Genomic DNA, 282,555 nt, shown 5'->3' on the forward strand with positions numbered 1-282,555 from the left:
CACTCCAGGACTTTGGGCAATTGCATTTCTAATCCTTCACCTCCACATGCCAATTTTGAATTCTTGTCTGGAACATAATCATTAGAGTAACCTATCTTTTAATAAAGCAGTAGGTATACTCCTATGAGTCACTTTTTTAAAAAAAAGATTAGAGTATTATATGAAACAACGCATAGCTAAACACTTTTTGGAGTATATTCCTGCGTGTGTAATTGTTTGTAATTGTATTGTTTGTGCATGTGTATTTAACATGCCTATATGCAAAGTTCTTTATCTGAAATTCCAGTCAAGTCAGAATAGCTAAAATTCAAACATGCTAGACCAAGGTAGGAGAAATGCAAAATGTGCACAGCCATACAGCAATTAGCCTTCTCATACTTATTGGGAATACTTGCAATACTTTGAAAATAAAACAAACAAAAGGTGCTATTTAAGGAGAACTAAATGCAAATGCTTAACATACATGTATTCAGTGTTGCAAATCCTAAGCAAACGTATTTTTCCAAATGGATAGTAGATAGCCAATTTTTTCTCTTCCTTGAGCTCAGACAAAGCTCCCTTCAATGGATAAATGCTTGGTTGACTCTATTACACTTATGAAGATGCTTTCTTTTTTTTTCTCTTTTTTTTATATATATGCTTCATGTGTACAATATTATAATTCAACATCTGTGTACACTACACAGTGATCACTCAAAAGTCTAGTTACCCTCCCTCATGCTGCCCTTGACCCCCTTTACCCCTTTTGCCTACTCTCCAATACAGATCTTCTCCGGTAGCCATTGGTCTCTTCTCTGTAAATGTTTCCATTTGTAACTGACAGGAAGACTAGGAGGATTTCTCATAGATTTGTTCATTTTGAAGTCAAATTAGAATCTTCCATGGCATATACCTGCTTACTAGAGGGACAGGAAGAAGGTACATGTAGGTCTGCACTTTTAATTTTGGGGTCATTTGCTCTGCGTATTAACTGTAAACTGACATAGCAGTGCATATGTGGAAATTAGTAATCCCGTGTTCTTTTATTCTTAAGCTTAAGGCAATATCCTTTTTTCATTCATTATTCACTCAATATGCTATTTTTTTAGTATCAGTAATAGGTACTGGAGATGACTAGTATCTAGACTAGAATGATAATAGGTACTAGAGATGCAAAGATGAATAAAACCTAGCTTCTGACTTTAAAGGGCTATGTGCTAATAGAGTGAGACAAGTAATTTAAAAAACAGTGATAATGCTGTCTTATAGTTGCAACTATAGGGGTTCTGCTCTGGGGACTATGGGCCCATAAGAAGGATCAGTTAACCCAGAAGTCTTCTGGTGGAGTCATGCACTGCTTCAGGAGGAAGAATAGGAGTTAGCCAGGGGGCAGTAGCGAGGCAAGAGGATGCTGTGAGTAGGGCAAACAGCAAGTGCACAGGCAGAGAGGACCAAAAAAGAGGCATCTAGGTAGCCATACCTGGGAAAGCCAGAACTTTTAGAAAGGACTGACATTTGAACATTAGCAAATTGGCAAATAGTTTGGCAAGGCTGAAGTACGGGGGCTTGCAGAGAATCTAGAAAGTGTAAGCTAGGCACAGAATAGGAAGAGCTTTCATACATATTAAGGAGTATATTTTATTCAGTAAAATTTAACTTTTATGGATCATGAAGTCTTTTGAGAATGTGGAAAGATTAATGGACCCTTGCCCATAAATATGCACATGCATAAACAGAAATTTCTGTGAGTAATTATAGGGCTATCACAGACTTACCAGATCTCATCTTTTCCTCAATCTCTGCTTGTGTGTGTCATTCATAGATTTCATCTAAGTCCTGCACTGAAATAAATGTTTGTGAGTTTTTCAATCACACAAGAACAAAGATCTGAAGTTGTTTCACCCTGGAATCTTGTGGGCAGCTTGTCTAATTGGATTATTCTAGCATTCTCTGATCATTTTTATATACATAATTAATTTCAGTGCCTCTAGTCAGACCAGCTACAGTTTTGTGAAGCGGTATAGGATGAGCAGATTATGGGTCTGACCCAGAGTGATATTTTCCTGAGAACTAAAAATATGGTCAGTCTTTATTGTGTTGATAGGAAGTGAATCTCAAAACAGATTAAAAGTCAAGTTACAGTTTTTGGGAACAAACTAATGACAAAAATTGTAAAGAATTCTTTGAAGATTATTTAAAGTATAACTACTGAACAGTTTAAAATTACATAAGTATTCTTGGACATAAATTAATGATTGATCTTGGTTTTGGTGAACTCTTGAAAGTTCAAAGGAAGTATATGACATGGGATAAACAATTAAGCCTAAAAGGAGGGGATTACTATTTTGAGAGAATTGTATAGTATTAAAAATCACAGCGGTTGATAGTCGTGTAAATTGTATAAGGAGCTAATTAGCCCCAAGTATTTTCTTCAGTTATTATGATCGACTATCAAGAGCTCTCTGATGATTTTCTGTAAGAGTAGCAACGACAACCTGGTATCAGCCTATTTTCAAATAGATATCATACCTTCAGAAATTAGAAAAGTAATATAAAGTTATAACTATTTCTAGGATAAATACCAGTCTCAAAGTCTTAAAAAAATCTACATGTTAATAACTCCCAAGTGTATATCTTCAGCCCCCAGACATTACTCCTGAGCTTTCAGACTTATATATGTTTACAGTAATACATCTTATTTGGATATCTGATAGACATCTTAAATCCAGTATGTCCAAAATGGAACTACAGATGTTTCCACCCAAATCTGCTGTACCTACAACTATGTCAGGTCAGTTCATGGCTATTTCATTCATCCGGTTGTTTAGGTCAAAAACCTTGAAGGCATCCTCAGCTCTTCTGATTTTCTTACAGCCTACACCCTAGCTGTCAGGAAATCCTACTGTTTCTATCTTTGCAATGAATCTAGAATCTGAATACTTCTCCCTGTTTTCCTTATGGTTGCTGTCATCCAGGCCACCACTTTCTCTCGCCAGGAGTCCTGGGCTTGCCTCCTCTGTTTCAACCATTGGCTCTCTGTGGGGTTGGTTATTAACGTTAACACCCAAGTGATTCTTTTAAATTTAGGCGAGATCATGCTTCTGCACATAAGTGTAGTTGCTACCTACTTTGTTCAAAGTAAAAGCCCATGAAACCTCTGGGTTTCTGTTATCCCCTGACCTCATTCTACTACTTTGTCCTTTCACTCTGGTTTTCTGTATTTGAAGATAACAAGTAAACTCCCACCATGTAAAAGCTTTTATTTTAGCTGTTTTTTTCCCCCTGCCTGGAAAACTCTTCTTCCAGATATTGAATATTTATCTTTTTAAAATTTTTATTATGTTCAGTTAGCCAATATATAGTACATCATTAGTTTTTTGATGTAGTATTCAAAGATGTATTAAGTTTTCCCTCCCTTCCTCTATGGTCTTCTGAGCTATTCCTTATGTTCTACATATAAATGAAACCATATGATAATTGTCTTTCTCTGCTTGACTTACTTCACTTAGCATAATCCCCTCCAGTTCCATCCATGTCAATGTAAATGATAGGTATTCATCCTTTCTAATGGCTGAGTAATATTCCATTGTATATATAAACCACATCTTCTACTTTCTTAACCTCCTTCCAATGCTTAGCTCAAAATCTCATCCTTTCAAAGACACCTGCCCTGGATTCCCTATTTAATACCACAACTTCCCCCCAAAGCCACCTCCTTCCTGGGCTCCCTAGCCTTAGCTTACTTTTTCTTTTTTCCCTTAGCCTTATCATATCTAAAGTACTATATAATATTTACATTTATTTTATGATTGTTTATTGTGTATTTCCACCCATTACAATATAAACTGCATAAGGCAGTGATCTTTGTTATTTTTTTTTTTAATTTTTTATTTTTATAAACATATATTTTTATCCCCAGGGGTACAGGTCTGTGAATCACCAGGTTTACACACTTCACAGCACTCACCAAATCACATACCCTCCCCAATGTCCATAATCCCACCCCCTTCTCCCAAACCCCCTCCCCCCGGCAACTTTGTGCTGGTGACTGCCTGGTATGTTAGTCGATGCCATGCACATTTGATGAAAAAAGGAATAACCTTGGCAATAGAAACCTTACTCTGATGGAACTCTTAAAAATATGAAGAATTTGGGGCACCTGGGTGGATCAGTGGGGTAAGCCCCTGCCTTCGGCTCAAGTTATCATCTCAGAGACCTAGGTTTGAGCCCCACATCGGGCTCTCTGCTCTGTGGGGAGCCTGTTTCTGACTCTCTCTCTGCCTGCCTCTCTGCCTACTTCTGATTTCTCTCTCTTTCTGTCAAATAAATAAATAAAATCTTTTTTTTAAAATCTGAAGAATTTGTCAAAGACTCTAGATTTCCTTAATGTGCAATATGCTTAATCTTATTGACAAATCTTACATAATAATAACAAGACATATTTTTCTCTAAAATTGAGTCTATTTTAAGTCATGGTGATGCAGGGATTTGCTAAATTTTACTGTAAACAGTAACTAATATTGGATTAAGACATTTTTACTCCAGAACAAGAGTAATGCTAACAATAAACTAAGATAAGTCTATCTACTTATCTGTTTTTTTGAAGGTATTAATCCTCCTCAGAAGGTTCACATTAAACCTGAAGATGTGGGAGAGGACAGTATAATTCTTCAGTGGGAATCCCCACCAGATGGCCAAGAGGTCTACATTCAAATCAAACCCTCATCAGATATAAGAGAAGTCCTGAAGCTTTTTGTAAGGAATGCCAATAGATTAAAGATTGATCATTTAACCCCTGGGATGACATATGACATTGGAATGGCAACAGTGATGAATGGAAATTTGAGTGAGCTGGTAACCATTCAACAGACTCTAAGTGAGAATCAAATGTTTTTCATTCATAACAGATATCTGCTGATTTGGGGCTATTGTGGAACATTCCCTGACACATCCCTCTGGTAGTAGGTTTTATCTTTTTAAGTAGATTGTTGGTTGCTTATCTAATGGTAGCCCAGGACCTGGAGTGGTTTGCATTCCTCTTCTCCTGAGAATGCTTAATGCATGAATTAAGGCAACATTGTTTTTGATTAGAAACTTGACCCTAAAGCCACACCGCCTAAGTCAGAATCTGGGCCAAACTAGTTGAGTGGCCATGAGCAATGTATTTAACATATTTTTGCCTTAATTTACCCATTTCTAAAGTGGGAGAAAATAATGGTATGTACATATTGAATGGATTTTCCTGAGAATAGCTGATTTAATAAAGGTGAGGGCTTAGAACAGTGCCTGACACATAGCTATATGAATGTCTGTAATTATTATTATAAAGGCATGCTGTTGCAGTGAGAGAAAATACTGACAGTATTTAAAAGGCTTAGAACCAAACCAACAACAAATCTCCATGTTCTTTCTCGAATAAGGTTAATTCATGCAATATGTAATCATTAAAAATCTAAAAAAAGAAATTAAAATTAAAAATGCCAAAACAAATCTATTAAGGAAGGAGAAAGAAAAGAAATGACAAGTAAATAAATAATATTTTTGGATAGTTATAAATTGTGCTAAACATTAGGAGGGGAAAAAGCAATGTGGTGTGATATAACTGAAGAGGGGTGGGCGGTTCTGGTGTGGATGGACTGTAATGGGAGTTACCTAATGGATGAGAAGGAGCCACAGTGCGATCAGGTGGATGAAGGGTGCGGTAGGCACTAACACCCAGTGTAAAGGCACAAAGGCTATAAACAGGGAAACGTTTGGTGTATCTGAGACTAAAAAAGGCTGTAATATGCTGTGTCTAATGAAGAGGGAGAAGAGGAATATGAAATGATATTGCAGAGGTATTCAGGGGTAAGATCACAGAGATCTTATAGGCTGTGCTTTTGAGTTTGTTTTGAGGGCAATGGGAAGCCATTCAGAGTTTTATTCAGGAGAGTGATGGTGTGAGCTGTTACAAAAATTCCCCCCTGATTGTGTGCAAAGAATGATTTGTAAAGGGTCAGGGATGGAAGTAGGACAGCTGGGTAAGAGTGTCCTAGAATTTAGGGAAAAGATGATGGTGGGCAAGGATGGGAAAGAGCAGATAGAAAGTAGTAGATATTATATTTTATAGTGTGAAAGTAGGAAGTCTGAGCTTTGGTGATAGAGTGCATGTGAGGAATAAAGGAAGGGTTTTTTTTGTTTTGTTTTGTTTTGTTTTTACTTGTATCTGATTTGGGTAGAAAGAGGTATCTCTGAGAAAGGAAAGAAGATTAGACCTCACAGGCCTTTTTGGCTAATAGTAGGGTAGCTTGATGGGAAAAATGACTTGGTCCAAAAAATTATGTACCAGTAGTGTCCACACTCAACCACATCAAATCTTACCATTTTGTCTTCCAAAGACTAAAACTAATGAATCATTGAATACTACATCAAAAACTAATGATGTACTATATGCTGGCTAACTGAACTTAATAAAAAAAAAAAAGAAGACTAAAACTAAATTTGTCTATAGCTATTCCATACTTAAATTTCTGAGAAAATGTGCCTGAAGATAATTATCATAGGAAAAGGTTAGGAAAAAAGAAAACATCTGAAAAAAAGATATTCCTAAAAAGAAATATTCCTAAAAAAATATATTTCATGCCCAACCCCAAAATTTTTATTGGCAGAATGGAAGTACTAAAATTAAAATTCATAAATGGAAAATGAACCAACTATTAACAATATGGGGTTAGAGTGTCCCCACAGTGTCTTGGTGCCTAAGTTTTCTCTTAAAAATTTAGATCATTGAATACATTTTTAAATTGACTTCCAGCTCTAAAGTCCTATTTTTTTTCTTTGAGTCCAGGGAACTCAGGAGATTTCAACCCTCTGATATCTAAAATATAAAAATTTTATCTCCCTTTCTAGAAAGTGAGCTTCTTTGAAATCTTACTCAGCCTGGAATCTCCAGGTGTCCGACAGTTCTTAACTCTGTTTAACTCAAACACATTTGTAAAACTGCTCTCTAGCATGCAGGCTGAAACATGATTAACATATATAAATACTAGGAAAAATGATAGAATTTGGGGGTTTGAAGTTAAGATAGAAATCTTCTTGCCAATGCCCTACCTGATATGTGATTCCTAGCATAGAGCCTCTCATTATTTTGTAAATGCATCCCTGTAATTTTTCTCTATTATAAGACCATGTTTGTTTCCAGAAGCATTACAAAGAGAGCACATCTACTCCCTGATTCACATGAAAGGACATCAGTTGTTTGGAAATAGCCATTAGGTGTTCCTGGTTTCTACAGTTTCTTCTTTTCTGGTGAATTGTCTTTAGTTTCTTCAAGCATATCACTATTTCTTATAATTCTATTAGCTTTTCTATTCTGTTCTTAACCTTAGAAGCACTACTGGTGCCATCAGATTATTTACCATTCATCATTTTTATTTGTCTCAGATGATATATATTAATCTATCCCAAGGTGCATAAACAGAAATTAATTCTCTGTATGCATCCATTCAACAAACATTTGTTGATAACTGTTACCTACCATGTCCCATTTCTCTTTCTTCCGTACAATTTGAGATGGTTAAAGCATAGAGAAACCTGTACCTGTTAATGACCTTTTGCAGAAGCAGAGAAGAAAATAAAACTCACATCTTCATTGACTTCCCTTTTCTTTTTGAAACATATTTGTCCATCACTCTAAATTATCTTGAAAATAACTAGCCAGATTTGATTTCCAGTTATTATGTTGGTGCACATGAATTGTAACATGTGACCTTTGGGAGGAGGCAGTGCTTAGCAGCACCGACCTTGGGACTGGATTGTCTCAGCTGGAATTCCAGCTCCACGATTATCAGCTTATACCCACTGGAAAGTCCCTCAAGCTTTATTGGCCCTAAGGTTCCTTCTCTCTAAAATGGGAATGATGATAATCTTATCTACTGTATGAAATCAATAAAATTTAAGGGCTCAGACACCAAGCAAGCATTCTGAAAATGTTTGTTATTTTTTTTTTTTTGAAAATGTTTATTATTGTGACGATTTTTATTTTCTCAGTAGGACTGGACTGGTGGCTTGAGGCGTGAAGAGCATCCCTAGTGTTTCAGCCACAGTAAAGCCGTTTGTTTATGTAGTCTCTCATTGTTGGAGGAACTAGGTACTCTTTTTCTTGAGGGAGGGAGAGCTGGCATTTGAGTCTCCTTCTGTCCCTCTCAGTATAGAAGGATAAATATTAAGATAGGCTGGAAATCTCTGAGACTTCATTCTTCCTTGCCCATAATAAAACCCTTTGAATTTAGCCTTGTTCCATTTATCTTATATTGAAAAAAAAAGTCAACAAAACCTCATATAGTCCCCACTGCTTTCACTCCTTTTAAAAGATCTCTTTCATGAGGAAGTGGAGATGCAACGTGGAGAGTTTGGGGGACAGGAAAAGAATAAAAGAAACAAGATGGGATTGGGAGGGAGACAAACCATAAGAGACTTTTAATCTCACGAAACAAACTGAGGGTTGCGGGGAGGGGGGGAGAGTGTGGTTGGGTTATGGACATTGGGGAGGGTGTGTGCTATGGTGAGTGCTGTGAAGTGTATAAACCTGGAGATTGGCAGACCTGTACCCCTGGGGCTAATAATACATTATATGTTTATAAAAAATAAAAAATAAAAATAAATAAAAAACAAGAAGGCTAGGATATGAAGGATAAGCCAGGAGATCAGAAATAGTACAGATTATTGCTGGGGTCCACTAGTAGATGAGCATGTAAATTGAGCAACAGCAGAAATGGTGAAGAGGAATAACAGATATGTGAGTTATTAAAGGGGCACACACAAAGGAACTTAGTGTAGACTGTATATGGTTTGGGATGGAGAGGAAGGAGGACTCCATATTGATTCTTGTCTTTCTGGCTATGGTGATTTGATGACTGTTACCATGACAATCCAACCCTTTTGTCCCAAATGAAAAAGTTTTATAATTTACTAATGTAATTGTTTTCTTTTTTAACTTAAATGCTGTTAATAAAGATGAGTAGTTTAACATAAAAAAAAAAAAAAGATCTCTTTCAGGAAAATGGGTAAGGATAAAGGTCACAGCCACGAAAGTGGAGACACTTAGATGTCTCCAGAATATGACAATACAATTAATTAATTGATTAATTTGCAATACTTTCTCTCACTTGAGTTTCCAGAGGTTCAGGATACAGTTTTAAAGAGAAGAAAGAACTTTGTCTTGTTTTCCACTTTTCTAGCCTTGGTGTCCCTCTGCTGTAATATGTCATTTATTGATGTCATTGGTCCCATTTCCCCGAACAAGTGGAACTGATGAAAAACCCCACCTTTACCAGCTATAGAGAATGTCACAGACTGTACAGGTTTAGAAACTAAATTAGATAATGCCTATTTAAAGCATTGTCTTTCCTTAGAAGATATCTTCAGTGCCTAGGAACAAGGAAGTGAACTGTTTCCATGACTACACTGGCCACTTATTTCCAATCTCCTGATATTTAATTTCTGCTCAAGGTAGATTTAGAAACTTTCATATCATTGCTCACACATTCAAATGGATTGGATACTTGTGGGATGTCAGACTCGCCTTGGAAAAACCATACTTTTTGTTCACAGCTTTGTAACTGAGGAGAGCTGTAAGGGATTTAAAGAGGAAACCCACAAAAAGCATCAGTGATGACAGAAAAAGGAAAGTTAATATAGCTTGAAAAAGAAAAACATGGTAAAAATGCTTTGAAACCCAGTAGTAAACCATATGGTATTTGTTATGATTAATACATTGAACATTTCCTCATAACTCCCCAGACTAAAAAAGGCAAGAAATTTATGTTACAAATGAACGAATTGATGGACATATTGCACAGGTTTTATGTTCTGGAATGCTAATTATAGGTATGTATTTAAATCCTTTTACACTGTACTGGTTCTGGGTAAACTGGCAAAATCACATTATCAAATACAGTATTATTGACTTAAAACAAGTTCCATTACATCAAACCAGATGTCACAAAGAAAACTGAAAAGCAAAGGCTGTCCAATTACTCTCTGGAAGAAAGAATATTTCCTCAGAATGTGTCTTAGAAGAAGATATATATTTGGAAGAAAGACACATATAAGGATATATAGGTTGTATTTCAATAATCCACAAATACAGTTGAAATTAAAATTGACCTGAGGGGGGAAAAATGTGAATAGAAATCATCTGAAATTTCAAATCTGCTCTAAATAGGACAGCAGAGGATTACAGTACAAGAAAGCTCTTACAGAGAGGTCAGCGAGAGTATGAAATGTAAGTGAATCCTTCCCCTAAACTGTTGCCAGGACTGCGCTCCTAAAAATGAAATGAAATCTGTTCAGAATCCCTGTGCCCACAGGATAGAGTCTGACCTCCATAGCACGGCATGCAAAGCCTCTTGCAGACAGCACCCAGCCCCAGAGGTGGCCTTGCCAGCCTGATCCCTGTTCCTCACGTACCCCGGGCTTTTACCACCTGAGCCTGGAACTAAGCACTTTGTATACAAATACAGTCTCTCATTGGATCATCACAATGACCTTGCAGAGTAGATACTAGTCTCCTTCCCATTTTAGGAATGAGGAAACCAAGACACAGAGTGACTTAGTAACCTGCCAAAGATTAGGGACTAATCTTGCCATAGTTACCAAAGACTAGTGATTAGTAACTTGTCATGCTAGTAAACAGAGGAAAGAACATGATATTCCCTGAATACACAGTGATGATGATAATCATCCCAATTTCCTTTTTGGTTTCCATGCTTCATTCATCGTTTTCTCTTTGTCTGAAATTCCCTTCTTACCACCTCTCACCACCACATTCTCTTTCTGGTTAACCTGTACTACCCTTTAAGATTCAGATAAAACATCCTAGACTCTGGAAGCCTTCTCCAATGATCTCTGCTAAAATTGTTTTCTTCCTTTCTTCTCAACAGCTTTTTGTTCATGTTACCAGCTCAGCTCTATGCATTTGGGATTTAGTAAGGGATTTGCATATCTCTTTCTTGAGATTGGGAAATCTGAATGCAGGAATCTGGCCTTACTTAACTTTATTTAAGCACTCTTCCTAGTATATAGGTTTTCAAAAGCATTGGCTTAATAAAAATATAAAAAAGGTAAAAAAAAATCAGAAAATCTCAGATTCTTAGGTTTTGGAGACTATTCCTGAGAATCAAAAAATGAAAGTTAATCAAGTATTTCCAATATATATGTACATACAGTCTTTCAGAATATCCACCTTATTTTTCTGATATAGTAAACATAAGTTTGCACAGGCTTTTAGTGTTTTTGCATATTCTAGAACATGCCAGACAAAATGGAGAGAAATAGAGATTTGAAATTAAAAAAAAAAAAAAAAAAAAAAAGCCCACTGGGGTAACTGGGTGGCTCAGATTGTTAAGTGTCTGCCTTTGACTTGGGTCATGATCTCCAGGTCCTGGGATCAAGCCCCATGTCGAGTCCCTGTGTCAGGCTCCGAGCTTAGTGGGGAGCCTGCTGCTCTCTCCCTCTTCCTCTACCTCTCCCCCTACTGTGTGCTCTCTCTTTCTCTAATGAATAAATAAAATCTTAAAAAAAAAAAAAAAGCCCACTACTTATAAATCTCTCTTTTTATCTTTCAGATCCCAAACCAGTCCAAATTGTCATCCCATATGAAAGCCATAGTACCTCTATAATCTTATTTGTTCAAATGCCCGATATTGGAGTGTTTGACGGCATACACGTTGTAATTGAAGGAGGGCCAAATATGACCAAGTCCTTGAAACATGACAATAAAATAACTGTTGGCAATTTAATCCCAGGCACAGAATATAATTTTTTTGTTTACATCATCAGTGGGACTAAATTAAGTAATAAGTATTATGTGCCTGCAGTTAAAATAAGTATTTTGGGGGCACCTGGGTGGCTCAGTGGGTTAAGCCGCTGCCTTCGGCTCAGGTCATGATCTCGGGGTCCTGGGATCGAGTTCCGTATTGGGCTCTCTGCTCAGCGGGGAGCTTGCTTCCTCCTCTCTCTCTCTCTCTCTGCCTGCCTCTCTTCCTACTTGTGATCTCTCTCTGTCAAATAAATAAATAAAATCTTAAAATAAGTATTTTGGGATTTAGGTGTTTTCTTGATTTTGATTTTGTGTACCATTTCATATTAGTAAGCTACATTTACTTCAATGCAGTTATTTTCAAAGCTCTTCTAAAATAATTACAAATGCCTTTCTACTGAGCCTGATCTTTCGTTGCTCAAGTATGAAGAGCTAACTTTATGTAAAATTGACAAGTCCTGAATTTTTATATCTATCCATTAACAAAAAATGTATGTGCATATTAATCAGAACTTAAAATGACTTATTTTAAGAGTGAGGAATGTGAATAGTTTTAGGCAAATTATGAGAACTAGGCTATATTTTTTGAGTCTAGAGACACTTAATAGTGTCTCTCAAAGCATATAATCTTAGCATGTGTTCGCTCTCTCCATGCTGCCTTTTGTCTGGAAAGAACTAGTATATATTTTCCCCACTTCTTTGAATATTTAAAATTAGTGTGTATTATATTTGTTCATACCAATACTTATGTTTTGAATTTAATTTTATTTAAATTTATTTGACAGACAGAGATTACAAGTAGGTAGAGAGGCAGGCAGAGAGAGAGGAAGGAAAGCAGGCTCCCTGCTGAGCAGAAAGCCTGATGTGGGGCTCGATCCCAGGACCCCGGGATCATGACCTGAGCTGAAAGCAGAGGCTTTAACCCACTGAACCACCCAGGTGCCCCAATACTTACGTTTTGAATTTCATATCAATTTTGGTTTATCTTTTCTTTAAGTCACTCATAAATTCTACAAATACTCATTTTCACCATCAAAGACACATGAAATTCATCTAAGCTATTGACCTAGTAGATATAGAAATGAATGGCACAGAGTAATAAATGCCAAACAAAAATCATATGTAGTCCTAAAAATGTAATATTTTTTACTATAACATATCCAAGTTCTTCACGTTTTTCTCTTTCACTCTTTAAATGTACACATATATTATTATATTACTGTGTGTCATTTCTTCTCGAATTGTAATCTTTCCATTACTGTTTAAACTCAAGTTTTCATAAAATGCTCCCAAACTGATATCACCAGTCACATACTGTAATAGTACTTTAATCAGCTCAGTATATGTTTATACTTTATTTTTGTTTGCAATTTTTATATACTTTTTATATCATATCTATATTCTCTGTCTCTTCCTTGTGTTATAAATCTTTATGGGCAGCATTATATTTGACAGTTCTTGTCTTTAAAAATAATTAGTACTTGATCATCTAAATATATCAATTTTGTGATATAAGTGGCAAAATATATCGATATATAAGATGACAATCTAAAGCAGCAATTTTTTTAGTTTTTATGAAAATTTCTTTTTCCGTATGCTGAATGGAATCTTTAATTTGAAAATATAACCCATTAAAACTCATCAGATAAGATTTGATTTTAGCTTTAGCCAATATTTGATACAAAGAGGATTCTTTTACTCCCTTGTCTGGACTTCACATTTTTCTCTCTGTTGTCCTTTTAGCGTATGGTAATAGACTCAGAAAGCTTTAATCTCTTTTTTTTCTTTTGGATATCATGCAGTTTGCACTGTGAATTTCCTGTTATGTAGTTTTTGTGGCAAAACCAAAATCAGCTGCTTGTTACAGTGTTCTCAATGACTCTGAGTATTGCCACTGGTTATTATATTTGATAAACTGTCATTTGATATATAAACAATACTTTAAATTAGGATATAAAGATGGTTGATTAATAAACTTTATTCTTTACCCGAAATTATGGTTTTTTTTTCCCCTTTACAGGGATAAATTAAAAGAAAAACCCAGTTAGAAAACATATAAATGGAATTTAAATGTGTTGTGTGTTTTGGGTAGGTCTGGAATCGCCATCAGATATCCACAAGGGCAAAGTGACAGACTCTTCCATAGAGATTCTCTGGAATCGAGTTGATGGGAATTTCCAGCATTATGAAATCACATGCCTGAACTGTACTGCTGCTCTCATGGTACGTTACAGGTGGCTCTTGGAGGCATTAACTCGAATCTTTCATGCTGAACCCAATATTACTGTGTTCTTACACTACATGGTAGTGAAATTAAATAACCCCCATGCTTATTTGGTTGTGCTGAATTGTGGAATATTTTTTAAATGAACACTTGCTAATTTATTCTTTTGGATGGATAGGTCCAGAAGGTAGTTCAAGAAGCAGCAACGTTCTCCCACCTGGATCCCACCACAGTGTACGCCTTCTCAATTCACCCTGAAAGGGGAGGTTTTAAAGACAGCCCTCCTAATGTCAAAGAAATACAAACAGGTACAGCCTGCGTAAGCACTTTAGGAATTATTCCGTGTTCAGTTATTTGTTTCATTCTTTAGGGAAGATTTAGAAAATAGTTTGTTCTTCCCGTATTTTCTTTATGGACAGACAGTTGTCATCTCTTGTCCCTCTTTCTGTTTCCCTTTATATGGGTTAGAATAACCTCTCTTGTATATGTATTGCCAGGCAGTAGTGTGGCTAGTTGCCTGGGGTCTGACCAGATTTTCCATTTGTGATCCAATTCCTTCATTGTTCAGTTAAGCAGGCAATGAAGTGACATTTCCCCAGTGTTAGCAATTTACTCTCCATGGCAGATGGTGATTATTCTAAGCTAGTCATATGAAATAAAAGACGATTGGGAAGGATGTATGTAAAATGTATGCATTTTCATATCTAGATGAAGTAACATTTTCAACTATCCTACTAAAATAGCTATTTTAGTGACTCTTGACACTGATGTTATGGGAACATTGATCTATGTGTTTAGAAACTGGTCATATCTGGTATTCCTTTACTGTATTAATACAGAATGGAATTGGGAAAGAATATCTTGGCAGTTTTGTTCCTTTCTTATACATGGAAGAATTTTAGAGACAAAACAAAATACATATTATACACTATTTCGTTTAACTTTTTTTCCTTAGGAAGGAAGGGAAGCATTTCATGTTTAGATTGCAATCAACTTTCCTGCTGATTAACCTTGTCACTATTTGGTATTTAATTAGAATGAGTCCGAAAAATCATTAAATATTCCTGGGATTCATGGGGTTGGGAAGAAAAATAATTTTTTCTCTGCCCTTCTATGTCCTTGACTGAGACCCAACACCACCCCAGCCACCCCCACCGACTCCTCTAAGACAGATCAACAAGAGAGAAATAAACAGAAATTTAATAACAAGTATACTTCCTGCTTATGTAGAAGAGACCCAAGGAATCTGAGAAACTCCCTGAAATGGTCTAAACAACCACCTTAAATATCATCTCCAGCTAAAGACAAAAGAAAATATTGAAGGGGTAAGAGAGCCAGTTATGGGAGGCTACCAGGAAAAGCACAGAAAACAAATGTAAGGTTGTTATGGAGATTTAGGTCTGTCTTCTCCATTGTTAAGAGTTTCTAAGAGATTTAGTCAGGCTTCTCTCTCTAGTAGAGAAAGACACTGTTATGAATGGAGATTTCCCTTATAAATGTGTCTCTTAAAAAAGGGTAGCTTTTACTCAGTTTTCAGAGTTTCTCCTGTATCTGCTGTTTATTAAAAATAGCCAGCTTGAAATAATCCTTATGGCAAAGAGGAATATTTTGGGATGGCATTTTCTGCTCCTTTTTAATGGTTGCCCAGAACCAAGATAAAATCTCTCCCTACATTTTGAGGCAAGGGAAATGTTGGCTGCAGTACTACAATAATATATATTGGCTCCATTTTAAAGTTTAAAATGATACTTGCTGTTTGTTTGTTTGTTTCTCTTTTTTGACTTTTAACTTTTCATATGTACCAGGAAGAATAAAAGGACTATCTTGCTTACCCTCAGAGTTTACAGGAAGTAAAACAAATCTTGGGAGTGTTTCAAGGCTGTTTTAGAGCAGGTGCTTTGTGTGGTAGAAAATGTTATTTTATGTGTACGTTTTAATGATATAGCCCCGAGTGCCGTTGAATTTATGAACCACAGTAGAAACTCCAATGCAATAACTGTTAGCTGGCCTTCAGCTAGAAGTCTTCTGGATGAATACATTATTTCAATATCCAGCGAATGCTTAATGAAAGAGGAAATCCTGCCTTCCACAGAAAGGTATGAAAATATCGAAGAGATATTGTGTTACGTTACATGGAACATGAGATTAACATTTTATATATATTTTTGAAAAGCTATATTAGTGGCTTAATATAAACAAATTAGAAAAACGTAAGGCAACTTTTTGGACTATAGTGTGATTAGAATACCTGAATCAGATGTACAGTAACAAATCCTTTCTGCAAATAAATAATTATAAACCAATTCAGGATGGCTCATGCTTATATATATAATACACAGTTTTCGACTTAAATGAATTACTCTGTGTAAGAAGCTATGGTTTCTCATTAACATTTGTGCTTAAGCATAGCAGATTATTTCCATGAGAGGCAGTAAAAATACTATAAGACTTTAACATAAAATCCTTTCTGTAGACAGTATGAGAAAATGGGAGTTTTCCAAATGTTTCTGAGCGAAACGTTTTAATACTTGATTTTTTTAAAATGTGTAGGACCTTCACATTTAATAGCTTGTCTTCAGGGACTGACTTTTTAATTAGCATTGTAACTACCAAGGGACTGAAGAGAAGCCATCCTACTGTCCTCATGATTAGCACTTGTAAGTTTATTTTATATTTAATTGACTTTTCATGGGAAAAAAATAATGGAAATGATTGTGTTTAAGCCAATATCTAATTAAAAATGAATGAAAATGGAAGTGGTTTATGGCATGCTTGAAGAAAAGGAGCACTGCATTTATTCGGAGAACGCCTGAGTTATATTCCTGCCTTCACCGCTTATTAGTTATGTGACCTTGGGCAAAACTATTAAGTTTTCACTTAGAAAATGAGAATAATTATTCCTGCCTAGGTACAAAATCTTGTTACTAAGATCCAAGCTCAAAGCTCTTTGTGCAAGTGCAAAGTACTCTAAACCTCAAGCTGTTATTGTCATGAAATAATATTTTTCTAATATTTTGACTGTATTTAACATTTTATGAAGCACAAAACAAAACTTGGAGTATGAACAAATAAATGGCACTGTTATTTATTTATTTATTTATTTAAAGATTTTATTTATTTATTTGATAGAGAGCACAAGCAGGGGAAGTGGTAGAGGAAGAGGGACATGCTGAGCAGGCAGCCCAACATGGGACTCTGTCCCAAGATCCTGGAGTCATGACCTGAGCTGAAGGCAGATACTTAACTGACTGAGCCACCCCCCAGGCGCCCTAGCACTGTCTTTTTAATTGCATTATTTGGGTTCAGTTTGCCTCTTTTGATCTTATTAGCATCACTTTCATGTAAGCTCGTCCCGAACATATGCAGTGTTCCAAAAAGCCCTTTCCCATGTGGGGCCCAGCCACATGCACCTGTGCTCAGGTACCAGTGCCCTATCAGTGTGAGAAGGGGCTTACTCTCAGAATTTGCAGCGTGGAGGAATAGAAAGCACAGGAAGATGAGCAACAGCCAGGTCAATTCCTGGAAAAGACACTAAAACATCTGAGCTGTTACAATTTACCAGCATGGTATTATGTGCTTAAGTCACCATATTGAATCTGCCTAGGCTACCTCAAATGTAGGTTAAGGCTCAGAGGTGTTCATTACTCATCATGGAAGGTGAGATTTTTAACCGAGTTAACTAACTCCAAAACTGATAGGAACTTTGCAGCCTCTCACAAAGACCATCCTAAGAAATATCAGAAATAGATGAGAAACAGTTTCATTTGGATAAATTTTATTAAAATAATTTTTTTTTGTGGGGCGCCTGCATGGCTTAGGTCATGATCTCAGGATCCTGGGATCAAGCCCCGCATCGGACTTTCTGCTCAGCAGGGAGCCTGCTTCCTCCTCTCTCTCTGCCTGCCTCTCTGCCTACTTGTGATCTGTCTGTCAAATAAATAAATAAAATCTTAAAAAAAAAATTTGTCAGTGCAAGTTTCTTTGCTGCTTTGATCTGAGCTGTGCCATTATCACTGCCACCTTCACCCTCATTGTCATCATCAAATTGAGTGCTTGTTGTGTGTCAGAGACTGCTCAGGATTTTCTATCCTTTCTATCACTTAATTCTGAATGACAACTTCTATTCTTTTTTTTTTTTTTAAAGATTTTATTTATTTATCCGACAGAGAGAGATCACAAATAGGCAGAGAGAGAGGAAGGGAAGCAGGCTCCCAGCCGAGCAGAGAGCCCAATGCGGGGCTCGATCCCAGGACCTTGAGATCATGACCTGAGCCAAAGGCAGCGGCTTAACCCACTGAGCCACCCAGGCACCCCTGAATGACAACTTCTATTCTATCGATCATAATGAGATGCATATTTTACATTTTTTTCTAAGTGAGGAAACTGAGGCTTGGAGAATTCTAGTAGCTTATACAAGATAACAAAGATTTGAACTTGGTTTCCCTAACATAAAATTTTGCCCTTGTAACAACTGTGCTTCACTAGGAAGGCCACTATATCTGTCAAGGAAGGATACTACCTACCCACTCTTGGCTCTGTGACCTTGTACAAATCTTGATTCTGTTTGAACCTCAAGATCTTCATCTCTACTCTGGGTTTAATAATACTTTCATATTTCATGATGTTGTTTTGGCTGTGTTTTCCGAGACAAGGCAACACTTTTCCTTGATAAGATAAGCTAAGAGATTTGACTCTTATCTTCTACTGTATGTTAATGATTTTTTTATCTTTCTGTACCTCTCTTTTCTGGAAGCCACCTCAACTCCATTTGAAGTAGGTGGGATATTAATAAATTATAAAATAGAGCTAAAATATATTATGAAAATTTAGAGGTAAAATAAATTAATTCCAGTTAGGAGGGAATATGCATCACAGAAAAATAAAATGAAAAAGATGGTGATTCAGTTACTCAGGTTTAAATCTATCACTGAGCTGAATTCTAATAAACTTAAATCAATATGTAAGTGGGCACAAAAAATCTTATGCAAAATTTGGATTTTAGGGATGAAATCATTCCAATAAAATATTAATGTTTTGTTTCCCTGAGTTAAAGAAAGCAATGCAATATGTCAGTTTTTAATATAAATTAGAAATAGAGTCATGTTACCAATTTGAAGGATAAGATTCAAGAACATTCTCAGATACAGCATTTAAAGGGAAAAAGGAGTTTGTGAACTTAAGACAAGGGAGATAGATCAGTCTCTTCATGCAGTGTGTAAAATTGTAAGTTAAAGGGGGGGGGAGGAGTCAAGATGGCAGAGAAGTAGCAGGCTGAGACTACTTCAGCTAGCCCGAGATCAGCTAGATAGCTTATCTAAAGATTGCAAACACCTGAAAATCCATCGGCAGATCGAAGAGAAGAAGAACAGCAATTCTGGAAACAGAAAAACAACCACTTTCTGAAAGGTAGGACCGGCGGAGAAGTGAAACCGAAGCGATGGGAAGATAGACCCCGGGGGGAGGGGCCGGCTCCCGGCAAGCGGCGGAACAATGGAGCACAAAATCAGGACTTTTAAAAGTCTGTTCCGCTGAGGGACATCGCTCCAGAGGCTAAACCGGAGCAAAGCCCACGCGGGGTCAGCGTGGCCTCAGGTCCCACAGGGTCACAGAAGGATTGGGAGTGTCTGAGTGTCACAGAGCTTGCGGGTATTGGAACAGGAAAGCCAGCTACAGAGACAGAGCCGACAGTAAGCTCGCAGGTCGGTGTTACCTTGAACCGGTCAAAGGCTCGGTGAGCTCGGAGCATGGCTGGAGGTCAGGCAGACGGGAGTAACTGGGCACTGTTCTCTGAGGGCGCACTGAGGAGTGGGGCCCTGGGCTCTCCGCTCCTCCGGGCCGGAGACCAGGAGGCCGCCATTTGTATTCCCATCTTTGGAACTCTACGGAAAGCGCTCAGGGAACAAAAGCTCCTGAAAGCAAACCCGAGCAGATTACTCACCCCGGCTCCTGATAAGGGCGGTACAATTCCGCCTGGGGCAAAGACACTTGAGAATCACTACAACAGGCCCCTCCCCCAGAAGATCAACAAGAAATCCAGCAAAGACCAAGTTCACCTACCAAGGAGTGCGGTTTCAATACCAAGGAGAGCAGCAGAATTCCAGAGGAGGAGAAAGCAAAGCATGGAACTCATGGCTTTTTCCCTGTGATGTTTTTTAGTCTTGCAGTTAATTTAATTTTTTTTTCATTTTTTGTTTTTTTTTCTCGCCTTCTGGTTAATTTTTTTTAACTTTTACCTTTTTCTTTTTTAACATTTTTTAACTAGTTTATGTAATATATATATATATTTTCTTTTTTATATTTTTATTTGTTTTATTTTTTTAAAATTCTTTTCTTTTTTTTTCTTTTTTTTTTTTTTTCTTTCTTCCTTTTTGAACCTCTTTTTATCCCCTTTCTCACCCCTCACGATTTGGGATCTCTTCTAATTTGGTTAAAGCATATTTTCCTGGGGTTGTTGCCAACCTTTTAGTATTTTACTTGCTCCTTCATATACTCTTATCTGGACAAAATGACAAGACGGAAAAATTCAACACAAAAAAAAAGAACAAGAGACAGTACTGAAGGCTAGGGACCTAATCAATACAGACATTGGTAATATGTCAGATCTAGAGTTCAGAATGACAATTCTCAAGGTTCTAGCCGGGCTCGAAAAAGGCATCGAAGATATTAGAGAAACCCTCTTAAGAGATATAAAAGCCCTTTCTGGAGAAATAAAAGAACTAAAATCTAACCAAGTTGAAATCAAAAAAGCTATTAATGAGGTGCAATCAAAAATGGAGGCTCTCACTGCTAGGATAAATGAGGCAGAAGAAAGAATTAGTGATATAGAAGACCAAATGACAGAGAATAAAGAAGCTGAGCAAAAGAGGGACAAACAGCTACTGGACCACGAGGGGAGAATTCGAGAGATAAGTGACACCATAAGATGAAAAAACATTAGAATAATTGGGATTCCAGAAGAAGAAGAAAGAGAGAGGGGAGCAGAAGGTATACTGGAGAGAATTATTGGGGAGAATTTCCCCAATATGGCAAAGGGAACGAGCATTAAATTCAGGAGGTTCAGAGAACGCCCCTCAAAATCAATAAGAATAGGCCCACACCCCGTCACCTAATAGTAAAATTTACAAGTCTCAGTGACAAAGAGAAAATCCTGAAAGCAGCCCGGGAAAAGAAGTCTGTAACATACAATGGTAAAAATATTAGATTGGGAGCTGACTTATCCACAGATACCTGGCAGGCCAGAAAGAGCTGGCATGATATTTTCAGAGCACTAAACGAGAAAAACATGCAGCCAAGAATACTATATCCAGCTAGGCTATCATTGAAAATAGAAGGAGAGATTAAAAGCTTCCAGGACAAACAAAAATTGAAAGAATTTGCAAACACCAAACCAGCTCTACAGGAAATATTGAAAGGGGTCCTCTAAGCAAAGAGAGAGCCTACAAGTGGTAGATCAGAAAGGAACAGAGACCATATACAGTAACAGTCACCTACAGGCAATACAATGGCACTAAATTCATATCTCTCAATAGTTACCCTGAATGTTAATGGGCTAAATGCCCCAATAAGAAGACACAGGGTATCAGAATGGATAAAAAAACAAAACCCATCTATATGTTGCCTACAAGAAACTCATTTTAAGCCCGAAGACACCTCCAGATTTAAAGTGATGGGGTGGAAAAGAATTTATCATGCTAATGGACATCAGAAGAAAGCAGGAGTGGCAATCCTTATATCAGATCAATTAGATTTTAAGCCAAAGACTATAATAAGAGATGAGTAAGGACACTCTATCATACTCAAAGGGTCTGTCCAACAAGAAGATCTAACAGTTTTAAATATCTATGCCCCCAACGTGGCAGCAGCCAACTCTATAAACCAATTGATAACAAAATCAAAGAAACACATCAACAATAATACAATAATAGTAGGGGACTTTAACACTCCCCTCACTGAAATGGACAGATCATCCAAGCAAAAGATCAGCAAGGAAATAAAGGCCTTAAACGACACACTGGACCAGATGGACATCACAGATATATTCAGAACATTTCATCCCAAAGCAATAGAATACACATTCTTCTCTAGTGCACATGGAACATTCTCCAGAATAGATCACATCCTCGGTCCTAAATCAGGACTCAACCGATATCAAAAATTGGGATCATTCCCTGCATATTTTCAGACCACAATGCTCTAAAGCTAGAACTCAACCACAAAAGGAAGTTTGGAAAGAAGCCAAATACATGGAGACTAAACAGCATCCTTCTAAAGAATGAATGGGTCAACCGGGAAATTAAAGAAGAATTGAAAAAAATCATGGAAACAAATGACAATGAAAATACAACGGTTCAAAATCTGTGGGACACAACAAAGGCAGTCCTGAGAGGAAAATAAATAGTGGTACAAGCCTTTCTCAAGAAACAAGAAAGGTCTCAGGTACACAACCTAACCCTACACCTAAAGGAGCTGGAGAAAGAACAAGAAAGAAACCCTAAGCCCAGCAGGAGAAGAGAAATCATTAAGATCAGAGCAGAAATCAATGAAATAGAAACCAAAAAAACAATAGAACAAATCAACGAAACTAGGAGCTCTTCTTTGAAAGAATTAATAAAATTGATAACCCCCTGGCCCGACTTATCAAAAAGAAAAGAGAAAGGACCCAAATAAATAAAATCATGAATGAAAGAGGAGAGATCACAACTAACACCAAAGAAATACAAACCATTATAAGAACATACTATGAGCAACTCTACGGCAATAAATTTGACAATCTGGAAGAAATGGATGCATTCCTAGAAACATATAAACTACCACAACTGAACCAGGAAGAAATAGAAAGCCTGAACAGACCCATAACCAGTAAGGAGATTGAAACAGTCATTAAAAATCTCCAAACAAACAAAAGTCCAGGGCCAGACGGCTTCCCGGGGGAATTATATCAAACATTTAAAGAAGAACTAATTCCTATTCTCCTGAAACTGTCCCAAAAAATAGAAATGGAAGGAAAACTTCCAAACTCATTTTATGAGGCCAGCATCACCTTGATCCCAAAACCAGACAAGGATCCCATCAAAAAAGAGAGCTATAGACCAATATCCTTGATGAACACAGATGCGAAAATACTCAACAAAATACTAGCCAATAGGATTCAACAGTACATTAAAAGGATTATTCACCATGACCAAGTGGGATTTATCCAGGGCTGCAAGGTTGGTTCAACATCCACAAATCAGTCAATATGATACAACACATCAATAAAAGAAAGAACAAGAACCATATGATACTCTCAATAGATGCTGAAAAAGCATTTGACAAAGTACAGCATCCCTTCCTGATCAAAACTCTTCAAAGTGTGGGGATAGAGGGCACATACCTCAATATCATCAAAGCCATCTATAAAAAACCCACCGCAAATATCATTCTCAATGGAGAAAAACTGAAAGGTTTTCCGCTAAGGTCAGGAACATGGCAGGGATGTCCATTATCACCACTGCTATTCAACATAGTACTAGAGGTCCTAGCCTCAGCAATCAGAAAACAAAAGGAAATTAATGGCATCTAAGTCGGCAAAGAAGAAGTCAAATGATCACTCTTCGCAGATGATATGATACTATATGTGGAAAACCCAAAAGACTCCACTCCAAAACTGCTAGAACTTATACAGGAATTCAGTAAAGTGTCAGGATATAAAATCAATGCACAGAAATCAGTTGCATTTCTCTACACCAACAGCAAGACAGAAGAAAGAGAAATTAAGGAGTCAATCCCATTTACAATTGCACCCAAAACCATAAGATACCTAGGAATAAACCTAACCAAAGAGACACAGAATCTATACTCAGAAAACTATAAAGTACTCATGAAAGAAATTGAGGAAGACACAAAGAAATGGAAAAATGTTCCATGCTCCTGGATTGGAAGAATAAATATTGTGAAAATGTCTATGCTACCTAAAGCAATCTACACATTTAATGCAATTCCTATCAAAGTACCATCCATCTTTTTCAAAGAAATGGAACAAATAATTCTAAATCTATATGGAACCAGAAAAGACCTCGAATAGCCAAAGGGATATTGAAAAAGAAAGCCAACGTTGGTGGCATCACAATTCCAGACTTCAAGCTCTATTACAAAGCTGTCATCATCAGGACAGCATGGTACTGGCACAAAAACAGACACATAGATCAATGGAACAGAATAGAGAGCCCAGAAATAGACCCTCAACTCTACAGTCAACTAATCTTCGACAAAGCAGGAAAGAATGTCCAATGGAAAAAAGACAGCCTCTTCAATAAATGGTGCTGGGAAAATTGGACAGCCACATGCAGAAAAATGAAATTGGACCATTTCCTTACACCACACACAAAAATAGACTCAAAATGGATAAAGGACCTTAATGTGCAAAAGGAATCCTTCAAAATCCTTGAGGAGAACACAGGCAGCAACCTTTCGACCTCAGCCACAGCAACATCTTCCTAGGAACAAAGCCAAAGGCAAGGGAAGCAAGGGCAAAAATGAACTATTGGGATTTCATCAAGATCAAAAGCTTTTGCACAGCAAAGGAAACAGTTAACAAAATCAAAAGACAACTGAAAGAATGGGAGAAGATATTTGCAAATGACATATCAGATAAAGGACTAGTGTCCAGAATCTATAAAGAACTTAGCAAACTCAACACCCAAAGAACAAATAATCCAATCAAGAAATGGGCAGAGGACATGATCAGACATTTCTGCAAAGAAGACATCCAGATGGCCAACAGACACATGAAAAAGTGCTCCATATCACTCGGCATCAGGGAAATACAAATCAAAACCACAATGAGGTATCACCTCACACCAGTCAGAATGGCTAAAATCAACAAGTCAGGAAATGACAGATGCTGGCAAGGATGTGGAACCCTCCTACACTGTTGGTGGGAATGCAAGCTGGTGCAGCCACTCTGGAAAACAGCATGGAGGTTCCTCAAAATGTTGAAAATAGAACTGCCCTATGACCCAGCAATTGCACTATTGGGTATTTACCCTAAAGATACAAATGTAGTGATCCAAAGGGGCACGTGCACCCGAATGTTTATAGCAGCAATGTCCACAATAGCCAAACTATGGAAAGAACCTAGATGTCCATCAAGAGATGAATGGATCAAGAAGAAGTGGTATATATACACAATGGAATACTATGCAGCCATCAAAAAAAAAGAAATCTTGCCATTTGCGACAACATGGATGGAACTAGAGCGTATCATGCTTAGCGAAATAAGTCAAGCAGAGAAAGACAACTATCATATGATCTTCCTGATACGAGGAAATGGTGATGCAACATGGGGGCTTAAGTGGGTAGGAGAAGAATAAATGATCAAGATGGGATTGGGAGGGAGACAAACCATAAGTGACTCTCAATCTCACAAAACAAACTGAGGGTTGCTGGGGGGAGGGGGTTTGGGAGAAGGGGGTGGGATTATGGGCATTGGGGAGGGTATGTGCTTTGGTGAGTGCTGTGAAGTGTGTAAACCTGGTGATTCACAGACCTGTACCCCTGGGGATAAAAATATATGTATATAAAAAATAAAAAAGTAAAAAAAAAAATTGTAAGTTAAAAATCCCAATTGTAATAACTTCATAATGAATTCTGCTATGAGAAAAATGGTAAAATTCATAGTTTATATGATTTTATTGTAGGAAGAGGCTTTCTAGAAAATTCTTTTCTCCCTTCCATTGCAGAGTTGGGGAGACTGAGATTCAGGGTAGATAGCTTACATAAGATCACATAGTGCTAAATTGGACTGGAAAAACCTCTATATCCTAGGACTCTTCCATAGTGTGACAGTCAAGTTTTTTTTTTTTTTTTAATTTTTATTTGTTTTTTATTTATTTTCAGTTTCATTAACATATACTGTACTATTAGTTTCAGGGATAGAATTACGTGATTCATCAATTGCCTGTAACACCCAGTGCTCATTATATCAATGACCCTCCTTAATGCCCATCACCCAATCACCCTTCTCCCTACCTGCCTTCCCTTAAGCAGCCCTGTTTGTTTCCTGGAATTCAACATCTCTTTTGGTTTGCATCCCTCTCTATTTTCATCTTATTTTATTTTTTCTTCTCTTCCCCTATGTTCCTCTGTTTTGTTTCTTTAATTCCTCATAGGAGTGAATTCCTATGGTATTTGTCTTTCTTGGCTGACTTATTTCACTCAGCATAATACCCTCTAGTTCTACCCACATCATTGTAAATGGCAAGATTTCATTCTTTTTGATGGCTGAGTAATATTTCATTGCATATATGTAGCACATCTTTATCCATTCATCTGTTTATGGACACCTGGGCTCTTTCCATGGTTTGACTCTTGAGGAAAATGTTGTAATCAATATTGGGGTGCAGGTGCCTCTTCAAACCACTGTGTTTATATCCTTTGGATAAACCTAGTAGTAGAATTGCTGGATCATAAGGTAGCTCTTTTTTTTTTTTAACTTTTTGAGGAAACGCCATACTGTTTTTCAGAGTGACTGCACCAGTCTACATTTCTACCAATAGTGTAAAAGAGTTCTACTTTCTCTGCAGCCTCACCAGAGTTGCTTTCTGAGTTGTTAGTTATAGCCATCTGACCAGTATAAGCTGATATCTCATTGTGGTTTTGATTTGTATTTTCCTGATACTGAGTGATGTTGAGCATTTTTCATATGTCTGTTGGCCATCTGTATGTCTTCTTTGGAGAAATATCTGTTCATGTCTTCTGCCCATTTCTTATCTAGATTTTTTGAGTGTTGAGTTTGATAACTTCTGTACAGATTTTTTTAAAAGACATTATTCCAGTGTCTTATTTTGTTACCCTTATTTCATTACCCATAGATCCAGACCCACCATCAGATTTGATGACCCACCACCAGGAAGAAAACACAATATATTTGTCTTGGAAACTTCCACAAGGAGGCTTTGAAAAGTTTCAGGTAAATAACAGTGCTGCTATCATACAACATTGATGTTTAGTGGGATCTTTATTTCACTCTTTGTTTTTATCTTTTCTTTTGCGTAATGATTTTGGAAACTTTTCTACTTTTAACATAAGATTTTCCTCCAAAGTAAATTTTCTATTTACTGCTTTAAAAGTACAAGGTTATCATGGCAAGTGTTCAAATATGAATCAAAGCTGATACTTTAAGATTACGGTTTTCAACAGAGGTAGACGTGTGCACACATAGTACAAGGAAGGGAATAAAGGGACAATGGTGCTGGGGAGTAATGCTTCTGTGACAGCACTGGCCAGACAAAAATGTGAGCTGTTAAAGCTGGGTGATGTGTCATAAGCTCCCTTTTAACCTTATCCAAGCGATTTAGTTGAGTGGAGATTTGTGGCCAAGAAAGTGGGAGAATAAGATACATGGAGAAGCCACTTTTTAACTGTATCTTTTGCTATTTGTAGTAAACATGTACATTTTTGTTGTCTTTTGTCATTAATAATGTAACCAAGCATCACATTAATATATCCACCCTGCATCCTACATTGTATGGTTTACAGAGTAAGCTGCCAGAGACAGCACTACTGCTTTGTATTCTGTATGGGCAAACAACTTTTCCATACTTTCATAGCAGTAGGAGATGATAATTTGAGTTACAAATAATAGAAAACAATCTGACATAGTTTAAGCAATAAAGAAAAAAACCGCATTAATATAAGAGTGCTTCATGGAGACCAAGGAAAAGGGTATAGCTGGGTGTTAGGAAGACCTGTAATGTATTTTATGCCTGTGGAGAATCCACGGGTTATTTTCTTTTTTGTCTACTTCTACTCATCTGCTTGCTTTTTTTTTTTCCCCTAATGACCAATTTTCTTCACTAAGCAATCCGTGTGGTGAGGGAAAGAATGCTGTATACAACTTATGAGTATAAATGGTGTGTTACCAGCCACAGAGAGACAGATTCTCCTTAAATTCCCATGGGGAGGACTGTGATTATTCCAAATTGCATTAGACACCTAGTACAGTTCCAGTTAACTGCGCTTCTAGGTCCCAAATCGTGTAATACATGGCGCCCACAGGTTTGTGGGGGAGAGGTTATAAAAACAATCATTAGCTTTATGGCAAACATAGCAAAAGATGTTTCTTAGAAATAAAAAATAATACAGAATTTAATAATTTATAGAATCAGTACAATCTAAAAGGAGCCAGAACAATAAAATTCCTAGATACATGATATGAACAGATTAGTACATCTGGGTTTTATATTTGAGTATGAATTTCTTGACAATAAAGGTCAGTAAAAGAAGCAAGATAATGCGCTTGTATAAAATAGAGAGTCTTTTAGTGCTTCCCCATTGTCCTTCTAATGTGCACGCTACTGAGTGTGACCTTCAGAATCAGACTCTAACAACCTGTCTCATCTATTTTCTCAAGACTTCATATTTCAGCAGAATTATATTGCCTACAATTATCTACATAGTTTGTATTTTCTTGACTCGACTCCTTAGTCATGTCCTTTTAACCAGAATACATTCTCTCCCGTTTTTCTTTGACAGTTCTTTAAGACCCTGCTCAGATATATTCTCTGTGTGAAAGTTCCCTTGAATACCAGTTATCAGTCTCCCATACCAGAAATTGTGCATAATCTTTGACTTCTTTTTCTTTCATGTCCATATGTACTTGTTGTCTGAATCCTGATGATTCCAACTTAGAATTATTGGGAAATTCCTACTTATTCTTTCCATTCCCTTTTTCTTTACCTCTGTTCAGGCTCTTCCCATTATTGTTGGCTCCCTTGTGCTCCAAGGATCAAGCTGACCCCAGGATAATCCCAAATCTATTGAAACTTCATCTTGTTTCTTTTCCCTGTATTCATCTTAAATTTCAGGCTTATATTGTAAATACATTAAACATCTTACTCTTACTTTCCTCAATAGTACACACCCTTTTGAGACTCATCCCTGTAAGTTATTTCTCTCTTAAGTGTTTATTGGCATATTTTTATTGTTACCATATTGTGGCAGATGGCTTCCCCAGCTATTTCCAAAATAATTATTTTTTTCTCTTCTGTGATCCATACAATTTTCTGTTTATGTCTTTGTCACAGCCTTTATACAATATACTTGTTTTAAAAATTTTTTTTATTTGAGTATAGTTGATATATAACGTTTATTAATTTCAGATATTTACCACATACTTGTTTTGATTGCTCACCAGGAATGTCTTTGGATGCCAAGAGAGACACAACAGCACTTCACTAATATTCAAAACAAATTGAGAATTCCCAGAGGGGGATAGGCTTATATAAGGGTCCAATGAGGAGGGGAGCAAATAGAAAGGAAGAGAGGTTGAGTTTGGTTTTTATTGTGATTAGAGGATAGAGCTGGAGCAGGGGCTTCCTGGAAGAACTAGAAGCTGGGAGGTTTGAAAATTTCCTGCTCTTGAGGCCCAGATGTAGGGAAGACTGGAAAGAAGGGTGAGGATCTCAAGGTTGTCAATAGTCAAGTAAAAAATGGAGTTAAACTCTTTATATTATAGTACTTTATTAATTATATATGATTAATAGAAATAAAGTAAAAAGGAGTTATCATTATTATTTTTTAAAGGATAGAGGTATGGTGTATGCCTTCAGGCTGAGTTGAAAGATTCCTGGAACAGTAAAATTTCATTCATTCAATAAATCCAACATTCAGCATTAAAAAAAAAATTATTCCTTCAACAACAAATTCTTGTCTTGATGGTGCTTATATTCTAGGAGAATTGCAGATATGAGAAAGCTAGTGACTAGAATGGTTAAAAAACCCTGGAGGAGGGAAGATTAAGCTTAAATCCTCTGAAATCAAAAGGAAAGAGAGCATTATGGGTTAAAAGCCTTGGTTGATTAACCAAGGAAAATTTTTAAATGAACTATCTTAAATGAAATTTTCAGTCTCAGTCACCAAGTATTATTAATTCCATTACTGCAGTATAAATTCCAGTTGGCTCCTCATGGTTTCTCAGAAAACCAAACCACCTAAAAGTTCTCTACCAATGTGAAATGATGGAGTCTGCCTGGCATACAAGATCATAAAAGTCTATGTCACAGTTAACATAAGAAAACAGGTATCTTATATTTCTGATGATATTAGTAAACATTGACTTCAACCAATTCTGCCTTTTTCAGAGGAATTAAGCTCATAGTGATATGCTTATGCAGAATATTCTGGCAATAGATTTCATAATAGGAGTTTCTTTACAAAACAGAAATCCTTGTGTATTTTTTTTCTTTATACTTTTATTTATTTATTTGACAGAGAGATCACAAGTAGGCAGAAAGGTGGGCAGAGAGAGAGGAAGGAAAGCAGGATCCCTGCTGAGCAGAGAGCCCAATGTGGGGCTCCATCCCAGGACCCTGGGATCATGACCCGAGCCGAAGGCAGAGGCTTTAATCCACTAAGCCACCCAGGTGCCCCAGAAATCCTTGTTTTGTTTTGCTCGGCATTCTGAGCATTCAAAATATAAAGACAGAACATTTTATTAGTATAGACAAACTGTGAAATTCATTTGAACACCAAATATTTGTCTAGTGAATAATCCTCTGAAACTATTAGATTGCTAGCTTTCATTTCATGAGCACTGGGAGTGCAAAAAGATTTATATCATTTCAGAGAATCTCATAACTGTAACAGAACTGAAGGTGTACTGTATTCCAAGCATGAAAATAAACATTGGCTCCCACATTTAAGACCTAAAAGAATTCAGTGTGAACTTAGAAAAAATCATATAGCTGATATAGGACATCAATGGAAGTTTGCGATTTCCCTTCTTAATACTTTTCAACTATTTTTTATGTACTCTGAATTATGTTATAGACCCCTACTGTCCAATAGAAATACAATGGAAACCATAAATGAGAACCATATTTATAATTTTAAATTGTCTAATAGAGACATTAAAAAAAAGTAAAAAGATACAAGTGAGGGGGCAGTCCAAGATGGTAGCATAGGAAGCTCCTGAACTCATCTCCCACAGGCACACTGAATCCATAGCTACAATGGAACAGTTCCTTCTGAAAAAGACCTGAAGACTAGATGAAGAGCTCTTTTCCAACAAACAATAAAAGGGTCAGATTGAGATGGGTATGAGAGGCTGAGAGGCCAAAAACCCCATTCCTGCCACAGTAACCCACAATAGGGAGGGATATCACAAACCTGGAGCTTCTTCCTGAGAAACAAAGTGTCCATACCCCACATCAGACCCCTAAGACCTGTACTGGAATGATGAACTCCCAAAACATGTGGTTTTGAAATTCAGTGGGGTTTATGTCCAGGGGACCCAAAGGACTGTAAAATATTGAGATACTGCTCTAAAGGCTCTCACACATCCTTCCTGGGACCCAGCTGAAAGAAGCTGTTTGAAAAGCATCTAAACTATATATGAAAGAGATTCATTTGCTTATCTTAAAGTTTCTGTTGGAAAGGTAGTAGCCTCTTGGGACATTGCCCAGTGACAGAGGTCTTAACAGGAACGATTTTTGTGTTTTTTCTCTACCATGCTAGCATTGGTGGGCATGTGTAGTTCCTACATTCACCCACTGGCCTGGTAAAATCAGTAGGTGTGCCCCAGTCCTGCCCACTCCTGCTGCCAAGCTAAAGCCATAAGCATAGGCACATAGTTCTCACAGGGAATGCTCCTTGATGTGGTTCCAATGGTCAGGGTGTTTGTGTTTCTGGGTTCCATGGGATAGAAACAATTAGAGAGATAGTTTTGGAAGGACACAAACCCCAGGGCACTTCACAGATCACAGAGTAAAGCACACCCCCAGTCTTGCTGTGAAAAAGGCCTATTTACTTGTCCTGGAGCTTCAGTCTGGAGGGCAGACCTTAGTTTGCCACACATTTAGAGGCCATGTAAGTGTTCTCAGGGAGCATTTGCTGGGGGAAGTCACCTTTGTGCTTTCCCTTGGCCTCAGTAAGCTTGCTGGTATCTCCCAGAAAGAAATGTTATACTCATTTGGAGCCCTGATTTTTACAACATTTGCTCAAAGGACATCTTCAGACCACCTGGTTGGGAGGCCAGCAGGATTTATCATTGTGATCCCACAGGAGTATGTATATTTACTTACATTAAAAGCTGCTTCCTGGGGTTCTGTATTTCCTGTCAGACTGAAACTAAGTGATGACTGAGATCTCTCCCTTTGGAATACTAGCAGCTCTTGGCACACCTCTTCAACTGGGACCTAGGAAGAATAAGCCAGACTTTTTGGAGAATCACAAAGGTTTGAGAGACAGCCAAGAGCTGGGACAAGGTTGAACAATAAGGTTTCTTTCCTACATGAGGTCTCTCCTTCAAGAGTGGGGGAGGGAGCTGTTTTCCTAACACGTGGAAACCAACACAGAGAGAGCAGCAAGATGAGGGATCGAAGGATTCTGTTTTAAATGATAGGAAAGGATAAAACCTCAGAAGAAGACCATAATTAAATGGAGATAAGTAATTTATCTGATAGAAGTCAAAAGTAGTCATCAATAAATGCTCACCAAACTTAGAAGAAGAATGGATGAACACAGTGAGAACTTCAGGGAGATAGAAAATAGAAGAGAGTACCAAACCAACTCAGAGAACTGAAGGATACAGTAGCTGAGCTAAAACAACAGCAACAACAACAAAAATAAAACCGAAAACTAAAGGGGTTCAATGGCAAATTAGATAAAGCAGAAGAAAAGATCAATGATCTAGAAGGTAGGATTGTGGAGCTCAGAGCAACAAAAAGAAAAAAAGAATTTTTAAAAGAGAAGATATCTAAAGGGACTTAGAGCACAACATCAAGTGGAATAACATTCACATGATAAGAAGGGGCCGAAAACTTAATTTGAAGAAACAATGATGAAAACTGCTTTAACTTATGTAGGGAAACAGACATCCAGATCCAGGAAGCCCAGAAAATTTCAAAAGGGAAAAACACAAAGAGATTCACACCAAGACATATTACAATTAAAATAGCAAAAGTTTAAGAGAGAATTTTAAAAGAAGCTAGAGAAAACATTATGTGTTATGTAAAGAGGAACCACTGTAAGACTTTGGAGACTTTTTAGCAGTAATTTTGCAGGCCAGAAGAGAATGGCAAAATATATTCAAAGTGTTGAAAGAAAAAACTTCCAACAAAGAAAATTCTACACAGCAAAATTATCATTTAGAATTGGAGGAGTGGTAGAGTTTTCTAGACAAACAAAAGTAAAAGTTCATCATTACTAAACCAGACTTAGAAGAAATATTAAAGCTTCTTTGACCTGAAAATAAAGAGCACTTGTTTGTAAGAAGAAAAGCTATCAAAGTATAGATCCCATTGGTAAAGATAAATATATAATACAAGTAGTGGATTAATCACTTATAAAGCTAGTATGAAAGCTAAAAAGTGAAAGTAGTAAAAATAACTAAAACTACACATTTGTTAAGGGATACATACACAAAATAAAAATATATGAGATGTGACAACAAAAACATAAAATGTGGGCAAGAAGAATAAAAATGTAGAGTTTTGCAATGCATTTGGATTTAAGTTGCCATCAACTCAAAATAGACTTAGTCTATATATAAAATGTTATATGTGAGGCTCACGGTAACCACAAAAATACACTTTTGAGTATCTATAGTAGATACTCAAAAGGTAGTGAGAAAGGAATCTAAGTATAACACTAAAGAAAGTCATCAAACCACAATGGAAGAAAGCAAGTGGAGAAGAAAGGAACAGAGAAGAAAGCCAGAAAATGATCATCAAAATACCAATATACACATACGTACCAATAATTACTTGAGGGGTGCCTGTCTGGCTCAGATGGAGGAATATGTGACTCTTGGTCTCAGGGCCATGAGTTTGAGCCCCATGTTAGATGTAGAGATTGTATGAATGAATGAATGCAATTATGAATGTATTAAATTCTTCGAAGGAAAAAGATGTTCCATAAAAATGAAAACTGAAAGAAAGCTGTGGTAGCTATACTAACATCTGGAAAAATAGACTTTAAAACAAAGGGGTGCCTTGGTGGCTCCGTTAAGTATCTGACTCGTGGTTTCAGCTCAGGTCTTGATCTCATGGGTTGTGGGATCAAGCTCTACATGGGACTTCATGTCCCACAAAGAAGGGGCACAAAGGGCACTAAGTGGCTTCGTGCTTAGATTCTCTCCTTCTGCCCCTTCTCCCACTTGCATGCTTTCCCTCCCTCTTTCTTCCTCTCTCCATCTCTCTCAAGTAAATAAATCTTTAAAAAAAAAGTCTGTAATAAAAGATGAAGAAGGGAATTTCATAATGGTAAATCTCAACCCAACAGAAGTATATAACATTTGTAAATGTTTATGCACACAACATAGGAGCATCTAAATACATAAAGCAAATACTAATAATCTAAAAGGAGAAATAGGCATCAGTACAATGATAGTGGGGACTTTAATACACACTTACATCAATGGACAGATCATCCAGACAGAAAATCAGTAAAGAAAAATCAGCCTTAAATGACACATTGGACCAGACAGAGTCAATAGGTAAATACAGACTATCCCATCCAAAGACAGTAGAATATACATTCATCTTAGTGCACATGAAATATTCTCCAAGATAGATCACATGTTGGCCACAAAACTAATCTCTATAAAAAGACTGAAATCCTATCAAGCATCTTTTTTGACCACAATGGTATGAAACTATAACTCAGTTATAGGAAAAAAGCTGAAAAAGTCACAAAATATATCGAGATTAAACAACATGCTACTGAACTGTAAGTGAGTCAATGAAGAAATCAGGGGAGAAATAAAAAAATACTCTGAGATATTTTGGTGTAGTACCAGTAGTTTATTTTGGCTTTTGTGTCCCTTGCCTGAGGGGACATATCTGGAAAGATGTTTCTATGGCTGATGTCAAAGAAATCACTATACCTATGTTTTTTTTTCTAGGAGTTTTATGGTTTCAGTTTTCATATTTAGGTTTTTTTAATCCATTTTGAGTTTATTTTTGTGTATAGCATAAGAAAGTCATCCAGTTCCTTTTTGTTGTTGTTATTGTTGTTTGTATTATCTGTCTAGTTTATCCAGCATCACTTATTGAAGATTCTCTCTTTTTTCCATTGTATTCTTGCCTTCTTTGTCATAGATTATTTGATAATGTAAACATGGGTTAATTCTCATCAATCTTCAATCTTTTAAAAAAATTATATTTATTTATTTGGTATTGAGAGAGAGCACAATCAGGAGAGTGGTGGGTAGATGAGAGAGAGAAGCAGGCTCCCCGCCAAGCAAGGAGCCAGATGCAGGACTTAATCCCTGGACCCTGGGATCAAAACCCAAGCCAAAGGCAGATGCCCAACTGACTGAGCCACCTGGGTTGCCCAAAGAAGCTTAATTTTGATGTGAATCTCTTTACCCCCTCCCTTGCCACACAACAATCAGAATTCTCTCTCCTGGAAGTATAAAATATGTATCATTCTTGGGCTTAAAATCTCCTGCCATGGCTTACAATGCTCTTCCTTTCCCTTGTGACCTTATCTCTTCTCCTTCCAATCTCTGTCAGCTCAGGAAAGGCTACTGTCCTTAAATCACTGCCCAATTTTTGCCATCCTCTCCTCCTTCAATCTGTCAGCTAGTTCTGGCATTTAAACCTCTAAAACAGATTGTCAGTGTGTCTATTTCTCTCCATCACCACTGCACCTCTCATGTCCTAGTCATTATAACTTCTTACCAAGACAGCAGTCTAGGTGACAGATGGTAGCTTCTCACATCCCAACTGGTCTCTGTTTCCATTCTTGATTCCCTTATAATCCACTTTGCATATAACAGCCAGAGAAAGAGAGAGCTATTAAAAACACAATGTCTTTCATTGTTTTACCATCTTCTGGTAGATTTCCATTGCCCTTCAAATAAAAATTAAACTCCCTGCCATGGTCTCCAAGACCTCATGTGATTGGACCTTCATCTAACTATCCTGTCTACTTAGTTACTATGGTACAACCATATGTGACTTTCTTTCTACTCTTCTAGCATGCCCAAAACATTTTCATTTCAAGGTTTTCCCCTTGACATTCATTTTGCATGGATATCTTGCTTTCAGTTTTGGTTGTCTTTTTCCTGTTACTAAATTCTAATCTCAAATATTATCTTCCCATGTCCTTTTCTGATTGTGTAATCTAAACAAAACTGCTCTTTGATCTAAACAAAACTGCTCCTTGATGTAGCTGAGTTATCTCATTCATTTATGTATCGAGTTCGCTTGCTATTAGGTGCTCCTGCTAGACAGTAACTTCCCTACAATCAGATGTCTTTTCTGTCTTCTTTATCCCAATTATACCTAGTGCCTATTCTAATGTTTACCCTGAATAAGTAGCTCAATAAATATTTGATAAATAAGTAAAACATAACATTGTTTCCCCATATATTATTGGGATAATTATGGAGGGAAGATATCAATACTGAATACAGTATCAGGAAAATGTAAAACTTGAGATGCACTTTTAGTAGGCTTCATACTCATGGAAAAGAAATGATTCCACATGAGCAGGTTCACAAGGTCATGAGTGAGCATTCTATTTGTTACTTCTAAATGTCATTCAATGATAGGGGCCTCCTTATAAATCATTCATTGAAAATCCTATTCTTTCTGAAATTATTTGATTCATTTTTATATTCAGTATAGGTGAAAATCCTAAACATTTTTAATATTAATTGTAGAAAGTTCACATTTTATTTTACCCTTACCTGTTTGTACTAATTCTCATTTTTCAAGGCAAATGCCAAAAAAAAAAAAAAACTTTCTTTGGGGTTAACTGAGGCTATAAAATTATTTATTGTCAGATGAAACATATAAGTCTAGAGTTAATTTTTCCTATTTTTGTATGAACACTTTTCCCCCAGAGACTGTAAATTATGTATATACTAATAAATGAAACTTATTCTAAGAAATCACGTTAATATTTAGGATTCAGATTATTTTTCAACTATGTTATATTACTAATGGCTATCCTAATCATTCTCAACCAATGAGATTATTTGTTAAATTTTAATGAATTAAGCAACAGTATCCTGTTTGCTTAGCACAGTGTAATTGCATAATTGGGATCATTTACCTAATCATTTAAAATTAATCATCCCAGATCTTCAAACTATGCTTTAAAAGTAGAAATAAAGCCAGAATTACATTTTTTTTCAATTGATTTTTGTTAGATGCATAGTCCCCATACTTTGGGAAACAAATCTCTATCCTTCAAACTGCATTTTAGGAATTTATATATTTTACATGAGATCACCACAGACTGTTGCCTTTCTTTCTTTCCATTCATTAATGCCTTAATGTAACTCTTCATATGTTCAAATTTAGCACTCCATTAAGATTATATTCTGTTATTACAAAGTACCTTCTCCTACCATCCTTTTTGTCCTGGAAGTCTTCAGCATTCTCCTCACTCCTCCTGCCTTTCCATATGCCAGACAAGCAAGGTAATTGTCAGTGACACCTTATAAATCAATAAACAATGATATGCATCCAGACCTCATGATTATCTTTCTCAGTAACAAAACACTCTCCCCACAAGACAGTGATAAACATGTCTACCTCGGAAATTTGTTTCTCTGATTCCTACCACATAACAATTGCTTTTTAAAGCATCATAATGTTTAAATAATTTATAAAATTAATGTCATTATTTTCATTTAGATACATCTTTCTGTTTAACAAACACGAAATATAGAGTGAAGAAGAGTAAAGATTGTTACAGCTTTTAATGACTCAATAAATCTTCAAGGTATTAGAACTATCAGGTTATTCCACTGAAAATTTCTAAAGGCAATGCCAGTTCTCAAAGCTTTAATGAATAATCAATTGGCTCAGGTCACAATGGAAGATGGCCTGCCATGGAGCACATTTGTCAGGCATCCATTTAATAATCACTGGAGGGTGTTCTCTATCCCAGGTGTGTCTTTTTGTTGTTCTCTCTTGCTGCTTTGTTTTTGTTTGACTCCCCTAACACTGAATGTATTCTAGTTTATTTAACAGTCCTCCAAATCCTGTTTCTCTCCTGAGGCACATGTGTGAGTGCTCTGGAGAGCCCTGGGACTTGTCCTCATTGTCCATTTCCTTGACATGATGGACCCAGCTCTGTCTCAACCTTTTGCATCTCCTCTCAACCCTGTCTCTAACCCTGACATTATATCCCACTGTTTGTGCTGCCAGCGTCTCTGTCCAGGGGCCAGCTTTCCTAGTGGAGTATTAGGAAGATGGTTTAAGGCTGACTACTCCATGTGCTTGTACTTGATTCATAGGACATTGTCATCTTTGTCAGGGCAGAAGCGGGTGTACAGATTGTTCCATGGCTCTTTTTTTGCAATGTTCTTTCTTATCAATTTCCTTTTTCTCTGACCACTTGGGAACATGAGCAGCAGGTCTGCTAAGTACATGTCCAAGTGGGAGATGTCAATCTTTCTAGTAGGCACCCTCAATTTATAGTAGAGATACACGTCGGTCTCATTTACCTGCAGTGTGGGGGGTGGGCAGAATCCCCCTGTTTACAATACCTTGGGAAGCCAGGGAAAAGCCATGGTCTTCTTTACGAAGTCAGAAACTTGCGACTCCAGTGATTCCTGCTTTTTCTTCCTCTAGTATTCTGCTTATGTGGAGTTGGGAGAGTGATATTTTTTTGTTTTCAGGTGAAAAGTCCAATTCATTATGCAGTACATCTATTATACACATATCCACATATAAGTCAGAATATATACATATATACACACATATGTATACAGATACATATTTTAAATACTTCATTTATATATATTTGTATATACATATGTATATATATATATCTATGTATGCATGGATGTGTGTGTGTGTATGAAATTTAAAAACTATTTGAGACTTTGTGTTTTAGTACATAAACTTCTGAGTCAGACAATTATGCTTATTAACTATGTGAACTTCACTCAGTTATTCAGAATCAACTGGCCCCAAATTACTCCTTGATGAAGACAGGAAGAATCACAACCCCTTCTTTTCAGTATTAATGTCTGTGAATTTGACTGGTACAGAGTTGGTGCTAAGTAAATTATTTTTTAACAGTTAAAAGCATAAATTTCTCTCTTTCTCTAGATATTCTTTTGTATGACATCTAAAAAGGAAAATACATTTCAAATAATTGTGGATGACAACAAAGCCAAAGTAAAGAATTTGATTCCAGGGGTGGACTACATGTTGGACATGAAGACAGTTAGAGGCAAAGATTACAGTGTATCTGTAATGACGAAAGTGGCTACAAGTAAGGTTATATCATAAATAAATTCTTTGCCGTATAGTTTTATAAGAACTTAAAGTGTTTTGGCTTAGCATAAATATAGCTATTTTAAAACATAAAGCCTGATAATGAAGGAAAATTATGACGATAAAAATATGGTTAAGATAATTCTCAAAAACTATATGAACAACAAGCAAATCTTTGTATGACTAAATGCATTGAGAAGTACCTAGAGTTTTTTCTAAATAATCTGAAGCCAACATGTATATATAAGTGTGTGTATTATTTATCACATATATGAAATACACATGTGTGCATACATGCATATATGTTTGTGTATATACACAAACACTGTATATAGTACGCCACAATAATATAAACACAATTCATTTTCTACTGAGGAAGGGGTTTGATAGAAATTTTTTCCTCCCTGATATTTGTAAATTTACTGTAAATCAGTTTCATAATATTTTGGATGTGGTGGAATAATAGTATCTTACCAATAATTCTTACGAAAGTGTGTGTGAGGCCTACAAGATCCCCTCTCAGTGCAAATGAATTGGTAGTGCAAAAAACAACATTACTTCCTTTGACCAATGTATTAAAAATGTAGCAATATAGGAATGCTAAAAGCTTTGATGTAACCAGAACCACATTCGAAATTACCCTCACTTCTGACCCTTGTTCACTCTCTGACTGACTTGTTCACTTCTGACCCTTGTTCACTCTCTGACTGACTTGTTCACTTCTGACCCTTGTTCACTCTCTGACTGACTTGTTCACTTCTGACCCTTGTTCACTCTCTGACTGACTTGTTCACTTCTGACCCTTGTTCACTCTCTGACTGACTTGTTCACTTCTGACCCTTGTTCACTCTCTGACTGACTTGTTCCGTTTCTTTCTGCCTTGCCTTGCCTTTCCCTTCCTTTCCTTCCCCTCCCCTCTCTTTCCTTTCTCTTTCCTTTCCCTTTTCCTTTTCTTTCCTTCCTTTTTCTCTTCTTTTTTTCTTTGTAGAAAGAATGAGGTGGAAGGGACAGAGGGAGAGGGAGAGAATCTCAAGCAGGCTCCATACCTAGCAGGGGGCCTAACAAAGCTTTATCTCAAAACCTGAGGTCATGACCTGAGCTGAAATCAAGGGTCAGATCCTTTAACTGACTGAACCACCCAGGCGCTCCATTGTTCTGTTTCATTTTTTATTCAATATGTAGCTAACTGCTAGTCGCAGCTAACAAATTTGGGATTATATGGTATAAGGATCCTTCCGTTACAAGCACTCAGGGGCACAAGTCTACAGGAATTACTAGTGACTTGACTTATGATTGATTAAGGAAAGACATTTGGGAACTAGGGAAGATATTAATGAGTCACTTAAATTGAAGCTAAATATATATAATGTCCTGTTTCTCTATTTGCAGAGCTGAACATAGAAGCTGTTATACATGAAAAAATTTAAGGATTGGTACCTAGATGATTAAATTATATTATTCATTTTGCTTTGTGTATATGTGTGTGTGTGTACGTGATTTTAACTTATATATAATTTACCTTTTCAATAGAACCATCTAGGATATGTGGCTTAACATTAAAAGCTGTGAATACTACTTCTGCACATTTAATGTGGAATCCAACAGAGACCAGTTTCACTCAGTACAAGATTTATAAATCAAACAGAACATTTGCAGATGAACATTTTATTTGCAGAATTATTCCAGAACACACAGTTACAGATCTGACTCCTGGTGGAATACATAACATCGTCATACAGAGAGTGAGAGGCAATGTTGAGAGACCTCGCACATTTATCAGAGTTGTTACAGGTATACAAATTCTTATTGATATTTTAAAAATTAACATTTGGGTTACATATTATATTGTTCAAGATACAATTTCAGTGCTTTTTTTTTAATTTGAAAATTTAAACTTTATAAAATGAGGGTAAAATACTCATTTTATTGGGATAGTCTGTGCATTTTTTGAAAGAATATAGGTAAAATGCAAATTGGATTAAATAGTTTCTGGTGCATGGTCAGTGCTCAGGAAATGTAACTAATACTACACTTGAATGTCACATCAAATTAGAGGTCCAGCTAGTGAAAGTAGGTGGATGATTTGGGGATCATCCATTCTCCTAAAAACTTACTCATTGTTTTTCGTGTCCTACGAGGTGATATACGCGTAAAAAAGCATAGTCTTAGATTCTACAGAGAGTAGTAAAGAATGGAAGCATAATGGAACATATAGTATAAGTCAAATTAATAGGTGACACAATGGAAATAAATTCAAACTTATTCTGGTTGAATAGAAAAGGAAAAGACTAGCTCCATGGCAGGGATGGAGAAGGTTCTTTGAGCCTGGTAATGACTGCAAAGTGTAAGGCATTTTTTAATTTGACTAGAGGGCATGTGGAGTATGAGAGGGGGAAGACTCACAGAGAGAGGGAATAGCCTATGCAGAATTATGGAGGTGAAATGAAAAAGGGCCTATTTGTGGAATAATAAGCAATTCAATATTGTAAGATTTTGTTGTTTGTATATGTGAACAAAATCATATTCTGAACAAAGCATCATTTTAAAATCCAAATGAAGCTGTGAAACCTATCAATATTTTAAATTTTTGAAAAAAGAACACAATCACAGCAATAGCTTATAAGATTGTTCTTTTTTTTTTTTTAATATTTTATTTATTTATTTGACAGAGGGATCACAAGGAGGCAGAGAGAGAGAGAGGAGGAAGCAGGGTCCTGGCTGAGTAGAGAGCCCGATGTTGGGCTTGATCCCAGGACCCTGAGACTATGACCTAAGCTGAAGGCAGAGGCTTTAACCCACTGAGCCACCCAGGTGCCCCTATGAGATTGTTCTTAAGCAATCTTTAAGACTGTGGATTCAACACAATCCAAAGCAGACATGCGATGATAACTCAGTCTGTGGACATTTGTGATGTGGCTTTTATACATAGTATTTGCCTCTAACTGCTGTTGTAACAAATTGCCATAAGCTCAGTGGCATGAACCAACAAAAAAATTTATTATGTCCTAATTCTGTAGGTAATACATTCAACATAGATCTTACCAGTCTAAAGTCAAGGTGTTTGGAAGGTTGTGTTCTTTTTAGAAGTTCCAGAGGAAACCCAGTTCTTTGCTCATTTAGAGTGTTTGCAAAATTCAGTTCCTTGACCATGTCCTTGCTGGCAGCCGAGAATTGATGAGGAAGCCTCTAGAGGAAGCCTCATTCCTTGGTTTGTAATCCTCGTCTTCCATCTCCAAAGCCAACAAAGAAGGTTGAATTGCACCCATGCTTAAACTCTCTCCTACCTTTTTTTTCCTATCACATGTGACTGTTCTTCCTTCCACTTTTAAGGGCCTATGTGTTTAGATTGGGCCTACCTGAATAATCTAGGTTGATTTCTCTGTTTTAAAGTCCGTAATCTTAGTTACATCTAAAGCCCCTATTGCCATGTAACATAACATATTACAAGGCTTCAGGGTTAGCATGTGGGCACCTTGGAGTGTCATTATTCTGCATACTAAATACACTATTGTTTTCCTAAATGTGATATGTATGTGACAATGAAAAACAAGCAATGTGTTTAGAATTCATTCATCAGCTTTACTCCTGGATTTGATACTTATTAACTGACTATTATTGTTTGTTACCTAGTATTTTTGGCTTTATGTTTCAGTGTAATTTGGAGTACATGATCTTTGAGACTCTTATGACTCTTAAACATTCTATTACACTTTGTTCATTTTATTTTTTAATTTTTAAAGGTTTTATTTATTTGAGAGAGAGAGAGAGAGAGAGCACATGAGTGGGGGAGGGGCAGAAGGAGAGGGAGAGAGAGAGAGAAGAAGACTTCCCACTGAGCAGGGAACCCTTCATGGGGCTCAATCCCAGAACCCTGAGATCATGACCCAAGCCAAAGACAGATAGATGGTTAACCCACCTAATCACCCAGGGGCCCCTACTTTGTACATTTTAAATATTATTTATATATAAATACTCTACATCTTTGTTATTTCTTAAAGAACACATTTGTTCAATCATGTATTCAATGTCTTTTCTTCAGAGTGTCACAGTAAGTACAGTATACAATCAAACACATTAAAACTGGACCCATTCAAAAATTTTCAGTCTGTGGCAGATTTTCTAAACCTCAGTACTACTGACATTTTGGGCTGGGTGATTCCCTCTGTATTATGCACTGTAGGATGTTTAGCTGCATCTCTGACTTCTGCCCACTACATAATAGTGTCATGGTAATCACATTCCATTTCCAGAAATCCAGAAGTTGGCAAAGTCACAAATGGTCCATGGTAAGCACTGAGGTATGTGGTTGGACGGAAAGATCAAATCACTGAGCAAAGATTGAGAAAAAGCATGGTAAATATTTTGCTGATGTACAGATAAAGAAGATTATGCAGTAAATGGAACAGAGTTTGCTCAATAAGAATTTGGTAAAGTAACCAAAACAATGTCAATGTCAGAAAAGTTTCATGGAAAATATAGACTGTCTGGTCATTTTCATGAAAGAGAACACTTTATGAAATAGTTAGGAACCTGATGATCTGAACGCAGTGTGGTATAGGAGATGGTTTTGAGAGATTATAGGTGGGTAATGGAAGTCACTGCTAGAGGAGAGGAGTGATTTGAAGTGAGTTGATAAGGAAGGGAAATAGAGAAAGTGGCAATCTGGGTTCCCCGGGGTGGGAGCGGGGCGGGGCGGGGGGTGTCTCTGGAGCAGGAATAGATCCTGCCACCCTGCTTTTTGCAGAGTAGTAATAATGGAACAATGTTGGGGGGGGGCATTGTGTGCAGAGCACTGTTGACATGAGGAGGGGGTTAAAATTAAGAAATGTAAAAGAGGCGATGTGATGGTTTTCTACTAGTCAGGGCTTACATTTACTAAGCTCTTGCTATGTTCAAGCCACTCTTCTAGACATTTTATGTGTATTAACTTATTTTATTCTCACAATAGTGTATAGAGTAGCAGTATTATTATCTCCAAATTGATGCAGCCAGTGAGGTACAGAGGGGTTAAGGATTTTGCCTAAAATCTTACTTATGTGGCAAAGCCAGGGTTTAAACCCAGTAAACCAGTTCCAGGGCCCATGACCAGTGCCTGTTACTAAAAAATGATTCCTTGTTTAGACTTACGGCACCTAAGGTGATGCTGACTTACTAGAGAATGCTTATTTTATTAATAATTTATACCTATTTTTGAAATAGGAGAAAGCTATAGCCACTTGATGAATATGTGTTGCCTTAGATGGAGTCCCTTTAAATTGGGGACCATTTCAAATAACAATCTTTGACTTAACAGTAAAACTATGGATCACCCTGTTGCTTGAATCCTCTATAAAGTATTGATTTATTTGGGATTTCTTGATCTGCTGTTATTTGTAAGCCACTTAGTATAGGTTAGAGAGGTGCAGTTATCTTAATTATTGAACCTTAAGTTCCAAAGCTGTTGCTTCTAGGTCTAAATCCTGGCTCTACCTAGTTCACCTATTAGCTTTGAGACCTTGGTGAAGTTGCCTAAATTCTTTGTTTCTTAGTTTTCTCATTTCTTAAATGACAATGATAATGGTATGTACTTATGAATGGTTATGACTGTTGCATAGAGCATGTGAAAGTGCTAGCCCAGGACAGATGGTATCATAAACTTGGTACAATTAGTGATAATTTTGCACGTCTTATGCATGAGTATCTCCTCAATGATAGTATATATTGTGCCCAGCTTATGATTTAGTCATGGAAGGATTTAAATGGGATATGCCAAGCTTATTCTATACAGTGTTGGTACATAGGAAGTATAAATAAAAATTCATAATAATGGTAGTGGAAACTTTTTAAGTCTTCCCATTTGATTTTAAAATAGCTGGCTTTTGTTTTCTTGATAGTGTTTTGATAAGTATGTGCAGCTTTTTTGCGGGTATTCCAAGGTATGTAACACCTTCCTCTCACTTTGTGTAAGTGTGCTCTTTGAGTCAGAATCTTCTGAGGAGTTCCTTATGTAGCTTGTTCTTCCATTTTGAGTCTCCTCTTCCTCTCTTTCTTAAAGGTTAATATACCATAGTTTGTACCAGAATTTTGTTTTTGAGGTCCTCCGAGTTCTTTTGAACTTTTTTTTTCTTTGTAGACACTGATCATAAGAGTAGATTGTTGCTTTTTTTTTTTTTTTTTTTTTTTTTTTAGTTTCTCAAAATGCAGTTTAGGTAGACTTACCAAAACACTAAGGGGAAAAGTTGAGAGATTCTTTAAAGCTATACTGTCCAATATAGAGTGATAAGCAATCTGTGACTATTGAGTTTTAAGACATGACCAGTCCAAATTCAGCTGGGCGATAAGTGTGAAAGATATAGGATTTCAAAGACAGTATGAAATACAGGGAACTGGCTCATTAGCAATGTTATATTGACTAAATGTGAAATGATGTTTTGATATATTGGTTTAAATAAAATGTATTATTGGGGTAATTTTACATGTTTCTTTTTACCCTTTTCATGTGAGCCACATTATATTTTTTGGACACTGCTGCTTTATAGAATCAAGAGACCGTTAAGCATATTTAAGTCTCTGAGATATCCCACAATAAAGAAAGCTGTTTAACTTAAACAAAGAAGTTATTGACAAAGTGGCTGAATCATAGAACATCTTTTAAACTCTGAGGATTTAGGTTTCTGAGGATTAGCTCAAGAAATTTAGTCTGAAAAAAAATATGTAACTATGCCTAGAATTCTGTTTGCTATCCTTAATTAAATTGAACACAATGTGATATTCTCTTAAAACTCCAAACACATCCATCTCACAATTTGATTTTTGTTGGTTAGTAACAATTTGGTTGAGAGTAATAGTTTCGCTTCACATTTTCCTGCCTTTTGAGAGATTACATTCCATGAGGTACAAATCATGTATTTATTACAGCATTTACTTTCAGTTAATTGAATCTTCCAGCTCATATTCAGGACTGTGCACTCTTCCACAATGACATAAGTGTTGCTCCATCTCCACTACTTTTTTTCTGAGGGCAAGCCTCCTGTCTCTCTGTCCAGACTACCACAGTATCCTACTAATTGCCCTCCCATTGCCATTTTCACTTCTCTCCAAGTCTCATGTTTTTCATATACTATTTCAAGCTAATCTTTTAAAATAATAATTTTAAAAAGCCACATTGATTTCTTCTTCAAATTCTCCAGGTTTCCATTGCATTTAGGGGGGGGGGGAATCTAACATCTTTATGATAGCCAGCATGATCATCAGACTTTCTCTTTCTTACTTGATTCCAGAAACTCAGGTTGGCCTTTCTCACTTACACTAAATTCTGTCCACTTCCAGGGCTTCTATTAATTCTGCTTCGAAAAGTCTTTACCAAACTGTGTGGAAGCTTCCAGTCTTCTCTCTCAATCAGATCGGCAGGTTTCCAGACAAATACATTCTTCCTCTTCTTGGTGAGACATGCTTTATCCTTAGCCAACCCTCCTTCAGTGTGTAATCTTAACTCACAGTCTAGGAAATTATATCCTATCTCATCACCATCCCAGTAAGCAGACCTTTACTTCTCCTATCTTTTTTCTTCTTCCAAAGTTTCATTCCAGGTCCTTTTCCAGTGTCTTGCCTAAGATTTCATGGATATTAGTTACTTTCTAGGATCTTGGAGGAAATAAAAAGTATTAGTCCTCACATAAGTCAGTAAGCGTGAGTACTAATTGGTTGGACTTTTGTCATGTTGGATTTTTGTCTATTTTACTATGAGCTGGTGAGAAGAACCAAGCTCTTTTCTCTCGAGCTTGGGAATACGGAGGACATAGGTCTATGTTCAGAATGATCCAGGAAAAATGCCAGCGGCAGCTATGCATAATAAAGGAATTCTACCCATACAAACTGGTATTCCTCTGATCTTTTTACTTTGGCTTTCATATTCTAAAGAGTTATTATAAAACTATAGTTTTCCCTACATGGGCAATTTGGAGATGATGCTGAGAGAATGTTTATTGTGTCTTTGAATGTCATCGTGGAAATTAACTGGTCAATACCAGGGCCAGTTACCAGGAAAGCATTATAAGCCTTAAAAAAACTTTTAAAAGAAGATAAAGAAAGACTACTCTAAAAGTATCTCTCACCTGCCCCAATGTGAGAAATTGACCTGTTAAGGTTTCTATTTTATATCACGTGATCTATCAGTTTTGTTAGAAAATATATATTTCATTTTTTATTATATTCATTTTAAATCATCTCTGATAGATAGCTTTAAAATGATAAGCAGAGTTAAATATTTAATTCCACAGTCCTTTCTTCTGGGAGTGGTATTAAATTTGTCTTTATCAGGTATGTTTTTGGCATGCTTGGCTTCATAATCTCTCTTCCTCCCCATATATTGTTTGTCTGGAATCTGCACTAAAGATAAGGGAGAGTGAAAATCTGACTCATTGGCAACCAATCAGAAGAACCTTATGTAGAAAACTCCCTTCAAGGAGGTACAGGCAGCATAAACAAGACTCTGGGAACAGTGGAAGTAAAAGTAGAAAAATATGGTTGAAGTGGCTAGAACTATTAATACTTATTGTTGAGAAGCGATTGTATTTCACTTCCTACATGAAAAAAGCTTTTCTTTTAAGGAGACACCTGACTAAATATTCATCAGAAATGCTCACCCTTTAAAAAAATTTGGCAGATGTTAGTTATATTTTTTCCAATTATCTTCTGCTTTATAAAATATCCAGTTAATTGGATCAATAGTTTGGATTTAAGTAATTCGCTTAAAATGATTCAAGTTTTCAATTAGAGCTTAAGGTTTATAAAACAATTTGGGCAACCAGCAGATTTTAGCAGGTAAAGAATATCCCAGAAACAGATACATTAATTGATATATTATTTCTGATAATTATACTTAAAAATATTTATTATTAAAGATTTAGATGCCTAACACTTTTGTGTGATCAGAGATAATTTAGAGGATTCGGTGCCTTTTAGCAATGTGATTATATTGAAATCCGACAGACTGTTGATTTTCATTTTTTCTTTTGAATATTTAGGAGAATAACTCTATTTCAAACCTCTATTTTTCAATATCAGAACCGGAAAAACCCGAGAAACTTAAAGCCTTCAATATTTCCACACATTCCTTTTCTGTCTACTGGAGCCTGCCCTCTGGCCATGTGGAAAGGTTTAATGTGGATCTTGTTCCTGACAGCGGCTTTGTTACTATCAAAGATCTTGGAGGTGAAGAGTATCGGGTATAGTTTTCATTATCATACTTGCCGAGCCAACTTGTATTTATATTTGGTCCTCATAGGAAAGTTCTTTATGAAACTCATACACCATGAACACTTTGAGAGTTTTTAAAAGCATAAAATGAAGACAAAAACACTGATGCTGAGTTGATGAGTGTAAGTTTCAGCATGGGTGGACTGTTACCTTAGCAACGTCTATGCCTTTTTTCTTAAGTCTTACCCTGAACCTACAGCCAGCCATCCAAGGGTTCATGAATAGTTTAACAAAGAAAGGGCTGAGCTATTGAGTAATCCAGGCTCATTAATTGTGTACTTGCCAGGAGGATCTGTCTTTAAATCATTAATGCAGGCAACATTTCTCTCTAGAGCCATCAATGTGATTCCACTGCCTGAAAAATGTAATAATGATGGATTTTCTTATCATTTTTCTTTTACTTTTTATTGGAGCTTCAGAGACACAGGTATTTCATACATACTCTTAAAAACCAGGGTTAAGTAATGGGTTGTAGATTTCTTAAGACTCTTAAATAGTTGTTTCTTGTGACAACAAACAAGAGGGATTGAAGTACTGATTTTGTTTTTGATAACACCGTATGCTTTGTAAGTTTTTATTATCTGTTACTTGGTAAATAGTTATGTGATAGAACAAATTTATTATATTTTACAATAATATGGAACTTGGAATATTTTAAACAGTGCAGAGTTTATAGGGTGAGATGTTAACTTTATTCTGTTATTGTTGTGATGGATTTATTGTTTTAGCTTTCTTGTTTTTCAGAAAGAGTTTTAATGCAATTATTTGGTTTTGGTGTTCCAGGTTGATGTTTCCAAAGCTGTTCCTGGAACTAGGTACGATGTAACCATCTCTACTATTTCTGCTACAACATACAGCTCACCTGTTAGTAGAACAGTGACAACCAATGTAACAAGTAAGTATATGTTCCTTTTTTTATGAAGTACTTTTTATGAAGTATTTGCAGTTAGTCTATTGGATAGAAATACTTAGCTTAGCCCTATGTGCCTTATGTACATGAAAACAGGTTAGTAATTAAAGCAAAATGGAAACTTAAGAAAGTGATCTGTTTAGGACTTGTGTCCTACTGGTTCTTTAGCTTTCTTGACTTTCAGAGTAAAGATAATTATACTTGTTTGTGAAATTGACCAGAGAGACCGTTAATGGTAATATTTAAATAATACAGAGCCATGAAAATAGACTCAGTACTCTTGTTCAGGAAGAATAATTAAGTTTGTAAGACTGTGTTCTGGCTTTCTTAGTTTTATGTGTAAGCTTTGCACAAATAAGTTTCTTTTAAAAATGATTTGGCATCAAAAGTGTATTTGGCATGTATGTAGTAGCATTCCATTTTTTACATTCTTATAAAAGAATGTTTCTGGTATCCCCCAAAGCATTTAATCTTTTTTTTTTTTTCTATTGGTAGCAAAGCTCTAGGGAAGATAAAGTCACATTTGAAAGACCATTAGTCTTAGGGAACTTGGAAAGTCTACATTTGTAAAAGCTTTCTTATTTATGATTGTGAAAATGTAATAATTGTTTGACCTTTTAACAACATATTTTTTTTAAATAGACCCGGGACCTCCAGTCTTCCTGGCAGGAGAAAGAGTTGGATCTGCTGGAATTCTTCTATCTTGGAATACACCACCTAATCCAAATGGAAGGATTATGTCTTATATTGTGAAATATAAGGAAGTTTGTCCATGGATGCAAACAGAATACACACAAGTTAGAACAAAGCCAGACAGTCTGGAAGTTCTTCTTACTAATCTTAATCCTGGAACAACATATGAAATCAAGGTAATATTTTTGTTAATATTTAGTATTAAATATTAAGTATTTAGTATTAACACAATATTAAAATACTCCATTCATTTTAAAGTTGAGGGCGCTTTTTCCCACCTGATTAAGTCTTTACAGCCGAACACAGCCAAGTGATTGAAGAATGATCACCTGAGTCCTGACCTCAGTGCCCATCTGGGCCTTTAAAATTTGAACAACTGTTATAACATTTTTTCATTATTAGATGTATTTGTATAATTTATTTATTTTAAAAACATTTAACTTAGCAACTTTTTCAAAGAATGAATCTAGTTTAAATGACATAATTTAGGCTTTATAGGTAAAAAATAGTCTACTTTTTCATCAACCTTTAAGTTAGCTTTGTTATTTTTCCCTTAATCCTGTTGTATTTCTGTGTCAGTTATCAAAATTTAAATAATGGAATGAAAGTTTCTATTGAGCCAGCTTCTCAGAGAACAATAAATTCAATTCAGTTCCATTCAATAAGTATTTCTTGAACATTTATTGTGTCTTTTGTGTTTATAAAAATGTTTAGTTCTTTATAATGTTTAATATGCAAAATCAAACATCTTATTAAAAATTAAATAAAGAAGAGCATATAAAAAGCAATCCTAAACTATGCCATATGAAAATGTTTCCAATTAAGATATATTTGTGGTATTTTCAGAGGTTAGTAAAAGATACAGATATCTTTGTGATCCTTTCTATTTTCAATATAACATCAACATATTCTTTGAGTTTTTAAGATAATTCAATATAGAGGAAAAAATCTATAAAAGCTGTATAAATATGTGATAAGACATAAGTGAGATGGCTTTCTGGATGGTAAGAAATGATGGGAAAGAAAGAATTTGCCTGGGGAGGGGGTTACATTATTGGAAGCATGCCTATTTGTGAAAGCAAAGCACACAGTAAGAATTAGAGAGCATCCCAGTAGTAGGAATCCCCTATAGGAGAACAGTTAAAGGGAAATTTTTGCAAATGTCAAAGATTCATGGTGGTTATTTCATTGCAGAGACATGGGTAAAGAGTAGGAGACCTTTTCTAACTGACACATAAAATAGCACAGTATACATATATTTTGTCAACAGTACATTTTAGATTAGTTTATATGTTAAAATATACTATTGAAGGTAATATGTAAAGATTAAATTTTAATGTGATCATAAGAAGCTGTTACAGACAGAAAGCTAGTTCTACTTAGATCTATATAGAGTTCAAATTGTTATTCCTTTGAATTTTCTTATTTCAGGCCTATTGGGAAGCCCTTATTCTTCTTTTAATTCCACACTTTTCTAAATCATTGTTGTGACCTTTAAGCTGTTCAAATAAATGTTAGCCATTTCAGAATTACAAAGAGTATTTGGTGCAGTATGTTTGATATCTTCAAATGTAGATCTCAAATCTATATGATCGGGGGGAAATCCCATTAAGTTCTTTACAGGTATTATTTCATTTAGTCCTTAGAACAATTCTATGACATAGATAAATCATTCTCATTTTAAAGAAAAGGAAGATGTTACCTAGAATAAGGCCAATAAATTGCCTATAACTATTCATTTAAGAATTAGTGGAGTGCAATTTAAATTAAGGTTTTCAGACTCCGGTTTTGGCATTTGGATAAGTGAAGAGTCTTAATCTCAATAATGACATTATCTCTGCCTATTCTAGTCTATTTGATTAGGATATCTGAGTTTAAAATAATTTTTCTACATTTTTTTCTATCTATTTTTTCCATCTTTCAAATTCAAAATACTTAGTCTAACTGATTAGACTTATTTTTTAATTGTTTTCTTGAGTATGTATTTGTTTAGATTGTAAACTATAAGGCAAGATACCATATATATGGTTTCATATTTGTTACAGAAATAGTCATAGTATCTGGCATGAAGTGAATATAATAGAAAGAGGTTGAGCTTTAGAAATAAACAGAACTTCAGTGGAATTCTGGTTCTACCACTTATTCCGTAAGACTCAAGCAAGTTACTTGACTTCTCTCAACCAGTTTCCTCATCTATAAAATGCTGATAAGAACACTTCATGCATTGATTATGTGGATAAAATGAGATGTGTAAAATTTCTAGGAGATTTCCTGGTACATGAAAGTTGCCCATAAATAACTGTTACTATTACTGCTACTAATTGGCTATAAAACTTGACTATTAATTTTTCTATTGGGAATTGATTAAATATGTTGAATCAAACTATGCTGCAAATATATCCTTAAGGATAATAGAAATATGGAATAGCTCCAAGTGTACTTTCCACTTTGGGAGTTTTGCAGGGATTAAGGGAAAAATATCTTTGTCATTTAACTAATCAATATCAAAATGTTATTATTTCAGATTCTGTTTAATTAGAGAGCATGAACATAATTCTTTGGTCTGTTTTAGGTTGCTGCTGAAAACAGTGCTGGTATTGGAGTGTTTAGTGACCCATTTCTTTTCCAAACTGCAGAAAGTGGTAATTTGCTTAAATCATTTATTCTAAATTAACTTAATTATAAGTTTTTTTATTTAAAATAAATAGGTATATAAGCCAAATAATGATGTTAAAATCCATAGACTCTTCAATAGCATGGCCATTCAATTACTTTTAGAATCTTCTTAGATAATTATTCATTAAAATATATATTATTCTCTAAATTTATGAAAGCAGTGTTATCTTAAAAAAAGCTTTGAAAAAATAAGAAACAGACAGTAAAAATTACCCATGACCTTGTCATATAAAAACTCTGTTACCGTTTTGGTGCGCTCCTGGCTGGTCCTTTTTTTCCTCTTATGAATATGTGTCTATATGATTGAGTATATGTTCATGAAAGTAGCCTTATACCATTTATACAAGTTTATATCCTGCTTTTTCCTGTTAATATCAAATCATATCCATTTTTATGACATTAGACCTTTGGAAATATGGATTTTATAGTTATCATATTATTCTATAACATGTAATCATTTTCAAACCAATGTAAGTTACCTCCCTTCTTTCAATGGTGGAGAAGAAAGAGTTTGATGTATTATTGATGCCTCTTTCTCATAGTAAACTCTAGTCTGTCAGCAAATCCTGCCAGCACTATATCCACATGCATCCTGAATCTCACCCCAATTGCAAATCACTCTAATTTATTATCACTTCTTGCCTGAGCAACTGAACATCTCCTTACTGGTTTTCCTGTTTCCAGCTTACCTGTCTACAATTTTCCATCTCCACAAGAGTTACATCATCGTTTTGAAACACAAGCCAGACCATAGTATTTCTCTCTTCTTAGTAGGGTTCCTATCTTACTCAGAATAAGACCATAAGTCCTTCCCATGGTGCATAGCACTCAGGATGTTCTTTTCCCTCTCTTATCCATCTCTAACATTCTCCCTTCCCTCCAAATAACACCATCCATACCTATCTTCCATCATAGAGCCTTTGTACTTGCTGTTTCCTCTAACTGAAATACTCTTTCACTAAATATCCACATCTCTCTCTCTGATAGTTAATTCAAATCTCACATTAGCTTTCCTAACTATACCTCCTAAAATAGGCTGTATTTCTTCCTGTCCATCTCTAGTCCTAACAAATTATTTTTCTTCATTAGAGCAGCCTGATATAGTACACATTTACTTGCTTATTTTTTATTCTACATATCAGCCTAGTAGAACACAAGATTTTTGATAAAAATAAGTTAACGAATGGAGGTGTTTTTATTTATTTAATAATTCCTCTATTTATTTATAATAGTAAAAAGTTAGGACCAATAAATGCAGAACGATTAGATAAATAATGGCATCTCCATTCAACAATAGATATTTTCTGTGGAACTTACATTCTGTGGGCTGAGATAACTATGAGTTACTAAGTAATATGTCAGGTTAGTGGTAACTACTGTAAAAAGAATTTCCATAATTTTTTGAAACTATAAATGTTCTACATATTTAGAAGATAAAAATCTTCCAGTGAACTGCTTTATGCCAATGAGATAAATTGAATGAACCCTGTGTATCTAGAGGGGCTAATGCAATGGCTCATGTTAAAAAAGATACATCAAGCTTTGTGGCCTAGTTTCTGTTTGAGACTTTATCTAGAGAAGCATATGAAACATGCTCTATTCCATATAAAGTTAGAGAAAATTCAGTTTATTAAAATTAGAAATTAATCATTTATGAGATTTAAATTACTCTTGTTGATTTTGAGCATATTGACTTTCAAATTATTCATACAACTAAAATTCAAGTGGGAAAATTATCATTTCAAAATTAAATATTCACCAGGATAAAAAAGAAAAATTTATTACTTATGTTTTCAGTTTTAGGGAAGTTAATTGGATAACTTTTGAATGACATATGAAAAATTTTTTCTTGGGAGTCCTACTGTTTCTCATTTATTGTGTGTTTTTGGGCAAATTAGATATTATATAATTTCTCTTGCCCCTATATTTCCTTCTTTTTTTTTTTTTTTTTTTTTTTTTGGTAAATATAAAGAGGTAAAGACATTAGGTAAATCTAAATTTAATTGTATCGGTATTCTACCATTTTCACCCTAAGTACCCCTTTTCATTATTTATGATATAAAGAATCCAAATTTAAGGACTAGTTCATGGAATAAATAAGCTGCATTTTTAATTGTTAAATAAGAAGGAATTTCTTTTCCAGTGAATAAAAATACTTTAGGAAGAGTGTATGAGTTAAGTAGTTATACCATACTGAGTTAATATTGCATCCACAAGCACAAAAATCTCAACTTCTTAACTTACTGTGAGGCATTATTTCAGGTAAACATAGAATTTATTTGGGCTTTGGGATAATAGAATGCTCTTCCATTTTCAACTTGATGAATCATTAGAAATGCAGGAAAAGTCTCTATATTGGATTTATGAAGTTTCTTTCTGGCTCAATAAATGTATACTTTGCATAACATATACTTTGTAAAGTTGTAGACACCTTCACACAACTTATACAGATTTATGCATATCACTAGTCTAGATATATCCTCAAAGTGTTAGAAGACACCTAACTGAAAGATGAAATGACTTTATGAACAGAAGTTTTTGGTGCCGCAGTGTCAAACCTTTGCTTGGATCAAGATGGATGAATTCATTCTATGAACATCAAGAAATAATGGGTTTTGGCACATGAAAGTTCAGAAGTAGAAACTGCAATATTTAGGGAAAGACCTACCAACCACAGAAAAGAGCCAGCATTATTCTTCGGACATAATGAAGTCAAAAAAGAAAATAAAAGCAGAAATATTTAATTGAGATTAAAAGGATTAAAGCAAGTTAATAAAAATACCTTTTTCACTAAATGTTTAGCATATTTTATTACTTTCTTTTTAAAAAATATTTTATGTATTTATCAGAGAGACAGAGAGAGAGCACATGAGCGGGGGAGGGACAGAGGGAGAAAAAGAAGCAGACTCCCCCGCCAAGCAGGGAGCCCAACAGGGGGGCTCAAGAGGGGGCTCAATTCCAGGAGCAGGGCTCAATCTGATCCCAGGACCCTGGGATTGTGATCTCAGCTGAAGTCAGATGCTTTAACTAACTGACTGAACCACCCAGGTGCCCCAACATATTTAATAACTTTCTATGTATTTAATATTTTGGTCACTTTTCAAATATTTCAAAATCATGTATTTAATAAATTTTTGATTATGTTATAAATTCAAGTTTATATATACTCAAGTACTTCCCTGTGACTGTTATTGAAGCTCATTTGAAAATGTTTTGAAAGCAAATTGTATTTGTTTTTTTGTATGAATATATTTAATTTGTGTGTGTATGTCTGTGTATACAGGCATACTTATAAGCGTATGTATAGTTTACACAAATAAGAAATTTGAAAGGGCGATTGGGATTCATGAATCGAGTAAAATGGTGGTCACCAGAGGATGGGGTGGGAGTGTAAGACTGATGTTGTTTATGGGTACAAACTTGCCTCAAATAATAAATAAGCATAGAGATCTGATGCACAGTATAATGAATATAGATAACAGTGTGATATTATAGTTACATAAGGTGATTTTATAATTATGTAATATCATAGAAGTACTAAATATCACTACAATGGCAGTCATAGCACAGTATGGAAATGTAGCAAATTCACATCTTGTACATCTTAAATTTATTTTATTTTTAAATATTTTATTATTTATTTGAGAGAGAGAGTAGGTTTTTCTAACAGGGTATATTTAATTTTATATAACTTGAAAAAAATAACATCTCAACATTATGTAAATGCCATTCTAAATTTTATAACAGTGTTTTTTCTTTTCCTTCAATCTCTGTTACTTCCCCAGCTCCAGGAAAAGTGGTGAATCTCACAGTTGAGGCTTTTAACTATTCTGCAGTAAACCTGATTTGGTATTTGCCTCGGCAACCAAATGGCAAAATTACCAGCTTCAAGATTAGTGTGAAACATGCCAGAAGTGGGATAGTAGTGAAAGATGTCTCCATCAGAGTGGAAGACATTTTAACTGGGAAATTGCCAGAATGTAATGTAAGTATCATGGAACACTTTCTGTGTCTCAAAAATTTTAGGTGTGAGCCTATCACTTGAAGTTTCTAGTATCTGGAAACTTTTTAAACCACAGTGGTTATTAGCTGTTTGATTCCTTATAGTGTTCAGTTATAGTATCATGTTAGACGCAACTGACTGTATTCAAGGTGGAGTAAGAGCAGGGTTTGAGAATTCAAGAGATATAAAAATCTTACAGGAAGCTCTGAAGAGACATCATGAAAGGAGTAGCATTTTTTAATGGACCTTGGAATTGCCTTGGTGTAAGGACAGGGGAGATTGTGTGAGGAGTATTTTGGGTGGAGGATATTTAAAAAGACCTGAAATAGGAAAGTAAAGGATATCACTGAAAAAAAAAATATTTCCATGTGACAGGAGGGGTAGAGAAGGCAAAAGTCAAAATTATGTTCATGGAAGTAGATTGTTTTTGTTGTGCATATCTTAGGTGAAGAATTTGTTAAATGACTCTAGTCATTTATGGGAAATCCCTGGAAGTACCATAATAATGTTTTCCCAAAAGTAATCTAGATGATCTTTAGGATATTATTGATGGGAAAACAAACAAAATTACTTTTGTTTTAAATACTGTAAGTTATAGAAGTCTTAAAACCTTCTTTTTAAAATTAGGCTGTATTTCTAATACACACATATACATATATGCCCATATATATCCATATACAACATTTATGTTATTGGCTTTATCATTTAAGTATTTTTGAGGAAAAAATGATAGTACCAGTAATAAAGTGATGTATGCTTGAAATTTCACAAAAGGGAGACTATCTCTTTGGTTCTTGAACTTTTAACATGAATTTCAAAAATTCTTAGTAATGATTTTGCTGTTGCTCAGCCTTTTGAAATCCTATTCATAAGAAATATGAAGGTATAAAGAATGCAATAAATATATTCTCTTCTAAAACTGTAGACATAAATGGGTATAATTAAGCTCTAGCAAATTGGTCCATAACTTGGAATAGATAACAATCTATATATATTAAAATCTTAATGAATCATATACATAAACATAAATTTAAGAATAATATTTATGCTATAAAGGAAAGAAATAAATTATACTGCTCATATTCATTAAGAGATACCACATTATTTTTTGATTGCTGTTTATTTTATTTACTAGGAGAATAATGAATCTTTTTTGTGGAGTACAACCAGCCCTTCTCCAACCCTTGCTAGAGTTACGCCCCCATCACGTACCACATACTCATCAAGCACATTGGCTAGGAGTAAAATAAGCTCTGTGTGGAAAGAGCCTATCAGTTTTGTAGTGACACATTTGAGACCTTACACAACGTATCTTTTTGAAGTTTCTGCTGTTACAACTGAAGCAGGTTATATTGATAGTACAATCGTCAGAACACCAGAATCAGGTATGGTTTCATTTTTTGTGTATGTAGAAAAAAAAAAGAATTAAATTAGTTATATAATAATCTTTCATTTTTTCTATATAGATCTTTCTGTTAAAACCTTCTTTCCCTTCCAATAACTTTTCCCCCCAATAACAGATCATGGGCATACCATCTGAAGCATCTTTAATTTCAGTACTCTTTTACAATACTAACATAAGCATCTGAAAAGAGAAAGGACATTTGGAAGAATGGATTCTTGAGCTTAATAACCATGATCCTACAATCAGCTTTAAGTTATCTTTGATCTGAGCAATTTTCAAAATCATCTCTGTCCTTCTCCGATAATCATCTATACCCTCCTCTCACTGATACTGTTACAACCAAAAGTGGAAGTTGGACCTATAGTAGAAGAAATATCATGTGATTCATATTTCAGTATTAGACAAAAATAGTACTTAAAAATATACCTACTTATCTTCTCTTTGCACTGGGTTTCCCTATGTGAAAAATGGAGACAGCAATAGTACCTCCCTTATGGTGGTGGTGGTAGGATTCAATGAGTGTAATTTGTATAATTACGAAACTTGAAGAGCACACACAATTTCTAGCTATGGGTGTTTATGTATTTAATTATGGGATTACAGTATTATATATATGTAAATTTATGTAGTTACTGACACAATACCATATTAAATATATAGTATGAGACATTCCATTGTGATTGGTAATTTTTGAGATTACTGGAAATTATTACTGGTAGGGTAATTTCCCTAAAGCACAGTATTTTTTTTTCTGATGACATAGCTGTCAGCCTTTATCATTTCATCACATCAGGTTTGAAGTTTTTTCTTGATTTAAATAGTCATCTTTGAATCATACCATTTTCTCCTTCTATACTACTTATGCAGTTAAAAAATAATTTCTTAAGGATAACACAAAGTGAAATTTGGTAGACAAGAACTTTGGCTTGAGAAAAATATTTGGAATGTTTCATTGCAATCAAAAGAAAGTAAAATGTGGGACTACATCTGTGAAAAGTAGACTATTTTAAAATGTCATTTTTTTATATGATGCCAATGTTACATTAGAATTTTCTAACTGTAGGTTATAAATTTCCTCTCAGAAACAAATACAAATATTGATACATAAAGTGAAGATCTTTGCCAATAAGGTAATATAGAGACAGTTAATTCCCTGACCCTTCTACCTGTGTCCACCAGGGGGAGGGTGTTTTTCAAGTCAGATGCCCAGGGCTGGTTTAATTCAATATATAGGTGTGTATCAGGACAATGTAACTATACAAGGAACAATATTAGAATGAGAATGAAATAGCCTGTGCAGTCATATATAACATTAAATTAAAGTAGTAACTGTTGCAAATAAGTAGTTCATCTGATGATCCAGCATGCCTTATTTAAATTCTTCAATTTATTCATTTTTCCTTTTTCTAAAGTTAAAAAACCCTTTGCTCATAGTGTGATATTTTCTTTTCTTTCAGATTTTGTGTTTTGTTGTGTATATTTAATAAAATGCTCATTTATTTTAAGTATATATTATTTATTCATGTTTTTCTATAACCATTTTAGTGCCTGAAGGACCGCCACAAAACTGTGTAACAGGCAACATTACAGGGAAGTCCTTTTCAATTTCATGGGACCCACCTAGTGTAGTAACAGGGAAATTTAGTTACAGAGTTGAACTATATGGACCATCAGGTAAGTCTCAAACCAGTTTTGTGTTTACCTTTTGGAGTAAGAATTATACAAAGCACATTAGTATTTTCAAAGTTCTTAAAAGTAACATGATCTTTTTTTATATAAGATCTTACAATTGAAGCAAATAATAGAAAAGCAACAACGGAGGTGAGGCTCTTTGAACTTTTTATTTAAAATCATAAATAAGTATATGGATGGCAAAACATTGTTCATGTTCCATATTTCATGAGGAGAAGCTAAGAGAATGAGATAACTCCTAAGAAGTGTTAGAGGACATATATGTCTTCAAATGTTTGAATAGGAGGACCTTGACTTACTTAATTGCAAATATGTTTATAAAGAACAATGGACTTCAGTTAGTTCAAATCTCTGCTTAGAACAAGGAGTGCATTTCTAATAATTAGACCTCTCTAAAAAATAATACAGGCATCTTTATAATGTTGCAAGTTCATCTTTTTCAACAAGCACGACCTGCATGTTCCCTTATCAGGTATTTTGAGGGGTTCAGATGTTATTGCTGGAAGTCAACTAAGTAAACTCTAAAATTCTTTCCTAAAATAGTGCTACAAAAGAAATCAACCAGAAGAGTAGAGAGTGTAGGGTCACAGAAGTTGAATAGGGGTCTAGGCAAAATTTAGGGCTCCTCTGGGGTATGGTAGTGAATAAAGTGATATCAATCAGAGTGGATCTGTGTTTTTCTCCAGCTCCTTTCAACAAGAAGAGGGCAAGGGAATGGAAGGCTTATGCAAAGGTAGTGATTAATTGACAGTGCCATTGAGGTTGGATAATAGTGGAAACCAAGTGGTAAGGGACCAAACCAAGCAGAATAAAATAAAATAGTTCATACGATCAATGGATTGGAGGTCCCAATGAACTTAAAGAATTGTTGCTTTGGGGTTCTAGAATAAGTCAGAGAGAGTTGCAAGAAATTGGGATCATGGAAGATTCGCAGTTACTGGCAGTAGTGATGTCTATGGGAGTGGATGAGATAGGGTGGTAGATTAGATTATTTGAGGAGAGCAGGGAGTGTTTTAAGGACCAAGTCTAGGGAATCCTGAAATCACCACAAATTAGCACTAAAGACAGTGACATTGAAGCAGGCACTAAACCATCCAGAATGAAGGTGAATGACCCTAGGCCTAAATCTATCACAGCAACAAGGAGGGCTGGTGGAGAATATACATGACATGAGATTGAAAGCTGTGAGCTTTTGTAAGGAAAGAGGTGGGCTTGTCTAAGATTAGACCCTGAGGTGCTCAGGACACACATGCCATACCTGAAGGCGTCATCACTTGGTGACCGTGAGATAAATTAGACCATTCGGGGAACAGAAGCCATGTTCTTAGGGGAGAGCCAGGTTCCAGCTACAGCAAGAAATGAAAGAATTATTCAGAGGTAAACTTGAGGATTAAAAGAATTTTGATGATGGGCTATTAAGAAGGAGTTTTGCTCAGAAGCAGAACTACAAGTATTTTCTAAAAATGTCTTTTTATAGAAGATAATGAGAATGTTTAGTATCTTAATTAACTAAATTTATGTATAAAATACTGTCATTATTTTAATATTAGCAAAATCTAATGTTTTCTTTTTAAAAATGTCAAAAAGTAACATGGTAATTGGATAGGGCTTTATAATATAATGTTATTCTGACTACCAGGAGATTTTCATGTTCTTTCCATTGTTTTATTTAACCTGATATCAATGTACCACTAAGCTAAATGTTTGAAACTTGAAATAATTGTAATTATAATGTATTAAAATTGTAATAACAAACGTTAATTGCTATTCTTGGTTCTCTACTGAAATGTGAAAATGATTATGTGCCTAATGAGAAAATAATTCACAGTATCTTTTGTTTTTTGCAGGTCGAATTTTGGATAATAGCACGAAAGACCTTAAATTTGCGTTCACTAACCTAACACCATTTACGGTGTATGATGTATATGTTGCCGCTGAGACCAGTGCAGGAATTGGACCCAAAACAAATATTTCAGTATTCACTCCTCCAGAAGGTAAAAACATCTTTTTCAGTGTGCTCATAAGATATTTTACTCTGTTTGTAGATTTTACTGCATTGGTTAAACATTATATTAGAAGCTATTTGGTTTATATTTACTTATTTCGTGCTGTTTCCTTACCAGATAACTACCTATGCATTCCAAACATGTGTTCCTCAGAACATTAAACCCACACCATGCTTCATAGAGGAACTGGAGATCAAGTAAGGTTAGGAAGTACTACCTGTAGTGTCAGTGTGTTTGAGACTCACAGTGAAGACTGGCAAAACCTCAAGAGGTCCAAGGAAAAAAACAAACACATTTAACATTGTTTGACTCACCTTATTCAATGTAGAATAGATTTTTCTCATAGAATGACGTTTAGGAGAATCCATATATCCCCAATGCCTCTAACAAAATATGTTTGTAAACAAAAGGATATATTAAGCAAGTGAAGATTCCTAGAGGATGCATAATACAAGTTTACTAGCACATCCTGAAATAATTACAAAATAGCTTTCCTAAAGAAAGTTTTTGTTAGCATGTATTAAACATCACAGTTTTAGGTGTTTAAAAAATGTTCCTGCATTGTCTCACAACTCATTTTGCTGGCCCACATCAAACTTGCTAAAATGTCTTCATTTTTACTTACGGATTGCAATTATTTGAGAACATCAAAATTTTATTACAAGCACATTAACACTGGAAAAATTTCCAGATTTTGTGTGATAGCTAACATACAGGAACTTGTAAATTAAACACATGTGTTCAAGTGCACATATGCACATATAACTAAAGATTGGGCTTATTATGTTCATCAAGACTGAGAGATAAATCACTCAAGTATCTGACCATTAGAGGGCAGCAACTATTAGGGAATTTTGTTCTTCCCTTCAAAGTACAATTAACCCCTTATTAATATTTTGCTGTTAAAAGAATGTAAACATTATGTTTTATATCAAATGAAAATGCTGATGTGTATATGATTTCAATACACAGATTAAGAAAGAGATGTAAACTTACAAGCAAAATGTTTTCATTTCTTTGTTACTAAATTTTTTCCATTGTGTTTCTGTCAGAAGTCTTACCTTTGTACTTATTTCCATTACACCTTAAATCTCCCCTTCACCTAATAACTGCTCTTAAGCATTTCTTAGAAAGCTAGACAGCTTTATGAATGGCTACCAAAAATGGCAGAGTGACCTGGCCCTCATTAGTCTAGAGTCCTTTGGTTTGATTTTAATAACATTTTCTCAAACCACTTAATTGGCCAACTAATTTTTATTCTTAAGGCATGCAGTTAAATAAATTCAGAATTTTTGTCTTCCTTCAAATCAAGCCAGTTTTGGCACCCCTAAGTTGAATCGATAATTTAAGTTTTTTTTTATTTGTCCTTATTTTTGGCCTATAGCATTTGGCAAAAATAGGGAAATAGGTACTATATTGCCACATATGCTCTCATGTTGTTGATTTTGGACATCATTAAAAGAGTTCATCCCTCTTTCTTTATTTTTGCATCTTTTTTTATTCACAAAACAATAAATAAAAATTTAAAATGTTGCTTTATATTTTTCACACAGCTTATTTTTGACACAAAATTATTTTGAACAAACGATTTTGTTTGCCCTATGTAATAAACAATTTATCCTGAGTTTTATCTTAACTACCCTCCTGACCATGTCCAGGTGGCCCTCAGGGGGTTCCACTGGCAGCAGGTGGGCTCCACTAAGTGTAGCAGTGGCATGGTTCTTATCTCTGCGTGCTAGCCTTCCTCCATAGAGTTCTCTTGGGATAGTTCAGACTTAGGAAGGGCTTTAGTGAAATGCTGTGGCAAATGCAGTAAATGTATCTCTCAGCTTCTGACAACACTAATTAGTCCTAGTCCTACTAATTAAAACTTTGCAATAAGGGAATCTTTAAACCATATGAGAACAATCTAATAACTCGCTAGAACTATATACTTTTGGTTAAAATTGATACCTTAATTTTAGACTGTTTTCTTTTTCATTTATTAATACAGCTGGGTTCTTTGTATTCTAATTAAGGTTACCCAATTTATTTTCTTTCCTCTCCGTATTTAAAAGTAGACTCTCTATTTAAAAATATACTAGGACCAATTTTTAAATTAATGTTTTTTAAAACAACTGGTATTCTACAAATCTCCAGATAGTCATGGAAAAAATGTTGAATTTTATATTTATGTTGAATTTATATATTTATATATATAACTATATATAAATATATATATGTTGAATTTCTTTTATAGACAATTGCATATGCCATTATAGTAATATGGGGCTGATTTCATTAACACTGAGAATGTTATAGTCCATAGCCTACTTTGATCGTCAATGAAAGTCAACATCATGTCATGGCAGTACTCTTGTACATTTCATAAAATTCCTATATATACATTAATCTTTTACTGAGCAGATTTCTACACAAGTATGAGGAAGAGATGGTTTTGAAAAACAAAGATAGTTTAATAATTTCTGATGTTACAAAGTGTCATGGAGTTGCCTATCCCAAAATGAGACAGTGCTATTATATACAACATAGACATCAGCATTTTCTTATTTGTTTGGGATGGTTAAACAAATCTTAAGTAAAACTTTGTTGCTTCAATATCACCTAATAACTTTTCTGTCACTAGTATAAAAATCTCATAAGAAGGTTAACATTGTTTCTTAAAAGCAAATAGAGTATTGAAATCTATATTTATTCTTCCATAAATAGACTATGAAAGTGAAGATTTTTGTCCTCCAACTTGTTCCTTTCTGCAAATAGTATAATAATTAGTAGGGAAATCAGAGAAAGTCTCAAATTTTCAGGGTTCTCAATGACTTTTGTCAATAGATTTTTTTTTCCAAAATTAGTTTAATTTAATTAAAATTCAATAAATTAGTTTAATTTGCTAGACAATAGCACCATTTAATTTATGTTTTAAAAGCTTGATTTATTTTAGAGAGAAAGAGAGAAAAAGAGCCAGGGTTGAGGCAGAGGGAGAGAACCTTAAGCAGAATCCCTACTGAGCACAGAACCTGACACAGGGCTCCCCGTCTCATAACCCTAAGATCATTGCCCTGAGTTCATGACCTGAGCCAAAACCAAGAGTCAGATGCTCAACTAACTGAGCCACCCAGACATCCTACATAATGGCAAAATTTATTTTAATACATTTTCTTTCCCCTGTGCCAGTGTCTCCATTTTATTTTTTTCTAACCCTTTTTCATTTGAAAGCTTAAACTCATTTGAACATTATTTATCCTTTATATGTCTGTTCTGTTTCTCATTTATTAATAAAATTTATAAGTGTATTGACTTGAGAATGATTCGCAGGAAATTCCTGTAGACTACACCTCAGAATCGATGCTGAACTGTGAATAATTCCCTTGTGTTTTTTATTTTCTTTAGTTAATTTGGTATCAATATTAAAAGAATCTGATTTAATCCATACTTCTCTGGTTTCCTAATAAGAATTTTTGCTGTAACAGATCAAGTATCCTTCTTTGGACAAGGACAAGGACAAATGGAGTCATTTCCTTTGCCCCCCAAGCATTTTCTTCTTTCACTGAAAAAGAAAGAGAGAGAGAGAGAGAGATAGCTTTACAGTCACTCTTACACAGGGGTACATTTTTAGGGTAATATACAATAACTTAATCTTTACTTGAATTGTAATTTAAGGCATTAGTGTCATAGAGCAATACTTAGTTATTTTTAAAAATATCTTATAAATTAGAAGATTTCCTCTCTTTGATTAAATAAGGGATAGTAAATTCACACACACACACACACACACACACACACACACACACTCTTACTTTTTTTTCTTTTTGCTGTACTGGGTAGTTTCTGGTATTCACTAGATTAATGTGTTACATCAAATGGAAGTGACACTTTACTTATTTTTTTGGTAGGCAGGGTTTCCTTACCTCTTAATCTGATCAGTGTACTCATTAAATTTGTTTCTTCAGTTGAAGTTCTACACAAGATCAAATTAAATGGAAAAATGCCAGATCTCTTCCATGATACAATACTGGCCAAGGCTTTATCTACATAGCAACTCTAAAGTAAAATGTAGAAGAACGGTGGAATGGGAGCTTTGCTTTTTAAATGGTTGTGTTATTTTCATAGTACACAGTCGATTGGAAAGTTGCTCTGCCTTTGGAAAAATGTGTGTTGGTAAATATGAAGATAGAAACATAAGGACCATATATGTTAGGAACAATATTTATTTTGTATATACTTATACAAGAGGTGACCTGTGCAAAAGTTTTTATCTATCTTATTTCTTGCTCGATTCTCAAGAGCCTAGAACAATGATTAAAAGATGAGGGCTCAGTCTGCTGGATGATGGAGCGAATCTGTGATTATGGGGTCCTAGTCTAGAATTCTTCCTCCGTCCTTCAAATGTCAAACCATTTTTCCTTCAGATCAGAAGATCTGTGGGGAGAGATCAATCTAAAGAATTATCCTTCTATATAATGGAAATGTTTTTAGAAAAGGAGATTTAAAGAAATTAGCAAATTACAGTGGTACTTTCATGTTTATATCCTAGTTTTGAGCAGAGTTGTTACTATGTGCTGGACAAGAAAATATTGGCTGCAGTAGTAATGAAAATCTTAGGCAAGAATTACTTATTCATTCATCTAGCCATTAATTATTTAGAAAGATTTAGAAATACTTATATTGTTACACTATCTAGGGGGCTTTTTAAATGGCTACTTCATAGAGAGACAAAAAACCTCAAATCTGTGGAATGAAAAATCCCTACAGTTTCCTATATGGTTGAGGTAAGCATAATTATATTCATTAATTTTAAATTAATTTAAATTCATTAATTTAATTTAAATTAATTTTAAATCAATTTAAATTCATTAATTTTAAATCTTGTAAATGTTTACAAGAGTTGTGAAACTGATTTTCAAGTCCTTTCTGTTATCTTAGAAGGGAAAAGGGTCATTCTCTATTTATATTATATCCCTAAATTACCTCTGTTCTAAATGATATTTGCAAAAACTATCCTAATGTGAAATAGCTTAGGGAAATGAATTTGACGTTTTACTACATCTTGATCATAAGAAGTTATATTATTTTCTTTCTTGAGCCTTTCATTCAAGGTTCCTTATGGTAACCTTCCATAGTAATAAGAACAGTATAATTTTACTCATTTTATAGGTTAGCAAACTTAGGGGAGGGGTTAATTGGCTATTCATAATCACACTAGCTATAAACAAAAAGTAGACCAAAGCCCAGGGCATGTTTATCCTTGATTCATTATTACTCCTTTGGTACTGGGAGGGTTACTGGATGTCACTCATGGCTACTTTCTAACTACAATTTACGTAAATACTTGGTGCTTTATTGTAAGCCAGTGGTTAATTTGTTTCTGTTTCTCTTTATTACTGAAAAGAGTAAAAGTACCTCAAATTAGAGACTCACATAATTCATTTGTAAAATCAGCGGACCGAAATCAATCAACTCTTCAAGCAATCTTATGTAATAAATTGAAAGATAACCTAGTTGAATTTACCAACTACATTTCATTTCAGGCAAAGTCTTCTGGATATTATTTTTTGATATGTTGTTATAATTTTATAAAGCTTTCAGGTGGGCATTAATCATCCCTAAACAGCTTTTTCTGGGAAGTTATTTTGATTAATGAATTTGTTTCAAACAAATATTATGACATTCTGATTTGAGGAAATTACTCTATGTTATCCTATTTCTTATTTACATTTTTGAGAACAATATGTGGAAATTTAACTCTATTTATTTAATGAGTCTTATACATATTTGTTAATAAATAATAAATTGTTGTAGTCTATTTTCTAATGGACTTAGTTACAAATCTTAAATGTTGAGCTAAGAATTTAGGGAATTTTTAAGATTTAAAAATATACTGTTAAACTCGTCCCTCTTTTTTTTTTTTTTTTTTTTTTTTTTTTTTTTTTTAGTTCCAGGTGCAGTATTTGATTTACAACTTGCAGAAGTAGAAGCCACACAAATAAGAATTACTTGGAAGAAACCACGACAACCAAATGGAATCATTAACCAATACCGAGTCAAAGTTCTGGTTTCAGAGACAGGAGTAATTCTGGAAAATACTTTGCTCACAGGAAAAGATGAGGTATTCACTTTCATTTCACATCTTGGTGAGCCCTTTCTCCTTGGTTTTGGCCCTGATAACTTGGAAGACTTTCCAGCATTCAAACAAAATGTATGACAAGCATCATGGTACAAAGTGAAGTAAATTGGGGCTATAAAGTTCATGCAACTAGGTCATATTTCATTTTAGAACATATATTATTAGTTAAATGCTATCATTCTTTTTCAGCATATAAAAATGTTAATTGAGCAATGAAGCGGGACTAAAGGTGCTTCCATAAGTGAATATTATTATGGTAATTCAGTTAATGAATTGTTTAGAAACTCCTGTTATGATTTAAACACTCCTCTTATGCCTGCTTGCAATTTGTAACAGTTGCCAGGGAAAAGCACAGTATTTCGTAGTTGTTGACAAATGACTTGTCCTGTTCAGTCTTTGGGAGCTAATTTTTTTCAAAGCTCTCTCGTTGGGAAAAAAAAAAAAAAAAAAAAAGCAGAGTATGTTTGATTACAGAAAGCAGATGGCATCTAGGTGGCTCAGTTGGTTAAGTGTCAGGCTCAGGTCATGATCTCAAAGTTGTGAGGGTGGGCTCCTGTCCCACTCCCTGCAGTGAGGGGAGTCGGCTTGAGATTCTCTCTCTTCCTCTCCCTCTGCGCCTCTACCTGCTCACTCACTCACTCTCTCTCTCTCAAATAAATAAATCAATCTTTAAAAAAAAAACCCAACCTACTAAATGATGGAGATTAAGCTATGCATGGATAAACGATAAAAGGACAATGTGTTTGCCTCTATTCACAATGGGAGTCTTATTTTTTCCCCCTTTGGTTTTTTGTTTGTTTGTTTGTTTTAAAGGTTTTATTTATTAATTTGAAAGAGAGAGAGAGAGAGATCATAAGCAGGCGGGGTGGGGGATGGTGGAGGAAGCAGGCTCCCCACTGAGCAGAGAGCCCCATGCGGGGCTTGATCTCAGAATCTTGAGATCATGACCTGAGCCAAAGGCAGAGGCCTAACCCACTGAGCCACCCAGGCACCCCTTCCCCTTTGTTTTTGTTAGAAATATGGGCCACACTGGTTTCCCTTTCCTGTCTTCATTCACCTTACCCAGCCAGCTCTTCACCTGTGAGAGCCCTGGAAGCCTCCACACTAGTCACATCCAAGAATGGGTACAAACATAAATGCACTTAGGACCAGTGAATCCAATCACAGGCCTTGCAGGAGCTACCTGATGGCTGTTCATCAACTCATTTCTACTGTTTTGGTCCAGAATCACTGCTTTTTCTAGCTGTGCTATTATTTTTCCCCATACATATTGTCTATTCTATTTCTAGTCTCTACTTTCTTTCACTTCTTATACACCCTTGAAAATTGATGTTGCTGTGTGCTCAAAGCACTCTGGCTGCCCAAGATTTATGACTCCCAATTATTCAACATCTCCAGCACAGGATTAAAATTCAATCCTATGTTTACTCCTTTTCTGTGTGTAAAAGATGTGTTAAAGCTTTCTCTGATACTCTAGTGGACATTTCAGGCAAAGAGCAAAAGCTTAAACCTTTGCTCTGGCTGAGATGATCTTAAATTAGATAGTTGGCTGTTTTGAGACGAGGTGACAGATCTCCCACTTCTGTTAATGACATCTGTTGAACGGTCAGATACACCTGTTTTTCTCTTGAAACTAAGGTGTTCTAGAAAGACTTCTTTGGGATTCTGCTTCTGTCTATATGGCTTGTAATCCCTATGATACACTGAAGAGAGCATGAGCTTTAGAGTCCTATAAATCTGGGTTTAGATCCTGGTCACTTAATGGGCTCTACAGTAGAGAGATTGAGAGCATGGTTCTAGGAGGCAGAATGCTCGGGTTTAAACCTTGGTTTTGTCAATTACGGTTGGTTTAACCTTAGAAAGTTGGCCTGACCTTTCTGACCTTCAGTTTTGTCTTCTCAAAGATACAGATTGTAAGAGTCCCTATAACAAAAGTATTAATGAGGATTTAATGGGTTAATGTGTACAAAAGAGTTTAGAACAGTATGTGGTATGTAATAAGTGCTATGCTAAATAATTGTAAACTGTTGTGATTATTAATCACGGCATTGGAACTTTTGCTCTGATTGATACACATTATTAGTTTCTTTGACCTCTCTCAATAAAAGAACACATTACTTCTCCTTATTTCTATGATGGTATCTTTTTTTTATCAGATCAGGTCTATTACTGATATTTCTGTTTTCCCATGTGACTGATGTTTGGGTTCATCTTTTGGGAAGTTGATTTGGGAGAGAGACATGGCAGAGGCTCTAAATCCAAACGGACTTCGGTTCTAGCCTTGGCTCTGCCTTATACTAGCTCTATAACCTCGGACAAGTCAACTTTTGGAGACTTGGTACCCTCATTTTTAAAGCAGAGCTTATAGACCTACCTTATAGGGTGAGGAGTAGGGGAAATAATAGTTAAAACCTCGGTGTAGTGTATTCATTTATTATGCTTCATTTTGACCTTGATACCAGATAAGGGCTCTTACTTTTCATTTGCTCTTCTACTTCTCAAAGTATGGCCTCCACACTCTTTCATAAGAATTATCTAAGTCTTTGAAATCTTGTTAGAAGTCACCAGTGACCTAAGTGTCAAATAAGGTGGTTATATATTTTTAAGTGTCCCCATCTTTATTATCTCCTCCAAAATCCATTTTTCTTCTCTCCTACTCTCCAGCTTTTTGATTATTTTCTGCCTCATGCTTCCTCCATTTTCATATGCTGTGACTTTGAAAAACTTTGCTCTTGTATAGTACAAATAAAAATGAAACAGCTAGTTCTCCTATAACTTTCTAACTCCTTCATTATAAACATATTCCAGCCAGTCCTGTTTTCAGCCTTCTTCTTACAGTCTCTTTTGATGATCATACGGTTTCAATCACAGCTTCCTACCTGAATAATCCCTTTGCCTTGCTTTCTACTCTGGTCTTTCTCTGGTACTCTATTCCTAATGGCAACCATCTGTAGAGAGATTCTGTCAGGGTTTATCTCATCTAAACTCATTTTCCCTCATAAAACAAACAAACAAACAAACAAAAATCCTTCTATGGATAATGGTCTGGTTAATGACCAGGAGGAGGAGACAAAGATGGGATACAGCTTGGAACCGATGGCTTGACAGATCCGGGGATGGCGATGGAGACCTGTGAAGGTTTCCACGGGACACACAAGAAGAAAGACAATAGTTTCAGTTATGAAGAATGAAGTCTGGAAAGAGACTAATTTGCACCCTAGATACCAAATTACTAGGCTTAGAATTCCTTTACTCTTTGGACTGGAACACCACAGGTCTCTGACGTGAAGGTCATTTTCAGAGCACTGAAAAGGCCTTTATGGTGCTTTTACATGCCTGATACTTCTCTTTTCAGATTATGGCCTTGTTACTCTTTCTGTTGTAAAAGTTCAAAACCATGGGGTTACCTCTGACTTGGGTTATACTGAACGTTGAGTAGTCATTCAAGATTAAGCCAGCTATTTTTACCTCCAAAGGGTAATTCATACATCTATATTTCATTCCTGGGTCCCCACCATAGCTCTGGATTGCATAGTCTCTTGCCTGGACTATTGTTGTCTTACTGCATCAGTTTTCCACTGTCGTATAACAATTTGCCACAAGCTCAAGACAACTCATATTAGGGGCACCTGGGTGGCTCAGTGGGTTAAAGCCTCTGCTTTTGGCTCAGGTCATGATCCCAGGGTCCTGGGATCGAGCCCCACATCAGGCTCTCTGCTCAGCGGGGAGCCTGCTTCCTCCTCTCTCTCTCTCTGCCTACTTGTGATCTCTGTCTGTCAAATAAATACATAAAATCTTTATTAAAAAAAGACAACTCATATTAATTTATTATGTCACAGTTTCTGTGAGTCAGGAATCCACACAGCTTAGATGCATTCTCTGCTTAGGGTCTTGTAATATTGTGGTCAGAGACTGTGCTGTGTTCTCGTCTGGTGGCTTGACTGGGAAGAAGCCATTTCCAGACTGATCAGCAGATTTAATATCCTTTTGACTGGAAAACTGAGGGCCTCAGCTTTTTGACTGGATGCTAGCCTTAGTCCCAGATCACAAAGGCCTCCCACAGGAAGATGGTCATGAGGATTTTCCCAAAGTGGCCATTTAGTTCATCCTGCCCGCAAGGGGAATCTGTTTGGTACAATGTAATCATAGGAATGTCATCCTCTCACCTTTGCCTGGTTTCATTGGTTATATGCAAATCATAGTTCCCACACAACCATAGGAATTATACAAATGCATGAACAGCAGCAGGTAGGAATAATGGGGGGGGTCACATGAGAGTGGGTACACCACACGGTCCCACCCCACTATTACATATTTCACACTCTATTAGAATAATCCTTCCAGGTTTACATATATTATTTATACTTCTCTCTAATGCAAAGTAACTAAAAATCGAGAAGAGATGGGGAAGGTATATATCTATTTAAGAAATCTAGCTCCATGGTAGAAAGTGAGTCATCCTTATTGAAAATTTTTTTTCCAGCGACCTTTTATGGTTTGTTCATTTCTCAATAAATAGGGATTATATGAGTATGCTGAAACATGTATAAGATTTCATTTTCAATATTTAAACAAATTCTTGAAAAATATATTAGAAAATTAAATCTCAGAATTTGAAGACTTTTGTTTTAGATTTTATTTATTTATTTGACAGAGAGAAAGAGAGATCACAAGTAGGCAGAGAGGCAGGCAGAGAGAGAAGGGGCAGCAGGCTCTCTACCAAGCCAAGAGCCCGATGTGGGGCTCGATCCCAGGACCCTGAGATCATGACCTGAGCTGAAAGCAGAGGCTTAACCCACAGAGCCACCCAGGTGCCTACATTTGAAGACTTTTATTTCAGCTTCCAAATTTATATATGAATTGCATGTATAATATGCCTAATAAATGATTGGGAATCCAGACTCTGCTAAAATATTTGATCAGCTCTGATAATAGGGTAACTACTACCATAAAAACAGCTCCTATTCTATGAACTTTAAAATATTCTTCTTTGTGACCTCGCAGGCATGTGGTTATTAAGTAACTACAAAGTTCCAAGCATTCTGTTAGGTCCAAGAAATACACAGATGAGTAAGAAACTACTCTGTTCTCTAATTGTTCAGAACTGAACTATTTTTCTTCTAATGTTTACCAGTTTGTTTCCTCTCTCTTCTCTAGACTCACATGGTATGAGCTTGGAATTTGGAACCAGAGAAATCTGTTTCAGTCCTACTTCTGCTATGACTATTTTTGTGAACTTGAACAGATGACTGTAAAATTAAGCTCTTGATACCTCTTTGGGCTATAATGAAGTGATATATGAGTGAAAGTACTTAGCACTATATTTGACGCGTAGTAGTTTTAAATGTCATTCTTTGTAGTAGTAACAATAGTACACAGTAGTGTAATTTTTTATCATTTGAAAACAATGGTCGTTTCCCTAAGGCTTAATGTCCTCAGTTTCTCATCAGCTGTGGTTTCTGGATCCATCATATTATTGATTACTCTCCTATGTATATTTTCCAGTTTGTCAATGAGCCTCTTAATTATCTGAACACAATATTCCATATGTAATTTGATTAGATCTGTCTTGAGAAGAAATATTTTCTACCTTGATGTTCATTTCTTACTTCTTTCAATGCAAAGAATAAAATTAATTTCTTAGCAAGACTTATTCCACTGAGACTAAAGTCTGTAAAACCCTTGAGTCATCTCTCCATGGACTGCTCTTAAGTTGAATTTTCAGTCAGCTCTCATCCTGTACTTGTTCTCCTGGTAGAATCCTGGAGCATTTTCTCCCCTAAAACACCATCTTGCTGCCTAATGTTATGAATTTCTGTGATTTATACAGATACATCTTTTCATCCGATTTATTTCACAAGAATCTCAATCTTTGTCATTGGTGAACATGAGAAGAAAGCCAGCTAAATGCTTGACCAATTGCTATGGAATGAAGCTGACAGGACTCAAGGGTAGCTTAGGAATGCTTGTGATAAAGTTTACTTTATTGACCATTAGGAACAGAAAAAGAATTAAGCCTTAAGGATTTGTCACCCAAATAATATGCAGGAGGATACAATATCCATTAGGTTTCCAAACATACACTAATTGTGGACTTTTCTTTTTGCCACTGCTTAATAACAGCATAAATCATGTTCTATAATAAAATATAGAAGGCTTTCTTAAGAATAAGTCAACTGTTTCATTAATTTAACCCAGTAGACCTCCAGTGAGTCCAAATTGATAGATGTAATGGAGTTTTTTTTTTAGAAATAAAATCACATTAGCTATAATGAAGGTAATTACACGTAGAATCGGGTTGGTTTATACAGATGGATTAGGAATTTAACTCTGAGGAACTTGTAATTCTTTCACATAAATTCCAAAGATTCCTGGGTAACATATGAGAGGCCTTTCATGTTGGTGAACTGTGACATTTCCTAAGTCAATTGTGTTCAACCAAGGGAGATTTTGCTCTCCAGTTGGCAATCTTTGAAGACGTTTTTCTTTGTCACAACTGAGGAGATGCTTCTCATGGGTCGGGACCAGGGATGTTGCTAAACCTCCCACAACAAAACATTATCTAACACAGAATGTCAATAGTACTGAGGTTGAGAGCCTGGGACTAACTCAGTCTGAAACCTTTAGGAGTTGCAGTGGGCTTCTTTTCCCTTCTGTTTCTCTCACGTCCATTTCTACCACTTCCAACTACTTTTTCTTTCTTTCTTTTTTTTTTTTTTTTAAGATTTTATATTTGACACAGAGAGAGAGAGAGAGCGAGAGAGTGAGCAAACACAAGCCGGGGTAGTGGCAGGCAGAGGAAGAAGCAGACTCTACACAGAGCAGGGAGCCCAATGTGGGGCTCAATCCTAGTATCCTGGGATCATGACCTCATCCAAAGGCAGATGTTTAACCAACTGAGCCACCCAGGCACCCCCTAGTTACTTTCTTCAGTTCTAGTTCTTTCCCATCATTTTTGCTCTTGAGATAATTATTTTTTATTCTTTGAAAAATTTAATATCTGCTGTCTTTTTAAGAGAGGCGAAGTGTGGGAAATATTCATGGCACAGCCCTCTCAGTGGTAACAAATAATATTCTGGGTTGTTGTGAAACCAAGGTTCAAATCATCGCCCCAGTTAGGAAGGGTCTTTCCAGAATATCAGAATTCGAGAGAAATTCAGAAAGTCAAAATTATTTAGGTCAACTCTTTCATTGAAATGGCAGTTGCCAACAAAGATGTTTAACTTAGTTAACCGATAGGATGCTGTGGTTTTACTCCCAATAATGTATCTGACATGGAGTGTAAAATATTGGGAGATTTAATGCAAAGTTGTAGTTCAGGGGGAAATTGTACTAATTCATTGTACCTTCTGTAGTGCTTTGTACACAGTAGACTCTCAAAGAGTGGCTGATTGATAGTGGAAACAGCTGTGTGTTTCAAGCATAAACTATTGACTGGAATACCAGAGCATCTCTGAATTATGTGTTTGTGATTCATGCCCTTCCTGATTTCCTTGTGGAGGCAGAACTGAAGTGAGCCGTTGGAAGATAGAAGACCTTTAACTTGTCCCATATAGAGTTCCCTTTTCAGAGTTCTTTTTGCAACAATTTTAGAATAGATCTTATAGGTGTCCCCCTGCTTTCCATCACAATACTCTTCTGGCTAAAAATGTAACAAGATTTAGATAATTTTATTTTATAAACATCATTTGGAGAACTAGAGATTTCCTTGGACCATTTCTCCATTCTTTCATATCTCAGAAAAGTTAATATTCCAATGGCCTATCTTCCTGTTTTTGGCTCTAGGACTAAAGACAACACCAAAACATGTAAGATAATTAAAAAAATAAGAGTACCAAAACTTACTTACATAAATAAAACCTTTATTATATATTATAAGTTTTGAGGATATGAGAGCATGGAGTTGGGAAGGAATAAATGCAAAAAGCATTTTTGCTTTTCTTAAAAAGGTAAATTTTGAAGTAGAACTTGAAAAGGAATGGACCAAAAGCAAGTAGTTCTTGCAATTTTTTTTTCAAAATGATTTTATCTTGGAAAATTTTGAACAGATATAATAGTAGAGAAGAGAATGTAATAACCCCCTATTAGTCCTTCACCTTGGTTTAGTAACCAACATCCTGCCACACCAACATCAGCTGTTTCCCATTGTTACTATTGCCTTAGACATATTTTAGAATGAATTCCAGACTTCATTTTGCTCCTACATGCCTACTTAAGAGCAAATCTCTAAAACTTATGGACATTTTAATTCATATAATGATTCCATTACCATGAGTATCAGAATTACTAATATTGTTTTGGTATCATCTAATATCTAGAACATATTCAAATTTTCCTGATTATCTTTGAAGACTGTGTTGGTAGGTATGTACTAATTAGAATCCAAAGTCCACACATTTCATTTGGTTGTTAAGTCTCTTAAGGCAACATTTACTTTGATTAACACTTAGCGTTATTTCCGAGGTTGAAAAACTACAGAAAATACTTAATAGTATTTGGCCCAAATACCTTTTCCTCTATCAGTTATGCTGTGTGGGGAGGGAGAAGGGAGAGAGTCATCTTGTTATCCCAATAGAAACTCTTTCTTTCTTTATCTGTAATGTGCCCCTGATATTTTCTCTTCAGTATAGGTTAATTTGGTGAACTTGACATGTGTGAAGTACATTAAGGGATGTAGGAGCAATCACGGTTGCTTAAAATATTCTTTAGGTCCAGAGCCTTGGACAAGCTATTTGAAAGCTATTGCCATGCAGCTTTGTTCTTGTCTGTAACTTCCCTTGATCAAAGATAAACTACTGTTTATTGATGTATCAATTGGGCATGAAAGCCTCTCACACCTCATGTGCAAATGAGAACACAAAGATAGAGAAGCAAGACATATTTTAACAAGGCAATGTGCCCAGAACACTTACTTTTGGGGGTGAATAGTTTTAAAATAGTTTAGTTATGAAACTTCTGTATGCGGACAACTAATTTTACAATAAAGTAACTCACTCCAGTAACAAATATCCCCTTCATCCCACAATACAGTATTGATCTCTTAAATAATGGAGTGATCAGGATGTGTTAAAATGATGCAGGAATTTAATAGCTCTAGGATGAAATCTGGGAATGTAAAGGAAAACAGTAGCCATGGAAATAATATTATCTTTTTAAAAAGTGTGATTCCAAAGTTACTAGTTTTTTAAGTTAAATACTTGAGCGAAGTCATTATTAAGTGTAACTGTTAGAGTCATGGTAAATGTCTGTTTTTAACTGCAGTATATAGATGACCCTATGACTCCAGAAACTGTGAACATAGTAGAGTCAATGGCAGAATTATTTGAGGGTTCAGCAGAGATATCTTCAGACCTGTACTCTCTTGCTTCCGCTATATATAACAGCCATGCACATAATAACTTTCCTGTGAGGAACAGAGTTGAAGACCAGCATTCAGCAATTGGTAGGTACAATTTTTATGTTCTTTGAAGTGCATTTCAAACCACCAGTCCTAGCTAGCCCAGATATGAACCTTAACTTCGAGTTCAACCATATTATTAATGGTTCATGAGCTGGAGTCAGATTTTTTTTCTTCTTCAACTGTTGGATAACCTCATGCAGCAAATGGAAATGCCACACAGGCAGGAGTTGGCCCCTCCTAACCCATCTGACCTTCCTCCTAGAGAAAGTAGCACCCTAGAGTCTCTGGCCAAGCTGCATAGACAATCAGTTATTACAGTTGCCAAAGCAGGTGTGATGGGGAGGGATTAACATATCTTCAAATCATTTACAGGCCTCCCACTCTCTGCAGCTTTTGAGTAATAGGTTTTCAAATGTCACTAAAGGTAAATAGGTCAGAAAGTTACAACTCTAGTGCATGCGGTGATAAACAGGTGTAGGTGACCCCAGCGATGTGGTGATGTCATTAGTGTATACACTTGCTTTTCAGGGTCAGTAGATCTTATTGTTTCTAAGAGAAGAATGCCATAGATAGCAAATTAAAAATACTTGGTTACACGACACAAGATCTAAATGATCTCTTTGGTCATTCTAAGAGTGAGAAGAATTTTTTTTTCATTGCCTTTTTTCTGATTTGGTAATTACCTCATTCCAAATTAAAAGTGTTATGTTATATTATGATGGTAGAATTAGTAAAAAAAAATCACATTGTATTCAATATATGTTTATTTCATTTACTGATACATTTTTTTCCTGGGCAAAGACCAGAGCAAGACCAAAAATTAAGAGACCTACAATTTCTGATACAGATGTTTCCTTGGGTATTTGTTTGGCCTAATTTTTATTTAACATTGTTGGAAGCACAGGTTCTTAATTTAAAGAAATTAACATTTGTTGAAATCCTTATTCAGGCATATTTATGTGTAAGTTACCCTAGCACGTTTACTTTAAACCTCAAAGAGTTTTAATAAAGGTAAGGTGATTTTTGAGTCCAAATAATTCTCATTTTGATAATATTTACATTACAACAGAGCATTGACTTATAACATTTTAATTTGATATTACTGCCTCATCTTTCATTTCAGAAAGCAATTCTTAGCCAGTCCCTTTCAGAAGTCTATATTTTTCCAAAACCTTAGTCTCATGTTCCAGGATGTATGTATTATTAATAATATATATATATATATAATTCATACATATCTTCATTATTTTGCATAAAGAAGTACATAGAGAAATTAATGACTAATGTGAAGTCAAGTTTAAGATTTCACTCTGTGAGCAAAAAATAATTTTGATGATTTTTTTTAACTGATTTCAATAGGAACTACAGAGAATCTGTATATCACTAACATTGCAGCTGAACAGCTGTCTTATGTTATCAGGAGGCTTGTACCTTTCACTGAGCACATGATTAGTGTATCTGCTTTCACCATCATGGGAGAAGGACCACCAACGGTTCTCAATGTGAGGACACAGGAGCAAGGTAAGAATGTATTTCCTTTGAAATAATTACCTGCAAATATTTTTCTTACACATTGTAATACATTTTCTTTTTGTTCACATTAATTGTTCATTCTTCTTTACAAGTGCCAAGCTCCATTCAAATTATAAACTACAAAAATATTAGTTCTTCATCTATTTTGTTATATTGGGATCCTCCAGAATATCCCAATGGAAAGATAACTCATTATACCATTTATGCAATGGAACTGGATACAAATAGAGCATTCCAGATGACCACGACAGCCAACAGCTTTCTCATAACAGGTAGAACAATCTTTTTTAAAACATTGCTTTTCTGATGAAAACAGGCATCTCCTTCTGCCTTAAGCACTGCAGGACACGTGCTGCATATTTCAGATTTCCTTATGCTGTGCTGCCATGGATATCTTGAAAAATGTGCAGAAATACCTTGATTAAATGAGTTTTTCTTTATCTATATTTATCTACAAAAAAAGAGAGAGATAATCAGACCACAAGTATTGTACGGACATACTTAACCCAGAAAATATTTTTATCTGGTACACTGAAATAAAGTGTTAAAAACTTTAAATGCATGAATGTGAAAATCAGCTGAAGTAACTGAGTTGAATGCTGTTTGTGCCAGGTCAACATAGTCCTTGCAGTGGGCCAAAAATTATTTTTCAGCTTCAGATGATTGCCTTAATATTCAGAAAAGAAGTAAAATATCAACATGGGAAGGCACTTAAGCCCATGGAATTTTGGAACACTGGGATTACATGGAAACTCACTTGGAGAGCCAGTCTCCCAAATAAATTATTTTCACTAGTCCTTTGTCAAATGAACCTAACCCATGAATGTTATTTTATGATCTTAAGCAGATTACCTGTTGTCATTATAGGGTTAAAGAAATACTCAAAATACAAAATGAGAGTGGCTGCCTCAACCCATGTTGGAGAAAGTTCTTTGTCTGAAGAAAATGACATCTTTGTGAGAACTCCAGAAGATGGTAAGAATATCAGGTGCAATTTTAATTAAAAAAAAAAAAAAGCAAGTAGTGTCACATGCTTACTGCTGTCTACCTCATGTTCTCTAGTGGCTGAAGCAATTAGCATGGAAAAATACAGTATTTAAAATTTTGTTTTCATCTCCCAGAGCCAGAATCATCACCTCAAGATGTTGAAGTTATTGATGTTACTGCAAGTGAAATAAATTTGAAGTGGTCACCACCTGAGAAACCCAATGGGATTATTGTTGCTTATGAAGTGCTGTATAAAAATATAGATGCCTTATTTATGAAGAACACCTCAACCACAAACATAATCTTAAGGGACTTAAAACCTTACACCCTCTACAACATTTCTGTCAGGTCATATACCAGATTTGGTCATGGCAATCAGTTATCTTCTTTACTCTCTGTAAGGACATCTGAGACCGGTAAGTTGTGTATTTGTTGTATAATAATACCTAGTAATGAAGTAAACATGGCTGACAATTGTCATATTGTTTATATCTTCAGTAACCTACAATCTCTCATTCTTTTTTATATAATCTAGAAATTTATTTTTTTTTTTTTTTTCTGGTAAGGTGTGGGAAAAGGGCTTGCTGTGTCAATTGTTATGTCTTATTTACATATATGGGAATTCCAAAATAAGGTCAGCGAATTTTTCAAATGCAAGACCTTGAGAAACCAAGGAATCTTTCAGTGTACCTGTAAAATAACGACGTGCTTGCAAATTCAGTAAAAGCAGAGCACACTCATAAGAACAGAGTTCTGTACTCCAATAAGGTATGTGTATAGAGAGGTGCAGAGTGGGAGCATAGGAAGGGCATGCCTGGGTGGGGTTTATGGAAGAGGTAGCATCTGACCTAGTTCTTGAAGAGCAGGATAAAATGGATGTTATTGAAGTTGTTGGGTAGGCAGGGAGGGGAATATCTTATCTAAAGGAAATCATGGAAGCAAGGAATTATACTCTTGGGTTTCAGTTTCAGTGCTACCAGAACAAATAGCATAAGGTAGACATTCTGCTTGATGATCTTAGCTTATTGTTATGTTATGTTTATAATCATATATTGGAGCATCACTCTTAAGCCAACTCTATAATTTATGCCAAGAATTAATAACTAAGTGTAAAGTTACTGGTTGATTCCTACTTTAAAAAAATTAAATATTTATTGACTAGCTACTGGCTGAGCCATGTGGAATTACCATTCCTATGGGTTATAATGGCCAAATATCAGCAATTTCATATGTTTCAGCCGGATGCTCTATGTGAGGCCCTGTCTCTAACCTTGAGGATCCAGGTGTCTAGCAAAGCTAGATATAGAAGCTTTAAACAGAAGTTTCTTCTTGACGCTGTTCACAGATATTAATGAGATGTCGCAAAAGAGCCCATGGAGAATGGCGCTCTTTAATTGCTGGACTGAGAGAATAATAAAAGGAAAGTTTTATAGCACTAAGAGTTATCCCTTAAAATGAAATCTAATTGATGTTAAACTGTATGTTGGCATGTTTCATTGTTTTTATAGAAATTGGTTTTAAAATCAGTATTTTTTTTAAGAAAAATACCTGCTCTTTACCTGACCTAGCTTTATTTTACATTGGGTCAAGGAAAGAAATCATTATATTTTAAACACCTACAAAGTGCCATGGGCTATGTCATTGGCTTTCATGAAAATTTCCTTTTTAGTTTTAAAATAGAGCATTAAGGTATTATTATCTTCATTGCCTAATAAAAAGCAGGTCTGAAAAGTTCATCCTTTCAGTAAATACTCAACACATATTTGCAATATACCAAGGCTACTGAGAATATAGTCTTGTAAAGGAAAGTGAATTTCTACCCTCTAAAGTTAAAATTAATTGGTGGATGTTTAATTCCTTAAGGTCACCCAGCTGGTAAGTGACGAAGCTGGACCTGGAACTCAAATGAATCAGACTGTAAAGCATATTTCCTTTCACAATATAATCTGTTTTAGAAAACATCAATAAAGTTGGTAAATTATAGAATATATTTGGGATTTTTTTGCAGTGATATTTTGCTGCTTGGGTTCTGCACAGCTTGAGGATGGAAAGGAGAACTTTCAAAGTTCCTGTTATGTTAAATAATCACCATATTTATGAATATTTATCAAATACTTCACTGCTTAAGTGGTCACAGATCAAGAATACCTTATCTTCATGATTATCTATAGAATAATCTTTTTTGTTGGCTAATTTTTACATGCATGCAATCTTTTACTTAGTATTGAATAAGTAAATTTAATTTTCATTTTACTATCTCTTAGATGAGCTTAATTCCAAGGTAAGGATAATAAACCTTAAATGAATATAAGAATTTAATTTGACATGTAATTAAAAATGAGAATATTAGTTTTGAAAGGGATCTTACAAAACATACAGAACTCTTTATTTTATAGATGAGGAGACCCTAGAAATGCTTTAGCAAAATGACTCAAAAATCAGAGTAGATGAGAAGTAATGTTAGGACTTGGAGGTAAGCCTCCTGAGCTAGTGATAAAAGTAGAGAGAAGAAGGAAACAACTTATGCCTGGGCTCACTAGCTCACCCATTTGTGTGGGTTTAGGTCATTTTGACACTAGACTCTTCAGAAGCAAAACAGACCAAATAATAGGGCATAGTGTTCAGTGTCCATACTTCTAATTCTAACTCTCTGTCCTAAAGTGTCTTACTTTCAACATCTTTGCATCCTTCATTCCAGATGGAAATGGTGGACAATGAACTCTACATTACTGACTTTCCTCATAATATGTGTGCAACTACTGAGCCACCAACTTTAGCTCTTTTTGCAAAAGAGGAAGCTAGAATGTTAAGTAGTCTCAAGGTGTCATTTGAAGGAAAATGTACTCAAGAACAATTATCTATTCCCAAGCCTTCATGTTCTTATTAAATACAATGAATTCATCCTCTACTGTTGTTGTTATTAAAAAAAAAAAGAGCCTATTTTTCAATATTGTTTCAGGAGAAATTGAGAGATTGGTTAGTGGTGTGTTAATGCTGCTAGCTTCAAATTAAGAATAAATTTTTTGTGCACATACTTTATCTTGTTTGGGGAATCAGTTTACTTATGCTTGGGAGTAAAATATTCTGTGTTCAAGCAGAAAAGATTAATCTGAGGTGGATCTCATGGCTGTGTGTGTGTGTGAAAGAGAAACTGTGTGATTATGTGCTTTTTAAGTATAGAATGTATAGTTTGCAAACAAATAAGATTAATTCATGTTTTCTTATACTCAGGGTTCAGTAATCACATAAGGAACTTTAAGTTCTCATACAGATTACCTTTTGGTGATCTTTATTTTTCTCTTTCCTTTTTTAAGATCTAACTTTCTTTGTGGTAAGTCTAACAAAATACCTTGAATATGTCTGGTATGTAGTAATAACCACTAGTGGATAGCATCTTAGATGTTGACCAGAATTTTGTGTAAGACCCTATAGATTTATTTATATTAATGAATAGAAATTAAAAAATTTTCTACATGTCATTGTAATTGTGTATACCAAACAACAATCTTTTGGCATACTAAAAATTACATGTCACTTCCTGTTTTAGGACCATCATGAGCAAACTTTTCTTATTTTTATTTTTTAAATAGATTCAACTTACTTTCAACTGATTGTAATAATTTATTTTTTATTCATTAGTTATCTATTTTACACAATACTTTTTCAATTTGACACACTGTGTTAGTTCAGAAAACTCTAAGTCCATCATTACTCTCCAAAATCAGTAAGCCATCAGGTCTGTCTTCTTCATTTTCCCTGAATCCAACACTGGTTATCCCTAAGGATAAATGAATAAAAATGCAAAGGATATCAGCCTGGGGTCAGGGATGTATATTTATTTTCTGACTACTGGTAGTAGGCAGACAACTCCAGAGGGACAACTTAGTAAGTTCCAATGAGAATTTTTCAAAATCAGAAGTCATAATGAGTTATGAAGTTCAGGCATTGTATTACTAACTCCTTTTATTCTTGCTGTTAAAGAGCTATTCAATTCAATCTTGTTTTGCTTAGCTGTGAATTTCTCTCTTGCTTTTAAATATATTTTATGTCATGTTGAATGTATTATTCATGGCCTGAACAGGTTTTCGTGGATTCATGCATTGTGGATATAGCAGTAAGACAGAATCCCTACCATCCTAGAACTTAATATTTTAGATGTTTCACAGAAAATAAATCAGTAAACAAGTAATGTATATGACTTCGGTAGTGTTAAATTCTAGTAAGAAAAAAAAAAAAACAGGGAAAGAATAGAGAGTTATTGACTAGTAAACAGACTGTTTGAGGCAGAGGACAATTATATTGGCCCAGAGAGAGTAACAAATGTATAAGAGTAAATTAGATGAGGATAAAAAATAAAAATGCTCCAGAAGAAGGAATAGCAAAAGCCAGATCCTCAGATGGGAAGATACTTGTGTGGTTGAAGAAGAGCAGAGGACTTCTGTCATTTGAGTACTAGGAATTATGGGAAGAGAATTAGCAGATGAGGAGAGAGACAAGCTGGCGAAGGTAGACTGTGCAGATTCTTGGTGTCATTCTAAGAGGTTTGGAGTTTAATTTTAATGAGTAGCTATTGAAGAATTATGACAAGAACATGATATGATTTGTAATTTTGGAAGGTCATTACTCACTATATTGGATTTGGGAATGCGGAGAAAAACACAATTACTTACTAGGTATTTCATTTGAATACCTGGGTGAATGATGGTACCATTTACTGAGATAGGGAAGTCTGGAGAAGAGGTCAGCTTGGAGGAAATTCAGTTCTGCTTTGAACATGTTTTAAATATCTGATTACTTGTTATTAAGGCAATTGGATATGTAACTTTGAAACTCAGGGAGAGGATTCAGGGTTGAATATACAATTTGAAGTCAAGGGATGAGATAAAGTCACCTCAGGGGGCATGTAGATAGAAATGGAAAGAAGCAGACACCTATGTTCTGAGGCAATATAACCTATAGACTTGGGGAAGTCAGAGAGGAGTTAGTCAAGGACTAATCAGAAGTGGGTTGTGGTGAGGTAAGAGGAAAATCAGAAGATTGTGTCTTGTAATGCAAGTGAATAAAGATTTTCAAGTCGAAGGAATCTATTTCCTGTGCCAAATACTGCTGCCAGTGAAGTGAGTAAAATGAGGGCATACAACTGAGTGGTTTAGCATTATGGAGATCACTTGTGACTTCATGACAGCAGGTTTCATGGAAAAAATGGAGGAAAATGCCTGACTAAATAAAGTAAGACAAAGAATGACAGATTGAAAAAGTGGAGAAAATGAGTAAAGCTGACTTTTGAGCACTTTTGATATGACATGGAGGACAGAATGGAGCAATATTTGAAAGGGAAAGGGGAGTCAAGTGTCTTTTTTCTTTTGCTGTGATATAACATGTGTATGTGTGTTCACATCGACACAAAATAGAAATAATTCAACAAAAAGAAAAATCAATAACACAACAGAGAGGGAATAACTTCAATTCTAAAACCTCTGACCAGATAAGATAGAATGGAATCTAGCAAAGAAATGGGGGGCTGGCCAAATTTCCATCGACTGTTGAATGGATAAAGAAGCCTATTAAAACAAACGAATAAATTGAGGGTTGCTGGGGGGAGGGGGTTTGGGAGAAGGGGGTGGGATTTTGGACATTGGGGAGGGTATGTGCTTTGGTGAGTGCTGTGAAGTGTGTAAACCTGGTGATTCACAGACCTGTACCCCTGGGGATAAAAATAGATGTTTATAAAAAATAAAAAGTTAAAAAAAAAAAAGAAGATGTATTTTCATACAATGGAATGCTACTCAGCCATCAAAAAGAATGAAACCTTGCCATTTGCAATGACATTGATATAGCTAGAGAGCATTATGTTAAGAGAAATAAGTCAGTCAGAGAAAGACAAATACCAATGCATGCAGAACTTAAGAAACAAAACAGATGAACAGAGGGGACAAAAAAGAGAGGAAAACCAGGAAGCGGACTCTTAACTATAGAGAACAAACTGATGGTTACTGGAGAAGAGGTTAGTGGAGAGATAGGTTAAATAGATGATGGGGATTAAGGAGGGCACATATGATGAGCCCTAGGTGTTGTATGTAAGTGATGAATAGCTACATTCTACACCTGTAACTAATATTACACTGTATGTTAATAAACTGGAATTTAAATAAAGACTTGAAAGAAGAAATAAAAATAAGTGCCGAGCTGTGTCTTGGAAGGAAGTTAGGAGAGAAAGCAGTTAAAGGAAAGTCAGTAGAAGGAAGATAATGCTGTTCTCTCCTGAGTGTTTTTATTATCTCAATGAAGTGGGAAGCAAGTTTTTCAGCTTTGAATAAGAAGTAGGGAAGATTTTTGAATGTTTGTGGACAGAGAAGATGGTGAAAACATACTTAACAGAGTTGTAGACGGAGCTGACAAAAGTAAATATAGGCTGGTGGGAGGTAGAAATGATTCATTTGAAATTTGAGGTTTAAATTTAAATGAAGCTTGTTAGCCTAGAGTTTTGTTTTCTTTCGATATTTTCAGCTGTTCAGTGCAGATCTGGAATTAGCACTGAGCTCAGTTTAACTCAAATCGGAATTTTGCTGGAAAGCCAGATGGAAACAGAAGGAGCTGATGGAGATTACTAGGGGCTGGTTGTGGAGGTAGGCTCTGGCCTGAGTGAGTAGGGAGATGAGGACATAGTGGTGGCGATGAACAGCGAAGTTATGATGAGGGTCGCAGGTCTGTTGGATCCTCAGAACAAAGGTCAGTAAGCTAGAAAGGTAGGAGGTGTTGCCAAAGAAAGGAATATCGGCAGTGATGGGTAACGACTAGGTTGTGGTTATAACCACAAAAGCTACTGGTTAAAGTAAGGTGGAGGAAAACTAGAATTATGGAGATCAAGGAATATAGAGTCCGGGGAATTGGGCAGATCATTTGCTTTGACATTGACATCTCTTAAGAGTGGTAGAGAGGAAGTCAGTCATTCAAGTGACAATTTTTTTTTTCTTTTTTAAGTTTTAATTTTAATTCCGGTTAGTTCACATGCAGTGTTATATTAGTTTCAGGTGTGCAGTGCGGTGATGCAGCACTTCCCGCGCTCTCTGGCGCTCGGCACAGGAAATCCCCATCACCTATTTCCCCCCTCTCCCCACCCTCTTCCCCTCTTAGGTAATAACATTTTTAAGATGTTTGAAGAAGTTTGACTCTTAAGGAGGGGTAGCGCTAGAGCTTGTCAGGTAGAAGGAAGGAGAAACAATCCAGATATGGCAAAGAGTGATAAATCCAGCTACTGAACTCCCAGGTCCTATGGTTTTAGGGATTGTAGGAAAGGAAAAAAAAAAAAAAAAAAAAAGACTGCCTGTTACCCAAGAGCGCTAAGTTGAAGCTGAGTTCTGTCTGAGAGGATCGATATGTTTAGTTGCTTTTGAATAACAGCAATTCCCTCACAGATTCATTTTAACTTAAATTCTGAAGTGAAGTTTTTCAGGTGGCCTGGATTTCAGCCACATACGCTCTTAGGGATAGGCTTGCAGTTCAAAACTGCATCATTTTTCTTTCTTTTTTTCATCTAGTGTGGAATAAGAAAAAAAAAATCTTCTCTGCCCTCTTTTGTGTGGTGGTTTCACTTCCCACTCCCTCCTCCCTGAGGGTGGTCACAGCACACTGCACAAGATCACACTGAATTCTGGGGTATTCTGCAGAATAATTCAAGTTGCCCTCTGGGTTGTCCAGTAGAGTGGTTGAAATTGTGTGCTTTTGGTCTTCCAGTTTCTTATACAAGGATATTCCTTACTCTGCTCTTGGCCCAAGGCTTTCTCTTCTTTATCTGGCATTCCACACAGCTGTTAATGCAAAAACATCGCCAGGATTGGCCAGTCCTCTCTAAGACAAAGCTGGCTTTCCTACCAGCTTCTGTTTCAGGATACCCATTTTAACTTTGTTTTTTGTTTATTTTTTTTCTTTTGTTTTCTGGCTACCACAGATTTCTGACTTTCTTGTCCACTCTGCAATTCTTGTAAAGTTTGTTTTAGTTTTTATTTTATTTATTTATTTATTTGACAGACAGAGATCATAAGTAGGCAGAGAAGCAGGTACAGAGAGAGGGGGAGGCAGAGGCTCCCTACTGAGCAGAGAGCCCGATGTGGGGCTCAATCCCAGAACCCTGGAATCATGACCTGAGCCGAAGGTAGTGGCTTAACCCACTGAGCCACCCAGGCTCCCCTATTTTAATTTTATGAAGAGTTTTAATTGTTTTAATTAAGATAGTCATTCAGTTTTAGGGTACCTGTTTCAATATTTACCAGAGTCAGAATCCCACATGTAGTAATAGGATTTGAATATGTGTAGAGAACCATTTTACCATTATATTGGATTCAATATAATAAGGCATTAGTAGATACATAAAACTAGTATTTTTTAATTTTTTTAAAGATTTTATTTATTTATTTGACAGAGAGAGATCACAAGTAGGCAGAGAGGCAGGCAGAGAGAGAGAGGGAAGCAGGCTTCCCGCTGAACAGAGAGCCCAATGTGGGGCTTGATCCCTGGACCCCAAGATCATGACCTGAGCCGAAGGCAGTGGCTTAACCCACTGAGCTACCCAGGCCCCCAAAACTAGTATTTTATCAATGCTATTTTGTATCCTTGGGAGACTGGTTTGCTGCTCAGTCCTACTGTACAATATTATAACTAGGAGAGGTTCCTTGCCTTATCATACATCTCGTTTTATACCCAAACTAATTATTAATCTTTTATATATTATCAATATTAATGAAGGGCAGAATTGATTTTTAGGTGTTTCTCAAACTTCTTTCTTGCATCTGTGTGTTCTGCAGTGATAGAAAGTTTAATACCATCTCCACTATTTTAATAAAAATATCATCTTATAAGCATTATTCTTTAGAATCAGAGGATGAAATTTTCTTTTGAGATGTAATTCTTACATAGTTGTAACTGTATAAGTTTTGTATCTCTTATTCCATTTATGATGTTCTTATATACATATCCTTGTGGCACTTGAGTGAAGACTTCAGCAAAATTTTCATTTTTTTTCCAGAATACATTTTTAGGATGGAATTATTTTATGCATTTTTGTTTTTGTTTTTTTCCCAGTGCCTGACAGTGCACCAGAAAATATTACTTACAAAAATATATCTTCTGGAGAGATTGAGCTGTCATTCTTTCCCCCAAGTAGTCCTAATGGAATCATACAAAAATATACAATTTATCTCAGGAGAAATAATGGAAATGAGGAAAGAACTATAAATACAACTTCTTTGACCCAGAGCATTAAAGGTAAAAATAATATGTAGTGTTGGGCCTTTACACTAATATTGATAGTAGGCACAAAATATTGGCTTGCTTTCATATTATAAATGGTAAATATGATTAGTTTTATTCGGGGTATGACAGTTCTGGCTTTTTAGTTAAATAAACTAGGAGTTTATTAGAGTCACATGAAAGAATACTTTAAGTCAATCCTTTGTCATATTATCCTATATCATTTTGGCTTTGTAATAAGACTTACTATTTGAAAACACTTCATTTTCATTTAGTTTTTACTTTTGGAATATTAGGTCATTTCATAATTTGCCTCTTGTGTATTACTAAAGGATATTTTGTAAGTCTTATCTATTTACTTTCTTTTTAGGACTGAAGAAATATACCCAGTACAAGATTGAGGTGTCTGCTAGTACACTTAGGGGTGAAGGAGTGCGGAGTGAGCCCATAAGTGTACTGACTGAAGAAGATGGTAAATATAGTAGTGGATACATATATTTTGAATCCATCACATTTCAAAAAATGTGTGTATATAAAATGAAGGTATAAAGTAAAAATTCTATAAGATTTGGGTTATCTGTTGTGTGTTATGCCATCATTAGAGAGATTTCATGTCACAGTTAAAGAAGCTAGCAAAGTTAGATTTATGTTAAAAAAAAATCAGGTATAAAATGCTCTTTTTTTAAATTCTGAAGTCATCCTTGCTCTGTAAGAAATCAGCAGTATTTTTTTCATGGGAAATTTTAAGGCTAAAACTTTGGTTTGAATGGTTTGAACATCAGCTACTGTATATTATGACTGTTTTTCAACTTTAATGTTCATAAGAATAGACATTTATATCAGTTTTGTAGCGGATTCTGTTATGTCAACCTGCAACCTTTTTTACTATATTAGGATTAGCTTGCTAATGAGTTCAGGCCAGTGTCCAGGTTTCTCTACATAATTTGCCAAGATGCTATTCTTGAATGTTAATAGCCTTCATATTGAATATTTAAACATGTCTTTTCCTAACCTGAATAAAATCAACTTTACTACTGAGACCACTTTACACAGGTACCTCACCAAGTTCTAGGCATATATCATGCTAGGAAAATTACTTTTGAGGGATATATTTGGGATTTGGATTTGCATTTTATGTTTTATACATTGTATATATTTGAGACTGTTATTTATATTTCTGCAAAGGGAAGTCCTGTTGTCATGAGGGATGTATCATAAGTGTTTGTAGGGTATCTTCCTCCCCACTTTCAAATTTTTCCATCCTCAAGTTTGCTCACATTCTGTGATGTTCAGATTCTAATCATTCACCAGGACAAAATATGCATTATATACTTCAAGAAGAAGGAAGGATTTTCTCTGCATTGTTCTTATTTTATTAAAAATGACGGTCTTCAGAGCCTTCTTCTCCATTTCAGGTTCTTCCCTATTTTTGCCTCCATCAAATTACTTCATCAAAGCATCCTGGTGGGCCGCTCTGTTTATCCCAGGTTCTAAATACTCTCATGGGTTGGTCTTCCGTTGTCATTGCATCTCCTAACTATGCTAATTTCTCCATCAAAACGCACTTGTTCAAATTTTCATTTTTTCATAGTTGAATTCTTTGTGCTGAAAGAAAGTAAAAATTAATAAGTAAATCCTTCCTTATGGGACAATTGTTAAAGACTGGGGCATGGGTGAGGTTGGCTCTTTTTTCCATCTTAGATAATGCCTACGAAAGATGTACTGAACCATTATGCAACGTCCCTGTGAACATAGTACTCACTTTTTTTTTCTAATTTAATAAAATAGTCCTGATGGTAAGAATTTGAGGTCTATAAGAAGAACTTAAACCAGTAGTAAACATATATGCTGACCTGACAAGAGTTTTGTTTTTTACCACATAAGTCAATAGTTCCAAACTATATCGGTGTATCTGAATTATCTGGACTGCTAAACATCACGGTATGTCATCATAGTGAATTTACCATCTGAGTCCTTGGCCAAGTCATCAATATATTTGCTAATGAAAAGGGTGAAGAACAGACCCCTTTATTGAAAAATTTTAACAAATCAAGAATGGATAAATGACTGAGAAACTTTGCTTTCTTGGGTATTGGGCGCTCTTTGCCCTCATGAAACTTGTGGTTTAGTGAAGAGATCTAAATTGGATTTGTGTGTAGATGAACAATCTCTGTAGCTTTAGTCACTGGTTTAAATATTCCCCCAAGTAATTCCTAAGGACAAAAGAGGAATTTTAGTTACTCTGAGGCATCAGAGGAAGAGTAGCTAAGGAAGGTACACCTAAGCTGTGACCTGCGGGAAGTGAGTGAAGAGGGAGGATGAGAGATAGGAAAGACCACAGCAGCTAGAGGGAGGAGGAGTCTAGTGCATGCCCTTCTCACTTATTCTCATATGCTCTGTCATGATGAACTGGAGAGATTTCAAAAGATATTGCATGTGTGGGCACCTGGGTGACTCAGTGGGTTAAAGCCCCTCTGCCTTCCGATCAGGTCATGATCCCAGGGTCCTGGGATTGAGCCCCACATCAGGCTCCCTGCTCAGTGGGGAGGCTGCTTCCTCCTCTCTCTCTCTGCCTGCCTCTCTGCCTACTTGTGATCTCTGCCTGTCAAATAAATAAATAATCTTAAAAAAGAAGATATTGCATGTATGCATTCTAATTTCCTTCTTTCTTTCTTTAAAGTAAATTTAATTTTTTAACATTTATTTTATGACTGAGAGTTTATACCTCTTAATCTCCCTCACCAATTTCATTTTTTTAAATTGTACTTCAGAATACAAATGCCAAAATAATAGTGCATATTTTGTTTAGCTAGACTGGTAATTGTATTTAGTTAGCAACACAAAGTTTTACATAAAAAAGGAAAATACCCAAGAATATCCTGAAATTAAAAATAAAACACTCAGAATTATCTGATATTTGACATAAAAGCCTAAAACCATATTATAGAATAGAAATGTTTAGTTACAACATATTATGTTCAAAATCAGTACTATTTTTGATGGAAATCTTTTTTTTCCAATAATAAAAAAAAGTTAAGTTTGCAAAGATGTTAGTAAAAATATCATAAGCTTTTGTTTTGACAAATGACAGAGTTCTCAGAAGTAATTCATATCTTGGGAAACAGACATTTCCAAGTGATATATGGATTCTTGTGATAATCAATATTTGATAGCATTTTTATTGTAGTGCTTGTGAGAATACCAAATGAAAACATGAATACAGCTGTCACCATTATTCTTTAGAATTCATCTCATAAAACTTTTCTCTGCTCAATAATTTTTTTGTTGTTGGAAAGTTGTTACCAAAATAATGAAAATGCACATACACACATACAAGCATATGTATACCCACAACTCTAGCTGAGATTATTCAGAAAATCAAAAATTAAAATAATTCAAGTCGTGTTTTCTCCAAATTATTACAAAAAGTGATGTGCATGTGTGCTAATATATATATTAAGACTGTTCAAAGATCTGAACAAATTCTTAAAACTTCTATCAGCTACCTATGAGTTCACTTTCCATATATAACTATAACAATGATAAAAAAGTTTTAATGATTTATACCCTTCTGTATGCAAAAAGTTGTATATTAATCTTCTAAGACAGTACTATGGTGCTATACAGTAGCTGAGAAATGCCATTCTAAACGTTTTACCTAAATGTGAATATAAACTTGGTTAAGAAGGTTGCTAGTAATTTTTTTAGTGATTGTACAGTGCAGAATGGCTAAGGTATTTGAATCCTTATGCTGTCACAGCAGAATTAGAAGCAGACCCTAACCTGACCATGTTCTTGTTTATGTGCCACACTGGTTTTCTTTGTCACCATTCAATTTTGAAGACTCAGTGAACAGATTTTGATACTATTTTACAGTTTAAAGCAAGTGAAATTGAAGAATGTAGTTTTTATTCGTGAGGTCAGTCATTTTAACTGCTCTCTCCTTGTTATGCTTATCACTTTACCTCTTCTTGAATGTGTGATTTTTTCCCCATCTCTTTTTATTGTTTGAGGAGCATTTTTACTACACACTATATTTATTCACCCCAGTCGTTTTATTTTTACTAGAGGATGATAATTTACCAAGATGTACTTGAACAGTAGGTGAATCACTGTGACATACTTCTTGTTCTTTTTTCTCATGAAATATTTTTTTCCATTGAATCACAGAAACAGATGTTCTAACGCCACCATGCAAAATCTCTTTTTATCATCTCATTTTGAAAGTAAACAATTAGTCTCCCATGCTCATGGAGAAAGGCGCTGTACCTGATTTCATTTACCAGAACGTTTGAAGTGAAAACTTTGGGTGTTTCCTTTTTAGTGTTCTCTTATATATGTTTAATAAAATGTATTATCCTTACCCTAACTTTTCAGCTCCTGATTCTCCCCCCCAAGACTTCTCTGTAAAACAGTTGTCTGGTATCACGGTGAAGTTGTCATGGCAACCACCCCTGGAGCCAAATGGAATTATCCTCTATTACACAGTTTATGTCTGGTAAGAAACTTCTTTCTTTTTTGGAAATAGTTCTGAGAACAAGTATTAATCTGTAACATAATAGGAATGTAGTTTTTTTTATTTTAGAATGTGATGCTACATTAAGAACCTGATTGTTAATAAGCTAGTTAATATGTTTTTTTAAAGAAACAAGTCTTTCCCATACTACGCAAAAGGTCCAACCATAGTCAAACAATATAATTTTTGTACCTAAAAATGTATATATCATGCATAATTATACTAAATTTCTGCTCTTAAAAGCCATTGACTAATCAACTTATGTGTACAAGCATATAATTTTAAACTCAGTTTTACACAAATATTCTGTATATCACTGCTTTGTTAAGTTTCTTTGAGCAGAATAATTTTAACAAATTTAACTGAAAGATATTTCTTCATAGATCTGTTATTTACAGCCAATTTTCCAATGAAATTGAAGCAGTGCATCTATTTTTTTTTCTGATCACCTTTACCCTGATTACCTATTCATGTGTCAGTTGTGTAAATGATTAAATACTCACATCACATCAGTTCACATCAGTTAACAACATGGCTCTACTGCTTCATGAAAACCCAGTAAATAAAAATCCTCACCTTAAGCTAATGAAAATCCTTTGCAACGATTCACCAGGTAATATTTCCCAGTGGATTTTAAATATTTCAACTCAGAAAATACAATTTATATCATACAGAACATAGGCATTTCTTACCTTTATATTCCTGACTTGAAGATCCAACACTGAGAGGCTATGATGTTTTAAAGAAGTCTACTCTTCTCTTTCCTAAACTAAGACTTTTCTTTCCATAATATCTCTTTAAACCCTTTGCATACCACTCTTTAGGGCTACACTTCCTGTTTTTTTCATTGCTTGATTCCTAGTCATTTTGCCTAGTCATGAAAAAATTGAGGGTGACATGAGAAATATCAGTAGGAAGAGAAGCAATGAGAAGAAGGTAACCATTCTCCTCTGTGGCCCAGTTCATTCATTATCAATTTTTCATTACTTCATTCAACAAAACTGATAAAGTGCCTGTATACCAGTGAAGGAGACATACATATGCCTCCTGCTGTCAAAGAGCTTACAGTCTTAAAGTGGACTAATATCCCAGAAACAAACAAATGAAGGAAAGTCAGGGGAAACAGAACTATTTTTGATGGGATGCTTGAGGAAATCATTTCCAGAGTTCACAGTCTGGATGACAAGCTTTTTATCAAATGAAGATCTACAAGGTGGAATTTATCAAGAAGAGAGAACATCAGCTGTATAGGCTCTGTGAAGAAACACAATTTGTTATTTTGAAGACCAGAGGTGTCAGTGTTGTTTGCGGGGTTAGAGAGACAGGGTCATACTGAGAGGTTGAAGGCAGCCAAAGGTCAGGAGCTAAGCCACAAAAAGGATATGATTTTTTTAATTTTAACTGTAATGAGAATTATTGGATAATTTTAAGCACTTTGGATACTTTATGGAGAAAGAATTGTAGATAGCAAAACTGTTGGCAGGGATAGTAGCTAGGAGACTATTTTAGTGGTCTGGGCAATAGATGTTACTGACAATGGACAGAAGTGGGTAGCTTTTTTCTACATTTAAGAAAGAAAGTTGACAGGACTTGGAGATACATTGGATGTGAGGATAAAAAAAGAGAGATGAATCAATGATGACTTTTAGACTTTTGAATAAAGAATGATGACTTTGAGATTTTTAACACCATGTTATTGAGTTAGAAAAAATGGAAGTGAAATAAGTTAAGAAAAGTGAGAATCACTTTAAGATTTTACAACTGGGGTTTCTGGCCCATGCTGTAGGGACAATCTCATCCCTCTATATAGTGTTCATGCTATGTAAATTCAACTTCCCAGTGGTGCATTCTCTCTCCTCTTCTGAGGTGTGTCTCTGTTCTTTCTCACTTAGTAAGATGTATTCTAGGTGCAAGGGAAGCCCACTGAAAGTGGGGTCAGGGAATCTCAAGTCTGTGGATATTACAGCTCATCTTACCTGGTTTTTTGGGAATTGTGTTGTTGCTCACCTGTAGTCATAGCTTCTAGTTTCAAGCTTCTGATTTTCTGTTTTATCCTTGATCCAACTTCAGGCTTATTCTAGTGCCCTAGCTCTCTTAGCATTCCTGTCTTAACCTTCAGGTAGCCAGATGCTGTCACTAATGTGCAGTGGGCAGGATTGCAAAGGTGACTTCCACATCCTTCTGTAGCTCCAGATGATCTACTAGAGGAGCTTTTAGATCTTGTGAATATGGTGGCTTACTGAAGACGGATTTTGTAAGAGGCTTGTCATTTTTCTCTCCATCCTGAGAAGGAACAAGCCCTTCTTACTGTCATTTGGAGTTATTCACAGAGACACTGAGTCAGAGAAGCTGCTCCTAGGATCAGCTGAGAGTTTAAGATGCAGAATTAGGGTGGTCAATAGATGGGGCATCACCCAAGAGAATCACTTCCTCCTTTGTTATAGAGGGAGCCAGAGAACTTCTTTTAAGGCATTGAAATATATCCCCAGCTGTAGGATGACTCCAAAAGAAATACTTGAGCACACCCTGGATCACAGAAAATTCATCAAGACCAGCAAATAGTCAAAAAAAGCAAAGCATCAACTAGCCAACAATATTAAGACTCTTGTAGGGAAAGAAATCCTTGAGCCAGGGCTGCTATATCATCTGTCAAGAACAGGCTACTGACATGTATTTTACTGTTGATTGCCTGTCTGAGTCTAGGATGTTACTGAAAATTTTATATGTATATTTTACTGAGCAGGCAATAGCTCAGCCTCTCCATTCAGAAAGTTCCACTTCAGTAAATAAGACACTTGGAAGTCAAAGTAGCCATGAGAATCAGGCTGACTTCACTGGTTTCATAATCCAGGGGCAGGGTTCAACTGCAGCTGCCCCACAGCCTGTTTGGAGTAAGGTGTCCTTGTGAAAAATGAACTTGGAGTCCAGTTGTGGGAATGTGGCCACTTTGTCCTGACTCGTTCAGTTAAAAAGCCGTTCCATGACCTTCGGAGTGCCTGAGTGTGTGTGTAACTTATTGGACAGCCAAGCCTGATAAAGTTGTTGGAATGAATATGTGAATCTTTCTTTTTAAGTATTAAAATAAATATTGTTTAAAGGTACATAAATTTATTAAAACTTTAAAGTTACTTCACAACTTATTGAGATTAAAAAATAAACTCTTACTATATTAACTCTAACAACCTCTAACCAAAGACCTCCCAGGAATTATATTTGAAAGGATATAGAAAGAACTCCTTATAAAAGGTTTTAATATTACATTTTTTTGTTAAACTGGGACTTGGAACACTTTTGGAGACATGGGGTTGAATTCTGGCACTGCCTTTCAATTATCTGTGTGGTTCTCTTAAAATACTGGATAAATGGTTATATTGTTATTAACAGTGTTCCTGTTTCAGGGGTTCACATTTCTTTCATACTTCTCAGTTTCCATTATTTTGGTTGCTCCAGTAATTACCAAATTCTTTTAAAAACAACATCTTTGGATATTTCTTATTTTCAGTGTATCTACAAAATCCAGACTGCCAATTTTATTCATTATAATGGTTGACTTCTCTCTGTCATGAATATTTCTCTACAAAAAGTGGGTGAATAACCACTACTATGTGAGTCACATTTGGTTTTTAGATGGTGTGCACAGAAATCTGCTTTAACTAATTGCATTTTTAAATGATGTTTCTTTTTAAACTTTGTTTTATGTAATAGCTTTTATCAGTTTATCAAAATGGTAAAGTAGCATTTTCCCCTCAGTTGTATTGATGTTATGTTTCCATGTGTCTAAACGATAAACAATCTTTGCATTGCAAGGGCAACCACCATTAAATAAATGAATTCCCATTGAAGCAGTTGCTTTTTTTAATACACTTTGGATTGAGGTATAATATTGTAGTAAACTGATACAAAGCTCATTTATTTACTTTATATAGATCTTCCTTAATTTGCAATAAGGTTACATCTGGATAAACACCTAAGTTGAAAGTATCATTAAGTCAAAAGTGTATTTAATATACTTAACCTTCAGAATATCACAGCTTAGCCCAGCCTACCAAAATGTATTTAGAACACCTATATTAACCTAGAGTTGGGCAAAATCATCTAACACAGACCTCCTCTACAATAAAGTGTTGAAAACATCATGTACTTTATTGAGTACTTTACTGAAACAGAATGGTCATATGGGTACAGTATCCTTGTAAGTATATTGGTTGTTGATCCTCATGATTGTGTGGCTGACTGGGAGCTGTGGTTTGCTGCTTCTCCCAGCATCACAAGAGAGGACTCTACTACATATGGCTAGCCTAGGAAAAGGTCAAAATTTAAAATTCCAAGTACACTTTCTACTGAATATGTGTTGCTCCTCACATCATTGTGAAATGGAAAAATCCTTTATAATAACCATTGTAAGTTGGGAACCATCTGTAGTTGAACTCAACTTAGATTTGTTTAGCAATTTTGCTTCTATATTTTTAGTAAAACTTAACAGTAGTTTTCTTTTTTTGTTGTTGTTTATAAAACTTCCAGGTGAATGCCATATAAGGTATAGCTAAAAGACTGGAGTGAAAGTAATGTTGAAAATTCTAGCTTATGTACAAATTTTGGCTTTTAAATGTTTCTCATTTTCTTAGTAGTAATTTTGAATCAGTCAGTCTGACAAATGTTTATTAAACTCTGTGGGGAGATAAAAATATAAAGAGAATTTAAAAATTATTGTAGGTTAATTGGAGATAAAATATGTGTATGAAATAATTCTAAAAATATTTGCTAAGTAGTATATTAGGAAGTCAGCTTTTTAAAAAATGTCAATTGTCAAATAATTTCCCCCATAACATAAAAGTTTAACTTTGGAAATGGCCTTGTATATGCTAAAATTATACTTAGCTCTGTTGCTTCCAGTTTTCTACAGTATTCCCCCCCCTAGTAAAATTACCTGTTTGAGCATACAATATAGATCAATAATCAGAAAGGGAAGGTTGTAAAGTTAGATTGATAAATCAGTAGAACACCTCAGCAGAAACAGTCCAGTAGTCTCCCCTTAACTGTGGTTTTGGTTTCTGCAATATCACCTACCCACAGTCAGCTGCAGCCCCAAAGTAGATGATCCTCCTGACAAATTATCAGGTCGGTAAGAACCTAATGCTGCCTCACCATGCCTGCGCCATTCATCTCACTTCATTTCATCACGTAGGCATTTTATCATCTTACGTCATCACAAGAACAAGGCTGAGTACAGTACAATAAGATGTTTTAAGAGAGAGAGGCCACATTCATGTAACTTTATTATGGTATCTTATTATAATCATTCTGTTGAATTATTAGCTACTGTTGTTAATCTTTTACTGTGCCTAACTTATAAATTAAAGTTCATCTTAGGGTAGGTATGTATGGAAAGAATATACATAGGGTTCAGAGTTACCTGTTGTTTCAGGCAGAAATCCACTGAGGGTCTTGGAATTTATCCTCTGTGGATTAAGGACAATGAATATGAAGCCTTGGAGGCATGGGAGTGAACCGTGCCAGGATGTTGATAAGTAGCATTATAAAGATGGATTATTGGGGTCACATTCGGCTGGGAGAGATAGGAACACATGTAGAGAAAGTGGTTCAATACAAGGATACCCTTGAATTGTTTAACTTGAGCTTTCTAGGGGGATATTAAAAACTCCATGTCAGTTCTATCTTGTTAGTTGTTTTTCTGAATGACCTAGATGAAGGTGGGTGTCAGGTCACATACAGGCTCCTTGTGGGCCACCTGTGCTTTGCTGGACCTGTGAACCGTTAATCAATTTTGATTAGAATTCTGTCAGCGTTTTACAATGACTAGATCTCTAGTAAAACTTCAGATTCCTTTGTTTCTTGCAGAAATCAGGAAGTTTGCCATATTCCCTTTGATAAAAAATCAGCTGGAGTTAAATAGAAGCTGTCTTTAGATGGGGCATTTGCTTGACAATTTACCACAGTTCCCACCACACCCTATTTCAAATCTAGTCTTCTTAGTCATTTATTTTGTTTGGGTGGATCTTGAATCTTTACACCCTCAATTTGGGGGTCTTTAAATCACATTTGTGATATGTACACAGCTGGGAGAGATTGTTATTTCCTTGTATTACAGACTTAGGGAACACTACATCTTGGAAAGCTAGGCAAAAAGGCCAAGAGGGATAGTGTAGTAGTTAATATTTTGGGACAAATGTGTTTGGTTCCTTACCTATATTTCTTTATTTATTTCTCATAAAAACACCATAAAGAGAATATTATTCCCATTTTGTAGGTGTGAAAACTGAGTTCTGAGATTAAGGAGTTATTTGAGTTTACAGAGCTAGAAGATAACAGTAAGAATTCATGCCTAGGGTTGGGGTACCAGGTGGTGGGTATTATAGAGGGCACGGATTGCATGGAGCACTGGGTGTGGTGAAAAAATAATGAATACTGTTATGCTGAAAATAAATTAATTAATTAAAAAAAAGAATTCATGCCTAGATCTGTCTTAGTTCTAAATCATACATTTATCAAATCACTAGGAATAAGTGCTATATCTGGCATCTGTTCTAAATACTCAGCAGTATACCTACAGAATTAGGGAAGTCTTAGTTTGATAAAAGTATTTGTGAGAAACACTAATAACCCTGTAGGGTTATAATAGATTAAGCTTATTGCATCAACATATATGGGCTATTTCTATAAAAAAAATCACTGATTTGTTATTGGTCTACATTAATTGATGGACTATATTCATTGTGAGAGAATAGGTACACTGTTTCATGTGCAAACCATTATGATTGCTGGTCTCTGTCTATAGCATGTAAACAAAATAGAGCTTGTTCAGGGAGGGAAGGATGCAGATGGTGGAAATACACAGGATCAAGGCATGTGAGAAACTGCTGGGAGAACAGGAAGAGGTTTCAGTCAAGACTTTTAGTTTCAAGTGCCTGGACCCAACTTAAATAAGCTTAAGCAAAAATAGGAATTTATTGACATATGGCTGAAAATCCAGGATATGCTAATTGGATGTAGGAGCTCAAATAATTTCATTAGATGTGGTTAACAGTAAGAAGCTTGTGGGGATAACAGCAAAGCAACCCTATATCTTGAGTATAATGGTTCAGGAGGAAAGCAGGAGATGATGAAGCTAGAGAGGTGGGCAGCCCAGACACATGGATTTTTGAGGCTTGAATAAGGGTATACATATGTCTCTATCTGCCCATCTATCAGGAGAATATGAATCTCAATATTTTATGGGATTTAAAATTTTTATTTTAGCCATGGACCCAAAGATCACACTGCTAGAGAAAATACTCTAAGGACTTTCTAGTCCTTTTTTAATAAAATTCAAACTTCTCATTCTGGCCTAAGGGATATTTACTCTCAGGGAATGAAATCTTTCTCCTTCAGCCGAAGCACAATCCCTCCTCCTATCTTCCGGTCCTTAATTCCGTGTGTCTGCTCCAAGATCATAGTTTATAAATGGTTCCCTATCTTCAACTTCATTCTCTTTTTCTTTTAATCTTATAAGTGTGTCTTTTCTGCAAGGGCAAACAAACAAGACAAAACCAAACCAAATCAACCAGCTAACCAAATGATGACAGTAAGAATAATAGCAATGACAAGTAAATACCCTGCTTTTACTCAGACTCTCTCTGAAACACTATTAAGAGCTTTAGGATCATAGAATATGCACCCATTTTTGTCTTAATTAGTTTGGGGTTGTTTAATACATAATTGTGAGTCTATATGAACTCAGCTATGCAGGTAATTGTTCTAGACTAAAGCACAACATAGTCAAGCAGTTTCCTTATACTGGAAAAATTTGTGAAAATCACCTGTTCATAGAAGAAGAGAGTATTTGACGGAGTCATATATGTGGATGTTTAAATTATCATTGGAAGTGTTATTTACTGAGTGAAATGGTTAATCTAGAATATATAACAGCAGATTATAGCTTTGAAAACATAGAAATGGGCAAGGATGGATATGTCATTAGATTAGATTACCCACATGGAACAAAATACCAAATGATGAAAGTTAGAATTAAGACCACGCCTTTCCAAAGGATCTCAGACCTTGTGTGGAAAACCATTCATGTCCATGCTTAGGGAAGTGGAATTTGTCTGAGTCTTCCCAGGCAATTTTGGTACTCAGCATTCCTCCACTGGTGATTCTTGCTTACCACGATCTTGATGTGGTAAAAGATGAGCAAAGAAAGTGCTAACCCAGACCAAAAGAATTGCTCTTATACTCTAGAATTTCCTTTATGCCCTAGAAGTCAAAATGTGATCTTTTTTTTTGGAAAAAAAAAATCATAACTTAATGAGGAAATAACTTTGTTTTAAAGATTACATTAAGCCCATCCCAAGACATTTCTTGGTAACGTTGGTGTTACTGATGAGATAGAGAGCAAAACTGTGTTTTCTATTTATTCAGCCTGGTTTCAAGGTTATTCAAGTTATTTTGATATCTCAAATTCAAGAAAGCTTTTAAGATGTTCGAATAAGTTTCCAGAATTAAATCAGTAATATGAAAGCACTGAGTACTCCCCTCAAGTTTTTTCTCAATTTGAAAATTTACACTGACTAGTAGGTTTGCCTGCTGTTGAAAGTTACCTACTTCAGAGATTAAGTATTGTTGATATTTATATTCCTTCCTTTTCCACACAGTTTATCCTTTTGGATATGTAAGACTTAAACCTGTTTTGTCAGGGAGGCCTCTATTCTTTCTCTTCCATCCCTCTTCTACGCACAAACCTTACAAACTAACTTTCTAGTCAACAGTTTCCTGCATCTTTGGGAGTTATGCCTTATTCTCCTTTTCTAAATGTTACCAATAGATAAATTTTACAAATTTAACTTTTTTTTCACTGATTTAATTTTTTTGCTCATCAACTTTTCTTTGCTGTGAGCCACTGGTGGTTGGGATGGGGAAGGTATTGTACTTAAAGGGATCCCATTGTTATTAATGAATTGTTTTACAATTATTTACTGTTCTATTTTGAGAACAGGGGCTACATCTTACTCATATCTATTTTTAATATAGTTCCTGAATAAAGTAAATGTTCAATAAATTTTGTCAAATGTTGATTGCATGCATATCATTTCTAAATTCAGAGGGCCTGGGAAAGTATCTATCCTTTGTTTGGAGTACTAATTGGAAGTATTTCTAATTCTAATATATAAACTATATATATAGTCTAATATAATATATAGTCTAATATAATATATAGACTAATAATTAGTCTTTCTATTCTATATATTCTATATATATTAGACTATTGTATAGTCTAATATATATAGACTAATCATTAGTCTTTCTAATGCTAATATATATTGTTTTCCATTTAAACCATTACAGTAAAACATAGGAAAGGAAATGTGTACAATATGCAAAAAAGAAGAAAGGACCACATACATATGAAAAGATATTCTATCTCACAAATGGTTAGGGATGTATAGATTAAATAGATTTTTTTTTTTTTTTGGTCAAGCCTGTAGTAAGTAAAAAGATTAATATCCAAACTAGTGATAAGAGTTTGCCAAAAGGTGTGCTCTCACACGTTGTAGTTGTGGCTCTAAATTATAATCATTTATAATTTGGGACAGAAACAATTTTGGAACAGTAATCATTTAAAAAAAAAACCATTTGAATCAATGATTACACTACTGGGAATTTAACCTACAGAAATTCAAGTGCCGTTATGAAAAGGCATTTGTGTAAGAATGATTGCTGCATCATGATTAGTAACTAAAAGAGAGAGAGAGAGAGAGAAAGCAACATAAATGTTAGTTTTACAGAAGAATGGCTGAATAACTATGATACATCCGAATTAGGGAATTACAAAAAAATAAGGATATAGATTATTGTTATTGTTAATCACATAAATCATAATAAGCCAAAAACAATCAAGATATAGAAGAACACATACTTTTACAAGTGGAAATAAAAAACTCTAACGGAACACCTAACATTCTTGTTACAATATTTTCAAACTAGTAAGAACAAAACGGAGGTCTTTAAACCAAGCCAGTTAAAAGCCAAAAGATGATGGCAGTGTCCAGCCAGGATTTCTCATGCACGGGACGGAGTGACCCATCTGAGCTGCAGGACGGCTCCGAGATTCCTCTTTGGAAGGCAGAGAGCTCAGGCGTCAGCCCAGAGGTTCATGGGTCTTTCCTCCCATCTGGCAACTGCTTTAGAGCAGGAGGGTGGAGTCAGTTCCTTGGAGACAGAGCACTTCCCTCATATTTTACTTCCACGTTCTCGGTTATAGAGCAAACTCTTTATCTGTGTTCTGAATTTGGATCAGAATTTGGAATTTCAATTGAGTTTACTTATGCTCAGATATTTTTTTTTTTACCTTAGTCATTAAAATATCAGCAACAATCCTAAATTCCAAATGAAAAACAAACAAGCCTGAAACAGCAAGATGTATCAGTATCTGAAAAATGTTGTTAGTACTATTTTGTCTCAGGATAACCCAGAACAGATTTAGAAACTATGTTGGTATATGCTGAGGTGGATTATTGGTTTTGTTATTCAGATAATTCATAAAGACTATCTTCTTACTGAAATATCTGGATATAGGAGACAAAATGTACTCTGACCTGCCTTTTCCAGGTAATTGCCTCCACTCTACATTATTTATGGAACATAATCAGGGTTTTTCTTATTGTAGGCATAGTCATCTGCAGTATTTTGTTGTGAAGATCAGGGCAAGAAGGTAGTGACGCAAGGCAGAGGATAACATTGAAAAATATGCTTGAAAAGGAATTTTTAAAATAGATAAAGTGCAATTAGATTACTTTAGCTAATTCCATAGCTTTGGAGATCTGAATTGGATTAACCATACTGCAGTGTCTAATGACCTGTGACCAATGACAGGAGTATGGAATTGGGTAGAGTTTCTGTGACAAGGCATTTCTCTGAGACTAACAGCCACAGCATTAAGTTCTAAGAGCCCCCTCCTGGGTCTCAGTGAAGTCCCGACTGTCTCTGAGAGAGACAGTCTGATGGAACTCTTTCAAATTGCTGAACAGCCTTGCTAATCCTGCCCGTCTCCAATCTCATACTCTGGATCCATATTTTTCTCACTATGGTAAGCTTTCCAACTACTTTTCAGATAACCACACTTAATATTTGGAGTGGATTGACACTTTTGTAATAGTAAAACCACGCCTGAAATGTCTGTCTTTGTGGATACCCTTCATTATTTTAATGGCAAAGAGAGAGCATTTTTACTCAGAGGAAATATCCATTTACTTCTTGGGTGCTTTGTGATACTTTAGAGGAAAAATGAGATTACGTGAAAGATATGTACTTTTTCTGTGATGTTGATCATATTCCCTTACATTCTTTCATAATTAATTTTCTTGCTTTTTAAAATCTAATTTTTTTTAAAAAAGATTATTTATTTATTTGAGAGGCAGAGGTGGGGGGAAGCACAGAGGGAGAGGAGAATCCTCAAGAAGACTCCCCACTGAGCACAGAGCCTGATGTGGGGCTTGATCCCAGAACCCTGAGATAATGACCTGAGCCAAAATAAAGAGCCAGATGCTAACTGATTGAGCCACCCAGCACCCTTAAACTTCTTTTTTAAATGCTGTTTTCGGCACCCCTCTATACATGTTCATTCTTTAATTTAGATTCTAATCAATACTTAATTCAAAACTATAGAAACTCTATGAGCATGAAATAAGATAATTGTAGTATTTTATTACTTAGCAACATTTTGTTCTTTAGACTTTCTTTTCCCTCTTGTGATTTCAGTACTTACTTGGAGAGTTTTTAATCAACATTTATTTGTGTTTCCTTTTGTGGAGTGACATTTTAAATACTTCTAAGATTTTAATTTGATGAAAGATATGAGCTCTACCTTTTTCTTTTTTGTATGTTATACATACATTCTTTTTAGTATGTTTCCAGTTAGTACATAATTTATTATTAGAAATTAATAATTAAAGGTTAATTAATATAATGAATAAATGAAGGGTAACCCATAAGCTTGTTATTTTAGTTGATACTACCATTCAAATATTTACTATTTTTTTGAATTGGTCTAAGGTAAATATTAGTTTTGTACAATACATATGAAAAGTGAATTTGACAAATAAAGAGTATAAATAAGATATTGTCAACACTTAAAAAGAACACATATTTGAACAACTAAAACATGGGTATGAAAAGGAGTAGTGTAGTTATTTGGACCACATAGTATTCCTATAGATCTATTGAAATCAGCCCAAGCAAATTCATGTATGAATATCTTATTAACACTTGATTAAATTACTGGATATACTTGAAAACAAAAGAAAGTTATTTATTGAATTATTCTGAATTTCACTCTTCAGCCTTTCAGAATAAGTGACATTTTTATCCTGTTTTAATGTGCTTGTGCTCAAAATGTATGTGTAATGTTTAATAGTCAACTATACAGATAATTTCTTTTTTTCTCTCAGGGATAGATCATCATTTAAAGCTATTAATGTAACTGAAACATCATTAGAGTTCTCAGATTTGGACTATGATATTGAATATAGTGCTTATGTAACAGCTAGCACCAGGTTTGGTGATGGGAAAATGAGAAGCAGTATCATTAACTTTCGAACACCTGAGGGAGGTGAGTTCTTTTGGATGTAGGCCAAGTAAAAGAATATCCTACTTAGAAAAAATAAGTAGTAAATATCAAAATGTATTATTAAACCCAACATCTGTCATCATTTTGGAGGCAAAATTGCATCATTTCCCAGCTCTGTGATGTTGGGAAAATTAATCTCTCTGTGCCTCAGTTTCCTATCTATATTAATGGAAACAATGTATGTCTAATTTACAGGCTCCTTATGAGGCTTAAATGAGTTTATATTTGCAAATGCACCCAGTACAGAACTTGACAGTTAGTAAGCATTTTACATATTTGTTAAATGAAACACAGTGCATGAAGTGAAATGAAACAAAATGCACAAGTCAGCTTTTTACCTTTGTTCTCTGTTTCCAGATTCTAAGTTAAATTAGAATTTCATATTATGTGCTTTATATTGGAGACTTGTTATGATGTTGTTTTCAAATACAGGGCAATGGGCATGTTTTAGAGCTAAGATAGTGTTTTATGAGTAAAAAAATCTAATAGTCCTCTGCTTGGGTATTGCTAAGATATAGTGTGAGAACCTATGGATTTCAATTTCATTTCTGACTGCTAATTAGGTATTATTATTTATTTAATTTTTTTATGAAAAACAATGGTCATTACTTATCAAAGACAGGTATTTAGATTTCAAAACATTATTTGAAACCACAAGTACAGTCTTCTGTTCAAAATTTTATTTTGTAGCACCAAGTGATCCTCCCAAAGATGTTCATTATGTAAATCTCAGTTCTTCATCAATAATGCTCTTTTGGATGCCTCCTTCAAAACCTAATGGGATTATACAATATTATTCAGTGTATTACAGAAATACTACAGGTACTTTTGTGCAGGTAAGACCTGAGTTTTCTCCTACTTCTTTATTTATATCCTTCAGTTTTGTTGATGATGATAAAGACTTGGCATGGTAGAAAAATCATTTTTCTTACACTGATAATTATGCATAGACATTTTGTAAAACTCCCACTGACGTTAAGAAAATGTGGTGGAAAAAATGTCAGATACATTTTAATCTAGCTATGCATGCTCACACATTTCAAATGTATTGCTAACAATGAAGCGACCACCTATTTAAAATTCTGTGTATAAATACGGCCCTTAATTCTACTTCTCCAAGAAGTGTTCTCTAAAGAGTTGATGGTTTAATTTACCCTCACTTATTTCTTAGCTAAATTTTCCCCTTTTGTTTGTATACAGTGCAAGTTTGGATATGTTTGGGTATTTTTCCTCAATTTAAAAATTTTTCACTACTAGCAGAAGGGGTTGTTGTTGTTGTTACTTAGTATTAGATGTAATAAAACTACTAGTAATGTGGTTATTTAACTTGATATTAACCCTCTGCAGGGTTTTAGGATCGCATAGTTTTCTGATGTGAATGATGGTTATGAAGATAGCTAAGATGCATTTCATTTAGAGAAATGTTTTCAATTTACTCAACAGAAATCCTCTATTTATCCAAACTAAATATTTTATAGACCTCTAATATATGAAAAGGATGAAACTGGAATGGTTGTGATTGAATCAGAAATAGGGTTGGAATATAATTTGGAAAAAAAAAACAATTTCAAAGAAATACTACAATTTACAATCTCGGGAAACAAAGCAGGATTTATTGTATTATTTGCTTTAGTTTAGACTGATCAGTAGAGTCAGACCAGAATTTTACTAGCTGTCTCAGGACTAACCCAGCAGTGAAGAGGAGAAATCCAAGATTGGTTTGGTTTTGATATTCTGCTCAAAACCCTCTAAGGGTAGGGGTTGAATAAGTGTGACTACTTAAAACTTTATGCCAAAAGGAAAACGACTTTATCCAAGACATGAAGATATAGATATATATGTAGCTATAGATGTAGACTTTTTAAACAAATACCTTAAGAGCAGCAGAAGAAAGGAGGGTGCTTTTTTCCCTTCTATGTGGATTAAGCAGTTTTTGCTATTCCTTTTTGTTCTACTCTATTTGGAGAAAAGAAATGAGATTAATGTGCAATTTATTATTTTTATACAATTGTTTTATAAATTTAACGATGTGTCATTATGTCATAGAGACCATTCAAAATGCAGATTTTTCTTCTTTCATCCACTCAGCAAAAATATTGCAAACTGGTATCAGTAGTTCTAAACCTGAGCAAAGGTTTTGCCTCTGCACAATTTACTTTATGACCTATGTACAAAATTCTATCTTGGTTCTCTTTGTCCACGTCTAAATAATGAAGTGTAAACATCTAACTATGGTTTCAATATGATCTTATGAACCTATTTATTTAAACCTGGGTATATGATACCATCCTGTTTATAATTCATCTATCTTAGAAAATGTAATATTTTATTAAATAATCTTAAGAATGCTTTTAAGTGTGACAGCTGCAAGAGGGCACAGGCTAATGATGTGAAAACATTTCTCATATTGCTTAAAGTTCATCTCTGCTTTAATTTGTGCCTCCAGTTAGTGTTAAATACAGCATCTTCACTTCCTAATTTTCTATTTTGTATTGGCAGAATAGAAGAAATCCTCAAAATAAAATTCATGTAGCAGAATAAGTATAACGCTTTTGTCTTCCTCCTTCTCTTTCCCACAGAACTTTGTAGAATACTTCATGGCGGGCCCATCATATTCTGCTTTTCATTCCTGGTATCTGCTTACTTGTCTCAGCCCCTATGCCATAGCAAATAACTTGAAGAAAAGGGTCATGTGACACTTATCATTCTATCCTCCAAAGTCCCCTGGTACTCTATCACACATAGGTTTAATGCTCAGTAAATATTTTTAGTTGAAAGAACACAAAATTATTATTATAGATCAACCTTATTTTTGGCACTTAGTTATGGAGCATTTGAGTTTGTGGTGAAGTGATTTTTCCTTCTTCTTACCTTGGGGAATTTAATCTCTTGTGTTTTAATCTCATGTGTTTTTCCCTCAATTGCTGCACATTGTGTTTAGTAGAACGTATTAACGCTTCCACATTTTCCCTTTGACCCACTTATGTCATATCTCCTCCCTGTGCCTGACATAGTGTCCTGTTTTACTAACGGGAATGCTAAATAAATACTGTACTGGTGGATTAATCAAATTTGAATGCTTTCACTATATAACTTCTGGCTGCATTTATATATACAAAGTAGCAAGTCTTAATTCAATAATTTAAGCTGAAAGACAGTTTTTTTCCAAAAATCTAATAAAATGACTGAAATAATCATCTGGATAACTGATCTAATTCCAAATTTATTACATGTTTATGGATGTTATATTGATCACGAATGAGTTCTGGGTGATCCAAAATCATTCATGTCTGAATAGTCAATAGGTAAATTATTCTGATAAGTAATCAGAATAAATTCCATAACAAAGAAAAATTAAAAATTATACTCAAAAGCTATATTAATATATTTTTTCATTACCTAATCATGACTTATTTATTTTATAACTGGAGTCTGTACCTTTTGATCATTTTCACCCATTTTGCGCACCCCCTCCCACTCTGTACCTCTGGCAACCACCAATCTGTTCTCTGTATCTGTGAGTGCAGGATTTTGGTTTTTTGTTTGTTTTAGTTTCCTCCTATGAATGGGATCATATGGTATTTGTCTTTCTCTGTCGGACATATTTCATTCAGCAGCATGCCTTCAAGGTTCATCCTTGCTGTTGCAAATGGCAAGATTTCCTTCTTTTTAAATGACTAATTATATTCATATTTTTAAAAGATACTTCATGTAACCCAGTTATTCCATGTGCAAGATAGATATGTTGAAAGATATTGATGTTTACAGATCATATTTTGTGTGACATTGTTATGTTGTTTTAACTTGCCTGTTTCTGGATAAGCAACCACAAAATTGAGGTAGATCTTTTATTACACTCATTCCTCCCTCCACCATATATTGGCAAAAAAACCACAAAACTTTGCTGAATTTAATTTTTTGATACATTATAGAACCATCCTAACTATAAACTTTAGTCAAATGGATACCCTAAGTTTTTCATTTATATTTATTTATTTATTTGAGAGAGAGAGAGAATGCACACATGTGTGCATGAGAGCAGGGGAGGGGCTGTGGAAGAGGGAGGGAGAGATACTGTCAAACAGACTCCTGGCTGAGGGCAGAGCCCGACATGGGGTCTCATCCCAGGACCCTGAGATCATGATCCCAGCCAAAATCAAGAGTCAGTGTGTAGGGCACCTGGGTGGCTCAGTCAGTTAAGCATCTGCCTTCAGCTCATGATCCCAGGGTCCTGGAATTAAGCCCCACCTCAGGCTCCCTGCTAGGCAGGAAGTCGGCCTCTCCTTCCCCCTCTGCCTCTCTCTCACCCACTCTGTATCAAATAAACAAATAAAATCTTAAAAAAAATAAAAAGAGTAAGATGCTTAACCAACTGAGCCACCCAGATTACCCTGTTTTTTCATTTAAATGAACTATTTATCATTTAGTGTGGTTTTAATTGTATACCAGATATTGTTTTATATGCTTCCATATCATCTAATCCTCAAAATCTCTCTGTGAGGTAGAAATAATTATTCCTATTTTATAGTTGAGGAAGGAGAAGTTATGAGTTGAGTTGATTTATTGAAGGCTACTCTGCTAGAATTGAATTAAGTCTATAGGATGTTCAAAGTTTTGTCGGGATTGGAATGACTAAGCTTTCTTTGTGTAGATGCACATTATTATTAAGACTTAGTCATACTAATTACCTACATAATTTTTAAGTCTATTTTCCTTTATTTTAGAATTGGTTTTCTTTAACTATGTGTTTTGTGTTTAAATATGTTCAGAAAGGAAATGATTGCATAAATAAGTTCCCTAATTTCCCTAATCATCGAAAAATGCCTTAGGACAAATATAACTAGGAGTCAGGAAAAAGATTTTTAAAATTGCTCTCACTCTGCATAGAAGAAAGAAAATCCATCTGACTTCCTATCTCTCTGCATGATTATTAAAAAAAAAAAGCCCCATTAAGGATTAATAATAACAATTTGAGAGAAAGAGGTGAATATTTTCATAATTTCTTCATCATTAACAGGATAAAAAAAACAAAAGTTTTTATAGGATACTTAAACTTGTTCAAAAATATATGGTCAGTGTTTTGAAAAATACTTGAATGTTTTATAAGGAAGACAGAACACTGAGAGTACAGTTGTAGCATTTTCAGTTGGCCAGTGAATATTCACCATAAGCTGGAAGTTTCTCCTCTTAGCTATTCTGTATGTTGATTTTAGGATAAAAGCTACTACCATCCATTCCTCTTTTAGCACAACATATTTCCAGTTTAATTATTGCACTAAAACTTTCTATGTTGATTTTTCTCAAAAATTGACATATTAAAATAAGACAACCAATTCATGGGTAATAATTATTCTGAAATGTTTATGTATGCTAAAACTATATCCTGAACAATTAAAATGATATGTTTATTTTTCAGAATTTTACACTCCATGAAGTCACCAATGACTTTGACAATATGACCGTATCTGCAATAATAGATAAACTGGCAATATTCAGCTACTATACATTTTGGGTCACAGCAAGTACTTCAGTTGGAAATGGGAATAAAAGCAGTGACATAGTTCAAGTATACACAGATCAAGACAGTATGTAAACCAAAAGCATTTATTAACCTTTAATAGGATTAATTTAAAACTTTATTTCAGAACCTTTTTTTCTGTTGCATGCATTGCTAGCAAAATCTGTAATTTATTTAGGCACATTTAATTAGTTATTATAGAAGTTCGAAATGCATTTAATGCAACTATAAGAAATACTATTAGAATAACAGCTTTCTCTGTTCATGAAAACTACTACCATTCATGAAGACTCTGTCACTTTTATTCCTTCAGAAGATGTCACAGCCGTCCAAGTTATAAGCATGAAAAATGCTGTTGCATCCAGGGATGGATTTTCCAATACTTAATATACTTGTCCCTTTGCTTTTAGGAGCTACTTTTTTTTTTTTTTTTTTTAATCTAGCAACTTCCATTTCAACCTTTGAATCCACATAGGACTCTATACAGCTTCTTCCTGTGATTTTGACTCAGATACCTGGAATGTCTTTACTTTTTTTTAACTCCAGAATTTTCTTGTATGGAGCTATAGCAGTATCCTGTTTGTGCTGAGTGTTCAGAAAACTGTGATGATTGAAGCACTTGATGTTTTTCAGGTTTCAGCTTCAAGAATACAATGACACAAAAATCGTTGCCTATTTCTTCTTGTTTCTGGTGTCCACTTATTTCTTAAGACTAGTCTCCTACTGAGAAATGGTATTGACCTAAAATTCTGCGGAGAGTAAGATTCTGTGTTTATTGTCTTAAGATTGTAAACCAACAGATGCGATACATATGAGGGAATGCCTTCCTTGTTAGAGCACTCTTTTAAATAGTTTACACAGTGAGTGACAGAATAAGTTATGAAAAAGTATGTGAAAATATGTGCTTGCAGAGTCTTTAGCAAACTGTTTTAGTGCAGTATGTGGTCAATATCATTTCAGACATTCTTTAAATGCAGATCTCTCCCTGTATTTTCACCAACCCATAAATTTTATCAGTGGCCATTATAGCACCGGGAATAATAAACACTTACTGTGCACTGTTGCGGATGAGAAGTCCTAGATGTGATATATGTACGATAAAGATAATCTTTAGAAGAAAGAAAATAAAAAATTTTTAAATAATTTAGATAATACAAATTATCAAATATTTAAATATCGGTGTATATATACACAGTTGTACATGTATAATACATGGATAACCTCCATGTTGTAGGAAAGAAAAGACAAGAGAGTATTATATAAAGCAATTCTCTCCCATATTAAAGATGACAGGGTTTATATTTTGAATCATTTTTAATATAATTATTTTGTCGTGATATTTTATAGTAGGTGGTATTTACTACATCTGCATTTAAATGATGTAAGAGCTGATGGTATAAAAAATGTCACTGCAACAATTACCCTCAGTTTGTGAATTTACTTAGATTTCATTTAGGGTGACTGATAATTCTTATATTTTGTACGTTACCTACCATAGTACCTGAAGGGTTTGTTGGAAACCTAACTTACGAGTCCATTTCGTCAACTGCAATAAATGTAAGCTGGAGCCCGCCATCTCAACCAAATGGTCTAGTCTTCTACTATGTTTCTCTGAGCTTACAGCAGACTCCTCGCCACGTGAGACCACTTCTCGTTACCTATGAAAGAAGCATGTATTTTGATAATCTGGAAAAATATACTGATTATATATTAAAAATCACCCCATCAACAGAAAAGGGATTCTCTGATACCTATACTGCCCAGCTACACATCAAAACTGAAGAAGATGGTAGGCTGGACCCTTTTATTGCCTATAAGCTGATTTCTAATTTATAGGGGCTTTCTGATAGAAAACATCATTCTTATATAGAATCTGTTTGTTCTCAAATAATTAGTCTTTCCATAAACATAACAAACTCTATTTTAAAATTAAAATAATTATCTGCTAATAAAATTAAGTCCCATTACTATTAAACCTCTTCTTTTTAATGCTAATTCACTTTTGCTTTATTTAATATTCTTTTTTTCTTTTATAGTCCCAGAAACTTCACCAATAATCAACACTTTTAAAAACCTTTCCTCTACCTCAGTTCTCTTATCATGGGATCCCCCATTAAAGCCAAATGGTGCAATAATAAGTTATGATTTAACTTTACAAGGACCAAATGAAAATTATTCTTTTATTACTTCTGATAACTATCTAATATTGGAAGAGCTTTCACCATTTACATTATATAGTTTTTTTGCTGCTGCAAGAACTATGAAAGGACTTGGTCCTTCCAGTACTCTTTTCTTTTACACAGACGAGTCAGGTAAGCCGGAATCCATACCTATTCAAATGATTTCACTGTTGCAGCTTTGCTCTCTCTTTAAGGAACAGCATGGAAATTGAAAGGATGTTCAGTGACCTATTTGTAACAAGCTTACAACTATTCATCTACTTTGCTGAACATTTTTTTTTCCCTTAGTTCAAGCTTCAGAATGAAGTGTTTGTTTAAAACTACTTTGGAACTACTGAGTTCCAAGTGTAAAAATGTAATTACTGCTGCTATTTATTTCTGAGATTGAAATACCATCATTTTAGAAATCTTAACTAGTGTTTTTAGGAAGCTAGAGTCACAATTATATTTTTATGCTAAAAATGTTATGAATATAAGTTTTATAATGTGTTTTCCTACAGTGCCTTTAGCACCTCCTCAAAATTTGACTTTAATCAACTATACTTCAGACTTTGTATGGCTGAAATGGAACCCAAGTCCTGTTCCAGGCGGTATTGTTAAAATATATAGTTTAAAAATTCATGAACATGAAACTGATACTATATTTTATAAGGTAGGTTGACTATAACAGTGTATGTTAATTTCAAAAATTCAAAAATTGAATTAAAATCTTTTGACATGCAGGGGAAAACAGACTGTTTTAAATTAAACAAGGATCATCTTTTAAAATTTTTTTTTCCTGCAATTTAGGGGTGTTTGTGGAAAACACGAGAGAACATTTGTCAGATATGGAAGCTGAATACTTTGTAGAGCAATTTACTTAGCACTTACAACTTATAGATATTAAAGAGTTAAGAAATAATTGCATTGTATTGTTAATGCTGGAAAGTATATAGTAAATTTTTTCAGACTATTTAAAACCTGTTGTTATCTTAAATGCAATATATTTCTATTTATTGTCAAGATAGATACCCAGTGATGTTTTTAACCTTTCAGAAAAGTATTTATACTGGAATCTGGTAATCTTCCCTGATAGAATATAATCCCACACTAATTGGTCTTTTAAGCTATACCATTATTCTTTTCAAAACTAATTCATTTGTAACACTAAATACCCTTTCCCTCCTCCATTTTTAGGTTCCAGAATCAATGAAAAATACCCAAAGAACTGATATTATAAAGGATCTCATATATACTAGCATTTAATTGCCAAAATCTGGTATATGACTGGCTTTTGTTTTTAAAAATGTTTTTATTTTTTATTTTTTCCAAAGGCAGATGAAGTACTGGGATGCTCTTACTTAGTTACAGCAAGAAGCATGAAAAAACTCTGCAGTAAACATTGTCCCCAATATTATATGCATTACAATTTATTGTTGATGGTAAATCATTTTTATGGCATATGTAACTTACTAGTAAAAAGCAAAAGGAGTGGTTAAGGTGATGTCTTAAGGAACAATGACTTTCTTTCTGGAAATCAAGATATTAATTTAAAATCTGATTGGCTGAGTAGAATTTGAATTATAATACTCCATAAATGTGGACTCTTTCCCCAAAGCGTGAAATTCTATTAATGATGCTAAGTCTCTAGCCCTCTAATATCTATGCCTGGTCTAATCTTAACATATTCCCATTTTTTGTTTGTTTTATCTGTAATGGTCACTGGGAAACTTATATAAAAAAGGAAAGGGCAATCATTTTCTTACTGCAATCACATTTGGGACTTAATGTGCTACATTATAGCAGTTGCTTAATCTCTCAGTTTCTTCAAATGTAAAATAGGAATTATAAGGATGCATACATTAAAAAATGAGGATTATAAAGAGAGACTCTATATCAAGCATTTAGAATAATCTTTAGCACTTGACAATTGTATTAGCTGTTGTTGTTGTTATCATACATATTTCAAAAAAAGATTTTAAAAATCCATCCGGCGCTGTCATAGTACTAAGCATGAAAGACAGTACACCTCTACCTGAATATGAGAAGTTATAGTCTAAGCTTTTAAACCTCTTCATTTTTCAATAGAAACGCTACCATTAAAATTTCACTAGTAGCAAACATATTACCTTTATACCATAAGTATTAAATGTGCCACTTTAAATTGAGGGAATAGTTTTTCTTTAAAATTTACTACTTTTATTTATTGCTATTTACATCCATTTTTCTCTTCTGTCAATTTTCATAGTCTTTTTTTTTTAATATTTATTTTAGAGAGAGAGTTTGCTTGTGAGAATGGGAAGAGACAGAGAGGGGGAAAGAAGCAGACTCCCTGCTGATGTTGGAGCCTGAGGCAGCTGAATCTTAGGACCCTGAGATAGTAATCAGAGCAAAAACCAAGAGTCAGGCACTTAATCAACTGAGCCACGCAGGCACCCCTTCATAGTCTTATTTTAAGTTCCTTTACATGTACTTCATGCCGCCTTTTTTCCTTTCCAAGCGATTTACCCTATTTCCCTTTCTATGTTTTCCTCTGCCTCTTTCCTATTGGTTTATATTTTTTTCCTTTTTTATCCGTTCAAATTACATGTGGGATTGTGGAGGAGGAATAGTTCCCGATCCATCCCCAAATATTCCCACCATCGCAGTCCGTCCAGTGTGGTCTGCATGGAGACCAATTAATCCAGGCCTGCTGGTAACTTGGATCATTCGCACATCTGATGAAAGGAAATTGTTCAGTAAAAAAGTTCTGTTACAATGTTTGGAAATATTCCTCCCTCAATTCTCCTTCTTACAACTTCTCTTATGTAAATCTGGTAACTATCCAGTAAGCTGCTCACCTTTTTTTTTTTATTATAACCTCAAATTCTGTCATTTTTCTGGGTACGAGCCCCTCCTAATGCAAATCGAAATTTATTTACCTGAGCTGTGTTTAATTTCTCCTCAATAAATTGTTGATAGCTTTCTTTGTTCAATATAAAAATTCCTTGATACAGGAACCATGTATTTCTTATATTCGTATCTTTATAATCTCCTAGTTATCTAACAGTATACTTTATAAATAGTAAGTGTGAAAGAATGAGAGGAAATAATATAATACAATGAGTTCCTAAAATATGTGAATGACTTGGCATATTAATTTAAAATATGATTTAATTTAAAATGTGATTAAACTGTAAGTACCTTGCAAGGTAGTATTCTTGCTAAATTTCTGTTACTGAAGTGTTTAATAAGTCAAAGTGGTTTCTATTTGGGTCAGATATAATGCAGTATTTAAAAAATTATACCATCATAGGAGATTGTCTTCTCTTTCCATAAATATAACAAATTAGTCTTAACTGATCTCTCAGTTTTGACAATTATCTTTGAATGAAGACTTTACACTTAATGATAAATTTTTATATGAGAATGCAAATCCTTCCTTGAGCAGTTGTGATAACTGTTTTGTTTCTTTTTTCATTTTCCTAACAGATTGGGTAAAATTAGAAATTTAGGAATTATCTGAGTAAACTCCTTATTTAAGATTCATGAGAGTAGATATTTTGTTTAATTAACTATTGTATTTCTAATACCTAGTAGGAAGTAGCTGATGAATAAATTAATTTACATAGGATATTACTGGGTTTAAAAAAAATGACTCTAGATGAATTCAAGAAAAATCAAATATTGCTGACCACCCATAATTTGATTTAAGTTGGAGACTTTGATTTTTGCAAATTTAAAGGAAGTAATCAGTATATTAATCTAAGCAAGTGTTAAGGAGACAAAATACTCTAGCATTAAAAAAAATTTAAACTATAGCCATTATGACAATCTTTAGAGCTGAGAGGGTGCCTAGTTCATCCTATTATCATAATATGATCCCACCCTGTGGCACAAAAAAATGTTTACTATTTCACTGAAAATACCCATGCTTATTAAACATAGATGGCATAACTTTCATGTAACAAAACTTTTCTTCCAGTTACAAATTTTTGGTAATGTTTTGTGACAAAGAATTATTTCCTGCTTTCCAGAATATTTCAGGTGTTCAAACTGAAACGCAACTTTTGGGACTGGAACCAGTCAGCACTTATTCTGTCAGTGTATCTGCATTTACGAAAGTTGGAAATGGTAATCAGTTTAGTAATGTAGTAAAATTCACAACTCAAGAATCAGGTAAGACACAGTTTTTTGATCCTAAGATGTTTCACTCTGCATTTAACACTTTTCTCTTCTTTTTGGTTTATGTGATAAAGTATCATCATTTAATAGTGCATTCAAAGGGAAGTTGAATTTCAGGACTTTAACAGTAGGCTGTCTTGTCTGCCTTCCAATCTATACATATATTTACATGTGGTTTTTCCTTTTGAACGGAGGGAATTGAAAGAAGGAAATAGTTTAGGAACAAAGTAGGTTTCTAGGTATCTGTGAAAATTACCTAATTCTTTTTTTATATAAAGTTTTTATTTAAATTCATTAGCTAACATGCAGGGTAATATTAGATTCAGGGTTTAAAATATACAATATAGTGATTCAATAGTTCCATACAACACCAGGTACTCAAAACAAGTGCCCTCCTTAATCCCTATCACTTGTTTTACCCAACACCACCCATCTCTCCTCTGGTGACCAACAGTTCTCTATATTTAAAAGTCTATTCCTTGGTTTCCCTCTCTCTCCCTTTTTTATTTCCCTTTGCTTGTTTGTTTTGTTTCTTAAATTCTTAGTATCAACTGAGACAGCTGGGGTTGTGGAGGAGGGAAGAGAAACCAACCAGTAGTCACTTTTAACAGATTGGTTTATATTTCCATGAAGCGATACCAGTGTTTTTTTTTTTTTTAAGATAATGTATTGTGACATGTGAAGACCACTGGTCATTATGTAAGCTTCTATTTTCCAATCATCCATCTGTAACAAGTGGAGGGAATTATGAAGACTATGAAATACCACCAGTCTAATTAAACAATGTACCTACATGTCACATACATGCCAAAGCTCACCTTTGCTTGTGTACTGGATAGTTTGCGTTTATGATCTATTTCATGGGTGACTTAGAAATGCATTTTCCTTCTCTCAACTGGACCATATATATAAAAGCTCCTCTGCCTCACTTTTTTCATCAGTGATTATTGAATGAGCACAAGATATTACTCTAGTTGTTTTTACTCTGTACCTTTAGATGTACTTCCTCTCACTTTAGTGAATCTCTAACTTGAAACTCGGGACCACTCACTGATAAGTTAGTCATTTTTGCATTGATTTATGAATATCTGAGACTTTTTTTCCAGAGCATCCCCATAAAACAGGCTAAGACAAAAATATATACCATGGATAAAAGTGCATGCTTTGAAGTCAGTGTCTGAATTTGAATCCAAGCTTGCATAGCTATATAACCTTGCAAAGGTCCATGAGTCCTCTTAGCCTCTAATGCTCCTAACTGAAAAGAAATACGTGTAAGCAGTAGCCACCTCTAAGAGTTGTGGTGGAAAATATTTTAAAAGATCCACATAAAGTTCTTATTAGAGTTTTGGGCACACATTTAGTGGCCAAAAAAAATATTACTCTTGCCCCATTCTCGTGTTACAGATGAAGAAACCATGATTCAGACAGTTTAGATAAAAAGGTCTGAAAAATTAGTGAAGAAACTGAATTAGAACATCAGCTTCTAACCACTAGTGAAGCGTGGACATGACTATAGGAAATGGTTATATTATAAATGATAATTTACATAGTCTATACAAATGTTAAACCTATAAAGAAGAAAAACATTTTAATGATTTATACATGTATCAGTTTAGTAAAAATCAATGCTAATCTTTTAGATAGTAATCCAGTAAATGCTTTCATCAATAAAATAAAATTATTGCATAAAATTCTATGCCTTGATTGGTTAAGTAAAAAAGATTTTCAACTTTAAGGGTTAAATATTGCTGGTTAATTATTTTTTTGGTTTACAGAGTCAGTGAAATAGATATTCACAAAATCTGGATTTATAAATTAAACTTAAGCAAAGCATAACCTGAATTTATTTTATGAAAATATTATATATTTTTGAAAATAAGAAAGCAAATAATTAATAATATTTAATTGCCACAACTCTGGATCAGCTGAGAATTTGTCTTTTCTTTAATTTTAAATGCCACATATCCTTTAGTGCAGATGCCTTTATCTTACAGAGGAAGAAAATTTGTAAAGATAAATTTAGGTCAGAGGAGAAAATGAAAGAGTACTTGAGTACTCTTTAAATAATGATGCCTTGACCTTTACCCCTCGGGCATATAATACATTATATGATAGTAAATATAATTTAAAAAAAATAAAAATAATTCAAAAAAATAAATAATGATGCTTTTCATAATGGCAGCAAGTTGTTTACACTTCTTTATACTCCACCAAGTCTTCATACTCTGCTACTTCTTTACAATCCACAAAATGATGATATGCAAATTTTCCTTCTAGCATCCTCTTTTTACTGTAATAAGAAAAGCTATGCTAATATTAGGGGACATTACATAATTAGACATTTTCATGGGAAGTAGCCAGTCTAATCTTCAGTCACTTTGATGGGCTGGGGTACTCTTCAAACAGGTCCACAAGATATAGTGGGCCTCTGAGAAATTGGGTTACTTCCAAGTAAATTCATGGAAGTTCTAGAAAAAAAATAGTACTGAATTAAAAGCAGGGACTGATTTAAATCTTCTCTCCAGGGACTTTTTAAAAGATACTGAGGGATCAGTCTTTCACAATTCTTCCAAAGAAGCCTACCAATTATAAAAACAAAATTCCTAAATTGATCGCATGTTTCCTAGTACTGTTGTTGCAGCAATTCTCTGCCTTTAGTGCCCCGGGTTCTTGGTCATGCCGCTTCGAAGAATGAAAAGGTAGATGGGACAGAGAGTGGTGAGCTCCAAAACAAAGTTTATTGAGCAAGAGAGTATAAAGCTCCCAGAGAGCGAGAGGACCTGAGAGAGTTGCTGTCAGAGTTTCTAAGTTTAGGGGGTTTTATGAGCTCTTTTGCAGAACTATCTTCAGCAAGCAGGGTGTGCTGAGTCACGCCAACCAGGGCTTTGATCACGTATAGGTCTACCTATTAGGTTAATGTCCAACTGCTGATGGTCTTGTTTGGTTGACATCTGGGGCTTATGTCTTAACTGCCCCTTGCTCATGACATATACTTTGTAGTTATTTGTCTTATTTTAGGATGTTTTGCAGAAGTCACTTCTTCAAATGCTGCAAAGCAGAATGTCAGTCTGGTCCTGTTTTAGCTGCAAAACCGGATGTTAGTGCTGGTTTGTCTTAGCTGTTCTGACTCTTTATTTTCCTGTTGGGGACCCTGGCTCTGACTGCCTGTCCAACTATCTCCTAACAGTCTTAGGTCCAGAGGTGTCACATCATGGAGGTACCTACATTTATGTTTTCAATAAAAAAGTTTCCATTAAAAAAGTATTACTAAGACTACTCCTTTCCAGTTAAGAGATAAGGAGAACAGGCTTCAACCACTGCCTGAGCTTGAGGCTGTACAGTTAGTTGCTTCTCAGGATTCGAGGATGATTTCTGCTTGGGCCTAGGAAAATATTCAGTGATTGGCTCAGTATTGTAAGTATTAACATAATAGCATAGAAAAGGAGCTAATTGCCATTTGATTCAGTCTACGTTAAGAACTTAGCCTACATTGCAAGGCTGATATGTTAAATTTTTATTTGGTCTCAACTCCTAAACATGATTTTGTGTAGCAATGATGTAAGGGAATCATTTACTACATGTGGATAAATTTTAACTTTGGACATTTATCTTTTAAGTTCCAGAAGCTGTACAGAACATACAGTGTGTGGCAACTAGCTGGCAGTCAGCTTTAGTGACATGGGATCCACCCAGAAAGGCAAATGGAATAGTTACACATTATATGGTAACAGTTGAAAGGAATTCTACAGAAGTCTCTCCCCAAGAGCACATGTATACTTTCGTGAAACTTCTTGCCAATACCTCTTACATCTTTAAAATAAGAGCATCAACCTCAGCTGGTGAAGGTGATGAAAAAACATGCACCGTCAGCACCCTTCCTGAAGCAGGTAACTACTTTGAAACATGTAACTGATCTGAAACAGATAATTTACCACACACCTGAAACAAGTAACTCTTTGTAGCCTGGGTCAGATATTTTTCAATACCATTTGTAATCTTTTTTTTTCCTTTCAAGTTTTTATTTGAATTCTATTTAACAGACAATGTAGTATTAGTTTCAGATATAGAATTTAGTGATTCATCATTTATATACAACACCTAATTGTGCTCATCACAATTGCCTGTCTTATTCCCCATCACATATTTAGCCCATCCCCCCACCTACCTCCCTTCCAGCAACCTTCAGTTTTTCTCTCTAATTTTTCTCTCTCTGTTTTTTGGTTTGCCTCTTTCTCTCTCTTTTTTTTTTTCCTCCTTTAGTCATCTGTTTTGTTCCTTAATTTTCACATATGAGTGAATTCACGTGGTATTTGTCTTTGTACCACATTTATCTGAAGACACAAAAGACATATTTAAAAATTATAACACATACATTTTTATGACACGTGGTACCTGAGCACTAGCTGTGTAGTACATTGACCCCTCTCCACAATATTGGGAGATTAAAAGGAGGAAAAAAGAGAGAAAGTCTACTCTACTGTGTTTCCACAAATATCTATTTCTTACTATCCAAACTCTGAACTTATTGAGTTATGCTTTCTCATAATTTAAAATATGGAATAAACATGTAAACATTTAAAAAAAAATGTAAACATTTTGATATTTATGTTTTACTTAATTGATTTTATGGAATTCTAGATGCTTCCCTGAATTCCATAGCTGATGGTGTCAAACTCTCATTCATCTATTTGTTTTCGTATATACCAGCCCTTATCTTATATATTATCTGAATAAAAACATCCAGTTCACTAAGCTCTAGTCCACAAAGAAGAAAACTCTTGCCTTCCCAGCACTGGTCTGATCTATGTCATAATCTCCTTCATCCTTTTACCTTCTCCAGTATTGTACCTGCTCATATACATGTAAGTCTGATACCTTCCTGATAATTACTTTCCTGGAAGTTCCAACAGGGACTGTGGTTAATGGCATAATTGTTTACTTCTAGCACATTTGAATCTATTATCTTGGTAGCATATTGTAATTCCTTACTCCTTTTGAAATCAGCATCACCCAATTTTACTCCATTTCTCTATCCTTGAGGCGGTAAACCGTAGAACTTTGAGACATGGTGTGCCTTCTCTCTGGTTTCAGCATCCTGATCAGCATCCTTTCCTTTTCATTATTCCAATGCAACACTTCTTTAGACTTCAGTGTTCTTACTGTTCAGCTGGAATGGATGCTTTTCAGCAACGCCGCCTCTTACTCTTGATATCTCAAACCATGCCACTGTGACTCATCCTCCAGGGGTTTCCCAACGCTGAGAGGACTCCACTGTTTGTTTTCACTAGATGCTGGCTGAAGAATAGTGCTATAAAAAAACAGAAATGGTTTACCTGTTTCAGCTATAAATTCACCTTTTCTAACTCTCCTAGTTGCTCCATAATCTTCTACATACCCTTTGTTCATACTCTTTCAATTTTCCATAGCAGAATTATTCTCTCATTTTGAATATAATCTACCCATATTATCATCTATATTTGATGTGGTTATTCATTTTACTATATTGTGATACTGACTTAACCTCCTTCAAAATTTGCCCATATCTTCATTTATGCTCTCCAGATAGCCTCTCAGGGGTATCACTGACTTCCTCATTTCAGAAATCTGTTTCAATATCATATCTCCTCTAGAACATTACTTCATCAATTTAATATACCTTCTCCTGCATTTTTTCCCACCTCTCTCTCTCACATACACACACACGAATATATACCCACATAAATTATTAGAAAATTTCAGCTAAGGAACTGGTTGGCATATCAGCCCTAAATATTTTCACATGGAATTTATACTACATGAATTCTTCTCTTCCCTACTTTTCTATGCCTGTACTTTATAATCATTTTGACACCAAGCCTCATATTTATATGTGATTCTTACTCCCATCTTTCCTGAATAAAATCAGATCTTATCAGTTCAGTCTCTGCCTTGGTTCTGCACTCTGCTCCTTCTTCTCCAACTTGTCTGCCCCATTTTGCATCATAGTCTCATTGCTTCCTGTAATAATACCCTAAGGTAGCCTTACTACACACACTCATCCAGCCTGCTCATCAGTCTTCTCTTCCTACGCTCTTACATTGATTGAATTGTCTCTCATACACAGTTTAGAGCATTTATGTGTTGGCAGTTAAAGTTTATTATCTGAGGGTGAAAGTTAAACATATAGATTTGAGGCATAGAGTTAAGAATGAAAGTCACAAGATGTAGGAGATGGTCCAGAATACTCCAAAGGTTTTACTTATTCTTATTGTCTAGAAAACGCATCCTGGGGGTACCTGGATGACTCAGTTGTTAAGGTCTGCCTTTGGCTCAGGTCATGATCTCAGGGAGCTAGGATCAAGCCCCGCATCAGGCTCCCTGTTCAGCAGAAAGCCTGCCTCTCCCTCTCCCACTCCCCCTGCTTGTGTTCCTTCTCTTGCTCTCTGTCAAATAAATAAAATAAAATAAAATAAAGAAAGAAATAAAAGAAAAGAAAGAAAGAAAATTCATCCCAGAATTTATCAACAATTCGAATCTGACTTCTGTCTAGCTTTTCATTTTTATGTCCCTCCACTGCTTTTCCTCATCTAGCTGATGTCTCTAGCCAAACTTCATTTTTCAGTATATAGACTTGAAGTATTCAATTCAAAGAACATTTATTAACTTCTCGCTACTTGCTATGGGCTAATAATTGATTAGACTCTCTCTTTTTAAACATATCCAACACTTTCTCATGATCAAATTGTTTTGCTTCCTGTAGCTATATTGTCCTTTTCCTTTTCTAGGTCACACAAAACTCTATTCATTCTTAAAAGTCCAATTTAAGTGTGTGTGTGTGTGTGTGTGTGTGTGTGTGTGTGTGTTTTAAATTCTTCAATGACATGCCAAGCTTTAAAGCCACAGGCTTCACTCCTGACTTGCTGAATCACATCTTCAGGAGTTGAGGCCCAAGAACCTGTTAAGCATCTCTTTAGGTGATCTGGTGGCTAAATCTGGGGAAGTACTGGAGTAGATTACTCATGAACTTTGATGGTTGGTGCTATGTAGCAGTGAGGACAGGGAGTGTCAAAGAGGTTCAAAAAAGAGTGATAGGTAGTTGCCTAGTACGTGGGCAGCAGACCATTGCTATGTAGAATCTGGAAGAAGGAAATATGTGCAAATCCAAGCAGATGGTCTAGTACCAGGTACAGTGGTCTTGATCATTGGACAGGAACTGAGTCTCAGAGAAGTGGAAAAAAGGATAATAATTCCGAGATAAATGAGAGGTTCAAGACTAAAAATGAGGCCAAAGACTCATTATTGAGTCCACTGGTACTCAGGGTGACTGCTTCATCACAAGAACAAAGAGAAGTTCAGTTAGTAGAACTGAGACATGTAATCAAAATAGTAAGTAACCTGCATTGGATAAAGAGACACCTGAATGCAAGATATAGGTCTTTCTAAAAAATATATATATTTGAATTTGATCTTAACTCAGGGTTAGAAGACTACATGAGTGAAAGCTGAAGGGAATCTAAGTCAATGAATTAGGCAGATATTAGATATATGGTACTGTGTGTGATGTACTCACTCACTACTGAAGACAAATTCTTTTCAAAGTTTGTATTCCGAACTCCCTGCATCTGAATGTATATCCCTGAGACCCTACTCCAGATCTAAGGAGTCAGAATTTGGAAAATAAGACTCACAACAAGTCTGCATTTAAACAAGATATGTGGGTAGAACAATGCTGAAATTAGACATGCACTCTATTCCATTGTAAAATTTTTGCTTGCAGGGCCTATGTCTAGTTTGTCTTTATTTTACTCACAGTTTCTAGCACATACCCTGGGAATTATAGGTACTCACATGTTTGTAGAAGAATGAAATGGATTGTTTTGTTATGAAATTTATCATTTTCCATAAGGGTTTTTATCCCATTGCAGAATATTATTTCTAGGGGAACCTGAGTGGTTCAGATGGTTAAGCATCTGCCTTTGGCTCAAATGTTGATCCCAGGGTCCTGGGATTGAGACCCACATGGGGCTCCCTGCTCCGTAGGAAGGCTTCTTCTTCCTCTCCCTCTACTGCTACCCCTGCTTGTGAGCTCTCTCTCTGTCAAATAAATAAATAAAATCTTTTAAAAATATTCTTTCTACATTTTCACCAGGCAAAATTACAGATATTTTCTCCCATGCAAATGTAGAAGTATTTTTAATTAAGGAGAGTCATTCACATGAAACATAAGTATTAATTGGTACTTCAAAGATAGTTAAGTAATTTTTTCATCTTTAAATTAAGTTTCAGATCTAGGATGTAATTATATTTCTGATTACAATATTTGTTAGGTAAATACTTTGCTTTTATCTGAGTTCACATGAATTGTTTGTTGATTAGACAGTTAGAACTGGAGATTCATTGTTCAGAATGGAAACAGTTTTATAGCTGTTGGCAAAATTCTAATTTATAGTGGTCTAAGATTGGTCATGGTGTATAGTCAGCTCTGAGTCACTGACTCTGTACTTATTTTTGACATAAAGTAAAATCAAATTTAGCTCACTCTCTCACTGCCTGGTGTCTGACCTTAACATTCCTTCCAGGGATTATTGGGTATTTTTCTCAGTGTAAACTTGGGCGTATCTGGGCACAGTTAAACATGCATCATGACGACTAAATTTATGAGAAGATTAGTGTTTGGCGTCTAAGCTGGTTCCATTGTCACAGTTAAGCATGTTGGAATAGGGCAAATATAGATTATGGTCCCATACCTTGGTACTTTAAACAGTATTTTATATCAAAATATATCATATGTACCAATAAAAATATTACAGCAAGTTCATGTGTAACCAGAACTGAAGTTTTAGAATCTCATATTAGATCAAAATACATGTACTTACTCATATTATTTTCAAATCTTTGTAAATGTGACTTAATATTGAGGTTTTTTTTATTTTTTATTTTTTATAAACATATATTTTTATCCCCAGGGGTACAGGTCTGTGAATCACCAGGTTTAGACACTTCACAGCACTCACCAAAGCACATTAATATTGAGTTTTTAAGACTTTTTTTTTCCCTTGGAAGATAATTTTACAGTTTGGATTTATTCAAAGCTCTTCCAAGTTCAATAATTTAATATCAAGAGAGAAGAATTATCTACATCCCTTGGATGACCAAAACTCAATGGAGGGAAAGTAAAATACACATTTGTGGTTTTTAGGAGTGTTCTTTTCAGCAATGATTTCTTCATTCATTTTTGTCCAACAGAAGATATCAGGTACATAGGAACCCACTGGAAGTCTACTGAGCTAGCAAATATAAATATAAATATATTTAATTTAATTTTATTTCTTTTCAGTCTTCCATAATTCATTGTTTATGTACCACACCAATGCTCCATGCAATATGTGCCCTTCTTAATACTCACCACCAGCCTCACCCAACCCCCCACTCCCTCCTCTCCAAAACCCTCAGTTTGTTTCACAGAGTCCACCATCTCTCATGGTTTGTTTCCCCCTCCAATTTCCCCCATCTCACTTCTCTCCATCTCCCAATTTCCTCTGTGTTATTCCTTATGCTCCACAAGTAAGTGAAACCCTATGATAACTGACTCTCTCTGCTTGACTTATTTCACTCAACATGATCGCTTCCAGTCCTGTCCATGTTAATACAAAAGTTGGGTATTCATCCTCTGATGGAGGCACAATACTCCATTGTATTTATGGACCATATCTTCTTTATCCATTCATCTGTTGAAGGACATCTTAGTTCCTTCCACAGTTTAGCAACTGTGGCCATTGCTGCTATGAACATTGGGGTACAGGTGGCCATTCTTTTCACTACATCTGTATCTTTTTTGTGAATACTCAGTAGTGCAATTGCAGGATCATAGGGTAGCTCAACTTTTAATTTCTTAAGGGATCTCCACTCTGTTTTCCAAAGTGGCTACACTAAGTTGCATTCTCACCAGTAGTGTAAGAGGGTTCCCCTTTCTCCACATCCTCTCCAACACATGTTGTTTACTGTCTTGTTAATTTTGGCCATTCTAATGGGTGTTAAGTAAGGTAGTATCTCAATGTGTTTTTGCTTTGAATCTTCCCGATGGCTAATGATGATGAACATTTTTTTATGTGTCTGTTAACCATTTGTATGTCTTTGGAGAAGTGTCTGTTCATGTCTTCTGCCCATTTTTTGATGTGATTACCTGTTTTGTGTGTGAGTTTGAGGAGTTCTTTATAGATCGTGGATATCAGCCCCTTGTCTGTAGTGTTATTTATGAATTTCTTCTTTCATTCTGTGGGTCTCCTCTTTGTTTTGTTGACTGTTTTCTTTGAGCTAGCAAATATATTAATGGAACAGTATGATTGAATTGGAATGTGTTCAATTTCCTTGTTTTTCTTTTTTCTTCTACTGTTGATTATTTGAAAAAAACATATATGGCATTAAAAAATGCATATATTTTTGCATTTAAGTATATAATATATATAATATATGTAACTTATTATACATATTAAAATTATATATAATGTTCATAATATATATTTTAATAAATTATCTATATTAATATCTATTTTACTCGCAACCCTCTTTTGCAAAGTACTGACTGCAGTTCCCCTGAGAATTATTTAAGAAATATTTATCTGTCATGCATTTTATTTGCATCCCTATTCTGTGGACCTCTCTGAGCAGTGCAGAGATTACTGGGCAAACTGTCATTACAACTAAATTTGGTTTTCATTTACCAGGTTTTTAAAAATATAAAATATTTATATCACTTACAAGAATGCATACCATTCTCAAATACCATTTAATTGACTGAATGTTTCTCAGGGTTGCAAACTAATGCAGTAATTCAAAAGTTCACTTTTTCCTTTGTCTGCATCCCACTGACATTGTTCTCCTTATCCATCACCTTAGTTGAGATGAGAAGTCAAGCATGTAGGAAAATTGAATGCTCCTATTTGTTCTTAAGCAAGTGAATTGACACATTCTACTTACTAGTCAGTAATTGCTGAAAGCATAAAAACCATTATAGTTGCCTGTCACAGATCAGAAAGAAATAGCTATTAGCATTGCTACTCTAATTGAAATTCAAGTGTTTTACAAAATATCCCTCATACAGACTTAAGTATTAAATATAATCCTTCTCTTAAGAGTGAATATCAGGTCTGAAGTAACTTTTATAATTGTAGTGTGGAAATTTGACCAATAAATACTTATTTAATACTTACTATTTTCAGGCTCTGTGTTTAGGGTTCAAGATCCAAGTGTGTATCCCAAATAGCACCAGTGATCCCTGCTGTGTGCTTCCAAATAATGCCACCATTATTGTAAAGACATTTCTATAAAGCAATTAAATATGAAACTATATTAATAGTTAATAGTTGTGTGGATTGAAGATTAAATCAAATAGGAAATAGATTTTATTGAAAGCGACATTGAAGATTAGAAATAGATTTTACTGAAAGCTGTATTGAAGAAATGGAATATAAATTAGATGTTGCTCATTGGTAGGTTCAGCATTTCTTTGTATAAAAAGCTTAGATTCAGTAACCTAATGGGAAATGATATGGTCTTGAAACTTGAATTTCATAGGCAGTTATACTAGTGTTTACTTAGATAATCTGATACAGATCAATAAAAGAGCCAAGTTTTTGAAATGCCCTTTTTTGTTGTTCCTCAATATGCCTTGAGAAAATGTCATATTACATGTCAAAGAACATTCTTCATTTTATTTGAGCTATATGAATGGTAGAGAGAACTAAAGATTGTGGGTATGCTAAGGCACTCATGGTAAGCCATCCTGTGGCACCATCACTATTCATGAAGAGTGAGATTAAAAGAGAGAAGGAAGTAAATATGAATTCTAAGATACACAGTGAGATAAAGGAATGGGATCAGGCTGAAGGGTGCTTTTGTGGCTCAGTTGGTTAAGCTTCTGCCTTCGGCTCCTGTCATGATCCCAGGGTCCTAGGATAGAGCCTTGCATGCGGCTCCCTGCTCTGTGGGAGCCTGCTTCCTCCTCTCCTCCCAGCTCAGGCTCTCTCTCCCTATCTCAATAACTATCTCTGCCTTTCTCTCAAATAAATAAGACCTTTAAAAAAAACGCAGGGGTGGGCGGGCAGGCTCAGGTGGAAACCTGACTAGAGTGGGATGCATTGTATTGGAAAGAGTGTAGGAGGGGAGGTTGAATCACTTAAGTGGGCCTTATTTTGCTCTTAGTTTTGCATATTTGTAGCAGAAGTTTGAATATAATATCGTGGAAAAAAAATGAGAACTCTGCTAAATTTAAAATAGGAAGCAACATAAGTAACTCTAAAAATAGTGATTGTTTTTTGACCATTGTCCTAAAAGACTGCAGTAATTTTGAGAAGAATTTGTTCATTACATAGTTACTGAGCACCCCCCCACCCCCTCCGCCAAGTCACAAAGAATAAAATCCACAGTCATTTCAGTGGCCCAGAGGGTCCATTTTTAACCCACCATGCTCTTCCTCTAGTTATGTATTGTCTCCTCCTTTATCTTTTGAAAATTTATCCTCAAATGCCACCTCTTTAAAGAGGATCTGATTTATTTATAATTGAACCTCCTCCCAGCTAAAATTTTCTGTCCTCTTTATCTGCTTTACTTTTCTGTATTGTATATGGCATTGTCTACAGGTCTGTCCTCATTATAATACACATTCTGTGAGGATAGGGATTTTTCTCTGTGTAGTTTACAGCTATTTCCAATGTCCAGAAATGTGTCTGGAATTCAGTGATACTCAATAAATACATTATGAAGATTGAATGAATCAACCAATCAATCAGTACACAGTCCTAGAAAAGTGATAAGCACACAGTAAACACTTAATATGTATACTTTGGGAGCCTTAAATAAAAACTTACGGTTATAAAATTATTTTTAGACAATTATATGGCAAACTAAGAAAGGTATGTCTTCTGGAATATATTTTTTAAATTCAACTTTATTTTGACATAGTTGTTGATTCATATGCAGTTATAAGAAGTAAAATTTAAAATAAACAAAAGTTAAAATTAACAAACCCCTAGCAATCCTGGCAAAGAAAAAGAAGACGCAACTTACCAGTATTTAGGAATGAAGCTACTATAGACATTACTAACATCAAAAAGATAATAAGGAAATAATACCAACAGCTTCACACACAAGAATTTTATACCTTAGGTGAAATAAACTCTGTGTTAAAAAAACCACAGTTTCCACAGCTCACCTAGTATGTGAATAGCCCTATAATTATCAAGGCCATTATATGCATATGATTTCCTGTGACCCACTCTGGTAGGGAAAGGGAGGGCACCTCTCCATTCCTGGCAGTTGGGGGTAGGAATTGGAGTTCCCCCCTCGCCCTCTGCTGACACCCCAGGGAAGAATGCTGAGTGGGCACGGGAAAGAGGGCTGCCCACTAGCCTCTACTGAGGAGGCCTCCTGGCCCTAGCTGAGAGGGATAGGAGTTCCTCATTATGCTCCACATGGGTTCTCCACTGACATGGGGGAGGGGTCTTGTTACTTCTGGTAAGAGTAGAAGTTCTAGCTTCTTATTCTGTCGACTCCAACTTCACCCTATCAAAAATGGTTGGCGTGCCTTAATACCTAGGGCAGGAGACTAGGTTCCCCATTTGACCTTTGCTGTATGTGAGGAGGTAGAGCCACAGTTTTCTTCTGTGGTTTTGGGTGGAGCTATTACTGTCTAAAAGTTTTTGTCTCACTAAGCTACATGGTTTTTTGCCTAGAGAAAGCAGGCTTTTATTGGGACTTTCTTGGCCTCAGCTAGTTGGCTTTTCCAGATTGCTGGCCTCAGGGATGTATAAGGCAAAAAGAAAATGCAGAGAACTCACCACTGTGCTGTTTCTTGGGTCCTGATTTCCCTAGTTCCTCTGCCTTCTCTCCACCTTTGAGTGTCTTCACTTTATATTTAATTTAAATATTTAAATATAAATATCTAAATATTTATATTAATGTCCATGGTTTTAGTTGCAGATAGTGGAAGGAGTAACGAGAATACATCTACTCTAGCGTCTCCAAAGCAGAAGTTCATATGGGGATATATTTAATGGTTCTAAGTAAGCATCTTTGCTGTAAGCATTTTCACCACAATCAGATCATTTCCACTCTGTAAGGCAATTTCACTGAAAAAGATAAAAATAACGGGCTGACAGTTTGATTTGATGGTTCATTTCATCAGCTGGTTGACAGTTTGGTTTCATTTCTCTATTGTTACAGTTCTCCCATTTTTATATGATAAAAATCTTAGCCAGTTCCCATGGTGGTCTGTAGAATGGCACAGAGTTTTGAACCCACACTTCCCATAGAACTTTGGAACATCCTTCAGTGGGCATGTGACAAAATGCCAAGAACCAATAACGGTGTGGAAGGTTTTCACAATGAAAGACAAAGCTCACTTACAAAAATGCATTCCAGTATTTGGAAACTGATATATCCTTTAGTGAAGGAAGAAACTTTAGGGAAAAAAAATGAGATACTGTACATGAAGATAAATCAACAAACAAAAGCCTATGTGATACAATGGATGAAAAACTTTTCTGATGACAAGTGCTTAGGTACACTCCAAAAAATAAAATCCATTATTTTTGCAGTACTGCCACGAATCGACACTATACATTTTTAATGTATTCAGATATTTAGTATTTTGCAATAAAATCTTTCAAATTCTATCATCCATTTTTAATGTTCCATTATGTCCTTTTTAATGAATATCCCTCTTTAATTTTTCATGATTTTTTCATTTATGGCAGAGTTGTCTTCCAGTCAATTAGTTATGTAGCAAAGATGCTTCCAGCAAAAATACTCCCAGCAAAAATTCTAAACATGTTTAGTATCATGCATGGTGCCCTTTTTATCCACCTACTCAAGATGCTGTTATTTAATACATATGAAGTAGTATGCTAGGGACTATGGGAAGACTATGATGAAACAAATTTATTTCTTGTGCTTTTAAAATTTAGAATTATATAATTTTATATCTTCGTTGGACTTCAGAGATAACCTCATTCAGTCATTTCATTTGGCAGACGTGGGAAATGAAGCGCACAGGTTAAGCGTCTGTTCAGTGAGCTATAACTAATTATTAGCAGAACCACCACTGATCCAGAACTCTTTCTTCTTATTTACCCTTACCTTAAAAATTCAATGAATCATTGTATTTATTGAAATTAGAATTGTTTTCTTCCATTATTTCACAATATCTGAACAAAATTCTTATGGGGTGAGGAGATTGAGGTCCATTATATGAATTTCCTCATTAATTTGTGCCGATATATTTATGATAAAACTATATACAGACTTTTGCCCAAATACAGATTTAAAATGAAGGAAAACTCAATTTCTATCATCAGATATGTGCTTACCTTTAACCCAAAAGTACTATAATACTAAAAATACTATGTAAAATACTGCAGCTATTCTGTGAATTTTTAGAGTTCCTAAACATGTATCACATTTTTTTTTTTTTTTATCCTGGATTCATTCCAAAGGTGTGATGTTTGGCTTTGTGAGATTGTCTTAGGTGTCAAATTATAAATTATAAATTTAAAACTCCTTTTTACAGGAATTCCATTTGTAAAAAATGAATAGGAGTCACTCTGCATGATTCTCCTTGACCCCACGGATGCTCTAATACCTTTCACTAAGCACACTCCCGGCATTACTCCTTTCCTCATCCCAGCTCCAGCTAAAGACAGCTGTTCTTCAAGCAGCATTTTTATTAACTTATTTAAGAACTGGGGCGTATCTTATTACCCTATTTTCCATTCCTGTCCTATGCAGCTGTAGCTGGTACTTTTCATAACAGCTTCTACATATCAACCTCCTCCCCCATTTCACTCTATTTTTTTTCCTTTTTCTCTTTTACTTTCTTTTTTAAGTAAATTAAGGATGTGTATGTGTGCATGCAAGAGCCTTCTTTCTTTATCTCTAGTAACCCTATTACTTGAAAGCTTCAGGAATGTGCCTGTTGTTTCGGTGAGATTATAAGCGTCAGGGGAAACGATTTATGAACGGTGTAAAAATTCTGAAATGTGAAATAAATGACTTTTGCTGATAGCAAAATTTCATTAACAATGCTACATTTAAATTCAATTTTAATAAAACAGTGCAATATGAATATAAAGAAAAAGCTTTGAACAAATTGTTATTTTGAACCTCCCCTTAATGAACTTCAAATATTACAAGTTTCGTGGTGTGTAAGAAAATAACTTTTGGTTAGGAAACTATTTTATAAAATAAGGCATGCATAAATAGCAGCCACCATGTGATTAAACACTTCCAAAATTCAAGTAAAGAAATAATGATTCTTAGTATATTAATGTTATCATTATAATTTGAATTTTCACCACCCAGTATTCTTTGCACCCTCAAATCACCCATTAGTTCTGCGTCTGGTTACCTTATTATGAAAAATTATTACCTTAAAAACAATTTGCAACAAATGTTAGAAAGATAATAACTGTTATTCCTTATGTATAACAATAATAAAATCTATACCAATTAAAAGATACATTAAAACTCAGTAGCCTAATTTTCTGGTTTGTTGGTAATTAAATTAGCCTGCTTTAGAAAGGATTTTTTTTTTTTAAAAAACCAAGATCTTGTTTGTGATTTTTTAAAACACAACTACATTAATATTTGTTATATAAGAAAAGTCTAACATTTTTAAAGTTTAGACTTAAAATTTAAAACTAACTTTATATTTAGAATATCATGACAGAGAAATGGTTAATTGTATAAGACATGATCCTTGAAAGCTGGATAGAATGCTATTCTCACAAGTACTAGTAGGAACTTTGCTTGAAGATTGAACAATTGCCAGAAGATAGTTGAAGTTGAAAGTGTTCATTGATTACTTGAACTAATCTGTAAGGCTTCTCTAGTATGGATATATGAAAAATACAACAAAGCTCCTTATTTTATCCCACTACCAGGTAGATTTATAAAACATTAACTATAAAGTATCAATGTCTAGTATTTTTTTTTAAGATTTTATTTATTTATTTGACAGAGAGAGATCACAAGTAGGTAGAGAGGCAGGCAGAGAGAGAGGGAAGCAGGCTCCCCGCTGAGCAGAGAGCCCGACGCAGGGCTCAGTCCCAGGACCCTGGGATCATAACCTGAGCCAAAGGCAGAGGCTTTAACCCACTGAGTCACCCAGGTACCCCTAATGTTTAGTATTTTAAATTTCTGTAGAGATGTAATATGTAACTTATTTTAGATATTACTGCTATACTTGTATGGGAAAGCTTTTTCCTTTTCATGTTTTTATGTTTTCTTTTTTATGTTTTTTACATATGGGAAATTATTTTATACAAAATGAAATGCACCAAAGTTAAGCAAGCAGTTCAGTGGTTTTCCATATATGTGTACCCCCCATGTAACACCATTTTACAACATATAGAACATTTCCATCTCCCACAGAAAATTCCCTTGGACACCCACTCTCAAAGGCAACCACTGTCCTGATTTCAATCAGCAAAAGTTACTTTCAGTTGTTCTTGAGCTGTATGTATTCTCTCATTTCTGGTCTGTTTCTTCAAACTTAATTGTGAAACCCATATTCTTGAGGGTTTTACTAATTTGTTCTTTTTTACTGTTAAATATTTTTCCATTATATGACTATTCCATTACTTGTGTGTCTCTTTTTCTGGTCATGTAGGTTGTTCTAAACTAAGTGTTATGAATAAAAGCATTACAGATATTTGTGTTTAAATCTTTTCTTGTGGAATTTCTGGGTCATAGTCTAGATATGTGTTTGTATTCAAGAAACTGGCAGTTTTCTAAAATGGTGGTACTATCTTAAATACATACCTAACAGTAATATGTGAGAGTTCTAATTCTCAGTACCAGCAGAATTTGGTCTTCATAATTTCAGACATTCTACTTCATGTTAAGAATTTCTATCTTGCTGTAAGTTTTATTTTCATATCAGTGATGATTAATGATGCTAAATCCTCTTACTATGAGTTTGACTTTTTTAGATTTCAGACCTATCTATACCTTTCTGAATCTGGCTTATTTCACTTAACAAAATGATTTTAAACCTCTCTTCTTTTCAAATATAATCATAGTGATGTCTCCTTCTGATAATTTTATATCAAAAATTTTAGTTTTTTACTTCCAGATAAAAATATTTTCTAATTTCCTTTGCAATTTATTCTTTGTGCCATGGTTACATAAAAATATGTTTGATTTCTGATTATTTGGCACTTTTCCGGATATTCTCATGTCATCAACTTTAATTTATTGCCATTATTGTCAGAGAATTTATCTTTAAGACTTTATCTTTAAAAAATTGTGGAGAAATTTTCTATCACTCTGCATATGATTTATCTTGTTGAATATTCTTCCATGTGCACTTGAAAATAATGTATATTCTTCAGTTGTTGGCCATAATGTTCTCTGTATTAATTCATTGTGTTTGCACATGTTTTGCAAATCTATATCCTTACCATATTTTAGCCTAATTATTCTATCAATTATTGAGAAGGGAATGTTAAAATATACCATGATGATTGTGGATTTGTCTGTTTCTTCTTTCAGTTCTGTAAATATTTGGTTCATGTACTTCAGAGTTTGTTCTTTTTAAAATATATACATATTTATGATTGTTATAATTCCTTAATTGACCCTTTAATCATTATAACTGTCACTTTTATCTTTGGGAATACTCCTTATGTTAAAAGTTATTTTGTTTGATATTAATATTGGCACATGTTCTTTAGTTTATTGTTTGCATCATACATCTTTTTCTAACCTTACTTTTGAATTATTTGTATCATATTTAAACTATGTGCATAGTGACAGCAAAGTATGCTTCTTGTGGACAGCATATAATTGGACCATTTATTTTTATTTTGACTGACATTCTCTGCTTTTTAATTTTTATTTTTTTACTATACAAGAATTTTTTTTAATTTAAATTCAATTAGCCAAGGTATAGTACATCATTTTTTTTTATATAATGTTCAATGATTCATCAGTTCAGTATAACATCAATCTCTGCTTTTTAAGTGGAGCATTTAATCTATTTATATTTAAAGTCATTATTAATTTTGTTGAGTTTAGTTCTACTGTTTACTATTTTTTTTCTCTTTGTCTTATCTCTTTTATAGTTCCTCCCTTCTTTCTTGCCTTCTTTTGGGCTAATTGAATAGTTTCAGCTTTCTATTTTAATTCTTCTGTTGTATTTTTGGCTGTACTTCTTTGTCTTATTAATATTTAGTGGTTGCTCAAGGGGATTATAATAGGATTATTTGGGTTGTTATAGCTAATTAATATCATACAACTTCACATAAAATAAATGGAGTTGCAGGAGCACCTGGGTGGCTCAGTAGGTTAAGCATCCAACTCTTAAATTTGGCTCAAGTCATGACCTCAGGGTTGTGAGGTCAAGCCCCATGTTGGACTCTGCACTGGGTGTGGAGCCTGCTTAAGAATCTCTCTCTCCCTCAGCCCCACCTTCTCCCATCCCCCCACTCCATGGAGTTGCAAAAGTTCAATGTTTTTTGCCATACTTTATGTTATTCATGTCGTGCATTTGATATCCATATAAATAATTTACATATATGTACATTGTAAACCCCACAATTTATTTTTACTTCCGTAAATCTACCAGTAGATTTAAATAAATTTAGAAAAGACTGCTTATCTTTTCTATGTAATTACTGTTTTTGGTGTTCTTTATTACAGTGTCATTTCACCCAATGTCACACATCTAGTGTCCTTTCCCTTTAACATTGTTAAGACTTTGTTCTCTAGTGCAGGTTTGCTCACAACAAATTCTCTCAGATATTATTTACTTAAAATGGAATTATTTTAGATAATTCCAGATATAAAATTCTGAAAAGGTAGTTTCTCCCCACCCTCTCCCTAAGTATTTTTCTCTTTGAAGATGTCATTCTTTTGTCTGTGATACATGTAATTTTTTCTGGCACTTTTCAAGATCCTTTTTCTTTATATTTTCTTTAAGGCAGTTTGTCAGTGATATGTCTAGTGTACTTTGTTGCACTTGTTTTGCTAAGGGTCCATTTAGCTTTTTGTATTGGTAAATTAATATTTTTCTGAAATTTTTGGCCATTATTTTTTCAAGTATTTCTCTTCCCTCCTCTATCCAATTTTGAGACTCCATATGAAACTCCCAGTTTCATATGCCATTCTTTGAATGAGTGAGGTTTTATTAAACGTTTTTTACCTTTTTTCCTATGTTCTTCAAAGTGGAGTTTTGTTGATGTTTTATGAAGTTTATTGACTTATCTTCTCCTATTTTTACACTGGTGTTAAATAAATCCAGTTCAGGTGTACTTTTAAGTTCTAGAGTTTTTATTTAGTTTAGTGTTTCCTTAAATCTATTCCTCTCCTGAGATTTCCTATTTGGTTTCTAATTATGATTGTATTTTCTGTTAAGTCAAATAAAATATTTATATTGTTTGAAATTCATTTTCTTCTAATTCCTCCACCTGAGTTATTCTGTGATCTCTTTCTATTGAGCACTTTTTCCTCCTCTGAGTTACATTTTCCTGTCACTAGAAATTTTCCTGCTTACCCAGTAATCTTTGAACTTATATTGGACATTGATGGTGATGTTTTGCAGAAGCTCTGGATTTTGCTATCTTGTTCTGAAGAGTGTTGGTTTTTATTCTACCAGACTATTAAATTACTGAATAACAATTTTGTGAATGTGTGGTTTTGATTTCTCCATTATTTACAGAGGAAATTCCTTAATCCTGGGATATAGAGTAAAGTTAAATGTATGGGCCATTTTAGGATTTTGTATGAGGCCTATGCTATTTACCAATCCCTCACTTTGGTGGAATTGAAACTCCAAGTTCTGTCTTCTCTGCACTGGGAAGCAACTAAACTTTCTACTCAGTTTTGCATCCCTTTCTTTCCACCATGTTCCTCAGTGTGTCCTTCATACATGAACGATTAAGAGATTAGCCAAGGATTTCAGAGGAGTTTAGACCCAGAATTTAGGTCTAACCCCTCTTTGGCTCCCTCTTTTTCCAACTAACTATTTTGGCAGTTTCATATGCCATTCCCTACACCTCAAGCCAAAAGCCATTTATATGCTTCTTTGTTTCCTCCACAGTGCGTAGTTATTATCTGCAGAATTAATCTGATACGAACTATTGCTGTACCATCAGAACAGATCCTCAAACTTCCTGTGTTTGGGCAGTAGAATGTTTTGATATTTTGCTGCTTCTGCAAAATTATTTTTTGTATGATTTTGACAATTCTAGTCATACTGAACACTTTTATGTAAAAATAGCCTTACTGAATATTTTGTGATAAGCACGCAGAGGGGAGGTTTACATTGCAATAATACACACGACTCTAAAATAAACAGTATATATTTTTGTTCTTAAAAATATTTTGACAGGGGCACCTGGGTGGCCCAGTGGATTAAGCCGCTGCCTTCGGCTCAGGTCATGATCTCAGTGTCCTGGGATCGAGCCCCGCATCGGGCTCTTTGCTCAGCGGGAGCCTGCTTCTCTCTCTCTCTCTCTCTCTCTCTGCCTGACTCTCCGCCGACTTGTGATCTCTCTGTCAAATAAATAAATAAAATCTTTAAAAAAAAATATTTTGACAATCAGGGATTTTTTCTGTTCACTATATTATTTCACAGAGTCTCCAATCTCACCCCATCCTTTTATCCTTTCTCCTCTGTCGGTTGTTTTCATCTCTTTTCATCTCTCCTTTGATTCGTGTGCGTGTGTGTGTGTCTCACAGAATCCTGGAAAACTCCAAATTCTTCTTTTTCTTTTATAGAGCTTTACCCCAAACTTTAAAACCAAGACTCCTTTTGTACATTTTAGTCTATCAGGGTTTTCTGTACAGCCACAGTCCTTAGAAAACAGGAATAGTTTTAAGTAGCATTTGATTACTATCAGCATTGGTGATACTTGTTCATCAGTCAACATTGGTTACAGCACTGGTGACACTTTCTTCTTGAAATCAGTACATACGACCATCCATTCATTTCCTCAGTTATTTATTTATTTGTTAAACAAATATTTCTCAAGTATCAGTATAAGCCAGACATTATTGACTGATATTTTTTATGATTTCTTTTTCCCATTCTACTTTACTGTCCATTAACTACTAACTTGATAGAGACTCATTCTTTATCATCTGCTGTGGTGATACTATATATACAAATAGGCCCCTTAAATGTTTATTCACTCTTATGATTTTCCAAGCTTACTGATGCTTATTTATGCCAAATTAGCTTCTCTTGACTTCTTAGGCTAACCCAATCTTTTCCTCCCAAGATATCTCTATTCATGTTAACAAGATATGAAACTACATGTCATTTACTCATATCCATCCTCAAGTAAATCCCACAAACCAGTATATATTTCCCATTTCTTCATTAATGCTGATAATTCAATTTCATCTCCAGGTGTTATAGGGTTGTTCTTAATAGACAACTAACTCTTCTATATAATTACTACCCTAAGAACTGCTTCAAATAAATAATTTCAAATCAAAGTTGTCATTTTTGATGGACATTCTCACTATTTAGTTTGGTATATAAAGCTGTCAAAGTAATGACTTTATAAAATAAATCAATTCATTGTCTCTCCAAACAGAACATATATAACCCATTTTCTTTGTAGTGGTGTCCAAAAATAAAACAAAACAAAAGTTTTAGTGAAACATTTTTATAAATAAGTTATACATTCAGTAATACTTGATTTAAGAACTAGATAATTATAGCTATGGTCCATAGAGTTTTGGGCCCCTCAGTTGTCCATTTATACATGCATCAAGATAGACACTTTAAAATTTTTTTAGGAAATTTTATCCTGCTTTATACTTTCTCAGTTCTCTTTCATTTAAGTGGAATATTTAAGGTGATTTTATTTAGCACACTAATAAGAATGTGTCAACCCATGTTCCTAGTTTCATAATGCCACCTAATATCATGTTTATGTAGCATATTTTGATAAATTCTAACCCAGCTACTCCAAAATCTATTTCTAGGTTAAACTAGACTGCTAGAAGAATGCCTGAACTGAATAATTAGAACCTCTGAAGAAATAGTTTTACTAAAACATGTTTGATAGTTATTCTCTCATTCAAATTGAGAGCCATTGTAAGAAAGAGTCAACTTACAGATACTTAGCATTTGCTATGTAAGGATGTTGTTGAAGATATTGTTCATTAAATTATATGGCAACCTGTTTATTTGATTTTTTTTGAGAGAAGAGAGAGAAATATTTCTTCTCAGTAACAGAGATTATTGTATTTTCTTGTTCATTTAATTTGCTTTTATTTATAATTACAGAGATTTAAAATCTTGAGTTTCTCTTTTGTATAATTTTCTACAACACAGAGCCAAGTCATAGTCTACCTTTAGGAAGTGAACAGTGTACATTTTCTATTGACGTAATTACTGGGTTCATTCCATGTTTTACTCCTATCGCCCCTCTGCCCAATAAATAAACACATTCTGCTGATATTCTTTGCTGTTTTTAAAAAACTCTATTCCCAATTATTGTTTGTTATTGTAATCTGCATTACACTGCATGTGTATAACATCTAACCAGTTTCTATTAAATTATACTTTACCTAATAACTATTTACATGGAGGCTCAGGATTTCCTTTAAGTTTAAACTTTACCAGTTAATCTCTGTTGATTGTTCTCTGTTGCTTAATAGAGCTTAGGTAGTCACCTAAACTTTTTTCTCAAACAACACAACTGGCCCCCTCTTTTTTTTCTTATTACTCTTTTCTTGAGTCTAGTATACTTTCCAGACTTTCACAGTTTGTAACAGTTATTTATATCTCTCTCCCATACTTAATGCCCTTGAACATCTTTTCTTCCACATACCTATGGATTCTTAATTATTCCTTCAAGTTATAGCCCCCAGATATTCTCTTTCCTTGAAAGTTTCCTTTGGGCATTGCCTATTTGTGGTAGTTTCTATGAGTTAAATTACTTTTCATATATGTATGAAAAGCAGCTTATTCCCTAAGACTATAATAACTTGCCCACACTGTTCAATATGAATGATCAGTAATTGTTATTGATTAAATTCAAGTTAATGCAAAATTTTTATCTGCTATGCTGAAATATTTTTGTACTCAACTTCATAAGAATTTCTATTTTTATATTGATTCATACTATGTTAGTTTTGATAAAGTGTAATTTTATTTGTATATGCTCAGATCATATGTTAGCACCTTGTGTTTCTAAAAGGAGTATAGATTATTTAAAACTACTAGAGACAAATATTTTATTGATAAACTAGGAAAGATTGTGTTGGTACTTTTTAAGGTTTTATAAATATAAATTATAAATATAATTGTTCCGGCATCTGTTTTGTTTAAAAGAAAGTACATCTGTGGTTGAAGATAAAAATACTTAGTCATAAATAAATATTTAAAGAAACTTGGTCTTCCATATTCGTATACTTAATCAGGTCAGTGAGAAGCCAATACAAACCACTGTCAGAATCTTATCATGGGAGGTTGGCAACTTCTAACAGGTGATATTCAGAAGTTTAAAGAATAATTACACACCCCATTTTCCTCTTCTAAGTGGGACCTACTAAATAGTCACTAAAAACTGACATGCATTTAAACATACAACAAATTTCACTTCTATAGTTCTATAGACTTTCATTTCAGCCATGATTAAAGTATTTCACAGATAAGAATAATTTATGAATAAAAATGTAATTCACGGAATACCTTGCCAGTGAATGTTGATCGCTTCATCACAGTTCAGTCATGTTTAGAAAATCTAAGCAAGCTGTGTGATTACTCCAGGAAGCATGGAATGATGTGTTCAAATTAGTACCATCTGTGGATAGAAAAAAATTGAGGTTTTTAGTCATTCTCAAAGAATGGAAATCTGATTCTCCATGCTAAAATGAGTGTAATCCTTTTTGTATCTGTAATTCAATAGGGCAGTTGCTTTGAAATAGTCCAGTTCAACACACAGTTCATCAAAAGAGAAGATACTGCATATCAATGCTAGTCTTTTATGAGTGCCACTGAGGTAGCCTTCCTTTAAAAAATTGTCTATGAGCCATATATTTGGGCTCAGATTAAATTTATTTCTGGTTTATCTTTCTAAATATATGTGATTAGAAAATGTGGACAAAATTTTATACGACTTGAAAGCCAAAAGACTGTTTCAATGAACCATAACTTATTCATATATTCAACACATACTGAGTTCCTGTATGTGCCAGATGCTGTGTATCGGTGCAGGTTCCATCATTGTGCCTGTCACAGGGAAGGCAACTCAATTGTTGTTACTCTTCCTTTAGCCAGGTTACACATAGTTCTTCTTGTTTCTTTTAGACCCTTATTTCTTTGTAATACTTATTTGGAAAACCCAAGAGTCTGTGGACCAGCATTAATATGGTGAATGTTTTTATGCATAACCAATTTTGCCATTGAAGTCTTCATTCCTAAAATCTGAACATTGCAAGGGGGATAAAAGTTGGTCATGGGACAACCATGGGCATTTAGTCACCCCCTCTGCTGAATTGGGAAAAACATAGTTCCTCTGACTTCTCCAGTTCATTGGATAGCTAATGCATCCCATTTTCTTCCCACTCCTAGTTGCTTAGTAAATCCTAGGTAAAAGAAATTGAAATGCAGAAGGGGTGTTTGGTGATGGACTCAAAAGGGAGGTAAATGTATGGTTTATACTCTCTGATTCCCATAGGGAAAGAGCAGAGTGTACAGTTTTAATGCAAATGAAAACTTCCCAAGTGTCCTCACTATACTTGAGATAAAACTAAAAATCTTGAATACAGTCCAGAAGGTTCAGCATTATCTGATTCTGACCTACATCTCCAGCTTTCTATCTTCTTTTTTTTTTAAATTTTTTATTTTTTATAAACATGTATTTTTATCCCCAGGGGTACAGGTCTGTGAATCACCAGGTTTACACACTTCACAGCACTCACCAAAGCACATACCCTCCCCAATGTCCATAACCCCACCCCCTTCTCCCAACCCCACCTCCCCCCAGCAACCCTCAGTTTGTTTTGTGAGATTAAGAGTCACTTATGGTTTGTCTCCCTCCCAATCCCATCTTGTTTCATTGATTCTTCTCCTACCCACTTAAGCCCCCATGTTGCATCACCACTTCCTCATATCAGGGAGATTATATGATAAGTCAAGCAGCTTTCTATCTTCTTATCCATCTCCTTGTGGACCCAGCTATGTTCCTTAAGTGTTTCTGATGTACCACACTTCTTCCCCTCAGAATCTTAACACATCCTGATGTTATTCACCTGGAAAGCTAATCTTATCTGTCAGTTCCCTGATTAAATTAAAGCCTTCCCTGACCATCTATCTAATTGAAATCTCTGGGATGCCTGGGTGGCTCAGTTGGTTAAGTGCCTGCCTTAGGCTTAGGTCATGATCCCAGAGTCCTGGGATGGAGCCCCATGTCAGGGTTCCTGCTCAGTGGGGAGTCTGCTTCTCCCACTCCCTCTGCCCCTCCCTCCTACTCTCACTCTCTTGCTCTTTTGCTTTCTCTCATAAATAAGTGAAATCTTTAAAAATAAATTAATGAAATCTCCTGTTATGCCTTCTTATTCATTGCTTTAAAAATATTTATTAAATGTCTATTTTGTTGCAAACATGACTCTAGACCTTCAGAGACACAATCTAGTATTTGATTATTTGTGTAGATTGATATTTGTATGTATATATGACATATGAATAATCATACACATTTTGTAGTCATTGCTCAATCTTTTTTATTGATATGAATGTAGAATCAGAACCCTTCTAGACCTTTAGAATACATATTGGAATGAAGTGGAGTTGAAAAGAAGATTAGGTCTAGTTGAGGTGGGGTTTTCAGAGGGTTGCCGGGGGGAGGGGGTTTGGGAGAAGGGGGTGGGATTATGGACATTGGGGAGGGTATGTGATTTGGTGAGTGCTGTGAAGTGTGTAAACCTGGTGATTCACAGACCTGTACCCCTGGGGATAAAAATATATGTTTATAAAAAATAAAAAATTAAAAAAAAAAAAAAGAATTAGGATTTATAGAAGGGTGGCTATCAGTTCAAAACAATGAAGTAAACTAATAGAGCTATCTGAAAATAAATTTCAAAAGGGATCCCCTCAAGACTTTGAGTTTCCTTTTGCTCTATGTATTTAAATAGAGGCCAGAAAAGTAGAAATTGGCCATTTTATAGAGGAAAATTACATTAGTTTTCTATCGTTACGCCACAAATGATCACAAACTTTGTGGTTTAAAACTATGCCCATTGATTATTACACTGTTCTGTAGGTCAGAAGTCTGGGTATATTGTGCATCGATTCCATACCCAGAGGCCCACAAGCCAACTCAAGGTGTCAGCAAGCTGTATACTCACGTGGAACTCAGTCCTCTTCTAAGCTCACAAGCTTGTGACAGAATTTGGTTTCTTACATTGATAGGTCTGAGATCCCCAGTTCCTGGCTGGCTAATAGCCAAGGGCTTCTCTCAGTAACTAGAGATGTCCTAGATTCTTTATCCTATAGCTCCTTCTTCTTCCAAGACAATAATGGATACATTTTTATATATCATATCTGTCTCTTGCTTAGAGTATGTTCCTTCCTCTTTTATAATGAAACAAAGAAAACTCTTTGCTTTTAAAGGACTCAGTCTATAAAATCAGGTTCATTGTATAGTCCGTCCTTATTTTATTTATTTATTTATTTGTTAAGTCCTTATTTACATTTCAGTTAGTTAACAGCATAATATTAGTTTCAGGCATATGAATAGTGATTCAACACTTCCATACAACACCTGGTGCTCATCACACGTGCTTCCCTTAATTGATTTGGTTTCTTAATTACAGACGAAAAATTTTCTCATATTAGTACCTATATTTGAGCTTAGTTGAAAAATTGGATGAAGGTGAGTGTTCAGGGGCCAGGAATCTTGGGGATGTCTGTCTACATAAAGGTCAGGCATAAAAAGACAAGTTGACCAAGATCATCTCTAAACTTCCTTCAAGTTCTGCTTCTGTCATCTTCTGATTCATTTGCCTATTCCATGAATTCGACCACCAAAATGGATCTAAAAATATATTTCTTTCTTATTGCTACAATTTTTTTTTTTTTTTTTTTAAAACATATCCAGTGATCTATAAATTTGTCCTTTTTCCTGTAGTATAATTATCTGACTAGACTTGATAAAATGTACTTCTGAACATCTCATTCTGACACTTCAATAGCTTTCCATTGTTTAACAAACTCTAAGTTCCTCTCAGTATATCCCCAGGTTATTGTGTAGCCTTTCTGTTTTAATTGGCAATATGAACTATAAATAATAGTTGAAATTGACTTAGATCACATTACCCTTCTTCTAAATCTCTACCTTAACAATCAGTGAAATCCTGTCTCACATGCCACGTTTTCTCTTTTTTTTTTTTTTTTTTTAAAGATTTTATACATTTATTTGCCAGACAGAGGTCACAAGTAGGCAGGGAGGCAGGCAGAGAGAGAGAGGAAGGGAAGCAGGCTCCCTGCTGAGCAGAGAGCCCGATGCGGGGCTCAATCCCAGGACCCTGAGACCATGACCTGGGCCGAAGGCAGAGGCTTAACCCACTGAGCCACCCAGGCGCCCCACCACTTTTTCTCTTAAGGCTTCTCCTGAACCACCAGGTCATCCATATGTCTCTGCCTTGGGTTAGAATATTTTGAAAATTTGTGTTTTCTTTAGGTGGTCTGAGTTCAATCAAACTTAGTGGCTGAGAGATTTGAATAAATTATAGAAATTCCACTTTTTATGAAAATTCTATTTTTTAATTCTTAAAATGATTCATCTATAAGGTGAATTTTCCTTAAAAAATAACTTTTTCTCTAATTGCTTTTCTGCTTAACTAAAAATAGTAGTTATGTTGTAGGTATTGTATCAAGTATTCTGCTTGCAATCTACTTTAACGGTTAATTCAATTAAATACAATAAAATTTGATAGTAAATATTAGTATTATAAAATAGAATAATTGAATCTAACCATATGGCTTTAAATTACCTGCTTCTTGTATTCCATTGCATTAGAATTTCTCTCCTCTTTCAGATTTAGGCAAATATATAAGCAATAGGTCTACATATAATTCAGCAAAATTTAAGAGGAAATTAAAAATTTTAACTCAAGTCTAGACCTTTCTGCAGAACTCCAGACTCATGTGCCCATCTATATGACATCTCTTTCTGGGTATCTGGTAGTCATTTCAAAGTTAACATGCTCAAAATAAATTCTTTTTTTTTTAATTAAATTAATTTATTTATTTTCAGAAAAACAGTATTCATTATTTTTTTACCATACCCAGTGCACCATGCAATCCGTGCCCTCTATAATACCCACCACCTGGTACCCCAACCTCCCACCCCCCCGCCACTTCAGACCCCTCAGATTGTTTTTCAGAGTCCATAGTCTCTCATGATTCACCTCCCCTTCCAATTTACCCCAACTCCCTTCTCCTCTATAACACCCCTTGTCCTCCATGATATTTGTTATGCTCTACAAATAAGTGAAACCATATGATAATTGACTCTCTCTGCTTAATTTATTTCACTCAGCATAATCTCTTCCAATCCCGTCCATGTTGCTACAAAAGTTGGGTATTCATCCTTTCTGATGGAGGCATAATACTCCATAGTGTATATGGACCACATCTTCCTTATCCATTCCTCCACTGAAGGGTATTTTGGTTCTTTCTACAGTTTGGCGACGGTGGCCATTGCTGCTATGAACATTGGGGTACAGATGACCCTTCTTTTCACGACATCTGTATCTTTGGGGTAAATACCCAGGAGTGCAATGGCAGGGTCATAGGGAAGTTCTATTTTTAATTTCTTGAGGAATCTCCACACTGTTCTCCAAAGAGGCTGCACCAACTTGCATTCCACCAACAGTGTCAGAGGGTTCCCCTTTCTCCACATCCTCTCCAACACATGTTGTTTCCTGTCTTGCTAATTTTGGCCATTCTAACTGGTGTAAGGTGACATCTCAATGTGGTTTTAATTTGAATCTCCCTGAGGGCTAGTGATGATGAACATTTTTTTCATGTGTCTGATAGCCATTTGTATGTCTTGATTGGAGAAGTGTCTGTTCATATCTTCTGCCCATTTTTTGATATGTTTGCCTGTTTCGTGTGTGTTGAGTTTGAGGAGTTCATTATAGATCCTGGATATCTACCTTTTGTCTTTACTGCCATTTGCAAATATCTTCTCCCATTCTGTGGGTTGCCTCTTTGTTTTTTTGACTGTTTCCTTTGCTGTGCAGAAGCTTTTGATTTTGATGAAGTCCCAAAAGTTTATTTTCACTTTTGTTTCCTTTGCCTTTGGAGACATATCTTGAAAGAAGTTGCTGTGGCTGATATCGAAGAGATTACTGCCTATGTTTTCTTCTAGGATTCTGATGGATTCCTGTCTCACGTTGAGGTCTTTTATCCATTTTGAGTTTATCTTTGTGTATGGTGTAAGAGAATGGTCGAGTTCCATTCTTCTACTTATAGCTGTCCAGTTTTCCCAACGCCATTTATTGAAGAGACTGTCTTTTTTCCACTGTATATTTTTTCCTGTTTTGTCGAAGATTAATTGACCATAGAGTTGAGGGTCCATATCTGGGTTCTCTACTCTGTTCCACTGGTCTATGTGTCTGGTTTTATGCCAGTACCATGCTGTCTTGGTGATCACAACTTTGTAATAAAGCTTGAAATCAGGTAACGTGATGCTCCCAGCTTTATTTTTGTTTTTCAACATTTCCTTAGAGATTCGGGGTCTCTTCTGATTCCATACAAATTTTTGGATTATTTGCTCCAGCTCTTTGAAGAATACTGGTGGAATTTGGATCAGAATGGCATTAAAAGTATATATTGCTCTAGGCAGTATAGACATTTTAACAATGTTTATTCTTCCGATTCAAGAGCATGGAATGGTCTTCCATCTTTTTGTGTCTTCTTCAATTTCTTTCATGAGTGTTCTATAGTTCCTCAAGTACAGATCCTTTAAAAATAAATAAATAAAATCATTTTTTAAAAAAAGGATCTTTTATTTTTTTAAGATTTCATTTATTTATTTGACAGACAGAGATCACAAGTAGGCAGAGAGGCAGGCAGAGAGAGGAAGCATAGCAGGCTCCCTGCCGAGCAGAGAGCCCGATGCGGGGCTTGATGCAGGGCTCAATCCCAGGACCCTGGGATCATGACCTGAGCCGAAGGCAGAGGCTTAACCCCCTGAGCCACCCAGGTGCCCCCCAAAATAAATTCTTAATCTCTCCCCAGTGTTTACTCCTTCCACGTCATCTTGGTTAATGATGACTTCATCCTTCTGTTTGCTCAATCCAAAGGCTTTAGAGCTATCCTCTACTCTCTCCTTCTCTTATACCCCACATGTCACACATCAGCAAATCCTGTCAGCTCCCCTTCAAAATATATTCAGTGTCTGAATTCTTCCTTTCATTTCTGCTGCTGTAATCCCCATCATGATCTGTTGTGTTGACACTGCAATAGCCTAGTAATTGCTCTCCCTGTTTGTACCCTTACATCTCTTCACTCTATAATCAGCACAGTAGTCGGATTGTGTGAAAACATGTTAGAACCTGTCATTCCTCTGCTTAAAAGAATGTCCTTCAGGGTGCCTGGGTGGCTCAGTTGGTTTACCATCTGTCTTCAGCTCAGGTTGTGATTCCAGTGTCTTGGGATCGAGTCCTGCATCGGACTCCCCTCTCCCTCTCCCACTCCCTCCTGCTTGTGCACACGTGCTCTCTCTTTCTCTCTTTCTTTCTGTCAAATAAAGAAGTAAAATCTTAAAAAAAAAATGTTGTATATAATCTAGCCTTCATTATTTTTTTCTCAGACTTCAACTCTTATTAATAAGCCACACTGGCCTCCTAATTATTCTTCAAATATACCAAGGATGGTTCCAACTTAGAGCTTATAATCATGCATTTTTCCCTGCCAGGAATGTTCATTTTTCAAATATTCCCAAGGTTGGTTCCCCCACCTTCGTCAGGAACTTCATGTCTTCTAATCAGTGAGGCCTTCTCTGAATACTCAGTTAAACAAATCAGTTTAAATGATTTTTTTCAAATGAAAGATGATCAGTATCATCTTTCTCTTCTTCCTTTCCTTATTTCTCCCCCAAAACACTAATCATCATCTAAAATACTATATACAGTAGTCACTTATACTTTTATTGTATACACCAAATATAAATTACACAAGGTCAGGGACTTCTGTCCGGTTTATTCATTGTATACCCAGCACCTACAGTAGCACTTGGCACAAATTAGGTGCTCATTAGACATTTACTGAATCCTGAATTAATATGATACTTTCAGGAATAAATGAGTTTTCTCTCATTTATTTTCTAATTTTTAAGTGTGACTATTATCATATAATTTTTATAAATTATGTCATTTTCATACAAGTCATTGTTACCATTCTATCTTAGTCTTCTAAGCAAAAGCCTTTTCACACATGCAGGGAAAGACTTGGTTGAGGAAAGTTCTTACATCACTTATTTCATTGTTCTTTCATATTCTTAATTATAACATGCTTGTATTACTTGTTCAATAAATTGCAGTTTCTTAAAAAATCAGACATAATCCTTTTATATCTTGAATCCTTCACATCAGGCTCAGAACCTCACAGATGGTATACAAATAGCAAATTTCATATGGGTGGTCAATATGAAATCAAATAAGTGACCCCAAGTAAGACCTTGTGATTATAGGTGATATGCAGATTTCTTTGTTGTGTATTTAATATCAGTGTGCTGAATGATGTTCTAGAAAGGGTTTTGACAAATTAATTAATTAATTAATTTGTTTGTTTATATTGGTTTTTATCAAATGTAAGTATATGCAAGATAAAATAAAAATCAACTAATAAGTAAATTTCTAATTCAGCTAATAGCATTGTTTATTTAGAATTATTGTATAATCAATCTTTACTATATATAGGATGCATTTGTGTCTATCCAACATTTAAATGTAAGTATGTCTTTCTTGGGAAATGAATATTAAAACTCAAGACCATATCCAGGGAAGTACATAAGTTAAATGAGCATACAATTTTATTTTGTACTAATGTTTATGTATGAAGCCAAAGTAAGTTTATACGAGATTCTTATGAGTCAGTTTGGGAGCGAAACTTGGAATTAATCAAATCACAGTTGTTTTGTCCTCTACCTTTTAGATTAGTGGTCTCTGAAGCACCACCTTAAGGTTCCACTCAGTAAATGTGGTACTGCTGAACTAAGGGTAGTTGTAATAAGGGATTGCCACTAGATGCATAATAAAGACATATTTTTGAATCCAGTCTTCCTTCTGTTTAACAGTTTTTGGTAGTTCTAATTGTTTTCAATTTTTTCTCCTTTAACTTTTAGTTCCTAGTGTTCCCACAAATATTGCTTTTTCTAATGTTCAGTCAACTAGTGCAACATTAACATGGGTGAGACCTGACACTATTCTTGGCTACTTTCAAAATTACAAGATCACCACTCAGCTGCGGGCTCAGAAATGCATAGAATGGGATTCTGAAGAATGTGTTGAGTATCAAAAAACTCAATACCTTTATGAAGCTGACTTAACTGAAGAGACAGTGTATGGATTAAAGAAATTTAGGTGGTACCGATTCCAAGTGGCTGCCAGCACCAATGCCGGCTATGGCAATGCTTCCAATTGGATATCTACACAAACCCTTCCTGGTCGTAAGTATTATCTTCTATATGTGTTTATACTTCTGCTTTTGAGAAAAAGCTTTTTGAATGTTTTTCTGCAGAAATCACTCAAAGTATAAGTAATGATTAGTTTTATGTCTTAAAACTAACTAACTACTCTTCTTGTTTAGATAGAATCATTACTCATAATTAGCTAAATAAATTTCTATGACTTATCCTGAATACTATCTACATGGAATTATAATGGCTTCCATGCAAAGGAAATAAATATATACATATTTATGAAAGAATAAATACATACACTGATATCTGTTGAATTAATGATTTTTTACTTAATACAATCACTGGACATGAAAATTAAATGAATTTGTCTATAAACTAATAGATGTAATAACATTTGTTTTTAATTTAATTGAATCCCAATGGAAAATTCAATTTTAGACATTATTAAAGACTTCTTGGACTTTTAGAGTCATACTGAAATCCTAGAGTCTTCTCTTGCAATAAAGCATTCTGGGCCTCTCTTGGAGTATATGACTAGGCTATACTGATTGCCACTGAGCTCCCTTTGTCCATGCCTACATTTTCCCCTTCATATCTAGATGCCCTGCACTTTTTAAGCTATACTTTACAACCTTTTTGATGACTTTATGGATACTCACACACACACACACACACACACACCAGCTGAAACAGATCTATCTCCTGGCAAGTAGCTTCTCAGCTTGTGCTATACCCATATAAAATTTGGAGGCAAACAAATACCAGGGGTTCAACTCCTAGCTGGAGATGTGAAGAAGGGAAAAAGCACAGAGAAGGAACATAAAATAATTTCTTAAACATTTCTCTGCCTTTGGTGAGTGCTGTGAAGTGTGTAAACCTGGCGATTCACAGACCTGTACCCCTGGGGATAAAAATACATGTTTATAAAAATAAATAAATAAATAAATAAATTTAAAAAAATTTATCTGCCATTTATCCATCTTTCAGGACTTTTATATTCAGGAAAGAGCTCTTTTAATGCTTCTCCATAGAAATTATTCAAAGTCCACATAAAAATGCTGTTATAACTTTAGTTTTATATTTTAAAACTAACTGGTTGCCCTACTTGGTTAGATAAAATGATTAACCATGATTAAGGAAATAAATTTCTATTATTTATCCTAAGCAGTATCTACATAGAATTATAATGGCTTCGTGAAAACTAAATAAATTGCAGATCAAATGCTGTAAACCGGAGCTGCACTTTCTGAAAGCCATTTCCACCCCAAGCCATCCTGAGCAAATTTCAAGTTGCCCAGGTCACCCATTGCAATACCCTCCCATATAAACCATCCAAATAGGCACCTTCTGTTACCATTCTTCTATCTTGATCAAGACTGTTACTAAATCACCTTTTGAAAGGTGATTCCTTTCAAATCCAAATCTCATTTTCCTAAAAATTTTTGGTACCTATAAGTTGAGTGAACACACACATACAGAGAGATTTTCGGTAATAAATAGATGCTGTCATAGGCCTTTATAAATAGAGAAATAAACTTTGATCTAGAGGCTTTATTTTTTAGGTTACTAAATGTATTCCCAGGAGAGTATAGCGTAATTTTTGCAGAGTAAATTTCCAATCCATATTGTTAATACAATTCAACATCTGAGATAGAGTCCAAACAACTCAACTTTCAACACAATTATCCAGCCTCTCCTCCTTGTAGCACTTTGACTCTAGCTTTCTGTAATATCTGCCCTTCTTGCTTTTCTCCTGTCTCCGTGGTAGCTCTTTCTCAGTCTCCTTTGCTCATCCCTTTTTAAAATCTAAGTGTTGGGGTACCCAGATATCTGTATTTAACCCTTTTTGTATCAACATACAACTTCCAGGAGATCTTACCTTGATATGACTTTATCTGGTCCTACGACTTTAAAGTTTACTGATACGGTAATTATTCTCAAATATCTATTTCTAGCTCTGATTCATCCCTAGAATATAATATACTGATTATATATACTGAATAAAATATACTGATCCCAGATCAGTATATTTACCTGATCAACTGATGTTTTTTGACCCTATTGCACGTGTGTGTCAAATATACCTTTCAAAATTTAATGTGGTCTAAACACCTAACCTCTCCTCTTCTAACGTTGCCTATCTCAGTAAAATGTGCCATTATTCATCTGGTTGCAGAAAATGAAAATATAGGCAGTTTTCTTTTCCTGCTCAACTCTGCCAATGATTTATTTCAACTGTGCCATCTAAATACATCCCCCCTTTTGCATTGCTATCATACTAGCCCTTTCCTTCATTACTGTTACCACTGCATGAACCTAACTGACCTCCAGAGTTTCTAGGCTGACCTTTTTAAACCTAAATCAGATGCGATCACTTCCCTGTTTAAAGCCATCCAATGGATTTCCATTGCTTTAGAATAAAATTCAAATTTCTTTTTTCAAGATGTTATTTATTTGTCAGAAAGAGAGAGAGAGAGAACGAGCAGGTGGAGAGACAAGCAGAGGGAGAAACAGTCTCCCAGCTGAGCAAGGAGCCGGATGAGGGACTCGATCCTAGAACTCTGGGATCCTGACCTGAGCTGAAGGCAGATGCTTAACTGACTGACCTACCTGGGCATCCCAAACTCAAATCTCTTAACATGATTTGCATGACCTGGCCCTTACCTAACACCCTAACCTCATCCATAGCTACTTTCCCTCTTAACCATTACTCATCATTCACACAAGTGTGTTGCTTGAACACACTAAACTCCCAGAACTTGGGCCTTTGCATCCCCTGTTCCTTTTGACTGGAATGTTCTTTCACCTCTAGCTTTGCCAGGGAAGCTGCTCATAATGTATACCTCTATTTAAATGATTCCTACTCAGAATGGATTTTCCTGACCACCCAACCTAAAGTAGATTTGCAGTCTTTTTCTAGAATGTCATGTTATCTAAATGAGCATTTATAAATATGAAATTGCTTTTTATTTTTGTTTGTTTTTAGAATCTGTCTTGACCATTGCTATTTCTTATTGCCTAGAGAATGGTGCCTGGTAAGAGTAGGTACTCTATTAATATTTCCTAAGTAAGTGAAATTGATTGAGTAAGCTAAAGTGGGTAGGGGAGAATGAACTATTTTCTAGTTCAGGTGATAATGAGGATGATAGTGCCATAACACAGAAAAGAAAAAAAGAAAAACGAAAAAATCATATTTGGAAAAACGAATCTGTTGGAAAAAGAAGTAATATTTTTTTTTTTTTTTTTTTTTTTTTTATAAACATTATTTTTTTAGTCAGGTCTGTGAATCACCATGTTTATTTTGAACCCTCCCCAATGTCCATAATCCCACCCCCTTCTTGGCAACCCTCAGTTTGTTTTGAGATTAAGAGTCAAGTAAGCCTATTCTAATTCAATTAACATAGATAGTTGTCTTTCTCTGCTTGACTTATTTCGCTAAGCAATACGCTCTAGTTCCATACAAATGCTTATTTCTTTTGATGGCTGCATAGATTCCATTGTGTATATAAAATCTTCTTGATCCATTAGGGATCTAGGTTCTTTCCATAGTTTGGCATCAGTGTGGAAATTGCACAAATGAAGATTTGCATGTGTCCCTTTGGATCAAAATTTGTGACTTTACTAAATACCCAATGGGGCATTGCTGGGTGGTTCAGTCAGTTAAGTAACCTCCATGCTGCCTTCCAGAGTGGCTCAGGTCATTCCCCCAACAGTGTAGAGAGGGTCCGCATCCTCAGCATCTGTCATTTCCTGACTTGTTGATTTTAGCCCTGACTGGTGTGGGCTTTTTTTTCTTTTTTAAACGATTTTTTACTAGTTTATCTACGATAGGTGTTTTCTTTTTTTTAAAATTCTTCTTCTTTTTTTTTTTTTTTTTTTTTTTTTTTTTTCTTTTCTTTTTGTTTTTTTCTTTTTTCTTTTCCTTTGCTTTCTCCTTTTTGAACCTCTTTTTATCCCTTTTCTCCCCACTCACGATTTTGGATCTCTTCTAATTGTAAAGCATATTTTCCTGGGGTTGTTGCCACCCTTTTAGTATTTTACTTGCCCCTTCATTTCTCTTATCTGGACAAAATGACAAGACGTAAAAATTCAACACAAAAAAAAAACAAGAAATACCGAAGGCTAGGGACCTAATCAATACAGAAAAAATATGTCAGATCTAGAGTTCAGAATGACAATTCTCAAGGTTCTAGCCGGGCTCGAAAAAGGCATGGAAGATATTAGAGAAACCCTCTCGAGAGATATAAAAGCCCTTTCTGGAGAAATAAAAGAACTAAAATCTAACCAAGGTGAAATCAAAAAAGCTATTAATGAGGTGCAATCAAAAATGGAGGCTCTAACTGCTAGGATAAATGAGGCAGAAGAAACCCAAAAGAAGTAACTATTCTAATTCAATTAACTAGAAAATAGAAATACATGCTTAGTGATAAGAATGTAGGAAAAACTAGGGACTTTAGTTGCATCAGTGTGGAAAATCACAAATGAAGATTTGACTAAAAAGTGTGACACTGACTGGGGCACCTGGGTGGTTCAGTCAGTTAAGTGTCTGCCTTCGGCTCAGGTCATGACCCCAGGGTCCTCAGATTGAGCCCCTAGTTGGGCTCCTTGCTCGATGGGGAGTCTGCTTCTTCCTTTGCCCCTCCCCCTACTTATGTGTACATGCATGTGCACCCCCCATTCTCTCTCTTTCTCTCTCTCTCTCAAATAAAAAATAAAATCTTAAAAAAAAAATGGGACATTGACTGAATGAATAAACTGGAAGTTAACTGTAGGAGTGCTAAAATGAATGAAGCAGGCTGATGTAAGGCAATTGGGGGTGGTGGAAACTGACAAATTAACAGAGAATGTGCTACCTAAAGGCTTATTACTGTCCAATAGATCATGCTATTAGGACTTCTGCTGTTTTCAGAGAAACAGGAAATTTAGATTTATTTTTTTTTTAATGTGAAAACAGTTTCTTGCTTGTGACTTTTTTTTTTTTTTTTAATTATTTAAGAGGCACCTGGGTGGCTCAGTGGGTTAAGCCTCTGCCTTCGGCTCAGGTCATGATCTCAGGGCCCTGGGATCAAGCCCCACATCCGGTTCTCTGTTCAGCAGGGAACCTGCTCCCTCCTCTTTCTCTGCCTGCCTCTCTGCCTACTTGTGATTTCTCTCTCTGTCAAATAAATAAATAAAATCTTTAAAAAAAATCATCTAATAGTTCAAACTAAACACATCTGTAGCCCTAATCTGGCCTGTGGACAGCGGCTTTGGAGCCTTCTGTTAAAATAGACCTTCTGCCTGCGCTGAGGGTCTGAGGATTAGACACTGAGGATTCCCACCCTGACACTGAGGTTTCCCATCCCATTCCTTACCATCATCTCACTTGGATGGTACCTGCTTTTACCTCCTACCGGGAGCCAGCAAGTAGATTTTCTGGATGCCTCATCTCTTCAAGCACTCTAGACATAATGATAGATGTTCAATTAGCATAAAATGATAATTAAAATGATTAATTCAGAATCTGCTCAATGAAACTGCAAAGCTAAGTTTTTAAGGAATTTTTCCATTTGAATGTCATTGCCTCTACCCTAGTCTCCCCTCCTCCTTACCACCCCGTTTTAGATCCGTGATCAAGGGCGTCTGGGTGGCTCAGTGGTTAAGCCGCTGCCTTCGGCTCAGGTCATGATCTCAGGGTCCTGGGATCGAGTCCTGCATCGGGCTCTCTGCTCAGCAGGGAGCCTGCTTCCTCCTCTCTCTCTCTCTGCCTGCCTCTCTGCCTATTTGTGATTTCTCTCTGTCAAATAAATAAATAAAAATCTTAAAAAAAACAAATAGATCCGTGATCAACCCACTAGCTCATTTTCAATTTCCTGCTACTCTATTTTGCTCATTTTGGTCTAAAGGAATAATGGTAGAGTATTGCAAACTTTTCACAATCAGCATTTTTTTTTTTTTGAAGTGTTACTTTCCTGGTTTTAGCAGGATGAGTCCCCTTTGTCATTGGTGGTTTGTTGGTTGGCTCGTTCCTGATGCAATGGAGAAAGTAATCTTGGCTTCTCTTCACCCCAGTTTCCAGGTCTTTACTTCACAGAGAGCCTGTCTACAAAGCTCTAGTTTGTCTTTTATCTGGTACCATTCTTCTCCCTGGATCTAGTATCTCACTGCCACAATTTGAATTCGCCATCAGAGAATACTTGCTTGTATGAAGCTTGCTTGTATGAATACTTGTATGAAACTGTTTATCAGTATATAAGTAGGTTGTCTATACTAATCCTTTTCCCTTCCTCTTTTTCTTTCTGCTTGAGAGCTGATTTTCTACTCTGTTATTTATCAGTAGAAAAAAAAATTTTTTTCCTATCTTAGTTCCAGAGGATACATGGAAACTGCCTTCCTGCCACTGTGATTTAGAGAGAAAATTAAAAAGGTTTATATATTTCAGAATTTGTGACAATAGACATATGATTTTTCTTGGCATTTGCAAACTTACTAGCTTTTCATCTGAGTATTCATATGTGTGGGAATAATTGTATAATTATGAGAACAAGAATGAGTTGGTTACCCCTTTTTGTCTCAGAATGGAAAAGACATTTTTTTCTGAATGGTATATGCATATATATGTATACATATATGCATACATATATATCTGAATTTCATAATTGTGCAGTGAGAGAAAAGTTTTATTTATTATATTAAGACCAGGAAAGATCATCTGGGATTGTACTTGATATGAAAGACAAAAAGACACGATACATATTATTGCCAAATAAAATATACAGAGAACTAACATATAATACAAGAATAAAATAGGGGCACCTAGGTGGCTCAGTGGTTTAAAGCCTCTGCTTTCGGGTCGGGTTGTGATCCCAGGGTCTTGGGATCGAGCCCCACATCTGGCTCTCTGCTCGCAGGGAGCCTGTTTCCTCCTCTCTCTCTCTGCCTGCTTCTCTGCCTACTTGTGATCTCTGTCTGTCAAATGAATAAATGAAATCTTAAAAAAAATAATAATAAAATAAATTAGGTGGCTCAGTCAGTTAAGTGTCTTCCTTCAGCTCAGGTCATGATCCTGGGGTCCACAGATTGAGCCCCACATCGGGCTCCCTGCAAAGCTAGGAGTCTACTTCTTCCTCCTCTGTCCCTGCTCATGTGCTCTTTCACTTTCTCTCTCAAATAAGTAAATAAAATCTTAAAAAAAAAGAATAAAATAAATTAAAATAGTCCAGCAACAAAAATATTGATAAGCAGTAATGCTTTTAAGATAAAAAATAAGTAGCATTTATTCTGAATATTAAAGATGAAAAGTATTAAAGACCTTTTACAAACATAAAAAGTAATCTGAATGAAGAATTAATATTTTGTATAGTCATTATTCAAAAAAGTGTTATGTTGTTTCATAATCTCATGTAAGAAGATAAAATGATGAAAATGAACTGTTTCTCTCAATGATAGTAAAGAATAAACAACAATATAAATTAGTACAAATCACTATTTCATATGTATGCATTTCTAACGGCATTGAGTTGCACAGAAGTGCTTAGTAATGGAGCCTCATATCAAAGTCTGGAGATTCTAAATAAGGAGATAGAACTTGATGGCTAGTTTGATATTGACTTTTTCAAAACTCTGAATTCAAAATACAAAAATTAAATAATTCTAAAATTATTAGAATAATTTTATTACTATTAATAAATATTTATTTATTATTAATAAATAAGAATATCAAATATTAAATATTGTCTGAATAATAAGTATGTAAAACATTCTGAAATGGCTTGTAGAATAAGAAAATATGTAGTATTCTCTCTCTTTGAACTCATAAGGAAGAGTACTCAAATGAAGATTTAGGGAGCAAAGTTAGAACACGAACTGAGAATTAAATTGAGGTACTTTCTGCATTTGAATCTACCACTGTAAACTAGAGTGAAGAAAGGAAACAATATTCAGCCAACTCAAGCTAACATTTCTTTCTCCCACATACTCTGATCTAGATAATTGAAGCCAAATTGCTTTTCTCCTTAAGTCGTCTGTATAATAGCCATAACTCTCCACTTCATGCTGAGTGTGTATAGATACAAACATAATCACAAAAATTACAAATGGCAGAAATATTTAACTTGAGACATTAAAATCTTGCAGATTATTTTACTCATCTCTTTTTTTCTGATTGCCTTTATACTCAAAAGCCATTTGAGTTGTGTGTGGAGGAGGAATGTAGAATGGAAAGCTGCTAAATATCTCCATGGTGCACAATAAGTGCTTATAATGCTGAGGAAATGTACAACTTTAAAAGAGTGTGGGTGTGAAATTAGTATGGAATGAAATGAGACTCTCATAATGTGCATCTCCTATAGACCACCAGGACTGGAAGACAGCAAGAAAGGAAAATTCCTGGGGTAACACTTAGGTTGTGAAAACCACAGGATACCATACTCATGAGGAATTTTAACTACCCAAACATCTGTTAGGTTAAAAAAAAATTCAACAAAACATGCCTCATCAAAGAGGCTTCCAAGGAATGCAACTTTATGATCTAAAAAGAAAAAAAAAAACTAAATAAAGGACAAAATATGCCTTAACAATTTTTAAAAATAAGAAGTGGTTACTGAGTTACTATGTATTCAGTTTTTTTCCTTAATTTATTTTAAATGGTATAATGCACTTATAATGTGATAAGTGCTATCTAACAAAGGTAGATGTTATCCCTTCTATAAAGAAGCGATTATATAAAGATAAGAGATGTTAGTCATAAATAAATAGGAAAATATAATCCAAGACATAAAGAAGCCCATTTGGTGGCAATGAATTTTTAGAATGGCTCTAACCTGCTGCCACTAGAGAAAATGAATATAATTTATTCTAGACAGGATGGTTGTACTTCTGTGAAATTTGTTAGATGCTATTGAAAGCCTTCTCATTCAGTTGCCTGAGACTCCCAAATGTGTAGTTCAAGAGGACATCTCTCTTCTAGGCTGTAGGTTGAGGTTACTAGCATGACTGCTTAGGTTTCCACAGACATGTCCGACCCATATTACTACTGCCCACCTCCCCCCCCACAACAGCAAACCTTGCCTGCCTGTGTTTTCACTGTTTCAGTGCACTTGTACTATTGTTCATTTAATTGTTCATGCCAGCCACCCTAGAATCGTTATTTCTAGTCGCCTCCCATCCCCCACCCCAACTCCATACTTGAGTCTTATTGAAGTTACCTTCTAAGTACTTCGTGAATTTCTTTATTTTCCTCTGTTAAACATCTCTAAATCCAGACTCTTAAAATTAATTTCTTGCATTATTACAAAAAATATCTAAGTGATCTTTCCGGTCCCATTTCCTCTATATTCCACCTGAACCCAGCTTTTGAATACACCTATCTGACCATGTTAGTGCCCTGCTTAAAATCTTTAAAGTTTCCATTTTCCTGTGGCATAAAAATCATACTTTTTAGTATGTTGTATAAGGTAGGTCATCTGTGATTCCGCTTACATTTCCCTTGGTCTTTTTTGTGCTCCAGAATCTTTGCTATTCTTTCTCACTGTCCTTTCTGTGGGTTTTATTTTTGTTTTTTGTTTTGTTTTGTTTTTTGTTTTTTGAAAACAGCTTCCTTTTCTTTATATTTCACACCAACCATCTCTTTTGTAAACCTTTCTATGAGTTCCTCTCTCCACTCCCACATCTTGAGAACTGTTTCTCAAATACTGAATATTTTGCTTCATAATTGTTTTTCTCTCCCTCGTTTGTGGTACTATGAGCTCCTTAAAAGCAGAGATGATTAGGGGTGTCTAGGTGGTGTGGTCAGCTAAGCATCAGAAACTAAAAGGTTTCAGCTCAGGTCATGATTTCAGGGTCTTGAGATCAAGCCCCATACTGGGCTCCACAAGTTGCATGGAGTCTGCTTAAGATTCTCTCTTCTTCTCCCCCTCCCACTTGTGTACTCTCTCCCCACCTCAAATAAATAAATAAATCTTTTGAAAAAGCAGAGACAACTAGGTGACCATGTCTTGTGTATGTTTCTACCTCCATGCCGACTTAGTATCTAAGATTAAATGACTATGGCATTTGGACTCGTGGAAGGCATTGGACTTAATGTGGAAGTTTATCAATGCCAAAATTCTCCATTACAAAATAATTCATACTAATTCTTTTCTTCATTTTTTTCTATAATTTGTCTTTCAAATACTTACATAGTTATAGCCAAAATTAAAATTCTCCCAGTTACTGTCCATGTTGAACATGTGTAGCTTCTTTTATTTCATGAAGCCAGTCTATTTTATATTGCTGATATTGTTTTTATTTTTCCTTGTCATTAGCATAGGAAGCATGAATTCTGCACTTAGGAAAGAATTATGCATGTAATAAATTGAGAAATATTTCAAACAATAAAGAAAAATAGTATATGCCCATTTCAGAAGCATTAACAGTATCTATATGATTAACTGAGAGAATTTACTTACTGTATTTGTATAGCAAAGTGGGATCATAATAGATTGATAGTCCATGAAGAAAACAAAAGAGAACAATGTCTAAATTTGGGCTGCTAAGTAGGATTACAAGGAAAAGATATTTGGGTGAAATCACAATTTAAAACAAAATAGTAAGCATATAAAATTAAGGAATTTAATAGAGAAGTCAACTATATATTTAACTCAGAGCTTTTGTCAAATTATTAAACAAGTTGTCAGAGTTTAAATAAAAATTTTTAAAATTCTATTACATAAGCACATAGAGCATGTTTCTCAGCAAAATCATTAAAAATAAAAGGATGTTATAAAGATCATCAGTTACTTTTAAAATCACTAATGTTAAGAAGGACTGGTTATCATAGGGGGAAAAATGAGAAAAAATATCTTTCCCCTAAGTGTAGCTACCTGTATTTTATCTTTCAATGATAAATAAATTCAAATGAATTCTCTCACTTTCTCATCTCAAACTTCAAATCTCATAGTGCACTGAGTTTATTTGGACTCTTCTGAGATTTTTTTTTTCTTGGTTCAAAAAGAAGTGTGATGTTAATGGCTTTATTCTTTGTTACTTTCAGATCCATTTTCTTCTGCATTACTAAGGAAGTGGGGAGAACTCTGATTTGATTATGGAAAACTCTCAAATCTGAAAAGACCATATAATTGCTATACCTGGTAGTCTGGGGCACTTTTTGGTTGGAACCAACAATTGAACTGAGAGCCCTTTGCTGGGTTGTTAAAAATAATGACAATAGCTAAGCTTATCAAGTGTTATATGCTGATTCTATTCTAAGAACTTTACACACATTGATTCATTCATGAACCTCATTTATTTCTAGGGTAGAGTCTTTGATCTTAGATCTGAAATAGGACTTGGGCAAAGCCTCCTGGTGATATGAAAGTACCACAAAAAAAGAAGCAGAGAGGGACACCCAGGTGGCTCAGTCAGTTAGGCATCTGCCTTCAGCTCAGGCCATGATCCCAAGGTCCTAGGATCAAGTCCCTCATACGGCTCCCTCCTCAGTGGAGAGTCTGCTTCTCCCTCTGCTTTTGTCCCTCCCCCTGCTCCTTCTCTCTCTCTCCCTTTCTTTTTCTCTCTCTCTCCCTCAATCACTCTTGCTCTCTCAAATAAATAAAATCTTAAAAAAAAAAAAAAGAAGCAGAGAGGTGCTAAGTGGGATTACAAAGAGAAGCTATCCTGTTAAAAAGTAATTTAAAGGAAATAATAGTAAGTATTTAAAATTAAACTGTTTGCTGAAGCATCCAATTCAATATTTAGTGTCAAAAAAGCTTTTGCCAAACCTTAAGAAAGTTTTCCAGAATATAAATAAAAATACTTTGAAATCCCATTTGCATGAACAAATGCAATGTCTTTTATAGCAAAAGCAATAAGAACCAAACAGTTAAAAGAAATTTTAAGGATAATCACTATGTGATATTATTAACTTCAACAACTGGGACTAAAACAGACCTGGAGATATTAGACAAGCTTCTAGTATATAATCCCACCATCTCCATTCCCAAATAGTTTGGACGGGACTTATATTCAAAACTACACTTTCAGTTTCTTTTCTCTTTGCTGATACAACTGATCGTTATCTTACCCACATATAATGACTGGAAGGATGAAATAGGGACATTTATCTTGGTCCCAATACTCCACTGTGGTGATGGCCTCATCTGATCTGCTCATGGCCCTATCTGTATTATTCCAGATGGTTCCTTCACAGAGTTTCTGTATTCTTATGGAACACAAGGGCCTATTATTACTGTGGGAACTTTGGGAATGGGAAGGAGTGACAGTAGGGAGAAGCCTTGCTGTAATTTATCCAGAATTAAAATAAATGGAAGGTAGGAGGAGACCAGTCTATGGAGTATGTATCGGCTGGATGCACATTTCCGTGTTTATCACCACCAGCTCCCAAGCCCTTCTCCACTGCTTCCCTAGCTCTCACAGAAGCAGTAATTTAATCCCTGCCCAGGCTTCTGATTCCGTTACATCTGGGGTGTGACTTCAGAATTTGCTTTTCGAACAACTTCCCAGGTAATTATTGATACTGCTTGTATGGAAATCCCATTTTGAGAACCACAGTCATAGGAAGTTATTTTATAAACCTGATGGTCTAGAAAAAGAAGCATCATCTGATCCTAAAAGCAATAGTACTAATATTAAAATATTTTAATTCTTACCTGGCATGGTTAGTGTTGGAAATGATAGTTTTTTGTATTTTGAATTTTTTTCAATGTAAGCCAGACTGAAATGACTCAAAAAATTACTCATTACACATCACAGAAAATGGTCATTCAGTGAGGTCTAATACTATAAGCATCCATGAATCATTCTCAATACGCATCAAACAGTCTGATTAAACACATTCTTGGGCTTATGGTATTTGCCTTTGTGATGCCATCTTGGTGTTAGAAAATCTAACTATAAAACAAAATTAAGGTCCTATAGAATGCTAGGAACTATTTTATACCCCAACCATATTGTCCTGTACTAGGCAGTGAGATCACTACCTTTAGGGCTTTAGGGAAGCATTCAGCCCTAGGGAAGGATAGCCGATTAGTGTAGTGCTGTAACCAATACGGTGTGTCCTGGGATGCTCTTGAATTATTTAAAATTCAAGGAATCTACTCAAACCACCCAACCAATTAGATTTCCTCTGGTCTTGAGAGACAAGTAAAACTTAAAGCTAATTCTTCCAGGTGTGCTGAATCAAAGCCAACTCACAGTCCTAGGAGCTAATACTTGTAGAAGTTGAGAAAGAATGGAGTCCCTCATGTAGTAGCTAGGAATGTGGTAGTCTACTCTACCAAATCCTGAAACCAAAATACCCTAAAAGATAGGCCCTTGAAATAAGCTTTAAGCTCAACTTAAATCCAAATAGATATACAGGCAATTTAAATACCATGTGTGCAGAGCTCAAGATTTTCTGTGTTATGAGTTGTTGTCAAGTCATTTATTTATTTATGTTTATTCTTTGAGGAACATCGCAATTGTGTGGTGCACTAAAATACTCAGTATTTTCTACATTTTTCATCATTATTTTTGTGGGGATCTGCAGAAGGCGAAGTTAATAATAAGTCTTTGAATGTGCTTATTTTGAAAGTATAGTATTAGACACACTAAAATATATGGTTCTTAATCAAACTGGCATAGACTAGGGGGCCTTAAAGCTCTTATACGTATGAGGCAAAATGATGGTCTATCCAGACTCACCTTTCAGCTAACACACTTAGCATGGGGACACAGATGGATGGGAAAGATGACCCTGACCCACATAAGACCCACATTCCTGTGCAAGGATAGAAGCATGATAATCAGGAAATGATGGTTGTTAGTTACAGAAAATGCATTATTGTGAAAACCAGGGGAAAAGTGCTTATGAGAGGAAGTGATTGGATTATGGGGAATGAGAGAATAAAGATAGATCATTCCTACTGAGTAAATTGCTGTGATTTATAAGAGAAAGGGTATAGTGATATCTTGGCCCATTACTGACTAGATTCATTTCACAAACAATCCTAAATCAGAATGTGACAGTTTATGGGGAGACAAACAAAGTCTCCCAAAGATGCTTATACGTTACTAAGCTTTTAAACTGGCATATTTTCATCTCCCCACTTCTTTAGTGCTTTAAGCTTCCTTGGTTTTGCTGATTGGCATTTGTAATTTTAATTTTGCATTTTCCTTTATATGACTTTAGTAATAGTTTACTACACATTGGAATAAAAGAGAAAAAAATACTCATATACTTTATTATGTACTTTTGGAATTTTGAGAATTTCCAAAAGAATATTACCTAAAAGAAATTTGAAAATATCATATGCTTTAAAGTACACTATAATGTTTGGGACAATATTAAAATAATTGATACAGTTTTCTAATAGACAAGCATTTTGGTATTCTATGTATTTCTCTTAAATTATCTGTGAACTAAATGATTATCTTTAATTGTTTTATACAGATAAAATAAGAATCAATTAAATGCATATTATATATTCTTATATCAGTTTAGTAATGTGTGTGTTTACTTTTTTTTTAATATAGATTTAGGGGTTCTGATATCATTATATTCTAATTCTTCAAGAATATAGATTGATACACTACCTTCTAAGAGAAATTTTCACAATGGATTCAACACAAGAAACCTTGTATAAAGAAAGCAATTTTATCAGATTGATTAAAAGTGCAAATGTTGTTTAGAGTGTTTCTTAAAAAAGAAAAAGTCTTTGAGAAAAGTTCAAGAAATGGCATTAAAGCACAGCTCAGCAAGGGGCTAAATACCTTGTCTTTTTTAAAATAATGATTGATTAGTGTACAGAACTGAAAATATTTAGTAGTCCAATTGGTTAGTGTCTGCCATGAATGATCTTTAAATGTCACTTTTCTCTCAACTCTGCTTGGGGTAGCAGACACTCCCTGATGAGGGCTTGATTACTAGTATTTAAGGAATGATTGCAGAGTTGACATTTTCCTATGAAAGATAAGAGTTGGAAGCAAGGCTTCATACTGCTTTCTGAAATGGCCTACAGACATACTTGCAAAATTGGCCAAGGTTTCCCTTGGGAAATGGTTTTGGATTGGCCTTCACTTGAGACCCGAAAGACCCAAACTATAGAGCAGAAGAGACATAGACATATTTCCTTGGGAATATTTCCAAAGACAGGTGACCATCAACATAGTCACAGAAAAATTTCATCAACTTTCTTAGTCACAGAAAATTATCAGTAAACCATCTGTGATATTTGTTAGTAATGTACCATCTTGCTTTTCTGCTACAAGAGTTTGGTTTAAAAGTTAGTCCAACAGCCATTGAATTGGTATACTTTATAGAGGTGTATGAATTAGATTCTGCAGGTAATATTTCCTCTTTGGATCTAATTAAGTTTGGCCTATCTTTCTGGTATGTGTTAGACATCGAATGTCAAAATCTTTAGAGGCCCCTTTAGGCCCCATAGTGAAAATACACTATGGCATTTTCTTTTTACCCATGACAGCAGTTCTTACAAAGTCCCTAAGACTGACCTTAAAGGCCCTACACAAACTGGCTCCCATTTCCTCTCTTACTCTCATTATTGCCTGGCTTTAGCCTCACTGGAGTCCTTGTTATTCCTAAAAATAGACCAGGCAAAATCCTGCCTCAGGGCCTTTGCATTAGCCAGAGTCTTGTCTTTGACACTCTTCCTTCAAACATTCTCTTGCTCCTTTACCTCCTTCAAAGCTTTGTTTTAATGTCACCTGCTTATAGAGGTATGCCCTGACTGCCATATTTAAAATAGTAATTCTCATCAGCACCCCCATTCTTACTATCCTGTTTCATTTTTTTGTCATGGTTTATATCACTTCCTAACATCATATGTAATTTACTTACATATTAGTATTAACTGACCTAAATTTTTATGTTATATATTATTTATCTCCCTCCACTAAAATAGAGGTTCTATGATCGTTATCTCTTGCATTTTCTTCTCTACCACCAGACTTCAAAAATGCCCATCATGTATTAGGTGTTCAATAAATAGTTGTTGAGTGAAGAAGAGAAGTTACATTCTAGAAACTCTATATAGATAGGTCTATAACTACATCCATCACTTCTGTAGTTTTTGTGTCTTCCCAACTCTATATTCAGTCAATATTTGCTGGTTGGTCTATAACTACATCTATCAAATATTTTCTTTAAAGTGGTATACTTTAAATTTGCAGCCTGTCAGAAAATTGTTCCTTTCCACAATGGTTCTTACAGAGCTAGAAGGCCAGTTTTGCAAAAGGATTAATTAATGTTAAATAACAAAAACATTATTAATTAATTAGTAGATGTCTTAATAAATTTGCACTTAACTGCAGCCCATCCCTATTTATAGAGTCAAAGGCAGCAGAAGATAGGCCACTACAGACCATCTTACTGTTTTCAAAGCAGATTTCTCTATGAGGAAAAGTGTGTGGTTATGATCAGTAATGGTGTACCTGGTCCTGAAGCCTGTCCTCTCTTCATGTAACATTCTGAATAGAGAGATTCAGGGATGCTCTTTGTTATTTTGCTGCTTGTTAAGGTGGGCTTAACATTTCTAAGGAACATCCTTTCCAGTTTGGAAAGGAAAAAGGATTGCCACTCTTGAATATGAAGTGCATTATTCTGCTGGGCATCCAAAGGCAATTGATTATGCGACTGGCAGATCTCTCATAGCTCTCGATTTGTTATATGTAATTATCTAATGAGTTGTGCTATAATTTGAGACACTTCATAAATCTAGGATCATAAAATTAGAAGTAATAAAGACTGAAGATGTTAGGATATGCAGGTGTGTTTAAGTGCTGGGATTCCATGATCTCTCCATATTAGCTACCAAAGAAATCATGTATCCAATTTTGTCATCATTATTAGTGCTTCTTAGCTCATCAGACTTCTGAATCCTGAAGCATCCTCTCTCCACTGTCTCTCCAGGATGCCTTCCTGGGCCATACAGACTAGATCTCTGAGTTAGTGTGCAGAGTGTTGCACAAGGGTCAGAAATGGTATGTGTCGGAAAGATACGTTTGGTACCTCAAAGGCATTTTCCCACAGAAATTTCCTTTTATATGATTGTTAGAGTCCTCTATTGTTACATCTGAATATTGTGTAAAAATATTTTAATGCTACTATTAAAATACATTTTTATGGACTGAGTTGCGTACCTAAATTCCATACATAATATCTCTCATGGAAACATACTCTAAGTGCCAATAACATATTCATAGTTTAAAAATTATCACTACTATTAACATTTTATCTTTTTTTTATGTTCTGTTAGTCACCGTATGGTACAACATTAGTTTTTGCTGTAGTGTTCCATGATTCATTGTTTGCTTATAATAGCCAGTGCTCCATGCAGTACGTGCCCTCCTTAATACCCATCACCATCATCATTAGCCATCAGGGAAATTCAAATCAAAACCACATTGAGATACCACCTTATATCAGTTAGAATGGCAAAAATTGACAAGGCAAGAAACAACAAATGTTGGAGAGGTTGTGGAGAAAGGGGGACCCTCTTACATTGTTGGTGGAAATGCAAGCTGGTACAGCCATTTCAGAAAACAGTGTGGAGGATCCTCAAAAAAGTTAAAAATAGAGCTGCCTTATGATCCAGCAATTGCACTACTGGGTATTTACCCTCAAAGATACAGATGTAGTGAAAAGAAGGGCCCTGTGCATTCCAATGTTCATAGCAGCAATGTCCATGCTGTTAACATTTTAAATAACTATCTAGTACTAAAATAATCCTTTGGGTCTCTTCAGAGGATGCGACTCACTTGAACCAGATATGCTTGCTGTATTTGTGCTACCTTGATTTGTAAGGAATTATCTGAAATTAAAAAAAATTCTTTTCTATCCTGGCCCTATCTTCCTAACTCTAGGCTTATCTTTCAAATTATCAGGTAGGCATTCTCAATTCTTAGAAGTATCTCAGACTCAGTGAGTACTAATCCAAAATGATTATCTCCTTCCAAAGTTTTATCCCTACTTAAACCAGTATCTGCTCCTGAATATACTGTTGGTATGAATTCTATCAACATTCTCCTGGTACTAACACTAGCTTTTAGCTTTTGCTCCATCCTCTATGTCAGTTTTTACCCACATGTAATCAGCCTCAAGTTTGTTTGTTTGTTTTTCATTTAAATTTTCTTTTTTTTTTTTTAAAGATTTTATTTATTTATCAGAGAGAGAGGGGGAGAGAGCGAGCACAGGCAGACAGAATGGCAGGCAGAGGCAGAGGGAGAAGCAGGCTCCCTACCGAGCAAGGAGCCCGATGTGGGACTCGATCCCAAGAAGCTGGGATCATGACCTGAGCCGAAGGCAGCTGCTTAACCAACTGAGCCACCCAGGCGTCCCTCATTTAAATTTTCTAAATGACTCTAGGATTCATCTCCTCCCATCTATATCCAGTGTCACTAATCTAGTTTAGGATCTCATCCTATCTTATTTGGCTTTTTGGAAATAGCCTCCCTGGACCCAATGCTTCAGAGCAACTACCTATTGTATAACTACTAAAGTTTTTTTCCTAAATCATTAGAAAAATATTCCTTTTTCAAAAACCTTCTGTGGCATTCTATTATTTAAAGAATGAGCTACGGGACGCCTGGGTGGTCTCAGTCATTAATTTTGCCTTCAGCTCAGATCATGATCCCAGGGATGGAGCCCCACATTGGGCTCCCTGCTGAGTGGGGGGCCTGCTTCTCCCTCTGCCACTCCCCCTGCTTGTGTTCCCTCTCTCACCGTCTCTCACTCTCTGTCAAATAAATAAATAAAATAAAAAAAAAAAAAGAATGAGCTTCAAACGCTTTAACATAATAACCTTAGTGTCCAAAAGACCATCTGAGGCTTGTTCCTTACCATATGAACACGGGTCTGTCTGTGATACCTGTATTCCTTGAATTTAGGGATTCTGAATCTTTTTTTGCATCATGAATTCCTTTGCCAGTCTGAGGAAGTGTGTGAACTCCTTCCTAGGACAATATTTTTGAATGTATAAAATAATAAACATAAGATTACCAAGGAAAACACTTCTACAGTGATAAAATTCTGTCTGTCTGGGGACCCTGCTGTTTATGTCTTTGTGTCTATGCTTGTGATCCTCTTAGCAAAGAAGTGCCCCTAAAACTACTCCTCTGATTATTGAAATCCTTCTCATCTTTCAAAGCTTATTCGATTCCCATCTCCTCTGAGCAACTTTACCTAAACTCCCCGCTCCATCTGTATTCAGCACTCTGCCCTTGGCCCACTCACAGTTGATTCTTTGTATTTCTGATTTGTCTTGATCTTAACTTAGCCTTTTGTTATAACATATTGTATTAATTGACAATGATGGGCTGAACAGTAGACTAATTGGCCACTTTCACACGTTTTGAATACACAATTCTTTTAAAACACTATGTGACTCTTAATCTCACAAAACAAACTGAGGGTTGCTGGGGGGAGGGGGTTTGGGAGAAGGGGGTGGGATTATGGACATTGGGGAGGGTATGTGCTTTGGTGAGTGCTGTGAAGTGTGTAAACCTGGTGATTCACAGACCTGTACCCCTGGGGATAAAAAATATATGTTTATAAAAAATAAAAAAATTAAAAAAAAAAACACTATGAACTATACATATAAGGAGGAAACCAAGGTCCAGAAATTTTGTTTGACTGAGCTAGTACAATTTATAAGAATAAATTATTTGTGGAAAGGACTATTTTACTAATCTTTTTCTTTATACCTTCTCAGGATTCGTGGGACAATATTTGTTTGATAATATTTGCTTACATGGATTTAAAAATTAGAAAAACTGGAAAATTCTTATCTCCCAGTATTTAATGCCCCTGAAATTGACTAGGGGCCATAGGAGGACAGAGATATGAATAGCAGTGTCCCTAGTTCAATATATATCAAATCAACAGTGACTAAATCCTTCTTAACATACTAAAAACTCTTCTAGTTCATAACAGTTTCACAAATTGAAAATTTACGGAAGGGTTTTTAGCAGACAGTTCCCTAAAATATTATCTCTTGTTTTGCACTCTTGATAAAAAAAAAAGTAATAAAAATAGGACAAATTAAAGAATTTATGTGGAGTCATAATGAATTCAGGAAAAATTTACATTTGTGATAATATCAGTTGTAAACCTATTTCCTATGTTACTCCCTTGGTGAAAACAATAAAAGCAACTCAATTTTAGACATAATTCCCTTGTTCCAGTTCCACTTTTTTTGTAGTCAAACATGTTTCTGCAGGTCTTCCTAAAACAACATTATTAGGCAATCTATTTTTAAATAAAAGCATTTATTCAAAAAGATTTGCAATAGTAATGTTTTCATTTCAAAATATTATTTTGAGTTTAAAAATCATATGTTTATGATCATTAATATGTCATGTGAAAGTTTCTTATATATAGTAATTGTTTTGAAAGGAATTACATCTTTCAATTTGCCAGTGCCTTTAGTATGCATAAACTATAAATTAATGTATAATTAATTCATTATCACTATATTTTTCTCATGGCCTTTTCTATTATTATCTTGCAGCAAAGACTAACTCAGTAGTCCCAGGGTAATTGATTTTCAATTTTCACAGCTCCAGATGGTCCTCCTGAAAGTGTGCATGTAATAGCAACATCCCCTTTTAGCATCAACATCAGCTGGAGTGAACCTGCTACCATCACTGGACCAACATTCTATCTGGTTGATGTCAAATCGGTAAGGTGTGTCTTACCTTCTGCAAAAGACAGTATAGAGAGTGATTAAGGATACACATTTTGGAACCAGACTATTGGAATTTTAATCCTAGCTCTGTTAGACCTTGGGCAACTTACTTAACTTGTATGTGTTTCAGTATCTACATCTATAAAGTAAAGATCAAGAATAGTACTCAGGGTACAGAGATCTTGTGAAGACTAAATTAGAAAATAATGCATAAAGTACTTTAAACATTGCCTGAGTTGAGGGTCAGTGAATGTATATAAGGCCTAATAAATGTAAGTAAAGTATTATAAGCACGATTATCATATTTATCCCCAGGTTTTAGATAATGTATGTAAACAGGTGGTTAAACTGATAATAATACACTGATTTAAAATACAGTGGAAAAAGTACTTACTTCAGCAGCATATATGCTAAAATTGGAAGGACAAAGAGCAGATTAGCATGGGCCCTGAACAGAGATGACATGCAAATTCATGAAACATTCCTTATTTTAAAACAATAATAATAATAATAATAAAAATACAGTGAAAAAAAAAACTCAGAATATGAAAGGTGAAGGGAGAAGACATTAGGGGAAATAGCTCCCCAAAGAGGTAACATCAGAGCTTAATGCAAAAAACACCTGAAGCAGGCCATGAGGAAGAAATGGTACTAACAGTGTGAAAATTAAGATTCATTCATGAAGAAGTGAGCAGTTCAGGAATCCGTGGTCAAAGCATTCAAGAAAACGTGCTGAGAGAAACTAGATTAGGAAGGCAGACTGTACAATGGTTAATGGAATGTGGGTTTCATGATAAACCCGGTGGAGTATCAATTGAGGAATTAAAGCAGTGCTGGGATATAGATTTCTATTTTATAGGATCAGCCTGGCTGCACTGCAGAGGACAGAGCAGTCCTAGTGCAAAATCCCACCAGGGGACAATAAGGAGAGAGGAAATGTATTGAGGGAAGGGAATGGAAAATCATTTATACCTACAGGATTTGGTGAAAAAAAATTTTGGTGGATGGTGAGTGAAAGGAATAATTGAGGATGACTTCAAGATACAGAATTTGGAAAAGTGTGAAGAGAAAGAGAATTGTAAAGGAAAGGAATGAATTCAGTACTAGATGTACTGAGTTTGAGATACCCAGGAGTCCCAGATGAAGATACTCCCTTAGCACTATTATATCTAGATCTGGAGCTCAGGAGAGGAAATCTGAATTTGCAAATCTGGGAAGTGTTGGTATTCAGATGGTAGTTGCAATGATAGGAAGGGATGAGATGAAATACAGGACATGTCACATAAGGACCTCTTCTGTTAAGAACTAACCTGAGGATTGAATCCTGGGGAATCCAGACATTTCGAAGAAGAGGCCACTGAAGTCACCAGCCTAGGAGCCATCCAGACAGAAGGAAACCCAGGTGTGAGAGTCAAGCCTTTCACCTAACAGGTGCTCACCAATGGAAATAATGCCGTGTAAGCTAAGATTAGGATCGGAAAAAGCTCGTGAGGGCCCTGCTTGGGTTTTACTGGGCCTGATGACTACTCTCTTCTCGTGACATCTCATACACTCTAATTTACAGTAGATTTTCTCCCCCTTCCGTGCTTTCTCTACCTACCTTTTGTCTAATGTTTATAGTTTTATTGTGTCTTTGTGTTATTTCTAAAATGGAAGTGCCTCTCTCTCAAAAGACCTGTCATGATTAAAAGAAAATTTAAGGGATTATTGTTGCATTTGGACTCCCACTCAGTCTTCTGTTTATGTTCCTTTTTAGAGCATATTTGTGAAGACTTAGTTCACAATTAGCCAAAAGTAATCAACACGCATGACAAGCACTCTGGGAATATGTATTAAAAGCAAATTATAAAATGAGAACGCTCTGTTCTGTCAAAAGACACCTTATTAATGAAAACAGTTCTCTCTTGAAATTTGATCATATTTAAAGGAAGGGAAAATAATTTTTTTTTAAAAAGTGGTTTATAACCTCATTCTCTTAGTATTCTTAAAGATATTAAAAATGAGCGAGGGAAAGAGAAGGATGATTAACATGGTAATTGTTTACTTTCTATCAGTAGCCTCTCCTCTAATATTTTGCTGTAAATATATTATCTTCATTTTGCATAAAGGGGGGATTGAAGCACAGAGATGATGGCTTCTCAAATGGTTGAGACCTGACTACACCCAGCAGACAGTAGTGTGATAGGAGAAAGGAAAAACCACCAAGTAGAAAATAAAATGTGCCAAGTTGTAGTATATGACCATCTAAACCTTTTGGGTCAAAGATAACAAGAATTCAAAGAGATTGTAGCACTTCTCAGTTACCCCAGGGTTCTTGGAACTAGGCTGTCATGGTTTTAAATGTGCTAGGTGCTGGATACCTGGAACAAGTCTGATATGGACATTGTCTTTATGGAGCTTATCTGTAGCTCATTTCATGGATACATAATTATCTGTCTTCAAAAACCATTGGCTCCTAGGCCAGGGAAGAACACATATCATTGAATTTAAGACTTACGCTGTATCCTTTGCCAAATACTAGTCACAGGGTCATAAAACTCTCTTCCTAAAAGGCTCAAGCAAAACTTGATAGTTTTAAAGATATATGGGCACAGGTATCACCCTGGATGATACTATCATAAATTCATGCATTTTTGTGGTCCCTTGTTTGTTGTTCCCTTTGTTGGTTTTGTTGTTTGTTTGTTTGTTTTCAAAATAACAACTATTTATCATTTCTGCTCACCAAAATAAGGATGCAGAACTTAGGTAGCTCACACTGTAGTGGGAGACACCAAAATGCAAACAGCTAATCATAGAATGTGAGCTAAATGGTTTTTTTGGACCATAAACTAGCAAAGTAATCAAAGTTCCTGTTATGAGTGGCGTACAATACATAGGAGACTTCACAGAGGAGGTTATATTGGTTATGGGACTTGAGGAATGAATTGAGGTGTGCCAGGTGGGGAAGGGGGCAAATGGGGTAGGAAAAGGAAGGAAAATAGAATCAAAGTCTAACGGCTGACATTGCCTATAAAACTACCGTACTGAAAAAATAATGGGGCACATTTCATAATAATAATAGATGATCAAATAAAATATGAGCAAACAAGCTTGGAATTGGTAAAAGGGAAATAATGAATCCAAAAGATCTGAGGTTTCAGTCCTGGGTAAGCAAACAAATAATGATTAACAATAACAATGACAGAGTAGGTTTAGTGAAGAATATAAATGAATTTTGGTACATTCTGTATTTGAAGACCCAATATTCTTTTTGGATTTTATTATATATGTTTTTTAAGACATAGTAGAACACTGGCATATTATGTCACTTTTTATTACTCAATATTTGGTATATCCTATTTTAATGGAAGACATTGAAATAATTTAATTTTACTTTATAAGATCAGGCCCAGTGTAGTAGTGTAGAGAGTTCTGAATTCTTGAAAGACTTGGGAGCAAATTCTATTTGAGCTACGAAATAACTGTGGAATGTTGAGGAATTCACCAACTCTATAAAATCAGAATTCATATAGTTATGGTGGTCAGTCAAGTAAGATAAACTTCAGTCAGCCGGGCAGAGCCATGGTGATTTGAAGACTCATGCCCCGTTATAGGAGTCAACTGTCACTCATCTCTAGGTAATTCTTGCCGAGCATGAACATAAACTTAATCCTTTTTTTTGTTAAGATTTTATTTATTTATTTGAAAGAGAGAGACAGAGTGAGAGAGAACATGAGAGGGGAGGTCAGAGGGAGAAGCAGACTTCCCATGGAGCTGGGAGCCTGATGCCGGACTTGATTCCAGGACTCCAGGACCATGACCTGAGTCAAAGACTCAACTGACTGAGCCACCCAGGTGTCCCAATATAAGGGTAGTCTTAAGGAAAATTTTAAAAGCTAGATTTTTAAGGGATGTTTAAATGCTGAGAGCTAACTGAATCACACTCACTTCCTACCAGTGAGTACATGCACTTGATCAATAGTATTCCTATGCTGATTTGGTTTTCTGCCACTTTACAGAAAGGAGGCAACTGCCTTCAGTGCTCTAAGGTGGGAACAATCCATTTGACTTCGCAATGCTTACGTTATTGGTCAGCCTTTTACTGTGTTTCTCATAGCAACATCTTCTTTAAGTTAAAAAAGCTCTTAGAAAAGGGCATTTGAAGAATATTTTGAACAAAAGATCTTCCAAAGTTTCAAGGGAGGGTCAAGTTGAGAAGAACTTAGTAGTGTGAACAGTGTACACAATCTGGTTTTAAGTGTTTCGATTTGGATACCTGAGAGTAGCATGCATTGTAGGATTTCAAATTTTCTGTTGTTCATCTTTGGAAAATCCCTTCTTTGTATTGCTAGAAACTTTAGCTATGTTTAATACCTGCAATGAATAGGCCAGACTCTGCATCAAAGGCAAAGGCAGACGATGTTTGAATACACTATATGACTATATTTAATACACCTAAGGATACTCATTTTTGCTCATCTAATACTTATAACATCCACGATTGTCTCCTCATCCAGTGCCATGCTTAGTGCTAGATGGGAGTTTTTCAAACTGCACTCATGACCAAAATTTTTTTAATAAACTGGAGTAAAATTTCAAAGAGAAGAAAATATCAAAGTGCATTTCAGAAAGAAGTTGCATTTCTGGAAATTGTTTTCAAGTTGTAAAGAAGTGTGTATATGTATACATATAAGAGTATAAACACACACACATCCTGAGTTATATTACAAAATGTGCTTCCTTTTGGTAAGTCATAGTCAAAAAAAAAAATCAAATTCTCTGGGCCAACTACTTCAGATCTGTTTTTCTAAATCTCACCAAACTAAATAGATATTATTACTGCAATTTTACATACACAGAAAGTAAAACACAGAGAACATAAGTGATTTGTCAAATGCTACAGGAACTATTACATGACCAAGTTAGGATTTGAACCCTTACTGATTAATTACCCAAACCTGTATTCTTTCTCCTATAAAACATTGCAGTTGAGACTCTTAATCTAAGGAAACAAACTGAGGGTTGCTGGAGGGGAGGAGGTGGGAGGGATTGGGTGGCTGGGTGATGGGCATTGGGGAGGGTATGTGCTATGGTGAGTGCTGTGAATTGTGTAAGACTGATGATTCACAGACCTCTACCCCTCAAACAAATAATACTTTATATGTTGGTATAAAAAATGCAGTTGAAAGTAGAGTTTCATTGACACAGAGATAATACTTACTTGTTCATTAGATGGATTGATTGACTGTGATGGGTTAGTTTATTTTTTTTTTCTTTTACTTTCAGTTGTTGAAATAATTGCTTTTAAGTAGACTGTTAAAGTGGCACTTTAGATTTCCCAGGACAATCTGACTGCAAGAAAAAAGCTAATTTAAATCTTGGCTAGATAAGTGTACCACACGTAGCTTTGTAGTATTATGTTTTGGTGATTTGGATCTCAAGTGCAACTAACTTCCTTTAATTACTAGCTATTTTTTCCTATAGGTAGACAGTGATGAATTTAATATTTCCTTCATCAAGTCAAATGAGGAAAATAAGACCATAGAAATTAAAGACTTGAAAATATTCACAAGGTATTCTGTGGTGATCACAGCATTCACTGGAAACATAAGTGCTGCATATGCAGAAGGAAAGTCAAGCGCTGAAGTGATTGTTACGACATTAGAATCAGGTAAGGCATATTGCCCATCACTGCTAAAAGCGGACTGAGATTTAAGTGCCTTTTTTTTTTTTTTTAGAATTTCTCATACCACCCCTTAAAAAGGGTATGTTTTATAAGACATTTTTTAAGTGTATAAAATACAAAATTCCGTGATTCACCATAACTGATAAACGTGAAGTTTTCTATTTACATTTTTTAGGCAAAGAGGAATTATGTAGAATAATTGGTTCTTGGAAATACAGAAACATATTAGCTCATAATAATGTCCTAATTGTATTTTTTTGTATTTATTTAAACACTAAATATTTCAGAAATTGAGTTACCTTGCCTAAGAGAAGATTTTTCAAATGGTCTGTAGCCAATAATTTTTCATGTAAAATTCCATTTTAATTATTTCTATGATTTAAATGCACATTAAAGTAGTAATAGTCTATCATTATATAATCTGCAATTCAAAATTAGAATCCTGGTCATGCTTACCTTCTCTGTTTTTCTCACCTAATCAAATGACGTGTTTTTATTACATAACCTATTTAATAAATGTCAGAATCCATACAGATGTCCTCAAGTTCCTACAAACAGGGTCTGAATGAATAATAAGTTTGTAACCAATAGGAATTAAGTGTGGAAAGTCAGCTTCCCAGAACTTGCTTGCCCTATCCTCCTTCAGACTCCTGATGTTCTTTGCCACCAGATTTATCTTTGGAAAGAGCACATGAAGGGAGGTGTTGCTATAGTTTATTTGTTGCTCTCTGTAAGGTAAGTATAGGAGGTAAAACATGTTTTTTAGCTAGTCTTTTCATTATGTTATATGCTCTATTGTCTATAAAGTTATGGTTCTGCATTAGAAGATATCCTCAGCACCCTAAAATTTCATTTGTTTCCATTTTCCTGCCACATATAGCCCAGATACTTACTTTCTTATACTTTGTACTTCTCCCACATCTCACCTGGGAGGAAAGTTGCTGCTGAATTTGTTCACACTCATACCGTAAAGTACTGATTGTCAAATGCTACCCCTCACAAAGATATCATGGTTAAATAAATTATTACTAAATCTCTAAGAGTAGAATTTTAGAGGTAAAACCAAAGATATTTGGAAAATGGGAAATTCTTTCCAGCATTCAGAGAGTTATTTCACTTATCCAACCTTAAACCTAATCTGATTTTTTAGAAAGAGTTCTTATTAAAAGAAAACATATTTTTTATATCATAGAAATGTATAACAGCAAATGTGACAATACATCTATCTTGAGCCAATTTAACTTTTACTTTAGCTATGCATTTTTCTACTTAATATTGATATTTGGCACTATACCATATTTATCTGTTCCTCTTTTTTTCCCACCGTTATTATTTGCTTTTTTTTTTTTGCTTGTTGCAGAGTTTTACCTATAAAGATATTTTATAAGATAATAAATAATAAATAAAAATACTAGAGCTTGAGCATCCGAGCTTTGCTAGCCAAATATTAGCAGCCTTATTCATGGAAATCCCCTTAGTATGGGAGATATATCCATTTCAGTTTGATCAAAATAAATATACTCATGCAGTCATTCATTTATATAGAGAACACTAATATGTAGTACAGCAAGAACTAGTTCTTATATTCATAAATTAATTTCATACTCACATATATCACTTTCTTTCATGATAATTCACTGACACTTAACTGTTGTGTATTAGGCTAATTTTTATTTATCAAAAATAAGATGAAATATCTAGAATATATGAAGAACTCTCGAAACTCAAAAAAATTCCATTTAGAAATTGGGAAAAGACATGACCAGACATTTCATCATGAGGAGATATAGTGGGCAAATAAACTCATGATAAGATAGAGTTTCAGCATCATTAGCTATTAAGGAAATGTAAACTAGAACCACAATGAGATATCACTATGCATCTACTAGAACAGATAAAATAATAATTATAAAATAGTGATGATGCCAAATGCTGGCAAAGATACAAAGAGACTGGATCTCTTGTACATTGTTAGTGGGAAAGCAAAAGGATACAGCCACACTGAAAAATAGTTTGGCAGCCTTTTATAAAACTAAACATGCACTTAGAGCACATTACCTAGCAATCATATTCTTGGACAATTATCACAGAGAATTAAAAGTTTATGTTCACACAAACAGCTGTAAATGAGCATTAATAGCAGGTTTATTAGAAGTAACAGAAAAACTAGAAACAACCCAAATGCTTTTCTATGATTAAACAAACTTTGGTGTATCCAAAAACTGGAACACTGCTCCGTGATAAAAAAAAGAATGAACCACTGATACATACAACAACCTTGATGGAATTTAAGCATTATGCTGTTGTTTTCCTTAAAGTGACAGAACTATGAAGAACAATGGTTCGTGTTTTGGGAATGCATAGGGTGCAAATGCAAGGGGACAGCCGGGGAGGTTTCTCTATGGAAATGGAAAAGTTTTACACCTTATTTCTGGTAATGATTACAGGAATCTTTACATGGAATAAAATTGCATAGAACTACACACACATTTATGAAAACATGCAAGAGTGGTGAAACCCGATTAAGGCCTGGAATCTAATTAACAGTATTGTACTAAAGTCAATATCCAGGTTTGAGATTTGATATAAAACTAGTTAGTTAAGTTGTCACCACTGGTAAAAGTCGGGGGAATGTTCTGGGGGTATGTATGCACCACTTTCACAAATTCCTGTGAGTCTACATTATCTTTAAATAAGCAGTACAAAAGTCATGGGAATGCATTCTATATAAAAACAAATACATGTAAAAGTCAAAATAAATAAATAACCAAACTAACTGAATCACCATTATGATTTCTGTAGCCCACACATATCAGCCATTTTGCTTGTCTCCGTAGCATACATGGTTTAAATAATTTGTGTAACACATTTTAGAAGCAGACATTTAACACATATTTTAAATGGAGATTAAAAAGAGAAACAAAAAGTTTTAAAAACTAATTGCTTAATATTTCATTTTAGTCCCCAAGGATCCACCTAACAACATGACATTTCAGAAGATACCAGACGAGGTTACAAAATTCCAGTTAACGTTTCTTCCTCCTTCTCAACCCAATGGAAATATCCAAGTATACCAAGCTTTAGTTTACCGAGAAGATGATCCTACCACTGTCCAGATTCACAACCTCAGTATTATCCAGCAAACTGACACATCCGTCATTGCGATGTTGGAAGGACTAAAAGGTGGACATACGTATAATATCAGTGTAAGCATCCATAGCTTTTAATGACTCTCCTGTCTTAAAAAGTCAATTTGCAAACTCAGCATCCAACACTAGTAGAAATCCAGAAATAAAATAAAGGGGGGAAAAATGCATGTTAAAAGCAAGAGAGCAGTGATATGTAAAGAGAGATTCTACCTAAAGGGAGGCCATTTAAGTGTGATTATAAATGGAAAATGGAGAATGGAGAATGGAAAAGCAAATTTCAAAGGCAAAGGGCAGAAACAACGATTTACATGTTTGAAATTCACATACCTTTCACATAATAATTACTAAAGCTAAGCATTTTACATCCCAATTTTAAATGATCCATGTGTATTTACAGACATACAGATATTCACACAATTTATTTCAAAAATGTGTTTTTATAGTATGTCTTAAACTTTGCAAATAGAATTATATGGTCAGAATATCATCTTTTAAGCAACATAGAGTTCACCATAAACATTGAAGTAGCTTAGTAATTAATTTTCCTACCTTCTTTTATGATTATCATGTAATCAGAACACTTAAAAATAATTTATATTCATATATATGTTTTTCTCTATATTACATCTATATACATGCATATCTTCATTTCTTCCTTCACTCACTATATATATATATATTTTTTAATATATGTATCTGTCCTGCTAGGATTCTTATTGCACACCCCATTATATGGACTTTTATTCTGTAAGGTAGAGGGAGGGTGGTTAGAAGAATGAACTGATCTGAGTTCAAATCCTGACTCTGTGATTTGCTTCTGAGCACTTGCCTCAATTCTGTACCTGTTTCTTTATCTAAAAAAAAAAAAAAAAAAAACAGTAAATTCTGCTCTTGAAACTAATATTACACTATATGTTAACCAACTGGAATTTAAATAAAAACTTGAAACCAAAAAAAAAAAAAAAGGAAAAAACAGTAATAGGAATAATGATTTCTTTATAAGATTATTGTAAGATTTAAAGAATTAGAGTTATAGGAAGCAGTGAGTTCTCCATGAGTTTTGCCTTTTGGGATAAGAGAAAAGAATAGGAAACAAAGTAGAACTAATTCATAATTTAAAAAAAAATAGCAAAAACTTAATAGTAAAAAAGTTATCTAACTTACTGCTCAAAAAATGCAATTTATAGCTCCTCAACACCAAGGAATTTATTAACAATATATAACATCCCAACCTACTTAAACAAAACCTGCATATCTTCATTCAACAGGTTTACAAGTGACTTCTTTGTACAATGCAATTTGAGAAGCATACCTAACTTCATTTATTATCTCACTTAAATGTTAGGCTGTACCACAAAGAAGTAAAAATAATGTAGCACACCATAATATCACTTTCCATTTTTAAAATTTTAAAAAAATATTTTATTTATTCACTTAGAGAGAAAGAAAGTGAACACAAGTTGGGAGGGGGGTGGTGTGGAGGGGATGAGGTGGGAAAGGCAGAGGGAGAGGGAGAAGCAGACTCCCCACTGAGCAGGGAGCCCATGTCGGGCTCCGATCCCAGGACCCTAGAATCATGACCTGAGCCTGAGCCGAAGGCGGATACTTAACCAACTGAGACACCCAGGCACCCTAATACTTCTTTCCTTAAATTTACAAGTTCCAATAAATATTTTCTTTAGATATTTTTTGACCCCATTTTTTAGGCTTTGTCTGTTTACTGTGCCCATGGCATCATATATATTACTATAATTTTAGTTTTGTAAGTAGCTATAGAGTGGGAAGTACAGAAAACAAGTCAATTAGTTCCAATACACATACTATATTCTGAATTGTGTTTGTGAATGAGATTTGGCAAGAATATAGTCTCTGTTTTTATAGAGCAAAATAAAGTAAATAAAAGATTCTCTGTCTACCATTTCTTAAGCATTAAGTGAATTGAAAGGATCCCCATTTGTGTGAATCACCCTCTGTCTCTACAAACAGAAATGTTTTATGTGTATATGCTCCATTATGCAGGTTATAGTGTCGGATACTTCGGGGCAGGGGTGAAAAAGGGCATAAAGGCCAACTTTCAGAGGGATGATTTAATACAGGAAAACAAGGAGGTTGAAGGAATAGGATTTCATTTCAGAGAAGGGGAAAAAAAGAGAGTCTTGAATATGGACTTAAAGAAAGCCAGAGTTACCTAGCTACAGAGGGATGGCGCAGATGTGAGAGTAGAGGAAGGAGTGTAGACCTAGGGGCTTTTCTGCCTCTGCTCCTCCCACGGGTTCAAAGTGAAGCCACATCCTTCCTGGTCACCATGATAGGGCTGTCGAAGTCACTCACCCTTTGTTCTCAGGCCTTAGTACTGTAAGATAGTTTGAAAAACTACTTTGTTATGAATGATCTTCCTCCACAGATTGTATTCATTTGAGTAAGTGCAAGAAAAATATAATAAATAGGCGATGTTTGTTTTTAAAAATAGAATCATTTTAAAATTACATATGACCCTGATAAAAATAGTAACAAGATATTTCTCTTTTTTTAGGTTTATGCAATCAATAGTGCTGGCGCAGGGCCAAAGGTTCAGATGAGAATAACCATGGACATTAAAGGTACAGACATGAACTGCCTTCCTGTGAAATATTGTTGTCTTAATCAAAGAGTAATTATAATTGAATTCTATTATTAGAGTTAAGAATGTAGTCAAGCTTTTAAATGATACATATGCAATAATAAGCCTACATTTAGTGATAAACTCTGCTTATTAAAGCTATATTTAAAATGTCTAAATAATAATGCAAATTACCATCTTAAAGAGAATGCCCACCTGCTATTTATCTTACATTCTTTCCCTCTGAATTTAAAGTTTTCTAAGACAAATTTTATAGTCTGTTATTATGTTTTGTAGTTTTATTGAAAATTCATTGTTAAATTACCCATGGCTAGACTTTGACTAGTCTTAATTAAATTCCTTGACTGATCTTTATCTTGAAAGTAAAATTCTTTTTTAATCAGATAATGTTTACTGCACTACCATATATTCCGCTTTGTGATTCTGACTGTAAAGTAGATCGATCAATTCATTATTCTGACAGGTATTGTTTATAGAAAATATAATTAAGATTTAAGTCTGCCTCCCTCACACAAAACGATCCATGAAAACCAAAAGAGATTGTTAAGAAAAACTTAGGGCTAGTCAGTCATTCGGATTCTTTCTCTTCCTGACTGAAAACATACATGCAACTGTGCCATCTCTCTAAAAATCTATAGTAAAACCTGCAGAGATTAAAAAAATGAAACATACAGACCGTTAGTAGAATGCTCCTCATTCTGAAGCAAAGAGTAACTTTTCTTAGTCTTTTGTAAGCACAGCAGAGCAGAGTGATTAAACGAGCCAGATCAGACTATGGAGACTGAATCCTGGATTGGCCTCTTGATATCTGTTAGACTTTGGGCTAGTGTCTTAACCTCTATAAGTTGTAAAATGCAGATAAGGCTAGTTCCTACCTCACAGATTGTTGTAAAGATTAAAAGAGAGAATCTTTGAAAACCCTTAGGACAGTGCCTAGAAACTAGTACTATTAAGTACTATTAAGAAATATTCCCTGTAAGATGAAGCTGGTAAGTTTTGTCTTTTCATCAATGATAGTTTATGTAACTGTAGTATTATTTTAAAGTATTAAGATTTGCTTTTGCTTTTAATTCCAAACTACTTGGAACATGCAAATGCATAAGTTCTTCAAAAACATCAGCTGTTTTACAAAATGACTTCATAAAGAATGACTTATGTCATACCATGTTAATCTCTTTTTGTTATTCAGTGACAGACCAGTAAGTATGCAGGTAACGATGGCTTCATTTTATTAATTCTTTAGCAAAACTTCCTATGTGTATTGCTTTGATCATCCCCAGATAGAGATGATTTGTTCTGACTTTCCACTCCTTAGATAGGACAGATAGACTCGTGATTAGGTGTCTAGAAAAAATATGTGAGTACTGGTGGTACTGGTGAGGTGCTAGAGACTCATTTTTCTCCAATAATATGCATGATTATTTTTGATGACATGGAGTGGCCTTGAGTTAATAGTAGTGTCACTAAATTTGCATTTGACACATAATATACAGTTGGATAATCCTATCAGAATGCCAGATTCCTCTAACTGGAAACCTTTTCTTAGGGACTCCCCAGTGGCCTGGCTGAGTTTTCCAGAAATCCCTGAAATCTGAGGCTCTTGCTGCTGAATCCTTCCTTCCTTCTTGTCTCACACAGGTATTAGACCTGTGATCTGGGGTCTAAAGGCTCTTGCCGCCTACTTCTGTTCCCTGTTCCTTGACTCTTCATGGGTAGTTCCTCCAATAAACTTCCTAAACTTCTAATATTATTATAGCCCTTATATTACAGAGGAATGAGCTAAAGATCAAGCCAAAAAGATTTGATTGAAATCTTGGTATTTCCCTTTTACAGCTATGTGACATAAGGCCATTTCCTCATCTATAAAATGGAAATGGTATTGCCAATTTTATGGCATTATTGAGAGGCTTTTAAAAAAATTTTAATAAATATGGAAATTGAAGTTTGATTAAGCAACGTGCTGTGCTCCAACAGCTGGTCTACGCATATAGCTATGAGATGAAATGAAACAAGCAGAGCTCTTACAGATATTGATTTTGGAGACGTTTGTATGCATTGACAGTAAAATGTGAATTATCATGGCACTTTCAGAAATTATTCTGGTAATACCTATTAAAGTTAAAAATATTTATGTATTTTGTTTCAGAAATTCTGTTCTTGGAAATCTATTCCATAGAAATAAAAGGATCAGTAAATAAGACTAAATATATAAGGCTATTTATTGCAGCAAATGTTCAAAACCAGAAGGAAAAGTGAATTCCCATTACTAGCTGAATGATTGAATAAATATGATGTCACACCCTGATATATAACATAATCATTAAAAAGAATGAGTTAGCCCCTGCTTGGTGACATAGAAAGACTTATATAAGTCATACATAAGTGAAGAAAGCAATATGTGGAGTGATTATAATACATGATATAGTCCCATTTAAAAAAATCAAAAGTGAGAATAATCTATCATGTATGACTTTATCTATTTTATATGGTTATGTGAACATGGAGAAAAATATGGGGGATATCATCCATATGTTTGGCGTGGATAAACTGTGGGAGGGATGTTGGTATGACTAGAATAGAAATTGATGAATCAGCTAAAGGAAGTAAAAGAAGAAAAAAACCACTAAAATATTGTATGATTTAATGCACTTATAAAAATTATATGAATGGGAACATAAATAATTTGATTTTTTTTAATATGTGAAGAGGACTCAGATGGGTAAAAATCACACCTGAGCCCTATTATCTCAAGCAATTATGAAATACATAATTTTAAAAAAAGAAATACATAATTAAAACTTCAGGAGATAATAATTGCTAACCATCTGTTATATTCAAACAAAACTCTGTTTCATTTGTCATTTGTCATCATTTTATATATAAATTGCCTGCATGAAATGAGAATTTAAAATTTTTTCTTCTCTTTAGAAACAAAAAAATCAATTGCAGTGGTATTTCTTCTTTGTTTAAAGCTCCAGCACGACCAAAAACCAAACCAACCCCTATTTATGATGCCACAGGAAAACTTCTTGTGACTTCAACAACAATTACAATCAGAATGCCAATATGTTACTACAATGATGATCATGGACCAATCAAAAATGTACAAGTGCTTGTAACAGAAGCAGGAGGTATCATCAACTGTTAACTTATCTTGTTAAATTAGAGTATGAATTGTTGAATGCTAAAGAAATTTCAGTAATTAGTAATATAAGGTTGATTACCTGTTATCACACAACTTTTGAGCTTAATACTATCAATATTATCATTAATTATACTAATCATTAATGTACACCTAAATTACTTGACAAAATTAAGAAAAGGCATAGTTAAAATATGTGATCTATTTATTCCATATACTGACTGGATTGCTTGATTTTGGCAAGATGGAGTTTTGATAGCTTCTTTGGAGGTATGAACAGGAGAGTTACCCTTGACTGAGAGAGGTTCTTTCAGTCTCTGAGAAGTTATCCTCCACAATAAAGCCTCAGTCATGTGGAATGGAAAAAGATAGGGTTCCCTGTTTATCCAGGTAGATCAGCTGAATCATCCCTTGTGGTTCACAGAGTGACGGATGTTGCATCCAGATTTTCCTCATGCAATTATAGAAATGCTCTTCAGAAATGTGAAAATACTTTCATATATTACTTGTTATTTTATCCTTTTTTTCTGAAAATAGCTCAGCATGATGGAAATGTAACAAAGTGGTATGATGCATATTTTAATAAACCAAGGCCATATTTTACAAATGAAGGCTTTCCTAATCCTCCATGTACGGAAGGAAAGACAAAGTTCAGTGGCAATGAAGAAATCTACATCATTGGCGCTGATAATGCGTGCATGATTCCTGGCAATGAAGACAGAGTTTGCAATGGACCTCTGAAACCAAAAAAGCAATACTTGTAAGTATAGTTGAAACTTACGAATGCATTGTGGCAGCAAGCAAGTCGACGTCTTTTATTCATCCATCTACCCATCTTTTTGTGTTTCCAATAAGCACATAATGTATCATGACCTGCTATGTGGTGAAGATCAATAAGATATTGTCCTTACATTCCCTAAAGGTACAGTTCTGTAGGGAAAGCAAGCAAGCTTAGAAGTAATTATGACTTGATATGGTAAGTGACATAACAACAATATGAAAAACATGTAATTGGAGAACATGGATAGGAGAACTGAATTCTTTCTGTAAAAGATAATATGACTAACATAATATTTTGTGCTCTTCACTCAGTATTTTGCAACACGTGCTAATGTACGGGTTTTTAGAAACACTATCCTAATCTTTTAGTTGATGACATCTTCAGTTTATCAGTCATAGCAGTAATTTTGTCCTCTTTGTACTACCAAGCCACTCAATTAGTGACTGAAATATTTATAATTCACTTTAGTATTTGTCATTTTGTAGATCATAATAATCTAGTGTATTAAATACTACTGCTGATATTCTGGTTTTATTAAATGTTTTGCTAAATTAATCACTTATCTCCTGTTAAATTGACTGTGTTTTGTCATTTTAAATTTTAAAATTTTTAAAATTTGTCAATTTTAATTTTAAATTATTTAATCTCCAAAATATAGTTTTTACTACTAAATTTGAAAAATGCAGCTAATTTCTTGTTTGCCTGATAGTTAAAGCATTATTAAATTCTTCATAAACATCCTAAGCCAAGTTAACATTAGAAAAACAGAAAGGTTAGACATTTGAAAAAATAGACTGTTGTATCATCAACTAATAAGTATAGTTACTTTGGTTACTAAGTCATTGCCTGAAATTTAATCATTATACATAGACAGTAATAAAATTACTTACTTATTTGTTTATTTAATACTTACTCAAATATTTAATATTTATTCAAAGTTTAATATTCAAATTTTATTTATTTACTATTCATTCAAATATTTTGATATTTATATTTATTCAAATATTTCATTTGAAATAAAATTTAATATTTATTCAAATATTTTTTATTTTGCATCTTTTTCCAACACAGACTCTTCACATAATCAATAAAATCATGAGAATTTGAGAAGGGTAGAGATTAAATTACAAACTGAAACTTATTAATATAAGTTGGTTTTGTACTTTAAAATGCTTAGATGTCTATCATTTTTAAATAAGGTAAATTTCAGTTATCTCTGAAAATGTTAGAATCACCCATTATGTAACCATTTTCTGTTTCTTATGTCATAAATGCATAGAAAGTGAAAATACTTCTGTGCACACAGAAAATTAAGAAGAATTTTTCTTACTTTGTTAACATGTGAACAAAATAATTCTGTATGACCATTCCAAATCACTGGTATTTTTAAAGGTAGTTGAGGTATAGCAGTTATTATACTTTGTATTTGTAGGTATGTTTGTGTAACACTGTTTCACAGACATGAAACAATTTCATCCAAATAAATCTATGAGGGATGTAATCTTCATCTGTTTAAACTGCTGACCTCACGAGTCTGGCCAAACTTAATTACTCTCTTATGTTCAGGATAATTATTCATCTCACATAAGGATAGGATATATTGTTCTGGATGGCAACTGATTTCCAAGTTTGCATCTTATAAATACATTTTCTCTTAAATTAAAAATGTGCATTTTTCATTGCAATTTGTTAAATTGTTCATAGAAAAAAGTCATATACCATGCAAATTGTTGGTTTTTAATTTTTTTTATTTCATAGATTTAAATTTAGAGCCACAAATATTATGGGACAATTTACTGATTCTGATTATTCTGATCCTGTTAAGACTTTAGGTAAGATATATTCTGTAATTTAATTCCATTGATAATCTCAGCATGGTAATCATAGTTGTAACATTCATTAGTAAATATATTAATCCATGACTGAATGTTCTCAATGTAAATTCATTTCAAGGTTAAGTAGCCTGACAAAGAAAAAAATAGTATTTGTGATATTTTTTTAAGTGATGGATGTTCCATCTATTCAAATCTGGACATCGATTTCAATATGGTGTTAGTTCTATGCTGATGTGTACTAGCATTATACTAAGCAAATGTTTACTTGGCTGTTTAATATATAATCTCATATGTAAAACATTTTTACTTAATAAAGAAAGGAAAAGGTTTATGGAAGTTTTCCTGAAATAATCTTAAAAACTAGAAACTTACCAGCTGTTTTAAAGTTTATTTTCTTTCTAATCAAGTCTTTCATGAGTTTTTATGATCTCTCCCCAATCAGGCTGAATAAAACAGAAGTACAGTTTAGTCCAATGCCAAGTGTTTTCCTCCACTTCCTCCCCACCCCCATCTTTACCATCATCATCATCATCTTCTAGACTCTTTGTGTGTAGTAACTAATGGACTCTTCACAACTGTCTTTTAATTGATACCAGTAGTTCTCAACCAGAGTGATTTTACTCTCCAGGGAATATGTAGCAATGTCTGTGGCCATTTTTGGTTGTCTGGTTGTCACAATTATGGGCCAAGCTACTGGTATTTAGTGGGTAGACGCCAGAGAGGCTGCTGAACATCCTGTATTGCCCTGGACAGTCTTTTCAGCAAAGAATTTAGTGCATAATGTCAATAGTGCCAAGATGGAGAGAAGCTTTTAGGTGCTGTTAGCTCCACTTTATAGATGAGGAAACCAAGGCCCAGATTAAGTAATTAAGTGGCTCAACCAGTATTCTAGCACAGATTCCATAACCATTACAAATAGAAAAATAAGACTTAGACCTGGATTCAAAACTTGACTCTGCCACTTGAGAAAATAATTTCTCTAAACCTCAGTTTCCTATTTAGAAAATGGTGATGAGAGTGTCCACTTGAAAGACTTAAATAAAATAGTGTATATAAAGATAGTAATATTTTATAGTTAGTAAAATTTTAAATACTTAATCACTTCTTTTTGGATAAGTTATAATCAAGGATTATAGAAATACACGGTTTTTTAGGAAAAATTATTTCCCTAGGATTTCTCCCTAATACATTGTAGCTTCCAATTTTCTCTGTATCAAGCTCTTACAATGTGTACCTTTGTGTGCCATTCAGATCCACAGTATAATGTGAGTTGCAACAGATTTCAGTGAGAGTTGTGGCTGGAAGAAGGTAGATTTTTCCATTATACTAAGTTAGAAATTCTCCTCTGGTTGAGGAAGTTTTAATTGTCTAAAAAGTCAGCTTCAGCAACCTCTACTTAGTTAAGGAAATTTTCAGTCTTGAAGAAATAGGGGGCTTTATGGTTGGCTACATAGATGTTTATAGAGGAATAACATGAATTTCTTTGCCTCAACTGTCTTATTCCATGAAATCAATAGTTTTGATTAATTAATTTTACCCAGTAATTCAATCATTTTACATTTGGCTGACTAGACTTGTGGTTTTGAAATGGTGTGGAGTATTTCATCATTTGATAGGTGAGTGGATCACACCCTGACACCACCACAGTGAACTAAATGTCTTGATGGCACCAACATCATTTCCTTTAGGTCAGAGCATTCAGAAACTATTACGACAACAAAAGGGTGATCCTGGTGTGTTTACCAATGGAAGATAAGAGACACAGACAAAGTGTCTGTGTTCATGTTCATGTATCTAACAGAGATGACATTTTGTAGGAACAGTGCTGAAGATGTTGCCTCGCTGTGTAGTTTTCTTGTGTGTTATGTCTCTCATAGATTGCTGGTTTCATGCAGATTATCGATGTGAAGATATGTTCAGTCAGTTCTCTGAGAGATGAAGTTAACAACACCCAGAGTAATAGGAATGAAAAAAGGGGAAAGACAAGCATGCGAAACCATGATGTTCAAGGATGTGATTTCTCACATTCTATCAAATAGGTTCTCTCTGGCTGAGGGTGGACCTCAACTAGTACTTTGGCTGCAGGTGGTTTCAAGGTGCTCCTCGGTGATGCTCTTCTTTTTCTTCCTTTCTCTCGCCACCAATTCAGTGGAATAAAATAATTCTAGAAGGTAGCAGAAATATGCCATGAGTTCTCTCATTCCTTCTTTGAAATCATGACTATCCCCACCCCAGTCATCCAGGTACTAATGTCTGTGTGCCCTGGTAATAACAGAGGTCTAAAGGGGATGCAAGATGTGGAACAAAGAGCAGAGCAGAGGATCTGGTCAAAATCAGTGAAGGAAGCACTGGTGAAATGTAGATTCAACATATAAGGTAGAAAGTCATTGGGTTGGGTAGTTACAAGGAACGGTCCCGTACATCTGTGATCTAATTTTTCAGAATTTGTACATTATTTGTAGACCAGGGACATAAGAGAAGCTGTTCAGGCTCCTCCTTTAAGTTTCCTCAATGGATTTTCTTCTGATAAACAATGGCTTTGTATTAGGCTTCTGCCCTATAATCTTACTCTGGATTGATCACATGAGTTCTGCTATCAAGATAGTCATTTAAAGTTAGTGAAACCATGACAGGCAGGAGTGGAGAAAATGGTTAGGAGTGCCACCCTGAGTGGTGGTGAAATGAAATGTGTACTTTGGGAATATGGAGTGGACCACTGGAGCAGAATTCCTCAGTGTCTGGAAACGTAGCCCAGTCATCTGGCTGGTTAATGGACTTACTACCATCAATTTCTGTCCTCATATTACACCTGACTATTAGATCTTACAGTTCTGTGGATATCAGATTCAGCTTGATGGGTCAAGCACCAAAGAGTACCCTCCAAAAATGGCCATGATCCATGATTTGACATTAATAAAAGACCATGGACTTACAAGAGTTTGGTGGGGGGTGGTGAGGAATTGCCAATGAAGACGTAGTAGGACTCAAAAAGGAAATAAACATAAATATTTCTACATTGGTCAGTGATAAGAATGGTTTCATGGCAGTGAAAATGGGAGCAAGCAAATAGGGAGCAAACAGTGCATTGATGCAACACTCCGGTATCATCAGAATATTACAATGGATGTTCAAGTCCTTGTTTATCTCAAATATGTCATGTATTAGGATGAGTGATACCATTTGCAACAGACTAGAGGCTCCCAACATTCCTAACAAGCCTGCTGAGAAGTTATGTGTGTATGTGATCTCAGACTTGAGTGAAAGAAGTGAGGATCCCATCTAGGTCTTCAAACCACCCGTGGATACACATTCCTTCACTGGTATTTAGCATAGCACAGGCAGTGAGCTCCAAGCAAAGTAAAATCAGGATTTAAGTCTTTGCAAGACTGTCTTTTTAAGTTAATATAGAGTATACATTTCCAAGACAGACCATTTTGACAGTGGTTGGGCGTCTTATGAATACTATTATTTGGAAGTTAAAATTAGGGGTAAAAGAATCACTGTAGACTGATCAACTAAAAGATTTAAGTTTATTGAAAAGGGCTAACAAAAACACAAGTAAAAGGGGACCAGGCAGGGCTTTGCTGAATAAGTATGAGTATGTGGAAGAGGAGTTTGCGTTTAGGGTAATCTTTATGGCCTGTAGGAATAAACAGGGGAAATGACATATGCCATTATTTTAATCCTAAAAAATACCTACAATTTATTTGATTTTGTTTTCACTCAGAATGAGCATTAGCATTTTTACTAGCAAAACTCATAAGGATTGTCTTAAACTCTTCTTAAAAATCCTCGTTAGGCACATCAGTTTATGGAAACTGCTCATCGGCAATGTTTTGATTACAAGGTTTAATTATAGAGGATTCCTGTGATTTGAAAACCAGACACTGCTTTCTGCACCTTTCCGGGCTTCATTAAAGTGGAGCAAGATGAAACCTTAAACCCCATGGCAAAGGCACTCTGTGATTGTTTTCTTTTGTCATAACACTTCTCATTTAATTACTATGCTAACAATGAGAAGTTCCAAAATGCTCACTTAGAAGCAGAAGTAGGGAGTCGCTATGTATTTTTTTTGCAGCAAAAGGATCACTTGCTTCCAAGACACCAGACAAATGAGGAAAGTTTTATGATGTTAACGAGGCAGTGGTAATGTGGTGCTGAACCTCATAAACTTTGGAGTCAGACAGGGATATTTCAAGCAGTATGGGCATATATTGAATTTATGTAGCCTTGGGTTCATTACTTTAACAAATTAATTTCTGAAATCTTATTTCCAAAATGAAAATAATAGTACCCACCTCATCAGCTAACTGGAAGGGCAAATCAGATGAATGAATGATGAATAAATATGAAATGTTTATTAATTAAGATAATCATTGATTTGCCAAGGCTTTTATGAATATTTTTTTATATAACTACACATCCTCTTCACAACCCTATTAACAAAATCCCCTATTTATAGGTATCCTCAATTTATTGCTAAGAAATCTGAAGGTGGGTCTTTAAAGCAACTTGCCTGAGGCTACAGAGCTGGGACAGGGTAGCCCCAGCTTTTAGAGCCAGGCAGCCTGACTCAGGTCAGCTCTGTGCTTGTAACCACTAGACGCATTGCTTGGAAATTGCTATGTGTCTGAGTCCATTGCAGTTGCCCTGCTCCTAGGGATGTTTCTGCTCCCACAGACTTACTGTCCTTGTGTACCATTTTCTCCTCGCAACATTCTTAATTACATTCAGCTGTTTTTTTTAAATCATCTTTTTCTCCTAGCTTTTTGAGATTAGGATTCACACATGAGTATGCTTTACTTTTGCACAAAAAGATACAAAAATTCCTTTTTTTTTTTTTTTTTAAACAAGGAGTGTTTCTTTACACCCTGGAAACCACTACTTATTGTCTACTTTTAATATTTTGCCAAACTGATGCATGAAAATATGTCCAGGGTATTTTATTTTATTTATTTTTAAATATTCTCTTTATTTATCTGAGAGAGAGAGAGAGAGAGAACATGAATGGGGGAAGGGCAGAGGAAGAGGGCAGAGGTGGTAGAAGCAGGCTCCCTGCTGAGCAAGGAGGCCAATGCAGGGCTCGATCCCAGGACCACAGTATAATAACTAGAGCCAAAGGTAGATGCTTAACTGACTGAGCCACTCAGGTGCCCCTAGGGTGTTTTAACTTACATTTCTTCAATTATGAAATTGAGTGACTTTTAATAAATTCTTTGTGCAGTACATGAACATCTGGGATGAACAGTACTGTCCAAAAGAGAAGAGATCCTTAAACTTGAGTTCTGTTATAACAATTTGTTTTCTTTTAAGATTAATAATGATACTAGAAGATTTTTCACATGACATTCATCTATATCAAGAGCCAGATGTGTCCAATGAGCTTTATAATTCATTTAATTCAGCTTCCGCTTAGAGTTAGAAAACTGGCTTATAGCAGATCTATCACCTGAAGTGAAATAATAATAATTTCAATCAAAAAACACTTATGAAAAATTAGTGCTTTATAATTATGTTTGCTTAATTACAGCAGCACATTTTATCAGGCAAATAAAACACAATTTAATGTGACCTTTTTTAGGACTTTAAGTTTGGTCAGGAAATGACTTCTGCTTATTACAGAGAGAATCATGTTGATATTTTCAAGTGAAAGAATTCCATGTCATATGGAAGGATTTGGAGAAGTGACTTCATTTCAGACAGTAATGCTCTGTGGGTATATGCATAGCAGTGAATCAGAATTTGTGCTCAACAGTCATGGTACACTTTGTCCTTTCCTACTAGTACATTTGTAATACATGTGCCCAAAAGGATTACATACTGTTTATTAATACATTGTATGTCATTTCCTCACTTCACTTGGCTAGTGCTTTGAAACTGTAATCTAATCTGAAACATTTTTTTGTGGTCTATGAAATCATTTTTTTCCCCACTGGGTTCGAAGGTCCAATGATTAAGTATTACCTAATAAAGAGGATTCTTTATTCATCTTCATGTATTTCCTTTCCCATAAACATCCAATTAGAGTCAGCATATGAAAATTCTTAAAACAAGCCATTCACATGTTAACATATAAAAAAGAGGGTATCTAAAATACTGTATGAGCTAGGTGCTGCTTTCCAGTCTCCTAACTTAGCTGGAGATTCTAGATGTCCATGAAACTCTGGAAACAGTTTTTAAGAGTCAGTATTCATTTGAATCCACCAGGCAAAATAGCCACAGGAACCCTTTCCTATTGTTAACATTTCATAAGCACCAAGCCAGGGGGAAAAAATTAAAACACCAATTCTTGCCTGTTACATAGTTAGTTAACCCATTTTATTTTGTCACTTAACTTTAATACTTTTTACAGGACAATTTTAAATGATAACTCGTGTAACTTAAAAATGGTTATAATTGTAATAGTTGTTTCTAAGTAAATGATAAATATCTTGCATTTCTTATTTGTTTCAATGTTTGATCTTTAACCTGAAAATTTTTAGTGTCTATTTCAAAACTAATATTTATATTAATTAGTAAATTTAGCAAATTTACTAATGAATGTTCGATTTATTGAGCATTTATTATGTATCTGGTATTATTCTCAGAACTGGGAATATAGTTTTGAATAAAACAAAGACTCCTGTCCTCAGGGAGCTTTACACTCTGGGCAATGAACAATGAGGACTATAAATAATAAATGTATTGTAAGATATATTAAAGTGTGATAAGAGCAGTAGAGAAAAGAAAAAGTAGAATGGAGTACAGTTGAGGTAGAAGGCAGAAGGCAGAAGTGAGAAAGTTGGAGCTTTCAGTTTTAAATAGAATGATGTCTTAGTCTGCTTAGGCTAGACTAAGCATAACAAAATGCCATAGGCTGTATAGCTTAAACAACAGAAATCTTGCTCACAGTTCAGGATGCTAGGAGTCCAAGAACCAAGTTCCAGTCATTTTGTTGTGTGGTCAGGGCTCTCTTACTGGCTGACAGAAGATCTCCTTCTTACTGCGTTCTCATGGGGTCTTTCCTCAGTCTCTGCACATAGAGGGAGAGAGATACCTTTCTGGTGTCTCTTGTTATAAGAACACTAAGTCTATTGGATTAGGGCGCAACCCTTATGACTTCATTTAATGTTAGTGACTTCCTAACTCCAAATACAGTCAGACTGAGGGGTTAGGGTTTCAACATATGAATTTTGGAAGAACACATATATTTGATCCATTCAGGCTTCATTGAGGTGATCTTTGAGCAAACCCTCAAAGGTTATGAAATGGCTACTCAGACAGTATACAAGGGGGAATACTTTTCCAAGCACTGGAAGAAGCTGGTGCAAATGCCCCATGACCTGATATGTTCCAAGAACAACAAGGGGGCCAGTCTGGCTCCAGCAGAGCGAGAAAGGTAGAGATTAAAAGAGAAGTCAGAGAGATAACAGGGAGTCAAAGAGTTAATGAGGGACCAGATCTCAGAGGCCATTGGAAGGACTTTGGCTTCTCCCTGTGAGAGATGAGGAGGATTTTAATTAGAAAGGTAATGTTATAAAAAGGATTGCTCTTCCTGCTGTATTGAAAATAAATGGGAAGAGCACAAGGGTGAATCCAAGACTTGTTAGGTATCTATACAATAATTTGTGCAAAGCAGGGTGGTGGCCTGGCTCAGGATCCTGGCAGCAGAGGGGATGAGAAATGAATGCAGCTTACACAAAGTTTTGAATAGTATAATGAAACCCTAAATCCTTACTAATTAAATGTAATAGTTTTTAACATTTTATTACACTTGTTTTATTTACACATTTGTTCCTTTATTTCTGAAGTATTTTAAAGTAAATCACACAGGGGTGCCCAGGTGCTTCAGTCATTAAGCCTCTGCCTTGGGCTCCGGTCATGATCCCAGGATCCTGGGATCAATCCCCCGCATTGGGCTCCCTGCTTAGCGGGGAGCCTGCTTCTCTCTCTCCCACTCCCGCTGCTTGTGTTCCCTCTCTCGTTGTGTCTCTATCTGTCAGATAAATAAATATAAATCTAAAGGAAGGAAGGAAGGAAGGGAGAAAGGGAGAAACAAAAGAAAAGAAAAGAGAGAGAGAGAGAGGGAGGAAAGAAGGAAATCACACAATGCATTATGTTCCACTATTTAGTATGTTTCTTTAATAAGAACATTTCTATTGTCACAGTTAAATAAAATTAATGATAAATAAAATCCTTAATATATAATATTCTACATATTTTCAAATCATCTTCTGTTTTTTTCTTCATAATATGTCTGAATCAGGACCCCAGTAAGAGGTCCATTTATTATTTTTTGTTGTTGTGTCTCTCAATCTCTTTTCTTCTTCCTCTTTTTTCCCCTATGCCATAGATTCATTTAGGCAACCACATGAGTTGTTCTATGGGTGGTCCCATATTCTGATTGTTTGTTTTCTCTAGGGATGATTTAATTTTCATTCCTTCCTCTACTTTCTTAAAATTAGAAATAAGATCTAAAGGTTTGAATATTCACAATTAACATTTTTGGCAAGGCTATTTTGCAGGTGTTGGCTGCCTAGATTAAATTACCTCTCATCAAGAGGCATATAATATCTGGTTGTCACATTTCAATGATGTTAAAATTGATCAGTGGGTTTAGTTATAGTGACAGCATGATCCTACATTGGCAAGTTGGGTTTTTCCCCCTTGTTATAACCAACAAATAATCTGTAGGATGAAAGTTTAGTGTCCTGTTAATATCCAATTCCTTTCAACCTACCTCCTAATCATTAAGGATGGATTTATGATTGTTACCTAAATCACTTACTTTATTAGGAGTGAAAAACTAATTTCTAATTGTATTATTCCTTCTGCACTTACTAAATGGAACTCTCCTCTCAGAAGATCTTTATTGCCTTATGTAGGACTATTTTTTTTTTAATTCATGAAATATAGTTCATATGAGAAAGTTAGGAAAAAATGCCTACTTTTTTCCCTTTAATTGCTTACTTTTAAAATAAGGAAATGGTAGTCTGGCTATAAGCACGATTTACAGATTAAAAGTTGGTGTATTTTTTTTATTTCTCTTTCAATGAATAATATTAGAACTTGTAGATTTTTATATATTGAATCTGTTTCCACCAATTCCAGTTTTTATTCATCATAAAATTTGAATTGTTCTCTCTTTAACCAGTGGAAACTTCTGTAAGATGATCTTTAGTTCTTTCTGTATCATTAGTCTTTTTGATAGCTTCTTGGCTGTCTGGCCCCACTAGATGTCCCAAATTCCTTTTGTTTGCTTATCACACTTTGATTTCTATCTCTCCAAGTTTCCTTAGTTTCTTTTAATGAAAAGTGTATGTATTTTGAAGATGGAGGCACCAGAATTTCCTAGGATATTGTCAATGTGTTCTACGAGAGAAAAAGAGTCAAATATGACTTCAGAGTTTTTGGACTGAGTAACTAGATCAGTGAAGTTACCATCCACTAAGAGGTAGAAAGATGCAGTTGAAATGAAGGAGTTACAGGAGTTCAATCTAGATACTGATTTTGAAATTTTAATTACATTTCTAAGTAAAGATATATAGTAGGCAAGTTCGATAGATAGCAATTACGTTGTCATCATCCTATGTTGAAAATTAAAACCACAAGACTGCAGGGGCTCACTAAGGTCGTGAGTTTAGATAGAAAAAAAGAAGAGGTCCAAGGTCTGAGACCCAGATTTAGAAAACCTAGGAGAAGAAGGAGAACAAACATATATGTTTACCTTATTAGCATTCTTGAGAAACATTCCAAGAAAATATTTTTCTGTGTTTTGAGACCCCAGTAGTATTTCAGAATAATAATCACTAATAATGTTCTACTTCCTCTTCAGGTGAAGGACTTTCTGAAAGAACTGTAGAAATTATACTTTCCGTCACTTTGTGTATCCTTTCAATCATTCTTCTTGGGACAGCTATTTTTGCATTTGCAAGGTAAGATTTATTTGTACTCACTTCCCTAAGCTGCGTTATGGACATTATTCAGTCATTTCCAATCAGGAGACAAAAGCCACAATACTCATTTGAATGGGGAATATTTAATTTAAAAAATTGCTAACTAGTTGAAATAGTTAACTACTATAGGTGATAAAAGAACTCTCATGGGGCGCCTGGGTGGCTCAGTGGGTTAAAGCCTCTGCCTTCGGCTTGGGTCATGATCCCAGTGTCCTGGGATCGAGCCACACATCTGGCTCTCTGCTCGGCAGGGAGCCTGCTTCCCTTCCTCTCTCTCTGCCTGCCTCTCTGCCTACTTGTGATCTCTGTCTGTCAAATAAATAAATAAAATCTTAAAAATTAAAAAAAAAAAAAAAAAAGAACTCTCAAGGGTCCAGAAGTAACAAATCCTACAAAACGGCTGCTCTCTGAAGGCTGAGTAAGAATGGACAATAAAGGAACTAAGAATTAGAAGTCTCACTCCAAAGTTTGACATAGAATGTCTACGACAGGCACATACAGCCTGTCACCTAGCAGCAACCCGCAAGCAAAGAAAATGTCAGAGGGAAGAGCCTCTGAGCTGTTGTGGGAAGCTAACTGTCATGAATGGAAGATAGGCAGACTTGAATTGGTCTGTAGAAACAGCCCATCTTGCTGAATAGTGTGGGGGGTGCTGAGCTACCAGAATCATTCACCAGTGAATACAACTGGCAAAGGGAAGTATTATAGAGTCTAGCTCCAGTATCACAAAGCAAGGCGAAGAAGGCTGGGTTTAAAATTAAGAGACAATAAAGTGAAACCACAAAAGCTGAAGATGCTGGGATTTCTGCATTTTTAAAATAACTTATAACTCTGATAGGTTTAATGAAAAATATTTTAATTAGGTCTAAATCTTAAAGTTTATACAGAAGAGATCATTTTTACAATCAGGACAACACTTGGAAGACGTCCAACTTCCTTACATGGTGGACCCCTTTTTCCTGTTTATTTTACCAACAAGTCTCTACTGCATTTTCCAAGGGTCCCTTTAAACTTCTTTTTTTTTTTTTTTTTTTAAGATTTTATCTATTTATTTGACAAAGAGAGAGATCACAAGTAGGCAGAGAGGTAGGGGGGGGAGCAGGCTCCCTGCTGAGCAGAGAGCCCAATGTGGGGCTCGATCCCAGGACCCTGAGATCATGACCTGAGCTGAAGGCAGTGGCCCAACCCACCGAGCCACCCAGGTGTCCCGAAGGGTCCCTTTAAATTCCCAGTATCAGTCTCCTAATTCTTGCTGTTTACAGGGCCTCAGGGGAAATCTTAGTTGCGGTCCTAAAATCTGGCTTCATAAAATAGTTTTTGAGCTAAAGGGACCTTATATTTGCAAAAATAACCATGACACTAATTTCCTAAGTAGCTCGATAGGCTGTTTTTATTCTATCTGGAGAAGGTGGTCCCATATTCCGTATGCCATGCATCCTCTCTTTCACCATTAATCTCTTAAATCATCATTTTGATGGATAATTTGAGGAGCTCTTGAAACAAATATTTTTCTTTTGCTACATACTGTTTTCAGATTCAGCCAGGAGATGGTGAGGGAATGTCATTATTCTAGACACTTTTAGAGATGGATTGTGTAAGATATCTTCCTTGTCCTGAGGGGTATGCTTTGGCCATATTCATATTGTTTCCTTGCTCTAAAAACTTTTCTGACTTTTCGTCTCCTTATAGGATGAACTCCTTATGTGGGCAAGAAATACTTCCCTCTTATTCCCTACTACCTCCTGATACACTTCTCTTCAGCCAAATGGGTCTGTTCTCACCTGAACATTCCTAAGGTTTTTATACAACTCTGCTTTTATCAGTCAGCCAGAATTGTGCTTCTTCCTCCTTCTTATTCTGGAACACTCAAATTAGATCTCACTTTTTTACTTCCTGTCAATACTAATAGTTGTCTTATGAATTGGGATTGGGATTTTTTTTTCTTTTTATTGCTTTTGCTACATTTAGATCTTACTTCTCAACTAAACTATAATGTTCTTGAGAATAGGCACCATATTTTATACTTTCTATTCCATCCTGAATATACAACTGATATTACATAATAAGTGTTTGAAATGTAAAAGATTAGCTAATATCACTTTGTAATGACCATTCTATGTCATAGAAAAATAAACATGTAAAGGGCTTAAAATGAAAGGACTTGGATTTGATTCTCAAATTCAGGTGACTTTTATTTTTGAACCTGACTTTTCTGAATGTAAATAAAGATAACATTATAAGCTGCACAATATCTTTATAAAAAGCCAATGGGACAATTCAAAACATATTTCTATACATTTTCATGACTGTAGATGTGCCATTGTCTTTTAACACTGGTGCTGATAGCAATGAGCAGGTTCCACTTCGGTTTATTTTCTCTTTATGACAAAGCTAGAGACAGCTAGAGGGAGGAAAAACAAGCTCACAGCATCAGTTTCATTTGCACTGTGGTTTAAAATTTGCCAGTGGTCCAGGCCCCGATCAACAGATTCTCATTAAAATTTGAAACTACAACAAAGCACCCTGTTAAAGGAATATAGTAGAATTGGGTTTTATGAAATTAAAACAGGGGAAAGAAGTTGAGTAGCTAAAAATCTGCACCATATTCAGAGACATGACCCCAACAAAGAAAATACTGGATGGCTATCTTTCCTTAAAAAGAAAATGAAACTTAATTTCATATGCTTTCTATGGTATTTCCTTTTCGGACTTTACCACACTTATTTTAGAATTCGACAGAAGCAGAAAGAAGGTGGCACATACTCTCCTCAAGATGCAGAAATTATTGACACCAAATTCAAGCTGGATCAGCTCATCACTGTGGCAGACCTGGAACTGAAGGACGAGAGATTAACGCGGTGAGCACACTCCTCTTGGCGAACAGTGGTTCAGAGGGCCTGGAGCCATGACCCTATTCTGACCTATGCTTGTTGGAAGTGTTTGTGGGGCTCCTATTTACACAGGGCATAGAGATCTTCTTTCAAAGGGTGACCTCCATCTTCTGCACACTTCTCACTGGTGTTCGGAGAATCACTTAATCTTCCTCATGCTTTGGGTTCAATATGAACCTCGGACTATAATGTTCAAGCAAGTTTTTTTTTTTTCCTGAGACAAATATTTTTACACATTAAACTTTTAAAATTATGTTTAATAATTCACTTCATGTGATCGATTTCTTTTATATTGGATTTTCTGGAAATGTCCATATTTTTAATTACAAGTTTAATTAAATTTGTGATGACTTGATATTGTTTTATCACTTTTATAAAAGCCTGATAGCTCTTTATTTTAGTATGAAATTATGTTAAAAATGTAACTTGTGTATTAACACTTTATTTTTTAAATTGCTTAATATTTAAAAATGAAATACAAAGTAAAAATTACCTTTGGAAGGAAAAGTGTGTCATCAGTATGTACTAGAAATAGTAAAGGTGCTTAATTTTAAAGAGAAAGTATTTTAAGGCCTTTTGAGATTATTATAAATCATTCAAAATGTTGGCACATTTGAAAAATTTGTCTATTAAGATAATTCATCAAATCCTTAATAAAAACTGTCATCAGGCCATTATAACAAGTTTAGATTCTTATAAGATCCAGTATTTTGTGATGATTATAAGCACATGACAGTTTTTACAAAGTACACGAACAACTCTGCTAGGCTTTAAAAAAATTATTAACTCCAGAAATAGGCCGTGAAAGTTCTTGAACTTAAAAAGGAATTGTTTATAGTTGTCATTTAGCAAAGCTGGTCTTTACCTAAGAGAGTGACTTTGAAAAAAATATCTAATATGTGTTACAGAGGGAAGTGTCATCCAGTAAGCAGGGGCCTTCCAAATACTGCAAAATGAAAGTTATCCGGTGTTATCATAAATTAAAAGGGTCATCCTGCAGATTAAAAGGAAATCTTTTCTGCTGTCCCCCTGTGGGCCAACTGAACTTCTGTAGCACCCTCCCAGCTCCCTTTCTCAGTGTTCAGGCCACCACCACAGACCTGGAGTCTCAGCGTCTTCTAACACCCAAAAGTACAAGGGATAACACATCAGATCTCTCAGTACAATTATTTTTAGTTGTTTGAACAATTTATTTGGATCTGTTCTTACTGAAATGGAAACTTCTAAGTGTCCAAACACTTTTATGGCAATTTTTTAAAAGAAGCTTTATTGATCCCCCCAAAGTCCTCAGTTAAGTAGATCTTTAGGAGAGAGAAAAGACTTAATAAAGTGAAAAAAGCTAGTCTGTATTAAAGTGCTCGTTATTGAGGAGGTTATCATTCTAGGCAGGCTGTGGTGAGGTTAGATTCCTTAAGCTCTGTGTGTTTTCACAGTTTGCTCTTTCCTATACTTCTGAACATGGCCATTGTCTGAAAACTGGAAGCTTTTTTTTTTTTTTTTTTTTTTAACAATGACTGTCATGGCAGCTAATGGAAACAGTGGATAAGGATTGCATGGATTGTTTATTATTGGTTTTTTATGAATCAGGGGCTGCCTATTTCTCCTAATTATTTATTTTCTCAACTCCTAATTATTTATTTTCTTGCTTCCAAGTTTATTTATGTATATATGGATTTATTTGTAAAATGATGTAGAAGTGTCTTTCAAGTATATTTCAAATAATATTTATTTATTTTTGCACATAGATCTTTAGTACATATTACCCCCAAAATTGTAAAGTTGGAAATTTTAGCATCTATGCTTTTTACTTTCTCATTTTTGTTATGATTCCAGCATTCATGACTGTGAAATATCCTTATTTGTAATTCTGGTGCCTCATAAGACTATGCTTTGCCTGATTATTATAGAAATGTATTAAAGTAACTATCAAGTAGTTTGAGTACTAGCTTCATTACAGAGATCTGTCTCCAGATTTACTATTTTTGGAAGGTTTTTCATGTTAATAAGGTCAGTAATACAGTAGAAAATAAGCCTAGAAGAAATGGTAACTAATGGATCCATAATTAGTCATGTGCACACACATGAGGAGCCGTCTTTCAGTGAAGCTTAAAGCCCTTCACATGTCTTGAGGTGCTGGAAGATCTAAATCTATTAGAAGTCATATAGGTCATGAGAATAAACCACAGAGACTGATAGTAGATTCTGAGAGTAAAGAATCAGGGAGTTAAAAAAAAAAAAAAAAAGAATCAGGGACTTTGACTTAGTTTCTAAATTTTGAATAACTTATGTCATAAGTCTTTGTTATTTGCAGGAAAGAACTTGGGTAATTTCTTTTAAATCTACCCCAATGAATCTTGGAACACTGCATCGAATACTAATGATGTATTTTATGGTTACTAACATAACATAATTAAAATAAAATAAAATAAAACTGAGATACAGCACTAAAAAATATCCCACTAACATATATGCTCTTTCTACCTGAGGCTTACATATGTTCTTTTCCTTCTAACCTGCCCACTTTCTTCATGCTAATGGACTAGCAGTTTTCCTCAGTTGTCCTATATCTTGACATGTCCATAAGAGAAATGATAAAAGAAAAATATCTAATCAATACCTAAAATACTAATTTTAGGGTGTTACCTAGTTGACAAAAGTCATTATGAGGCTTGTACTAAATCCTGTCAAGGACTTGGAATTTTATAGTTAAGAAAGTATTCATTTTATGACATGTGCCTATATATTTATTTACATGTTAAGATTCATCCTGTAAATTTTGTGTGTCACCTCTCATTAATTATAAATTACCTGTTTCACAAAGGATCTGAAGAAGAATTCTCTTACATTGTACTTTTTCTTCCTGAAGAACAAAACTCAAAGGAAGATTTAGTACTCTAGAAAAAAAAACAAAAAACAAAAACAATTTAGTACTCTGGAACTCCATGAGAACATTCAGGATAGGCCAAAATAATGTTTTCAATTTCTATTTGGAATGATAATTATATCATTTCCTTATGCACATTTTATATTTAAGTTTAGACAATGCACAATATATTTCTTAGGAAGGGTTGAGCTCATCTCTTCCAAATTCACCTGATTAGAAAATGACCCTTGGGGCTGTTATTTGATAAACAAACAAAAACAGCCACCTAGACCAAGGAAGTGAGAAAGGTTTCTCAGAGGGAATATTGGCAAGATCAGCATGCACTCAGGTGTAACAGACCTGTCTCTTCAAGCTGCTGAGACCAGCTGGCCCTATGGGTTGCTTTAACTAATTTAACTGCAACACAAACTACCTTTCCAAGAGAGTTATAACACTTAAAATTAAATAACCTAACAGAAAGTTCACAAGTTAAATATTCTATTTGCAAAAAAATGTTTATTTTTCACTGTTTCCTTACCAGGCTTAATTAAGTTATAGTAGGTTCTGGGTCTCCCTCTTCCTCTCTGCTCCCCCATCCCCCTTACTGGCCATGGTGACTAAATCGGGAAAAAAACAAAACAAAACACAGTAGAATAACATTAATCATGTTACTAATCTAATTACTTGACACTCAACTTCTTCCAAGCCTCAATTTCCCCACCCAAATTTTGTGCATTATTCCATATTAATTCTCTTACCTATTTTAAGAACGTACTAGTGCATTAATTAAAATCCTCAACAAAATAAAGGGAGCAATTGAATTGCTCTTTTGAGAGTATCTTTCTTTCTTCAAAAACTTTAGAAGTTTGCATATTGAATTGCGTTTTCAGAAAACTCTTATAAACTCTAAATCAGCATACATTGGGAATTATTATTATTATTTGCAAACTTTAAAAAATTAAAAATCACCCCAATCTCCCTTCGCATAGAGGGCTTGTTAACATAATAATTGCTACTGTTTTTGAGCAATTACTATGTGTTAATTCTATGTGTAATGATCCCACGTAACCCTTTCAATCCTTGGTGGTAGATACTTTTTTCCCCATTCTGCAGTTGAAAAAACGAAAGATACTTAGAGAATTTAAGTAACTGACCAGGTAAATAGGACAGCCACGATGCTAGCCTGGGTGTGTTGAATTCAGAGGTAACAAGATACGCTTGCCCCTCTGTGTGCTTGTGTATGTGTAACTTGGAAGCGTATTAGATGAGATCAATATAACCCTTCTTAAAGACATGACCCCATGGGATCCTTCTTCAAGCAGCTTTCCCTATGCTGAGAAATGATTCTGCTTTTTTTGAATTCTTTGTTCTTTAGTTATATGGGACAAAGGAGTGATGGCATTTTAGTATAGGCTCAAACTTGCAGAAACCGAAAGATCTTTAGTAGTACAAGTCTTACTGTACCTTCAGTAAGAATGCATGATATGTGATACATGTGATATATCACATCACATGTATGTGATACATGTGATACATGAAATTCTGTGTAAAATTGTTGGTATTTCAATTGCCATCAACTCTGACAGGCTCGAGCTATGAATTTTTACTTCTCTCTTAAACTATTTTGCAAACAACAACAAAAATACATGAATCCAGATAAGAAGTATCTGACAAATCTGTGAATTCCAGAGAAGTGTCCTGAAGTAGGATGATTTAATTAATTTAATGCTCATGTTCTTGTAGTAGCAAAAGATAATTCAGTGTGTTTGTGTACTAAATACATAATGAATCTCTACTTCCAGATATTCTTCATTTTTCTTTAGACGCAAGGAGATTTTTGTCATCCAGTAAGTTACTGTGGTGATGCAGAGCTCTGCTGTGATTGTTTTCATCTTGTCAGGTGGTGTGCTCTATATTTTTAAATGCACTATATTGAGCGTTTCGTGGTTTAACATGCTATTTTTTTCCAAGCCAAAAGGGAAAAAAAAAAAAAAGCCCAAGCCCTATGCTTTCTACTTACAATATGTCCTCTATAATTTGCATGCTATTGATATGGTAAAGTTAACCTTATCAAAATGCACATTGACTCATAATGTGCATGTCGTAAGAATTTGCTGTGTTCTCATGTTGTGTTAGCTTTGATAGTAAAATAAGTATCCACCTCGATTCCTTCACATGCATCTTGTCTTATTATTACCACTATACAAAGCTGAGTTTTCCTTCTGACAGATCGAGTCTGGGCCCACACTTCACACAAGCTCATTTCAGCTACCACAGGTGGTAATCTGTAAGGACCAGGATGATGAAATTTCCCGTTCTGTACCTCTGGGGCATACACAGAGTGTCACAGTTCATAGTATCTGCACTTCTGCACTAATCAATGGGTAGCTAGCTGTGCACGCTTTCAGGCACTCCTCTGATGCTCGGAAATGCCATTTATATGCTAGCACAAAAATTGCCTTATGGCTTCTGAAGGTAGCATAACAAAATGTCAGCATTACCGGTGACCCCAGCAACAGATTGAATGCCCCAGAGATAATCAGTTTCTTCATGCAAAGAATATGAATGGAGGCAAAGAACAAAAATGCGTTTGATTTTAAAACCCCACATCTATGACAGAGAAATCAGTCTCCATGAGCCACAAGGCTGGATGGGGCCAAGATCCCTGACACTCTCATTGATCACGGATAATGCTCAGCATGATTAAAACAGTGGAAGCCAGGACTCTTTCTACTCTAATCATATTTAGCATTTCGGAATCATAGGTTACCTTGTTTTACTTCCTATTAACTAATTGCCAAGTTTCCATTGACAGAATTAAAATGGTTTTATAAAAATACATTTTCCTCAAAGGACCTGCTTGATCAGATTCAGTTGTCAAAGTGAGACTGTTGAGCTGAAGGTTTAAGTGATCACATCACACATAAAATATCCATTTCCAACCAGCCCTCAAAGCTGACCTCTCAGGACTCCAGACTCACAAGGGGTCTGGTAGAGCAGCTCTGCCAAGTAACTTTCTTCATCATCATTAAACAGAATTCTTTTACTTTTTATTTTTTTCTTTTTTTTTTTTTTTTACCTTATGCCATTAATGCCTCAAAAAAAAAAATACTTCTATTTTTACCTCATGTTTTTCCTCGAGCACCACATTTTCTCCCTTAGAATCAGTTAGTAGTGTCCTATTTAGTTAGAGCTCTTACTCTGATAGAGCTTAACTTAATGGTTTGGATTCATCAGAACCTTTATAGAACCCACCTGCCCATAAATCCTATTTGCTAAGGTAGATGTAGTCTTCTTCCAAATTTAGTTTTTTGAGGTTACCTTCTAACACCTAACTGAGGAACTTTAGGGCTAACTTGCCTTACTAGCTAATAGTTCAGGCTCCAAGCACTCCTTTTTTAGATGATACCGTGTCATCTGTGTCCTCTTCACTGTGGTCTCACTGAGAGCCTGTGCCCCTCTCTTCACATAGCTGTCAGCAGTTTTTCCAGCTTCTCTTTCTACTCCTTCTGCCCTCTTGCCTAAGGTAGCTAAGCTTGTGGCCCTGGCCGTAATTGAGAATATGTGGCTGACAAAATAAAACATCTGTCAGGAATTTGTTTTCCAATGTGCTAATGTGGAGAGGCTTAGTAATAATGCAAATTCAACTCTTGCCACCTTGGGAATCTTTTCTCAGCTCTTTGACATCAGCAAGAATATTGCTTTTCCTTATCGATCTAAAAGTCCCTTTTACCTCTATTGGGTAAAAGAAGTATCAGTGGGCATCTGCCAGGTGCCAAGCACTGTTCTGGGCCCTGGAAATGCCGTGATGAAAACAGAAGGGGCATTGACTCCAAAGAGCTGCCCTTCAAAGGGCTAAGCTTTTAAATCTATTTGTCTTTACAGATATGAGGAGATATACTGAGAAAATACTTAGATAGCACTTACTAATTGACTGTTTTCTAACTGAATAATTTATATTACTTATTGAGATGTTCACCTTAGAAGGTGAAGTCTGAGTCAGCTATTCTGTTCCAGCCATTAGGATAATGTTTTCTAACTTTATTAACAGTTTTATTGAGGAATAACTGACATTCGTCACTGTATAAGTTTAAGGTGTAGAGCATAATGGTTTGATTTACATATACTGTGAAGTAATTACCACAGTAGGTTCAGTTAATAAACTTTTTTTTCATATAAATACAATAAAAAAAAGAATGAAGAAAAAAAATGGAAAAAAATCTTCTCCTCATGATGAAAATTCTTAGGGTCTCTTTTCCTTACATCTTTCAAATATACCATACAGCCATGTTGGCCACGGCCATTGCGTTGTACGTTACATCCCTAGTACTTATTTAGTTTAATACTGGACGTTGTACCTTTTACCCACCTTCCTCCAATACTCCCTCCCTCTGTCCTCTGAGTCTTATAACCACAAAGTTGATTTCTTTCTCTATGAATTTGTGTTTGTTTGTGTTTTAGATTCCACATATAAGTAATATCATAAGTATTTGTTCTTTTCTGTATGACTTATTTCACTTAGCATAGTACCTTCAAGCCTATCCATGTTGTTGCAAGTGGTAGGTTTTCCTCTTTTTGTGGCCAAAGGAATTCCTCTGTGTACAAATGCCACAACTTCTTTATCGATTTCGCCACTGATGGAGGCTTGGGTTCCTTCCATTTCTTGGCTGTGGTAAATAATGTTCCCATAAACATGGAGATGCAGATGTCTTTTTGAGTTAGTGTTTTCCTTTCCTGTGAATATATTCCTAGAAGTAGATTTGGTAGATCATCTGGTAGTTTTTTTAACTTGATGAGGATTGGTTAGGATAATATTTAAATTTATATTAGGGACTCCAGAAAAATCATTGGCAATTTGATAAAAGAATGAAGAAAGATCTGAAAATGGGGTACCTGGGTGGCTCAGTCAGTGAAGCGGCTGTCTTCAGCTCAGGTCATGATCCAGGGATCCTGAGATCAAGCCCCTCATTGGGCTCCCTGCTCAGTGGGGATCCTGCTTCTCCCACTCTCTGCAGGTCTCCCTGCCTGTACTCTCTCACTCTCTCCCTGTCAAATAAATAAATAAATAAAGTCTTTTTTTAAAAAAGAAAGAAAGATCTGAAATAATACCATTCTAAAGCCTAGAACAAATAAAAAGAATAGGAAAGAACAAAACTGAAGACATCTTTGAATGCATTATAGTTAGTGCTGAGGATAAGTAATAGGATATCATTATAGAAGTAGATGTAAATGTCAGAGGAATTAATGACTTGATTGAAATATAGAAATTAAAAATTCATACTCAATCTTTTATAGCACTTGGAAGGATTAATTAATGTTTTACCAGAAAGATAGATTCTTAACAAATTTTTATTTGAATCCGAAGTACATGTCAGTGTGCCAAATACAGATTTTTAATCAATGCAATAAAGTTTGATGTTCTTTTCTTTTTACCTGACTTAAGTAGAAAACACAAAGTTTCTCAGTTTGTCCTATGCCACTGGTAATGCTGATTTAAGCTGCTCATCTATAGGGTATCATCCATGGCTCTCTATTTGGACGATATTTTAATTCCCTATAGATTTCAACTAATTGACCTTGAGGGAAAGCTGAGTCTCTGTGACAATATGGTCTTCAATCACCACTGCCAACATAAATAAATGGTTCCTCTCTGGATCTATCAAGAGTAATCTGAGTGGAATTTAAGTTTTTGATAGACTTTTAAAAAATGAGCCCAGACATGAAATAATACCCTTTTCAACAAAAGGGAATCAGATTTAAGACAGCTAAGATTCATGTAATAAAAAGTGTTTAGCCCTTTCTGTTGAACGTGGTTGGTTATCTTACTGAAATCTGGACAATTCCCAAATTGATTTATATAATAATGAACTGAATTTGATTTGACAGTATCATTCACCATTGTAAGTGAATAAAATATCAGGCTAAAATGCTCTTCATGTAACAATCTGTTTTTAAAAATGGTAATAAAAAGTTTTCTATTTGAGTTTCTTTGAGTGTTTTCATAGATCACTTAATTTGAAAATAGCACTCCTAAAATAACATTGTTGACCTTCATGCACATTAATTTCTGTGTGGTTTTTTTTTTTTATACTTATCTAACCAAACAGTTTTTCCTAAAAGAATTTAATTTCCTCATCAGTAAAAGTCAATGCTTTTTTTTGTATTATGCCCCACCTTCTTTTCTAATTCCCTGTCTAACTTGTCTAAGTTAATTTTTTTCCTATTTAAAAACAAAACTTTAAAACTATAATAAAATTTAGAATGAAGCCAATTCCTTTTTTAAAAAGATTTATTTAGTCATTTGAGAGAGAGTGTGTGAGATGGAAGGGCAAAGGGAGAAAGAGAGAGAGACTATCTCGGGCAGAGACCCCACTCTTCTCATAGCCTGACAGGGGCCTTGAACTCACAACTCTTGAGATCGTGACTAGAGCAGAAATCAAGAGTCAGATGCTTAACCAAACTGTGCCACCCAAGCACCCCAGAATGCAACTAATCCTTAAAAGAAAAATGCACCCATACAATATGAGAGTAAGTATCAAAACAGTGATACAGATACAATACACAACCACAAAAATCTTTTATTGGAAACAGGTAATATTTGCCAAAATGTCTTCTCAATTTAGGCTACCCAGATAGATATTTCAATTTCAGTTTACATGTACTGGTGACATCGGCATAGACTGGAAAATTGCATAAAAATTAGACTTTAGAAGTCTTGTTTCTCACATTATGTATATACACATGTGAAGAATGGGTTACATAAAGTGATTGGGTTTGGATAAAGAGAGTGGGACAAAGGAAAAAGAAGCCAAAATAGATCTTACTCTTTTTTTGAAGTCTATCTTTTTCTTACTTGAATAGGCAAGATGATTTTATTGTTCATATATCTAATTTCCTAAAAAGTTTCTAACACCTATAAACTTTCTACTGTGAGGGGATCTAATATGGCTTTTTAGACTCATGTAGTGTTTTGGGGTTGTTTTTTTTTTTTTTTTTTTTTTTGAGACTTTATTATTTAACAGAGAGAGAGAGAGAGGACAAGCAGGGAGATTGGGAGAGGGAGACACCGGCTCCCCACTGAACAAGAAGCCCAATGGGGGGTTTGATCCAAGGACCTTGGGATTATGACCTCAGCCAAAGGGGGACACTTAACCGACTGAGCCACACAGGCACCCTAGACTCATGAGTGTTTATTAATATATCTATTGATCATACTTACCTAAAGCTCTTGAGAATTCTCAGTTGCTTACTATTTTAGTGGAAAATTCATTAAATTCAGATACTGTCATAATAAGCACAGTACTTATATTTAGCTTTCTGTGTTTCTTAGTCTGAATGAATCCACAATTATACATTTAATAATGATTTATTCATTGTCTACTATGAATAAGGTTATGAGGGTCTTGTGGTAAGCCAGTATTAATCCTACCCCTGCCTCTAAGCACATATGAACCTCAATACATTATCCTTAATGCATGTGCTTATATACCATAATACAAGGGGGAAAGTGGTTTGCCCATAAGAATTTCTTTTTGTGGAAGGAAGAAATCATTTTCTCTATATCAGAACAGAGTGAGGTGCATGGAAGAGTTAACACTCGAATCAGCTATTGAGGATCAGTAGGATCCAGTTGCAGGAAAACCCTTAGAATGGTGCAAACTGAGAGAGAGGAATGGTAGAAAAAATCTGGAATACAAACAGGGTATGTGAAAGGTAGTTTATAAGGAATAATGTTAAAAGGTAAATGGTAAAAGGTAGTTTGTAAGGAATAATGTTAAAAATGCTGGCATGATGAGAATGCTTTCACACGGTAATGTGAAAACTGAATTATTACCATCTTTATGTTCTTAGAGATTTATTTAGGATCTTAAATTGAGAACTAGAAAACCAGACTTGGATTTGAAGTCTGGATATTTATGACCACTCTTTGTGTTGAGACCCTGATTAAGAAGAATAAAAGAGGAAAGCTCATTGCTTATTTTAGCATCTTTTAGTCTACCCAGTTTTGAGTAAAATTAAGATAGAATATTCTCTTGGAAACAAAAAGAAATCCTCCTTTATATCAGTGAACTGTAGGACAGATGGGTAAGAGGAGCTTGAGTTTTATAAAATAAAGTAGAAATAGCAATTTATAATATTAATGATATTAACAAATATTTATGTATTGCTTCCAAAGCCAAAGGCATTTCTAAGCATTGTAAATATATGAGCTTCATTTACAAATACTTGCTCTGTTTTCCAAATTAGGAACAGAGGCACAGAAAGATTAAGTAACTTGCTTAAGTAAGTAACTGGTTACTTACTTAAGTGATTAAGTAACTGGTTAATTGCTAGAGTGGATATTTGAAGCGCTCATATTTTATAGTAAGGAAAGAATTCACAAATAGCCACCTGGATCCAATAGCTCGCCAGTTACAGTTCAAAATTAGTATCTTTAGAGAGATCTTTCAGATGCAAAATAAAATAATAGTTTAAAAAGAAGCAACTTTCTTTTTCACTGTAAAGAAATTAACAAAAGAAAAATACATTTTTTAGTTATAATTTCTAAATGAGAAGAGACATTAATGAGAAAAAGAGCAAGGATGTGAATAATAACATGGTGCTTTAACTACTTCTTGTGCATTTATATTTTAATATGATTATTCATGTTTAATGTCTTTTGAGGATTTGATGAACGTCTTCTGATTCTTCAAATGCCTTGTTGATGACTGCCCAGAAGCTAGCTCTACTTCAGCTTCTAGATAGCCTAGGAAAAATATTCTGCCAACGCCACCTCAAATACTCCTGGATTTTCTAGGAAGAGAGATGCTCCCCACTGTAGGAAGGCAGGCTGGTTGTCCTTAAATAGGTAGACCATGAGCCTGTCATTAAATCAGATGTGGTGTGTTTGAATTTCACCAATCACAAATTGAATAATGCTCCTTGTTGTTATGAAAGCGATACCCATTCAACTCAAGAATTTCCATTTCTGTGTGGTAGCAGGGAAATTGATCTTGCTAACTCAAATATCTCATTCCTATTTCTCATTCATATCTCATTCATATTTCTATCAGCTCAGTCAATTAGGCTTTACCCAACCTAACTCACTTGCCTTTCCTGTTTCTAAGGAATATGATGGCATAAGGGCACTGGGGCATCAGGCATCTAAGTGTATTTGGGTAGTATGGTTCTAGCCCATGGTCATATTTTTTTCTTGCTGGTCTTTGCTGAAGGGTAATTATTTCCAACAGGGACTGACTGTTGCCTCAGTTCCCATTTTATCTGTTGCTATGTCAGAAATATGTCGAGGGCCTCTAATTCAGACTCTGTCTTCCTGTTGCAAACCCCAAATTGAGGATTCTTCTGATTTAGTAGCCTATTCAACCATTTCCATATCCTTTAGTTAAAAAGTTCTCTGTTGCCTTCTCAGAATCACTCTAGGTTATTGTAGGAAGCTTACAAATTCATCTACCAAGACTGCTCAAACATTGCTCTTTTATCACTGTGACGCCATGTTTGATAATGGGATGCTGTATGGGGTTCTACCCTGAGAAGAGGAGAGATACCTCCATCTCCTTGGGGACACCTATCACATTAACCAGAATTTTATCATTCTTCTTAGTAATATTTGCTCCTGCACCCCCACGCTTTTCACCAATTCTTATAATAAAATGAACTTTTGACTCATGTTTTCTTCATTGAATATACTTCTTTGTACCATTTTCATAATATTGATTATGACACATTTTTCCAATCTATTTTCTTTTATTTGTTCTTTACTTCAAAAACCACATCCTCTTATAAACATTATTCACTTAAGGAATGTAGTGAAATCATCCCTGTTAATATTTAAAATCTAAAACTTTGAAAAGTTTATATTTTATTGGTTTTATTTCATTATACTTTGTGCTTTTTGTGGTTTTGCAGTGTTAATTGTGCATGACAAACGTGTTATTAAAGGTGTTACCATCTCTGAATTTGTGTGTTTCGCATAGTCTACTTGGCTGTTAAAAATTATTTCAATTTTTTTCAGAGTATGAATAAATGACCAACAAACTCTCAGAGGAGCTTTGTCTAAATAACTGAAAGAATTGTGATTTTTTTTTTTTATGGCTAAATGCTCATCAAAATTCACTCATGAAATAAAACTTCGGCAATATGATGTCATTTTTCAAAGATCTACTTTCCCTGGTGAAGCACTCTTTATGGGCAAAGAAAATATTTTTTAAAAATCTATATTAACTCTCTTAGACTCTAAATACTATGCAATATAATAAAAAGTGATCTGTTTTTAGCATAGTACCCCAAATGCCTAACGATACTAAAAGAGTATCTTCGTTTGAGAGGGAAGCTAAGTTATTATTTGACCATATTTGAGCCCAAATAATATGAGTTAGAAAAAGGAAATAGAATTTAGAATAATGATTGCATATCAGAGAAAGGCATAGCACATCCTACACTATGGATTTATTTTATTTATCTGATTTTAATCTAGAACTCTTTCAGAAAGAGCTATACCCTCAACTTATCATGTATTTAACACAATCTCTGTTGCAGGTTACTTAGTTATAGAAAATCCATCAAGTAAGTTTGTTAAATATCTTTTCTTCTTTTTGAATGTCATTGTTAAATTCACTGACTCAATGAATCTTAATGTGTGGTTCCTTTTTTGTATGTTTGCTGGAAAAACCTCCAAGCTGGATATAAATCATAAAAGCATGACTAATTGCATGGTAACTGGAGAAATGCTTTCTCTCTCTCTGGGGTGAAGCTTGCATGTCTGTATTTTAGCTTGGGAAGTAATACGGGGATATCTAAACTCCTTAGGGTTTAAAAACCATGTCATTATGAGAATGAGGTCACTGCAATATTTTATATCTTCTAAAACCTTATAATGTATAAAATGTTTTCTGTATGACAAAGAGGTATTATGTGCTTTAGGGCTCAATGATAACTTTATGCCCTTATATTTACTTGAATAACTTTTTTCCTTACAATGTGAAATCATCATATAAAGTCACTTAAAAATGGAAAGGATTTGGTGCCACCGATACAAAGAAAGCACACTTACAGGGGAAAAGTTAATTTTGTAAACATGGCAGAGTGACTTTAAAGGGCTATGTGGTTATGGGTTTTGAAATGTCTGTTGTTCTTTGACTTGTTCATCGTCCAGCCAGTGCCAATCTAATATGATTCCATTTTCTACCTCTCTTTGCTTGGAGGCCGGTAAGCAAGAAGACCTTCCTGCAACATGTTGAAGAGCTTTGCACAAACAACAACCTAAAGTTTCAAGAAGAATTTTCGGTATGTTACCAGCAGTTGTCACAACATTGCCAGACCTCCAGTCGTTTCATGTGTCACATTTCATGTCCATTTTAAGAAGGCAAGGCCATGAAGGACTCTGGCCTTGATAATCAATACCCAATTACCAGGTTGATTGTTTGGATAGTAATGTTACACGCGATGGCCTCTGGTGCAACCTGAACAGAATTACTCACCTACTGTGTGAGGAAAAGGTTCTCCTCTTCAGACCTCCCTAGCAATGGCAGCCTGGCCTCATTTCTGCTCTTTCATCCAGAATTTGGAAAGTTGTATTCATTGGTTTTTGCTGGTGTGTGAGATTTAGGCTTTACCATACATGGGGTTTTATATTTAAATAATGATTTTATATTTAGAGACTAAATAATTCCATTTTATATTTGCCACTTAGTTTAGGTTAGGGATATAGATGAACCTGAGAACAGAGCATGATGTTTCCAGAAAATACAAAAGTAGTATTTCTAGAGCTATCTAAAAGTAAAAATATCCATGTTTTATGAGGCTTAGTTTTTAGTTACTATGAAATAAGTACATATCACCTATGGAGAATACATGAAGTTAAGAAAATTCCACTTCAACACTTTTTAAAAGTTAAGATTGATTATATTGCTTTTAGCATTTTATATATCTATAAAATTGAAATTATATTAATGCATGAGGTATATATCAGATCTATAAATAAGCTTTTTTAAAACTTATATACCTCTTTCCAAACTTATATAATTATTTTGTTTTATATAAGAAAATGGATTTCTAAATTTCACCAACAATTTTCTTTTTTTTTTTTCCATGAAATTTTTAGTGTGTGAACCTATGAAACAAAGAATTAAGCAATTGGCTTGAATAATTCAGGATTATACTATTTCAGCCTCTCAGGGAATAATAACAAAATGTGAGAAGATTAATGGTATTTCCTACAGCTCTTTGGTTATGCTTCTTAAGTAATATTGGCCTGGACTTAACAAAATCGATGGTACCATAAAACTTTTCTTAGCATTTACACAGCAAGAACTTGTAATTTTTCAAGAGCAAAAGTGTAATTTCACTGTAATAGGAGCGAATATAATTACATTATGCATGACTGAGTAGATGAAAAGTTCTATTAGCAACAACATTTTCACATATATTACACTGAGAAAATTTCTAGATCAACCTCTTTGGAGATCATGGTTTTAAAAACTTTCTTAAATACTGGGGCACCTGGGTGGCTCAGTCATTAAGTGTCTGTCTTCAGCTCAGGTCATGATCCCAGGGTCCTAGGATCGAGCCCCGCCTCCGGCTCCTTGCTCTGCGGGAAGCCTGTTCTGTTCTCCCTCTCCCACTCCCCTTGCTTGTGTTCCCTCTCTTGCTGTGTTTCTCTCTGTCAAACAATAAATAAAATGTTCTAAAAAAATATTTTGCATATTAATATATATCAATTCAACACTTAATAGTTAAGCGACTTTGAACAAACCACATAAACTCTCTGTTCCTCAATATCCTCATTTGTAAAATACTAACATTTTCCTCACTGAGTTGTGAACACTAAAATGATCGAATATGTATAACACTAAGAATAGTGGCTGATACAAGCACTAATAGCTATTAGATTAGGATGATGACTTTTACCATAAGGAAGCTCATACTATGTTAAGAACTGCAGATCTGCACAAATAATACATAAATACACTGAATCGAGACAGAGATATGCAGACAGAAGTGAGTACTGACATTATTTGGATAACAGTTAGAAAAGCATGCACAAGAAGGTAACGTTTGGTGCACTTTTGGACAAACAGAAGACCAATGGGTAGACAGAAAGGGGAAGAATATCCCAGAGAGGGAGAAAGAATGCAAAAGCAAAAAGATGAAGAACAGTCTTACTTATCTGAGATTCCACTGAACAGAAAAAACAATAGAAGAAAGAACTACATAGGATGCTGGAAGGCCTGTGTTCTCTGATAAGAAAAAGGCTGCCAAGTGTCACATTACTATCCAAACACTCAACCTGGTAATTGGGTATTGATTATCAAGGCCACAGTCATTTAAATCTATGAATGGAAACTTCTATGTGAAATAATTACAGAAAAAAAAGTACCAGCTTTCAGGAGATTTCCATTTCACCTGTGTTTCCCCCCTATTCCTTTGTCTCTTACGGACACACGGACATATATTCCCAACACCTTGACACAGGGAAACTATCCAAAGATTCCCTACTTAGTTAAACACATTTTTTCTAAGCCTTTTATGCCAATACACCAGATTTCAAATGCTTGCACTGCACATAACCACAGGCAAAGATTTTCTTTCTGAGGAAGAATAAGGGGGAAAGGGAGACTCATCTAATAAATGTTGAAAAAATTGTAAAAACACAAATTCTTAATACTTTTTTAAGGAATTTGGCAAGTTGAGACATTTCTAAAATGAAAAACTATAAACTTTGTAAGTATAAAACACCAGCTCAACAAAATAATGAATGCATTTTCTTGCACCAACTTTCTTAAGGATGAAGGGGTAATATCATTTTTTACCAAAATGTCAATAACGGATCTCCTTGACCCTTCATCTGTGTCTGATAATTCTTAGTCGCACCTTTGCATTCCAGTATCGATTTAACAATGCCTACTGAGAACGGAAATTGACCTTTGGCATCTTCTTAAACTGACCAATGTTGTACCAATTAATAGGCATGAAATCACACTGCCTGAGGAGAAAAAACAAAAAATAAATCACTGAACTCCCTTCCCCTACTAAGTAGACATTAAAATATTAAATAATAATCAGTGTGTTCCTGATGAAACCATTAATAAAGTATAGAGAAGGCTATTATTAACACGGTTGCCACATCTTAGGGCTTCCAAAAGTACAAAGAAATTATCCCAGAGGAAGCGACAGCCCAACTTGCCAATTTTATTCAGGACATTTTCAGTAAGTGGTTGTGGAAGTTCATTGCTATTAATTTGACCTTGTTTCTGCAGTTATGAGAGGTGTTTATAACTTAAAAGTAAAAAGGTTTAGAATAAAGAACGTTTTTTTCCTAAGTAGAATTTCTTGTTTACCTCTGAAATAAATCTCAACTTTGCAATGACTTCATTCCACAGGAACTACCAAAATTTCTTCAGGATCTTTCTTCAACTGATGCTGATCTGCCTTGGAACCGAGCAAAAAACCGCTTTCCAAACATAAAACCATGTATGTGCCCTTACTGTCTCTGGTTTCCACCTGAAAAATATTTTTAAAATGAGCACCAAATGCATCTTAGTCTTTTTATTTCTTAAACCTATTATATTACATATTAATCAAATTACAATAATGCATTTTATTAGCAGTAATTTTCAAATGGTATCTCTCTTGCTTTGTTAATCTTTAGTAAAGATAATGTACATGATTTTCAGCTTGTTCATACAAGGTTCACTTATGCAGGTGCAAGAAACTGTAGACCTAATATTTTCTTAGCTTTGTAATTTAACCCAAGTAATGAATCTCTGTAACATCTTCCTACAGATCTAGTTCTCCAGTGAAAAGAGAAACGTAACTTTGTGCATTCATTTCCCTTAAAAGCAGGGCAGTGCTTTCTTATAGAATATAAAAGTTGTGTTGCGAAATATTCCTTGGAGATCAAAGCAAATGTGTGCTTACCAGGATTGGTTTTACAAAGGAAACAGGGTAGTGTCTCACCATAGTAAATAAACCTTCATTTTTCAATCAATAAGAAAAACTGCATTGTCACTTTAAAAATTAGCAATGATGTGAAAGAAAAATTCTGATCATAATAGCTATATATTTGATATTACATTTTTTGAACAGATGTGCCTCCTATCTATATTCTGATTCAATATGCTTTTTGTGATATTCTAAAATATTGTTACTATTATTTCAAAATCTAGAATTTTAAAATATTCCTAATCTGAAAGTATTTTTAATAAATATACATTTTTGTATGTTCTGTGCATTTTCAAAACTATATTGGGAAATTTCCTTACTGAAGAATTAACTCTTCTGTCTAGAAAGACATAGATTGAAGGAGGATACAATAACAGAGTGTAAAATCATAAAGGATGTAGATAGGAGGGCATGGACTGAATTCTGATATTCTAGAACTCGAGGATAACTGAGGCATGAAGTAAACAAATTTAGGGAAATGTGATATAGGAAGTAGTAATCTAGTGGAATCTGCTAATTCCCAACAATTAGGATAAAATGAAAATGCAAATAGCTTTAATCACCCCCAAATCCCTTCTGGAACAAAGCAAGTCATAAGTAAATGACTTTAGGAGCAAGTTGACAAATCAGACACTTTTGTAGGAAGTACGGAATGTTAGTATAGACTCTCTAAATTTCTGTGGCACAAAGTTTCTCAATAGGTCCTTTTGTTTTCCTTTTCAGAGAGTTAACCTGGTTTCAATGCATCGTAAATTTAAAAGATAACGGAAATTCTCGTGTTTTTATATTTGTCGTTACCTAAATTTCTTTGGTACTGGTTCATGCCTATTCAGTGCTGTTCTGTGAAAATAAACACTGTAATCTGATTGAAAGACAGTTACTGAGTGCCTGGGTGGCTCAGTCAGTTAAGCGTCTACCTTCAGCTGAAGTCATGATCTCAGGGTCCCGGAATCAAGTTCTGCACCAGGCTCCCTGCTCAGTGGGAAGCCTGCTTCTCCCTCTGTTCCTCCCCTGACTCGTGCGCTCCCATGTTCTCTCTCTCCCTCTCTCTTAAAAATAAATAAATAAGAAATCTTGTTTTAAAAAGACAGTTTCTATGGAATATTTAATATTTATTTACAATCATATATTTGGCTGGAGTAACTTACATCAGTATATATAAAATAAGCAAACCAAATACAGCTAACTTATTTCCAAAGACCAAAGAGTATCTAATTTAAAATACATAAAAATTTGACACAGTAGCAAGATTTTTTTTAAGATTTTAAGAGAAAGAGAGAGAGAGTGCAAGCAGAAGGAAGGGCAGGAGGAGAGGGAGGGGTAGAATCTCACGCAGAGCACACACTTCTGCCGGATCACAGAGCCTGACACAGAGCTCAATCTCTCAACCCCAAAATCATGACCTGAGGCAAAATCAAGAGTCAGACGCCCAACTGACTGAGTCACCCAGGCAACCCAAGATATTTTTTAATCACTCTTTTATTATGAAGATCCAAGTACATTATTATTCAGATTCACATCCCAGCTGAAAGAAAGGTCAGACCATATAGATTATTCCTTATAGGATAGGAAGAGAATAAGAGCAGTCAAGGAAAGTAAATAACCTTAAAACAACAAGGAGACCTGAAAAGTCTGATTGCCCAATTTCTTCTAATCTAAGAAGCTAAGACAAAAAGTAATTGTTGCTGATGGAATTATGTTATAAATCAAGAGTGTTTGGGATATTATAATTGGCATTTCATACATTTTTCACCTTTGCTAGAGTCAAATGGATAATGTCCAATTGTTTTCTGCTTTCTTCTTCATTTCAGTACAGAAAACTTACAATAATTTTTCAAGTGTATTGCATCTACATTCAATATCCTGTAATGCATTTGTAGAAAATCTTTTTCTTAACTGTGCTCTTAGAGAGTTGGAGCTCCTATAAGAAATAATTTTGTTAGGTAGATTTCTCTATTTTTCAAGAATGTGATGAGAATAATTTATTGATCCAGCTAACTATGTACTGCCCAGCTATGTAGTAAAAAATGTTAAGAATGTGTGGGCTCTGATCAAACTTCCTGGGCTACAATCCTGTGAACCTACTAGCTGCCTTAGTGACTGGACATACTGTTCCGTGGTGTCCACTTCATAAGGTTATAGGGAGGATTAAATGAAATAATTACGTAAATCACTTTGCCCAATACTGGAACATGGAAAGCTCTTGATGTTAATTCTTATGATTGTTAGTAATCAATAGATTGCTTATTTTTAAAGCTGTTAATTTTGGGGGTGAATAAAATTTAATAACAGGCCCTTGGGGTGTATAGTCTGGATATAACAAGCCCACTTTCCTAACCTGAGTGAGAAGACAAGCTCTAATCTCAGCCACTTCTGATGGCAAGTACTCCCCGGCCACACACACACACACACACACACACACACACACACACAGAACAAGCAAATGAGATGTTTAAACTTAATATATTCTCCCACTGTGCTTGCAGAGAAGCCATTAAGCTGAAGAAACGTTTTTTTTTCCTCCCGTAGAGAATGAATTCATTTTAATAGACTCTGAATTTTAGCTTGAGACAGCTTAGTGAAGTGCATTGTTTCCCCTGAGTAATGCAGGAAGTAGGATTTCAAATATCACAGTGCATTTTAGAAGATATTAGCTTACAGGGCTTTAAGATACTAGAATTAGCAGCAAATGCTTGCAGAAGAGATTTCCAAATCTCTGTTTGACAGGACACTATGACCTTCAGAAATGTTCCAACACCACGAAGAAAAGTTTTAGCTTGTGGTTGACTCATATAGTTACAAGCAGGCATATCGCATGAACAGAAACCTGATGGCTTCCCTTCCTAAGTTACAGGAATAGCCACAATGTCATTAAAATAGTTAGGTCATACCAAATTCAAAGTCTTTGGGACATAAATCATTTGCATAAATTTGCTTAAACATTCCCCATCTCTAAGCGTATCAGGCAGGTCATTTGAATCACTAACAATACAGCAAAGTTGGAAAAGTAGCATGTGCTTAAGTTTAATCAAATCCTATTCAGCTTTAGAAGTTCCATAAGCTTTCATGTACGTTTTCTTCATGAGGATTCTACGAAATAAATATTGTAACTGTATATTATAGGCGAGGTAGTGAAGGAGCAGAGAAGTTAAGAAATGCACCTAAAGCCACTCATATTTGAACGGCTCTAAATGCATGGCCATTCATTTGAATTCTGGAATTCAAACCCACCATTTACCCATTTTCCCCCACTACTGAGTGCCTTCCCAATGAGATTTTTTTAAAAAAATCAAAATAATTATGTATAATAGGTATTTTGTATCATTTCCATTCCTTGCTAAAATTAGCACTGGACATTCTAATTGAGTTACCCATATACCAACTTGGTAAAAATCCTCAAAAAAAAATAATATGAACCCCTTTTTTGAAGAAAAATAATGATTGGGGAATCTAATGTTATCAGATCTTAAAATAGTCTAAAGAATAATAATTAAAAGTTTGGTATTAAAGAAAGAATGGGCAGATAAATTAATGGAAGTGAATAAATAGTCCAGAAATAGTCTTAGAAATACATGGAGCAATCTTGTGTATAATAAGAGTGGTATTTTGAATAAGGGGGAAGTGAGGAAATATTAAGAAACTGGGACTTCATTGCTCCAAATGGCAACAAAGAAACAAACAATAGAAGATAGATTTTACCTACTTCCATAAAAAATAATAATAAATCCCAATGGATCAAAGATTGAAATAGTTAAAAGCAGAAAAACCATTAAAGTTCTAGAAGAAAATATGAATGGAAGATTTGTAAAAATAATAATATTGGTATGAAAGACACATTTGTGTGAAATAACACAAGAAGTCATCATGATGCTATGAGGAAAAAAACTTTATAATTTTGATTATTAAAAAATATACATTTTATGTATGGCAAGATAGCTAGGCTAGGTACATTGATGGATAGGGTCAAAAAATTAGAAGAATATTTCAATACATGTAGTGTGTATTAAAATTGTAACATGATATATCTTTGTATAAAATATTTTTAAATAGAAAAATAGTATAATATGAAATGACCATTAATGAAAACGGTATTTAAGATGGTCAATACACAAGCAAAGAAGCTCAGCTGAATTGCTTTTATATTTAAGGAAATAAGAATAAGTATTATGAGACATCAATTTGTATCTATCAAAATAATCATAAACTAAAATGTTTAACAATATCTTGTAGTAGAAAGTAAAAGGAAACAGAATTGTTCACTTTCAAACACTTTTATTCAGAGTATAAGTTGATATATTTAGAGAACAATTTGGCAATATCTTCCAAATTTGAAATGCATGACAGTATTCGGGAATTTTGCTGCTCGTAATGTATTCTATAAATAGGCCACAACATATAGGCAAAAAATTTAGTTATATTTACGTATCATTTTACAATAACAAAATGAGGTGAGTTGAAATCATCATGAGTTAAATTAGTATGTTATATTTGAACAATGAAATATGATATGACTGTTTAAAATAATAACCTAGATATTTTTGTTTATGAATATATGGAAAGATATAGGTAAATGAAAAAAATGCAAAAAAGAATGTCTATCACTCCACTTATGGTTAGTTTTTATGAAATTGGATAGATTCTAGAAATATATACAAGAACATATTAATAGTCATTGTACCTGGGTAGTGGAAATATGGGATAAGAGGGAACTTCTATTTTAATTTTACTACCATCTGTGATATTCAATGTTACATCATGAATTTCTTTGTATTACTTTTATAGTAAAATCAAGTAGTGGCAATTTAAACAATGAATTAGCATTACTGTCTTATATTTTCCTCTAGATAATAATAACAGAGTGAAGCTGATAGCTGACGCTAGTATTCCAGGATCAGATTATATTAATGCCAGCTATGTTTCTGTAAGTTGCTATTTGTTTTGCTTTATATTCTTATAAAACATGAATACTTTGATTATATTACTCTTCCAACTATTTTAAATAAGAAATTTATTATAAACTCTATGCATTTTATGTGCATAAAATTCCTTACAACAACACTAGTTACCCCCATTTTATAGATGCAAAAATAGGGGCTCCTAATAGAGATTTCAATTTACCAAGTGACAGATACATAACTTCAAGCTACATATCCCCAGGCCTTTCCTCTAATTAATGTTTGTCAGTAAATTCTTTGTATGCAATGATGTCTGTCAATCTCTCTTATAAAGAAAAAGTCAAATATAGTTATGTCCATACAATATAAAAATTTTATGCTCTTTTTGCCATCTAGATTTTCAGTCCTTCAAGGAGACTACAATGTCATGTTCTTCTTTGATCCTCAGTTACCTGTAGAATGTGCATTCATTGTAGCTGCTCAAAAAACATAAATGAACCAACATGAGATGAATTGTTACATGCCTAATGTACTAATTGGCACATCATAGATAATAAATGCTTACTGTATTGGATTAAAAATTGAATGACACCAAAGTGTTTTAGGGATCTCTCTCTCCCTCTCTTTCATGGCTCTCTTGTGCTCTCGGGGCTCATCACTATCACAGGTACATAGAAACTTGAAATGTACCCAAGACCAGCACCAGGGCTGACACATGGAATTGCCCTTGACCTTGTGGTTATTAAATTCAACCATTTGCCTCAAAGCTGCTTCTGAAAAAATCCTGATAATTAGATGTTAGCCTCTCTTGGCATTGATTCACCTACTTTCTCCTAAGCCAGAAGACTCTATCTCTGAACAGCTCCAATATATCGTTGTTTTTATAAAAACAAGATTTTTCCCCTTATATTTTCACCCACTGGGTTCAATTCTAATATATAGCAAAGTTAGCCATCCTTATTACGGTGACCCTACAGACACTTGAGGGTTTCCTCTAGTGTCCACAGTCTTGTATTCTTTTCTTATTCATAGGTCACTCCCAGGCCTGCCCTTTAGTCCCACTGGGACTCTGCTTCTGTGTTGCTCCAGCTTTTCCCCATTAACATAACATCTTCTGTGTCTCGTTCCCTTGAAACCCCTGTTAAGGGGGAAATTTTCATTCTAAATTCTTTATTGGTTGATAATGACTCCAAAATTTCAATCATATATTGGGTCTTATTCTGAAAGGAATATATAAAGAGAGAATTTGAGATTTTTTTAATAGGGGAAATGAGCGAGTGTTTGTAGGAGTTAAAGCATCCTTTGAATTCCAGCCTATTTTTATGCAAGAACTTTAAATCCATTTTGAAAAACCACACACATTGTCTACTGTGGTGACATATTTTAGTCATTTTTCAAATGATTGATGCCCTGGAAAATATAATTCTTCTCTAAAGATTTTGGTGAAATCTTGTGCTTACTAATTTTCATTACAGCCCAAACTCCATACTATGTTGAAGTTTTACTTTGATTTACAGAATGTTGCATATATGCATTTAAATTTAATCAATGTGCTAGTGATCATATGTTTTGTGATACTACAGAACAGGGCAAGCACAAATGGTTGTATCTCTTGTTTGTACCATTTTTATTCACTAATAAGTAGGTACAAAAGAATAACTCACATTCTCTAATGTTCAACCAGACATAGAGTGACAGTATAGGGTATGAATATGATTAGAAAGGAAACTGACAGTTTTAGTAGGTGTAACTAAACCAAACAGATTTACATAAACAAAGGAATATTCATGAACACCCAGTGCTCCCTTTAAATATTACAGGTTGTCAGGAAGCAGCTATAAGAAGATGATAATGTAGGGTGAGCAATAAAACTAAGGATTCTGAATATATATATATCCTGCTATAATCAAGTAACGTTGTAATATAATAAATCTTACAACAAAGTCACTATGACCCATACGTAATGATATGCATAATCATTACTGAGCTGCATGGGAAGCAGGCCCGGATGGAAAACATCTTAATGTAGGTTAAGGCAGATTTCAGAATTGTAGTGGAAGGATATTGCTGCTCTTAGGCTTTAGGTAAATCTTCTTTGCTTGGAATTCCAGAAATAGATGGAAATAGAAAAGCCGTGATACCACAATGGCCCTTACTTTGCCATCCCCAAATTCGGGCAATCTTCCCTCAGAAAGAGTGAAAACGTCTCAGAAAGAAAGGTCAGATGTATCAATTCCCTCCACCTCCCCCATTTTGTTCCATGACACTTCTATCTGAGAGTTCATGAACACTTGTTCCAGGAGCAAAAGACAGAGGCCATCTACAAATGGTTTCTGGATTCCTATATGTCCCAGTGCTAGAGGAAAAAGGGAGGAGAACCATAATGGGAGGTAGGGAAGAAAACAGAATAATTAGTCTTCAGATGGAAAAGCAAAAGAACTCAAGTCTGGGAGAGAAAAAGGGAGAAGTAAGATACTATAAGTACATCTGAGGGATATCCTTTAAGATTGGGAAACTCCAGGTCAGGGTCTGAAACTAGGTTAATTTAACTTTACCTCTCTGCCCTCACCTGTCCTTAAGAATTGCGCTCCTATGCATAGCTAGGATTCATAGAGAGCTGGGAACAGTTTGATGATGGAAGAACTATGGGAGAGAGGTAGGGAGGGAAAGAGATGCTGCGTCCCTATAAACAACCACTAACTTTACAAATGAGTTTAGAAGGGCTTTCAAGAAAATTAACAATGGAAACATAATAGAACAAGAGAAAGGCACTAAACCCTATGCCTGATATTACTTTAACCTAAGAGATTTTTTATCATAATTAGAAGTTAAAGATTAAAGGCCATGATGCAAAGGAGCTGTAATAACATCAAAAACATCATAGTTGTTCCCACGTTGATAGAATATTATAGTGCCAAAGTACATTTAGTCCCTGAGAAAGGAAAATGCAGATGACCAGGAGAAACATTTTATAAATTGATTCGTGTTAACTGTCCTCATCCTTGAAATACTTTCTTCTTCTGGCATCCAGAACATCATTCTCTCAATTTTCCTTCTACAGCTCTGACTCTTTCATCTCAGTGTGGTTGGTTTTCTATTTTCTCCTTCACCACCAAACACCTGAATTATCTAGAGCCCAATCCTTGAATTTACTCTTCCTTTCCGAATTCATTTCCTTGATAATTTTATCTAATCTTGTGCTTTAGCTGTGTGGTGATTACTTCTTTTTTTTTTTTTTTTAATTTCTTTTCAGCATAACAGTATTCATTGTTTTTGCACCACACCCAGTGCTCCATGCAATACATGACCTCCTTAAAACCCACCACCTGGCTCCCCCAACCTCCACCCCCCCAAACCCCTTCACAACCCTCAGGTTGTTTTTCAGAGTCCATAGTCCTCATGGTTCACCTCCCCTTCCAATTTCCCTCAACTCCCTTCTCCTCTCCATCTTCCCATGTCCTCCATGTTATTTGTTATTCTCTGCAAATTAGTGAAACCATATGATAATTGACTCTCTCTGCTTAATTTATTTCACTCAGCATAATCTCTTCCAATCCCGTCCATGTTGCTGCAAAAGTTGGGTATTCATCCTTTCTGATGGAGGCATAATACTCCATAGTGTATATGGACCACATCTTCCTTATCCATTCCTCCACTGAAGGGCATTTTGGTTCTTTCCACAGTTTGGAGACTGTGGCCATTGCTGCTATAAACATTGGGGTACAGATGGCCCTTCTTTTCATGACATCTGTATCTTTGGGGTAAATACCCAGGAGTGCAATGGCAGGGTCATAGGGAAGCTCTATTTTTAAATTCTTGAGGAATCTCCACACTGTTCTCCAAAGTGGCTGCACCAACTTGCATTCCCACCAACAGTGGAAGAGGGTTCCCCTTTCTCCACATCCCCTCCAACACATGTTGTTTCCTGTCTTGCTAATTTTTGCCATTCTAACTGGTGTAAGGTAGTATCTCAATGTGGTTTTAATTTGAATCTCCCTGATGGCTAGTGATGATGAACATTTTTTCATGTGTCTGATAGCCATTTGTATGTCTTGATTGGAGAAGTGTCTGTTCATATCTTCTGCCCATTTTTTTGATATGATTGTCTGTTTTGTGTGTGTTGAGTTTGAGAAGTTCTTTATAGATCCTGGATATCCACCTTTTGTCTGTACTGTCATTTGCAAAGATCTTCTCCCATTCCGTGGGTTGCCTGATTACTTTCAAATTTATGTCTCCAGTTTGGATTTCTTCTTGAATTCTAAACTCATATACCCAATTGCCTTCATAATATTCCCACTTGAATATCTAACAAGGATTTCAAGTTTAACGGGTCTGTAACGAATTTCCAATTTTCCCTTCAAACCTGCATATCCCAAAGTCTTCCAAACCTTCCTTTAAAATTTTTACTGATTTTAATACCCAATATCCAGTCCATCAACAAATTCTTTGGACTCAGTCTTCAAAGTATATCCAGATCCTTTCGCTTCTCACCATCCCCCCTGTTATCACCCTAACTAACCCCTTGGTTGTATCATTGCAATAACCTTCTAGCTACTCTCCTTTCACTTTTAACCCATATAGGCTGGTCTTCTCTCAGAAACCAGAGTAAAACTATTAAACCATACACTCTATATATTTAAAGCCTTCCAACAGCTTTCTAGATCATCCTGAGTGAAAACCGAAGTCTTATAATTACCTGCTAGGACCTAAAGCATCCTATCCTCCCTCCTCCGTTCTTTCTTCTGTTATCTTCTGTATCTGTCCCCTCCTCATTTACTCCACTCTAGCCATTTAGTGTTCATAGAAAATTCTAGGCACTTTTTTTTTTCTTTAATGTTACACTTGACTTTCTACCAGGAACACTGGCCCCAAAATCCTGCAGAGCTTACTGCCTTACTTCTTCAAGTCTTTCCTTAGATGTCATCAGTGAGTCTTTTCTGAACATCAAATTTTCTGAAAACCCTCTCTCATAACATATACCTCTTTTAAAGGTTTTATGTAATTTGCTTATTTAACAGACTTATTAATGGACTTAATGTCTATCTTCCCTAATATGTAATAAATAGATAATATAAAGTAAATATCAGTATATTTATTTGTATAAATATAGAGAATATAAAATAACTAAGAATGGAATTTTAGTGTTTTTTGTCAGTGATGAATCTCCAGATCCTAGGACAGTGCTTGGCACACAGTAGGAACTCATAAATATTATATCGGTGGAGAAATGTACATATTTTAATACTGTAAAGAAATTGACCAAAATGTTAATGACATTTCATTCTGGATAATGATATTGTGGGTGAATTCCACATTCTATTAGATATTTTACAATTAGTGCATTTTTTTTTTATTACTCAAAAACTAAAAAATACTGTATGTATAAATGTTGATTTAATATTGTCATTATATCCTTCTAGGGCTACTTATGTCCAAATGAATTTATTGCCACTCAAGGTCCATTACCAGGAACAGTTGGGGATTTTTGGAGAATGGTATGGGAAACCAGAGCAAAAACATTAGTAATGCTAACTCAGTGTTTTGAAAAAGGAAGGGTAAGTTATTTGAAAATCTGTTCACAAGATGTTATTTTACATGTCTAAATATATGTGTGTGGCAATTTCTGCTAATACTGTGAGTCATCAATACCTGGACATCTATAAGGCAGTTTTAACTTAGTAGCAATAACTGTGATACATCGATCCATATAACAATGGTTCTTATGACTGGTGATTTTCTCTGAATGCAGATCAGATGCCATCAGTATTGGCCAGAGGACAACAAACCAGTTACTGTCTTTGGAGATATAGTGATTACAAAGCTAATGGAGGATGTACAAATAGACTGGACCATCAGGGATCTGAAAATTGAAAGGGTAAAACAAGGGGAGGGGAGGGGAACACAATAGTAGATATGAGTGCTCTGTCTAAAAGTAAAATTAATTTCTAGAACTGTCCCTTGCTACAATACCTCTATATTCAACAGTGTTTTCCTCTTATTTTCTAAACAGAAATTTTTGATAACTGACTTCAGTATCTAGGTCACTGTGTTTAATTCCAAATCTTATGGTTAAAGTTTATATTAACCAATGAACAACAAATTCTTAGGTAGACAAGAGGAAAAAAAAAAAAGAAGGAAATTATAGATTAGGTTTTTCTTTGATGAAGAAACTATAAAGTGAAAAATTTTAAATTCCTTAAAACAGGAATTTCCCTAATCATTCATCTCTTTATTTTAATAATTTGATTGTCTATTTAATCCAGAACTGATACTGAAGATAGACTGTGGGATCCCAACTTTATCAGTTCGTATCAATGCCTATACTGACAGAAAATGGCACAAGGATCTTTATACTTTCTGACATTATCAGACACTCAATACTTGTGTTTTGAATAATAGGTGAATGTGTTTATTTAATTTTGGATCGAAACTATTTTAAAATCTCCTATTCTTGTGCTACCAAATATTACATTACATTTGAATATAAACATCTATATTATCTATATATTATCATCTGTTCGCAAGCTTTTTTACTTGTTCCATTCATACTGGAAGGCAACTTGCTTTATTGTAACAATCATAGAAGATCTGTCTTGCAGGAAATCATGAAAAACAGGTTCCTCTGTTTGGTAAATAGTCATTTTTAAAAGATCACCTTTAAAAGGTAGGATGTCAGCTGCCTTAAACCTTCATCGTGATACTTTAATAATTATGTCATGCTTCTTTAATCTGTCACGCTACCTAGCATGGAGATTGCATGACTGTTCGACAGTGTAACTTTACTGCTTGGCCTGAGCACGGGGTCCCTGAAAACAGTGCCCCTCTAGTTCACTTTGTAAAATTGGTTCGAGCAAGCAGAGCGCATGACACCACACCCATGATTGTTCACTGCAGGTAAGGAAGATACTTCCAGAACCTATATGAAACACTAGATATGGTCTTTAAAGTCAATGTGGTCCTTTTATTATCATGATACCATTGGTTATTTTCTGGCAGAATATTAATGTAGCTTCATTCCAATTTCCAGTTTTCAGATGTTTTACTGGTTGTAATGGATCAAATTTTAACTTTATAAAAGGTTAGATGGCAAAAATAAAATGAGTAGTGAAGGTGTCTAAAAGCAAGGGAAAGTATCTTACTGGTAAGGGAATCTTTTTGAACTCTTGACTGGATTATGCCTCTCAAACGAAAGTCTTCAATTTTTTTTTTTTAATAGTAGCCCCTCATTGATGCGTGTGTGTGTGTGTGTGTGTGTGTGTGTGTGTGTAAGATTTTAAGAATTTTACAGATAAACATCTGATCCTTTATTATGTCAATTGGCATTAACCTACTACCATAATTTAAATTTTTTTCATAAAAGCAAATTTTTAGATTTGAGTTATAAAGAATAAAAGAAAACAAAATTTAAAGACCAAATTAAGTGAGCAACCCAAGTATGACAACAATTTTTACAAATTTTAGCTACACAGGTGTCTTCCTTTGACTAGATCTTTGGACATACTTAAGGGAATATAACTATAAATTGAAGTTTTTCTCCACTTTCTTTTAATTGGTATTTAACACTCTAAGAAATAGAACTCAAGATTGTTTAGAATTCAGAGTTTTTTCTGAACAGATGGATTTGATTGTTTTCTATCATAATAAACTTAAATATGTCTCAACTTGAGTCTCTTTGATAATTGGTTTGTAAACCAGAGAAAAAGTAGGTAATAATACACTATTTTATGATTTAGCTTACAGGAGATACCTAGAATGGGTAAATTCATAGAGATAGAAAGTAGAACTGTGGCTACCAGGGACTCGAGAGAGAGAGAGAGGACGATTGTTATTTAATGGGCACATTGTCTAATTAGTTGTTTAATGAGAATGTCTATTTGGGATGATGAAAAAGTTCTAGAAATGGATGGTGGTGACAGCTGCACAGCCTTGTGAATGTGCTTAACATCAACTTAGATGTGTGTACTTAAAAATCCTTAAAATGGTAATTTTATGTTATGTATCCTTTACTGTAATAAAAATTTAAGTAATAGTATCTTAGTCACATTAATAATTAATACATTATTAATTATAATAAGTCTAATAATTGATAATTTTTCTAACAGATAAATACTATAATTAATGTGGTTAAAGATGTAAGAAAATATCAATCCATCCAAATTTTTACTCTTATTTAGTGGAAAAAAACTCACCATGTAGTTTAAATGATTATATATTTTCCAGGAATACTGTGGATTTTTTAAAATTATAAGGGTAATACATAAATGCTTAGATTCAATTATAAAATATCTAAATAATGCTTAGATTTAAAAAGCATATAGAACAAAAAGTTAAAGTGTTATTTTTACCCTCCCGATTCCATTTCTCCTTCTTCTACATAACATTTTCAACAGAATAATATATAGTGTAAATAGTGTAAGAGTTTTCTTCTAAAGTTGATGATTGCTTTTAAGCTGGGTCATTGATGATTAAAACCTTTAATGGGCAGTAGCTGCCTTCGGCTTCTCTGTATCTTGCACATACAGTGCCGCTGACAGGGAAGTCTGTTAGAAAAGGACCTAATATCACCTTTGTAGCCTCAGAGTAGAGAGCAGAGAGTAGCTACACTGTAATAAACAGCAAAATGCATAGGCTTGTCAAATCACTATGTTGCGCCCCTGAAACTGCTGTCACACCGTGTGTCAACTATACTCCAATCCATAATCAAAGAGAGAGAATCTCCTTCTTTGTGATTGGAATGGATAAGAGAGTTCAGAAAAAAAGCATGCTCATGTTAATAATTCTCTTTTAGCATCATTTGAAACTGTCTACTGAATTTTTATTCTAACTCCCAACTTCTCACCTCAACTCAGACATACATTTAACTGCTAATTCGATGTGACAACCTGAGTGACCACAAAATTCTGAAAATGTGATGTGTCTAAAACAGAATGCTTGATTCAGTCTCCAAACTCACTCCTGCTTCTCAACCTGCATCTTGGTAAATGGCAGGCAGATCCTTTCTGTGTGGCGCCAAAACCGTGGGGTCATCCTTGACTCTGTTCTTCCCAAGTTCCACCTGCAGCCCTGCAGCACACTCTGATGACTCACCCTTCTCGCCTCCCCACTGCACTCTGCCCATCTGGGACTCCCGGCTCTTCTTCTAGCACACAGAACTCATGCCACTCAAATCCCTTCTCCCCCCACTCCCCTGGGCTAAGTGCTCCCCTCCCAAAGACCCAACTGTGGGCTCTCTTACGCAAGTTTCTTTTCAAATATTACATAATCAGAGATGCCTTCTCCTTAACCTGATTTATCTTTCTTCATAGCACTTTTTACCGCCAGGCACATTCTATGCATGCTTACTTAGCTATGCACAGCCCTTCTCTGTCCTCTAGAGAGTAACCTCCATAAGTTCAGGGACTCTGTGCTGTTGTTCACAGCTGTACCCCAGATGCCTAGGACAGGCTCTGACACTCGAGGTATGTTGAATGATGTCATGACAGATTCCACTGTTCAACATATGTGCGCATGTGTTGCCATAATCGAATTTACATTGAAATGCTCATTATTTCTTACATGGTTGAATCATGAGATATTGCTAAGATTCGACTATTTCTTACCTACAAAATGGCATTTTTATGTTGTTCAAAGTAACATTTATAAGGCCAGGTGACCTGCCAAACGTCTTTTGTTGTTCTTTTTATATTTACTTCCTAGGTTAACCATTCAAATACCAAGATTCTTGTCCTTCTAATGGGAATTTCTGCATAAGTCTTGCCAAGTTTTTTTTTTTTTTTTAAAGATTTATTTATTTATTTATTTTGACAGAGAGAGATCACAAGCAGGCAGAGAGGCAGGCAGAGAGAGGGAGGAGGAAGCAGGCTCCCTGCTGAGCAGAGAGCCCAATGCGGGCCTCGATCCCAGGACCCTGAGATCATGACCTGAGCTGAAGGCAGCGGCTTAACCCACTGAGCCACCCAGGCACCCGAGTCTTGTCAAGTTTATCAATTCAATGTTTCTATGGAGCACATACTTGTCCCTGGGTGCTAAACTAATTTTTTTTTTTTAAAAATAGCTTTTCAGTTTTTTTATCTATAGGAAGTAAAAAAAAAAAATCTAAGAAAAGAAAGTGAAAAGAACACACAAGAGATTACCAACAAGATACAGAGAAATGCTATCGGACTAAATAGTAGGATGTTTTTAATGTTTAGCATTTCTATTGGTAACCAAAAATATGTTCAATACAAAGTTTCTGGTGTTAAGAATTCTCAACAATTTTTTAAAAGACTGTATTTATTTATTTGAGAGAGAGAGAGTGAGCGAAGGAGCGCACTGCGGGGAGGGGCGAAAGGAGAGGGGCAGGCAGACTCCCTGCTGAGCAGAGAACCAGGATCCTGGGATCATGACCTTGAACCCAAAACAGACACTTAACTGACTGAGCCACCAGGCGCCCCAAGAATTTTCAACAGTTTTTTTTTTAACTCTTCTCTATACTTCTCCAACTATCTCCTTTATAATACGAAAGAAGTGGAAAAGTTCAACTGGAAAAAATAACCAGACAAAACAAAACCTCAAACATTTGATAGAGTGCTGATATTAATCATCTTGATCTATCTAGACAGTCTCGGTAACAACACAAATCTAAAGACTCTCCAAAAAAAGTTTCTCCAAGGGGTGCCTGGGTGGCTCAGTTGGTTAAAGCCTCTGCCTTCAGCTCAGGTCATGATCCCAGGGTCCTGGGATCGAGCCCTGCATCAGGCTGTCTGCTCCTCGGAGAGCCTGCTTCCTCCTCTCGCTCTCTGCCTGCCTCTCTGCCTACTTGTGATCTCTGTCTATCAAATAAAATCTTTAAATAAAATCTTTGAAAAAAAAAAAAGTTCCTCCAAGTAAGAAAAGGACCTGTTGAGAGTATATTACTACCATAGTTCACAGTTCTCTTTCTTCATCACTATCAACATGATGAACAATGTTTGTATAATCTTATTCCTCCCGCAGTGCTGGAGTTGGAAGAACTGGAGTTTTTATTGCTCTGGACCACTTGACACAACATATAAATGACCACGATTTTGTGGATATATATGGATTAGTAGCTGAACTGAGAAGTGAAAGAATGTGCATGGTACAGAACCTGGTAAGACCGCTAAACTGTGTTTAGTGTCAGCTCTGCACTTTCTACAAGGGAGGATCTTAGCAGCAGCAGTCTGGTTGGGCATGGACTTGAAACTTTGTTTGCAGAGTAGATACTTTTTCTACATAATAAACCCCCTAGAGGGGAGGAGGTTTGGGGAGGACATCCCACGTGGGGCAGTCACCCCTCAGGGACTGTTACTGACTGCTCATCCTAGCTTGTTTCTACTGATAGGCATATAGAAAGCAATTCAAAAATCGATGTCCTTAGTATTTGGGAAATACTAAGAAATTGGGGAAACTTAAGAAATGAATCAGATCATTTTCTTTTATAAACATGCTAAATGTTATATTTGGGAAAAGCTTAAAATATTGACTGTTACAGGGTTCTATGTATTTCACGTGTTCATATTTATCCCTTTGTATGTTAGTACTCAAAACAGTTGTCATATTAGTTAACTCCCTGGGAGTTTTTTGTTTTGTTTTGGTTTAAAGGCAAAAACATTTATAAAATATGTAGATTTTTCTTCATTAAAAAAATCACATAGTATAAAGGTAATGAGACAAAAACTTACAGTGGGTGTCTAGAGAGTTCCACCTTCTATGATAATCCTTTAATATATTTTCTTATTTAATCCTTTATTTGTAAAGCAGTATCAATAAAACTAATCAACAGACTAGGTATTTTTGGCTTTGCCTTACAAATAGGGAAGCAGATATTCCATCCAAGGATTTTAAGTGATATTTCAAGATTATATAATTAATGTTTCAGAACCAAAATTCAAGCCAGAGTCTGTCTAACTATAATATGTAAGATTTTTCTCTGTATATTTGGATTGATATTTCTATACTTTTCAAGTGGAAGTTTTCTCATGGTAAATATCTAGATCTTCTGTAATTTCTGCAATACCTACTAGAAAACACATGCACCATCACAGTTGTTAAAAATGTGAGAAAAAAGGTTCTTTGCTAAGTAAGTTTGAAAAGAAATTAAACTGATCTTAGAATTTCTTAAAGGCTCTATGTGATTGTACATTGACAGTTATAGAGCCAGAACCCTTATGAACATTATTTTCCAAAATTACATGATTGTGAAATCCTTGAACCTCTTTTGACCACAGAACCTATAATGTCATATAGGGGAACACTAATATTATTAGAAAGATGCTGCTCTAGACCAGAGGCATTTAAACTTTGTGGACTGCACATTCCTCTCAGGAAGAATGCTTGGGCATTCAATTCCAATAAATCTATATTTATTTTTAAATGTAGATTGAGCAATTACATAAATTATAAAATGCATATGTACAAAATGAGAAATCAAAGATATCAGATAAAGATCAAATAAGTAATATTTTGAAATCTTGTAATTGTGATGCCTTCATATTATCATTAAGATAATGATCCTTAGCATGAGATAATTCTGTTTCAATAGTGGTTTTAAATATATATTATATATTATAAATATATATTATACATTATTTATTATTTTTTAAAAAATGATCTAGATTTTTGTCAGATTTCCTTACATGGTTGTTTTTAACCTCAATGGTTATAAGTTTTATTCTAGAAGCACAAAGAACATCAGCCTTGCCGTTTCCTTGTCGTTCATCTGGGCTCACATGATAAATACTACCTTCAATCCAGGGTCTCTTTGTAGGAGTCTTTTTAAGCCACTGCAATTTTGTGATGATTAGGTGAAACTAGGTAATGGAATCCATATCCATTCCCCTATATGTTGAAGGGGAACAAAGGAGTGAAGTATCACTCTACCCTTAGGATACTTCAGAAATGGAAGATAACTTGTGATCAGGGTTGACTTCCTGGGTGTACAGCCTGCACAATCTCACAGGCCCCATATTCAACAGTACCCTGCACCTGGCTTAGTGTTTGCTCTCACTGTCTTGAAAATCTTTAATAATTTTTGAGGGAGGACACTCTCATTTTCATTTTGCAGTGGGCCCACAAATTAGGTAGCTTGTTCTCAATGATAAGGGTTCCAATATCAATCCAACTATTTATGAACCATTATTAAAACCCAAATTCTTTTTTATGTTTGTTAACAGTAAGAATAAGCAGAAAGCTAGTGTTTCTCCTCCCGTGTCCCTAGATTACTCACGCGCACATGTACTCCGTGTTCTTGACATTGATCAAGATTTGGATAGGATAGAGGGTGGGACAGATCAGGATCTTGTTTCCTTCTAGAAACTAGAGTCACTCTTCAGGGAATAAAAGTTGAAACTATTTTGCCAAGCTCTATATTTTTGTGGAACTGAACTTGGTAAACAGTGTGTTCAAGAATGCCTGTTAATAATTTCACACAATTTAGTACACAATATATGCTCTCAACTTCGTATATTATGCTTGTCTAACCAGCCCAAGCAATATGCTACAGTTGGGTAGGGGAGGGAAAGAGCATGACTTTTGAAGTCAGAGAATGGAGTTAGGATTCCAGCTCGGCTGCTGAATTAATTGCTGGCTCTGTGACTTGTTTAATTAGCCGCTTTGAGTTTTTTCTCTTTTGTAAAATCATCATGTTATACTTCTCACATGCTTATGGTCAGTATTAAATAAGAGAAAGTACTAAAGCACCAAACACACAGTCCCTCTCCATTGTGCAGTAACTATCTGATGGAATTCTGCTGGATTCCCTCCGTGCTGAAAAGCTGCTACTCGGAAGCTCTCTTTCACCTGATTTCCTTCCCAGAAGTTTTGCTCATTACCATCTTTTCTCTTTGATGATAAAAAGGAAAATGACCACAGTCCTTGGCTCCAGCCCTTACAAATCAGGATTGCCTTGCACAAGAGTGGTTTCTTACTTTCCTCTGTTGCACTCGGGAGTGATTGCCATTTGGATGAAGAATGCGGTCTCAGCACATACTACAGTAGCCATGGGCAGGGGCGGGGTGGTGGGAACCTCAGAATATATTACCACTACAACCCTGCTCTGGGGGCATGGCCCAGACCCAGCAGAGAACATGGAGCTCTTTCACTGTCTACCAAAAAACAGTTCATAGTCGCCCCAAGAACTTTCTGAGAGAATAGGCCTCAGTGAGATAACATCCTGAGCGGCTATCAGACCCTCAAATAAGTCCTCTACTGAAACTTTCTTCAGAACTGTTGGTCATTATTACGAATATCTATTTCCTCATGAATTACAAAATGCTTCCACAAACATCTCCTCAACAGAATGTCAGTTCTGGGAGGGTGGAATCCTGTCACATTCACGACTCCATTCCCGTTACCTGTAGTACTGCCTGCCTGGCATGTAGAAGTTATGTAACAAATGTTTGTTGGCTCCGTATCATTTAATTCTCACAACTAGTCAACCTTTACCATGTAAGGAAGGATTTCATTTGGAGAACATTTAGAAGTCACTAGGATCAAATAATAATCAAATAAAGATTAATTTGGATGAGTCCCTGTCCTGCTCTGGTTTTCCTAGAAATTTACTGATGTGAAGTCTCTGGATAGAAGGGGAAAAAAAAAAAGAAAAAAGCTAATATACTTAGGCTGCCTAGTTTTTTGCACGGCACTTTACATATAGTAAGTCTTTTAAATATCACAACATAGGTGTTATGATCCTCCAGATGAGGAAGCTAAACATCAGACAAGTTCTGTTCTTCAGGTACCATGATTATCTAAGGCAGGAACTAGAACTGAACTCTCCACTGCCTCCTTGGCAATAACACATCATGGCAAGAGGGATCTTGGAAAATACAGTCCTGCCCTTTGGAAATCAGCCTGGCCTGCTGGCAGAATTTAAACCTATCATTCTTTCCAGTGGAGAAAATGAGATCGGGACAGTCTGAAGCATAACATATCAAATGTGACTTCAAATTCAAATGTGATTTTGTAAGAACTACCAAAACGCATCAATTCAAATGATTGTTGTTTTTAAAGAAATTATATTAGGTCCATATATTTCTGCCAAGGATGTTACTCATCGTGTGACATGTATTTGAATACACTTTTTTTCAGAACTACCATGAGAAGTACTTCACTAGCAATTTCGACAGGATTTTCGTTACTGTATAATGACACCTCATTTCTTACCAAAATTGAATCATGTAACTTGATCGCCCACTGGCTGACAAAACTTAATCCCTAGTGACTTCTAAATGTTCTCCAAATGAAATCCTTCCTTAAATGGTAAAGGTTGGCTAGTTGTGAGAATTAAATGATACTGAGTCAACAAACATTTGTTACGTAACTACTACATGCCAGGCACTATTACAGGTAATGGGAATGGAGTCGTGAATGTGACAGGATTCTGCCCTCCCAGAACTGACATTCTGTTGAGGAGATGTTTGTGGAAGCGTTTTGTAATTCATGAAGAAATAGATATTCGTAACAATGACCAACAGTCTCTGAAGACAGTTTCAGTAGAGGAGTTCCAAAAAGGTTTTGAGATACAGTAAAAATGGATATGAACATAGAGTTCTGAAGATGGTCACCTTAGAGGACATCTTATTTAAATCGTCAATATACATATGTACATATGTACATAGATAATAGGTAATACGTAGAGTATAAATATTGGATTATGTTCCTTTAACATCAGTTATGTTTCCTTTGTAAAAAGGAGGGTGATTTTCTATGACTTAACCTTAAGAACTTTGGGAAAGTCCGAAGTCAGAAATGCTAACAGGTTATTGAGTTATACTGAAAAAACTGAAAAAACCTGGACGATACTGAATTTAGCCTAAACATTCAGATGAAACAGGAGTCCTTGTCTGGGGCATGGGTGTTTGGATAATTCAGTGATCAACTGCCTCGTACTTACAAATAAAGAACAGATACTTGACACTGGGTAGGCCAAATATCAGGTGATTAACAGAATTGTCAAACATATTTTAAATGTGCTGATGGTGTGTAAATGTGCTCACTCCCAGATAGTGAAAGCAAATGAATCATCTGCATTCGAATAGCCATTCTAATCATTCTAACAAGAAAACTGTTTATAAGGAAAATTACTCATTTAGACCTAACAAGAAAAAGGAAATTCATAAACAGATTTAAATAACCTAATTTGCCACCTTTTTATAATCACAGCAAGCAAGAACAAATTAGCATGGGGTTTAATGATAAGTATTTAAAAAAAAAAAAATGAAGCTACAAGAAGCCATAGGAATTTAGAAAACCTGATGTTTGAAATCGTACAAAATCATTTATATACATGGTAAATTCTGTGCTTCTCATTTAGCGATTTAACATTTTTAAATTCAGCCTTACTTTTCACTGTAACAGCATAGCTCTCCTTATAAGAAAAAATAATTTTTTAAAAAAATCCACCCTACCCATTTATTTAACCACTCTTTCTTTGGTGTCTAGGCACAGTATATCTTTTTATACCAGTGCATTCTGGATCTTTTATCAAGTAAAGGAAGTAATCAGCCCATCTGTTTTGTTAACTATTCAGCACTTCAGAAGATGGACTCTTTGGATGCCATGGAAGGTAAACAGAAGAGGCATCATGTAACAATTTGCTAGTGTACTAGGAGCATAAATTTAATTAAATTTAATGTTTTAGATGAAACTGTTTTAGAAGCTTGGTTAGTGCATATAGCAAATTTTTATTATTTCTCTCTAATCCAAGGTAAGGTAAGAGCCTCTGTATCTGCACTCTATTTTTGCTGTGAAACACTTAAATCTTTTGAACTGGTAGTTTCTGTTCTCTCTTGTGACATGTTACTTTATGTTATAGGTGATGTTGAGCTCGAATGGGAAGAGACCACCATGTAAATATCCAGACCAAAGATTACAACTGGAAGACATTTTCAAATCCCAGGGGCCAAAATCTCCCCCTCACTCTTCTGAATTGAAATGTACAACCTTAAAGAAATCTCTGTGTTTCTGTTACTGTGCCTTATGGATTGACATTTTAGGAATAATTCTAGGAAATAGGTAATTCAGGGTAGTCATTTTTTTGTACAGAATAAATATACATTTAAAATGTTTAAAAGAAGAGATCCCAGAGATTTTTTTAAGTCTTCCGTATCTTTGGAATGAGCCAAATAGAAAATTATCATTATATTAGCATGAATGTTTCCACGTAAATTTTCCCCACATATTAGATTGAATCTTGAACAGAAGTTGTAAATGTTGATTCGGTCGTGTTATTTTGGCTTCCAAGGTGTTAACGTTCCTTGTGGATAACTTCCAGGACTGTCATAACGATCTGTACACTTCCATGTACACCCCTGTGTTTTGATTCCTCTGTTTTATGAGTGCTGAGATATCATCTCATGATCTCCAACAGCTGAACAGTAACCCCTTGACACTGCCGGGATTACTTAGCCTTTATACAACACACAGTAGCTCTTTGGGGACACTTAGGGCTATTTAGTTGCATTGTGATCTTTAGCTGGAAAAACAAAAAGAAAAATGAAACAGTGTGATTGCTGATACGAAGCTACAGAGTACATTTGTACCTTTTTCAGGACAAGCTGTACCACTGTGCTGTAGCATTAAATACAGGGTTATCAAAGTATTTGTCTATTAGATGTTTACTCAACCGACAATAGTCAAACTATCAATAGATAGTTTTGAAAGGTCTTTTCTGCAGAAATGTATGATGTATGGCAAACTTGTAAACTGCATTAAATACAGGGTTATCAAAGTATTTGTCTATTAGATGTTTACTCAACCGACAATAGTCAAACTATCAATAGATAGTTTTGAAAGGTCTTTTCTGCGAAATGTATGATGTATGGCAAACTTGTAAACTAATGATGTGCTATGGTGGTGCCAACAGAAATTTCTAAATAGATTATATAAAAGGATCTTTTTTCATCTCGCAAGATTGATCTTAGAGGAGTGTACTTCGTGGAAACTATAAACAAAGAAATTAACCAGGTCGTAGCAAATTAGAGATTTTTTTCTTAATATATTTCAATTTCCTTTTTGTTTGATAGTGACAATGTACTAAGTTTTGAACTACATGAAATTATTTCATCATATATTTCAATTAAGTATCTTAAAATGAAATAGTATCAATTATTATATTTCTTCTATAATAAGAATTATGGGGCGCCTGGGTGGCTCAGTGGGTTAAAGCCTCTGCCTTCCGCTCAGGTCATGTTCCCAGGGTCCTGGGATCGAGCCCAGCACCAAGCTCTCTGCTCAGCAGGGAGCATGCTTCCTCCTCTCTCTCTCTGACTGCCTCTCTGCCTACCTGTGATCTCTGTCTGTCAAATAAATAAATAAAGTCTTTAAAAAAAAAAAAAAGAATACCTTATGCTTCTTTCTGCTGGCATATACATATAGGAAATGTGATGGCCAATAAAATTAAATTTAAGGAACTGAGTTAGTTTGCATCATGATTTCAGAGGTCCTTGTAAGTCTAAATTTTATTTTATATCACATAGTGAGAAATAATTGGTAATTACCTTAACTAATATAATGCAGTAAATCATATATAAATACAATATAGTACTAAAGTATAATATATTTAATTAACATATACCTATTTCCCAAGGTGACCATCAGTAGTAAGATATTTGAAAATCAAATTTATTACCCAAGAAATTAAATTCTTTAATCTTATAAGCAGTCCTGTTTCTTGTTTTTTTCTTGGCAAAGCAGTGTAATAATGAAATCCACTATTGTTCCGACTTTATTCTATAGAAAATTACAGAAAACAGTAAAAAATGAGAATTCTAAAAGATTGAAGTTGGAGTAGAAGTTCTTCAATTTCCTTCATGTATCAGTTAATGAAAAAGTATGGTGAGTCAATAGTTATGAATATGGGTTTTTGTATTCACGGAAGACTGACAGCTTTTGGAAAGTACTCGTGAGGTTACTTTTTAGTGTATTAAATAATAAGAAAATAAGCAGGTCAATTGACAGGCCGGCCCACTCTTTACAACTTGTGTATAAAACAGATATGTACAGCGTAGGGTTTCAGGTTTGACCCATGTGTATACGCATATGTGTGTGTACAAAGCCGAGGTTTAATATAAGACCTCTTACAAAACAGTGCCAGTCAAACTCTAATGTGTATACACATCACCTGGGGATTGTGTTAATGTGCAGACTCTGTTTCGGTAGGTCTAGGGTAGAACCCAAGATTCTTAACTTCTAGTAAGTATTCAAGTTATAATACTGCTGCCTCATCTCAGGCCATATATTGAATAGCACATCTCTAAAAGACATTAAGATCAGAATAATTTCATCTCCACTTGAAATTACTTGAAACCTGTTTAAAAAAATCTCTGTTTTCACAGAAAAAAAAATATTAGAACACCTGTTGAATGTGTATCACTCCCTAGCTTTATCACAAAACTATACCTAAAATTGAATAAAAATTCACCTATATTAATGATAGCTAAATTTTCTCTTATATTGTGAAACAGCCAGTATACAGACACATTCTATAGGTGTCTATTGCTACTAAGTGCAAATTAGAATAACGAGGAACATCTGTAACATTTTTAAATCCGATCTGTCAAAATACGTTGAAGCACATGTACAATAAATGAGCAACATGTGTTTCATCTGAGCCAAATGAAACTGGAGCCTCTCAGAATGGTTTGCCAGAGACGACAGCAGCTGCGGATATCACCTCTACTTTCATCCCACTTTAAAACGCATAATTTTCTTCTCTCAGTTTATAGGTGAGATGTATAATAAGTCTTTTGAAATAAAGCTAATTAAAGCTTTCCCTCTTCATAAAAAGATGGTGATTCACCCTCCACATCTGGTACCAAACACTAGATTTTAGAAATGGAATTTAAGTTCGGCAAAGTATGCATCCTACAAGTCCATGGCATTATTGCGGCAAGTCCATTTCATGGCCAACTTTCAGAAAACTCACATGAAAGTTTTGATGAAGCCTGGAACACAAAATGACCTGAAATTCCCAACTGAATGGTATGGAAAAGTGTAAATACGAAATAAAAGCTTATAAACCATAATCATGGCAAAACGGATTGCCTTTTTAGGACAAGTAATATTTCCTGTTGAATGACTTCATAATCGTGCATAGAGTTTTCGTGTGGAAGCAGGAGTCATACACCTACCAGCTCACGAAGATGTTTTAAGGAGTAGATTAGATTGCACATAGGAAAGTGTTTCATAAAAGTACAATGAACTCGGCAAAGTTAGTCCTTCACCCAGACTGGTCAGTGTGTAATGTTTATCAGCGAGATAATGCATCTCATTTTTAGGTTGTATTGTACTTTTTGATATTAGTGCCATATCTGTATGTCATGCACTTGTGTATGTTTCACATGCACTTACTGAAAATTATGGCAGTTATATCAACTTCTGCTAAATAAGACAGTCTATTTTTTTCACAAATGATTTGAGCATTCTCAAGGAATTTCTGGACTAAAATGAATAGACAGACATGTGCACAAGTAACATAAATGTGATTTAGACAACAAGTCAGGAGATTTTGATTTTGGACATTTCAACTGCATATTCTGAATCAGTGTCTGCAATACAGTCATTTGAAAATAAAACTATAACTTAATATAAGGCAACAAAAGATCCTTATTCTCTTGTTAATAATACCATTACTATGTTTCTATTTTAATTTTCACTGAAAGTATTCTTGAATTGGAAATTCCATTGTAGTAAATTTTAAACTTTTTAGAATACTTTTATATACATCATCCCAACTAATCCCTACAAAATCTTTTAAGTTTTGCAGAGTCCCATATTACAGGTAAATATAATGAAAGTGTAATTACTGTGCCTGAGACCATGTTTAGCAAGAGTGGGAGCTGCATATCATAATCAAGTAACTATGAGTGGACGATAAAGATAAAAATTTTAAAGGCAACAAAGAAAATAATCCCATTCAGGGGTTCAAAGATAGGAAAATTTGCTGGCTTCTATTTAGAGATAATGTAAGCCAAAAGACAATGCAATGACATTCAAAGTGTTGAAAGTGGCTTCTAAAACTGATTAAGGGGGCACCTGGGTCACTCAGTTGGTTAAGCCACTGCCTTTGGCTCAGGTCGTGATCCGGAGTCCCAGGATTGAGTCCTGCATGGGGCTCCCAGCTCTGCGGGGAGTCTGCTTCTCCCTCTGACCTTCTTCCCTCTTATGCTCTCTCTCACTCCCTCTCTCTCTCTCAAATAAAATAAAATATTTAATAAATAAATTAAAAAACTGATTAAGAGCAGCTACAAAAAAACAAAACAAAACAAAAAACAAAAACTAGAGCTAATATCATACTTAATAGTGAAATATTAAAGGCTCTCACTCCATGATCAAGAAAATGGCAAAAATACCCACTCTCACAACTTCTATTCTACATTGTACTGTGTTCCTAGCCATTACAATAAGACAAGAAAAGGAAACAAAAGGAATAAGGTTTCTAAAGGAAGAAACAAAACTGTCTATGTGAGTAGAAGGTATAATTATGTGCGAGGAAATCCTTGAGAAATCTATTTTCAAAAGAACTGCTAAGTATGATAAGTAGCTTTAAAAAAGTTACAAGATATAAGATCAAGATACAAAGATCAATTTTATTTCTACATATTATCAATGAACAACAGGAAATTTTATTAAAAATACCATTAGCAATAGCATCTATAAACATACTTAAGAATAAATTTAACAAAATAGGTACAGGATCTATATACCAGAAATTATATTGATGAGAAGAATTAAAGAATATTCAAATATTTTTTTAAATACATTTCCATGAACTCAAAAACTCAACATTGCTAAGATATTAGTTCTCCACACACATATGCTAAGTGTGGACCCTGACACAGGGCTCAATCTCACAACCCTGAGATCATGACCTGAGCCAAACCAAGTTTCATATGCCTAACGGACTGCACCACCCAGGTGACCCTGAAATAGCAATCTTAATACCATAAGGCTTTTCTTTTCTAGAAATTGATAGCTGGTTTTGCAGTTATATAGAAATGATGCAAAGACTAGAATAGTGAAAATAAATTTTAAATAGAATACAGTTTAATGATTTACACTATAGATATACAGTGTTTTCATTAAAAGAAAAAATAGAAAGTCAAAAATAAATCCTCACATATCTGATCAGTTGTTTTTCAACAAAGATGACAAGGTAATTCAATGGGAAAAGAGTGTCTTTCCAATAATGTCCATTTGGAAAAAACAATCCATTTTAACAAATACAAAAATTAAATTGAAATGTAATACAGACCTAAATATAATCACTAAAACCATAAAGCTTATAGAAGAGAAACTAAAAAAAAAATCCTTATTACCTTGGGATAAGCAAAGATTTCTTAGAGTACAAAAAATGAAATGTAATATAAAAATAAATTGTTCTTCATCAAAAGTATAACTTTCTGTTCTTCAAAAGGCACTATTAAGAAAATGAAAGGTTGGGGGCGCCTGGGTGGCTCAGTGGGTTAAAGCCTCTGCTTTCGGCTCAGGTCATGATCCCAGGGTCCTGGGATCAAGCCCACATCAGACTCTGCTTGGCAGGGAGCCTGCTTCCTCCTCTCTCTCTGCCTGCTTCTCTGCTTATTTGTGATCTCTGTCTGTCAAATAAATAAATAAAATCTTTAAAAACCTTTAAACCTTTAAAAAAAGAAAAAATGAAAGGTCAAACCACAGGCTGGGGGAATGTCACAGGAGACTTGTATCCAGAACACATGTATATTTATAGCATGATACACATACACGCACCCCACCCCCGCCACACACACACACACACACACACACACACAATGGCCAATACATGAAAAGGTACTCAACATCATTAGTCACCAAGGAAATGCAAATTAAAATCAGAATGAGATAATCATACCATTAGAATGATTAAAATTAAAATGACTGGTCATATGAAGTCATCTTGGAGAGGATTTAGAACAGTTGGAACTGGAAATAAATGGTAGCCACTTTTGAAAAAGGTTTTGTAACTTCTTATAAAGTTAAACATAAGACCATATTATCATTTTACCCAGCATTTCCACTCCTAGGCATTTATCTAAGAGAAATTAAAAATCTAATGTTCTTTTTTTAAGATCTCTTTATTTATTTCAGAAAAAGAGAGAGAGGAGAGACCATGCGAGTGCATAAGTGGGAAGAGGGGCAGAGGGAAAAAATCTTCAAGCAGACTTCCCACTGAGTGCAGAATCCTACAGGCGGCTTGATCCCAGAACCCATGAGACCATGACCTGAGACAAAACCAAGAGCTGGACACTTAACTGGCTGAGCAACCAAGGCCTCCCTGTACTTCAGTTCAGGTCATGATCTCAGGGTTGTGAGACTGAGCCCCAAGTGAGGCTCTATGCTCAGCATGGAATCTGCTTGAGATTCTCTCTCCCTTTCCCTCCACCCCAGCCTCCTCTCTCTCTCTCTCTCTCTCTCTCTAAAATAAATAAATTTTTAAAACTTTAAAAAATTGTATACACGGAGTGCATTTTATTTCATGTAAATTATAGTTCAATAAAGTTCATTTTTTTAAAAAGGGTAATGAAAAAATAGCCACAAAATAGTTACAATATACCATTTACAGAATTCTTAAAAATACAACAAATAGTACATATTTTCATGAATTATTTCACATGAGAATCATGGTTTCTTCTGACATGGGAGGAACACAGATATGGTGATGGATTGCCATGGAATCAGGAGGATCCCCGTGGGTTTCAAGTGCATTTATAAATCTTGGTTTAAAATTTGAAACGTAGATAGTCTATATGGCAACACAGATTTGTCAAAATGAAGTAATGAGTGAAAAAGTTTATATCATTCTTTAAAGTTCTTTTTGTATTTGAAACAATTCATACTTCTACAAACATGAGTAAATTTTAAATTCTAAAAAATTTACTAAATCATATAAAATATTTACATATTATTTTCACAAATCTGTCAAAGTGTCCCGCTCTCCTGATTGAATGAGCACAAAATGGAAATATTTATTTACTTCTGTTATTTACCCACCACACTCCCTAAGCCCTAACAATTGGTGTTTTATACATTAAAAATAAACCTTGACATGCTCCAAGAGCTTCCCACAGAATTCACTATGTTCTTACTCACTTAGTATTTATAACCAGGTGAATTATCATGGAAGATATGAAGATTCACTTGCTGGACAGAGTTTCATGAGTCTAAGGACACCACCTTCCTAAACAGATGCAGGCAAACAGGATTAATGCCTGTGCCCTGGACTATTAAAAATTGTGATGTGAATAATCTGCATAAAATAGACTATTACAATTTTATTTATTGTAACTTAGTAACCCTTGTCTTTATTGCATTCTTATTATGTGCCAGGCACTCATCTGACTTTACAAATGTTAATGAATTAATCTCCTGACAATTCTTAAGAGTTAGGTGCTACTGTGTTTTACAAATGAGAAAACAAAAGCAAAAAAAGTTAAATAATCTGCCCCAGGTTACACACTAAGTATAAGAATCTAGGTCTGAGACCGGAAGTCTGATTTCAAAGGTGAGTGTGCACCACCATACCCCAATTTATTACCTAGAGACCACTATATATCTAATATCTTTGTTCTTCCCTAATTAGACACAGAACACACACACATGTGAATGCTAATTACTCACATCTTCAAGAACAGAAATTTCTTGATATTGTCTAAATTAGGCCACTTTATACAAATTATTTATGCCACATGGCCAGTGGTAGTGCTGGCCTTTGAATTCAGGGACCTAATCCAGTCTTCTTTCTGTAATTTGCTGCCCTCTCCAGTATATATTTGGTCCAAACCAAATTGCCTTATTTATTTGTTTTTCCAGTTCTCTACAACTCAGTGCCAAATTTATCTCCCTAGCTCTCAGCTCTTATCATTTCACTAATCTGTTCAATAGCCTTCATGGTCTGTTGAATTAAACTCATTTAAAAAAAAAAAATCCTTTGGGGGCACCTAGGTGGCACTAAGTGCCGGACTCTTGGTTTCCATTCAGGTCATGATCTCAGGGTCCTGAGATCAAGCCCTGCACTGGGTTCTGCGCTCTGCACCAAGACTGCTTCGGTTTCTCTCTCCTTCCCCCTCACCCCCGGTCCTCCCCACACACAATCTCTCTCTCTAAAACTAAAAAAAAAAAAAAAAAAAATCCTTTCCCACAGTATTACTCTCTTTTTCTAGACTCAGCCCAGTAAGAATACTTGCGTACAAAAGCCGACCCTACACATTCCTAAAACCATTTGTTGGCGCCTCCATTTTCCTCAATAGCTCTTATCCACTGGCATGCCCCACTTACTAGATTGTCAACCACTTGTGAACAAAGACTAAGTGCTCCTGATTTTATTCACGTAGCATTTGCCATAACATCTAATACTCGAGAGAAACTCAAATATGTCCAGTAGAAAGTTTGCCATAGCAGAAGTAAAATAATATCACCTACGTGACAGCCTCTCTTCTTACCAATGCACCAGGCTAAATTCTCTCTCTGATCAGGGAGCAAACACGGCGGGATCACAGATAAAGGCGGGAGAGCAGGGAAGGGGGCATCAACATTGGTGTGGTTTGTTCAGGATTCTCGTTGATCCAGAATGAAACCAAGATCATGAGAAAATGCAAAAAACCTTTAAAACAACTCAAGTTGATGAAAAAGAATTCTGTACATTTGGGTGACTTATTCAAACATAATTTATCAACAGCCTTCCCCCCCTAACATTACAAACACTTCAGCAAACTTGGTTTCCCAGTTCACAGCGGTTTGAAAACAGCAAAGCCAATAGATTACATCCTTAATATTGTATGCACACCCACACCCATACACACACCCCTTTTATTAAAAGCACATAGGCATTCAAAGTTGAAAAGTCAGGACCATTTGAAATCCAGCATATTTCAGTAGCCCCTGGACAGAACAATAATACCTATCACAACCAAGCTCCTCTTGATGAAAACATTTTTTTTCTCTTTAAATTTTATTTACTCTTTAAGGAGTCAGGAATAGGTTTAGCACATTTTTTAAAAACCTTATCAAAATGAATTAGACTAAAAAGGCAGGGTGAGGCGGTTTCAGAAGAAACTTGGAACAAGATAATCCACAGTGAGGCTGCTGCCAGAGATGCAGGGGCAGGTCGGGATCCAGCTGTCCCTGCACGCTCGCGGGTCCAAGAGAGGATGGGAGTGAGCGACAGGTGGCAAACCAGGCTAGCAGGACACATGAGTGCGGGCGGGGGAGAGGTAACATGTCATAACAGGCAGGTGAGGCAAGGCTGAAGAGAGTCCAGGAACGGGCGCTTGCAGATCCAAGAAAAGGCAAAGGCAGGAGAGTGGGTCAGCAGAGAGCAGAGTCCTCCATGCCAGCTAGATTTAAAGGGGACTTCTTTCCTCAGAAACAGACACAAAGTAGAGAGACCCAGGCAGGTGTCAATGACCGCTTATCTCCTGAAGATAGATAAACGGTGATAGATAGATGATAGATGATAGATAGATAGACGGATGGATGGATGATAGGGATATAGACATACACACATACACATATTTATCTATATCTCTATATCTCTCCTTCATAGAGCATAAGCTCTAAATAAATGGTGAATGAATGAGTGCCTTAAGTAACTAGGGTATTAGAGAGCTGATCGAGGCAAAAAAAAAAAAAAAAAAAAAAAATTATCGGGCGCCTGGGTGGCTCAGTGGGTTAAGCCGCTGCCTTCGGCTCAGGTCATGATCTCAGGGTCCTGGGATCGAGTCCCGCATCGGGCTCTCTGCTCAGCGGGGAGCCTGCTTCCTCCTCTCTCTCTGCCTGCCTGTCTGCCTACTTGTGATCTCTCTCTCTGTCAAATAAATAAATAAAATATTAAAAAAAAATTATCAAAATCAGTTACCAAAAATATATACCGCTAATCTAACCAAAACAATAACAAAAATAACAGAAGTCAAAATTGCCATTATTTGATACAAAAATAATGTAGCAAAAAAGAAAAAGAACCTAGGAGATAGAAATAAGTATCCTGAAAATTTTTATAAATAATAACAAATTTTCTAATGCAGGTGACCTCAAAATAAATATACCAAAACTATAAATAGCCACTTAATGAGTGAGAAGATATAATGAGAAAAATTAGTTCACTGATAATGTCCAAAATATTATAAAATTCCATGAGGTTAAATTTATAGGACATTTCTGAAGAAAACTATAAAATAGGGAAATCTAAAATATTAAATTTTTCGGTAAGGGAAGCCTGTTATAAAGAACACGGTTCTTTTCAAATTAGATTATTTCAAATTTGTAAAAACTTCTTAAGTTTATCTGAAAGAGTAAATAATTGGGAAATAGCTTAAGATTTTTTGAGTAGTAGGAGTGATGGGAGAATTATTCTTTCAGCTATTAAGATGTTTTATCATCCAAATAAATTATATTACTGATATGAGAAGCAGGCAATACCTCAATGAAACAAGTTTTTCTAACACAGACCAAGTTATAAGGTTTTAAAATGTTGGTAAGGAAAAAAAAAATCACAGTGAAAAAAAGACATATTATTCAGTAAATGATGAAAAGAAATTGGCTGCTAAGAAAGAATCATGTTAAATTTACCCACCTCACCATTAACCAAAATGAATTTTGGAGCAAACAAATCTTAGTATGTGCATGGCCATTTTTCCCTTTAATGACCATAAATAATTTCACTCTTTTAGAATAATCTCTCACCCAACTTCTAATGCCCAAAGGATCATACTACTTTAACATGCAATGTTTACATTTTTTCCCACAATTTACAAGAAGTTCCAAGACACATCTATGTCCCAGAAACAAAATCTGGAGTTTAGACTACTGGTTCACTTAGGGTAAACTTACTTCCCAGTCCAAAAAATTTAAGTAAAGTAGCATGTAACAAAATCTGTTCTAACTAGGAAGGACTGAATTTCCCAGATAATGGAAGCTTCTCGTGTGGAGCTGGCTACCTGGTTGCCTGTGTCAGTCTTCATGTCTATCAGAAGCAATTCCAGTTAACCAGAAAGCTCAGCCTTGCCCCAAACTCTGCAAAGAATTTCGTCCTTATATAGGGAAATTTACAATATATTCCTTCAATACTTCTGGGTCAGCATCAATCAAACTTTGCTGTAAATGTGCTATAGGTCTTGTTTCCTGGTCCTATTATTGGTGTTACTTGCCAGATATACTAGTTCCAGTTTTTTGTTTTATTTGATTTTCTCAAATGATCTTCATTTGATTTTCTCATTACAAAAGTAGAAAATGCTTATAGATTTTTTTTAACACCAGAAAAATCTCTTTAAAAAATGTATACCAATCAAAATTCCAGTACCTAAGTGTAACTTTTTTTTTTTTTTTGTAAGTGTAGCTATTATGAACAATTTGGAGTCGCGCTTTACATTTTCTTTTTCTTCTTTTTTCTGGTCATGGTCAGAGAGAGAAATGCATCAGGATTTTATAGAAATGTTTAATAAGGTAATTGGGATATTTACAGCATTGAAGTGAAGTATGACTTTTGCTTTCAAAGTTCAGGCTTGAATTATGTGCAATTTACAAAAAAATATTTTAGATGAATCTATCCATAAGTGTGCTAAAGTCAGTTAGTTGAACGGCAAGGCCTATTCTACTGAGTTTTCTATTATGTTTTTCTAAGTTTATTGGATTATTATTTTTTAAAATATGTTTGTTATATTAAGCTCAATTTTTAAGAAATGTCCTTTTTGCATACTGAATATAATCTAACTATATTAAACAGAAACTTACTGTCTAATTTTTATTTATTTGACAGATCTCAAGTAGGCAGAGAGAGAAAGAGAGAAAGGAGGAAGCAGGCTCCCCACCGAGCAGAGAGCCCAATGTGGGGCTCGATCCCAGGACCCTGAGATCATGACTTGAGCCGAAGGCAGAGGCTTTAACCCACTGAGCCACCCAGGTGCCCCTACTGTCTAATTTTTAAACGACATTTCACATAATCTAGCAAAGTCAACATTATAATATGGAATAGTTTGCACTTCAGCTCTCATACTTTTCATAAAATAACAAAGTAGGTGATTATATACCAAGAAGAATGCCATTGTGTGAACTTTTAAAGAAAAAAAATCACAATTTAAGAGATGCTTATGCAAATGTTATTCCAATAAAGAATTCTTTATAAAAGAAATGATGCATGGGGGCTAGGTGAGTGATCCTAGCACTTTTTGCTACATGTTTATTTTTACTTTAAAAGCTTTTACTTTAAAAGCAGTGTGGATTTAGATGTGATATTAACTATTAGAGATATTGTTTTAAAAAAGTTAATATATCTAAATAATTTTTAATTTTAAACAATTATTTAAAATTATTTAAATCTCATATTTAAAATTTAAATGCAATTAAGTATTGGTGTTTACCATCCCGTTTTTATTATCATATGGAAATTTGGATATTTCAGTAACTGAACTATGGTTTTACCTCTTCTTGACATTGTGTTCTGAACCCATGTTTTAAAGTCGGACTTTCCTCAAGAAAAGGAGTTGTATTATACAACATTACCAATGCTATTTATAATTTAAATGCTATTTATTCTTACCTAATGTAAAATCATTTAACTAGATGTATTTTGGGAGATAAATATCCAAGATCTAGTCTTATTTGAAGTAAAAAAAATATATACCGGAGATTTCATTGCTCCTCCTTTCTGTTAGTAAATTAAATTTAGAGATTGGTTTTTAATTAGTTACTAGCTTCTATTCGTCTAACAAGGGTATCTGTCAATCACTGGGTATCTAGTAAGTGTTGGTCATTGTGTTAGATCTGGGGTTCTCAAACTTGACTGTGCATTAAAATCACCTGGTGTTTTCTAAACTTCCCAGCCAAGATAAAGAAGCACTGGGCTAGACACATTGAATTCCAGCAACAACTCTATTAGCATTTACAGAAATATTCTACTTCAGCTGGCTGCAGTGGGTCATGGGAATCCAAATTTTAACAAGCTCCCTTAGGGATTCTGATGCAATTGATACCAAGACTGCTTCTTAAAATAAACCTTGAGGCCTGGTTGTTTCAGTAAGTGCCTTATATAGTCTACTGTCTTCATTTCAAAGGCCTTTTATAAATGGGGCTACCCGGTAGATAACATTAAAGATACCTTTTTTTTAAATGAAGATTTACTGGATTAATTTTTTTTTTTTTACAAAATTAAGTTCTTTTAAGGTAAATTAAAACACAATTTTATTACTATAAAGCCAAGACTTTATGAAGGAGAAAGTTAAAAGATGTAATGAGAGGAGTTATGTGTTACAACTGTCCATGCTGAATTCCATATTGTTGTAACTACCTTCAGGTACCCAGGAAACGGAAGCTGCAGGGTTCGGGAGGTGAGCAGATAACAACACAGATCAGCTTCTCAAGAGTGTCCTGGGGAATGGCTGGGTGTGAAATAATTATCCTAAGCTTATCCTGAGCTAAGCCTTATCCTGAGGCTCTCACTCTGATGGGGCCAGTAGTGACTCTTGTTGACACGAAGGCCAGAAACATCAAGGATGGCCAGGTATTCAGGAGCTGGGTGACCAGGAACAACCAACCCACCAATACTTTTAAAATGAACAGCCGTGGGGCGCCTGTGTGGCTCAGACAGTTAAGTGTCTGCCTTCAGCTCAGGTCATGATCTCAGGGTCTTTGGATGGAGCCTCGAGTCCGGTTCCCTGCTCAACGGGAGCTTGATTCTCCCACTCCCCTACCCCTGCTCATGGTTTTTCTCGCTATCTCTATCTCTCTCTCAAATAAATAAAAGCTTGAAAAAGAAAAAAAAAAAAGGAACAACCAATGAACAGTCATAGTCTCATATAAACACAGTGTGAGTGCCTGAACTCAAATTCTCTACCCTAATTAAATTGTGACAGTCAGACTTAGCAATTAATTAGTTAGACTTAGTATCTGAGTCTTAGTAATTTCATGTACAAAAAGAGAAGTTTGGCTATCAAGTGTTGTTTTGAGTAAGAGAGCTCCTGGTCCCATAAAGTTTCTGGGAACTTCTATCAAAACAAAGGTCAGAGAACTCTTTCCAAAGAGAGTAAATGTTCATTATATCTTGTGCTGACCTCGATTACACGTCTTTTGGGCAAAGCATGAATAAACAAGCAAATCCTAAGTAGAAGTAAAAATAGCAATAAATCTCTACTGAAGAAAAATGCCCCTTCATCTCAGAAAGGTCGAGGCGGATTTTGGCAATCACCGTTCTTGTGAACTGGCGCAGCAAAGATGACGGAGGACCTGTTCTCCACCAGGTCGTTTTCCAAGCACTGCCGGGTCCACGGTTCCTGCCCTCGAGAGTGGGTCATATGAACAAATAAGCCTTATAGGGCAATGGGGTAAGTGCTTGGTTCTGAATAATTCTAGAAGCAGATATTATAATCAATATGAGCTATATGGAAAGAGACAGTTGTGAAAAATGGGCAGCGTCTGCTGCTCCAGACCCTACAGATAGTTTCCTTGTGAGTTCCTCAAAGTCATCACCTTTCAGGCACCTTTCATGTGAGACAACCCAAGTGTTTGCAAGCTTCCTGGGACCGTGCTCTTTCATCAAATTTTGTGCCCAAGGAAGCATGCCAGAAAAAAAAAAAAAAAAAAAAAGGGCTTTACCCTAAAGCCTTTTGTGTTATCCGGGAATGCTAAGCATTTAAAATAATTCCAAATATACCTTGATTTTCAAAACACTGGTTTTCTTAGAGAGTGGATTTTGATGAAAGTCAAGTTGTCAGTTCTGAACTCAGAGTGATTTCACAACCTACTCTTCCTCTCCTAGCCCTGCCCTCCCCTCCCCTCCCCTCTCCTTGCTTCCCTGCCTCTCCCCTTCTCTTTCCATTATTTGCCTTTTCTCTAGATAGACTATTAAAAGTCCCAGAGCCCCCAGAAAAGTCCTGTTGCCCACTTCTAAAGGTAGAGCTAAATTACTGCACCCTCAGGAAATCTCACACTAATCTTATAAGATCTTATAAGATCGTGCTTCATTTTTTCCTGTGGCTGAGGTTATTGCTAAGATAACGTATTTATAAAACTCTTTAAGTAACACACCACTGCCAAAAATAGTATTATAGTATTAGCATATGTCCAAAAGCTGATTTTAATCATCACTTTAATCTTCAAAAGATAACTTATTCCATTGAGAAGACTGGGATTTTCTTCAAAGTCGGGAAAAAAATAAGCTTTTTGGTGAATTGAAATGGATAAGATTAAAGAAAAAAAAATCTGCTATGGGAGTTTCAGAAAGCTATATAAAATACCAAACCCTCAAAGAAGTAAAAATAAAGTTGGAAACATAAGAAGTCTAGCTATCTTAGAATCATATATGAACATGAAAGAATTAATATCTTGAAATTACTTAGTTCTTTAAAAAAAAAAAAAAGTAGCATATGTTCCTAACGCTATTACATTATATAACATAATACAAAAATCTGAAAGACTAAACCACACTGATCTGAATAAAATGTTAAAAGAATATAAAAACAATCAAATACCACTTATTACACTTATGTTAGTTTTAAGCATAGCAGCCACAAAAAAAAAAAAAAAAAAGATTGCTATCTTTTGGCAACTTCAAATGCAAACATTTCTGAGAACAGCGCAACAGATTGGTAAAGAGCAAAGCAACCCTTGATTCTTGCATTCTTTCTTCGTGATGTGATGTTTCTCACTAACCTCAAACAAAAACTAACACACAAGTAAAGAGCTTGTTGTGCCATGAAAAAGACATACCATTGTGCATGGTCCAACTTTATTTTAACTACAAAACAAATGTTATACTCAACTCCAACCATGCCTTTTATTACTCATTATTATATCCTTTAATCCTCGAAGAGCTGGAGTTTCCCAATCGTGAGTAAAAGTTAGCCAGGTTGGCCATGTTTCACAAAGAGATACAACACTTATTCTCTGTTCCCTAGGATCTGTTCGTGTTTCCAGTCATGGTGGTGAAGGGACTCTTCCCACGGGGTGGGCGTATCCATACTTCCCAAATGGAGTTGGGGCAGGGAGATTTTCTGTAAGCCGTTTAGAACTCAGGATCTGTTGGCTCCACTCTGGTCAGGTGTGTGGAAGGAGGCAAGTTAGGAAAGGAAGGACTGGCACAGATTAATGGTCACCATTTAGGGAACCTCAGATAGTAGTCTAGGTAGAGAGAATGAATCTATTTTTCTCTTTTCATTGGTGAAGAGGTCAAGCTAAAATTTCCCTCTGTGAGCGTGGGTAATGTAACAAGTGGAAACTGCACCAATGACTAGGGGACATACTTTAGGGCTCTGGGGTTATATTATCTTCTGGATACAGACAGAATGTTTGACAAAAACCCGCGTCAGAAGAGTTGGTAAAACCTTACATTGCTGCAACAGCTGAGCAAAGAGAATAGTTCTATTGAAAGGAAATTAATGAACAAGTGTCAAAATGGACAGTTGGTGTCAGTTCCTAGAGGATTTGGAAGTGAGAAGTGGAGTTGAGGAAACCATGTTAATAGAGCCCTTGTTTGTATGAAAAGAACATCGAACTTTACCAAATATCCATCATAGAAGTCATGCTTGTCACAGCCCGCATTAGCCTGCATTGAGCAGAAAAGAATGTTTTATTACGGGCTATGTGGGCGTCTTATTTTTTTGATCTCCAGCAGCATATGATCGTCTGTTTTCATGGAAACAAATTTAGAAAGAAATTCTACCCTCAGCGATGTAATTCTTGGACCAAAATGTGTCCATTATTTTTGAGAGAGAAAAAGACTCTTTCAAGCCCAAATGATCTTATTTCTAAGTGAGTTTTAAAATATTTGGAACTAAAATATTTTAAGTTCTAGCTTTTTTCAGGAGCAACCCCACTCAAGACTCAATTTTCTCTTTTCTGTCAATAAATGAATAGTAATAAAAATAAACTTTTTCCTGATTATTAAATCTGACTAAAAGCATAATTAATAAATAGAAAATTTGAAGTATGTTTCCTCTCTATTTCGGGAAGACACTATGTTAAAAGGATTTCTTAAGAAAGGCTTTCTTTGGGTCCCTGGGTGGCTCAGTGGGTTAAGCCACTGCCTTCGGCTCAGGTCATGATCTCAGGGTCCTGGGATCGAGTCCCGCATCGGGCTCTCTGCTCGGCAGGGGTCCTGCTTCCTCCTCTCTCTCTGCCTGCCTCTCTGCCTACTTGTGATCTCTCTCTGTCAAGTAAATAAATAAAATCTTAAAAAAAAAAAAAAGAAAGGCTTTCTTTATAAATGGCTTATGTGAGATCTTTTAAACATCAATGTAATTCACATTAATAAACCAAAGGTACCAAAATGAACACTGTGAGGGCAAATATATAGATCTCTCTAAGTTTAATACAAAATTCTGCACAGAATAAAGGCTTGTTAAGGAAGAGGTAGAAAAAGAGAATGGGAATAAATGGAAATTCAAAAAACATTTCATGTGGGAGTTTATTGAATCTCTGAAGCTTCCACTTAATATTCACTTACTATTTCACTTAATATTAAACCTAAAATCTGCTAATTAAGCAAACATTTGAAAGGATGTATTTTAAAAAGAGAAAATCATCTTGAAAATTTTAAAATACATGAAGAATATGGAGTCAGAAGTGGTAAAGTTGGATCTATTGCTAAGTAGTTAATCATATCAATGTTTGTAACTTGAGATCTAGAAATTTAAGAAATATAGTAGTAAGTGACAGACTCTCCAGCAGGCACATAAACCCGAAGTGGAATATAGGGTCGGGTGTGGGACTTTACATACATAAAATAGCAGGTTCCAAAAAGAAACAAAATCCAAGGAATGGACAGAGGCAGATCAAAATGAGATGATACTATAACCTTTTATAAAGACAGATTCATAGTAAAGAATTAAAATAAGGTAGGTCAACAATGAAGCAAACAGCCATTCTAGTTGGAAGCCCATACATAATCATTGTGAAAGAAGATATAATATACATTTGCCATTTTTCAGAATATTCAGTCCTACCCTAGACTATAGAAAGAAGAATAGATGAAATTAAATATCAAAGCAAATGGTTTGGAAAACAAATCGGACACTTTTATTTTTATTTTATGTATTTTTTAAGATTTTATTTATTCATTTGAGAGAGAGAGAGAATGAGAGAGTGAGCATGAGAGGGGGGAAGGTCAGAAGGAGAAGTAGACCCCCCACTGAGCAGAGAGCCAGATGCAAGGACTCCATTCCAGGACTCCAGGATCATGACTTGAGCTGAAGGCAGTCGAACCAACTGAGCCACCCAGGCAGCCTTGCATCATGTATATGGGACAGGCTGCCTGTACGTGGCAGTAACATGGAAAACACAGTTGCTTTGCTATTTGCCAATGCAACCAAACACAGATGCAAACCTCAGCCGTCAGCTCTCAACACTGCCTCTTTTGGTCACTCTACTAGAAAATAAGTTACCCTACAGGCTGCCAAATAAACATTTAAAGGTCCTCTAAGTTTGTTTGCCCCGAGATTTTTTTCCCCCCCACTGAGGACTATCCTTCTATTGGTTACTGTAAGGGTGCTCAGAATAAGAACTTCCTTCTGATTGTATCAATCACTGGTATAAGAACCAGGATTGGTTTATAAGCACGTGAACTTGAGCAAGTAGACAAATTTCTCTTTGCTTTCTCTCTCTTAATTACATAACATGCTTGGTAAAACACTGTGAAGATGGTATGAGATCATTCATTAAAGCACTTCAACACAGGGCCTGTCACTTCTTTTTTTCAGAGTTGAATAATGGCTATGACTTTACAAAATAAAATGTAAAACTGCACTCTACTTTTAAAGTCTCCACTCTGAAAGTACCACTTCTTGTACATTATATTGTCAAAGAGCTTAAATCTCATGCTAGTTTATGCTTAAATAAAAGAAAAAGAAAAATTAATTTACATGGTTTAATAAACCGGGTATACTTTTACTGTAAAATTACATAGCAAAGTCTTCCAATCACAACATCTAGCCTGGATCACAAAATCAAGGAAGATAAAACTTAACAGATATTTTATGTGACTAGGGACACATCAACCATGTTATTTCTGTACTGAAAAAGCTCAGATAATATACAATTTAAACATATTCTAATTGTTGGGGTGCTTATATCATTATTCTAAAAACTAACATGTATTATCAGGAGGCAGAAATGTTTGAGCTTCTCAGAAAGTATGAAATGTGTGTGTATGGCTGACTAAACAACTTTTTTTTTCCCTAAACCGGTAGAAAAACTTTATGGAATAAATGTGTTTGTACAGTGGTGACTATTTGTCACGGGAGGCTCTGACATTGGCATTAAAGCACCAACTATTTTGGACAATATGTCATAACCAGCCAGTTGGAGGACAGTAACAAAATACTTGGCCAACCGTTCTACACGAGAGACATCTGTTTAGCTTAGCAAAGCTAGTAACACCAGACCCTACTATAATTTGGATGCTCTAAATAGCACAATTCATTTGGTTTTTAAAAGATGTAAATGACACTGAAAGATTAGTCTGTGTCTCTTAGACATTTTAAACAATAGTTGTATGTAGTATCATGAAAAAGGTCATATAATATTTTAAGTACAAAATGTAACATATACGTAATACTGTATTAGATTTATATTTTTAAATAACGTAATACAACACTTACATTATGTAATATTGCATTATATGAAACTTTTTGACATACAGAAAACAAAGAAGAGTGTGATTTATTAAGGTGATATGTAGTTGGATGATTTTCCTTCTTTTCTTTGATCAAAAGTTAAATAATATAATACTGGTTTGTACTGAGTTTTACTATGGGCCAGACACTGTATATTAAGTGTTTCATTGATATTGTTTTAATCTTTAAAACAACCTTAAATAAAGTAAAATTATTTTCACTTTATGGACTAGTTAATTGAGACTTAGAGAAGTTATATAATTTGCCCAAGGTCGAATATCACCAAGTGGCAGAGCTGGGCCTAGAACTTGAATCTAAAGGCAAACTGCGTATTTGTAATCACTGTAGTTTTTTTTTAAAGTCACTTTGTATATCCTGCACTCTGTTGTCTTATTTATGAAGAGATAACTGTAGGCATCTATTGTCTTTTTCTGGGATTTATGGTGACCAGCTCCTTGATTTGCATGGAATTTTCCCAGTTTTAGTGCTGTATGTCAGAGCTCCTGGTTCCCATCCTAAGCAGACCTACACCAGTTGGTGACCCAGTTGGTCAGTCACCAGGAAGCATTATTTAACCTGGAAAGATTCTAAAGTTTCCCGAATTTTGCTCCCCAATTTATCAATCTGAATGAAAAGTAATGGAGAGTACAAAATTATAAGAAAACTTCATTTTTGTAAACAGCAAGGAATGAGTGTTTCGCAGGGAGAGGAGCATTCATTGTCTCTTTCCCTGGAAATTATGGCCTAGAAAATAAGAAATGTGGCAGAGGCTCTTTTGTGGTCAGTGCGTGACCTGAACACGAGTTCTGTGGAAGTAGGGTTCTACTCCCAAATGGAAGGGAATCAGGCCAGCTGAGAGCAAAGAGCGAGCAACACACTCATGAAAAGATCTGAATAGCAGCCTGTCTGGTTCCTCCCTTGCTTGTCTTAGATCTGTGTCTCGGCTGTTTTAGAAAGGCAACCAGCTCTGGAGCAGGCCTCAAAACCAGAGTTCTTGGGAGCCCGGGTCCTGGCCCATTTCCCAGTGTCACCTCTCCCTGCCGCCCTCTAGAGACTGCGCAGGACCTGCCTTTTAAATCTTCCCAGTTCCTCTGCGTGGTCCGTGCCCCTCCCCCATATTCTCTGAAGTGACTCGAATGTTCTGTCAGTCTAAGTGCAGAACTATTTTTACCACAGTGTTGGGGAATCTCTGGGCACAAACTGTTTGCCGATTAGGTAAATTACAGGTGCTGGGGTTCATGTTACTCACTGCGCTGCCGCAAGTTTCAAGCATTAATCTGCCTCTTCTGAATTTTCCCTGTCACCGGGCCTTTCCTTCACCACTATTCTTTAGGCCTGTCAGAGGCCTGCCGGTTGACTCTTTTCCCACAGGCAAGCTGGACCAAGTTCACGGTCCATCCTGCCTCTCTCCTCTCCAGCCCCCTTCCTTTCTTCTGTCTTTTTTTTTCTCTCTTCTTTTTCTGTTCATTGCTACTTCCTTCTGGCTCTCAGTCCTACTTTCTCAGCTATCAGTGAAACGGCTTTCTATGAACCAAACTATGCGATAATAGAGCCAGATTCCTGAGACATGACCCACAGAAATCTCTTCACCAGTTTCTGACAAACCTTCACCGGTAACGGTTTCTTCCTTGAATTTCCTCCTTCTATCACCACCATCCCAACCCACAGGTTTGCTACAAATCTTCAGCCTGCTCCCTGGAAATACCAACCACACATTCAGGAACTTCCACCCCAAACCGACCTTTCTCAAGCTTCCAGTTCAGGATAGACTCGTCACTGTATGCTAGCTTCCAAAGTTCTTTCCTCCAAAGTTCCTAGTTCCGTGACTCATTTTTGTGGTTATTTTTCATTAGCGTCTGTCCCGCAGGAAACCAGAGATTTGTTGGGGGCCATAAATACATCAAACACTTTGTTGGAGTCACTAGGTGCAATATTTTCACTTCCACTATACCATTAACATCATTCGGTCCCTAAATTCATCTTAAATATTTGTCTCACCAAATCGAGGTATTGCCATTAATTCACTCCGGCTATTTCGATCAGAGGCCTTAAGAACTGAGTAAGGGAAGGGAAAAAAGTAACATTTGTTGAGTGCGTATTTCTTATTATGAACTCAACGTTTAATCGTTTCATTTTAGGTGAAGGACATGCCTGTGATGGATGTGTTATATATGCCAGTTGATTTCTTATAAAAAATTAAGGCTCCAGGGCACCTGGGTGGCTCAGTGGGTTAAGCCTCTGCCTTCGGCTCAGGTCATGATCCCAGGGTCCTGGGATCGAGCCCCGCATCGGGCTCTCTGCTCAGCAGGGAGCCTCCTTTCCTTTCTCTCTCTGCCTGCCTCTCAGCCTACTTGTGATCTCTCTGTCAAATAAATAAATAAAATCTTAAAAAAAAAAAAAAAACTGAGGCTCCAAATATATAATTAAGAATGGCCAAAGGGGCGCCTTGGTGCCTCGGTCGATTAAGCATCTGCCTTGGCTCAATTCCTGATCCCAGGGTCCTGGGACCAAGCCCTGCTCAGTGGGGAGTCTGCTTCTCCCTCTCCCTCTGCCACCACCCCTCCCCCAGCTCCTGTTCTCTTCCTCTCAAATAAATAAATAAAATCTTAAAAAAAAAAAATTAAGAAGAATGGCTGGAACTTGGATTCTGTCTCATTCCAAAGCTGTTTTTCTACTGCTTGCAACACCTTCCCAAAGGCTTGTAGCCACAGGCCACCATTGACTGAGCAGCTATAATCCTTTCCCTCCCACTGCTTCTCACGGAGAACAGGATATAGTCAAGCTTCTGTGGAGATGATGGGAAGAAAATGCATTGGCAAATAACTAAGCATGAAGTAAGAACAATGAAGTAAGAACAACAAGGTGGCAAATTGTTTGAAAACTCTCAATTCTATCACCAACCTAGTTTCAGATTTTGTTATGAATGAACTCTAGGCCCCTGAAGTGAATAAGTGATCCTTAATATTATTATTCTCTCATTATTATTAATCGGTCCATAATTTTTTTAAATGCATTTGCACTATTTAAAGTTTGGAGGATTTCAGTTTACACAAACCTGTTTGGACCACTTGTCAAGGTCTGTGTCTCCCAAGTTCTGATGAGAAATAATGCAATTGCAATTACAGGCATCTCATATTCTGTAAACAGTTCGAGTTCCAAGAGTTCACCAGTTAGTTGTTTGGAATCACTGCGTATTTTCCCATTACCTAATCTAGTAATGGGTGGTTATTTCCCAAGCTGGCATTTCCTTTTTCTCTCCTCCAACCTCCACCGCCAACCCCCAAAACAACAACAAAAGAAGGAAAAGCCTGTTTCAACCAAGGTGAACAGCAACACTAAATTTTATTGGCCCAAGTTCTAGAGAATGTTGGGAAAGGGGCTTTATAATTTAATAAGGGACCACAATTCCGAGGTAAGGTTTGATTTCACACAAAGAAATGCCACTCCTGCCTGGGAGGGTGATATTGATCAGCACCTCAAAGCTTTTTCTACTTTCTAGAATCTTTTCTTTCTACATTTTTGACTCACTGTTTCTCCAGTGACACTTGAATGAGGGAAAAAGATAGCAGGCTCACCGTTCGAAGCCCCACCTATCTGATACCTCTTAAAATCAACAGTGAGTCTCAGAATGGTACCACCTTAACGTTCCTTCTCCAAGTGACAAATTTCCTTAGAAGTGATATTGTTCTTATCTCATTTTTGTCTACACCTAATTCCATTAATGAAAGTACTTTTATAGAATATGCAACATTTTTGAAGTGATTGCACAATTTTAAAAACTTCTTCTTCATTACTACCTTTGAGAGTATGACGTCTTTTGTCACTATTTCAACTTTATGGACAAAAAAGTGAGAATTTGAGATATTAGAGTTGCCAGAGACTTCACAAGCTGAAACGACTGTAATCTAAGCCTTCTGCACCCCAAATTGAGGGCTCTCTCTCATATTTTTTACTACTTAGTGATTTTCATTCACCCTTCTAGGTTCAAAACTCCATGAGAAAAGGGATCATTTTTTACTCTTTTATCCTTATCCCCCAGGACACTATCTGGCACTTAGTAGGTACCCCCCAAATGTTGAATAAATGAATTTTAATTATTGTTATCTTAATTATCTTAGCAATAATGTGATATATTTTATTGGTTAAAAGTGACTTTTCAACTTGTCTTCACATTATAAGATGAGTTGTCAGGACCCCCAATCTGCTGTTTCACCTGCTGATATTAGCAACCAGCCCTGCCAGAAATAGAAGGAAATGTCACAAAATAGGTAATGGCTTCATATTATTCTTCCCCGTGTTTCGTACTTAAAAAATATAAATAAATAAAAATAAAAATGGTTCTCAAACTTGATAGGAAATTATTCAGCTACACAATAACAAAAAAATAAAAACAGTCTCAAATGTCAGAACATAACCCCTGAAGCCTGTGGCTCAGTAAGAAAAGGCTATGAAGAATTATCTTTTGGAATAAGTGACTTGACACAAAAATGAAGCTAGTTCCTACATTGCCCATTGATCCCTTAAACTGTCTTCACATCGTCATCTAAAAGATAAAGTCATATTGAACACAGCCTATAATTATCCCTACTTGGGGGTAGAATAGGAATACCTTGTGTTTCCATCTACTTTTTTAGGCACTGACTATTGAGGACAAAACCAAGGTTGACTGTCATCCCAAAGGCCATTTACAGGTGAAGGCTGCACAGCTCGGGGAGGGAAAAGCAAAAGAAAGGAAAGAGAAAGGAAAAGGAAAGAATGCGATAATAAAAAAAGAAGAAGAAATGCTTTGCAATAGCTGTTTTCTTTCCTTCGTACGAAATGGTCTTAGCCCCGCACAGAGCCTTATGCTTTTAGTGCTAACTAATGTTCATCAAGCAGCCGATATAAGGCTAAGTGCTTCCCAAGCATGACACCATTGGAGTCAACGCTCTACAAAATTCTATAATACAACTGTTAGTATCCTGGAGCAATCCAGAACTAGTACTTGTCTATGTACACATACATTGAAATTACCTTAGCTAGGACTTGAAGGGGGTTCTCTCCCATGTAGAGATGCTCTCCTTCATCCTTATATTGTATTATGTTCCCGACCACGGGACCATGGCGGGCTACAACTAAAATTGGTAATCCTTGCTTGGGACTTGGTTGCCACCTTTCTCACCTGAATCCTATGCAACAACTTATTTGGAGTCAATGGGAATCAGGATGTGAACCACCAAGCCCTGAGAACAGTGTGCAGAGTAGGAGCCATAACGGGGGAACCTTGGGGTAGGGGAAGGGCACAGAGAATTCTGAAATAGCAAATAGCTATGGTGAGAGTCTTGTTTCCACTAAAACTGTTTTCAAAGAAGTGATTCCGTGTATTACAACCCCATCCTCTGCCACCCCTTACCTCACTGGTACCACACCATGGCTCCCCATTAGGGATGGGTACAGAATTCAGATCTTGGTTGCCACCCCCCCCCAAAAGCAGATAGCCAGAGAAGGAATCTGAGCACCCTTCAGCCACCCCTCCAGCTCCCAAATCATCTTATCAGCCTTAGTAAAAGAGAGGAAAGAGATTTACCTGCTGCTATTGAGGCTGAAGCCTGAAAGTCATGTATAACTTTGAAGGACTGTAATGGTTTTAATCACAGGAATAGCATCTTTTTGACAGGCGGGACAGAGAAAAGAGCTGAACCACTCTGCAAATATTAACCAGGCTATTTTGGAGCAATGGCTATTGCCTCTGAAATCTTTCATCATGGGTCTATACTTAGAATTCAGATGAGCCTGGGGGAGGGGAACGGAGCAGTGTAAATCCCCAGTTGTTTTGAAGTTGTCCAGTAAACAGGTTAGCACCTAAACTGTCTTAAATGGAAACATTCAAACGTTTTATTTAAATTGTAGGATTCTCCCTGGAGTATTTTGTTTTAACCTGTTCTGCACACAGATTGTCCTGTTGTCCTGGTGGTGACACTTCTCAGTTTTCTTTCAAACCAGATATTCCGGAGAACACTGGCTGTGATCACATTGGGAGACTGATGCTCCATGACAGCTAAAAGTTGGATTGAGTTTCAGGAGCTACTATATATAAAGCTGGGGCGACTTATGTCACCGCACTAATTAAATGCCATCTGGGTGGTTCCTCTGGGTTTTTGAGCCCATCACCCAGTTCAAACCGAGTCAGAGGCCAAGGAGGAGAACATGATGATGGACCTTTTTGAAACTGGCTCCTATTTCTTCTACTTGGACGGGGAAAATGTTACTCTGCAGCCATTAGAAGTGGCCGAGGGCTCTCCTTTGTACCCAGGGAGTGATGGTACCTTGTCCCCCTGCCAGGACCAAATGCCCCCGGAAGCTGGGAGCGACAGCAGCGGAGAGGAGCACGTCCTGGCGCCCCCGGGCCTGCAGCCCCCCCACTGCCCGGGCCAGTGTCTGATCTGGGCTTGCAAGACCTGCAAGAGAAAATCGGCCCCCACGGACCGGCGGAAAGCTGCCACCCTGCGCGAGAGGAGGCGACTAAAGAAAATCAACGAGGCCTTCGAGGCACTGAAGCGGCGGACTGTGGCCAACCCCAACCAGAGGCTGCCCAAGGTGGAGATTCTGCGGAGTGCCATCAGCTACATCGAGCGGCTGCAGGACCTGCTCCATCAGCTGGATCAGCAGGAAAAAATGCAGGAGCTAGGGGTGGACCCCTTCAGCTACAGACCCAAGCAAGAGAATGTAAGCCCAGATGCTGCTGGGACAGGGGAATGCGCCGGCTGATTAGACGCTTTCCTCGGGGCCTTAACCTCCAGCTGCTCCGTCTCCCTTCCCAGTTCCCCTTCCTCGCCCGCCCCTCCCGCTCCCTCTCCAGTGAACCCCCAGTGACCCGTGAACTCGGGGTGCCTGCAGTAGGCAGGAAATTCGTCCCCGGCCGAGGAAGTAGGGGAAACACCCCCACAGAACCTCCCCACTCCCTCCCCGGAACCGAGGTTTCTTTCCTAATCTGCGGCCTTGGTTTTTCTCCAGCTTGAGGGTGCGGATTTCCTGCGCACCTGCAGCTCCCAGTGGCCAAGTGTTTCGGATCATTCCAGGGGGCTCGTGATAACTGCCAAGGAAGGTAAAGTAAAAGGGCACTGGGCCGTGCTGGAGAATATCCCGGGAGGGGGCCTGGGGTCAAGGGAAGAAAGGGCTCGCCGGGACGGCGGGACGCGCGGGGCCGAGGTCCTCCCGCGGGGCCCGGAGCTGCCCCCTACTCCCCCCACCCCCACCCCCACCCCCGGGATGCTGTGCTTGAGTGTTTTTTCTTTTTCTGAACTCAGGAGGGGCAAGCATCGATTCGTCAGCCTCGAGTAGCCTTCGATGCCTGTCTTCCATCGTGGACAGTATTTCCTCCGAGGAACGCAAACTGCCCTGCGTGGAAGAGGTGGTGGAGAAGTAGCTCGCGGCCGGAGTGTGGGATGTCCTCCCCGGCGCAGGAAGACCCCCACCCTCCCTCCTTCGCCTAATCCTGGAGCCTGGGTCACATTACATTAACATTTAAGAGCGCAGACCCAGGAGTTTATGAAAGGGAAGGAGACCTGTTCACAAAGAAACTCCTCAGAAACTGTTGTGCACGCTCAGATGAAAAAGCCTTTCGGCTTTGGGCTTTTACTTCTGGAACCGCGAGTGGCTTAGCCCTAGCAGCCTTACTCTGTGTGTGTGTGGTTAGTTGTGTAACCTCTTCCTTTGATTCCGGGGGGTCCCTTTGTGCCGCGTCCAAAAGAAGTTCATTCCTGTCTGAAGCCAAGTGGGAACGTTTCCTCTAAATGTTAGTGGTATTGAATGTATTTTTTGTAAATAATCTTAGTACTTTCATTTTTTATGTAAACCTAAGAAATATTATTTTAAATGTAGAGTGACGGATTGCATATAAAATGTGCGAGGATCCTGATATTGTAATATTAAAAAATAAGTTTCTTTATGGACAAAGTTGGTCCTAATTTGATTCATCTGAGAAAATATGTTTGGGCGCAGGTGCACGTAAATAAAGAGGAGCCGTATTTTACCGAAGAAGCCACACAAGCCCATTTATTTGGGTGTGTTCTTAAAGGCTGACTGTAAGGGAAGAACATGAGTTGTTTTCCTGGGTCTGAATTAAATTGTTCACTTTTCTATCTCCTATAGACCTCACACTTGGGGCTAAAAGTGAAGAATATCCAGGAGGAATCTGCCCTTTTCTTTTTCATCAGCATCCTTTTTATGTTTTCACCGTCCTCTACCTGGAGATCTGGGCAAGATTTACTACCCCAGAGTTAACAACTGAATTTTCAGTCCAGTAAAAATCTCACTGTTGCAAGAGATAGCCACACAAAAACTTGTATCCGCCTAAAAATCTCTTCAGCTAACTGAGCCCAAATTACTCTCCCTGTTTGACTTTTCAGACCGGGCCCTTCACGAAGAAGCCTTCGCAGGAGGAGCCAGGGGCTGCACGGGCCTCCCAGCCAGGTCGTTGGACCTTCCCTAGTTTTCTTGAACTAGACCGGTTAAAAGACGGGACTATCCTCCAGGCCTCGGGGGCTGGGGTTTGTTTTGCAAATAGAAAGATACAAGAAGGGAACAATTTGTCTCTGGAGGTGGGGGGGGGGGTGGGCTTCTTTGAAGGACAGGTTGCTTCAAGAGAGGGAAGGGTTAAATGGCTGAGGGCAAAAGACAACAACAACACACATGAAACCTCTTAGCTGAACCAAATAGCAAAGCCCCCAGAGAAGCTTGAAGCCGCAGGAGCTCCTCACAGCCAGGATTTTACAACGTGTGCCAGGTTTGTTTATCCTGTAACTTCAGGAAGGGACGACCACCAAGAATCGCAGTGGGAAGTGAAGCGGGGCAGAGGGCCAGCCGGTTCTCTGGAATCGCTACTTCTAGCTTAGGTTCTGCAAACGGCACCTTCCCTCCAACACCCCTCCCCACCCCTGACTTCTTCCTCCCTCTTTTTCCCCACAGCTGGTCCTCAGTTTACAAATGTGAAAATCAAACCGAATTCGCTATTTCCCAGCCCAACAGTCTGGACGTTCCTGTTGCACACCACGCAAATTCCAGATACCACCACAGACAGCGCCCCCTGCAGGCACGGAGCAGTATCGTGCCCCTTATCTATCTCTAAAGGCCTCATGCTGGGGTAGTAGTTACTCTGCCTTCCCAGCACTTGGATAATTCTTGTTTCTTCTAGAAGGTTTATAGAGTGCAGAAAGGTTCATAGAGAAAAACTGACATTGAAATATAATCTCTCTCAGAGATTTGAAAAAAGCAGACGGGAATGTGAGGGGCTGCAAAGGGCTGAGTTGCTGTGCGCACTGCCTACCTGGATTGAATCCGGGTTGCTCCTGTGTATTCTTGGGCTATCCCAGCTCCTCTCTTCTTCCGGGTTCCTCACTTATAAAATAATAGACAACAATAATGGTGCTTAACTCAGGGGTGTGAAGATTTCAGTGAGTTGAAGCACATAAAGGATTTAGCCAAAGCTGAACCCCAAGCACTAAATGTGGGCTCTCGTTATTTTTCATCAGTAAATCTACTTTGACCACCAAATGTTTTCTTCCACCAAAAGCCACAGTCCCTTCAAATGCAGTCTGCCTTGCAAGTGCTATTTGGGAAAAGTATTAATAACAATGAAATCAGCAGCAATATGAAAGACTCGTTCTTAGCACTTTACATATTCACTCAGAATCCTACAACTGCTTGTGTGAGAGAAACTTGTTACTTCTTCCCGGAAAGGTTTCTTTGGAAGAAAGAGTTTCTTGGATTTGTAAGCAAAGAGTCAGGGCTTAGAGCAAGTAAATACCAGTGGTTTCCAGCCCCTTGGCCCAACCGCTTGTGGCCTGAAAGAGAAGCCTTTGGCAAATAAGAAAGAACATTTATGGTCTAGGACAGTTTGGCTCTCTTCAGCAATTATTTTCCAAATGTTCTTTCGCAAGAGTGATTAGCTAGCCAACTCCAAATTAGGGCAGTAGTTTAATTAAAGATAAAGTGTAGAGCATTTCAAATTATCCAATCAGAACATGTGTATGAATATGAGTATGTCTGGGTGGTGTGTATGTCCATCCATCATGCTTATTATGTATCTATGATTTTTTTTTCTTGAGAATCAATAGAGAATTTCCCTAAAATGTGTGTGTACTTATGTATGTATGTTTGTTGCTATATGCATACACATTACATATTATATATAGGATATATATAAAATAAGATATAGGTATATATGTGTGCCACAGATTCATGCCACAACTGAAATCAAATGTCATAATTAACCAGGTGAATTCATTTACTTTATGATTGCACATGTATCTATAATAAGCTCTGTACTATAAACTATTTAGCAGCAGAATGTGTTTTTTATCAGTTCATGGACTTTATTTGCTTGATGGATTTTATTCAGTCTTTACAAAGCAAATCTTCTCTATCTCCCCTAGCTAGGTAACTTGAGAAATTGTTTGGAGTAAGTTGCCTATAGAGGTTTCTTCATTAAATAGAGCAAATATTTCCCAAAGACTTCATGTGACCTCCACTGCTATAGTTGACATATTAGGTTTTCCAATGAAATCCTTGGTGTGTTTGCAATTAAAATGTTTTTATTTCATATTAATGATGATAATCTCTACTAAGGCCAAAGGCAAAACAAACAGGGCCATGGAAGCAGAAAATCAAGATATAATAACTTGGTAAAGATAAGCAATTTGGGATTTAAACTGAGTCTCTTTCCCAAAGTAGCCATAAAGTTATCAAATATTTTTTTAAATGAGTTATTTTCTTTTTATATATTACTATACAAATAATTTATGAAAGATCAAATGCCAGCTTTTTCAAACTAACTTTAATCATCACACTTGAATCATTGAAATCCAACCCTAAAAATAATGGAAATTCATTTATGTCTAATGGATGGAGATAGATATAGATGATATAGATATAGATATATCAGACTCCTTCCTGTGTGTGGGGAATGGGAGCATAGTGCTGAAATTCAATGATCTCAACTACCGTTGAGACTGCCAGAGGAGTCTTGGGTTGCTAAACTGAACTCTGTCCTTACTAAGACATTTTTGACTCAAAGTTAGAATATAGCTGTTCATGCTTTTCTCTTAGTAAGCAATATTTTATATCTTTTATTTATCTCAAAATTCTCTGAGAAAGATATATTTAAATATAGTTAAGTTTGAACTTTTGAATATCTCATTTCCTAATGTAATGCATCAGTAAGTTAGGAATGACATAGTGCTTCCTCAAAGAGCCAAGCCTTCAAGACATTTCTCCAACATACCTCTCCAGTCACTCCCCAACCCTCAAAAGCAGTGTTATAAAAAGATGACTCTCAGCCCTAAAGGTTTCATTCTGAAAAAGACATTTTTTGCAAGCCTAGTTCAGAGTCAGCCTGGCTTCTGAGTTCAGAATGGCTATGCCATGTGCTGAAACAAAGATAATGCTGCAAGGACTGGCTCCTTTCTCTACTCTCAAGGCTGCTCAAAGTCCCTCCATGGGCCTTTGATCTCTCCTGGGAGTCTTCGAATCCAAGCAGAGGCCAATGTCTTCTTCAGCTGTCTTCTCCACAAATTCTTCCAGCAGCTTTGGCAGGTACTAATGTGTTTACTTAGGTGTGCCTGGTTCCCAGAGTTAATAGCAGTTTGAAATTGTTTAGCACATTGTGAAGTCATATACGATAAGCAAAAAATCCCTAGAACAGCTCCCTTTGTCCAGGAATTGATAAGGGTCTCAGATAGAAGCAGAAGCAATTGAAATGGACTCATCTTTCTATGTGTATTTGGTTTCTCCCACTGAGAGAATCACAGAAAATTTGGAGTAATGCAGAATTCCTAGGGTAGACAAAATTTACTAGGAAAGGGAGCTCTGAGCATTGTATTGCTGGTGGAGTCTGTCCATCAACACTAGGATTGTTGCCATAATACTTAAATTAAAATAGGTTCTCAAAAAAAAAAAAAGGGGGTTGGTGATTACTTAAAGGTCTATGCAGTTCAAACCTGTTGAGTCTAAACTGTAAGAAAGTCAAACATGCATTTATTTTCCTTCAAAATGTTAAGTGAAAAAATATTTTAATTATTGATATGCTCCAGGAAAACCTTGGATGGCATTCATTTATAACACCATGCGTGGCATACTGTCTTCCCTTCATCTGCCTACTGTAAGGCTTTCCTATAGTTAGTGTTGGAATGTCATTTCTAACAACGTGGTTGCTTATTAAATACTTAGGAGTTTTCTCTGCACGGAGGAAATTCACTTCTCAGGAAAGAGTGAACCACTGCTTGTATTTTTATTCTTTTGGATGAGGAACAAAAGTCAGTCTAGTCTGATTTTAAGAAAGAGCACCCAAATAATCAGGAGATGTCTCTCTCTCTCTCTTTAAGTGATTTTCAACTTTTTTCATTCTGCTTTGTTCAATTTCCCCACTCCAAAAAAAAGTATTTTTCTCTCGAAGCTCTCCCAGTTCCTCATTTTCTCTTACGCAGTTTCCCGTCGGAAAAGAGCAGCAGAATCCCTCCTGTACCGGGGGATCCCAGCCGTCTTGGAAACACTGGCTTCCTTTTCCCTTTGTATATTGTCTCTCGTTTTTGTGTGTGTTTGTTTTGTTTTGTTTGGCTCTCTCCTCCCCCTCCTCCTCACCCTCCCTCGCCCCCACCACTGACAGCGGTTTAAGTTTTGTCTCGTTTTTTTCACTGCGGCGTTTTGAGATCCTATTTTCAGCGCTTGAGTCCCAAGGGTCCTCAACCCCGGACCTCGTTTCCCCCGACCAACAAGTCCCATTAAGCCTCCGGGCGCTTGTGTTTTCGCGGCTTCTTTAGTTCCACTCGCCCGCGGCACTCTGGTAAATTTGTTTTGAGATCACCTTACCCAAGACGGCCCTAACCCCGGAGCACCGCCCTTACTGACAGAGCCTCCTGAGTGACAGCATCTCCCAGGCCCCGCGCGGAGGGAAGGGCGAGCGGCACCAGCGCGGGCGAGGGTCTGCTGCAGCGCCAAGCGTGCGCACGGAGTCGGAATGGACAAGAAAACAAACAAAATTCACTTCTAGGAGCCCGAGCTCTAAGACTCAGGATGCCCAGTTCCAACCCTGCGTGACTGGGGGCAGATTACTTTCCCCTTGAGCTTCGGTTACCGTCTTCTAAACATGGATCTAACACACAGTCCCCCTCCCCGAGTCGTCGACCGTAGGAAATGAATGAACACTTAAGGAAGGGATGAGAACAGTGCTCGGCAAATAGAAAAATCTTAATCATTCTTGACTACACATATCCCGCGCTGAGGGATTGGGTACAGAGCACCGGAGGCGCCTGATGGAAAGAAATCAGCTGAAAGGCGAGGATAACGTCTTCCACTTAAACTTGGAAGGGCAAGTTGATTTGGGCCCAAATCATAAATCTGTGCGTCAGGTGTGTGCTGCACAATCGGAGAAAGTGGGGGAATTGCTGATGGCCGGAACCTGTGTGACTTCCTGGCTGAGATTATCTCCCCACAGTTGTATTTCAGAGGTAGCAATGTGTATGCAATTCCAATGTTTCCACCACTGTGGATGGAGTCTAGACTCCGCCTGGGTCCTTCAAGAACTTGACTCCTTCATCTAGTGTAACCCTCAGTACCCTATTCATTTCAAAGGCATCCACTTGGTAATAGTCCTAAATAAGGTGCAGACGGATTTCCCACTGGCCAGACGATTAAGCAGCCCCTTGGTGTGAAAAAGGAGCTTGATTTTTCCAGAGGTGAGGGGGTGTGGTGGTATCTTTGTCTTAGGGATGAATTAGTGTGGGAAAGGGGGCAGAGCCCTGCAGGTAGAAGCTAACCTTAGTGACTGACATTTTACCACTCCTGTTTTTCTGAACCTTCACACTGGAGAGCGGATGTCACCCTGAAAAAGTTAGAACTTCTCTGATCCCTACAGACTTGGGATCAGCCAACCAGGGTTGCTTGAGGAAAATAATTTTAGGAATAAGTAATACAAGAAAGCGCGCTGCCGCCCCACCAGCCACAACGCTTCCTGGACTGGATGACTGAAGATGGTGATGAAAACATTCCCTCTTATTTTAACCGGGCCACAGCCCCTGTCTAAATCTCCAGGCTACTTAAGTCTATGTGCCTAGACCTTAAGGAATCCTTTTTCCTGTCCATGAAGAGCAGTGGCCCCTCGCATCCCCGCCCTGAGAGATCTGGAAGTAGGTTAAAGGTGGAGGAGCACTGGCAAACGCCAATTGATAGACTGATTGTTACGTAAATGGCAGCCCTCTCTTCTCTCCTACCCACCAAAGTTCCACAGACCCTAATGCGATTACTTTTCTGGAAGGCTTTTGTCACTAAAGTGTGTGAAGTTACTCAAGGTTTGAGCTGGAAATTTTACACGAGCCGAGAAGGATTGCTGTGCTGGCAGCTGGGACGCATCTGTAACGGTGTTAGCTCGCCTGAAAGCAGAAAATTAGCGACCCCAAAGCCCAGCTTGGCTGTTTAGTCTGTCGAAATGGCAGGGCGGAGCAGAAAGGGGAGAAAGGAAACTCGCCCCTGGAAAGAGAGGTCGCCGTCTAAAACTCAGTTTCTTGCTGTACAAATCACAGAGGTGCAGTCAGCACGGAACTGCCAGATCTGTACCAGGTCTAGCAAAGGCCTAGTACAAGGGCAGAGGCGCTCAGTAAACGTGTGCAGAAGGGGAAGGGAAGCGAGGATGGTTCGCATCACCTGGCCCTGGAGCCCACCTCCTTTTAGATAAGCAGAACTCAGAGTGAGCCCTGTCTTGGGGAAAAAGGACCCTCCCTGCCCATCCTCCAACAACGCAGAGCCTATAAAGTGACCAGCTGACCAGAGCAAAATAGATTTTTTAAAAATCCAGATTCACTCCATGATTCAAAGTGTTGCTTCAAAGTTTTTAGCAACCGTTATTCGATCCACTGACTAAAAAAAATCCCAAGATAATTAAAGTTCATGTAGAAGAGAAACAAACACCAAAAAATAAGCTAATTCCTCATGTCCAAGATTGGGAAGGCAGGTCGGCTTTTGGTTTCAGCTTATAGTAGGGTGTGTGTGTGTGTGTGTGTGTGTTTTAATATTTTTTTATGTGTGAGCAATCCCAAAAGGTTGGATGGACTTCGTCCCTTTGTCTCTACCACTCTTTAAGTGATCCCTTGGTTTAGGTAACCTAGAGAGTGCGAGTAAGCGGGTCGGATCCCCCGCCCCAGCAGAAATGCAGTAAAACCATTAGCGTCAAAAGGGGCTGTAAACAGCAAATTGTCTCTAGAGGAAAGGCGGAGGTTCGCCCAGACAGCCCCTGCGGGGGTTGTGGTGGGATATGCTAATAGTGCCTGGCCACTGGGGCCGGCCTCCCTCCCCCAAGAATATATAAAGAGCCCCAACCCCAGCACACCCGACCCAGGCCGCTAGGCGTTTGCCCTTGTTAATTACCGGAGAAACCGACCAGGGAGCTCCGCCCGGGGATTCACTGGCCCACAGCGGCGCCAGGCTTCGTCTATCCCCTGTATCTCTCGCAGCTGTCCAGGTGCACCACTTGCTTCACCGCAAAAGATGGAAATGATGGACGGCTGCCAGTTCTCGCCTTCTGAATACTTCTATGACGGCTCCTGCATCCCGTCCCCTGAGGGCGAGTTCGGGGATGAGTTTGAGCCAAGAGGAGCTGCCTTCGGGGCGCACAAACCAGAGCTGCAAGGCTCAGACGAGGATGAGCACGTGCGAGCACCTACAGGCCACCACCAGGCTGGACACTGTCTCATGTGGGCTTGCAAAGCATGCAAGAGAAAGTCGACCACCATGGATCGGCGGAAGGCGGCCACCATGCGTGAGAGGAGACGCCTGAAGAAGGTCAACCAGGCTTTCGAGACGCTCAAGAGGTGCACCACGACCAACCCCAACCAGAGGCTGCCCAAGGTGGAGATCCTCAGGAATGCCATCCGCTACATCGAGAGCCTGCAGGAGCTGCTGAGGGAGCAGGTGGAGAACTACTACAGCCTGCCAGGACAGAGCTGCTCGGAGCCCACCAGCCCCACCTCCAACTGCTCTGACGGCATGGTAAGAGATAGCGCTGGTCACCCCAGTCTTTTCCAAAAATTCTTACATCTCATTTAAACTAGGAGTGGCAACGAAATATTCAATAGTTACTGCTTGGTAGTTTGGGGGGGGGGTGCTAGAGAAGGGGTGCCACAATTAGAAAGATGCCAGGAAACAGCTGTTGAACAGGATTTTAGTTTGACTTCTTCCCAGGTTCCAGGTGAACATTGCAGGAGAGAGTTGTCATATGAGACAGGTGGCTGCAAATGATCAATAACATGGCCCCCATCTCTGCGTTGCTGAGGCCTGGCTGGAAAAGGATATTGATGCATTCTTTTTGGAGGGCATTTGCCCCATCGTTGCCAGGTTTTAATGTGTTTTTGCCCTGGGAAAGTATTCTCTCCCTGAATTAGTGTGGCTTCCTTCTACTCCAATCCATTTTGCATGGTTAACCCAATGCACATTGCTGCTGAATTCCACCCCCGCCCTCTTCCCTTTGCCGCTGCTCTCCTCTTCTTCAAGCACAGAGATTGACCTCAGTGCCCTTACAATTTGGCGAGGTCCAATCCTTCCTAAATCGAGGCAATGAAGGTGATGGAGATGCACGGAGCTAGCGGTCAAGCCCAGCGCCACCCTAGTTCGGAGCATCTTTTTGCCAAGACCTGAAAACAAACTTCCTTTGTGTCTTGTCTTATAGCCTGAATGTAACAGTCCAGTCTGGTCCAGAAAAAGCAGCAGTTTTGAGAGCATCTACTGCCCTGATATGCCAAATGGTAAGAACTGATGACTTCAGAGGAATTTCAAAATCAGTTCAACTTCACAGTTGAGCCTGTCAAAGCAGAGTCTGGTTTTCCAGGCTGTATTGGGGAAGGGAATAGAAGAGAGGATTCCTATGGAGGGGGTTTGGTGCAGCAAAATAGGCACACATCTTTTGTTCAAAATCCCCCTAACAGATGCACACATATGCACTTTTGCTTGAAATTTTACGAAAGGGCTTCTCCATTCCCTGTTCACCCCCGTGAATTGCTAGATATTTGTTGCAAATTTCTACAACAGGCTTTCTGTGACCACCTGACCTCTGGATGTCAAAGTTGCTGACCTATGGTTTAAGAGGCCACATAAGCAAGTCTCTCTATTTGGGATTTTTTTTTTTTTTTAATGGTTTTCTCCTTGTATTCTTAGTATATGCCACAGATAAAAGCTCCTTATCCAGCTTGGATTGTTTATCCAGCATAGTGGATCGAATCGCCAACTCAGAGCAGCCTGGATTGCCTCTCCAGGACCCGGCCTCTCTCTCCCCTGTTGCCAGCACGGATTCACAGCCTGCAACTCCAGGGGCCTCTCATTCCAGGCTCATCTATCATGTGCTATGAACTGAAAATCTAGTCTAGATGAGTTCTACAAGGAGGGCTTACTACACAGGAGGAAGGAAGCCCCAAAAGTTCAAAAGCAAAACAACTTGTACATAAAGATTTCCTTTCAGTTGTAAATTTGTAAATATTATCTTGCCACTGTATACGGAAAGTGTATTTAACTCAAAAGTCACCGTTGTGATTATACTTTATTTCTTTTCTCCTCCACTTCCTCCTCCTTCTTCTTTACCTCCTTATTGCTCTAGATATATAGTTCCAATAATATTCTTTCTGATAGGGGACAATTTATTGAAGGTAGCTTGTTGCAATGCTTAACTTATATTTTTTAATAAATATTGCTTATCAAAATATTATGTCTGATGTTAGATCTTTATTTTTTTTTCTTTAAAACATTAGAACAGCCAGAAATCAGTTCCAGGAAACTTTAAATATATTTAACTTTTGTTTTTCTATTAACTCTTTGGTGATATTGTATTAAGTAAACATATAACAATACTGCCTAATGGTATTTTTTTTTATCTTTGCTTGTAAGGAATGCCTCTTTTTTGTGTAAGCACAAAATAATACTTTGTGGATAATTTCAAGATATAAGAAATTTTGGAAATTCCACCATAAATAAAATTGTTCAGATGAAAGAAATATTTTGGTTTATGTTTTTAAAAAAAGAACACCCCTAATGGAATTAGCGGTCACTGACACAAAATTTTTAACATGGGGCTGAAAATAACAAAATAGTTGGCTTTGTAGATACATGTGAATGTTTGCCATCTCATGGACACAGTTTAGGTCCTGTTGTGACAAAAGAAGAGAACATTTCTATTTTAATCAGCTTTGAAGGGAGCCTGCTAAATACAGTTTTTCCCTTCTCTGAGTACCGTGCCATATAATGTCAAATTATGTGTGTGTGGAGGGAAGTCATTCAGGACAAGACCCCATGTTTCAATGAAAAGAATGTACAACATTACATTTTAATAGCTCATGAGTTAGATCATATTTACTTTATCTACTTGCCTGAAAATATCTTGATACATTATGTTAATATTGTCAATAAAATATTTAAAAGTATTGGGCTGATTTTTTTTTGTATTGCTAAAGTGCTATAATAAGAAAACTTAAACTATAGTCAAGTGAAACAGACTACAGTTGGCTTCCTCCTTTCCAGAGCCTTTCTGATTTTATTAATCATATTGTGTGCGTCTCTGTGTGTGTGTATGATGGACATGCATTTTTCATTGTTCATCACTTTAAATCTCCTTTAGCAAGAATTGAGATTTAAAAAATAGAACAATTAAGTAGGAAATAGGCTCAGATGATTATTGAGATAATTCTCACAGGTTTACTGCTGAGAGAGATAAAAAGGAAATATCCTTGAAGCATCTAGAGTAACTGTTCCCAGGCAGAAAAGATAATTGTTTCATCCTCTAATGTGCACTTTCACTTAAAATTGCTAAGGATTGCATTATATACAGTAATCCAATAGACTTTTTGCCAGAGCTTGGCAATTACACTGTTTTCAGGAAGACTTTTCCCATCCTTCCAATATTATCTTTCTTGTGCTTGTCCAGTCATCGGACTTAAAAGAATGGAAGTTATTCCATTAAGGAAAGAAGAGAAGAAGGGCTGAGTTCAAAAAAATCATGAAGCCTCCTGTCTCTGTTAGCATCATGGCCTAATAGGGATGCTGACTTTAAGCACACAGGTGAGTCTTTCTTCATCCTTGGTTGGTAGTGTGAGGAGTTGAGGTAAGGAGAATTCAAGAAGGCATGACAGAGATATATGCATAGTTTTAGTATAAATTTGAGTTATTCACCCTCACTGGACGCTGTGCTCAGTATACACTCTTTCTTATACTTCTGTGGAGAGGTTGGAGATTTGTTGGTGTTCTCTGTAGAATTGGAATAAAGGGAGTCATCCAAAGATTTGTTTTTTTTTTTTTTTTCAAATTCAATTCTAAGTCACATTACCATACTCTGTTCCATTTCAGAAAAGCAAGCAGAGAATATTGTGTAATTTTACTCAAATGAATAAAAATGAACTTTTTTTCCTTAGCAAACTCCAGTCACTTCTACAACTTGTCAATGTATCTGATATTCTCAGTGGAAATTATAGTGCCTCCAAGTGTTGAGTTCATCTTCTGCTAGTCTGGAGTGAATCTAGGTAGGGATCGATGTGTCATTGACGGTAACTCAGTCCACGCCAACTTGCTCAGTCATTCTCATTTCCTGTGTACTAACATCCAAGGCTGGTGTCTCCTCAGCAACCAGCTTGGCACAACATATCACACACCGTCATATATACTTTTTTGACAAGGGGCCTTCGAGAATTGGCTCTCCCGTAGTCCAGACCAAGAAAAGTCTCTTCTCCACAGAAGTGGATGGGGAGGAGTGAGAAGGGACCCCGGCAAAATATTCAACCAACAACAGGAGTTGGCAAACTAGAAATCCCCTAGAGTGAACAGTTGGGGTGTCATTGAGCTTATGTCAGACCACCCCACCTCAGCCGTTGGGAAAATGCAATCGGCAGACAAACTTTTAGAAGAAACTGACAATGTTCCTTTTACTATCTGCAGACCTGTGGGGAGGAGGCTCTTGGGAAATAGTCAAAAGGAGACTCTTCTCTCCTTGTGCCTGAGAAACACAAGCCTACTGGGTTATGCAGGAAAACTCTAGTGAGATGATGGAAACTGGGAAGTGCTATTTGGAAGGGAGCTGCTATCAAAAATCAAGGAGTCTTGATTGCCCCTGTTTTTTGTTTTTGTTTTGTTCTTCTCATTTGAAAGACACGAGTTAGTGGCTAAATTGTACACAAATTCTTCCCTAAGATGGCATTCCTACAATTACTGAATCGGAGAGAGGTTTTTCCTGAAATGCTTTCTTTGGGGCTATAACTGTTACTAGCTTAAAGTCGTAATTTAATCCCATGACTTTCAGAGCTGGTATTTCTGGGAAGGATATTAGAGCACAGCTCTCTGTAACTTCAGGAAAGCCCAGCTGAAGTGGCAAAGTACCCCCTGAAAATATCACCTCTCGATGTTTTTCCACATCATTGCAAAAAGCATAGAACATTAAGTCGATTTCCTTTAAGAATGCTGATTATAGGTATTTTTCTTGACTAGTGATTCAGTTGTTTAACATGGTACATTGGCTGAGCAGAGGATCTAGCATTCAATCTAAAGTCTAAACTGGGTCTAGAATGATGTCTTGCTGTCTTCTCAGTTTTTATTTGCCATATCTGTAAAACAGGATAAATGGCCATTTGTGATGCTATTACAAAGAGTTGCTACTAATATTGTTATAGTGTTAAAATCCTACAAAATAATTCTCCATAAAGAGGAAAATAAACCAAATTTTACCTCCATTTATGCTACTGAATTCATTTCATTATAGATTCAGTGGGCACTAATGATAAAGCAGCAACTAGTAATTATTGAGTACTTCTCAT

The 282,555-nt window shown here is 35.7% G+C and overlaps 4 protein-coding genes and 1 non-coding gene across 6 annotated transcripts in view; all 5 read left to right on the forward strand.

Annotated features, from left to right (window-relative positions):
• The window catches only part of LOC123392854 (tenascin-R-like), a 17,672-nt gene extending 2,543 nt beyond the window's left edge, over positions 1–15,129 (forward strand). Inside the window, exons 3-5 of the mRNA XM_045082934.1 lie at positions 4,586–4,855; positions 13,872–14,002; positions 14,182–15,129. Of these exons, the coding sequence (XP_044938869.1) occupies positions 4,586–4,855; positions 13,872–14,002; positions 14,182–14,373 (593 nt within the window). The 3' untranslated portion in view covers positions 14,374–15,129. The remainder of the gene's footprint in view (positions 1–4,585; positions 4,856–13,871; positions 14,003–14,181) is intronic.
• Positions 15,130–48,776: 33,647 nt separating this feature from the next.
• PTPRQ (protein tyrosine phosphatase receptor type Q) lies at positions 48,777–242,877 on the forward strand. 2 transcript variants are annotated; one of them, XM_045082935.1, is made up of 45 exons: positions 48,777–48,893; positions 49,250–49,361; positions 50,019–50,245; positions 52,642–52,711; positions 56,531–56,730; positions 57,884–58,133; positions 59,699–59,827; positions 61,693–61,839; positions 67,782–67,954; positions 77,234–77,414; positions 78,732–78,893; positions 78,998–79,177; positions 79,773–79,880; positions 80,027–80,308; positions 88,971–89,153; positions 89,509–89,610; positions 93,516–93,636; positions 106,098–106,258; positions 106,967–107,112; positions 111,693–111,861; positions 113,293–113,583; positions 113,831–114,106; positions 114,475–114,626; positions 117,970–118,111; positions 121,735–122,004; positions 151,471–151,794; positions 172,297–172,418; positions 177,888–178,074; positions 181,051–181,295; positions 183,772–183,838; positions 186,831–186,989; positions 187,538–187,760; positions 189,540–189,613; positions 199,431–199,530; positions 202,281–202,409; positions 215,842–215,868; positions 216,507–216,588; positions 219,684–219,774; positions 225,090–225,166; positions 230,561–230,695; positions 230,890–231,015; positions 231,886–232,034; positions 236,115–236,250; positions 241,581–241,704; positions 241,954–242,877. In XM_045082935.1, exons 1-45 carry the CDS (start codon positions 48,837–48,839, stop codon positions 241,989–241,991), a joined length of 6,906 nt encoding a protein of 2,301 aa, XP_044938870.1. In that variant the 5' UTR covers positions 48,777–48,836; the 3' UTR covers positions 241,992–242,877. The 2 variants fall into 2 exon arrangements, with proteins under 2 accessions (XP_044938870.1, XP_044938871.1); XM_045082936.1 differs by lacking the exon at positions 215,842–215,868.
• Positions 172,811–172,917, forward strand: LOC123392869. The gene has a single exon (XR_006607555.1). It is a non-coding gene; the product is annotated as a U6 spliceosomal RNA (small nuclear RNA).
• A 24,993-nt stretch (positions 242,878–267,870) lies between the features above and the next one.
• On the forward strand, positions 267,871–269,684 carry MYF6 (myogenic factor 6). The gene is made up of 3 exons (XM_004781266.1): positions 267,871–268,453; positions 268,742–268,832; positions 269,035–269,684. The coding sequence occupies exons 1-3, from the start codon at positions 267,935–267,937 to the stop codon at positions 269,151–269,153; spliced, it is 729 nt and encodes a 242-aa protein (XP_004781323.1). The 5' UTR covers positions 267,871–267,934; the 3' UTR covers positions 269,154–269,684.
• A 7,438-nt stretch (positions 269,685–277,122) lies between these two features.
• MYF5 (myogenic factor 5) lies at positions 277,123–280,123 on the forward strand. Its single transcript, XM_004781265.1, has 3 exons — positions 277,123–277,762; positions 278,439–278,514; positions 278,924–280,123. The coding sequence occupies exons 1-3, from the start codon at positions 277,262–277,264 to the stop codon at positions 279,112–279,114; spliced, it is 768 nt and encodes a 255-aa protein (XP_004781322.1). The 5' UTR covers positions 277,123–277,261; the 3' UTR covers positions 279,115–280,123.
• The last annotated feature ends 2,432 nt before the right edge of the window (positions 280,124–282,555 follow it).

This window comes from Mustela putorius, unplaced genomic scaffold (genome assembly GCF_011764305.1).
Source record: "Mustela putorius furo isolate JIRA1106 unplaced genomic scaffold, ASM1176430v1.1 tig00000640_pilon_pilon_pilon, whole genome shotgun sequence".
Taxonomy (NCBI): domain Eukaryota; kingdom Metazoa; phylum Chordata; class Mammalia; order Carnivora; family Mustelidae; genus Mustela; species Mustela putorius.

Bases quoted from the DNA above. Each gene is read 5' to 3' on its own strand.
- PTPRQ (XM_045082935.1), top strand. From the start codon at position 48,837: ATGATGGATTTTCTTATCATTTTTCTTTTACTTTTTATTGGAGCTTCA. The intron at 79,881-80,026 runs GTAAGAATATCA...TTCATCTCCCAG, and splicing joins TGTGAGAACTCCAGAAGATG to AGCCAGAATCATCACCTCAA. The intron at 219,775-225,089 runs GTATGTGCCCTT...ATTTTCCTCTAG, and splicing joins CTTTCCAAACATAAAACCAT to ATAATAATAACAGAGTGAAG.
- MYF6 (XM_004781266.1), top strand. From the start codon at position 267,935: ATGATGATGGACCTTTTTGAAACTGGCTCCTATTTCTTCTACTTGGAC. The intron at 268,454-268,741 runs GTAAGCCCAGAT...GTTTTTCTCCAG, and splicing joins ACAGACCCAAGCAAGAGAAT to CTTGAGGGTGCGGATTTCCT. The intron at 268,833-269,034 runs GTAAAGTAAAAG...TTCTGAACTCAG, and splicing joins CGTGATAACTGCCAAGGAAG to GAGGGGCAAGCATCGATTCG.
- MYF5 (XM_004781265.1), top strand. From the start codon at position 277,262: ATGGAAATGATGGACGGCTGCCAGTTCTCGCCTTCTGAATACTTCTAT. The intron at 277,763-278,438 runs GTAAGAGATAGC...CTTGTCTTATAG, and splicing joins CCAACTGCTCTGACGGCATG to CCTGAATGTAACAGTCCAGT. The intron at 278,515-278,923 runs GTAAGAACTGAT...TTGTATTCTTAG, and splicing joins CTGCCCTGATATGCCAAATG to TATATGCCACAGATAAAAGC.